The sequence below is a fragment of the Jaculus jaculus genome, chromosome 6, assembly GCF_020740685.1.
Source record: "Jaculus jaculus isolate mJacJac1 chromosome 6, mJacJac1.mat.Y.cur, whole genome shotgun sequence".
Classification (NCBI taxonomy): Eukaryota; Metazoa; Chordata; class Mammalia; order Rodentia; family Dipodidae; genus Jaculus; species Jaculus jaculus.
In genome coordinates, this window is record NC_059107.1 from 131,167,221 (window position 1) to 131,455,578 (window position 288,358).

Below are 288,358 nucleotides of genomic sequence, written 5' to 3' on the forward strand. Positions count from 1 at the left end.
AGCAGTAGCATTAGAGTTATAAAATCCTCTTATATCACTGGAGAAATTATCGTACAAAAGTATATAGTACATGGGCTAGGGAGCTGGCTTAACAGTTAAGGTGCTTGCCTGTGAAGCCTAAGGACCCAAGTTTGATTCCCCAGTACCTACATAAGCCAGATGCACAAGGTGGCACATGTTTCTGGAATTTATTTGCAGTGGCTAAAGGCCCTAGCATGCCCATTCTCTGTCTCTATATTTGCTTTTCTCTCTGTCTCAATTAAATAAATAACATAAATAAATAAAAACACAGTGCTGGTGAAATAGCTTAGCATTTAAGGTATATGCCTGTGAAACCTAAGGACCCTGGTTCAATTCCCCAGGACCCACATAAGCCAGATGCACAAGGGGGTGCCTGCTTCTGGAGTACGTTTGCAGTAGCTAAAGGCCCAGGCACACCCATTTTCTTTCTCTCTATCTGGCTCTCGGTCCCTCTCTCTCTAAAATAAATGAATAAATAAATAAATAATATTAATAAATAAAAGCATATAGTACAAGAGAACAGCATTGAGCAACATGAAAGGTATAATAATACCATTTTATATGTCCAAACCCAAACTGCCTGTCTAAAGAGAACCACATTATATTATATTATTAATGTGTACTCACAGCTTGACTTCATTCCAGACTCTTTTATATATTTGGAGTAGGGAAGCCAAATTCTCAAGATATTACTTCCTGATGAGAGGTGAGGAGTCATGGGGGAGGAGTCTGGAATGACTGGAGAAGGAATACTATTTTGATTTCGTCCTGGGTAGTGAATAAGGTAATGGCATTAAGGTGGTCTAGGAGAAATTTCTATAAAAAATTTAGAAGCCAGGGCAAAAATGTCAGCAGGGATATAATTAGGATGAAAGGTGTGAGTAAGGGAAATAACCAGGTTGAAAGAGATCCAAAATCTCATCCTGAGATACTAGTTTGTTGTTGAATCCTGTTTGCCTGGCCCCTGAATCCCAAACCAGCTGGGACTTGGTGTAGATGGAGAAGCATATTCTCCAGTTTGCTGCTGTCAGTAGATCCAGTACTCTGCAGCTTGGCAGCCAAGCAGTCAAGCTGATCTTAGATAGTTAATCTGGTCTGAGATTTCTTTTAAGGTTTCTCATAGCTTGTGCATGGACATGCCAAGTTAGGCTGCTCTTGTGGCCATGCCTATAAAGATACTTAGTGGTGTGAGCAGGGAAGAATAGTTACATCTCTTTTGGATACTATATTAGTGTTGCAGTCAGGTTCACATTGCTGTCAGAAATCACCCAACCAAGAAAAGCTTGTGGGGATAAAAGTGTATTTTGGCTTACAGACTCAAGGAGAGGCTCCATGATGGGGACACAATGGCATGGGAAGAGGGTGGACATAACTCACTGGCATCAGGTGGTCAACAGGAACAGGAGAGTGTGCCAAACACTGGCAAGAAGAAGCTGGCTATAATATCCATACGCCACGCCTGCCCCCAAAAGTACACTGACTCCAGGAGGCATTAATTCCCAAATCTCTATCAACTGGGAGCCTAGCATTCCAAACACCTAAGATTATGGAGGACACTTGAATCAAACCACCTCATTCTACCCCTGGCCTCCAAAAAGTGATAACCATCCATGATGTAAAATGCAATGCATTCAGTCCAACTTTCAAAGTCCCCATAGTTTTTATAAATTTTAATGATGTTCAAATATCCCCATAATCCAAGATCTTTGAACTGAGCTGTAATACCCAAAAATCTCCTGCCAAACCCATAATGGTACAGAATACACATTCATACTATAAATAATGGCACTGGGCATCACAAAAAAATATTCAACCAATACAAGATTTAAAACAGAGCAACATCAAACCCTCTAGTTCCAAGTTCAACAACTCTAGTCAATGACAAGTCTCCAAGTATGATAATTCTAACTAGCAACAAGTCTCTGGAGTTCCAATTCCATCCCTCTAGCTAGGCTACTCACAGTCCTGGAAAATTTCATCTGGGGCCAGCAGCTTTCCTTAGTAGCCATCTTATGGTCCCAGTATCTTCACTGGGGCTCCACTGCAACCTATGGTTCATCCTTATGGCTCCAGTGGGTCTCCTTGAAGGCAATTCCGCAAACCTGCTACACACTGCACATGGCCATTTCCAAAACACAAGATGGTGCTGAAAATTCAATGAACTTCTCTTTCCTGCATTTCTTATATATCATAATACCAGATGGGGTGCCAATTTGTTAACTCAGGGGCCAAATAAAGCAGACTTTGAAGAATAGGACACTCCTGCATTCAGGCCCCTTCAAAAGACTAGATTTTTTCTGTTGTCCCATTCAGTTCAGCTGACCCAGTCTCAGTGATTACAATCTCTCATATAATTGCAGCTGAAATGGGCAGAAGTTTCAGCCCAAAGATTTTTTCTTGTGCCATATCCATCTGCTCACACCAGTTCATTTCTATGCAATGCAACCCCTGCACAAATTCTCAGGACATGGGCATAACAGCAAGCCTCTCACACAAACTGCTTCTAGCCCAGTGCAAGCAAAGCCCTTTCTCACCCTCACAAGCCAAACCTCACAGTCCATAGTTCCTACCTCATTCAGGTGTTTCAACTCTGACCAGAATAGTCCATCAAACTGTATGTACTGCACTGTAGGGTGTTTCTTAGGCCAAGGCTGCAAATCCTCCTACATTCCTCTTGAAAATCAGTTCCAAAAGGCCAAATCCACACAGGCAGGTGTCTCACTCATTGGTACCAACTTTATAGTTGCAGTCAGGTTCACATTGCTGGCAGACCTGACCATGAGCAGCTTTTGGCAATAAAAATGGGGGGGGTATATTTTGACTTGCAAACTCAAGGGGAAGCTCCATGATGGCAGGAGAAAACGAAAGCATGAACAGAGGGTGGACATCACCCCCTGTCCAACATAACATGAACAACAGGAATAGGAGGGTGTGCCAAACACTGGCAAGGGGAAACTGGCTATAACAATTTGTTAAGTTTTTCAAGGTAGGGTCTTGCTCTAGCGCAGATTGACCTGGAATTCACTATGTATTCTCAGGCTGGCCTTGAACTCATGGTGATCCTACTTTTGCCTCCCAAGTGCTGGGATTAAAGGCATGCTTGGGATGGAGAAGTCATGAGGTATAAGAGATACAGAGGGAGAAAGAAAGGTGAGAGTGCATGTGCCTGTCTAGTTAGTGGGGAGACATGTATGTTTGTATATATATGTATGTATGTATGTATGTGTGTATATATATATATATATATATATATATATATATATATATATATATCTCCGTGTGTGTGTGTGTGTGTGTGTGTGTGTGTGTGTGTGTAGACAGAGAGAGAGAGAGAGAGAGAGGCAGAAGTCCCATATATCCAAAAGACAACTGTTTGTAAAAAAGATGGTGAATGGGATCAAAACGGGCTATTTTGTGGAACTCCCTGCTTCAGACCAGTTTTTTTTTTTTTTTATTTTGTTGAGTGTGCAATTAGGAAAAGGAGTGTCCTTGAAACATGGTAGTGAGGGATTATAAGAGAGTTAGGTTATTTATGATAGGTGTTTATTTTGTTTGGAGAAAAGTATTAATATCAAGAAAATTTGGGTAGGGTGTAGGAGTGTTTTTTTTGTTTCTTTTCCAATTTTTTTTTAATTAACAACATACTTTGAGAAGGCATGATGGTACATTCCTTTAATCCCAGCACTTGGGGGCTATTGTTGGAAGGATTGCTATTTTAGAGGCCATGCTGAGACTACAGAATGCATGCCAGAACAGCCTGGGCTAGAGTCAGGCCTTATCTCATAAAAACAAAAGCAAAACAAAATGAAACAAAAAGATCAAACTTCGTATGGACACATCATATGTTGGTAACATCATTTCCCTCCTCCCTGCCCCCATTCCATGGGGGGCCCTCTTCAGTGGGCTTACTGGTATTCCCCATGGGGTTGTAGGTTATGCCTTGTGGGAGCAGCAGTCAGTTATTGGGGGAAGGCAATACCTCTGGGTATGAAGTGTGACATGTAACTCTTACAGTCTTTCAGTCCCCTCTTCAGCAAAATTCCCCAAAGTGTGTAGGAATTTCTAAGAGCTGACAGGTGGCTGCAGAGTCCTCTAGAAAAGGAAAAGACTTGTTTAGATGCTAAAAGAATTCTTCAAAAACTAGGCATTCTGACCTTTCTTCCCATCCCCAGCAATATTTGGTACCAGGAAAGGCCTGTGAAAGATTAAAAGTAGGTACGTTGGTGAGGCAGATGGTGTCAAAAGGCCCATCTGCCACAAAGGGGTTTAGGTGGTCTTATGGGGCAAAGGTGGTAAGAGTGAGTTCACATTGGTGTGGTAGGAGAGAGCTCACTGGATGGGCTGCAGGTAAGGGAGGTCTAGAAATATGTAAAGGGGCTTTTCAAGCCAGGGTTAATTTTGTCTGGTAAAGGGAGGATTGAGTTTTATAAGATTGTGGGTAGATGTATTTATCTTGTCTCTTATTATTGTATCAAGACCAGTTCTAATCCATAGGTTTCTTTGTTTTAGAAAGTAATATCTGGGGGTGTCATTACAGGTGTAATGGAAACCTTAAGGTGAACTGAGCAAGGTGGAGAGTAGTGTTGGGAAGTCCTGGTCACTCGTATGGGAGAGATGAAAACAAACCCAACAGGTTGAGGATAAGGAGGAGTTATGTTGCTTTCACAACTGAATGGTAAGGCTTGGTATCTTGAGAAGAGTTGAGTTAAAGGGAAAGAATTGTTCAGCCTGTATTTTATTTAGAGAAGTAAACAATGTTTGGAGAGTACCTATACCCGCACTTCCTAGGCATGCTAGGGCTAGAGTGATTATTGGATATTGGTTCTAGTTGTGTGGATCCATTTTAGCCAGATCTATGGAGAACTTAGTTAATCCCCATGAGAGGATTAAAGTTATGGGGTAACATAAATATTGTGCTTTGATTGTAAGTTGGCTGGATAGAAGGGGGCATTTAAGGTGGTAAGAGCTGCAAAGTGGAGGAGAAGAGCAGAAGATGCAAGACTAGGGTGTAAAAATTATTTGATCTGGGGAAAAAGAGAGAAAGGTACCCTGTAAGGAGAGAAGGTCAGAACCTCATGCTTCCAGAGTGCCTACTGCTGAGCCATGAAGTGTCCCTCTACAACCTCCCACCAATAAAGCTTCTCCTGCTGTAGCAATTTCTACCTGCTTCTGACTTTTTCTAACAGGACATATCCATACATATATGTATATATACAACACACATGTCACCCATACTACACATGCAAAAAAATTGATCTTATAAAATTATGTCATTATAACACAAAAAATGTCCAGCACTGTCTTCAATGGCGTTCACTTCTTGTATATTTTGAGCACAGTAATTTCACTTCAGTAGCTTTAAATCAATTGTGATTGTCATTTTTATACTATAGAAATCAGCAATGCTATAAACAGGAGCTGTTTTACCTGCAAATAAGCTATTAAGGATCTACCAGTAAACCAGGAAATCTGGCAAAAAGCAAAATTTGAATTTTAAGTTCTTCTGAAAAGAAATAAACCTCAACAGATTAAATTGCAGCACATATTAATATAATATTTCATTATCATGCCATGCTCATATATTTTACAAAACAAGGTTTATGAATTATACAATGCAATGGTTTTTGAAGATCGTTTAAAATGTATACTTATAGAGTTAGTTTGTTCAATGATGAGTAAACATAATGCAGATCACTAACAGATATTTTTTAATTTAAACATATTTCCGGTACAAACAATTTTAGTTTGTTTTAGGAATTACTAACCATGACGGTCAGCCATTTCATATTCCTTAAACATATTAGGTCAGTAGCTATGGAGGGAAAAGAGAAATTTCTAGGTGTCAGGAGAAAGCAAATTTAAAATTATTTCTCCATGGAAAATCACTTGAAAACCATTTACTTCACTATATGCAGAGCTAAAATGCCATGGGCTATAATTCTCTGGGGCTGTCTGCCTAGAGAGTATAAATCATTAAATCCAAATTTTAAAAAGAAAATATATCTGAAATTCTGCAATGTGCTTTATTATTTAACTTTAGTAGTATAATTCAACAAATCACTTTTGTTCTTGTTATGCTTTAGAAATATTTTTATTGAAACATTAAATATCAATTTGATTTTGAATAAAGAATGCAAGAAAGGGAAATGCTCTTGCAATCACCAAGGGATCTCAGAGACAAGAGGCAAGTAAATGTGAGAATTAAACATGATGTTCTCTAAATATCTTCAGACTATATATTCTTAATTGATATCCCAAGCAGATATATTTAGATCTTATGTTTAGTTGCTATTTAATAACACAAAAACTAAATATCAGCCTAAGGAGCATAATCACATTATTTCTATCATATTGGTTAGTGAAGTTCCTTATTAGAAAATGATGATTATTAAAAATAAGGAAATAAATGTTAATAAAGATAAAATATTTACCTTCAAAGTCAAACATCTAACTATTGACAAAACCAGGAGCCTAAAATAGGCCTGTCTGGCAGCAAAGCCATGACACATTTACTGAATTTATTGGCAATTACCCAACTGCTCTGCTAGTTTCCCTTAATTTGTCCTAAGGCTATCTTTTCCCTGGAGAGAACATCAGCTTCAATCTACAAAGGACACAGTATCTGTACATAGCAAGGAGCTAAAACGACTAAAAGCAGATTGAACTGGGACCCAGCGTTCTGTTCATATTCCTGTAGATGGTCTGTTCTGATCAGCTCACAAATGGCCCAAATTGGCCTCTTGTCTTTATGCAAGCAGCAAACTTGAGGTTGTGTTTTTCTTTTGCCAGGTAGTAGAGATTTTAACTTGTGACAAAATAATTACAAGTCCAAAGAAGTGGTGGAGCTAGAACTTTCATTTCCATCCAGGTCAACTCACAGCTGGCAATAAAATTATTTTCCAAAAAATGGTTTTATATACAGTCAAGTCTTAAAAATAAAACAGAGATATCTAATGGCTAGATTTTTTAAAAGTTAGTAGGATTCCTTGGGTGAATGTAAGAAAAGAAAAGTTAGGTAAAAATGTATGTCTATTGTAATGAGAGATTGTTAAGTACTTCCAAGAATCCAGAATTAAATAAAACCAAAATTATGAAAACTGAGTTCCAAAGTGGTGCCAGAAATCCAGGGCCCAACCTCTTTCAAATGTACTTTTGCATATTTAGAAAGTTTATAAGTTTATTTCAGGAATTTCATGTGCCTTTAGAAGTAGAACATTATAGACTTCTCAACCTGCTTTTGCCCTTTCATCCAAATATAGGTAAATATTAACAATAAGCTGAAGTGTATGAAATTTTCATTTAGGGGTTTATTTCTAAATTGCCTCTGACTCAGGTAAATGTTCAACAAATAGCCTTTATAAATGTTAAAGTTGTGTTTGTAACATTTAAGTACTTGGCTTTTCTGAAAATTTATTTTTAAAATGTTTTAGTTTTGTATTTATTTGAGAGATAGAGTGACAGAGAGAGAGAAAAGCATATAGAGAAAATGGGTGTCTCCAGCCACTGCAAATCAACTCCAGGTGCATACACTACCTTGTGCATCTGCTGTATGTGGGTCTTAAGGAATCAAATCTGGGTCCTTAGGCTTCTCAGGCAAGTTTCTTAACTGCTAAGCCATCTTTCTAGCCCTAAAAACTATTTTTTGTGTGTGCATGTGTGTGTGTGTGTGTGTGTGTGTCTGTGTGTGTGTGTGACATTAGACGTCCATTGTCCTCTTTTCTCTCCAAATGAGTATCCAATTTCCTCAACTTATTTATTATTTAATTTTTTCTACCTTAAATAATATTTTATTACTATATATAGTATGAAACATTAGAATATTATACTCCAAGTTCTTTCTTCCTAACTTTTCTACTGCCATGAATTTGCCATTTTAAGCTATTTATTGACAACAATCATATACACAGACAGCATACCATGATCACAATCACTTTTCACTGCCTTCCCTTTTCCCCCCTCACATTGCCCCTCTGAAACCCTTCTTTCCAGTTAGTCTCTCTTCAATTTTTTATTGACACATTATGGATGTACAAAATGTATTTTGATCATAGTCATCTTGCCTCCCTCTGTCTTTTTCCTTCCCCTCACTCTTTCCTCTTTGCCCCCTTCTCCCTCTTAGCTCCTCTACTATTTTTAATTGATTACAAATTTTATTATAGAATATTTTCAGGTATTGGTCATAGTCCCATCATGTTAAACTCTTAAATACTCTCCACTGCCCCAATTCACTGAGGGCCCTCCTCAGTAAGGTTAACAGGGTTCCCTGGGGACAATGAACACATAAGTCAGTCTCTATAGATGAGGGACAATAATGCCAAAAGATATACGCTCCCACTCTGTGTTTCTTATAATCTTTCTGCTTTCTCTTTCACAATGTGCCCTGAACCTTGGCAGGTATTTTATAAGACAACTTTAGTGGTAATCTCTTTACACTCTCTAAATTTCTGCTTTGAGGTGTTTTGAGTTTCCTCAGTGTATATAACCATCTTTCTGGAGCAGGTTGTTGGGCTAGCAGTGAGAGCAGTACTCATGTTTAAATTGCTATTTCCTCTGTAACACCTCCAGAGCCCTGCTAAATGTGGTAAAAGTGGATCCTCTTGTGCTAAGCAGTCAGCTATCTTTTCTTGTCATGTTGCTAGATCTTGGTTGCCCTAAGTTTCATTGTTTTCTGTAAAACAAAGCATATTCTTCAACCTAGAGTAAGAGAAAAATAGATTAAAGGTGATAATGGGATAGTACTAGGCATCTGAAAGACTTTTTGACAGCATAGTCACTCATCTTGGCCAAAGGCCAGTGGGAGCTTCTTTCTGGTCTATGGCCTTCTTAACCACAGGGTTCTGACCTGGTTCTCAGTAACAGTTATATTCCTTTTCCACTGAGTGTGCCCCTTAATCAACCAAAGAGCTGTTGATTACTTGCGTAAGTTGTGTGTCACTATTTTACAGGTGTGGACATCTTGTCTGCCTGGTTGATTTTGTAGCTTGCAGGGTTCCCTGCTTATTCACACTGTTGGTATGCATTATCCCCAGCATCTCACACAGCACCTTACAGCCACTTGAGGACTAGCCTGCAGAAAATGTTTTGCTTCTAGGTTCCAGCATGTTCTCTCCATGTCCTTTGTCTGAAGTCTGTGGCACCTCTGGAGTGTGGGAAAAAAGGAACCCTCATCCACTGCTGTTGGGAGTGCAAAGTTGTATAGGCACTATGGAAGTCAGTATGGTGATGCCTCAAAAAGCTTAAAATACCATTATATCCAGCTATACTACTTTGGGGCATATAATCCAAAGACTCTACTCTTTGCCTCAGGTGCATGCATGTGTGTGCACACAGATGACATGTTGTAGGAGGTGCATACATGTATGTGCACACAAATGACATGGTATATGAGGTGTATGCACCTGTATATACACAGAGATGATGTTGTATATGCTCTACCATGTTTGTTACTGTTTCTTATTGCTAGGAACAGGAATCATCCCAGATAAGCCTCAAAAGATCAGTGGTTAATGAAGATATATATATACACAATGGAATGCTACTCAATGGTAGGAAAAATTAAATAACAAAATGTGTAGGAAAATAGATGTACTTGGGATAATCATAGTAAGCAAGAACACACGGACTCAGAAATGCAAATGTCACATGTTCTCTTTCATATGTAGTCCCTAACTTGGAATATCTTGAGTTGAGTGTAAGCAGTAGTAAGTGTCAGGAGTAGTAACATGGAACTAGAATGCAGATAGGAGAAAAGGGAAAGAGGGAAAGAGGAATGGAAGGGAAATTCACCAAGCAAGTCAAGGGAGAATATAGGGGATGAAAGTGTCTAAGAAGGGATGGAGGGAGGGAAGATGTAGGTGGAATACACAGAAGCAATGACAGCATGATCCAGTACCACAGAAAACTTCCTGTTACATAGCAAACCAATGGACATAAACTGTTAATAAGGACAGTGTGACAAGAGATCATCCAGGTATAAAGCCCCTATAGAGGGTAGAGTTTAACCTTAAAAGCATGGGCACTGGCTGTTAAATCCCAGTGCCAGAATTCTGATACATCCCACAGTGAGCTGTTGGTCAATGTGGTGGTTTGATTCAGGTGTTCCCCATAAACTTAAGTGTTCTGAATGCTAGGTTCCCAGCTGATGGAGATTTGGGAATTAATGCCTCCTGGAGGGAGTTTATTGTTGGGGGCAGGCTTATGGGTGTCAGAGCCAGTTTCCCCATGACACTGTTTGGCACACTCCCCTCCTGCTATGGTCTACCTTATGTTGACCAGGGGGTGATGTACACTCTCTACTCATGCCATTGTTTTCCCCTGCCATCATGGAGCTTCCCCTTGAGCCTGTAGGCCAAAATAAATCTTTTTTTTTTTTTTTCCCACAAGCTGCTCTTGGTTGGGTGATTTCTACCAGCAATGTGAACCAGACTGCAACAGTAAAGTGTTGCCGAGGAGTAGGATTGCTGCTAGACACCTGATTGTGTGGCTTTGACCTTTTGGAGCTGATTTTCAAGAGGAATGTGGGAGAATTTGAAACCTTGGCCTAAGAGATGCCTTGTAGTTGTAAGTACAGCTTGATGGACTATTCTGGTCAAAACTGAAAGACCTGAACTGTAGGAAGATCTATGGACTGTGAGGTTTGGTTTATGAGGATAAGAAAGAGCTTCGTTTGGACTGGGCTAGAGGCAAGTTGTGTGAAAAACTTGCTGTTATGCCAGTGTCCTGAGAAGTTGTGCAGGGTTGCATTGTGTAGAAATGAACTGGTGTGAGCAGAGGGATATGACACAGGAAAAAAAATGAAATCTTTGGGCCTAAACTGCTGCATGTTAACCTGAAAATTGTTTGAGATATTATAGCCTTTGAGGTTGACCAGCTGACCTATACTGGGGCAACAGGAAGAATATAGACTCTTTGGAAGGGGCCTGAATGCTCAAGGGTTGTCCTGTCCTTCAAAGTCTGCTTTATTACCCCCTGGATTAACAAATTGGCACCCTACCTGATATTGTGGAATATAAGAAATGCAGGAAAGATAGGGTCCTTGAGTTTGCAACACAGTCTTGTGGTTTGGAAATGGTCAAGGGCAGTGTGAAGCAGGTTTGCTGGATGCCTGCATGGAGACCCAATGGGGCCATGAGGATAAACTGTGGCTTGCAGTGGAGACCCAGTGGAGATGTTGGCACCACGAGATGGCTACTAAGGAAAGGTGCCAGCCCCTGTGAAGTTTTTCAAGACTGTGAGTAGCCTAGCTGGAGGGGTGTAATTAGAATGCCAAAGACTTGTTGGTTAGCATTATCAAACTTGGAGATTTGTCATTGACTAGAGTTATTGGACTTGGAGTTACAGAGTTTAATGTTTGCCCTGTGTAAATCTCGTATTGGCTGAATATTTATTTGCTATTCCCAGTGCCATCTTTTGCAATGTGAATGTTTATTCTGTGCCATTATGGATTTTTTGAGTTTTTTTGTTTTTTTTTTTTTTGTATTATGGCTCAGTTAAAAGATCTTGGACTATGGGGATGTATGAACATTATTGGAATTGATAAAAACTATGGGACGCCTAAAGTTAGATGAATGCATTGCATTTTACATCATGTATGGTTATCAGTTTATGGGGGCCAGGGGTAGAATGTGGTGGTTTGATTCAGGAGTCCCCCATAAACTTAGGTGTTCTGAATGCTAGGTTCCCAGCTGATGGAGATTTGGGAATTAATGCCTCCCGGAGGGAGTTTATTGTTGGGGGAGGGCTTATGTGTGTTAGAGCAAGTTTCCCCTTGCCAGTGTTTGGCACACTCCTCTGTTGCTATGGTTCACCTTATGTTGGCCAGGGGGTGATGTCCATCCTCTGCTCATGCCATCGTTTTCCCCTGCCAATGTGGAGCTTCCCCCCAAGCCTGTAAGCCAAAATAAATTTATTTTTCCCACAATCTGCTCTTGGTTGGGTGATTTATACCATCAATGTGAACCTGACTGCAACAATCAAGAAGTCCCATAAAGTCCCCAAAACAATGCAGGCCACTGCCAACGCACATGGTTAGTTCACAGAGCCAAATGGTAAGACCCTGTTGTTGAAGATGTCTCAACACATTTAATCATCACTCCTCTCTTAATCTATCTACAGTGCTTTCTCTGACATGTATAAATTTACAAAGACTTGTAAGATTATTCACTAGGCTTTCTATTCTCTATGCAGTAATAAATCCAAACATAGCTTTATATTCCATAGCTTGAAAATGAATCTTGCCTTTCAGAGTAACTCCTCATGTTACTCTGTTAATAGTGTCTTTGCTATTTTTTAATGTTATTTATATTTGCAAGCAGAGATATATAGAGAGAATAAAAATGGGCATAGCAGAGCCTCTTGTCATTGCAAATGAACTCCAGATACATGCATGCACCATTTTGTACATCTATTTATGTTGATACCAAGGAGTTGAACCCATGAAGTAATTTTGATCAAAATGGATTAAAAATTAATGGCGGTCACTTAGGTTCATAAAGTGCTTATCTCCCAAGGATGAGGGCACTGAGTTGATCCCAAGAACCCACTTTTAAAAATTCATGTAGGGTAGTATGCTCTTTTAATCCCAGTGCTGGGGACAGACAGGGGTATCCCTAGGGCTTAGCCCATCTAGCCTACTTAGTAAGTGTCAAAATAAAAACAAAACAAAGATGTCAGTGCCTAAGAAAACACATTCAACAAAAGATTCCATCCTTTATCTTTATTGTTTCTTTTTTAAAAAAAATTATACTTATTGATTTATTTGAGAGAGAGAGAAAGAATGGGCATGCCAGGATCTCTACCTACTGCAAACAAACTCCAGATATGTGTGCCACTTTGTGCTGCTGGCTTACATGGGTCTTGGGGAATCAAACCTGGGTCCTTTGGTTTCGTAGGCAAGTGCTTTAACCTAGACTAAGCTATCTCTCCAGCCCTCTTTATTGTTTATCTCTTGTTCTCTTTTATATCCCCTAGAAGATACAGGTGGCATATTTTTACTCAGTCCTACAACTGTCTTTACCAGTTTCTCTTCTTCCATCTTTATGCTGCACTGTGGATAATTTATTCAAAAATATATTCCAATATATATTCCCCTCAGTATTTTAATATATCCTCCTCAGCAGTTTCTATTATTTCTTTTATTTATTTATTTATTTATCAGAGAGAGAGAAAGAGAAAGAAAAGGCAGGGAGAGACAATACCGGCTCCAGGGCCTCCAGCCACTGCATATGAACTCCATATGCATTGATTATCTAGCCTATGTGGGTCCTGGGGAGTCAAACCTAGGTCCTTCAGCTTTATAGGTAAGCACCTCAACCACTAAGTCATCTCTCCAAACCACTATTCTTTCATGATATAAGTCATTATTATTCATCCAATTATGTATCTTTTACTTTTAAATGAACTATATGGTTTCATTTTCAGTATTTTTAGTCAATATTGATAGTTTCCTGTGCATTCCTTGCACATGGCTCTTCTGCATATCTTATTGTGTCACTTGTTTTTCCAAGTATAGTTGGACATGCATTTTGGCTCACGTGATCAATCCATGTTGCTTGTAACTTCATCTTTGTTTATTTCTTGAAGTGCAGCTTTAGAGAGCAGAGACCAATGATAGGTTTTTGTTTTTGTTTGTGTTTTACACGAGTACCTAGAATCACAGTCAATTCACAAATGCTTTACAGTAAATTTTTTGGAAATTCTGATGATGTAGTTTCAAACTCAATGAAATTCAGCTGAAAAATAGCTAATTCTTTAGAAAAGTTGGGGAAAGACGATGTATATCAACACTGTCTGATGAAAGGAAGGAGTTACTTTTTAGCTCCTTCTGTCTTGCTGGTTCCCTAAGGGTCCTGGATTTTGTAGAGTCTTCAGTACCCCCATATACTAGCCATGACTTAAACTTTCTTTCTAATTCCCTCACTTGTGGACCAGTGAAGCTCAAACTCTGGTAGGAATTTGCAGATATGTTGGAATAAAAGACATCTCTAAAGCATCCTTATTTATCTACCTTAGGTGTTTGTCACTCTGACCTGATAGGAACTCCGTTTCCTTTCTGCCTGTTCACACACATACACTGCAAAATATGGTTTGGTTTGACTTGATTTGTTTCTAAATATGGCATATTTGGGTATATTACTCTAAGACTAATTTTTATTAATGTGTATTTACCAAACTACTAGAAAATAAGACCTAAAATTTTTATTCTTTAAAACTTTTTGATAGAGCCTATAATTTATTGAGTAGTTACTATGTATCAGTGTATCAGGCACTAAATTCTATTTATCTATCAACTATCTATCTAACATCTACCAACTATTTCTATATGTCACATATATTCTATATGTCTATCACCCAAATGCAACAAATAGAATGAGATATTTGAAGCACATAGGATAGAAATGCTAGGGGAAGAGCATTACTATGTCTCAGTATGAACTATGAATGTACTCTACAAATTAAGATTCATTTTGTTCCATATTTTTTAGATTAGCAATTAGAAGACAAACCAAACATATTGGAATAACTTGCCCAAATTGCTTTTTGGTAGAAAGCAAAGGACAAAGATATATATGAGTTTTCATGGACTAGTGCACAGACATAATAGTTTTCCCCAAGACTTTATAGTATCACAAGAATTCTATATTACAATAATTCCCTAAATTGCCTCGGGAGTATTATGTCAAAGAATTGGAAATTACACTTTAGTCGGGTACATTTTCCATCTGAAATAGTTTTTAATATACATGATTAACATTGCTCCTCTAGGCTGGATATGAAGCTGAGTGTTAGAGCATTTGCCTCACGTGCTAAAGGCCCAGGGTTTGATCCCCAGTATAGGAACAAACAGGAAAGCCCCATCTGCCCTGCTCCCACCCTTTATTGTAATGGCAAATCCCTGGCAAAAAGCCAGACTTCCTTTTGGTCTATGCACAATTTACATAATAAAGCAAAACTAAAAGTATTTGTGTTAAGCTGGCGAATGTTATAGAACTGATAAGAAAAAATGAAAATTGGATAGACATTGTAGTTCTGTTGCCTATATATGCCAAGTGGCCCAAAACCATTGAAAATATTTTGCAGAACCCAGAACAAGAGTAATTTCAGGATATATAAACCTTACATTTACATGTTTAAAAACTAAAAGTCAAGCCAGCAAATATATCTACACAATGATGTCATTGTGTAGACCAGGTACAGTAGCCCTGGAAGGAGGAATATCATGACACCATCGCCCCATGGACACCTTGCCTAGTGCAAGTCCCTCAACACACAGGTTCATAGAAATGGTTATGCATTCCTGACCAAAGGGTTACAGTGGTCAAGTCAAAGAAAAGACAAGTCAGACATGAGCATTAGATCATTCAAATATTAAGTGCTTATAATTTGCCAGGTGCAAGGCATATAGAGATGGAAAAGCAATCTTTCTTTGGAAACACACATCATTTAATGAGAAGAAACAAAGCTAAGCATTATGCGTAATATAAATACATAATGAAATACAAGTAAAAAATCACTTTGCAATTAGATTTCTCAGAGACATGTTTCTGTTGACCCCACAAATACATTTTCAGAGCTTTGAAGCAGAGGACTCTCACCCAAAAGTGACAATGTATCCCTCATAACAAGAAGTACCACTGTTGGGACAGGACACTGCCTTGTGTGGTCCCATAAATTAGTATTCCTGCTCAGTGAGAAAAGGCTGACAGTAAGGAAAGGCATAGGAAATCTGTGACCAGTCAATGCTGAGGTTGACTATCAGGTGTGATGTCTCCTGTACTCTCATTCCAAGTTTCCACATTTCCGCGGTGGCACACAATGCTTGAAAAAGTGCTTTAGTGGCCTGCTTGCCTACTCACTGTATGAGAACATTATAAGATGTTACTGTTATCTTTTCTTTTCTAGGACAAACATTCAACCAGAAGCAACTTATATGAAGAAAGGATTTATTTCAGGCTTCATCATGGTGGAAGAAGCTGGCTTGCTTCATCATACATCCATAGCAGAGAAACAACAGCCCACACCAGCAAACATGAGCTGACTCTGACTATACATTCTTGCCTTAGACTCCACCTCCAGTTCTGCCCTTGGTGGCATACCTCCAGCAGGGCTCCACCTCCCAAGTGCTTCAAACTGAGGACTAAGTAGAAAAAAAAAAAAAAAAAACTGAATCACAAACACCTGAGTTTATGGGAACATTCTTATAATTAAATTTTTTTGTTGATTTTTATTTATTTATTTGAGAACGACAGAGAGAGAGAGAGAGAGAGAGAGAGAGAGAGAATGGGCACACCAGGGCTTCCAGCCACTGCAAACAAACTCCAGACATGTGCACTCCCTTACGCATCTGGCTAACATGGGTCCTGGAGAATCGAGCCTTGAACCAGGGTCCTTAGGCTTCACAGGCAAGTACTTAACAACTAAGCCATCTCTCCAGCCCCATTCTAATATTTAAACCATCAAAGAAGGAGAAACCTGATTTATTTTAATATCCATGGCAGAGAGGTTGGCCTCAAAGGGTTCTCTTCTAAGATTTTCTGTTAAATTTTATTTACATTTATATGAAGTTGGTTCACTTTGAATGAAGTACTATAAAAATATTTTGTTTAGGACATTAGTATAATGTTCTAATATAGCTATGTTTTCTTGATTTATCAAAAAATTTAAAATATTCACCATGAATATTTTCACTGGTTTAAAGGACAAAGAGTCATCATAACTATACCACTGTTGTAAGGGAATAATAAAGGTAAAAGGGAAAAATCTTGGGACTTCTACTGTCATGGCTTTGAGGTTAATATCTCTAGCCCAGACTGGTCCAGGTTGGCTTTGAGGTGGGGTCAAGGCAAGGAAGCATAATGAGATAAACATCCAGTCTGATGAAATTGGTAGAAGCCACTGCCAATTACATGACCACAGTAGTAAAATTATGAAAGGTTAGGTTTTTCATTAGTGGAGTAATTTATACTTCACAGCTTTTAATGTGTTTTTTTTTTTGAGGGTATGTAGTTAAATTTCTAGTCAGTTCTCTCTTGTGGCATAGTGTATGTAATGTACTCATATATACCATTGTGATTCTGAGTATAAACCCTAGGAGTGGTGGGTGAAAATCTTTCCCAATGATGTCTACATCCTCTTCTCTGAAACCTGTGAATATGTCAGCTCATAGGCAAAAATCAATTAAGGTTGCTAATCACTTGACTCTATGATGGTCAGAAATTCTGGGTCACTGACCTAGTACGAGTACTAAATTGACTGACCCATGATGCATTTGATTAAACATTATTCATTAAAAACATAGATGCTCCTGTGGTGTGCGTTTTGGAGAATTACATTAAAAAGTGAACTGTGAATAAGGCAGAGATCCTTCAGTATGTGTGTGGACCTATTCTGATCAACTAAAGGTCTGACTGGAATAAAAGGACCTATTTTCATAGCAAGAGTGAATTTCTAGCAGACTGCCTTCCTACTCCATAGCAATATCAGCATGGTCTTCCTTTCCAGTAGACTTCCTGCAGACTTGCAACTGCAGCTCTGCTGTGATTTTCTAGCCTGTTAGACTCCTACATGAGATCCTGGTCCCAAAAGCCTCACAACTACATGAGCCAATTTTTAAAAATAAGAACATACACACAATTGGTTCAATTTCCTATATAATCCTAACTACTATGATTTTGTATACTAAAGATAGTTCTAAAATGTCATATTAAAGAAACACTTTATAAAGTGATTCTAGAGTATCTACAATTGATCCTGTAATCTGATTAAAGACACGAATGCAGTAAGAGGAATAGTGATATGGCATAATAGGAAGGTGGCAAGTTAAGAAATAGGAAAGGAGAAAGGAAAGAACTTTAATCCAATCTTTTTGTGACCTATGTATAACTAAGAATTGCTTTGATCATGTTTCTATCTATAATGTCACTTCCTTCTCCTCTTATAAGTTGCACAATGTACCTAGTAAATATCCTCTTCATGGAAAGAATTCTTGGGATAAGAAAATAGAAATAAGCACACCAACTTGGACTTTCCTTACTATCTAAACGTAATTGCAGATTAAGTAGCTTTAAAGCTTCAAAGCACATGTATAGCTACTGATGAGGTCTGGGGCACCTTGTTTCCTAAAACCTACACTCAACTTTTCAGTGTGCCTGTCCTCTTGCTTAATCAATAAAATAACTTTGGTTCTTGCCAATTCATGCTTAAATTCTTCATTATGGTACCAACTCATGATCTCAGCTGAACCTGAGTAGAGAGATATGGGAGAGTGACTCCTCAAGTTGTGTACCCCTCTACCCAGGATAACATAGCAGTAGATACAGGCAAAACCTCACCAGTGGATTGTTGTCATCATGTACTTTTAAGGGGCCAGGGTTAGGCTGACAATTTGCATGAGACCATTGAATAATTTTAAAAAACTAACAAATGAGATCAATTGGTTGTTTGTAATGTCTTAAAAGACTCTTTAAAAAAATGTATTCATTTGAGAGACAGGAGAAAGAGGCAAAGAGAGAGAGAGAAGGAGAGAGAGAGAGTTTGGGTGTGTCATGGCTTCTTGCCACTGCAAATGACTCCAAATGTATGCTTTGCTTTGTGCATCAGACTTGATGGGGGTACTGGGGAATCAAACCTGGGCTGGCAGGCTTTGCAAGCAAGTGCCTTTAACCACTGAGCAATCTGTAACCCCCAACATGATCTTAGAAGACAAAAAAATTTGTTGAAGAAATTGCATTCCTAACTCAAATGCTACATAAATTACATGAAAGACCTGCCCTGAAAACAAACCTGTATCTCCTAAAATCACAAGACAGAAATTCCTATCATCAAGCCTAGAATCACAAGTGGAATTCCTAGGCTTACAAGCTATCTACTATTAAAGTGGGGTCAGGAATATGAACTGGAGAGTTGGAATAGGGATATACAGGAAGACTTCAAGGAAGCTGCTGGCATTGAGCTCCTAAATTCTGATGCATCAAGCCTGGCAAAATCAGCCACCTTAACCCCATCTAGGAATAACCCTAAAAGTTCTCTGAAAGTCCCTGATTTCCCTCTAAACCCATTCCCACTACCTCTTAAATCTACTATACACCTGTAGCTAGAGTCAGTCCATTAAAGTCAATATGTGCTCGGTGAGAAAATACATTTATCAGTGGAACCAAAACAAGCATACAAATAAAACCATCAACTGGCTAAGGAATTAGCTCAATGAGTAAAGTGCTTGATCAAACATAAGGTTCTGAGCTTGAGTCTCAGAACCCATGTGAAAAAAAAAAAAGAAAGAAAAAGAAAATGGACAGGGTGGCATGGAGAAGAAGAGATAGTTGGTTTTGCTGGGGTCACTGGCCAGCACATCTACCCTATTTGGTAAGGTCCAGGCCAATGAACGATTCTACCTCAAAAATGTTAGACAGTGCCTGAGGAATGACACCAGGAAAGTGTGGTGGTTTGAGTCAGGCGCCCACCATAAACTTAGATGTTCTGGATGCTAAGTTCCCCAGCTGATGGCAACTGGAAATTAAAGCCTCCTGGAGGTAGGGTATTGTTGGGGGCAGACTTACGGGTGTTATAGCCAGCTTCCCCTTGCTAGTGTTTGGCACAATCTCCTGTTGCTATTGTCCACCTGGTGTTGGCCAGGGGGTGATGTCCACCCTCTGCTCATACTACATACCTTGCCATCATGGAGCTTCCCCTCCAGCCTGTAAGCCAAAATAAACCTCTTTTTCTCATAAGCTGCTCTTGGTTGGATGATTTCTACCAGCAATGTGAACTTGACTGCAACAGGATGCTTACACACACACACACACACACACACACACACACACACACACACCCCTACTAACAATTTGTACTCTAAGAATAGTATTTTGGATGCCTACTTAGAACCCTTCTGTGGTGATTTGGATGAGGTTCTCCCCATAAATTCATAATTTTTAAATGCCTGCTTACCAGCAGATAGTAATTTAGGAAGTGGAGCCTTGCTGCAAGAGGTGTATTGTTGGGGAAGGGCTTATGGGTATGATAGCCAGCATTCCCTAATTGGAATAAGGTTCACGTTCCTGCTGCTGTTTCCACCTGCTGTGCCAGAGTTGATGTTTGACCTCTGCTTATGCCATCCTTTCCATACCATCACGGAGCTTCCCCTTGAGACTGTAAGCCAAAATAATGCTTTTCTCCCATCAGCTGCTTTTAGTGAGTGTTCCATCCCAGCAATGAGAAGTCAACTGCAACACCTTCCTTCTTCACTTCTGGATGAAGATTAGAAGGATATGGAACTGCAAGTTACATGTGATTACATGTCTCCCATTAGCTTCTGTCAGGGTAGTTTTTCAAATCAGCTGTCTTCTTACAATCCTCTCAGATCTTACCAAGATGTGTTCTGGCAGTTTCCATTTCTATGTGCTCTGTTTGTAAAAAAAAACCAAACTGACCCTGTCTCCACATCTGACTGTCCTTGAACATGACTTCATGGAGCTGCATTAGAGCAGAAACTAGAGCAGAAACTCACCAACAAACAAATGGAAGGATATGACATAAAATATGATTTTAAGTAAAACATTAGGAAGAATACTAATGGCCCACAATAAATGTTGAGCAAGAACTAGCTAGTTACTAAAATATGGATGCAAACATAAATATTAAGTTATCCCAAAGTCTTTGGGAATGTCTAACAGTTTAATAAAATCAAAAGTATAAATGAAACAAATTTTTAAAAACATCAATTACAAAACTGATATTGATTTCATACTTTTTACATTTGACTTTTTTTCAGGTATGGTCTCTCTCTAGCCTATCTGGAATTCACTATGTAATCTCAGGTGTTCTCTAACTCATGATGACCCTCCTACCTCTGCCTCCTGAGTGCTGGGATTAAAGGCTTGTACCACCATGCCTGGGTTATATTTTTTACATTTGAGAAATAAACATTAAAGTTTTTGCTTTAATCATACTGAAAATGGTCAATTTTGACTAAACTTCAGAAGTTAAACTAATAAATTGTTACTAAGAAAAAGTGCAAAGAAATGAAAATGAGACTTCAGATTCTGAGGACAGAGCTAAGTGGGTAGGGTGTTTCCTTGCAAACATGAGGACCTGACTTTGATTCCCTGTTACCCACAGAAAATGCTGCACACGGTGATGCACATAGGCCTGTAATCCCAGCATTGACAGGTGGAGACAGGAAGATCTCTGACTCATCAGCCACATACTATAGCCTAACTAATGAGTTCCAGGTCAATGAGAGACCCTGTCTCAAAAAGAGGTGGATGGCATTCCTGAAGTTAACACCCTAATTGTCTTCTGGCTTCGAAACACACATTCACATAAACATACTCATGTAAACACATGTGCATGCACACACACACAAAGTATACACAAACATACAAATGAGCTTTCAAATGAGGCCTTACTTGTAACTGTATTAGAACTTTGGAATTTACTAAAGCCTTAAAACTTTGGTAATACCTGTGGGAAGCATATCAAATTGCTGTTTTTTTAAAATGCCTTTTTCTCCATTATGATCATATTTTGTCTTTGTGGCTGGAAAATATTTATTTTTCAGTTTTGAATGTAGCACCTCTCAGCAGACAGATATGCAGTTGCTAATTAAAAGATTCCATTCAGTAACCTGCCAGCATGATGCATCAAAGGGGATTTCTATTAAAATATCTCCAAGGTACTCATCAGCAAACTGTACCCCTGGGACTTCATTGCATTTGTGTATACTTCATATGTTGCCATTGCTGAGGGCACAGTTTAAGATTGGAGAAGAAAAAGAAAATGTGACATGTCTGCCACCAAGAATATCATAAGCAACAGAGATCAAAGGCACAATTTCACTCCTCAGTGTGCACAGTCTAACTTGGATTATGAATAAAGAATGATGTTTATTGTCAAACTTTTAAATTTTATTAAATGTTTATGGTAATGCATTGAATGAATCCCAGGCCTACATAAGTAAACAAGCAGCTGTTTGTAATTTGCATTTTATCAGTTTTGAAAGAGCACAATGTACTTCTCACATCTTATTTTCAGAATTTGCATTTTATCATCTTTGACTATCCCGTATACAGTATGAAGTACTTGAATGTCTCAATCTTTGAATTTTCATTTTTCATTGTAAATCAGGTGATGGCTGGCACTTTTCTCTTTTCTCATTATTCTCTTCTCTCAACCTCCAAGTTTACTTGCTCCCATTTCTTCTTGGCTCTAATAATAAAATATACAAAATATGTCATTTGCTTTACAACCTTATTCAGGGTACCAATAGTTCACATTCCTTTTATTAAATACTTACACAAAACCTAAAGGCAGAACAAATTAATTATATTGTTTTTCATTCATGAAATTTCAAAATGCCATTTAAGCTTCCTCAATTTCCTTTCAATCCTTATTGAAGATTGAATTTCAATGGAAATAACATTGCATAGGAATCCACATTTATGGGACACCCAGAAGGAACATTCCATCACATGGAGACAAGCATTACTCTATTCATACTAGCTATATTACTATCAGAAAGGACAATTCTGATCAGAGTGGCATCAAAATTTCTAGTCACTGTCAGCTTCTAAAACTTCATGTAGAAATCCATACACTCAACACTTTCCTCTACTTTCTCATTACATAATATTACTTGCAGCAACATCTTCCCAAAGGACCCCTCTACCCCATTTACACTTCTGTTGTCTTGGATGCCAGAGCCTCAAGGGAGTAGACTAGTGGCAGCTTGTGTTTTCTGCCTCCTTTCCTCTAGACATCCATCTGTCCACTGGGAAATGTCCACCCTGCTGCTCTCTGTCCTGGCAAGAATATGTGAGGGAAGAAATACAAGCTAATCTTTCTCTTCATATTCTGAGGATGGCAACAATATTTATACAGTCTGAGTTCAGGAGTTAAGTATTGCTCAAGCAAATGCATATAAAAACAAATTTTACCAATTGTTAGAAAATAGCTTTATAAAATAGTTTGTGTCTCTTTAATTACTGAATCTAAGTCTTCATTCCTCCTGATGTAGATATGTAGGCAGGCCTTTTACACAAATTCAAACTAATTCAATTATTTCTGTCATTTCACTTTCATAGTTCAGTCACATTTAAGGGTTTCCTTAGAGTTTTGTTCCTGACTAACCTTGCTACTCTTGGTCCTAATTTCTGGGACTGGGGCAGACATGAGACAATGATTGCTGCTGTATGATATATGATGGAGAGAGAAAATTTCAACAGACTTGATATGGCTAACTCTTGAATGATGAGTCATATAAACCAAACCCAAAGTTTACCCCTTCAATACGCTGCCTAAACACCTCGGGGTGTTGTTCAAATGCAGATTCCAACACAGCAGGTATAACACAAAGATTCTACATATCTAATGATCTTCCATGTAATATCCTTGCAGCTAAGCCTCAGAATGTACTTTACTTAACAAGGATCTTGTCTCTGGGTGGTGGCTGGCTCTCCATTTGTCTCTCTGTCAAAAGTAATCTACTGAGAGGATAGACAAAAACCAACCCCACTCCTGCAGGGCTAAGAACACGAACAGCTTTCTGATGCCCAGTGCTTCAGTTTCAGCCAGCCAGAAGAATCTGAGCAGATTCACTGATCCTCTCTCCCAAGAACTTGCTCTTACTAGTGGCTCCTATCTAACCTTGACACTTGCAATTCTCAAGAAGCTGTATCCAGATGTCTCGTCTAATACATGGTTTGCTTTTTCCCTTACTCAGAAGTTTAATATATCCTTCCATGCATGCTCAGAGCCTGTGCCACACAATGGTTGGTATGTTTCAAATTCTGAAGCAGTGCCTCCTATCTTAGATCCTTTTACAGATGCTACTGAATTATTTGGGTTGGGAGGAGAGAAGGTTACTGGGATACAACAGTAATAAACTGGGAAAGGGGTAAGAAAAGAAAAACATCCCTAATAGTTCAAATAGCATCCCGCTCTTAAGGAAACCATAGAGAAAATGTTATAAAAGCAATCTCTAGTTTCTTCCAGGATTATCATTAGGTCTTTACTCTTTTCCTTTCTCCCTCCAAAATTTTGTATCAGATGTAAATTCATATCAATTTGTGAGACAGTGTAATAAAATAACACTGTACCAGTGTTCTTCTGCAGTAGAATATAATTTGGAAGATGAGGCAAAAAAATTACATAAACAATTGCCTCTGGTATATAAACATATGAACATCTCTGAGTCACTGTTCTATTCAAACAAGGTTTTAAGAAATACTGTGAAAGCTATTTGCTTTGGGAAAGGGAAAGTACTCATATCTAGATGCATTTTGTGGCTTGTATAATAATTTATAGTTTTCAGGGGCTGAGGAGATGGCCCACCAATTAAAGGCGCTTGCTTGGAAAGCTTGCTGGCCTGGGTTTGAATCTCAGTATCTACATAAAGTAAGATGAACAAAGTGGCACATGCATGTGGAGTTTGTTTGTAGTGACAAGAGGCCTTGGAGCACCTACATTTTTTTTCTCTCTATTTAAAAATTAAATAGCTATTTTTTAAAAAAAAATTATAATTTTCAGACTATTTTTAAGTTGTTCTATATTCATATAGATAATGATAATTACCAATCTGGATTTTTTTTTGGAAAGATTCAGGTATCTGAGAAGTAACTGAAATTGTTTTAATTTTTGCAATTTTCCAAACAGATTGGGAGAAGGCATCGCCTTGTTTACCAAAAGAACCACCTGAGAGCAGAATCCCTATAAACCTTTATAACCTGAGGAAGTTCCTTAGCATCCCATAACCTACCAGAACACAAAGTGCAACAATAGTGAAGACAGTCACCTGGTACCTCCTGGGTCATAAAATCCATCTTATGCTCTAAGAGCTTATATTTGTCTATCATGGATTCATTAGAAGTTTAACTTCTTTTCTGTGCCCAAATATGATTTTGTATATCTGCATTTTACTATAGCAAAGTGTATCTTTTAAAATATTTCATTTATTTATTTATTTGAGAGTACAAGAAAGAGCAGATATGGAGAGAATGAGTGTACCAGGGCATTTAGCCACTGCATATGAGCTCCAGACACATGTACCACCATGTATGTTTGGCCTACATGGGCACTGGGGAATCAAACCTGGGTCCTTAGGCTTTGCAAGCAAGCACCTTAACCACTAAGTGATCTATTCAGCCCCAGTGTGTCTTTAAATATTATATAATCATTACATGCCCATTGATGAGACAATAACTATGTAAAAATGTTTTCAGATGATATAAATAGTTAAAGAGAAACACAATAAAACACAATAAAATTAAATTACCATTATGCAAGATAACTACTCAACTGCTTTCAAGTGTAACTAAGTAATCAAATATCTTGACATTTTTATTTATTTAAAATTTCCTAAAATATATTTCTTGAACTTGAAAGCTTGTTATTTACTTTCAGGATTTCATGATATATTACTGTTACTAGAAAATCTTTACCTGGATATATCTTTTCAGTTTTTGAATAAGTTTTTGAAAACGGAATTCTTCTTCTCCAGGCTGAACCATTATACGACATTGACATATGTTTGTCTGAGGGAAAGAACAGCACTATTCTTAAATGTTTACCAACTTGGAAATAATAATCCAAGAGCATTTTGATTTACAAACATTTCATCAATGAAGATATTCTTAGAATGTTTCATTTTACCATTTCTAAGGTGGTACGGAAACAAGTGAGTTTAAGGCCACTTAAGTTATCAGTGAATATGCTGATGGATTTCAGTCAGCTATTCATTTCCTCAGCTAAGGTTCCCTCCTATGAGGCTAACCTAGAGGACAGGACAATATCTGGATACAACCAAAATATGTCACTGCCTTGCTTTACTATGATATTTTTAATATACTACTTGGCTAATATTTGATAAGGTTTACTTTTGAAACAGCACAACATGGTTCATACTAAGCCCTGTTTCCTTCCATGAAGTGCTTCCCAAAATCATAGCAATCACTGTGATGGCTATGCCAAGGCATTCCTATGCTAACTTGTGGAATAAACACATATGCTCTCACATCTGTACATGTCCAGTATTATATAATATTAATATATTTGTATTTATAAGAATTAATAGACAGATTTGGTTCTCAAACTGTGATTCATAATGATACTGAGAATTTTCTTTTTTCTATATTGACATCTGCACTAATAACATAAAATCACTTCATCTAAATCTAGAGTTTAGTAATAATGTTTTAGTACTCAGTGTATTTTTCATAAACACCATGCACAGTAAAATAGTAATAATGATAATAATATCATAATTCTATGATAACAACACTAAACCACAGTTTTGCCCAAGTATATCTGTATTTACACATCTCTGTATTTATATACCTCTATATCATTTTATTCTGAAACAAATGAGTAATTTAAGCAAAACATATATTTAAGTTATTAAAGCTTCTAAGAAATATATATAGTCATTGCTTATATTCCCAAAAGTTCATAACAATTGAAATTCCACTAACTACACTGTGAAAATGGAAAGCTACAAACATGAAATTATGGAGACTTAAATGACATTTTGTTAAGCTCAGAGCTGAAACCCAAACTTCAAAAAGAACAAAAATTGATCTAAGGAAGAAAAAGAGATTCTCCCCTGTGGACTTGTACCTCCTGACATACACCATGACTTTGCCTATTACATGATGAAATGATTTAGAAGCAATCTATGCATGGTGGGAGACATGAGCTGTTGCCAGAGTACTGCAGTTAACCCCAAACTAACCCTCTCAGAAAGTAATCATGATGGCCTTAAGGAAAGCCAAGGTACTAGTCTGACAGTGATAATTGAACAGTGAACTTAGTGGAACAAGAAAATGTCAACCATTTAAAAACAATCCTCCCCATGAAATAAAGCCATCCAGAGGGAACAAAGTGCAGTGCATTGAGCCAAAGCTCTAGGGAGGCACGATGTCAAGTCATCTGCACCCAACATGAGTTTTCTTCCATATCCTTTAAATCATGTACAAGACTGCTGACAGAAGAAATCCTCTGGCTCATTTCTAAGATGTTATGGTGATGATAGGCCAGGGAGAAGAAGAAGTGAGCGAGAGCAATAAAGATCAGGGGATCCACGAGGAAATTCCATGGAAATACAACTACAGTCAAGAGTAAATGACATCAGTAAAGAGCCTCACCTGCACAGAGGTTGAGCTTAGACTCCCTGCTGGCATCACCTTTATTGTAGGACCTGCTGGGGGGCCTGCTGCGAGGAGGGGTGTTCAATGTGATAGTCCTCACAGCGTCTCTCTGAACATGGACATAGGAAGCATTCTCAGCATTTCGATTTTTATTATGATGATGGTAACTCGTTTTATGTTTGGGATTTGAGGTGTATGCTCCTGAAATGTAAAGGCAGAGATGGAGAGGGTAAGGAATAAAATCAGCTTCTTTCACATCCATAACTAACATACTGCAGTAAGTATTTAGTAGAACAATAGAAGACAGTGGGAGGGGACTAAATTTAGAGCAGGGATGACTTATAAAGTAGCAATTATGTCACATGACAGTGATTTACTGTGTGGGGAAGACAGTGGGAGGGGAATTAAATTTAGAGGAGGGATGACTTATAAAGTAGCAATTTTGTCACATGACAGTGATTTACTGTGGGTGGTATAAAGTGTATGATATTTAATTTCTTTTCAAAATTAGAACACAGAAATTCCAACTCCATGGATATTTTACCTCTTCGCATTCCAGAGCCATGAAAGTTCTTTGGTTCATCATAAATCCATTTTCTTTTCTTCACACCTTTAAAATGAGGCTTCCTTACTGGCTGGACATCTTTCACTTAGAGAAGATACAAATTTTTACAGTTTTTATGGGATGCTTTCATCTAAAAATTGCTGAGGTGATAATTACATATCTGTGCACTCACATGTCAAGCAAAGGAAAAATATTCCACCCTTAGACTTTATTTCTTAGAACAAAGCATTACTCATTTTTAATTGTCAAAAATCTCTCTTGGAAATAATAAGAAAACCTTGAGTAAGTAGCTTTCCAAAACTGGGGGCTCTCTCAAGAAGCCTGTGTGGAACCTTTTAAAACAACACAAACTTGCATTCTAATAATCTCATTATGATGTTAAAGAAATTTTTTTTAATTTTTTATTTATTTGAGAGCGACAGACACCGAGAGAAAGACAGATAGAGGAAGAGAGAGAGAATGGGCGTGCCAGGGCTTCCAGTCTCTGCAAACAAACTCCAGACGCGTGTGCCCCCTTATGCATCTGGCTAACGTGGGACCTGGGGAACCCAGCCTGGAACCGGGGTCCTTAGGCTTCACAGGCAAGCGCTTAACCACTAAGCCATCTCTCCAGCCCTTAAAGTAATTTTTATAATTGTTATTTTCAAAATAAAGCTTTGTGTGCTTTTAAAGGCAACACCACTAGTTCCATCCTTTAATAGTTAAAAGTACAGATAGCTTGGTTGAGCACGACAGAATAAGCAGAATCCTTAAGTGCTTCAGACTATAAAATTTTCAGCATTTACTTGTATTATTTCCACTAAAACTTCCATATGCATTTTCAATTTTCCAGGAATATTAGAGGAACATTTTTTCTAAAAAATCTTAATCAAATTTTATAGAGAAGGATATTGTGCTCTTCACAAATGGCTACTGTACAAAGAAAATAAGTATCATTGTAAAGATCACAGTAGCCTTCTGTGATAGAATGGAGGATCTGTCTTTATCCTTGCTGTCAATCTCAGCTGAATCTTTATTTTATAATGTAATTTTTATTTATTATTTGAGAGAAGTGGGGGCAACTATACAGAGAGAGAATAGGCATACCAGGGACTCCAGCCAGTGCAAATGAACTCCAGATGCATGTGCCACCAAACATATCTGGCTTAGGTGGGTACTGGAATATCAAACGTGGGTCCTTTGGCTTCACAGGCAAGTGTCTTAACCACTAAGCCATCTCTCCAGACCCTCAGCTGAATCCTTAAATCTTCATTGAAGACTAAATCAAGGCTGCCTTCCATATTTCATGCCCCATCTCCACTCCCTCACCACTAAAGCAACCTTCTGGGGAAATCATCACAGATACCCTTCAATGTCTGAGAACTAAGACTAGGAATGAAACAAGGAACAGAAGGGGGGAAGGAAGGAACCAGGAAGATCCACAAGTCTTCAATGTACCAAGAGAGGTATCTCCAAACACTGGATACCAAGGAGAACCCAAATCAAGAAAAACCATCCAAAAGCACAATAAAAGTTGGCAATATGTTCCACTGTGATAAAATAGAGTATGTTATGAAGTGACTCTTCTGGTTAGGTAGTATATTACTATTCTAAAGCCTAAAATAAACTAGTGGATAGAATTTACTGGGACTTATAATTCACTGTCAAGAGTTAATAGAGCAATATTCAGGCTTCAATAATTTTAAAACCATTCTTTTAAAAAAATTCTGATGCAAATAAACAAAACAAATCCATGATAAAAGAAATGTATATAAACCCTAAACATGACAGAGCTAATGTCTTACTTGAAGATGGGTCCTCCTTGCACTGTGAACTGATATTCTCAGTAGCGTTTAGTACATGCGTTGTAGGTACTAGTTGGGTAGCAAGGGAACATTTTAGATGAAGGCTGTCCTTGTTATCTTCTAAAGGAAATTAAGAACATGAAATATCAATACCAGAAAGTGAAACACTTCAGTTGTCAATTCCCTGTTCTAATACCTTGATGGTCACACTGCTACTAATATGTGGTTCATATATAGGGATCTTATTTTTGAGAAAGCATCATAAAAATTTCCTAGATGTTATACTCTCACTCAAATACCAGGTAGTAAACAGTGCTTGAAGGTTGGTTTTCTGCATAAATTGGACCTTATTTAGAAGATGGGATTTATCCTTGTTAGATGAAAGATCAGATGGGTTTCACAAGGGTTCCTGCACAGTGTTCAGTCCATACACCCATTCTCTCACATGACTTGGTTTACTAACTTGGTTTACTTCACAACTATAACATACCTTACACTGTGACTTTTAATTGGCAACTAAAAGTGGAGATTTATATACTTCATATCACACTTTTTATTTTTCCCTCTCAGGTGCTAAAACTTGCACTTCATACCCACTCAGTACAACTAGAGCACAGCCAAACTCAGCTCTGAAATAGTGCCTGTGAAGACATGAGCCAGCAGTGGGCTTTGCAATTGTGAATCTTGAGCTCTGCTCAGGTGTAACCATTTGTTAACTATACTGAAGACATGTCCTCAAGAAAGTTTTTAAATTAAAAGAGCTGCTTCTGAGTTGAAAAAAAAAAAACTTTAAATTTTAGTACATATGTCATTTGACCGCAAAAATAATATCACTGGTGATATGTTAAAGTCTCCATGAAAAATAAATAAATAAATAAATGGCTTATTTTACATCAAGTGGGCTCATTTAAGTTTCTGAACATATCTTAAAGATAACAACTTTAACTTACTCTGTTCCTTGCAAGGGACTATCCAATACTCTTCCCACAGTGATGATGTTATAAATGTGTGCCTATGCAACAGAAAAGCTGTATTTTAAAGTTTACTAATTCTAGTTAAATTTAGGCAGTCATACATAGCTGTTAGCTACAAAATTAATATAGCTTAAGTGTGTTTTTGATGGATTAGGCTAAACTTTTCTATCTCTAAGTAAAAGAGAGAGAGAGATATTTATATATAAATTTATGTTTAATGACACAAATTTATGCTCCTATGCTTAAGGCTATTTAACATGGAGAGAATGGTAGACAAAGTTGGTTGACATTTGCTTTTAAAGATTTTATTTTAATTTATTTACTTAAGAGAGGGAAAGAGGGACAGAGAGAGAGAATGGGCACACCAAGGATTTTAGCCACTGCAAACGAACTCCACACACATGCACCACCTTGTGCATCTGGCTTATGTGGGTCCTGGAGAATCAAACCGAGGTCCTTCGGCTTTGCAGGCAAGCACCTCAACTGCTAAAACATCTCTCCAGCCCCTTGTTGACATTTTGTAGAGTGTGTGTTAAGTTATTTAATCAGAGGACATCTGGACTTTCAGTGTATGACAGAGGTGCCCAAGACAGAGATGCCAGCTGGAGACTTTAAGCAAAGTAGGGCAGCACAGAAGAGATCGTTTATGGTATCTTTTCACTTTTCAGGTTGCAGTTATCAATTATATAATGGGAAATCAATCACAAGAATAATTCTCTTCACAGTGTTCACAATGTTTTCTAATAAAATTCAGTCACTCTGATATAAGTTAGAGAAAGAAAACTGTAAAGGACTTGGGAGTGCCACTTAAGAGAGCCAACAACTTTAGAGTTAGCAAGACTCCTATAAATTATGAAGTCCAAAAGACTAATTCTTCAGACTAGAAGACAGGTTAAAAAGCTTAAAGAGGCATAGGTAAAACAATTAAAGCAGAGCCCTGACTGGAACTCCAGTGCTCTTGACTCCTATTCAGCATTTGCCTTAATTTATTACCTTCGTTTTTATATTAGTTTCCATAACAACTATGATTTATGTTTAATTTATCCACACAAGTTACAAATGGGTCAGTGTTATTATAGAATGATTCATTACCTTTGGTATTCAAACATTTCGGTATGGTGCTCTCTTTTTCTTCAGCTAAAGCTTCACTTTCATCTACTCCAAGAAATATGATCCTTTGTGGGACATAACAGTCACCTCCTAGAACACAACCTTATTGTCAGTGGTCACAATAGCAGAAAGGGGCACACAGTTGCTGGTCAGTACAGGAATGTCTTCTACAATATCCCTTTTGTCCCCTGTCTCAAAACTCTTATCAGTGATGCCATTTCCATAGCTCTACACATAACAGACATGCTTAAATTAATATGTGTGCTTTGGTGTATGTGTATTTGAATAACCAGCAACTAAACCTTACATAGATAACTGCAAGAAAACTTACATCAGCAAAAATAATTTACTCCTTTAACTCATAACAATCTTCAGAAATATCCAGAGTAAATATAATTTGTCTTCCATAGAAAATATTCAGATTTCTAAGTTTGAGCACATGTAAGTAGTTTGAATGTAAGGAAAATCTAACAGAGGAAGATACTACATAAGTCACCTGAAATAAGCACAAAATTAAGTTGCTATCTGATCCCATAAATGTACAAAGTGAGACTCCAAAAATTCAGCAAAAATGTCACTTGGGAGTCAAAAGAACTGGTCAGAGATCCTAGCAGCTGTATACTGCTTGTGAGACAGATACTGGAGTTAGGTCTCCCCAGGACAGAGAGATCCTGGCACCTAGCCCAGGCTCTCCATTGAAAGCACACACAAAAAGCAATAATTTAGTAATAACCACTGCAACTTGAGGGTGGGGGAACACAATAAACAGCACAGATTACATCCCTTTTAACAAGCCCTCTAAATGATCCTGGACAATCAAGGTAGGCTTCTGATAGTCCAGCTGTTGCCAAAAGAGAAAGTTCTCTTGGGAAACAACTTCAGTCATACACTATATATTTTAACCTTGTAATGCCCAGAATCTAATGACAACTAAGAAGGTGTGGCAGTTACAGTCTCCTAGATGGGATAAAACACCCAACCAGAAGCAGCTCCTGATGGAAGCTTCATCAAGGCAGGGAAAGCATAGCAAGCAGGAAGCCTGGGTCACATCTCCATCAGCAGGAGGAGACAGCCCAGTGAGCTGGCTCTGAACATCCAGTTGACTGGACTAATAACAAAATCTGTCCTCAGTGACACTCTTCCTCAAGCAAAACACGACCTGCCAAAGGCTCCACAACCTTCCTCAGTTGCCACCAGGAGAGGACCATGTACTCAAAGCACATGAGCTTACTACGGGAGACATTTCACTCAAATCACCACTGAAAGCACACTAAGAAACAGACCAGTTGATGGGAAAACTAAAGGGAACTGGAAGAAATCTAAGTGTTGCCTGAAACAAGGTAGAAAAAAATAACATGAATATTATCAAAGAGAGGACTTTGTGAAAAAGTTAGGCAAGACATAACTAATTTTAAAAATTATATAAAAAGAGTAAACTTATAAACCATAAAAAGGTGAAATAGAAGGCAAGAATTGAATACATGGAATAAAATCAGAGAAATATAATTAGTAAGCAGGGTACAAAATCAATAGACAAGATCCAGATGCATTCAGAGTAATTGATAAGACAAAGCTAATTTTAATGGGTTAAAGATTTATAATTACAGTAAAGCAATAAAAAGGAAATCAAGAGACCAAAGTTCACATTAAAAAAAAAAAAGGCATTCAATATGACAGGAAAATGCGAGTGACACTGAGGTAGCACAAGCACCAAGAAGGTTAAAATTAAGATAATCCTTTGCAAAGAAGGATACAGAATGACAGGGCAAGCTTTCCCAAAAGAAAATGGCTGTGTATGCCTTTAGAAGACATACACAAGGACATTCAAAGTACGGTCTACCAAAGCCCATCAGTATTCATAGTGTTGCATGTTTGGAGGAGTTATACATACATGCAAAATGACAAGAAATTTGAATTATTTTTGGTTGCACACAGTCCTCAGTGAGGTACAAGGGTCAGCATTTTCATTTCTGTTTATTTATGCAGAGATGATCACAGGGTGTAGAATTTAGGAGGCCACAACACAATGAAGGCAATGACTCTAATTTGAAGACAGCTGGGAGGAATTTGAAGCCCCGAACTGGCACTTGTTAGTACAAAATCCTGAGGAGGATCATCTTTGTTTTGCCCTTTAATAAAGAAAACACAATCCAACACAAGAAATAATTTCCATGATTAAATATTTTAATCTATGTAATGTATGTGTGTATATGGATGAATGTGTGTATATATATTTTGCTTGGGAGCAATGATTCCATATTTGCTAATTCAGGCTAACTTTACTGGGAATTATGAGGATCCTCTCTCTCATACACACTCTCTTTGTGTATGTATGCACAGAGAGAGAAGGGAAAAAGTGTGTATATATTTATCTATATTATATTTTATATTTATACATGTTTATATTTATGCATACATACATATATAGGCACAATTTCCATAGATATATATGTCTACAAATAGAAATGGCACAGCAATATAAAAGAGTTACTATATAATAAGACCATAAATAAGTCTCATATAACTTGTGTTAAGACTAAACAATCAAAAAAAGCCTTCAGACTAGACATTTCTACCTATGTGCAGATCACGTTCTGCTAATTTATCCTTTGAACACAGAGATCAAAGTAGTTACCAGTGAGAGGGTACTGCTGACTTGGGCAGGAATCAGCCTCTTCTATTACCATAAACATGGCTATACTGATGCATGTGGTTGTGAAACTTTGCTAAGCTGCGTACTTTAGAGTGGCAACCTTTTTCAGTTCAAAGCTGAAGAAAATCTTGAACTAATATGACTAAAAGCAATGATTCACATGCTTCCCTCCAAATCAAATATGGGCTCACTTTTATTTAATTTTCAAGCTAATCCTCTCAAACATATTTAATCAAGTTCTGAACTCTCAAAAAATCGCATCGCAAAGTTAGTGTGTACTATTCTCATGCACCGACATCCAGGAGACTCTTCAGTTTGAAGACAGTATGATAACACCTGGGGAATCAGCCTAACTATACCAGGAACCCAGCAGTCCAGATAACTAAGTTTAACACCTTTGGTATTGTTGTTCATCTACAATGTTATTAGAGTAACACAAGAACAATGACATTATTACATTTTTAAGACCAAACAAGTAGGAAATATAATGGTGACGTCACACATGAAGCAAGTTTACTTTGATATAAAGTATTAGCTCATCAGTTACTGAAATAGCCTTTTATTAACTAAAAAGTTCACAGATTTAGTAATATTTCACCTAGATCTATAATTTGAACACATCAAGGTAAATTCGCATTATTTAGAACTAAACCTTGTTGCTTCAAAACAACCAAACAATATTGGGTATGCAAACATAATAGAGGAGAGGGGAGAATCAAGTTTGTACCCAGAAGAAAAATGCTAGCAGAAGAAAATAGCTGAAAATAGAGGATACAGGAGCTGCAGAAAGCATCACCAATATACCTGAGACTCACAGATATTTTTGATAATTTTCTCAACATCCTTTCTGTTGTGTGTATGTGGATTGTTCCTGTCAGGCATATCCTATCCCCTTCTCAAAAAAGCCTCCATACCTCTTCTGTTAGAGAATGGATTTTCCCATTGTGTATGCTAATAGGCAGTCTCAAAATGTTAAAGCCATAATATACAATCAGAATATGTGTGTTCCTTGGTATTTAAGTGATACATATATTTAGGTATAGTTGCCTTAACATGAACTTAAAGTATTTATTAAATGCCTCCCTTGCTTATAGTGCTATGACAGAATATTACTGCATAAGTTTACTATGTGTATAAACTATGGCCTGAACTTGAGCCTACACACAAACACACACTCACAGCACACACACACTACATCAGCACAAGCACCACACCACACTACACCAGATTTCTCATCCAAATATGTTAAATGCAATGTCTTTTACACTCAGTACAAATTCTCTTAAGGGATTTGGTAGAGATACCAGCCTTTCAGAGCATCTTATTTTGTGATGCATCTTTAACCCCTGTAACACATAGGAAGTAAACAGGAATCAATGACACAAAACAAGCAATGCTATCATACATACAGAATCACCTAGCAACAAATTAGCTCACCTCCATTTTCAAAAGCAGCAATGTCAGACCTTAGCTTCCTATCCAGTGATGATTTTGCCTCTCCTTGCCTTTCAATTAGGCTAAATTTCGTTGGAACTGTGAGACCATCCCCTAAAAAGGAAGAGAAAACAAACAAAAACACACCTCAGTTGCCAGTAGTGCTGAAATAGAGGATAACATAATTCAGGATGAAAGATAATACAAGCACTGTTTGCATAGTGGTCTGATTGATAATCAATATGTAAGTGCCTGAACTTTAAGCAAACTTTGTAATTAACAAAGCAGCAAGAAAGTTTATTCTCCTCTTTGGATTACTAACTAAATGACAATTTAAACAATCTAACCTTGTTGTATATCAATAATGCATTTATTTTAGTTGATATGATAATTTGAAATATTTCTTTATTTCTCATTATCCATTCAGCAAAACCTATTAGAGTTACTATTGATTATACTAGGATAATCTAACTATTCTCTTAGTTTTCCTTATACATCTCAAAATAAACTATTTCCAAAATAAACTATCAAAGACAGAGAAATAAGACACAACAACCTAACACAATATGAGTTTCTGAATTGCATCTTACACTAGGAACAAAAAATTACTAGCAATAAAAGGTACTAATTTTCTAACAGGTGAAATTTATAGGAGGGACTTGTGAATAATAATAATGTATCACAGGGAATTATTTTGATATTTATCCTATAGTTATATGATATAAATATCATGCCTTTAACTTACTCTGACAGTTGAGAAAGTAAAAGCTATGTGTATTTTTAAGACAGTAAGTGACAATATTTGGTAAAATATTACTGTTTGGGACTGAACAGGGTATATAGGAAATAACTGAAATGAAAAGTAAAATCTTATAGGGTTTTATAATCATCCATTTTAATATTTATTGATAACTGCTCTTTTTCTTTTTCTTTTTGTTTGCTGTAATATTTTCCTCATTTTGAATCATCAGTGCAGGCCTACCATTTGACACATCCCAGTGTCTAACACACTGTTCTACCACCCCATGATCTCTTGCTGCCATCTACCGCCAGCTATCTAAATAGCAGGCTGCATACAAGACCGCCCCCGCCCCCTCCCACACACCCCGTTTAAACACTCTGGAAGGTACTGTATCTTGCTTTCAGCTTGAGAACTTTTCCAGGTCTCTTCTTCCCTCCCTTCTTTTCTTCTGAGAAGCAAGGTGCTCAATTATGTTTTACTATTACAAAATGTGCGTTGAAACTCACTTAATGGCAAGTGCTGTATAAACTCAAGACATTCAGGGATTTTACCCCCCTACAAGTATCTAGTTTTCTGTCCAGAATAGAAAGGTCTCCTCTTGCTTTCAATGAAAACATGTTCACCAAGAGCAATACCAGATCCACCAAAGGAAAAGTTTCATGGAGGAAAGACAGAGCTTGGAATGTGTCCACCAGCATCGCTCAGAACTGCCTGATTGACAAAGGACATCCATACAGTTCTGCCTTGACTGTCACTGCCTTTTGTCCTTCTTGAGCTAGTAGATTACATCTTCCATTCAAAATGAAAAGTCAAGGTCAATTTCACAGGAGGCTTTATTTCAGAGACAAAGAGGTAAAAGTAAATTATTTGCAGCATTACTGTGTGGGGTGGAGCCTCACCTGTGTTTATGAAATCTATTCATTCTGTGACTCCCCTAAGAAAACACTATTACAATAATAGCAGCTTTTCATAGGAAACTTGGGTCATCCAAGAAAAATGCTTCCTTCTTATGCTCTAATCTGATCTCTTATTTATCATTTAATCCTGTTCTAGTGCACAATGTAGTAAATAATTCACAGTCCATTCATCAAGAATCTCTCACACGTCACTTTCGATGCTGCCTTCTTATTTCTTACCTTCTTGCAATTCACTACCATCTTCCAAGGGCTTTTCCAACTCTTTTTCCACTGCATGAGCCGTGCTTTTAGATGAGGAAATCTCGGGAGCACTGTGGAATCTATAGTATTCACCTAGTCTCCCATGAGAAGAGAATAGTTAGTATATGTATCAAATCTGTTACTGCAAAAGCCACAAATGTTTGTTGACTTACCAGATTTATAGCACATCTCCTTTATTGATCGTTTTTCTTCAATTTCTTCAGGAGTCTTTGTCCATACACTGGAAGCATCTACAAGATGTTATTTTAAACATTAAATGGGCCCAATTAACCCGAAAATATGTAAATTAGAAAAAATCCAAAGATTGTTTTCATGGATGGATTATTCTTTTTCTGGTTATAGTCAGGACATTTACATATTGGTAAATGTTCAAGATGCTACCATCCTAAGGACTGTAATCAGTCAAGAAATAGTAAAACAGCCAGGTGTGGCAGCCCTTGCCTTTAATCCCAGCACTGAGAAAGGGAGGCTGAGGAAGGGTTATCATTGTGAGCTCAAGGCCAGCCTGAGGCAACATAGTGAATTCTAGTTCAGCTAGAGCTAGAGCAAGACTCTACCTCAAGAAAGGGGGTGGGGGTAGAAAGGAATAATAAAAGACAAATTATATGTTCTGTGTCTTGAAAAGCTGAGATGCTAAGACTCACATCCTGGGATGGTATTAGTGGCAGAAGGCTTAAGGGACATGACGTTGCAAAGGATAAAAGTATTAGTACATAGTTCTATGTGCTCCTAAGTACTGAAACTTGGTGGCTGATACCCCACAAAAGGACCTATTCAAGGGCAGAGACAGACAGCATCTTTTGTTTTGCATGTTTATCTGTAGTTTTGCAGACTGGCACTACCACGCTGTGATGATATGGGAGAAAAGACTAAGAGGCAGAAGACTAGGGTCCTCATCTTGTTCATACATCCTGTCGCAAAATTCCTGTCAGAAGTGATGCAGATGGCAGTGCCTTGAAGTCATAGGCAGTTCTATGGATACTTATAGCCCTGAGAATTAAATATTAAGCCAAATAGATAATAGATGTATCAACAGATAGACACACGTGCATCAAGGTGCTTTGCCTCCATTCTTTTATATAAGGTTATCAGTCTCTTTCCAAGCACCTGTGCAGATTTAAACTGAGGATTCTCTCCCAGTTGTCACACAACAAAGCCTCAATCGAAACAAATACAAGCACTTGTAGATATGGAATAAAGTAGAAGAAAATTACACTATTAATGACATTAACATACTTTACCCAAATCTCCTTATATGATATATCATTCACCTCTAATAGCCAAACAAGTATGTAAGGAATGGTGTATGGTATTTTTAACGTGCATTATAACCTGGGAAAAGGTGTGCTAACCATTCTGTTCTTCTTCCTCCTCTTCTTCCTTAAAGTTAGTTTTTAAAACTAAGGGATGGTGGATGGGTCGTGATATGTTCTCCAGGGTTTTCAGAGGCTCCTGACTCTGAGCTGTGGATAGATTTCCTTCCTGACTTTCTTTCTGTAGTGTGATATCTGCAGAGAAAATGTGACATTTCAGTTTCTTTATGCCCCTATTTGAATATATTCAATGATAACCATTATTTTCCTGATTATTAAAACATGTCCATTTTTAAAAGATAATTACAGCTGGGCATGGTGGTACACACCTTTAATCCCAGCACTTGGGAGGCAGAGGTAGGCAGATCACCATGAGTTCAAGGCCACCCTGAGACTACATAGTGAATTCCAAGTCAGCCTGGGATAGATTGAGACCCTACCTTGACAAAACAACAACAAAAGATAATTAAACTTACTTAAGTAGTAAACTATCACTTGCACTTCATGAAAATATGGTACTTCATAGATTTCATCGATATTTCATAGTCATGATAATGACTTGCTATAACACAACCTTTGTGTTTAGTATAAATTCTTTTGTTCTCTAAACTCATAATTACTCAATCTGGCTAATTATTGGAATCATATAATGAAATTATTCAAACTATCTTTGGGTTATCTGCTTTATGAGTTTCTGATTCTGCTTTATGAGTTTCTGATTGATCGGGTCCAGATTCAGGCCTGAAAATATAGTTCTATTTTTTTAATGTCTCAGGAAATTAGGAAATCAAACACGGTGGGAAACCACTGATCCACATCAATGTTTTTTTTTTTTTAAATTTTATTTATTTATTTATTTGAGAGCGACAGACACAGAGAGAAAGACAGATAGAGGGAGAGAGAGAGAATGGGCGCGCCAGGGCTTCCAGCCTCTGCAAACGAACTCCAGACGCGTGCGCCCCCTTGTGCATCTGGCTAGCGTGGGACCTGGGGAACCAAGCCTCGAACCGGGGTCCTTAGGCTTCACAGGCAAGCGCTTAACCACTAAACCATCTCTCCAGCCCCACATCAATGTTTTAACTCACTGAACCATTCACTGGGGACAGAGATAGTTCATAGGTTGCACCTCACCAGGTACATTGTTCTGATAGGTTGAAAGCAATCAATTCTATTCGACCTTCAATTCTTACATGCATTTTCCCCTAAAATGTGTTTGCCTGAGAGCCAGACTGTTCATATAATAGCCTTTACATTTCAAAATGAAGGCCTTCCCCTATAGATACCAAAAGTTGCTATAGAACGTTGTCCTAAGATTAATCATGATGTTCAAATTTCTTAAAATTTAAAGAATTTTTTCCCTTTTCTTCATTCATACACATCTTTAACAGGAAAAAGTCACAGTGTCATACACAGAACTAATCTTAACCACTGGTGTATGTGTGGGAAATGGAAATTAAGGTTGCACATGGAATTAAATTGGATAATTTTAAATTGGCAGAATCCATGCTACAATGAACTGAATTTTAGTTCATTGTTGAGTGTGGTGGTAATTAAGAATAATTTTGAATTTATTTCTGGACTTCCATTAGTAAATGTATCACTTGAGGATAAGGCTTATCAATGAAATGAGAAAGTATTTAATAAGTAAGGGAAAACATGAATTAACACATAAAGATTTTAGTTTTTTTTCCCCGTATATTCCAAAGTTTCATCATTAGCTAGAAAGAAAATCTGTATTGAGTTATCCAGATAGTGAATGTGAGAGTCAGATCTTGTAGCATAAGAAATAAATCACATCCCAAGTAATTCATCCTTTTTTATTCAAAATAGTTTATCAAATCATCCTAGTTGGATAATTGTTTATTTCATCTGTTAGTGATATTTCCATAGCATCTGGATGGATGGATAGATAGATATAGACATATATACACTATTATAATTTTATGTGCTTACTGGTCAGTTCCATACCTTCCTTAGGAACAACTAGACAAATCTTTTGACCATTGTGTAATGGGTTGTCATTATATTAGTTTTATAAGAATTCTTTACATATTCTAGATACAAGTCCTTTATTAAAAATCTTTATGGCATTCCATGGTTTGTCTTTTCACTTTCTTGAAGCAATAAATGAATTTTGGTTTTTTGAAATGTAATCAGTTTCTGATTTTGGAATCCAATTTTGTGTTTTCGAGGTTGTTCTTTTAGTTCCCTACCTTAAAAGGCTTTGCATATCCTGGGGATTCTTTCTAAAGTTTATCCATTTAGCTCTGATATTTTATTGTACACTTTTCATTAATAATTATACATGATATGAATAATAAATTCAACTTTTTTGTATGTGGCTGTTCTACTCAGAGTAGACTTTCTGCCACACTAGAGCTGAGAGGTAGCTAGAGGAGGGTAGCTCAAAAGCCAGACTTGCTATTCTTACTGTGCTTCAGTAAGCTTTTCAAACAGTGCTTAATTTGCTGTATGACCTTGGACAACTTCTAGAAAAAATAATGAATATATATATATATTTCCAACTGTGGTTATTTCACAACATCATCTGAAAGCTATCCTGTGGTCACTATATTTTTAATGTAAATGGAATTATTTATGGGTTTGCCAAGCTACTCATGAAATCAGAGCTAAAACAGGAATAAAAATTTTAGTGATTTTTTTTTAATAATTCACTACTGGGCTTTGTTCCATGGCATAATTAAATCAATTTTTTACTAACTAGTATTATGAAATAATTAATATGAGTCCTCCTTACTTATGAAGAACTGACTATCCACTCTCTTGGCAAATATCAGAGTAGTGCATTAGTTGTCAGCATTCAACTTATAGCAATTACCTTGGTTCATTGATTCTGCAATAAGAGCTACCTGAGACTAAGTAATTTTAAAGACAAGAAACTTATTTCTCAGAGTTATGAAGGATGGAATGATGTTGACAAGTTTTGGAATATGCTGAGAGCTGTGTATTTCCCAGGCCATGCCTGGAAAGGACAAACTTTGTTTCCCTTCATGGCCTACAGAATAAGAACATAAAACAATATCAGCTCTGTGTGACATTCTTCCATAAGGGCCTTAAACCTGTTTCTGAGGAAGTATCCTCTGACCTTATTGCCCAGTGGCTCCATGTTTTACTCTCTTTCACAGGAGATGAAGTTTCAACATAAATCTGAAAGGGGAACAAACAGTCAAACCATAACATAAACAGAGCTCTGTTGCCCAGGGCTTGGTACCTTGGTCTTGTGATGGGGGTATAGCATTAATAATCTTCAGGTGTGTTTTAAGTCATTGTTTCATTGTCTTGATGAGCAGACTCTGGCAACTAGAAGGATGGGCATGTCATTAAGGTGAGAGGGGAAGAGCAATGATATAGATGATTTGAGAGAAATGGAGTAAAATCATGATGTTGTAAGCACATTAAGTATGAAATGTCTGTTAGTCATACAAAAGTTCAAGTTGTAAGTTGAACTCAGGAATATAAGTTTTGAAAGGGGGGAGGAAGACAGAAAGAAACAGAGGGAGGGGGAGAAAGTTGGATATATAAATTTCAGTATTAATGATATATGAATTGTACTCAAGCCAATAAAGCTGGATGAAAGTACCAAGAGAATAGACAAAAGAAGAGCCAAGTCCTAACTCCCAGAACACTACACATGATGAATAACTAGCAATGGTGAATGACAGCAGGTTAGAAGAAAGAAAAAGAAGACAAAGATTTGAAGGATGAAAAGGTGACCAAATTGTCCAAATCTTCCTAATACTACAAGTTATACAAGGACTGCTGTCTTTTTGAAGAATTTTGTGTGTGCATACATATGCACATGCACTTGTGTGATCCCTAGTGCTTTTCTGGAGGTCAGAGGGGCAACCCCATGGTGTCAGTTGGTATCAAGTTCTACCTTCTTTTATAGAAGCCCACTTTCCTTTGCTTCTGGGAAAGCCAGTATAGCTGACCCCATGAAATCTTGGATTCTTCTGACATCACATCTCACTACCATAGACATGTTGAAATTATAGATAGATGTGGCACTTAGCTTTTGCATTATATGGATGCTGGGATCAAACTTGCATAGAAAGATACTTCAGACTTTTATAAAGAGACTTTAGAAAGAGTAATGTCCCCAGCTCCTGGTTGCTAGATTTAATACTCTGAATGTCACAGATTGAAATGACTGAAAAACCTGATTATCAAGGAAATAAGAAAGAATAGAAAGAAGAGAAATATTAAGTTATAAGGAAGAATAAATAATAACATTAGTGAAAATAATTGCAATGAGAAAGAAAACAAAATAGGCTGGCTGCTTGTGAGAATGGAATGAAAGTCGGGAGAATATTTTTAGTAATTAAAGAGATAAATGATTAAGCAGAAGTGATTATGTAGGAGACATAAGGAATACTTGTTGAATAAGTGTCGTTGGGTGGACAAGAAAGGATAACACCTGGCTCCCGAGTGGAAGAATCTACTAGGGCAAGGATAGCAGTTTGTCTCTGATAAGAGTGAGGAGGAAGCTAGTGCAGGTGTTAGTACATGGGTAGATATGGCTGTGGAAATCTATGAAAATTCTCTTCACATTACTTCAGCTTTTCAGTTACTCAGATAAAAGGTCACCATCTGATATAAGGAGAAACTGGAAGACAAAACAGAAGGGATGCAATGTAATAATAATATTCTGGGAGAAAACAGATGAACCTGAGGACTACCATGTAGCATGACTGGAAGTTAGCATTGCAGTTTACTTTGAAGTTTATGATCCAGAATTTAGCCCAGCTGGGCATGGTGGGGCACACCTTCAGTCCCAATACTTGTGAAGCAGAGGTAGGAGGACTGCTGTAAGTTCAAGGCCAGCATGGGACTACAAAGTGAATTCCAAGTCAGCCTATGCTAAAATAAGACCTTACCTTAAAACAAACAAGCAAACAAACAAACAAAAAACAGTAAGGTCATATTTTTCTGTATCCACGGGCAGTTTAATGGGTGCTGGAGGCACATATGAGGTGGAGAGTTATGATGGCAGAAAGTAAAGAGTGTTTGAGAGGTATCAATTACTGAGGAAAGGTAAGAGAAAATGTCAAGCAGCAAGGGACTGAGAAGTAAAAGACACAGAGAAGTTAGTGTGATGAGAGTTCACTTATTTTAATATTGAAATTATCAAGGAGCAATGCAACATTACTAATATGGTGATAATAAGCTAGGAATAACATGTTTTGTAAACAAGGAAAATGGACCAAGATAAACATAGGCTAAGGCAAAAAATCAAACAATGCTGGCTGGAGAGATTGCTTAGTGGTTAAGGTGCTTGCTTGCAAAGCCAAAGGATCTTGGTCCAATTCCCCAGGACCCACATAAGCCAGATGCACAAGGTAGTGCATGCTTCTGGAGTTCGTTTGTAGTGGCTGGAAGCCCTGGCGTGCCCGTTCTCTATCTCCCTCTCAGCCTCTTTGTCTTTCATAAATCAATCAATCAATCAATCAATCAATAAATAAATAAATAAATAAAATCCAACAATGCTAGGGAGCAACTAGTTAATATCAGGTTCATGCTGGTGGTGGTAAGGGAGACTTCTCAGAGAATAGTTTGATATTGGCATGAAGACTAAGACCATCTCTCATCTCATCTCATCTCCAATACTAGTAGTTCCTGAAGAGACCCTACCTCGAAAAACCAAAAAAAAAAAAAAAAAAAAAAAAAAAGCTTTTGAGATCCATTCCACTGGAGAAATTTGGTGATAATAGCGGGAGAGTGGAGTTGCTGCAGTATCATGAAATCCTTGAAAACATCAACTTCTCCAGCAAAGTTCTTGCTATTCACTGCTTTTGTGTGTGATGCCTTCTGTCACTATATTAAAGCTCCTCACAAAAAAGTCTCAGTACCACTTAGCTGGAGTGAACCATGCTGTGACTTGAGGAGAAAAACTATTGCATTTTCTCCCTACATGAAGGCTTGGGCGGAGCCCCAGCATACGGCTGCTCTGATAGAAGAGGAAGTATATAACCTAGGGAATGCATGTCTTTGGCCTCTCCACCAGGAGGCAGATTTTTACACTGCTCCCTTCATCATGCGTTAATGAGCTACGCCATTCTGCTGCTTTAGAAGCATATTATAATGCCATATATCCAGTCATTTAAAAAATATACTCATGCTGGAGCGATTGCTCAGTGATTAATGCATTTGCATGCAAAGCTTAGCAACCTGGGTTTGATTCCTCCAGTACCCACATAAAGCCAAATGCACAGAGTGGTTTGTGCATCTGGAGTTTACTCGCAGCGGGGAGAAGCCCTGGAGTTTTCTCTACCTGTCTCTTTCATCTCTTAACTCTCTGCTTGCAAACAAATAATGTATAAAAATATCAAAAACGTATACTCACTGCTACTTGGTGGCAAAAACAATCCATTGATATTTCGAGGTTTGCTGTGGTAAAAGATACAACTGATCTTCACACAACCAAGTGGTTGAGTTTCCCAGAAGCATGAAATGCTGCAGTTCTGCTAGATAATGAAGATGCAGGAAAATATGTTCAGATTCCATATTCATAATAAATACAGTGCCGCAATGCAATGTAGCAGAAATAACTGCAGTGAAGGACTTAGGGTCATCTGCCTTTGACCAGTTTGACCATTCCTAAGTCATTAAGACAGGGTAAGGAGATAGATCCAATCACATTTTTTCATATTTCTAAGAATTTAAATTGAACAAGGTGAAAGACACTTGAAATTCAGTAATGATAGAAAGAACCTATCTTCTGTGTTGTGTTATAAAGTCTAAGCATTATCAAAGTAAAATGCTTTTAACAAAATGGCAATATTGAGTAATTTTACCTGCATTTCCATGTGTCTAAATCTGCAAAGTGGATCTAAACATTTTTTCTCTCTCCATAATGAGCACACAGTATCACTACCAAGGGCCTTCGCGCAGTGTCGGAATCGGCACTGGGAACCCTAAAAAACAATACAGTAATGTTAGTGTTTAATGACTAGAGACTGCTTATCAAAGGGATTAAGACTATAAAAATTAGAACAAAACCACACACTACCAATACAAAAAAAACCTGTAAATTTTAGCAAATCAATCCACTGTTAGTAAGAAAATGGTAAGAGGGGGCTGAAGAGATGGCACAATGGTTCAGGCACTTGCCTGCAATGCCTAACCACCCAGGGATCAATTTCCTAGTACCCATGTAAAGTCAAATGCACACAGTGGCTCATGCATCTGGAGTTCATTTGCAGTGGCTAGAGGCTTTGGTACACTCATTTTCTCTCCCTTTCTCTCTTTTTCTCTTCAATTGCAAACAAATTAAATTATACAAATTATAAATAAAATAAAGAAAACATGATGAAGAAACAGTACACTATGCCATAATTTGCTCACAAAATGTTTTGTACTTCAGACTGGTCAACAGAATTCACTAACAACAGAGATTCAAGAGCAGTAATACTCTTGATTACAATCCAGTGACAGAGAACCCATTTTCCTCTTCCTAAGGAAAGTCAGACAAATATTGCATAAGCATTAGCCATATTCTAATTGTGAATAGAGTCTCTATCAACTAATATTTTGTTAGCTCATCTGTTTTCTTACTCCATATGGAGATGCTGTTAGTGTACTTACATGGAGAGAGTGAATGGAGCATAAACTTTGTGCTCTTGTGAGTTTGTAACTAATGACCACATTTTGCATAATACACATGCTTTATAGCCTTGTTTATAAATACAAACAGTTTACAAAATATATTCAGTGTTCTTTCACACAGGAAAAACTGCAGGCTACTGTCTCCCTCCCACACAGGTGAATAACAAACAATGAAAACATCCCATCAAACTCCCTCCCTCTATCTTTGACACATGTCCACACTTGTTCTTTATTCTTGGTCTCCTTCTACTTTTCCCTGCACTTTCTTCCCCTTCAAAAGTGGGACTGTGTACTCTCAAAATACAGGACACTGAACCTTGGCTTTTGTAGACAGGCAAACTGCTATTTTACTCTCTGCCTTTACTTCTTGTCCATAGTCACAAAATGATCCACTCCTTTAGTTTCTTCATTTGTTAAGAAGTGAATAAAGTTACAGTAAAACATTTGTGAAGTACTGTAAAATGTATTCAAGGTAAGGTATAATGATTGCTGCTACTTTTATTAATCAAATCATTAATTTCTTACAAACTTACTATCCATCAACCACTATGCTTGTCTTTAGAGATATAAAGAGAAATGAGCAAACAAACGAACAAAGCCCTCGATGCCAACTTGGAACATAAGCTTAATGCTGTTTGTCATCCAAGTGCTTAAAGGTAATAGATGATACAAATTGACCCAATTCTGGCTGATTTCATGCCGATTTTCTACAGAGATAGAAAATATTAAACCAGGTACATTCACTATTGCTTTCATTTGTGGTGTTTTGGCATAAGCAGGAAGCTCCAAATAGTGCCTGCATTTCTTTGGTTTTATTCAGATCCACTAATCCATGCTTATTTAACTTATCTGGCTTTTAGAAAATAAAGATTACTTTCCTCCTCTCCTTTATCATGACATTTAATTACTTGCCCTTACTTAGCCTTTTGAAAGAGAAAAATAGAGTAATTGTGTTCATGAATTTCAAATGGAGTAACAGATATAGTAAATTGTTTGATAGTCACCTAAATTCAAGTATTTGAATTTATATGAATAAAATAAAATCAGCAATATACAATACTAGGAACTTGTTATCTTACAAAACTATAACATATGCAAAAGTGCTAGATGAAAACTGACCTGTAACTCACATATATAAGAGCAGTTTCAAATATATTACAGTGTTAACTTAATCCAGATTTCCTCATAGAAATTTAATATATCACAACACATAGGTTTTTATTCATATTCTAAGTAAAATATTTTTGTTGCCATATCTTCCTCATTCTACTAAAAAGCTTAAGTATGTGTACTGTAAGTTGTACAATATTTACCTTTATGCATGTGGAATTATAAAAGAAATAGCAGTCATTCCCAACTTCTGCCATTTTCAATCTCTTGCTGCTAATCCAGTGATTGGTTTTATAAATATAAATGAGTTGCAGGAATAGAAATCTAAGAACTATCAGTATGTAATGGGGAAAAACAATCTCTTTCCCACAGTCTTTAGACTATCAGTGGTATTCCTTTAAAAGTGACCACCTCTTGACAGTATATTACACAATAGATAACTCTTAAGTAAATTTAAATTAGAAGATACCTTCTCTAGCTTTGCAGAAATGTTGAAAGTGGCTGCTAGGAAGCGCACAAACTCAGACTTCCAGAATTTTCCTCATTGTTACCTAATCCATTGTTTGGTCATCAGAACTGGTCTCATGTTTAACTGTAGGCTAGTTTCCTTTAATACTGTGCTTTCCTTACTCAATATATATGACTTTGGTATATTAAAACATTATTACAAATAATAAAGTACCTTTTACCTGTCAATGCTCTGATTTTATAAGGAACAAAAATTACTTTATGCTTTCCCAATTAAAATGTGGCATTTCACAAGTTAATAGCTGTGTTTCTTTTTTTTTTTTTTTTTTTTTGGTTTTTCAATGTAGAGTCCACTCTAGCTCAGGCTGACCTGGAATTCACTGTGTAGTCTCAGGGTGGTCTCAAATTCATGATGATCCTCTTACCTCTGCCTCCTGAGTGCTGGGATTAATGGTGTGTACCACCATGCCCAGCTACTAGTAGCTATTTCTTTTAAAGGGTTGAGAAACAAAACTGAAATTCATATATAGTAGGTAAATATGATCTCAATATTCCAAGAAAGTAGATACAGCTATTTAAACATGCACCTTCTGTTATATATAAACTTGGGGGAAACCTTCAGATTGTGAAACATTAATTGGTTTATAAAAATAAATTTGAGTACCTATTCATCATGTAGCTTTAGTCCACTTTTCATCCATCATAAAAGGAGAAATAGCTTCTTATAGCAAAAGGTTCCAGTATGATTGGAAATTTGGAGAATTTGTTGAAAATGTGAAGTCATTTGGTTCCCAAAAGTAGACATATCAAACACTAGTTATTAAAGTCTTCATAATGATGTCTTAAAAATTAGAATCCAGCAGAAATGAATAATAATATTCATTGAAGGTGACTTAGAAGTTGGAAGGGTGATGACAGCTTAAACCATATCACTAGGTGGTGCAAACATCTGGAGTTCAATTGTGGTGGCTGAGGCCCTGGCGCCCCAATTCGTTCTCTGTGTCTCTGTCCCTCTCTCTTGCTCTAAAGAAAGAAATAAACAAGAATTATATATATATATATATATATATATATATATATATATATATATATATAGAGAGAGAGAGAGAGAGAGAGAGAGAGAGAGAGAGAGAGAGAGAGATTTTTAACATCACAATATGCTTTTAATTGGGGATTTAAGTAATTGAGCAAATGTGAATTTCCACTTGAACTTTAACAGTAAAGTTTTATGAACTTTTTTGAATGCAATGCTATAGGTTATCAGCCCAGGGAAAAATAGAAAGATTTGGAAGAACTCTTGAAATTTATTGGCAAAAATATATAAACAAGTATGTCCTGACTTTTGTTTTGTCTCCATTTGAACTCTGGAAGAATGACATACCTGGTAAAGTTAACATTGGGATTTATTTTGTATTTGCATTGCATAGCACATTAATTAGATATGTTTTGGGGGTGTAGCGTACTTGAGGATTTCCCCTTTTTTTCCTGTCCTTATTTTCCCTTTTTTGTTTTCACTTCACTTTCCTGTTGTGCATATCATTTATGGAAAGTTATGACTATTCACATCAGGATGTTTACTTCTTATAAAGAAAAGGATGGGGAATGTGTCTTTATAGCTGGCTATATGGAAGTTCTGTACTTTGTACAAGTCCAAGTGAATATGCATTGAGTTTGTTCTTGGTGTATGTCAGAGAGATGACACATGGACCTTTCTTCCAGTTTATAATGCTGCAGTACCTACCACTTTAAGTGATATTTAATGCTTTTTGTAACCCTATTGGCTCTTCATGATTCTGAGGATCAGGAAAATCTGATGGCTGCCGCTGGTCAGAACAGGAGCTCAGTTTACAACTGTAAACTGATCCTGTGATGTATATGGGCTCCTTGATTTCTGTTAGAGGCTTTGCTCCTGACTGGGAAGAAACCAAAAGGCTGATTATTGTGCTTACTAGCCTTGCTGCTACTACTCAGACATTAAGGGGCATGTTTCGGAAGGTTATCTTTTCTCGGAAAAGACAGAATGTTGGATCTGGAATACTCTGGCAGTTTGGGAAATGACAGTTGAGAGTTACAGCAAAGTGATTTGTTGTCAGAAACTCATGGCAAACTGCTTGTTAGGAACAAAGAAGTCACTGACATGAGTTTAAAATACCCAGACATTTCTGGTTTCACTATCAGATAGCAACTTGTTTTTGTTTGTTTTTCTTTCTTTCCTTTGGTTATGGGAAAATTTGGATGAGTGACTGTTTTTCTGTAAGATTAAAGGCAGTTGAAAAGAAGCATGTTGACATGGCAAATTTCTTTTCTCCTCTCTCTTTGAATACAGAAATTATAAAATAATGAATTTGTTTGTAATGGGTATTTTATTCTTGGAGAGTCCCTAATTATACAGACACCTCCAGGTGAGATATAGTCATTTAATTTTTCAAAGGGATTAGTAAATAAAACGCTGGACAGTTGGTCACATACTGACAATTATAGAACTACAAGTTGGACCTTACTGAAGCACATAGATGGGAGAGTCAAAGTCCCCCTACAACTGTAAACTGAGGTCTACTAGCTGAGATAATATGGCTCTACTAGTGTTCTATATTTCATGATTAATTTTTTTAGATTTTTTTTTATCCTTTGCACCAAAATATTCCATTAGGCACAAAATGAGTCTGTAGTTGGGTGCTTGGCTACAGCTACTCAAGCCCTTCATTGGAACTCATCTGTAAGGGTCCTACCATCCACTTGAATGCAATCTGTACGTTGTACAGTTTTGTTCTTGTCTGAAGGCTAGCAGTCATTTTGGAAAGAACCCCAGAAGAGATTTCAACTATATTATGTATTATATGCTATGAGGTGATTCTGATTCGTAAAATAAATTTCTTCTTCCCCTAATTTCAAGTCTGTTAATTGCATCAATTTTCTAACGTTCTGCTTGGGAATCAGGAAATGTTATTTTAAAATTTCTCCAGTGTTTCTTCTGATCAATTTCTGAACAGCAACAGGCAAGTGTCATTAGTGATAAATTGTCATCTAAGTGTTAGATCACTTACAACTTGATACTAATTTCTGAAATTTTCATCGTTACAAAAGTCATGGCCTAGAACACGCTCCCGAGTAACGCATCTCAATGTTGACTTGGTCATCAGAAGCCAAGAGTGGGGGAAGGGTGGGGGACGCACGTGGACGCTCAGGCCTCGGAGTCTCACAACCGAACTACAACGCCCAGAAGGCACCTCGAGTAGGCGGTCGCTTCCGGGTTTCTTCCCCCGCCCACGCTGCTGTGGTGGGACGCGGCGGCGCGGTAGCCGTGCGCGGACTTGGAGTAAGAACTCCGGGAGACTCGCGCAGGCTGCTGCGCTGAGCTGCTAGTGACTGCGCCTTTCTTTCGCCGCGATTGCAAGGCCCACCATGAGACGCCTGGGCTCGGTGCAGCGGAAGATGCCGTGCGTGTTTGTGACGGAAGTTAAGGACGGGCCATCGGCCAAGCGGGAGCACCAGGTACCGAGCGAGCGGGCGGGAGGGCTGTCCCGGCGCTCTGCAGGCCTGGGAGGCTTGCAAGCGATGCTCACGTGTGCGCCAGCTCCGGCTCCTGGTACCTGCTGGGCGGTCAGGGCTCCTGGAGAGAGTTTACTGTCCCTTGACCACAGACTTTTAACTTGCCTTCGCTTATTTGAAAACCCACGTTGCAAATAATTTCTCTCTTCTCAGATGAGCACCTTTTAATGGAAAAACTACGAAGTGGTTACTGAAGTCCAAACTTGACATTTTCAAGAGCTGAGAGAGAGAGAGAATAGGAAGATAGGGTTGACCTGTTGTGTCCTAGGAACCAGTCAGTGGCAATGTTGACACCTCGCCTATCTAGGTTACCAAAAATCAGACCTGGAGTATTGTTTCCAGTAATCACCTCCTTAATTTGAACTTTCGTGTTCCCACCTTAAGATTTTCTAGTTTCCCTAGTGTCACACAAAGTGTCTGAAGAATAAGCTTGCTTTATCAGCAATGACCCTGGGCTGTCAGGGTAGGTGTTTCCAAGTTCTGCAAAATGAGCTTGTGCATTTGAAATCAACCCCCGCCCCCAGTCAGTGTTAACACCGCCCTTCTTGTCTTTTATGCTAAAAAAGCAGAGATGCTGCATTATCTTGTGCCTCCAGCTTGTAGGACTTGACACATGGTAGGCATTGGATAGCTATTTGTTGAATTAAATGGACACTGCAGTTTTCATGCCACCTTTCCATCAACCTTGATGATTTTTACATTCTACTTTTACGTCTTTCTGTATTACGCTTTACTGCTGTCGTTGCTTTTATACATAATACTTGTGACTACAGATTGTGCAACCTAGTGGGTCTTAAGTGCCACCCAGAAAGTGCATCACCATATTCTTTCCTTGTCAGAACTCCACAGTTGCTGCATTTCAAAAAGATCACAATTTGGGCTGGAGAGATGGCTCAGCGGTTAAGGCATTTGCCTGCAAAGTCTTACAACCTGGGTTCAGTTCCCTTGTACCCATATAAAACCAGAAGCACAAAGTAGCATATGCATCTGGAGTCTAGTTGCGGCAGCTGGAGGCCCTGGCATGCTCATATTCTCTCTTCACAAAATATTAAATCACTTAAAAAAAAATCAGATCATGATAAAGCTACACTATAAACTAAAGGGTGGAGTTTTACTGGTAAAGAATGTTCACGTTGAGGTCGTCTTTGATAATATTTCACTCTAATTGTGATTTCCAGCCGTGTATGTAGAGGGTGGGAGTAATTCTTAGTTATAACACAAAGTCCCCTATTAATTAGGTCAGCATGCTTATGACCCTAAGTAGTCCGGGATTTGACAAGTGTTTCATCTTGTGAACATATAAAACACAATCCTATTTTTGTCTGGCTGTTCATTCTTAGATTGTCCCTGGAGTGCTTGTTAGTAGATCTCTGTAAAGCTTTTGGTCAGCTTTGTCATACTAGTAATTACTCCTCTTCAGAAATTGTAAAGAACCACCCAGTTGATCTTCATCACCTAATTCATACACACATACATTGACTTTTTAGTAATAATCTACTGACAGATGGAGGAAGATTTTTCTTTGCCTCTCATTGTCTTGTGTCATCCTTTGGTGGTTTTGGGGTCCTGTGGTAGATAATTGATTTCTCTTGGTTGGAATATACTTCATAAGAACTTCTGGCACACAGTAATCTCCCTCAGACCTTTCATGAACTTGCACATGCACATGCATTTGTTTATAAGATACAGCATCTCACCCCTGTCTTACGTTTTATATCCCTGTCTCCATCGATTTTTGGCTTTAGTACTTACCATCCTCAACAAAGTTCTTTGTGTTTATTTCTGCTGTCTTTTCCTAAAATTATGAAAATAGGGCAAGGGAGATGGCTCAGCAGTTAACAACACTTGCTTGCCAAGCCTGACAGCCTGATTCCCCATTACTCACCTAAAGCTGGATGCATAAAGTGATGCATGTGTTTGGAGTTCATTTGCAACAAGCAGCAAGAGGCCCTGGTGTGCCCATGCTCTCTGCCTCTTTCTCTATTAAGTAAATAAATACAATTAATTAAATATTTTAAAGAAAAGAATTAATAAAATTTGGAACATTTCAGCTGAGCATTTGACTGAAGGTCAAGGCTATAACTGAAACCAGTTTTTCTTTCTTTTGAAGCCATTTAAAGTTTTGGCGACCGAAACAGTAAGTGACAAGGCCATAGATGCAGATGTCTACAGTGCAATTCCAACAGAAAAAGTGGATGGGACATGTTGTTACATTACTACATACAAAGGTAAAAATCAAACTAGAATAGTTCTGTAAGTACCACTCATTCATATTAACATTTCACAAACTCTGAACATATGCAATGGCCATTTGCTGTATATACACTTAACAAGTATAGCTGTGCAATAAAAAAATGTCAGTATTTTGCTTATTTTTCTCTTCGGGGAGGAAAGACAGGTAACTACCTTAATGGCCAATTTGGTAGATGCTCCTTATATGGTACTTCTAATTTGCACAATAAGCCTCTCTAGATAAAGAAACTGAATCTCAGCCAACTTCAGTAGTTGGTGAAAGACCATCTAGTTGATGGATGACTAACTGGTAATGGCACCTGGCTTTGTCTAACCCTAAATTTCTCATTGAGTGATTCTGGTGCTTTTTTTTTTTTTTTTTTTTTTTTTTTTTTTCCTGAGGCAAGATCTCACTCTTTCCCAAGCTGACTTGGAATTCATTCTATGTCCCCAGGCTGGCCTTGAACTCATGGTCATCCTCCTACCTTAGCCTCTATAGTTCTGGGATTAAAAGTGTGGTTCACAACCACAATTGGCTTATTTTTATTTTGTTTTGTTTGGAGTGGTGGTGTTTTAACTCTTGGGCAATCTGTTGGTAATGTTAGGGGATATATAGTTGGAAGGGAGTAATATTGTTTGTATTTACTGGTGGATGGTGAGGTTACCTCTCAGTTGCAGCAACAGAAACATTTAAGTAAGCTCTGGACATAATTGTTTTATCAGGAAATCTGTTCTGAAATGCATTTAAAAATTTTTTAAACAGTGTTAAGATATCCATACCAAAACCAACCATCTTGGCCATCTTCATGTAGGCTGTCATTCAGTGGTATTGAGGGCAGTGTCTCCACTCTCCATATCCAGAATACCTTATCTTCTAAATCTATGTCTACTGCAGTCCTCCCATCTACCTCCCCCTCCTGCTGTTTCCAGGAGAAGATGCATTTAAGCTGCATGATATTCCATTGTTTATATGGAAAATTTTGTTTATATATTCAACCACTGGTAGGCATTTGAGTTGCTACTAATTTTGGCTTTTGTAAATAGAGGTAAATGAAGTCTGCTTCCAGGTTTTTTTCTGGATGTGTATATCCTTGTCTCCATCGATTTTTGGCTTTAGTACTTACCATCCTCAACAAAGTTCTTTGTGTTTATTTCTGCTGTCTTTTCCTAAAATTATGAAAATAGGGCAAGGGAGATGGCTCAGCAGTTAACAACACTTGCTTGCAAAGCCTGACAGCCTAGCTTTGATTCCCCATTACTCACCTAAAGCTGGATGCATAAAGTGATGCATGTGTTTGGAGTTCATTTGCAACAAGCAGCAAGAGTATAAAGAGTATATGGAAGCAGTATATGGAATTACTAGATCATGGGATTATTCTAATTAAAATTTTTGAAGCACTGTCATAAATTTTCCGTAATAGTTCCACCATTTTGCATGCCCATGGAACAGTGCAGAGAGGTTTTTTTTTTTCATATTCATATGAACTTTATTAGGTGGTAGTAGCCATTCTCATGATTTTGAGTGAATTACATTATTTGTGTTTGCCAGTAAAAAGATCAAAAGGCTCATTCAACCAGCAACAACAATATATAATTTTAATCTGGTTCTTTATATTATGTAGGTGGATAGATAAGTAATATAGAATATCTGAATCAAAGTATAATTAACAATTTTTATGAAACCCTGACTTACATCTTTGAGGGGTTGTGAGGGGTCTTACGGGCTGTTATGCTAAGATACTTCAGGGTGTGTCATTATGTGTGGTTTGCATGAACAGTAGCACACAAGGGGGAGCTTAACTCCTAAGGAATGCTCACAAGACCCAAGGTGACAGTGCTTCAAATCTAGCTTATTCCTGACAATGAATACATAATAGAACACTGACATTAGAAGTAAGAATACATATCACAACTGCAAGGACTCAAGATGCCAGGTAAAATCTGTTTTTTTTTTTTTTTTTCCTGCTTCAAAGGCATGGCTGTGCATATTTTCTCAGATAAGAACTGTTGATGTGTGCAGTAACAATTTAGAATCAGGGAGTCCAAATGGAATCTAAGCTGGGGATTTTACTGTTTTTGCTGGTCTTCCAGCCATCTTCCCACCAAATATCCAACTATACCAGCAGGTCTCCAGGAGTCTCAGTAAGACCAGTGTGCAGCTCATAAGTCTCACTCTTACCAATAAAGAATGTTGGCACAGTGATCTCTGACCCATGAGGATAATATAACATCAGTCATCAGTGTGTTTAATAACTTAATTAGGGGCCAGGCTAGCCCAAGTTCCCAGTCTGCCAGAATTAACCAGAACAGTACCAGGAATGTTCAGGGATGTGTCACTACAACTGCCTGGTTTTGTTCCCATTTTGGGAACTTTAACATGTCCTTAGAAAAATGTATTTTTATCTCATTCTTTTTGCTCTTTAAAGAAGTATTGAGATGGGTAGGTGGTATCTTGACTACTCATTTCCTTTTGTCTTTTTGTCCTTTTTTTTTTTGGAAAGTTTGACTTTGAAATGTTTTCAAGAAAACTTTTCTTTCTTCCTGACTTTTCCTTTTATTATTATACTTTTAGGTCAGCCATACCTTTGGGCTCGACTAGATAGAAAACCCAACAAACATGCTGATAAAAGATTTAAAAATTTTCTACATTCAAAAGAAAACTCAAAAGGTTTGTAGGTCTCTTTTAAACTTTTCATAATTAAATAGCTGAAATTTGTGGTTTACTGCTATGGTATTTCTATATATTCTATCATATAAGCAAATGCTCTTGCAAAATATCTACTCTTTTCATAAATTCCTTATAGTATTTGTTAAAGCATCCAGTATTATAATGAGATACAATCTGATTTTTGTTTGCCTAAAACAAATGTAATTCATAAACCAGGCACAAATCTCAAAGGAAAATTAGTATTTTTAATTGCTACATTCAGATGTCTCTAAATACATATTCCACTTATGTTCATTACCTGTGTATAATATATAATTTGTATTCATAGTGCATTAAAAATTCATAAGCCGGGCATGGCGGTGCACGCCTTTAATCCCAGCACTTGGGAGGCAGAAGTAGGAGGATCGCCATGAGTTTGAGGCCACCCTGAGACTCCTTAGTGAATTTCAGGTCAGCCTGAGCTAGAGTGAGACCCTACCTCAAAACACCAAAAAAAAAAAAAAAAAAAGTTCATTATAAATCTACATATCATAGTATATTGGCTAATTTGGACTATGTAAAATGGTGGTATATTCGAAGTTGAACATTTAGAATGCTAGTGTCTGAACTAAACAGTCACATTATAGTGATAATGCAGGAGAACATAGATGTAATTGAGATTTTACTAGCCAATTCCACTTGATATCTCTTTCGTATTTTATCTTCCACAAATAAAATTATTTCTTTTTAGAATTTCTTTGGAATATTGAGGAAGATTTCAAACCTGTTCCAGAGTGCTGGATACCAGCGAAAGAAATAGAACACAGGGATGGGAAACCAGTGCCTGATGAAAATGGACACATTCCTGGTATGAGAATCTCCTCTCAAATGCTATTTTGTGTTGACTAGAGTAAGGAAAAAAAGGTCCAATAGGAAATTATTTTTAATCTGGCTCATTTTATTTTTATGGATAGTGCATATTTTTATAAATCATATTTTTTGATACTCAACAGTTTTATGTCAAAGCTGTTTCCTGTTGGAATATCCTCTCAGGTTTAGATGATTTTCTAAGATGGGCATAGTTTTTAGCTGTCACTTGTGGCCATGAAAAATTGAGGCTCCCAGGTGTGGAATGGGGCTATATCTTAAGAGCCCAAAACATTACAGTTTTGTTTTGTTTTTTTTCCCTGAGATAATGAAAATGAAGCAGAGGTCAAATAAAACTAAGTTTTGTTTTATTTTATTTTATTTTATTTTATTTTATTTATTTTACAAAGAGAACTATGACAAAAGAAAGATGGGCTTCACTGGAGCCTAACCAATCAGTAGAGAAGTTAACTGCATTTCTTGTTGGTAATAAAAAGCCAGAAAATATGGTCAAGTGGCATACATGCCCTAGCTTGTCGTCTTTTTGCAGTGAAGTCTCTACATTGATGGGACCTTGTTGGGGTCAGTATCTCTTTGCTGCAACAAACAGCCCACCAAGAGTAGCATGTGAGAAGAGAGGGTTTATTTTGGCTTACAGACTGGAGGGGAAGCTCCATGACAGGAGAAACTGTGGCATGAGCAGAGGGTGGATATCACCTGGCCAACATCAGGTGGACAACAGGAACAGTAGAGTGTGCTAACTACTAACAAGAGGAAGCTGGCTATAACACCCATAAGCCTGCCCCCAACAATATGTCGCCTCCAGGAGGATCCAATTCCCAAATACAGAACCAATACATTGTTCAGCGTATATTAGAATACATGTATAGACTGAAACATTTATTGCATTGTTCATTGTCTGTGACACTAGAAAGAAGCTAGAGTGAAAAACTGAACTTTATTAAAAGAAAATAGTTTTAATGCTGTCTTAGAATGGTGCTCAATTCCCATTGAACCAAGGTGATTCATGACTGATTGATTTAGTAAGTGAATGTTGAATTCAGGTTAATTCCTCAACAGATTATTGGAAGGCATCTATGCTTATCACAATACCACCAAACTACATAAAAAAATGAACTCTATTTATGAGAAAAGAAAAACCTAACTGATCTTAACACAAGGACTTATTATGATCAAGTCTCTAGAAAATATGGAATATTTACAACAGAAAATGGAATTACTTGTATTTTCAATCAAGATAGAAGCAATGTGAAAAATGTAATATTTTTTTTCTTTAAATAACAGGTTGGGTACCAGTAGAAAAAAACAGCAAGCAGTATTGCTGGCATTCATCTGTAGTCAATTATGAATTTCACATCGCGCTGGTGCTCAGGCTTCATCCTGATGAGTCTGGGCTCCTGGAAGTTACGGCAGTGCCGCTGTCAGAGCTCTTAGAGCAGACTCTGGAGCTGGTTGGCACAAATGTCAACGGGAACCCCTATGGTGAGCGAAGCCACTGCTTTTATCAGGTCTAGCAACTGTGACTTGTGAAGACAGCTTCCTGTATGGTCACCTTAAAAACCACATGACACTGGGAGAAGCATGATCCTGTAATAAAAGCCAGTTATGGCAGTGGTGGTGTGTGTCTGTAATCACAGTGCTGGGGAGCTAGAGACAGGAGAATCCCTGGAGCACACTGGGTAGGTAGTCAAATCAGTGAGCTCCAGATTCAGTGAGAGACTGTCTCAAAAAACAAGGTGGGGAGGGATTGAGGAGGACACCTGACAATAATCTTTGGCCTCCTCACGCACACACATGCAGCCACACAGGTAAGCACGCATACACACATACACAGGCACCCAAACGGCCACATATACTAAAGGAATGACTACCAATTTTGAGCTTATTTTCTCAGAGCCCACTCACTTCTGCTAATGTTATATTCCTGGGAAATTTTATGCATGACTGAAGATTTTGATTATTGCAAAAAGTTCACTTCATGCTATCATTCTTTCCTGTGATAACATCATATAATTATGCATTGAAGTTATTGCTAGGTCCATCTTATCACTGTGTGTCAAAATTTAGGTGATATAAGTAATATATATTTTTCACTGCTAGTTACTTTGGCATTAATGAAAACAAGCAAGAGTAAGAATCGGCAATGGGTGGATATTATAAAGCATCAGAATACTGTACTGTGATGCACTGAGTACCCTAGGGAATCCTAAAGTACTATGTTGAAAGGAAAGGGATGAAACAGACCTAAGGACACTAAAGCTCTAACAAAAACCTAGAGATCAAATGTAGATTGACCTATGGTACAGTTGATTGGCAAACACTGAGAGATACCTGAACGTGACTAATGGCACAGAACAGAGGTTGGCAGACTTTGAAAAATATGCCAGGTAGCAGATCTTTTGAGCTTTGTGAATCATCTTTTTGCAGTAGGCCACCAGGAGTACTTAGTGACCCAGTAAGGCTATATTCCATTGAAACTACTTACAGAAGCAGATGTCTGTGTAGACTTGGCCAGCAGGTCACTGTGTGCCCATTTTTGATGGAGGATCCAGGGAGTAAGAAGCCACATGAGATAGCAGGACTTCATATATTTTGATTATTCTCTTTTCAAGAAAATTCTAAAATTTGGTTTAGGTTTACTTATAATATACTAAGTATTTGTTTTTAAAATTTACTGTGAAACATTTTCTTATTCTTCCTATAGTTACTTTGAATGGATATAGCTGATTGGAAATTTTACTCTTTAGGGTTAGGAAGCAAGAAATATCCATTACATTATCTTATACCACATGGAGCATTTCAAGTGAGCAATCTGCCTACATTGAATTATGGTGACCTGTTGTCCTGGTTTGAAGGCTGCAGAGAGGGTAAAATTGAAGGAATCGTATGGCATTGCAGTGATGGCTGTCTAATTAAGGTAATGGGGGGGTAGATTATGTTGGATTATTTTCTTTAAATCAGGAGGTGGTATTAAAATTCTTTGTACAGGTTGTAACAACCCTGATTTACCATCACCCTTATTTCATAATAACTTCTTTATAAGCTAAAACAATCAAATTTCTGGAAGGTGTATGATTATTAGATGGTATGTTTGGTTGGACATTGGTTATACCAGATGTATTTCAGAGTTAAAACGATGTGCCTCTCCCACCTGGGAAGTCATGGTACATATTAGTGTTCTCAGACATTTTGTGCCTGGCTTACCTTAGCAACTTTAAAACTAACTTTATCATGGGTTTTGTTGAGTAAAAACAAAGAAAATGCCAATGTAATTATATAGAATGATTATCTTATGCTTCATACCCTTCTGCCACCCAGGCCTTATCTGTTTGAGTCCTCATATGTAAATAATATTCAGTGTTCAAAACTGAACCTGTAATTCCAGCACTTAGGATACACAGATAGGAGGATCACTGAGAGTTCAAGGCCAACCTGAGACTACATAGTGAATTTCAGGTCCACTTGAGCTGCAGTGAAACCCTATCTCAAAAGAAAAAAAAGAAAAAAGAAAGTGGATCTACTGTTTTTTGGGGTTTTTGTTGTTATTTTGTTTGTTTTTGTTTTCTGAAGTAGGGTTTCACTATAGTTCAGGCTGACCTGGAATTCACTATGCAGTCTCAGGGTGGCCTCGAACTCACAGCAATTCTATCTCTGCCTCCCAAGTGCTGGGATTAAAGGCATGCACCACCACACCTGGCGGATCTACTGTTTTTAAGCCGCTCTTTCCCTAACATAACCAGTTAGCAGTGTTTTTTTTTTGGGGGGGGGATTCGAGGTAGGGTCTTATTCTAGCCTAAGCTGACGTGGAATTCATTATGTAGCCTCAAACACATGGTGATCCTCCTCCCTCTGCCTCCCAAGAGCTGGGATGAAAGGGCGTGTGCACTACCATGGCTGGCTACAATTAGCAATTTTGAAAGTCTTATCTATTGAATATATCTTGTCCTTTACAACTTACTGGCTGTTAATTTTAATATAGGCCAAGGGTCTTTCTTGAATTTCTAGATTATCCTCTTAAAACATGTATCTTTCATTTCTACCTGTCCTGTCCATTCTTGCCAAATTAAGGGGAACATTACATCCCTAAATAACATTGAGTTACAGTAAGACTTCTCAAGATCAGGCCCCTGTATAACTTCCTGTAACTGTTTCCCATACTCACCTTGAACAGAAACTCACACTGTCTGTATTGTAACTGAATTGAAATCTGGTTTAACACCATTTTACCCCATGGTATTTCCTGATTCACATTTTTCTCTTCCTATGTTCAGCAACAAACTCTATTAATCATTACATTTTTGTGAACTCCCTGATTGTGCTCCTGACATATTTCTTTGGTAATACAATTGAACAAAACAGTTTCTCAGTTTTCATGATGCTCATATTCTAATAGGGAAGATAGGCAACATACAAGTCAGTATGTGATGTCAGAAGAACCGCCCAAAAAATTTAAAAAAAAAAAAAGGTAAGATTCAGTGGACGATTACACAGTGCCTGGCATTTAGTAGTACTGGCCTGCTAATTAAATGAAGCTGCTACCTTACTAAAGCCATACCCCTGTTCCTCTTTGTAGGTGCATCGCCATCATCTTGGTTTATGCTGGCCACTTCCAGATACTTACATGAATTCTAAACCTGTTATCATCAACATGAACCTGAACAATTATGACTACCCCTTTGATCATAAGTGTTTGTTTAATCAGTTTTCAAAAATAGACAAGCAGAGATTTGGTAGGCTCAAAGATATAATGCTTGATGTATAAAGTGGAAATGTAACTGAGATTGTTATTTTCTAGTCTTGATATTCTGTCATGTTTACAAAGGTAAAAATACCTCAAGGTTCCTACTATTTGTTGTACAGATATCAATGTATACTAACATTTGAAGAAATTAATTTTCCACTTGCAAACACCTATTCAAATTTTTATTTATAATCATCCTTCTTAACTTCTGGAAGTTAAAATATGATGAGGTAAGCTTCCCAGCTTATACAAAGGTTTGATTCTGTCCACTATAACTGGAACACCAGTTAACATTAAATCAGTAATTTTATATTACTTTCAAAATTAGATTAAGCTTAATTTAATTTTGCTAGATATTTAAAAACTCATAGCCTTTAAATGTGCACATATCCACATGTTTATATACTATAAATATAGAATATTTGTAGGATTTGAGTATTTAACACAAAATAAGTATGTATGTACTTGCAAAATTCTAGTTTAAACATTAAAATTGTTTAAATTTACTCTCATGTTTAAAAAAATCTTAAGATATTAGAAAACAAAGTAGCTTACCATAGCTTATTGTCTACTTTATAATTTATTCAAGTCTTCAAAAATATACTTTTATAATGAGTTAAAAATTCAATATAATTCTGTATAGCTCAGACTTGCTTGATTTCCAGATGAAATGTTAACTTACAAAACTGATCGTTAAAAACCTACAGTTATATGTGGCCCTTAATAAATAGGGAAGTCATTAGGACTTCCTTCATCTTCAGTTTGTTCAGAAGCAGCAATAGGGCTAGTTAATTCAAATCCAAATTGTTCAGAAAGATTTTTTAACTTCTCTTCTAGCAGAATATTTTTTTTTACTTCTTCCTTATAATTATATTTCAGATCTTCAATTTCTTCAAAAAATGAAGGATCAAAATTTTCCAATTCTTTTTTCAGCCTTTTTATTTCTTCCTAAAAGACACATAAATGAAATATATGTTTTTGGTTAGAATTTTCAGAGATGCACTTATAAACATGAAAATCAAATATAGTTATAAAGACAGAAGTATTTTCTTACAGTTTTAACAAGATTGTCTTGTACAGTATAAATAACTTATTTCCATAAGAAGTAATGTGATCTATAAGTTATGATATTCTTTTAATCCCTGACTAAAAGCTATTAATGCTGTAGATTGACTGTCTCTAAAACCACGCTAGATACTCTACTAGGCCATCCAAAGTGACTTTGTTATTCACCACTCTTAATTCTGGTTTAGATTTTTTTTAGGTATGGCCTCTTTGATTTTAACTTCATGCATCTGATTTTTAAGGAACAAATGCTGAACTTTTATAAATGCTACTTATGATCATAGAACTCCTAGAACTTCTGTTGGCTAAGTTCAGTATGTGATGAGGCTGTTTACAGTAGTCAGTAGTAAACAGCCATCAATTCCAGATGTTTTTGTTATGTTCTTGGAGTCTTAAAACTGAAGCATAGAACCTTTTTTATTTTCATAAGGGAACTATAATCTTAACATTCCTAAAATGAATTTCAAAAGATACTTAGAAGGCACTGTTCTGAATATGACAACAAACTTAAAAAATATATATATTAAAAAAAAAAAAAAAAAACAAAACCACAGGGCTAAAGAGACGACTTGGCATTTAAGGCACTTGTCTGCAAAGCCTAAGGGCTCAGGTTCAACTCTTCAAGTCCTATGTAAGCCAGACTCACAGTGAAGCAAGCACTCAAGGCTGCACATGCTCACAAGGGGGTGCAGTGGTTGAAGGCTCTGGCATGCCAATTTTCTCCCATTCAAAAAAGAAGGCTGGGCACGGTGGTGCATGCCTTAAGTCCCATGTTCGGGAGGTAGAGATAGGAATGTCACCATGAGTTGAAGGCCACCCTGAGACTACATAGTAAATTCCAGGTCAGCCTGGGCTAAAGCAAGACCCTACCTCAAAAAAAAAAAAAAAAAAAAAAACAAAGGGAAAAAAAAGCCACAAAGAGATACATATTTGTTACAATTTAAAAATAAATTTTCTCTTAATTCTTTCTATTTTCTGAATTTTTTGTTAGCCTTTGCTTAGAAGATATTTGTTACAGTAAGCATAAAGAACTTAGTAGTGTTAAGGTAAAATGTGGAAAGTTTTAACATATACAGCTCAAAGATGGTGGTATGAAAATCACTCTAGTCCTACAGTTAGATTACCTTCAATTGCTGCTTTTCCCCCTCGGACACTTGGAGCCGTGTCTCAAGGTCACTGACCTTCTCCTTGAGTTCATCAGCACCTGCCAAAAAAGTTAAAAAAATACTCTCTCAGGTTTCCCTTACTATGAGTAAGTTCAAAATTCAGGATTTATTCTAGAGAATAAGCAGAAAACACATGAAAATTGCAGGTGGAAAATATGGCATAGTGTGACTGGAACACTGTAGTCTCTACATACTACATGCTCCACTGGTTATCAAGCAAAAAAAGGAAACGGTACCTGCTAGGTATTAGAAGCATAGAATAATGTTAATTTTATTCATGAGGGATATTCTTAGTTTTGAAGGAAAAATCTTACAAGCAGTAAAAATGTTTGGTACTAAAAGTACAGCAGAAGAGGCAGAGACTGTTTGTCAGGGGAGAGGCTGAACGTGTACACCGGCACAGCGCCTTCCCAGCTTAGTCTCGGCTGTTCCACATATTCAGTACCCACTTGTGCAGTTACTATGTGCAAAACGCCAAAGTTAAGAGGTGTGACACTGAAGTAAGACTGCAGTCCTGACAATCTGGTAAGAAGTCAGAAGTCAACATACAACACAAAGGATTTACTGTCTTGGATCATTCCTTATGTTACACCTCTAACTTTACTGCAAAGGCTAACAGACTCATATCTTTGTTATATGTCTTCATCATAATAACACTACTAAAAATGTCTCATGTCACATGCAGCCACCAAAAAGTAAAATTATTTAATGTTAAATTTTGAGAAAATAATGCAAAAAAGTTTCTATGATTCAGACCAGTGTATAATTAAATGCCTATGGAATGGTCCTCTAAGTATAACCTGGAGACAAAAGGGACAGATGTAAAAAGGAAAAAAAAAGTTCCCTATGGGAACAAACAATTCTCATAGCAAAATCCTTCCTTTAGAAGCTCACTTCACTTTGTGTAAAGCGTTAAGGAAGTTTTATAACTCATCTTTTTGTTTAAAATGAGTGTATATTCATTGTACAAAATAATGGGTTTTGTTATCTTTTCATGTACCTTGATCTTATTTATCCCTCCCTGCCGGTCCTCTTTATTGCCCCTAATACCTCCCCTTATACTTCCATGTCGTGCATGGATATTTAATCTAGATTTCATGCCTGAAGGAAACCTACAACATTTGTCTTTCTGAGACTAGCTTGTTTCACGTAACATGATGATCTCCAGTTCATTTTCCTGCAAGTAGTGTAGTTCTTTATGGCTGAATAAAACTTCATTGTGTATATGTGCCAGTTTTCGTTATCTGTTGTCTCTTGATGGGCAGTTAGGCTGATTGCATAATTTGGGCTATGGTGACTAGTACCTCAACAAACATGTGTGTGCAGATATTTCAGTGATCTACTACACATGACACACACTAGTAGTGCAGAAAACAGTGCAGGAAGAAGATAATGTTTGGTATAACACCTTCCAAAGGTTATTTAGAAGACCTTATTATAAACTTAACTGATTTTTGAAACTTGGCAATCTCTATGTACTTACGGGCTCAGGGTTAGAAATAGCAGCAAACTAATCTAATGTCAAAAAAAATTAAGCAAAATTTGGTAGTGTATAGTGTCTACTCCACACTAGGCTGGCTGCTATTTTTGATATATCTGGAGAGATTATCCTTTCCTTAGTTACGAAAAGACAGGAGCATAGTGGTGAAGAGCTGGGAGTAGTAAGGAGCTCTGAAGTTTCATAGAATTTAGTGTTAATATTGCTTTAACAAAAAGTGTTGAGGGCTGGAGAGATGGCTTAGCGGTTAAGCGCTTGCCTGTGAAGCCTAAGGACCCCGGTTTGAGGCTCGGTTCCCCAGGTCCCACGTTAGCCAGATGCACAAGGGGGCGCACGCGTCTGGAGTTCGTTTGCAGAGGCTGGAAGCCCTGGTGCGCCCATTCTCTCTCTCTCCCTCTATCTGTCTTTCTCTCTGTGTCTGTCACACTCAAATAAATAAATTAAAAACAAACAAACAAACAAAAAAAAGTGTTGAGGCTACACAGTAGGATATGGAAAAAGTTCTGAGAAATAGATCATTCAGAACTAAACAAGTACAATGTTATGGGGCAGAACTTGGCACTTCTCAAACTATAAAGGAATGGCATGGTTAGGGTAGGAGGATCACTGAGCTATTCTGATCATACACTACAGAATTACTAAAACCTTAGGTATGTATCTCTAGTGATCCCTATGATAAAATGCTAACTAAATACAAAAGCTAAGCTGAAAATATGTGCGCTCATAAGAATATACACATACACAAAACCATATACACATCTTTCTCTGCAGTATTTATATTCTGTAAACTCAATACAAACAGCAACCATCAGCCACTCTTCTAGGGGAAAGATGCATATAAATGCATGCATAAACACATATTTCCACAAATTATAACCATAAGTCCTAGGAAGTATTAAGTGAGCCTCCTGAGGTGTTCCCACAAAAAGCTGTCAGAGCTAGAACTGAAATGTCTAGTGGGCTCCTCCACATTCAGAGCAGTCTATACTGTGATGCCCCCCAACCATCTCCATCCTAGATCACTTCTGTATGGAAACTGAAGCAAATGTGCAGCACTACCTTGTTAGACCTGAGGTTGGAATATATGGCATAATTCAAGTTTACAACTGTGCTTGAAAAGTTTCATGAATATTTATTTTGGGGATTACCAGTACATTTTTGCTGCTTGCTAAGTTCACAGATGTTACATACAAATAACGAGGATCAGTTTAACATGTGTACATATATATGTCGATACATAAGCATTTTGTATTTTTATATATTTTATTTGAGAGAGAGAATGGGCATGCCAGGGCCTCTAGCCACTGCAAATAAACTCTAGACGCATGTACTATCTTGTGCATCTGGCTTATTTACAATCGAACCTGGGTCCTTAGGCTTCATAGGCAAGTTCCTTAGCCACTAATCCACATCTCTAGCCCCCATAAACATGTTAAATGCAATTTTCCATGTGGTACAGGGAATGATTAATGATCACTTTTGAATAGGAATGGAGGGGAATAAACAAAAACTATTTTGTGATAGAAAATACAAACAGTTATGGTTTTCTAATAAGTAGAAAAACAGTAATTAGTAACATTGACAAGAATGTGTTCATAGGGATTGAAAGGGCCTATAGTGAAAATGAGAAGTGACAGGATATGATACTGTGATTAATTCTATGACACCTAGATGGGAACACAAAGAGGAAAAAGTTCTTGCTAAATAACTCAGCTAATTTTTATAGCATGAAGATGTGGTAGCTCTAAAACTTCACATCAAGAATTTGATTCCAGAGAAAGACAACAATCAAAATTCAATGTTAAAAATAAAACAATGCTTAAGTCAAAAGCACAGATAAGATCAGGTCTGGTGGCACACACCTTTAATCCCAGCACTCAGGAGACAGAGGTAGGAGAATCACAATGAGTTTAATTAAGGCCAGTTTGGAGTTACAGAATGAGATCCAGGTCAGCCTGGGCTAGAGTGAGACCTTACTTTAAAAAGCAATAGTAACAGGGCTGGAGGGATGCCTTAGCAATTAAGGTGTTTGCCTGCAAAGCCAAAGGACCCTGGTTTAATTTCCCAGAATCCACGTTAGCCAGATGCAGGAGGGGTACACACGTCTGGAGTTCATTTACAGTGGCTAGAGGCCTTGTTGTGCCCATTCTGTCTGTCTGTCTCTCTCTCCCTCTTTCTCTGTCAAATAAATAAATAAAAGCATTTTTTAAATCTTACAAAAAAAACAATAGCAACAACAAACAAAAAACACAAGATAGCTAAAAAGTCTTCAAGTACGTTACCAGGCATGGTGCTTTCAGCAACACTTTGGTCCTTGATGACTTCTAACTGATTGATTAATTCTGCCCTTTCTTTATCCAGCTGACTCTTAGCTAATCTAGAACACAAAGGCAGCACATTAAAACAAATCAACAATAGGCACTGCTCCATTAAATACAAGGGTGTTTCAGAAAACTTGTGGCTACAGTACTCAAAACCTTCTGCATGTGTTCTATGTTGCAATGCCTCCAAGTACACAATAACTTGGTTTTCTCTTTTGTTAGTATTTATTTCTAGGAAGCTCAGGCTTACTTTCTTCTACACTATTAGAAAGTTTAAATAACAAAGTGGAAGCATTAGGCTTGGGTGTTTTCCTTTTACAGCGTCTAGGCAGATTAGCATTAAAAGGCTGAATAAACCAACTTTGAGAAGTCCTAGTTTTTAGTTATGTACTTAATTTTTTATACAGAAGAGAAATAGTCAAACAGCATCTTAAATACCTGAGAACTTGAAGCTCCCGCAGAAGTCCTTGCTCTGTGTTGGCACCTTCAGGAACGTGTTTGAGAATCTCAATCTTGAGGTACAATAAAATGTCAGAAGATAAGTTTAGCATGGAAATATAAAGTTTTGGAGTGATACACTTTAATAAAATATAAAATTAAGATTTGAGGTTTCTACTTATCAATTACTGAGCAATTAACCACTGCATGCCAGGCATTGTCCCAGGTACAGAGGACGTAGGAGAGAGAGAAAAGCACAAGCCAGAACCCACAGGGTCCTTACGGTTTTGGTAGGGGAAGCTAAGTAGTGACACCATGGTATGTAAGATGTGTGGAAAGGGATATAGAAAACCAGATTATGACAGCATGATGGAGGTGGTACAGGGCTAGGGTAAGGAGGCTCTCTGTGAGGAGCCACCGTTTAGGCAAACGTGAAGTTTGGTAGTAAGCAATGAGAGTATTAATGCACAGGGTTCAGGGGAGTGTGCCAAACACTGGCATGGGGAAACTGGCTATAACACCCATAAGCCCACCCCCAACAATACACTGCCTCCTGGGGGCTTTAATTTCCAATTTCCATCAGCTGGGGAACCTAACAACCAGAACATCTAAGTTTATGGGGGACACTTGAATCAAATCATTACACAAGGGAAAAGATTTGAAGCTTGTATGAGTTTAAAGGTCTGAAAGGATTAATGTGGCTAAAAGACTGACTGATGGGAAAAGTGGCAAAAGATGAGTGAAAAACTAGGAGTCAATGTACTTACATGCCTTTCAGGCTGTGAAAAGAACTACAGCTCCATTCTAGGGTGAGGGAGAACCATTACTAGGCTCTGAGGATGTGACTGCTCTAGTGTACTATATGCTTACCAAGGATTATTTGACATCTATGTGGACAGTACAACAGTGGCAGGGAGAAGGTGAAATGATGAGAGTAGAAGTTGAGACCAGTGAGGAAATCAATGCAGTTATTCAGATTATCAGATAATGCCTTGCACAGAGTGACAAACATGACAATGCGGAGTAGTATGCCATATTTGGAATACATTTTGGCACTACAGTTGACAGTTGATGTTAAGAATCGTGGGAGTTTAGAGGATGAAATAAAAAATAGTCCAGCTTGGGCTAAAATGAGTGGGTGAATGGTAGTAGTCATTAGATAAGCCTCTAAGGGGTAGAATTCATTAAGAGTTCTTTTGTCCCCTTAAGTCAATGCAAGGAGTACCTTGAGATATAATACATTCCTCTATCACTCAAGAAAGAACTGTTACATGCCTGCTGTTCCAGATCTTCAGTGTATTTCTTAGCTTTTTGTTCTCTCTCAGTTGCTTCTTTTACAAGCTGCTTCAGGTCAGTAATGCTCTGGGACTTTTTGGCAATATCAGTTTCTAACTCTTTCACCTTGGTTTCATACATTCTAAAAGGTACAAAGAAAATATAGACATGGTATGCGATTTTTAACCACTGACTTAAAGTCAGTTTATTACAGTAGAATTGCAAGAAATGTATTAATTATACTATTTCTTCAAGTCAAACAATAAGCTATGTATTTAGCATTAAAAGATAGTGGTAAGAGAAAAGTACCCATAATTAAGAGGTGTGCCAACTAAAATAGAAAATATAAGTGCTTCTCAAGAGTATAATTAAAAACTTGAGACTGATGCTAATGACTGAACATTTTAATTTTCAGGGACAAGAAAATACAAAATCAAATCCATATTAGTAGACATTCTCAGACTTATAAAGATATAAAAACCTCTCTCTCTCTCTCTCTCTCTCTCTCTCTCTCACACACACACACGCACACACACATACACACCCTCCACCCTACTGCCACAGGAGTTATCCAAGTTAAAGTACCATGGGACACTAAGTTTAAAAAGAAAAAGGGTAAGATAAACAGTGTGCAGTGGAGAAAGGAAGAAGCTTGTAAAAATAGATTTGGTGAGGTGTGGTGATGGACACCTTTAATCCCAGCATTAATGAGCTGGAGACAGGAGGATTGCTGCGAGTTCGAAGCCAGCCTGGAACTATAGAGTGAATTGTGTTCAGCTTGTGCTAGAGTAAGATCCTGCCTCAAAAACAAACAAACAAAAAAGAAATGTGCTCAGTAATTTTTAAAAATATTTATTTGAGAAAGAGAGGAAGACACAGAGAGAAAGAGAATGGGCATGCCAGGGCCTCTAGCCACTACAAATGACCTCCAGATGCATGTACCCCCTTGTGCATCTGGCTTATGTGGGTCCAGGGAATCAAACTTGGGTCTTTATGTTTTGCAGGCCAGTGCCTTAACTGTTAGGCCATTTTCCCACCCTGAAATAATCAATAGTCTTAAAAAAAAAATCTAGACTTAAGAACTCTTCAAACATTTGAACCCAGTATTTTACAGGCACATCATACTATGGGAAGACAATACTAAGAAAAGTAGGAAGGACTACCATTCTATGTAAAGTAGGAAGGATAGTATTGACTCAGAGATAAAATCTGACAAGGACAGTAGAAGGAAAGAAAATTATGATTACCTAAACATATTCAAGCGTCTTTGTACAGACCTTAGGAACTTAGAAGAGAATATTCATAGGGCTTAACTAGCAAAGATAACAAATGTTGGTGGTGACAAATGAGAAGTTCATTTCTTCACTTTATTTCTCTATTCAGGAGCTATCCAAGAAGAAGGCTGAGACAGGAGCATCAGGAGTTTATAACTAGCATGGAATACATAGGGAGACTGTCTCAAAAACAGAATAAGTTACTATTTGGGATTGTGTCTTCAAAATGGTTGACTGAAGGTATTGTTTATGCCCATCTATCTGTATACTTCTCAGATTAAAAACTCAAAAGTGACCTAAAATGAAAAGACATCTTTAATTTTGGTTAGTGTTATCAATTCCTTCCTTTAAATCTAAATAACCTTTTCATGCCACACAGAATCATTTTAGGAAAAGGACAGGTATCACCATGGATAAAAATACAGCCCATAGAAGAGATAATCATTTAGTCAGTGTCATTTAGACAGTAAGTAGGGGTCTTTCTGTACAATGGAACCTGGCCCTTTAAGGAACTGCAGGAAGCATTTTAGAAACAACAACAGAAAGTCCACAGTGCCACAGGAGTGAGCCAAGTATAAACCTGTCCCTCAACACTGTCTCCCTGATTGGACATAACACATTACAATTAAGAATGTCCAATCACCTGACAGCTAAGAACCACTGGTGAAGTCCTGGAAGAGACAAGAGACCTAGCTCCCCTCTACACTATCACACTTATCATTTTCACCACGACACAAACCTTCTGACAGAAAGCTTGTTCCCAGTTTGTAGACAGGAAGGAGAGCTGGAGCACAGAGGGTGCACATATTCTGACTAGAATAATCTCAGCACAGGACTGAAGGACACTTTCTCAAGGACTGCACAGCCATGTAGATAGCTGTCTAATATGTTGCTTAGCCTCTCTCCTTTCTCCTTTGACATGGTTGCCAGGGACAAGTACAGTAAAACAGCCCCACTGTGGTGGTTTGGTTGAGGTGTCCCCCATAAACTTAGGTGTTATGATTGCTAGGTTCCCCAGCTGATGGCAGTTGGCAAATAAAGCCTCCTAGAGGCAGTGTATTGTTGGGAGCAGGCTTTATAGGTGTTCTAGTCAGTTTCCCCATGCCAGTGTTTGGCACACTCTCCTGTTCCTGTTGTCCACCCTCAGCCCATGCCATTGTTTTCCCTAAAATCAAGGAGCTTCCCCCTTGAGTCTGTAAGCCAAAATAAGCCTCTTTTTTTCCCCACAAGCTGCTCTTGGTTGGGTGATCTGGAGATGGAGTGAGTGAAGATGGGTCACCTCACTGCCTACCAATGTCATTCCAAAGAGCAAGTAGGGGAGATGTATCTCCCCAAGAAACAGCAGGGGAAACACTGGGTATATGTGGACATAAGGAACTCCATGAACATGGCAAGAAAAGTGAGTTTGCGTCTGGCAATGGAGCTGCAGATGAGCTCATGGCAAGCAATATACTTCATATTGGAAGACTGGGAAAGGCCGTTACTAGCTACCAGAGCCCTCAAAGTAAAAATGGGAATGACACCAAAGCCTTTACCAATTCAACACCCTTATGATGAACTGGCCACAGTGATAATATGAACATTTATTGGTAAACTATCATATTCAGAGATTAGTGGCTTTCATGGCCATAAAGACTGTTTCATAGGCAGAAGTCCTATATACTGATAAAGAGGCTGATGAGGTGGGAGAAAATGTACCAGAAAGCAGTAGGATACTAACATTGCTGCTGTGTTCATCCATTATGGCTACCTGTAAAGAAAGTTCATCAGGATATAACTGAAAGCATCGCAGGTGAGCCCAGATGCAGCATAACAGACTGTAGCAAAACAGCCCAACTGTTCCTGCACTGCGCCTCAGTGGAGAATGGACACAAGCTGCTCAGGCTACAGCTGGGGAAGTGCAGCACTCAGGAGAGGTGGGCAGCTTCAGCCCAGGCTCACCTAGTTCTCTGGCATTAGCTCCACCTTAGCTCAGCTCTATTCTGTGGCCTGTCAGTGAAATTACTTAAATATTTGAAAGAAGGAGAAAAAAAAAAAAAGTTTCTGGTAATGTTAGAACATAACAAAAATAACTTAAATATCAAACTGTTCATCAGGAAATAAGAAGTTCATTCGAACTAGATCATCATTAATGCCAATGATGCACTGAATTAAACTTTGTGTTTTTAAATATAATTTATTTATTTATTTGAGGGGGGAGGGAGAGGGAGGGGGAGAGAGAGAGAGAGGGAAGGAGAGGGGGAGAATGGGCACACCAGGACTTCCAGCCACTGCAAACGAACTCCAGATGCATGCACCACCCTGTGCATGTGGCTTACATGGGTCCTGGAGAATCAAACCAGATCTTTTGGCTTTGCAGACAAACGCCTTAACCACTAAGCCATCACTCCAGCCCAAACTCTGTGTTTTAAACTATGTTCCTACCTTGAAGTAACAATTGACTTCCAGCTCTTGCTGTCAGCGCCTTCAAGCTGTGGACCTCGGCTTTCTGCCAACTGTAGTTTCTTACCAGTATCCTCTAGCTGGGCTGCCATCTTCTCATTTAATATCTCTAAATTATTTTTGGTGATCCGCAGTTTCTCTGAAGTTTCAGTTTCCTGTGATTAAAAGCTAAATAGTATATTATGACAAAACCCAATTTTCACACATGAAATGTGTTTATAATCATCACTGGAAGCTAGAAAATAAGAATAACCTGCATTCATAAAGGCTGATTAAAAAATGCAAAAAGTGGGCTGGAGAGATGGCTTAGCGGTTAAGTGCTTGCCTGTGAAGCCTAAGGAACCCAGTTCGAGGCTCGGTTCCCCAGGTCCCACGTTAGCCAGATGCACAAGGGGGCGCATGCGTCTGGAGTTCATTTGCAGAGGCTGGAAGCCCTGGTGTGCCCATTCTCTCTCTCTCTCCCTCTATCTGTCTTTCTGTCTATGTCTGTCACTCTCAAATAAATAAATAAATAATACAAAAAATGCAAAAAGTACAGTGTTTACTTGACTATAAAATAGCAATCTGACCATACATAGTACAAAAGAGCATGAAAATGAAGTCAAACTATTTTACTCTGATTAAATTTGTCATTTTGTTTTTCAGAATATATGAGTTCATTCAGAATAATGAGATAGTTAATTCCTTTATACTTTAAAAGATTTTTTTTGACTCCCTAATACTCAAGAGACACAAGCATAAGTACAAAAATGTCTAGGTGACATATATTATATGCACTATGAAACATCTACTTTCAAGACACAGCATCACTTTGGCCTCACAACACATTTAATTACTATGCTCACTTGCTTATAAAATAGCACTTTCATTTTATTCAGTAGATGATCCATATAAATAAATAATGAATACCTATTTGGACAAAAGGAACACATTTTTCTATTTAAATAGAAAGTAATCTTACTGTTTAACACAATGGTTCTATTCCTTGCTTTACAAGCTGGGCCATGCTCTAAGTCATAGTCATAAATACCAATTCACTTGAATCTCACAAAAGTTCTATAGCAATCCTAAGTCTATTCTCTGAGTGCTGGCATGGGGGGCCTGGCCAACTATGAGATAGGCATACTTAGTACTGCCGATTTCATATATGAGGTAATTAAGGAGCAGAGCAAAGGTAAGCAGCATGCTGTAGTTACCATAACTAACAGCAAAGGTACAATTTGAATCCAGAGTAACTTCTACATTGTACTATATAAACTTAGTGTTTTTTTTTTTTTTTTTTTTTGAATTATGAGTTTCCCATAGGACATAAGAACACCCTGATGTCAGATGTAGAAACAATTCCTGAATCTTGTGAGAGGTTGTTTGGAGATTCCAGCAGGGGAATGCAGCTACTCAAATACCCTTAACTGAAGACCAGTTCTTCTCTTCATCCTCTTCGATCAAGTACACAGCTTCAGGAGGGATGCACATTGAGTAAGGGAGGAAGGGGACACTGCCTAGCCAGCCAGATCAGCCAAATCAACCTTGGTGGTTTATACGGTGATAGATGTCACAGCCAGATCACCCTCACATCCTCCTGAATCTCTTAATATCTATTTTTATCTACTTTCAGTTTTACCAATATGTACAATTAATGAGGGGGAAAAAAGTCATAAAATTCTTACCTTTTTAAGTTCTTTACGAAGCCTTTCATTTTCAGCAACAATTTTCTCTGTACCTTTGTTCTTGTATTCATAGTGCAGACTCAACCGACGCCCAAGGTGAGCTTTAAGTTTTTCTAATTCAGCCTGGTAATTAATAAAGCTACATGTTATTAAAGCAAGGACATCAAATAAAATATGATCATGCAAAGTCATACGAGTTAATTCAAAGTAGTTTCAGAAACTATTTGATATGATGAGAATTAAAGTTTTTCCATAAATACTAATTATCCACAATAGGAGTCCTCACTCAACCTTGGTTACAGTTTGAATGAGCTTAAGATTTAAGAAAAGAGCATCAAAACTCCTAAAATACCACTCTTATAACTCATATCTCTGGAGTGAGAAGCTGGGAATCTGCCCTTTTGAAATAGCCAAGATCTATGTTTACCAGAACTAGAAGTGGTCTTGAAATGTCAAGGATGATCAAACTGGAGCCATGCTGTTCCTACCTTCAGCTTTATTTTCATCTAAACTAGAACTATAAATACAGCCATTACATATGCTGTGACTCTAAAATTTCAAAACAGTAAAACATTTATATAAAAATGATTACATTAGAAGAATTACCTTCAACTTTTCATTTTCCATTTCAATATTAGCCATTTTTTCACTGGTCAATATTCCTGATGCTTTTTTCAACTGTTCATTTTCTCTTTGGACTTTCTCAACTACTTTCTTCATTAAGCCAATGGTTTTTTCTAGTTCTGGGATTGTCTTTCCACTTCTACCAGACTACAAGAGAATGCAAAGTTTTAAAGATCCTGGAGTATCAACACGATCACAGATGTATTATTGTACTCATCAATATACCAGTTTGTGTTACATGGAATAAAAATCAGAAAAGAGAAACCGTGTCTGTGTGTCTACAACTTGAGTCATCAACCTTTAATTACAACATCATAAAGGCAATTTTCTCTGAGAACAGTCCTTGCTTAGAAATGTAGTTTCTGTTTAATATAAATATTAGATACCTGAATAAAAGATCTGATATAGCTGGGCGTGGTGGTACACACCTTTAATCCCAGCACTGGAGAGGCAGAGGTAGGCAGATCGCCATGAATTTGAGGCCACCCTGAGAATACAGAGTGAATTCCAGGTCAGCCTGGGCTAAAAAAAAAACCAAAAAAAAAAGAAAAGAAAAAAAAAGTGATATAAAATATATTTTGCCAGTCATTAAGTTATTTTCTTGGTTTTTTAATTTTGTTTTTATTTTTATTTATTTATTTGAGAGCAAAAGACAGAGAGAGAAAGAGGCAGATACAGAGAGGGAGAATGGGTGTGCCAGGGCCTCCAGCCACTGCAACGAACTCCAGATGCATGTGCCCCCTTCTGCATCTGGCTAATGTGGACCCTGGGGAATCAAGCCTCGAACCAGGGTCCTTAGGCTTCACAGGCAAGCGCTTGACCACTAAACCATCTCTCCAGCCCTCATTAAGTTATTTTCAACAGTTGATAAAATATGCTTAATTTAATAAAAATGGTTAGCTAGCATTTGTACCATGTAATAAATAATTATGATATACCTATATAACATTATCACAACTTTCATTATTGAATTGAAAAGAGACCTTCTATGTATAGCACATATATGTATTTTAACTTGTGAAAAATGTGTTACTGCTAACTTTTGCTCTGAACATTTTTCTCTTAATATTCTTGACATTTAAAAATTTTTACAAATATTTTATTTATTTGAGAGGAGAGAGAGAACTCCATATGCATATGCCACTTTTTTCTACTAGCTTTATGGGATACCAGGGGAACTAAACCCAGGCCAACAGCCATTGCAAGCAAATGCCTTTAACCACTGAGCCATCTCCCTAGCCCTTTTTTTGATACCTTTACAGACTACACCATACAGGTAACAGTATTATTCCCTAAACGAAGCTTTGCATATGAGTGCTTCTATTTGTGGCACTAACATGAAACCAATGGGCTTCCATCTTTGGCTCTAGATTCCGAAGAAGACATACTCACCCCTCTAACCTGGCCAAGTTTCCGCTCAACTTCTGTTTTTCCTTTCTTAAGAAGTTCACACATTTCCTTCAGATCTCTTACTTGATTCTAAAATATAAGAGAAAATATATAACAATCTGACATAATCATACCACTGAAATGAAAGGCAAAACCATTCATCTGACCTAATAAGCTATACAACCAAATTAAACATTAGGTCTTTAAATGATTTTGAACTAAGACAGGTTAAATTAAATTAATTAAACAGTAGCTATGTATAATATTCAAAAAACTTTCTGCCAGGCATGGTGGTGCATGCTTTTAATCTCACACTAGGGAGGCAGAGGTAGGAAGGTCAGGATGAGTTCAGGGGTAGCCTGAGACTACACAGTGAATTCAAGATCAGTCTGGGCTAAAGCAAGACCCTACCTTGGAAAAACAAAAATTAAAAATAATAAAAATAATAATTTTCCATATTGCTAATTTATGCATCATATAAACTTGGGCTTAGAACTCATACATAACGTGGTTCAATTCTCCATGACCCATGTAAGTCAGATGCACAAAGGAGCACATGCATCTGGAGCTCGTTTGCCTTGGATGGAAGCCCTGGCATGCCCATTCTCTCAATCTCTCTCTTTCTACCTCTTTCTCTCTCTCAAATAAATAAATAAATAAGTAAAATATATTTAAAAACAAAGAAAATAGGATTGAAACAATTAGCTACCCAAGAGAAAAGACTCCCACAAATAAGTAATATACTTAAAAAGTCAAATATAAAACATTTATTAATATCAGACTAAAGTAATGCTTTTAAAGAAATAATTATCTTTTATATTTGCAATATTAAATATTCTTAATGAAATATAATAAATATTCTTCTACCTCAGGACTCCTGAGCTTACTATTTCTGTATTCTGAAATTGTTTCTTAGTATATCTATACTTCTTTACTTCTCTTCTAGCTCTTATAAGGAAGCCTTCTCTTATACTCTTTTAAATCACAAGCCCTCCCACCTGTCCTTAATACTACTCATGATTCATTTTTTTAAAGTATTTATTTATTTATTTATTTATTTATTTATTTATTTATTTATTTGAGAGCGACAGACACAGAGAGAAAGACAGATAGAGGGAGAGAGAGAGAATGGGCGCGCCAGGGCTTCCAGCCTCTGCAAACGAACTCCAGACGCGTGCGCCCCCTTGTGCATCTGGCTAACGTGGGACCTGAGGAACCGAGCCCCGAACCGGGGTCCTTAGGCTTCACAGGCAAGTGCTTAACCGCTAAGCCATCTCTCCAGCCCATGATTCATTTTTTTTTTTTCCCTTAGCTGCTCACACCAGCTGAGATATTACATATCAACTTGTTTGCTTATTGGTAGTCTTCTCCTGGAAGTACAGTTTTATGAGTGTTGAATTTTATTAATAACCTTTGTTATCTCGCAACATAGAATAATGTTTGATACAAGCAAACCCTCAGTAGACTATAGCAGCAACATGATATTTTGTAGGTATGTACTTGAGAAGTTAATATAAATCAATAAAAACAAGTGAGTGGCAAATGAGCTTCATGCATTTGATTTCCTAATGATAATAAAGGACATTAAACTTACCTTTAGTCTTGGTAAATCTTTATTGGCTTGTTCAAGCTGAAATTTCAGCTCAATATTTTCAGATGACAACTTCAAGTTTTCCTTCCGAAGCTCCTGTTCATTATGACAAGGATCATCTGACTCTATTCCTAATGTCTTTAGGAAAATGAAATTTCAGGTACATTTAGTTTAATAAAAGCCATAAAAGGCATAATTCATAAGAACATATTGTCAAAAGAAAACTTTCTTTTTTTTAAAGTTTTTTTCATTTTTATTTATTTATTTGAGAGTGACAGAGAGAGAAAGAGACAGATAGAGATAGAGAGAGAGAGAGAGAGAGAGAATGGGCGCACCAGGGCCTCCAGCCACTGCTAACGAACTCCAGACGAGTGCGCCCACTGTGCATCTGGCTAACATGGGTCCTGGAGAATTGAGCCTTGAACTGGGGTCCTTAGGCCTTACAGGCAAGTGCTTAACTGCTAAGCCATCTCTCCAGCCCAAAAGAAAACTTTCTTTTTTGAAGGAATAGAAAATACTTGGCAAGCTTTACAAAAACCAAATATGTTGGAGTATAAAACTTACAGGAAACATAATGTAATTTGTCTTAAAATAGAAAACAAAGTCAAGCATGACTGAGACATCTATACATATGGTGACTTCATAAGTACATAATGCTTTAATTATTGTGTATGGTTTTAATTTTTTTATTTTCATTAATTTATTTGAGAGTGACAGAGAGAGAAAAAGGCAGGGGGGGGGGAGGGAGGGAGGGAGGGAGAGAATGGGCACGCCAGAGCCTCCAGCCACTGCAAACGAACTCCAGACGTGTATACCCCCTTGTGCATCTGGCTAACGTGAGTCCTGGGAAACTGAACCTCGAACTGGGGTCCATAGGCTTCACAGGCAAATGCTTAACTGTTAAGCCATCTCTCCAGCCTTCATGTATGGTTTTAATAGTTCAGAGTAAAGGTTTCTAATTGTATATTGAATTGTCCCTTCACTTCCCAATTCATATTAAAGTCATAACTCTGAGATCTCAGAATGTGACCTTATTTGGGGACAGTCTTAACAGAAGTTAAAAAAAAAAGGTCACTAAGGTAGATATCAATCAAGGAAGACTGTTATCCTTATCAAACAAAGAAAACTGGGAATTTGTACAGAGACATGCATAGAAGGAATACAGGAATATTAGGAGACTTTATATTGAACTTCTGATATGCATATGTATGCATGCATGCATGTAAGCACATACATGTTTAAGTAAAGAAATCTTTCCCTCAAAGACTTCAGAAAGAACTAACTTTGCAATGCTTTGATTTTGGACCAATTAGGATCCAGAAGTGTGAGACCACAGAGTTCTGCAGCATAAAACACCAAATTTCTATGTAGAGCTCTGGCATTCATGAGATTACCTGCAGAATGCTTCTCCTAATCACAAACCCTGAAGATACTAAAAGTTGTGAGTGTCTGAGCTCCCTAAATAAAGTGTCATGTTATACATATATAACCTATATACATCTTCCATATGCTTTAAATCATTCTACATTACTTATAATATCTAATACAATCTAAATGTTATGTAAGTAGCTCTCAAACTGCATTGCTTACAAAACAAAGGCACAAAAGGAAAGTGTGCACATATGCCTTACAGGCCCCTTCTGGGGAGGCGAATAACTATTCAGGACTTTGGGTCCAGGGAGGGATTCAATTCCACTAAAATGCAGGAGATCACAGGCCTGTGAACCCCAACTTTTTTTTTTCCAAGGTAGGGTCTCACATTAGCCCAGGCTGACCTGGAACTCACGATGATCCTCCTCCCTCTGCCTCCCGAGTGCTGGGATTAAAGGCATGTAGCACCATACACGGTTATTTTCTTCTTGACTTCAGTTTGAGTATGGGTATATGTTTGTCATTTTCTTTGTATTTTTTTTTATTTTCACTATTTTGTTTTTAACTAAATTTCCTTGGGTGGAAAAGTATTTCTGTATTAATACTGATCTGAGGGCAATAACACTAATAACAGGGGTAGAAACCATAGTAGTATCACATAAAAGTTTCTACTTGAAACAGAAAATGGGAAAAGTGAGGGACCAAAATAATAGACATATATATGTACACATGACTTAAAAATAAGACACAGCAAAATTCTTCAATCAACAGTGACCATGAACTGGAAACACACCAAACACAACTGGATGGGAGGGTCCTCTAACATATTTTACATCACTAACTGTGCTCTTACTATAGCAGAATTCATGGTAACTACATTTAAAATTTGTAGAAATCATTTGCAATGAAGTTTAATAAAAAGCTTAAGGAGCTAAAGTTTATTATGATCATATCAGAGAGTATTAAGGAAGTTACCATCCATCATTATCTAGTAAAAGATTACTGTGTCAATATTAATGAGAAGTATTGAATGGTTTTGAGTAGATAAGGAAGTTTATCTCATTTTTATGCACTTAACAATAGAAAAAAAAAAAGAAACAGAAAGATGTAATCTTACCACCAAAGGCTGAGAATAAACATCTTTGGACAGCTGTTTCTCTAAAGTATGAAGTTTTTCTTGAAGATACCTATTTTGTAAATGTAAATCTTCTATAACAGAATCTCGTGGAAGAGCTTGGTGGGTTCTATAAATAACAACCAGGTTTTTACTATGCAAAACTTGACTTTTCTCTAATTTACAATATTAAGACACAGGAAAGAAAGAAAATACCATGTGTTTATTAACAATGCATTAATTTCTAATGTTTCCAAACTTCCAAACATTTTAAAGAAACAAATTAAAAAAACTACAAATTATAATATTTACCGAGGTTTCACCAAAGATTTCTTTAAAATAATCAGTTAAAAATATACTCTGATTTATACAGACAGTGTGGCACTGACAATAACACATATTTGTTTTTATCAAATTATGTACACATTTTTTTTTGTTAAAGTTCTCACATTTAAAACCAAATGTCATATAAGCTGGGTGTGGTGCATGCCTTTTATCCCAGCATTTGGGAGGCTGAGGTAGGAGGATCACCATGAGTTTGAGGCACCCTGAAACTACATAGTGAATTCCAGGTCAGCCTGTGCTAGAATGAAGCCCTACTTCAAAAAGCTAAAAACTAAACCATTAAAATAAAAAAGTCACATAAGTATAAAGTACCCATATTGCTTCAAAAGACAATAAGTGCCTCATTGACACAATGCTGTCACTTCTAGTGTAAAGTCACTTGCCTGGACTATAATCAATGCTAGGTATGAGAATATTCATGTAATAGAGTTTAACCTCTTTTGTCCATATCACATCCAAAGTAACACAAGGGTGAAACACTGTGCTCAAAAACACAGCAAACTTAAGCAACAACCAAAAATAGGAAAAATAAATAAATAAATAAAAGACTGTCAAACTATATATACAGCCTCTGCCCAGCAAAGGAAACAATCATGAGAATAATGAGGCACACTGCAAACCAGAAGTTTCCCAAGTGCACATCAGAAAGGGGATTAACTTGCAGCATAGTATATAACCTCACAAACTCAACACTCAAACAAAATAAGTACTCAAATAAATAGGCAATCAACCTAAATAGAACTTTCTTAAAAGACTTTCAGGTATGTAAGTCTTTTCAAAGCTCAGTATCACTAATTATGTGGGAACTACACATCAAAACCAGAGTGAGACACAGCTTCACTCCAGTTAACCGAGCAGTTCTCAAATAAGAAGAGTGGGTTATGGTGGAAAAGGAAACCCTGCATACTGTTGTTAATAGGAATGTAGGTTAACACACCCATTATGAAAAATACTATGAGGCTTCACAGTAAAAATTTGTTTAAATGCTCATATATATCTCCAGGAAGTAAGTATGTACAAAACATCTGCACTTGTGTTTATTGTAGCATTATTCACAACAGCCAAAAACCAAATCAGAATCAAGTTAAATACACCATCAACTGATGAATGGATAGAGAAAATGTAGTATCCACACACATGTACCCAATTCAGACACATAAAATGCAACAAATCCTGCCATTTGCAACATGGATGAAACTAGAGGACATTAAGTGAAATAAGCTACACACAGAAAGAAAACCATCACATAATCTTGCTCATAGAATATTAAAAAAATTAAACAAGCCAGGTGTGCTGTTAATCCCAGCAGTTGGGAGGCAGAGGCAGGAGGATTGCTGTGAGTTTGAGGCCACCCTGAGATGACAGTGAATTCCAGATCAACCTGAGCTAGCATGAGACCTACCCTGAAAAACTTTAGGAAAAAAAAAAGTTAAAACTACAGGAGTTTCCTTTTCTGGATAGCTCAAAAAAGCTACAATTCTAAACACACTGATTAAAAAGAAATGTTAAGTGCTTGAGAAATTTGATATGCTTACCATGACTTCAACATTATACATTGTATGCATGTATTTGAGATATCTGCAACATATTACTAGATATAATTTTGTGTAAAATTTAAGAAAGCATTACTGATAATTTTTCAAGATGATCAAAAACAAAGAAGAAATTATAAAACTAGATATGCTTCAATTTGCATATCTTATATATGAATGAAATCCCAGCAATGATTGCTAACATGACTATATTTTATAGCATGTGTAAGCATTAGCAGACAAAATAACAAATCATGTGTAATGATCCTCACTTTATCTTGAAAGAAATGTATGATTGTTTTTATTGGAACATGATTTTATCTTACATGATATGATTCTATCAGAAGATGAGAGTTCCAAAAGAGTAAAACAGCCAGGTGTGGTGGCACATGCCTTTTGTTCCCAGCACTTAGGAGGCAGAGATAGAAAGATTACCATGTGTTCAAGGCCAGGCTGGGACTACAGAGTGGGTGTCAGATCAGCCTGAGCTAGAATGATACCCTACCATGAAAAAGCCAAAACCAACCATATAAACACACACACACACACACACACACACAGAGAGAGAGAGAGAGAGAGAGAGAGAGAGAGAGAGAGAGAGAGAGAGAGAAGGGGGGGGTAGAGAGGGAAGGAAGGAAGGAATAAAAAAGATCTCAAAGGCCCTCCTAACAAATGATGTGACAGTGTTGGTAGCTGGTAGAGGAATTCCAAGTACAATGACCTTGTTTCCTCTCAAACATATGAGACATGGGACAATGACTTAAGGACTTTGAAAAGGAAACAAGACAAATTGGGATAGAAAACCAAAGGTTAAGTATTAGCCAACAAGCAATGGATTTTCTTTTTCTTCTTGATTGCTGGGCCTAAACACGTGATTTAAATATCTGAAAAGTAAATACCATCATATCTAAATATTACAATGACAAAAAGAATTCTGGGAAGTTGCTAGTTTTAGCTTATGTAAGGGGAAAGATGACTTCTAACTGTATGAGTCTTAGTTTTACAATGAAATTTAAACTCACTTGACAAAAATATTTATTCTTCTTTTCTAAGCTATCTCATGCCCCAACCCTCAAGCAATCCAAAGACAGTGATGGTTGAAGCTGCAAAGGCAACCCAAAACAGATTAAAAACTTTTTAAGGAGGAGCTAACACCATTGCTTTTTAAGCTTTTCCAGGAAATAGAAAAAGAAGGAATCCTACCAAAAACTTTTAGGAGGGAATTATTTTCTTTAGTTGGTGGAACTGGTGTATAATGAGTTTTCTCTTTTCTGCTCTTCTGTTGCTTTCTTAGCTACAGATGTGTGCAGCTGCTGGAGTCATAGCACAAGAGTTTATAACTAAAACTGTTGAAAGCCCCAGATTTTGGTCCATAGCTCCAGAATGGGAGGGAGGGCAAGCGTTACTGGTAGTAGCAGAGTAGAAGCATGAGAGAAGGACCCTACGGAGTTATTCATGAATGCCTAGGCTCACTGGTGAGCCAAGCATGTTCTCATTAGAATAATTGCTACAATTCCATGAAGCAGCTTACCTCATATCCAATATGTCATTTTCTAAGTCAAGATTTCTCTTTTTTAATTCTTCAAGTTCTTTTTCTGACTCCAGAGCTCGTACTCCTAAAACCTGATCAACAGTCATGCCAGTGGTTTTTAATTTTCTCTGCAAAGTAAGTTTCTCCTTATCAGCTCTGTGGATTTAATATAGAATGATAAAAACACATCATGTAAAGTTTGACCTCATTTTATTAAACTGTAACTTAGTGATTACCACACCAAAATATCACAACTTCACCATTCAATATTTGGTGTGAAATAACTTAGTAAAAACAATATACAACTTATTTAGAATTGTTAAGTTGTAGCACAACACATTTTAAGGAAATAAAATGTGAATCATAACTAGCTAGCAAACGTCTCATGTTGTCAACTATAATAAAACTATACAATTTCCAGATCAGTAGATTTTACATATCATGGTTTCCATTGGAATTTAAACTCACTTTGCAAAAAGATCCTTTAAAGTGTTGAGCTGCTTTGTTAGACTGTAGACTTCCCCTTCCCTCTCTTTTAACTTGTTTCGCATTCCCTCTATTTTGGTTTGCCATTTTTTACCTTCTTCCCACCTAATTAATTCTTCTCTAGTACTCTGCAAACAACAACATGTGTTAGAATACAACCAGTAGCATTTTAAATTTTACTTTAAGCTTTAACTATTCTAACTTATCTACAAAATATACAAAAATATTAAATCAATACTCCCATGAGAATATATACCAAAACCCTTAAGAAGTAATTAAATGAAGATTCAAATACAGGTGATTCTAACTCAAATAATATTCTAACAAAAAATTATATGAATGACCAACCTAATCTTGTAAATCCCAGGCCAATCTTCTAATACCACAACCCATTCATGTCTTCAATGCACATTTTTCACTCATAACTCATGCATTTATTTAATTCTGACTACATGCCAGATACTACTCTTGGCACCAAACACAGAAGCAACATATACAATCCAGATGGAAGTTTGCACTTCATGAATCTTACAATTTAGTTTACGTTGGTTAGCTGAATAGATTGAAGAGAGGAACAAAATATGAACAACAATAATAAAAAAAAAAATAAGGACTTTCCAGGGGTAGGTAAGTTAGCATGATAGTAACAATGGTGTGATGGCTTATTATGACAATAATAAAGGAGCCATAGAAAAACTACTTACGTAGGACAGAACAGCCCCACATGCTGAAAAATTTAAAAATTACTGTTCATAACGGTTTAAGCTCAAAATTACGCTTTCTTTTACATATTACATCATTTTTTATTTATTTTTTTTACTATTACTGGATTTTCTAAGAATACAATGGCCTTATAAAGATACAAGCAATATATATTATTTTGCTGAAAATTATACACATTGTCTATCATCTTGGAAATCAAATTACAAATGGCAATACCACTTGTGGCATATAACCTGCCAATAGGGCAGTTTTGGATTGGTCTGTATTTGGAGTTCAGAATTCCTATTCAAGGTATGTAAGATGCAGACATGTGACTACTTTACATTTTCTAGTGTAGCCATACCAGACCATATACATGTTCATATAGTAACAATATAGTAATATGATCATCATTGTTTTTTTGAAGTAGGGTTTTACTCTAGTCCAAGCTGACCTGGAATTCACTATATAGTCTCAAGGTGGCCTTGAACTCACGGTGATCCTCCTACCTCAGTGCAGGAAGTAAAGGTGTGCACCACCACGCCCAGCATGATCATTGTTTTATAAGATACTGTCTTTCATGTTTTTCCTATGTCTCCTTTAGAAAGTTATAATGAATTTATATTAACCTTAAATTTCATTTGGGTATGAGGGACATCATGAAATATAGTTATAAATGGGAATGCTTGGTCTAAAAGGGTAGAGAATTGTGGTTTAAAGTCAGAGTCCTTAGAATGATTAGCTGTCCTCCTAAAGCTATCTCCTCAAATACTAGACATCTGTCTCCTATAATACACAGGCTCCAGTACTGGTTAACTTCTAACAAGTGCTCTATTAAAAACTGCAAAAAATCTTTATGAAGTAGGTAACAGTTAAGTTCTTTCTTAAAATATATACAAGAAATTATCTGTACTTTTAGACATAGAAATACTAATTGTGAACTTGAAGTCAGTAAGTAATTCTACCTTCATTTGGCCTGGGACATCCTAATCCCACTGATGTTGCCCACTAAAGACTGAGGGAAGAAGTGAGAACAATAAAACAATTTAAGAATGAAAGAAATAACAAAAGTGAATATTATCTAGGGTTTGTGCTCCATGAGGAGTACGAGTACAGAAGAAAGGATTGGGAGAAAAGTTCTCGTTTCAAAATGTTTTCTGTACTAAGACTGATGTGTACAACACTTTTCATTCAGCAAACACTGATCATCACATAGGCATGCCAAGCCAGCAGCAAAAATGAATATTTACACCTTGCAGAAAACAAGGTGTTGAAATTACCGAACCCTAAATGTGAAAGCATTTTCTTTTTAAATATAATTTAGAGATCCCCAAGTACTACAGACTCTGAAAGCACAATCCCTCTAGGCTCCTGGTGGTAGATGTTAATGGTATTATGCTCACTGCTCTTTCTTTTTCTACTTAGTACTAATATCTTACAAGTTGCTATTTAGAGTTGATGAATGCCTTGCAAAAGACTCTGACATATGATTTTGCTTGATGATCAATCCTAAAGTGGCAAAACAATATTATTTCTATTTGAGGAAGAATAAATTCAAACAGACAGGTTAGGAGTTCAGACAAAGCTACAAGGCCACCAAGGTCTTGTGATGGAAATCAGATCAGAAATGGTATCCAAGGATGAGGTTTATCTCCAAAGAGAGTAAGTGTATGAACAAACTGGTTTTTATTTCTGCAAATACTGGATGTATTCCAAACCATTCCATTATGACCTGAACTAATGGCATAAAGCACTAGAAGATAATGGGTCAATGAAGAGTTCTTAATATATCCAGCATTGTGCAAAAGGTGAAAACCACAGAGCTGTATAGATTATTACCCTTGGAAGAAATATTAAAGAAACTGGGATATGTAAGGTATGAAGAGACAATGAAGGTCCTCCTACACCAGGAAGCTACATGTAGAAGGTACAGTAATTTCTAAGTAATCAATATCTTATAGGTGCATCTTCAAGTGTACATAAATCCTAAAGGAGAGATAGTACCACTTATAGTACATATTAGGCCCTCCAGTCAACACAGTCAATTATCTGTTCATCAGAAACTTATTTTAGATGATCACACTGCAAACATATTAATCAGCATGCTTTACATACCTTCTCTTTCATAGGTTTTAGATCTACCTCATCCATTTTTCTTTCCAGTTGGCTTTCTAGTTTTTTAACTTTCTTCTGAAGTTCTTCAATTAAACTTTGTTTATTGTCTATTAGATGTCTGTTCTGAAAACATTAAGATTTAGCTTTAGATCTATAAGTAACTGCCAAAAGACATAACCATAAAATTTTTCTGAGTCTATTATTAACAGTGCCTGTTAAATGATGCATAATTTAAATGTAGCACTGTAGCCACTACTGTGTTGTAGAATATATGCTGCTCTGGATGATAAACACAAAAGAAGGAACCAGTTAATCAAACTAGCATGAAACATACTTTTTGAAAACATTGTATACATATTTAAATTGCAAGAACATTATCCACTTATTTTAAGTAAAATGTACTGTCAAGGTTAAGTAAAAATTACCTGCAGCCCACTGGACAGTCTTTTAATTTGCCTTTTCAGCTCCTCATTCTCTTGATCAATCCCATCTTTCTCTCTAAGGATCTTATTATAAGCTTTTTGTTTTTTTTGCAGTTCATTGTTTAAATCATTCAAATTATCAGTTAGTGTATTTTCTTTGTTTTTACTTGTTTTAAGAGCTTCTTTCAATTTTAAAAGGTTTTCATTTAAATCTTCAATTTGTGACTAATAAGGAGATAAAAGTGTTACTTGTGAATCTTTTTCAAGTATTAATGATAGTAGCAATGAAAAACTGAAATTCCACTACTAGTACTTACTAGAAACAAAATTCCAACCTAAATTTTTAAGTATAGTACACAAGAAAAAACAATACAAGCTCCATACATCTTTACAGGTTCATGTCAAAACAAACAAGTGTATGTTAAGGACAAAAATAAAAAATAAAAAAATCTACATCAACAAATATCTGGAAAATAATTTTATGTTTATATGGCTGAACAAATTTCCATTGTGTATATGTACTATTTTCATTATCTATTCATCAATTATTGGGCATCTGGGCTGATTCCATTTCCTTGCCATTATAAACAAGCAGCAATAAACAAGGTGTGTAAGCATCTCTGGTAGGATATGGAATTTTCTGGGTATTGTGGCTAGAACAATTAAAGACACCAATACTTTTCAACAAGCATAGTGATGTTTTAGCATCGTGAAACATAAGATTAACATAAAATAAGCCTCTGATGTCAAATACTTTCTAGTCTACATCATAATGATCAGACAGAAAAGATAATTCAACATAGTAGATAGTGCAGCTAAGCTACTAGGCATCTTTAGCTGGCCCGTAGAGCAAAGATGAAAATATGGCACAGCCTGAAATTTGATGATATCTGATGATTGGATAATGAAGATGTGGTACATATATACAATGGAATTCTACTAAGCAGTAAGAAAAAATGGTATACTGAAATTTGTTGGAAAATTAACAGAGTAGGAACAGATCATACTAAAACACAAGCACAGAAAAACAAATGGCACATGTTCTCCCTTATAGGTGGTTCCTAACCTGGAACAGCTTGAGTTGCAGGTATAACTGTCAGGCAACTCAAGGGGCAGATAATAGGAATGGAAGTGTTTAGGGGAAAAGGAAGGGGAGGGTGGTGGAAGCAACACATAAAATAAATCCAAAAGTAATTGGCACTATAGAAAACTTTCTCCTGAGTAGAAGACTAAAAGATGTAATCCTCAATAAGGGGATCATCTGTTAAGAAGGGCCCTGGAGAGGGTAGGATGAAACCTAACCCGGAAACGTTTAGCTCCAGCTTATAACTCCCAGTTCCAGAAATCGGTTACAACCCACCTTGAGCTGTTGATCAAAGAGACCTATAAGCTCTCTAAAACAAGACAGCCTACTGTCAAAGCACTTAATCACTCGCCTAAGGTAAAAAACAAGATCCTATTGCTGAATACACCAGATGCAGCTGACAGAGAACATAGACAGATTTGGCTGGAATCTGGCAGGAAGCTGGAAGCCAGTTACCAGATGGTCTGCCTTTATACTGTTGTGAAGTGCGACATGAATTGCTGGGGAGAAATAGACAACAATGCTGTGTGCTATATGAAAGCTACCACCTTTACAAGATGTATACACCTGCACAATAGTGGTTTCCAACCTAGATGGGTAACCAATGGCTCGCTGATTTGATTGGCTAAAAGATCTGCTCAGTGAAAAGAACACATAGCTGGAACTGGGAACTAAGTCAGAATCCTATGGAGACCAAGATCATGGACTCCAGTGAGAAGCTTCCACTAGTCTTTGGCAAAATGAGATGCTACACCCATCAAAATTTCTCTTTAATTAACAATGCTTATCCCATTTTTCCTATGCTGACCTCAATATCTATTGAAGAATCTATTTTTCCTTTTTAAAAGGCCAAGAGAACACATCATCCAGGGCCCAAGTGCAACCATAGAGGAATAGGTGAGATGACCAAGAGTGCTACTTTCATGGTGCCTGACAACCTGCACCAGGGTGATGAAGACAGACACTAAGGATACTCCAAATATATCAAAGCAGAAATCCAGGAACTGCAGAGAGTTCAACACTGAAGTAATCCTAAACACACCCAGCATGGCTTAGGGAATTTTGCAGAAGTGGGGACAGAAAAATTATAAAAGGTACAGGTTTGGAGGGCATACCCAGAGATATTGTCCACTCCCAAAAATGACTTGACTGTTGCTCTCACAACTCATAACCCACAGCCACATGGTGAATACCAGCAATCCCACTGAAGAGGACCCTCAGTGGAATGGGAGCAGGGAGGAGGAGTATGATGGTACCAACGCATGATGTATTCATACAATGTTTCTATCTAATATTTATACTTATACACACACACACACACACACACACACAATTTGGCATGAAATGGTTTATCTTTTATTGTAGGTCAAGTAGTTCCTCAAATAATACTAATAAAAATCAGTATTATAACATGGTTGGAAGGACACAACAACATTGGAAAAAGTTTTGAGAACAAGGATTCCAAGAATGTGAACAATTCAAAGACAGTACTTCAGATAAAGAAAAAGATATTAACAAAGGGCAATTCTATTTTATGCATTTACTTAATAAATTTTTAACTTAAACTATGACCATAATCTTAAATAGAAAAAGATATTTTTAAAAAAATAAAATAAAATCCAGTTCCTGGGCTAGAAAGATGGCTTAGCGGTTAAGCGCTTGCCTGTGAAACCTATGGACTCCGGTTCGAGGCTCGATTCCCCAGGTCCCACGTTAGCCAGATGCACAAGGGGACGCATGCATCTGGAATTCGTCTGCAGTGGCTGGAGGCCCTGGCACGCCCATTTTCTCTCTCTCTGCCTCTTTCTCTGTCTGTCGCTCTCAAATAAGTAAATAAAAATAAACCAAATTTTTTTTTAAAAAAAATCAAATAAAATAAAATCTAGTTCCTAAACTTTCTTAGTGAAGGACAGACAAAAATAAACTAAGACAAAAAATAAAAAAAAGAAGCTGGGTGTGGTGGTGCATGCCTTTAATCCCAGCACTAAGGAGACAGAGGTAGGATGATTACCTTGAGTTCAAGGCTATCCTGAGACTACATAGTGAATTCCAGGTCAGCCTGGGCTAGAGCAAGACCCTACCTTGAAAAACAACAAATACATAAATAAGTAAACAAAAGAGATGTTTCATTTTACTAAAAATATACATGAAACTTTGTGTAAAATTTGGAAATCATTAGCAAATACAAGTTTAGGAAAAGAAGTTTAATTCACCCAGCAATGATCAGGTATGAGATAATAAAATGCATTGATAAAATTTAATTTGGAAAAAGGCTTCAAGGCCAGGCAATTACAGTACAATGTCTTAACGATTTACATAAATGCTTTCATGGCAAAAGTGTCAATTTACTCGTATTAAGAGGAACATTCTTGTGTGGAGGATGGAGAAGGATAAAAGTGACTAGACAAAAGAATGGAAGAAGAGGGGCTGGAGAGATAATTTAGAGGTTAAGGCACATGCCTGCAAAGCCTAAGGACCCTGGTTTGATTTTCCAGGTCCCACGTAAGCCAGATGCATATCGTGGCACACGCATCTGGAGTTCATTTGCAGTGGCTAGAGGCCCTGGTGTGCCCATTCTCACTCTCTCTCACTCTCTCTGTCTCTAATAAATAAATTAAAATCTTAAAAAAAAAAAAAAAAAGAACGGAGAAAGGATTAGTTAAAAGAGAAAGGTCCCTTGGATTGGAGAGATGGCTTAGCAGTTAAGTGTTTGCCTATGAAGCCTAAGGACCATGGTTCGAGGCTGGATTCTCCAGGACTCACGTAAGCCAGATGCACAAGGTGGAACATGCATTTGGAGTTCATCTGCAGTGGCTGGAGACCCTGACACGTCCATTCTCTCTCTCTCTCTTTCTCTCTCTCTCTCTCTGCCTCTTTCTCTCTCTGTTATTCTCAAATAAATAAATAAAAACTAAAAAAATAAAGCAGAGAGAAAGGTCCCAAATGGACTAAGGGTATAGAACAGGAAATAAAGAGGAAAAATGGATAGGGATATGATCAAATTACAGTATGTCCATGTATTAAATTCTGAATTAAAAAATCTTAAGATAAAAAATAAGTACATACCAAACTTGTATTTCTTTTACTTAATTTAAAAGCTTTAAACTTTAGACCATGCTATGAATTATATCCATTGAGAAATATAATTTAAAAAAAAAATCACAGCACCATAAAGCTAAAAGATGTAATTTTATTTCTACTTAGTAAGCACATAGCTGCTTTAAAAATTAAAAAATATATTAAAAGCTAGATTAAAAGTTCCAGGAAAAAAAAGAACTAAGATAAATCTACAGATCTATTTCAACTCAGTTTGGAAGTTAAAATAGGAGCTATATTCATAACTGCCAAAGCCTAGAACAGGCAAGATGTGAAAGCAACAGAATATTACTCAGTGCTGGAAAGAAATCCATCACTACATACTGCATGACTTCAATTCATTATAGAAAAGGCAAAACAGTGGACACTTAAATAAAACAAACAAACAAACATTAAAACATAATCAGAGGTTCACAGAGACATTGAAGGTAGGCTATGAATAGGGTAAGATTTTTAGGAAAGTGAAAATATTCTAGAATACTATAATTACTAATACACAACATTATGAATTTGTCTAAACACAGGATATACAACATCAAGTGAGACCTAATATAAGTTTGGACTTGTGATTATTACGTGTGTAAGTAAGTGCATGCGTGTGTGCTTGTGTGTGGGTCTACCTGCTTCAGCAAAGGCACAGGCCTAATGGGGATGGCCAGCATAGGAGCTATGCATGTTTCTAGGGTGGGAGTGTCTGAGAAAATTCCTATTAAATTTCCTATTGCCTACTGAAAAATAATCCAAAAACAAATTCCTTACAAAAGTAAAACTTTAGGCCAATGAGAGACCCTATCTTAAAAAGAAAGGGATGGCATACCTGAGGAACACCATCTAAGGGTATCCTTAGGCCTCCAAATTGTCACTATGCATGTATACAAGAGGACAAGCATGTACACTGCACACAACACACACACATTTCTTAACTTAAATTTTATTCTATTAGTAAGAGTAGCTCATAATGGCCCATTGTTTCCAAATCCCTAAGACAAGTCAATACATAATTACCATATAGATATTCTCAATTCATAGTATGAGCATTTGTGTATGTACAGTCTCCCATTGATTATCATAAACTCTCTATTGTCTGTCAAAATTATTATAAGTCAGCACAGACACAGGAGTCTATGAGACTATTAACACATGTGTCAGGGCTCACCTTCAGCTCTCTAGTATGTCGATCAACAATCTGTTGAACATTGAGATTTGCTTCTTTCTGAGAAGTTACAGAAATAATATGCTCCTCAGCTGCTGCTGTCATTTCTGCCCGGAGTTCTAATAGTGCTCGACTAAGTGCCTAAAAATTACAACATACAAAACTTTTAATGGAAAACATATATTATAGAAGCAGAATATAATGTAAAAAGCTTATTCCATTCTATTGTTTCCCTAAAAAAATGAACTTTTACAAATTATCTTCCTTTAGTAAATATTCTCAATTCTTCCCTAAATCAAGTGGCAGTTCAAAAATTTGACAATTATTTTCAGAACCAAATATTTATTTACAAGTATTCTTTGCTTTCAAATATCCAAGCAAACATTTTTTATCACAAATCACTTAGTATATTCTCCTCTGTGTCATTAGTTGAATTTAGATAGACAAAGTTATAGAAAAACGCTGAAAAAATTATTCAGTATTTTCATAGGTTAAGGTAGAAAAATATAGCACCTTCAAAACCAATTTCAGTATATAAAATTTTCAGATAAGTTTTTACAAAATCCTAATGAGTCATAAAAATCTACTAACCAACTCTTCCCACAAAACAATGTGATCCTTTCTTTAATCCGTCTTTCTTTTCACTATATCTTCTAATAAGTCCCCCAAATGTTCAATTATCCACACCATATCAACAACCTGGAATCTCAGTAGAAAATGATAAATAATATAGGTAAGATTTCTCTTCCTTTCCTACATATATACATATCATCTGACAAGAGAAACGGAACCACTTGGACATTTAAAAACAGCACGAATAAAGTATTCACAAGTTAAGAACTATCTCCATAGAACTGTTGGACAGCAAGAGATGAAACTTCAAGCTTTATTATAAACTGAGTTATGTATTAGTCTCTAACAAATCAACAAATCATCTCCCATTCTTTCCCACGGTCAGTAACTACCCGACACTTACTTTCTGTTGTTTATCTTTCAGGGATAACTGGCTCTTTAGCCGGTCTACTAGATTCCTCATGGTAGTTGTTGGAGCTCTTAAATTTGCTTCTTTCTGAGCCTGAAGTTCAGACTTCAAACTCTGTGACTCCCTTTGAGCCTGGGCCAGAAAACCCCTTAACTCCTCAACTTCTGCTTTGACTTTTTTCACTTCACCAGCATGGTTTTCTTGGAGCCTCATGTAAACAAGCATATATGTTTAATAGATTGGTTACTGCAACTAATGCCTGATTTTAAAAATACTCTATGAAGGTATAAAATGGCTACTATATGTATTTCTTATGAAAAACAACTGTATTTACAAGTCATTTCTCGGGACGATTTTTGTCTTTACTCAAGGACTGAATGCAAAACCTCAAATAATTTTAAGTGGGCATGCTAATTCACATTTGCCTAGCAACTCAGGAGGCTGAGGCAGAAGAAAAACTGTAAGTATGAGGACAGCCTAAGCTACACAGTAAGTTCCTGGCCAGCCAGGGATAACGGAGTGAAACCAAGACTCAAAAACAAAACCAAACAAATCAAAAAATAAATAAAAAGAAAAAAAGAAAGGGAAAAAAGTATAAGCTAAACCAGGTGTGGTTGTACATATCTTATATCCCAGCACTTGGAAGGGTGAGGTAGGAGGATCTCTGTGAGTTCAAGGACAACCTGGGACTACAGAGTGCCAGGTCAGCCTGGGCTAGGGTAAGACCCTACATTGGGAGGAGAAGAAAATACAAGCTTATTTTATAGCACAAAGCAAAACATAAGCATAATGAACCAAAAGTTAATTCTCCTAAGCATTTAAGAGAATGACAAAAGCAAGATAAAAACACGCTAGATGCTGTTATTAATTCCCTTTTAGAGAAAGAGTGGCAGCTACTTACATATTCACAAACATCTTTGTCAGAGAGTAAACAAGTAAAATTCCTACCAGCTTTAAAAGTGGAATGAAATTCTAAGTAAGCTAGTGTTCTCACAAACCTAGGAAGATAGTATTACAATGATTAGAAACTAGATAATCATAAATTAATTGGGGTTTAAATTTTATATTCTGAGGGCTAGAGAGATGGCTTAGCAGTTAAGGCCTTGTCTGCGAAGCCAAAGGACCATAGTTCAATTCCCCAGTACTCTGGTAAGTCAGATGTACATGCTTATGGAATGGTGCACACTTATGGAGTTCATTTGCAGGGACTGGACACCCTGGCATGACCATTCTCTCTCTTTCTCTATCCAATAAATAAATAAAAATAAAAAATACTTAAAATTTATGTTCTGAAAATATAAGCAGAATAATAGGTACAGTCTTTTATATAGAGATTGTTATGACACTGTAACTATAATTTCTTTAAAAATATTAATATTAATTAATAAAAATATAAATATTAAAATATTAGTATTTTTCTTTTCTTTTTTTTTCGAGGTGAGGTCTCACTCTAGTCCAGGCTGACCTGGAATTCACTATGAAGACTCAGGGTAGCCTCACAGTGATCCTCGTACCTCTGCCTTCCATGTGCTGGAATTAAAGGCATGTGCCACCATGCCCAGCTTAGTATTTTTCTTTATGAGAGAGAAAGAGAAAGAGAGAGAAACAGACAGAGAGGGGGCAGAGAGAGAGAGAGAGAATGGGCACAACATGGCCTCTTACCACTAAAAACAAACTGCAGATACATGTGCCACTTTGTACATCTGGCTTTATGTGAGTACTGGGGAATTGGACCCAGGCCATCATGCTTTGCAATCAAGTGTCTTTAACCACTGAGCAATCTCTTCAGCTCCTAATGAGCATATTTTCAACCACACACTCTTAGGGTATAAACAAAAGCTCTCTATATGTGATTTTATGATTTTCTAGTTACTTTCATACATAGTGCCAAAGGGATTTCATATAACCACTCTGAAGGAATCCAAGTAAATGCTACACACTTGCATTTTACAGGGGGGTTAAAATGAGAATCAAGAAAAGAAATGAATTGGAGTTTGAAAAAAATTATTATTTATTTGGAAACGGGGGGGGGGGGGTAAGAGGTGGACATGCCTGGACCTCTTTGAAACTGCAAACGATGTGCCACTTAGTGCTTCTGGCTTTATGTGGGTATGTGAGTACTGGAGACTTGAACCTGGGCTGTCAGGCTTTGCAAATAATCACTTTTAACTGCTATCTCTCCAGCCCCTGAATTGGATTTTGAATCAGACAGACTAGTTTCAAACTGTGATTTTCCCACTATGATTGGGCAAATCATGATACTGAGCCTTAATTCCTATTGGAAAACAATAATGTGACCTAAGTAGTCCTGATGATAAAATGAGATTTTTATATAAAAGTCTTAGGATAATGTCTGACACATCAAGCACATATCTCTTTATAATACCAAACTAACATTTACTTATTTTTAAAAATGCATTTCTGAGACTTACCGTAATTTCGTACTTTCAAATTCTTTGACTTTAATCTCAGTGATTTCTTTTTGTCTCTCTAAAGCTTGTGACACTTTCTTCAATTTGGTCAAAAGGGAGGAGAGGGTGTCATCTTGTTCGGCCACTGTCTGCTCCATCTCAGCCAGACGAATAAAATGCTTGTTGGTAGGAACTGGAGCAGGAGTCTGTTTTATTAAATCCTATAAAATATCAATCTATTAGGCATTCTTAAGTAAAAGCTGCCCCTTGAATGAAGAAGATGGAATCTAAAATTCAGTAATTTACTAGGAAATAAGGGATTAAATAAGATAGGATGCAGAGACCATACTCTTCATATTCATACTATTTACTAAGGGTCTACAGGGCAAGATCAAGATGTGTGGGTGAAGCAATGAGGTAGCTAAGACTTGAGGACCCTAATATTTGGAAAAGACAGTTCATACACACACACACACAAACACAGTGGTCAAAGAGGCAAACATGAGCTGATTGAAAAGATGAAAAAAAATATATAAATAAGCTTATAATGAGAAGAATTTGAAAAGAAAGACTGTGATCATATCACAAGATACAATGAATATAAAGTAATATAAACAGGATTTGTGGAGCAGTGTTAAATTACAAAAGGATTAGGGCTTATGAAGAGGAACAAATAATGAGAGCCATGTTTTAAGAATATCTTAGCAACAAAACAGTAGGGTGAATCAACTATGAAAAACAAAGAGGTGAGTTTTCTTTTTGTTGTTGTTTTTTTGTTTTTTCGAGGTAGGGTCTCACTCTGGGTCCAGGCTGACCTGGAATTAACTCTGTCATCTCAGGGTGGCCTTGAACTCATGGCAATCCTCCTACCTCTGCCTCCCAAGTGCTGGGATTAAAGGCGTGCACCACCACGCCCAGCTACGAAGTGAGTTTTAAATTATATGGCATCAAAAATCCATACAGGGGCCAGGCATGGTGGTTCACACCTTTAATCTCAGCACTAGGGAGGCAGAGGTAGAAAGACTGCCATGAGTTTGAGGCTACCCTGAGACTACATAGTGAATTCCAGGTTAGCCTAGGCTAGAATGAGACCCTGCCTTGAAAAAAAACAAAAAGAAAAAGAAATAAACAAAATAAAAATCCATACAGGGGCTGGAGAGATTTTTCAGTGGTTAAGATGCGTGCTGGCAAAGGCTAACGAACTGGGTTTGATACCTGGTTACCCATGAAAAGCCAGATGAACCAAGTAGTGTATGTATCTCAAGTTCATTTACACTGGGTGAAGGCCCTGGTCTGTCCATTCTCTCCCTCCCTCCATCTCTTCCCCCTCTTTGCTTGCAAATAAATAAAATACTTTTTAAATCCACATAGATCAAAACAGTTGTCCAAATCTTACCTGAGCTGTCTGCTTGAATTCACTGAGTGTACTCTCAGCCTGCAGCTCTAATTTACGATGAAGAATATGAAGGTCTTCCTCATGTTTCCTAACAATTGCTCTCTGCTCCTATTTTAAAGAAAAGTAAAACTATCTTAAATTGTGATTCAACTTAAATTCACATTTTAAAGATCTTAAGCATTTAATTATCTTTAATCTTCTAAAATCCAAATATGTGCACATATATATTTAGACCACGTTGTAGACCTCCTAGCCAATGTTCACAGTGTCAGTGCCAGTCTTACTTCACAATTTACTATGCATGTGAATAACATGTATCTATCATTTCAACTTTTAACTTCTAGAAACAGTTTAAAAATGAGATTCTTTTCCTGACAGTTCTAGCAGACTAATTGTTAGTACAACAGCTTTCATTTTAACTTACAGCCTCAATACTTATTCATAAATTTAAGTACAATTTTGTAAGTTATATAGTTTCACTGTGAAGCTATTCCTGGTTTAATTTAGTCCACAAGAGAAAGATGCTCCTATACAAACTGCCAGTTTTACTGACAGATCTGTAATCCAATCAAGTGAGAGCCACAATTCCTAAATAGAATCATTTGGAAGCAAGAAATAAACTACCACTTTAGAGCAGAGTCAGATTTGGCATTTGACTGAAGAACATAATGGTAAGTAAAAGAGCAGAGCGTGATATACGATAACATACCTCTCTGGATCTTTCTAGAAGATGCTGGTACTTCTTCAGTACTTCTTCCTTTTGGTTTAACCTTGCTTGCATGTTGGCAATGGTTTGTTGGGCAATTTTCATTGTGTGGGAAGATTTTGGTTCCATCTCTTTTTTGCCTAACTCGGCTATAAGTTTTTCACGTTCTGCAGTGGCTGGCAACCGAAGCCTCAGTTCATTGATTACTTTGTCTCTTGAGAGAATATTTTGCTCTGCTAACCGTAAAGCAGATTCTTTTTCTTTTAGCTTCTGCAGTAAAATGGTAACAAACCACTACAGTACTTTTTTTTTTTTGAAACGTTTCACCTGAACATTAGATAACTTACAAGTAAACAAAAACTTTCACTTTTTCCACATGTTTACAACAGCCACCTGATACTAAGATTCCATACACTACATTCTGACATGCAGCAGGTGTTTGCATGCCTACTTTAGTTTTCCTAGGAGATTATAATGTGTATTAAAACTTCACTGTTAGGCTCAAATGAAACTGCTAGAAGATTTTACTTAGATTACAAAGTTTAGAACTAAAAATGGGTAGTGGTATTAGATTTAAACAGAAAATGTAGGAAAACATGGCTTTTATTTTGGCCCACTATGAGAAGACTAAAAAACTAATTTATAGACATGATCTGAGAACAAACCTGGAACTTGACTTCCCATCAATGAACCACTACTTTAAAAATCTAATGTTTACTATAGCAAAGCAGAACAAAATGTTTACTCTCCAGTAGGATTAAGACAGGTATTTTAATAAAAGCCAGTAACTTAGGGGCAATTCACACAAACCACAAATCTTAATATTACTGAAGAACTGAAGTTTCCTCAATTGATTATAAATATACAATTTTACATGACAAATTGTTTTATGTATGTTTGCATTTAATATGTTTAGGTGGAAACTAAAATAAAAATAATATTCAGTTCATATTTATTTTCCAAATGATTTAGTAAAGAAAGCTCATTTGTCTATGTTACCCAAATTCAGTAGCTATATTACTTAACTTCTAGACTACTTCTCTGTTTGCCATTCATACAGAAAAAATGAACTAAAAACTGATTCAGAGGGTATACAGTATACATAGAAAAATAAAATATAAAAAGGAAAGTAATTTATTGTTTAAAAAGTATGAATGGCTGAAGAGGTCACAGACCCTGGAAGGAAGCACCTCCTACTACTTTGCTAAATGAGCATGTACCTGTCAATCTGGCTTCTATATCTGGATTATTTATACCCATAGACTAGTGCTGCTCTCAGTCTTAGTCACAGAAGCTTCTTCCTGCAGTGGGCATTGGTTATTACGGATTTATAACTGGTCAAAGTGTGGAAAAGAAGTGACTATGGGTGCTCAGCCCTAAAAAGGACATCTGTATCACCCTCTCTAAAGGCTTAGGGAACATGGTGGCAGAAGAGGTAGAAGGCATGGAAGAGCCAGAGCATGGGGAGCAGTGCTGTCTTCTGGGCATGATATGGTGCATTCATCATCTCATAGCAGATGTGGCACCTGAACAACATCTGCACAAGCCTGGGCCCATCAACATTCCTCCATGGATGGGTACCCTAAAGAGCTACTAGTAGTTACTGGCTCCTGTGGGAGATGGGGACATTTTCACCAGTGGTAAATTGCCTGTGTTCAGGTAAATAATCCACAACCATGCTCAATAAAGAAACACTAATAAAACTCAGTGGATCAGAAGAAAAAAAAAAAGACATCAATGTGGAAAGTGAATTAGCTGGGAAGGGTTCAGAGGGAATGGGACAATAAATAGCAAATACAGTAAGAATAAATACATAAAATAATTCATCCCCACAAAATAGATGCCCTGGCTCTGATGATCCTCACTTTTATGCCTCAGTATGCCAAAAAGTTAACAAGCAGTAATTAAATGAATAATGAATTCAAATTAGCTATATCAGCTGTTCATTATCAGTTATTAGAAACATTACCAAACAGAAAAAGAGTAGACTAGCAACAGATTCATCATTTTATGCTTTCTTGCCCTTAGCAAAATTATTTATAAAATTTCACAAACACAACCCATAATACACTATACAAATTGCAAATCATTCTATTTACCTCTTCCAGTGATTTACAGGTTGCTTGTGTTTTTAGAATTGTTTGAACATTTTCCTTAATTTTTCTTAGTGCCATCTCAAGTTGATTTGGAAGGGGTAAACTGGGATCTGGTATTGATCCTGTAGCCTCTTCAAACTATTAAGAAATAACAGGTTTTTAAAAATACTTTATTATTATTTATTTATTTATTTGATAGAGAAAGAGGGAGAGAGAGGTAGAGAGAGAGAGAATAGGTGCACCAAGGCCTCTAGCCACTGAAAATGAACGCCAGACGCATGTGTCCCCTTGTGCATCTGGCTAATGTGGGTCCTGGGGAATTGAACCTTGGTCCTTTGGCTTTGCAGGCCAATGCCTTAACCACCAAGCAACCCTTCCAGCCCCAAAATAAGTTTTTATAAATAGCAATGGCAACCATGAGCAAACAACATTGATTTTTATGGATACATGACAAATGTATCTTATTTAGAAAATATTTCTGTTACAGTTACTGGTTTAGGCCATGTGACAGAATAGCAAACAGGATTCGTCAATTTTACCTTTTGTGCTGCATTTAGTATTTCATTTTGCTGGCGGTCAAAAATGTCTAGCTGACGTTCCAGCTCAACTTCTCTTTGATCCCAGGCCATTTGTCTTTCTTCATGAAACTAAGAAAAGACAAGCTGTGTTAGGCACAGGCATAGAGACACCAAGTCCTCATAATAACCTTCTGAAGTCACTATTATTCTCATTTTAGCAAAAAAGGACACAAACTGAGGAGGTGAAGCAAGTTGTCTAAGACCACAGAAGGCAGGCGTAAAGTGAGCATTTCAACCTAGTCAGGTGTCCATGCAGGTATCCATCCCAAAAACATCTGATGACACAATATTTGTCAAGCACTACTCAGGACGACAAGCATAGTCATAAATAAATCCAAGTCCCTGTCACCAGGGAACTTATAGTCCAGGAAGCAGAAACAAACAATAATAAGTGACTACATAGCATGTCACAGGACAATAAGCACTGCTTAGAAAAATGAAACTAAGTAATCTCTATTTAAGAAATCTTTTTTAAAAAACATTTATTTGTTAATTTGGTTATTATTTACTTCTTTTCGAGCAGAAAGTGTGTGTGTGTGTGTGTGTGTGTCAAGGTTCTTGCAACTGCAGACAAACTCCAGATGTACATACTCCTTTGTACATCTGGTTTTGTGTGGGTACTGGGGAACTGAACCAAGGCTGGCAGGCTTTGCATCCCAGTGCCTCAAACTGCTGAGCAATTCCCCAGCCTCTCTGTTGAAGAAATCTCGATACATGATTTCTTCTACAATATCAAGGGGCTTGCGAATGTTATAGTCATATGAAAAGACATTTGAGCAAAACTCTTTAAGACAGAGTATAAACACAAGTGTCTAAGCTAAAACAATTCTAAGCAGAGAGACCCTCTCTGAGATGAGCCTGTAATGAATGAATTTCATCTGCCTCTAAAGCATCTACCTTCTTCAATATTAGGCTTCCTCTACACCATCAGTGACAGCAAGTAGAAACACAACTGCAGGAAGTCAAATAACTGAGATCAAAATAAAAAGTTAACTTAGCAAATAATTTGTTAACTACTGCTTCTTTCAAGCATAGGACTAGTGTTATAACTAATAAATGTGTATTTCCAGAGTTTAAAAAGAAACAGATTATTTTACAACCCATTCATAAAGGGAGCCACATCCAAACAGAATAGCACAGTCACATATACAGTGGTCCTTTAAAAATGTTAGCCTCAAAACACAGAAGTAAATTTACAATGAAACCTTGTTCTGTTGAACAATTTCCTCCTCCAGACTGTTGATGGTATGTTCATACTCAGATATGATATTATTCAAATATTTGATTTCTTCTTTATCCTTGACTAATTCTCTATTTAGTTTTAGCTCTTGAAGACGAAGTTCTTCTATTTTCATATGCCAATTGATTACCTAAGATTTGTACATTAGATATAAACATTAATGCAACATAACAGATCAAAATGATCTTAATGAAAATTAAAGAACCCTTGGCCAAACCACATGGCAGCTAATCAAATTTACAAACACTTTTCAAAGAATATGGCAAAACATAGCAATAAAAATTCTTCAAATTATGTTCAAATATATATTAGAAATATTCACTTTAAGTTTTTCATTCATTACAATTTGTATGTTGAGCATTGATTGTAAAAATATTAATGAAACACTGATAATACAAAAAAAGAAATTCAGCTCTAGAAATAAAGCTGAAAAGGAAAGATTACAAAAGATAGTTATTTTTTTCTTTATTTTCTCAAAGTGAAAGTAATAATCAAGTTTTATTAGAGGAAAAGTGAGATTCCTTAAGAAAACCATCAATGTATAATGACCATATGCCAATAATAAAGGTAAAACTATGTAAAAATGTACTTATAAATCATTTTAAGGAGGTAATATACTACCCGTAAATAATTTTAAAGTGCTCACACTTTATTTATTTATTGGAGAGAAGAAGAGAGAGAGAGAGACAATAAATATGAGTGCATGAATACATCAGGCCTCTTTTATAGAAAAAATCAAATTCCAGATGTATGTACCACTTTGTGCATTTGGCTTTCCATGGGTCCTGGAAAACAGAACCTGAGCAAACAGGCTTTGCAAGCAAGTACTATACCATCTCCACAGTCCAAAAAGTAGTATTGTTTGTTTGTTTGTTTTTGTGTTTCTTGAGGTAGTGTCTAACTCTAGGCCAGGCTGACCTGGAATTCACTATGTAGTCTCAGGGTGGCTTCCAACTCTCAGTGATCCTACTACCTCTGCCTCCGGAGTGCTGGGATTAAAGGCATGCACCACCACACCCAGCTCCAAAAAGTATTATTTATGGAGTAGAAATATACTGATAGCTATTAAATCATTACAGAATAATTATACTTTATGCTTAATTAATAAATACAAAGTTTTCTAGAGTGCTTAGAATTCTTTGCTGTTATACAATCTAAATGTTTTTTAAATAAAACCTTTTCTTAGAAAAGTATAATTTTATTCTTATAAACAATAAATATTCAAACAGTCAAAATTCCCAACTGTTAAAAATCTAAATTGGGGCTGCAGAGATGGCTTAGCAGTTAAGGCACTTGCCTGCAAAGCCTAAGAACCCAGGTTCGATTCTCCAGCTGCCATGTAACCAGATGCACAACATGGCACATGTGTCGGGAGTTCCTTTGCAAAGGCTAGAGGCCCTGGCGTGCCCATTTTCTCTCCCTCTCTGCCTCAAATAAACAAAGAAATGTTTAATTTTTTAAAAAATATAAATTATAATTAGTATTGTGGTTATACATTAGTCATGTTTATACCAAGGTACATATTAAGAACATAATATTATGTAACTCTTGGAAACACTGAATTTCAAATCTCTACCTTTTGGGCTCCTCTGGCATCCTTTAAGGTGCTTATTAATTCTTCTAAGCCTTTTAACTTTAACTCCATCTCTAGCGTTTTATTCTCCATATTGCTGCGTTCTTGCTGTGAACTTTTCATTTCCTGCATCATCTTGAGCTTGTCATTCTGCAGCTGAATCATTGTTTTGGAGAACTTCTCCTGCTGTGCCAGTGGCAAGGCTCCGCTGAACTGTCTTCGGAGGGACTGGATGGTCTGACGCAGGTGCTTTGCCCGGTTCCTCCCCTCTAAGCGTGCGTAGTAGAGAGCATGCTCCTTTTCATCCAGCTTCTGCTCTAAGCGCAAATTGTAGGCCTCTACCTTCTGTAGTTTAGATGTTACTGACTCTACCTTACCAAGAGCAGTAGCCTCACTAATTTGAAGAGAGACAATATGTTGGTGCAATTTGGCAATTAGTGCCTTTTCATCAGATTGGGTCTAATAGTTTAAAAAAAAAACAAAAAACAAAAAACAGTACTTATAGTAAGTTTCACATTTTACCAATAAAAGATCATGGATATAAAAATCATAGTTTACTAAATGCAACTTCAGCACACTGTTACATTTTCTAAAAAGAAATCCAATTTTGTTTTAACATTAGTAGTTACCAAATACATATATTTACACACACACACACACACACACACACACACACACACACACATGGCCTTAGGACCAAATACACTAAAAATTCTAACTAAATGACAGTTGGAATAGTCATTTTTTAAATTTACAGGTATTAATAATATAGGAACAATACTGATGTGTCTTCAATCCTCTAAAAACCTAATAATGTGAAGATGTGTGAAAAACTACACATAACTATAAAACATGTAATTTTAGATCAGCAGCTAACACCATGCAGCATGTGGGTATTTCAAGTTAGAGTTTTACTAAATCAGGTTCCAACTACAAGAATAGCCTTTTGTTACTGCATTATGTTTAACTACTATACCAGCACAGGAAAAAAGATTAACATACAAGACCCAATAGCACACATACCTGGTAATCAAGCAGCTGCATTCTGAGGGATTCGACTTCTTTTTCCCTGGACTGTTGCTGTGAATCCAAAAATTCAACTTGTCCTTTGGCAATATCAGAAATCTCTCTCAGTCTAAAAAGTGGCAGGATATTTTAGGAACAATTCAGTACATTTTCTATGTAAATACCCAAATCCAAACCTTCTAGACCTGTTTCTGGAAAACCCACATATTTCTAACATCATTTTATGTATAAAAGGCAGAGGGCTAAGGTATCCTCACTGGTTTATAAAATATTAATAGGTGATTGATTAAAAAATCCCCTTTGGCAATTCATAATCTGGGACCAGGGACATGACACAGTAGGTAAAAGTACTTGCTTCACAAGCATGAGGACCTGAGCTCAATCCTTAGCACATACATCAAAAGCTGGACATGGCCACACACACTGTAACTATAGTGTTGAGAGCACAGTGACAGGAGTATCGCTGGGGCTCACTAGTGAGCCAGTCTGGCAGAAAAATGACACAAGCTTCAGGTTCAGTGAGCGAGCCTGTCTCAAGGAAATAAGGTGGAAGAGCAAAAGAGGAGGATACCTAACATTCTCTCTGGCCTCAACATAATTGTGCACATCTGCACACATGTACATACAGCACATATACACACACCACACATACTACATACACACAAAAATGCTTTGTTAAATTCCTAATCTGTAACATATCTTATATACATTCTGAAAATGCCTCATGTAAGTCATTACCTCCAATTGCACCTGATGTATTTTTCAAGTGCAAATGGACACAGACTACTTGCTCCATACCTTTTTCATAAGATTTTACTTATCATTACTTAGGAAATGATAGAACAAAGTGGTAAACCAGTGAGTATATTATTGTTGGATTAAGAATACAGAAAGAGTAGAAAAGAACTTATTTTGCTATTTTTTCCAGGTTTGTAGGAAAATGAAATGTTTGGAGACATGGAGCACTGAGGTGACAAAATGACAAAGGCCATAATGCTGAGGATACAGAAGAAATAGCCTGGCTCCTCAGGCTCTTTCAGAGGGGCTAGCCTATGGATTGCTTTTTTAGGTATGTGGTCAAAAATAATTTATTGAGAAAATAAAATGTGAGTGAATTTCAGATCAGGTACAAAGCATCATGGAAAACAAACTTCTATTAATTAAGCAAAAAAAAAAAAAAAGAAAACTAGAAATTTAAAATTCTTGTAATCTTAACATCCAAATTATATGAAAGTTATATGTTTTATATCTGGATATTTACATGTGGAAGAAATAAGGTCTATATGGAAAATGCACTTTGATTTATTTTGTTTTGATTTGTAAGTTACCTGAAGCATGAAAATAAGCAAAGTATGCATTTATTACACTTAACAATAAAGGGGAGGAGTCTGCTGGTAAATAAATCCTACAAATCCTCTTATGATTTCTGTGACTACCTAACAGAAACAAAGTAAAAGGAAAGGTTTTGCATTTGGGTCTATAAGGGCTTAAGCTCAATGGGTCAGACAAGTCAAGTCTCCTTGTACTAAACAGAAGTTCTCACTGGCAGTTATACAAGTATGGATTAATACAATGTGATAAAATGATTGTTGTAAATTGAAGCCCATGAGGATACAGAAAGAGTAGTAAGAGTCCTACACGATGTAAAGAGCTGGTAATGACTGCTACCTCCAAGGACTACAAAAGCACTAGAGGAATGGCCATCATTCTATGAATATGCCACAAAAGATTATTTGACTATTTATACTTGGCAATTTCACTCAGTGCCCCTCACTCTTATCTTCTGAAGTACCACCTAACTATCAAAGTGAGTACAGAGCTTCTACCTAACACTGTGTTCAAAAGTGGCTGGGGGTGGGAGGAGCTGGAGAGATGACTTAGTGGTTAAAGCCTGCTTCCCAGGGTTTGATTCTCCAGTACCCATGTAGAGCCAGGTGCACAAAGTGAAGTATGTGTCTGGAATTCATTTGCAGCACCAAGATGCCCTAGAATGCCCATTCATATTCATTCTTTGTTTCTCCCCCCCCCCAGGACAATTTTTTTTAATGTTCCTGGGCCTGTTTTATACTGCTAAATGGGAAAAAACTTGTTACCCCAGCATGACTATGTATGATCACATGAATTACTTACTATGATTAATTCCTTGTATAGGTACCTGAAAAATCTAATTACACCAAAACTGGAAATGATTATGCCTTTATAGAAATGGTATAGAAAAAGAACAATTGCTTCCTTATTAAAGACAACATTAAGTAACCACTGCTCTCCTATCACTGCCTTTCACTGAGAAGGCAATATGGGGAAAAATGCAGACCTCACAGAGCTGATTCCAGTGCTGTCTGAAACTGTATTCCTATGCTCTGAAAAAAAAATGTGAATTTTGAGAGGCCATTACCTCTTCAATGCTACTCCCCCTATTAAATATCAACTTTATTAGTATTAACTCTTTTCAAATAAATAGAAACAAGTATCAATCATCACTCTATATATTAACCCATATTATTTACAATTATGTTTCTTAAGGACAAATTGGAGAAGATACTCATCACATGACTGAACTATATATATGCACTTACTTTGATACTTCAACTTTAAGTTCCATTTCATTCTTCTCTAACTCCAGAATCCTTTCCCTGTCAGCATCACTCACTGCCTTGCTCACGCTGTCAGCTAATTCATCTCTTAATGTCTGTTCCACCTTTTGTGCATCCAAGTTGATTTTGGTAAGCTATGAAAAAAAGGAAAGAAGTTCTTGGTGGTTTTGTTTAATTTCAATTATTATTATTTTATGATAGAAATTGAATCTAAGCTCTACTGCATGCTAAGTATACATTCTACCAATGAGCTACAGCTACAGCCTAGGTATATTAGTTTTTAGTACATAACACTTTCCAGATGTGAAGTGTTAAGAATATGCCGAAGAGAGAAATTAATCAGGAGCAAATTATGAAACATATGGTAATATTTCAATTCCATCAGAACTCATTATTTTATAATGTTTGAACTCCTTATATTATTAATATCTACTCATTACATTTCTAGTTCAATAATATTACCTATAAGTAAATTCAAGTGTATTAATAAAATCTTTTAAGTTTTAATTAACACTTAATGACTTAATTAAAATGAGAAGGATATTTATGCTTTGGGAAATATATCAATATAAGAAAACATAAGTATTGAATCATAAACTGTTGAATATTTATATGATAGTTTAATAACACTAATAATTGTTAAAATATTTTATAAACTATTCAAGTTCCCAACAGCTTAAATTATTGTCTCTTTTGCCTCTTGCTACAATCTTGGCACTCCAAACAGGGTTGCATTATAATAGGCATTGGAGGAATAGTACTATAGGACAATTTCAACTTTAAGTAAATAGTATCATGTTTTGGTACATTAAAATTAATATGTAACACTGTTGAAAAAGAACTTATCTACAGAAATGACTTTTACTATAAATAATTCATAGTTTAAAATAATCTATACATTACCTGACACACACTGCTATATGATTACACTACATCAGAGACAAAACCTCTTAATAATACAGTGTCGACTAAGGCTAATTCTTACTCTCTAACGGTATGATAAAAATTATAGCACACCTCAGCAAATTTGGTTTCCAATTCAAAATTTCGTTCTTCCATTTGCTTTAATGAAGTCCGTAAGTGCTCGTACATTTTCTGACAGTGTTCAGCTCGCTGCCTTTCATTTAATTCCTTCATTTCCAACATAGTGATTTTTTTTGAAATAGAAACAATTTCACTGTTGGTTATTGATTTCCTTGCCTTATCCATGTTTGATTCATTTCCTACATAAAATAACACTAGGTGAATCTTGTGTTTTATATCAAAATCATACAGCAGAAGTTGCACATGACAGGGTAATATCGTTGCCCAGGAAGCTAATGAACTTTCTGCTTTCTATACTTAGCTTGTTCTGTTGCATTGCTACCTGTCCCATGACTATGTGCTTACTTTCTGTGAATTCCTCATCATTTTATATTATCAGTCTTAAGACTTACCTAACTTAGATTCTTGTTCCCAGGCTTGTTCAATAGTATGAAGTTTTTCCTTGGTAATCTCCAATTCTTTATTTATAGACTCCATTTGCTCTTTTAAAGATGAATTTTCACACTGAAAAGATGAATATCACTCATGAACTGCACTGTGATTCTGGCCAGTACCACAACTTCACATATTATCTCCCAAAACTCACAACCAATATTTTTTCAAATTGGGATTTCCTCTAATTATATATATATATATATATATATATATATATATATATATATATATATATATGTATGTATGTATATACACACACACACACACATATATATATATATACACACACACACATACACACACACACATATATATACATACATACATACATATAGAAATATAACTTAAAAATAATCATCAAACTCCATGTATACTACATGTGGCTAAATAAGGTTTTGCCATTAAAACTTCCATGTTCATTTTGACCGATGTGAGTAATAGCAGTTAGTCTTGTGATTGTAATAAGCAAGCAGTAAGCACTGGAGGAAGATGACATTATGTCACTTCCAAAGTCATAGAAAATAGGACTTCTACCTTGTTTGGTAGAATGGTGCTGAGGTCCTGAGTACCAGCTCTCAGAGTGCCATAATGTGAGGAAGCTCAATTGAATGGAGAAGTCATTATAAACTCTCTGTAAAGAATCAGCCTTACGTGCAGTGTCAGATATGCAAAAAATAGTAAAATATACTTAGGAAACTAGATGAACTGAAGTTAAAAATCATTGAGTCAAGGCTAGGGACGGAGTTCTATGGCTTAATCTCTAGTAACACACACACACACACACAAAATCAAAATCTCATTGATAGGCTATCTGGAGCAGACTTCTCATCTACTATTTCCTAATGTTATAGATGACAGACTAGAGGATGTATAGAATGGAGAAAAAATGTTATGTCTAAGTATTCATTTATCTAAAAAATTAGCATACTCATCTCTGGCAAAGTAGTGAAAATTGAGCTGATCATTCACACTTTCAGATACTGTTACTATATAAGGACCCTGGTTATTTTGAAGAAATCAATGGAAAGTTTAAAGGGACACTTTAAGCAAATAAAAGCCATGAGCTAACAGAATTATATCCCAATCTACTCTTGTGAAAGGATCATAAAAGAGAATAAAGACCTACATCTCTATTCTAATGAGAAAGATAAAGGTGGAGCTTAAAATGTATAAAGGTTAGTGAGTATAATAGAAAACTAAAGGAGCTGGGTCAGAAAAATAATATGAATAAACCTCAGAACACACCACCCTAACCTTTTGGATCTCTAAAATCAGAAATGATGGAGATTTAGAGCTTTCATGCAGTGTCTAGGTAAAGTCATTGATACACATGCATAGTTAACAAAATCCAGCCCAAGGAACAAAATCCGGGGACTATGAAATAACAGCATGCTCTGGAAACAGAGTTAAGGGGATAAAGAGATGGGCATGGGAGTGCATGCCATGAATTCCAGCACTTGGGAGGCAGAGATAGAAGGATCACTATGAATTCGAGGCCACCCTGAAATTACAGAATGAATTCCACGTCAGCCTAGGCTACAGCAAGGCCCTACCTAAAAAAAAAAAAAAAAAAAAAAAAAGAGGAGAAAGAAATGGGTACTTAAAAATGTTGCCCTTTGGATTACAGTTGCCATCTGTTCCATGAACAAAGTTTGCCTCAGCTATTTTACAAGGCAGAGATAAGGATGAGGATGATCTAAATAGAGTTATCTGCAAGTCATTTGCAGTATTAACAATATGTTCTACATGTACATGGGTACTGATACTCATAATGAAATACAATTAGATTTTTCTATATTTATAAATTGCATCTCTAATAAGTTTACATACATAGAAGTCAACTTTAATCATTTACAATCAGCACGATCCCCCAAACACAAAGCTCTCACTAAAATAAAATGGCTAGTGTCACAAGGATTTGAGATCACAGACACTTACCTCTAAGTGTTCTAACTGACTTGTTCTTTGAACAAGCATATTATCTTTTTGTAAAATGTCTCTGTACTTAGTAGTGAGCTCATTGTATTGTTTATTGGCTAGTTCTAGCTCAGCCAAGGAAACACTATTTTCCGTAACTTTCTGAAGAGCTGCGATCTTGAAAATGGCCATTTCCTATCAAAAGAAGGATACATTGAGTTTTTTTTTTCTTATTAAATATTAGCCACTTTTGAGGAGGCTAATACAACTGAAAGCAAAACAAATATAATTTTTTTTTTAAGTTGTAAGATTTTCAGGCTAGGAGGTAGTTCAACCACTAAAGTACTGGAGTGGCAAAAATGAAGACCTGAGTTTGATCCCATTATCTTCATAAAAATGCCAGGCATGGTGGAATGCACATGTAATCCCAGCACCAGAGCAGTAGAAAGAGGCAGAACTCTGAAGCTTGCTGGCCAGCCAGTCTTGTCTAACTGACGATCCCTAAGTCAGTGAGAGACGCTGTGTCCTTACTCAGGACAACACCCAAGAATGTTCTCCAGTCTACACCTGTACTCAACACATATGCACCAGCACAAGAAGAAACATGCGCACACACAAACATAAGCATTGAAAACACATAGATTTCCCACATGAGAAGATATTTGTAACTTTTATATAAGAATATATAAGAATATTTATAAAATGTTAATTATTTAAAAATGAATCATAAGTCCTATCATAGTATGAAATTCAATTCATTTGAGAAAAGAACAACAAATCTGTTCCATTACTTTACACAAACATAGCTAGAGCTCAAAATAACTTTGTTAATGCTAATTTTGCTACTTAGCTATCAAAATTCAGGTTGTTTTTAATCTTTTGAAATTTGAAAAGTCATCCAAAGCCAACTTCTGAGTAATGCATTGTCCTGCTACTCTTTTTATCTTTTCTCAAATTCAATTTTTAAGGTAAAATAGTTACTATAGTTATGTTAAGAAAAGCTCTGTATTATGTAGGAGTAGACAAAAACACATAGAAGAAAAATGTCTACAATTTAAATATTCCTACAAAAAAAAAAAAAACCCAGGAGAAGTAATTGTAGGGAATGTCAATAAACATTAACTTGGTTCTAGTAAGGGGTGTTTATTATTTTATCTCATCTCCTCTATATTTAAAAATGTTCAGAGTCAAAAAAAAAAGAGAGAAATACCTTAAATCTTTGCAAAGTTCCAATTTTTTCACAAACTTCTGCTTCCATTGATATTAAATCATTCTTTAGCTTCCCATTTTCTTTTCTAAGCTGCCGTTCCATTTCTACTAAGGTTGTATACTGCCGTATGAGTGACTTTTCATTTACTTGTAAAACAGTGATTTTTCTGCTGTTTTCTGAAACTGCTTTTTTCATTTCATCCGAGCCCATCTGAAGAGCATTGAGCAAATTCTGCAAAGTCACAGTGATGTTACTTACTGAGTATGGTCACCCCACCTTGTATAATACTGTATGAAGACAATACTTTTAATACGTTAAAAGTAGTTTACTCACATTATATTCTTTTACTCTTACTGCATCATGTTGGACTTGATCCTCAAGTTTTCTTTTTTCCTCTTTGATTGTTTCAGATTCTCTTTTCCATGTCTCCTTTTCACTACAAAACACATAATAGTAACAAAAAATATGAGAAAGTAAATCTAATCAAATGTTTAAACAAAGGAAGAGATAAATTTAGATAATAGAAACTTGAAATTTTCTTACCAAAATAAACATCATCTGACACACAAGAAGTTAAAATTTCACTCAATATTTTTAACAAGTTAATTATTCTGTCAAATGATTTCCAGTTTCATCTGACTCATCACTTCTGTTGTGGTTTGACTCAGGTGTTCCCCATAAGCTTAGGTGTTCTGAATGCTAGGTTTCCAGTTGATGCAGATTAGGGATTTAATGCCTCCTGGAGGCAGTGTATTGTTTGGGGGTGGCGGGGAAGGGCTTATGGGTGTTACAGCCAGTTTCCACATGCCAGTGTTTGGCATACTCTCTTGCTCCTGTGGTCCACATTATGTTGCCCAGGGGGTAATGTGCACACTCTGCTCATGCCATCATTTTCCCTTGCCATCAAGGAGCTTCCCCCTCGAGCCTGTAAGCCAAAATAAACCTCTTTTTTCCTCCACAAACTGCTCTTGGTTGGGTGATTTCTACTAGCAATGTGAACCTGACTGCAACAACTTCTAACATATTACAATATAATGTCCCATACTACTTTCTGACATGAAGTTCATAGGGCAGTTTACAATATATTGGGCTAGAAAACAAACCCACCTTGAAACTTCAAAGACTTAGAAAGGTTCTTATCAATAGGGCATAAAAGCTAGCTTATAGGGCATTCACTGCACAAAGCCAATTAAAAAAATAATAATAATAAGGACTTCTGGTGAGTTATAACTCAAATAGGAGGTGAAATTTGTAAGTATCTTATAAAGAGAAAAGGGCCAGAAATATTTTAACATTCCAAAATAATTTTGGAAATCAAACCTCTAAATTCTGGTTTTACTCATATTTGAGCACTGAATACTACAAAATATTTAGAGTAGAAACATTAGAAATCAGGAGACTGAAAAGAAGGTATGTAAAGGAATCAGATAGGAAAAGTCCAAGAGATCTTTTGTACAATACGGTGATTAGAGTGAATAATATATTATATATCTCAACATCTCTAAAATAGATTTTAAGTGCTCTGATCATAAAATATTGAGTAATAAACATTAATTCCTTGATCTATCTACTCAACAATTCCTACATATATCAAAATGTCTTTTTGCATATCCTGAGCATATACAATTTCACTTGTCAATTAAGAATAATTTAACATAACTACATAACCATTTTATTTTTTTTAAATCATTTTCTTAAAAGATATGTAAGATACTGTTGCCAACATAAAAAGCATCCCACAGTTACTTTTGTTTGGCATAAATCATTAACTTTGTAGGGAATGAGTGACACATGAATATGTGACCTAATTTTGATAAACTAGATCTGAGTCAAAGTCAGCCAGACCCCTATAGAAAATAATTTCATATTTTACTCTTTCAAGAGAAAGAGCAAGCATGCACACACACATCTGGGCCCCAGCCTCTGCAAATTAACTCCAGATATATGAGCCACTTTGTACGTCTGGATTTATGTGGGTAGTGGGAAACTGACGCAGCTGTTAGATTCTGCAGGCAAGTGCCTTAAGTGCTGAACAGTCTCTCTAGTCCTAAAAAAGAAAATTAGAAAATATTTTTATTTCTGAGGAAAGATACAGAGAATGATTCTGGATATACCAAGGCTTCTTGTTGCAAATGAACTCCAGGTATGTGTGCCACTTTGTGCATCTGGCTATATGTAGGTACAGGGGAATCGAACCCAGGCCAGCAGGATTTATAAGCAAGTGCCTTAATCACAGAGGCAACTCTCCAGCCCTACAAAGAAATTTTATCTAAAACTGAAAAAAGAAAGTAGAAAAAATAGTTCCTCTTCTTCAATGTGCACAGTTCCATCTCCATGAGCCTTCAGAACTCTTCTGTAATCACAGTAGTAGATAACTACAATCCATAGACACCATCTCCCCTCTAGCTTGCTATGTGCTTCCTGTGAGATCAGAAGATAATCGCCCCTACAGTTTAAATCAGCTCTGATTAGGCAGTACAGTTCCTACTAAGGAAATCATTGCAATGATACAGTTGAGTAGCAAATGCAAAGAGAAATAATCCTATGACCATATGTGAACATTATTAATGACAGCCAATATTCACAAGTCTGAGAATTTTCATATAGTTCAGTTTCACAACAACTCTATAAAAACACTATTATCGTGGAATTTACAGGAAAAGAAAATGAAGCATGGGTCAAATGCCTTACATCTTGCAAATACTAACTCTGGATCCAAACTCAATAAATCTCAGGACATGGAAGAGCATGTGATCGTTAAACTAATTCAAACATGTCTGAGTTCAAACATGTTCTGACAGCAATTACCAGTATGAGAAAAAAAAAAAAAAAGAGGAGTAGCAAAAGGCAAAAACAACATACTTCTGCTTTGTTCATGCTATTTTCAGTATGAACAATGACAAATGACAGTTAAATTTATGAAATTTACTAATATATATATATGTATACATATATATATATATATATACCTTAGATATTCTTTATATAATAAACTTTGTTGATGACGAATTACTGCAAATTTTCTGTTGTAGTCTTCAAGAGAATCTTCTAAATTTTTTAATATCTTTTCTTTATTATCCAGTTCCTAAAAATTGATACATAAATAAGAATTTAAAGATCAGAAAACAGCCAGGCATAGTGGCGCATGCCTTTAATACCAGCACTTGGGATACAGAGGTAGGAGGATTGCCATGAGTTCAAGGCCACCCTGAGACTCCATAGTGAATTTCAGGTCAGCCTGGGCTAGAGTGAGACCCTACCTTGAAAAGCCAAAAAAAAAAAAAAAAAAAAAAAAATCAGTTAACATTTTGAATAGAAAAACACATAAAAAGGAAAGTCAAAGTCACCAAGTTAATAACAAATATAGATCATTTTAACAGTTTTTAGTTAAATTATTTTTAATGTTTAATTTTTTATTTATTTGAGAGAGAGAGAAAGAGGCAAATAGAGAGAGAGAGATAATGGGTGTGACAGGGTTTCTAGCCACAGCAAACTAACTCCAGACACATGCGACACCTTTGCATCTAGCTTACATGTGTCCTGGGGAGTCGAACCTGAGTTCTTTGCCTTTGCAAGCAAGTGCCTTAACCGCTAAGCCATCTCTCCAGCTTGTTTTTAATTTTTTTTTTTTTTTTTGGTTTTTCGAGGTAGGGTCTCACTCTGGCTCAGGCTGACCTGGAATTCACTATGTAGTCTCAGGATGGCCTCGAACTCTCGGTGATCCTCCTACCTCTGCCTCCCGAGTTCATTTTTAATTTTAACTGATACATAAAAATACTGAAATTTATACCTGAGCTACAATGTAAGACTTTAATATACTATATTTTAATATTTTAATAAAGAATAGGCAACATACCTAAGAAGTACCACAAAACAGGCAAAATTATTCTTGGCAAATATGGAAGATGCAGTAAGAATGTAACTATCAGATACAGTATTTACTTCTACAAACTTTACCAGATAAAATAATTACACATATCTCTAGTCACACAGCTACTGTTTTCTGTGTGAACACATTCTTTTGGGCTTCCACTAAAATTATCCTTTCTCATTATTTCTTTTTAAAAGATTATATAATTCAACACCAAAACCTTTTAGCACTACGCTCATCAACTGTTTATCAAATACATAATATCAGGCTTAGTGCCAGGAAGGTCCAACTTCTGAGGTCAAGTCTGACTCCATATGTCCATTCCTGTTACTCTATGCATCATTGGGATTGAGCATCCAAGTACCACTTTTGTCAGTGTAGGTGGGCTTTCAGCCTTCCAATCAGTGTTCTCTCTAATCTCAGACAATGTTTCCTGTGTTTTTGTTAACACAAATACCATCTCAAACAGGTCAATTATATGTTGTCATTACTTGTTGGTAGCGTCCATAAATGTAAGAGAATAAAAGAAATCATGAGGATTTCTATGAATTTAAAAGTAGAGATATAGCATAGATTATAACATAATGTTTAGTATGTCGTTAGGGTCCCTACCTAACTACAGAAACATATAAATTCCAATATTCAAGGAAGGCTTATATCCAAATGAAAACACAAACATTTGGTAATAATTTCAATATCTTTACCATAGTATAATGTAGCAAAGGCAAACAGTAATACTTCTAACTAAAAATATGTTTCTTAGATTTGAACAGATTTTTGTCATTATACATGTAGTGCAGGTGATGTTATGCATAGTCAAGATTCAATTCTAATAGTAAAAATATCTCTTACTAAGTTATTCATAATGCCAATTGCATAAAAAAGGAACAATTTTAATTTTGACTCTAAAATGCTTTAGCACTTTGTGTCCTTTATTAACCCACAATAATCATAAGTACTTCACATATTCTTCCTTTATGGTACCTGTTTAAGGTTCCACATATTAATGATATACTTCCTATGAGTAACACAAATGAACAGCCTATGTTAACATGCATGTAGGCATATGGAACAAATTGTCTTTTGTATACTATTCGCTTATATCAGAAGGCACTAATAAATACTTCATCATTCTGAGAATTCAAAGGAATTCATGAAGATTAAATTAAAAAGCATACTATTAAGAACTTTTTATATTTACAAGTAAAATTTGCATTACCTGCAAGAGCTGTATTAAATATTCATTCTGAGAATTAATGATATTGGCACTAGATGGTGCTATCCCATCAGGTATGTCAACACCTTTAAAAACCACACTTGATCCTTCACATTGTCGTAGAAGACTAGTTTCTTTCTCAAGCTGATCAATCTGGAAACAAAAAACCCAAGGGTGAGAATCACATAGCTGATATCTAAGGAAAAACTCCAGAGTAGCAAACTGTAATTTAAGCTTTCTTGGAATATATTTATTTTTAAAAACAGAGAATTGAAGATCTGACAGCAATTAATTAAATCACATGGTGATTTTCACTTACAAATGGTTAACAGAAGATAAAGGTTCCTTCTTTTCTATTTTATATTACAAGACTCTTATTTTTCCACTTACTTTTATAATTGCACAAAGTTGTCTTAATAGTGAAAGAATTCAAGGAACATGTTCTTATTAGGCATTCTTTAAAACATATATGCTTATTTAGCATCTTATTTTATTTAATAAGGTCCTCACCCTTGAATTTGCCTTTGCCAACTGTTGTGAATAACTTAACGCTTCTTTCCGAGACTCCTTGAGCTCCTGCCTTAATTCTTCATTCCTTCCAGTCAGTTGATCAGCTTGGGCTTTCAAATGCAGACTGACATCAAAGATCCCTTCAGCATTCTTTGACTCTATAGCCTGGTATATTTGCGTTACACATTTAAAAATACAGGGAAAACAGTAAATCATAGTAAACAAACAAAAATTACCTTTAAATAAAATTGACATATAATCATTTTTCTATCCACACTGCCATGTACAGTAACAAAAATTTCTACTTAAGCTTCTTACTTACAATTTAAATTTATAAAACTTCAGTCTAACATACATTACCAAGCACAGCAATTACTTCATTATAACAATGTTGTTATTTATCATCTTAATGGATTGGTAACCTATAAAAATGATCAAGCAGGAATAACTTGACCAAGTGTTCAACAGTTTGTTTGTTAATAGTTAAACAAGTGGCTGAGGTCTTCATTACCTTAGTTTCACTGTCTGTAAAGAAGTACAAAATGTTAGTAAATGGAGGGGGTTGCATAGTCAAAATGCCAAGGCTCAGAACCTTCAGCATCTGAACTAAAGGCATGAATGAAGAAGCTGAACAGCTTCTATTTCCATTAATTGGGTTTCACAGTGCTTCTTGCAGTCAGAGAAAATCCCAAGAATTGATAAGAGAGTACATATATTCCACAAGTAATTGAACAAGCTAAAATAATATATAAAATGGAAAATTTCAAAGTGGCTTCAGCAATTCTAACTTTCAGCAATGGCATACATAAAACACACATACACTGTATATACATACTTATATAATATAAACATATAAAAATACCTCTGGCTTTAGAAAACTTACATGGAACTAAGCAGTTCAATGTGAAATAAATTTATATAGTTGAAGTCATAAATCAAATAAGATAAAGTAAGTTAAACCAAATATAGTGTATATAAGAAGATGAGGTGGAGTTTAACTTAAGGCAATTGACTTATAAAAGGAAGCTTTACCTGTGCAGGAGCTCACAGCAGACCATGCAATGTAATAAATTCTATTTTTTCAAAGGGATAACAGGAAGTCAGACATCAGAAAGAGGCATTCTGACTGACAATAAGGTTAGTCTTATTGAAGAACAATAACATTGTATACATGGCTTTTTGGAAAATGAGATTCAATTAGATAGTGGTTTTCAGCACTGAAAAATATCCTATAGCAAGAGAAAGTGACTAAGTGCATAAACCAAAAAAAAAAAAAAATCTAAAGTGTGAAGGTTCTGAAGGTCCATACAGGTAAATTTTCTAGGTGATCTGTGAGTTGCAGAAAGCTTATTAAAAAAAAAAAACAAAAACTAACTGCAATCCAGAACAGAACATCTCAAAAGCAGTTAACTAGAAAAGGTCCTGAGAGTGCCAACTGAAACAGAAGTTAGGATTTCCCGGGGCTATTTATTCTGCTTTAATTTGGTAACTCAATAGAATTCCCTTGGAGTATATAGTTTGATCAGGGATATAGGATCAATATTAGGTAATGTTACTGTGGCTTTAGGATCATAGACAAAAGAAATTCACATAAAAAGCATGAAAACTAAAGACGTTATGTATTAGTTACATGGAAACCCAGTTCTTTATTAGCTAATTGAAAAAAAATAAAAAAGAAGGAAAGGGATGGGGTAAAAGTGCTTGCTTGAAAAGCCTACTGATTCAAGTTCAGTTCCCCAGCTTCAACATGAAGCCAAATGCACAAAGTGGCACGTGCATCTGGAGTTCATTTGCAGAGGCACACAGCCCTACCGTGTGCATATTCTCTCTCCCTGTCATACAAATAAATAAATAAATAAATAAATAAATAAATAAATAATATATAAATAGTCTGGGGAGAAGGTATCCTGTGGGGTGGGGTATATAATGCTGTGCCCTGAAATACCTCCTCGTGCATTGTTGGTTAGGAAGGTCCCCAAAATAAAGAGACCAATGTTCTTGGTTACCTACCAGAAGTAGATGGTTAAAACCATATTGCTGATAAGACATGCTTCACTGGAGGACACTAAGAACTCAAGCTAGAACTGAGCTGGAATTCCTCTCCCCTACTAACTAGCTTTCATAATGCTAGAAAGTGCTATGCGGCCTCCTGGGGGAGAAAAGTCATAAACAGTCTTAACTAGTAGTATACCATGCAAGCTAGTACAAGCTGGTCAGCAAGGCATGATGACCACTAGTGCAAATGTGCTATGTCTGTTAGGGGTAACCAACTGTTCTCAGCCTTGCTCTATAGGAGAAGATTCATGCCCAAAACTGGAAATATAGTCAAAAGCTTACAGCTTGGAAGGTCACAAGCCCTAAAGGGATAGCTATTTATGTTATTTGGGTAAACAGATACATTACGCCCATCAAATTGCCCTTTAAATACTACGTTTATGCTCCTGCATTAGTGTTGCGCTCTTCGGTCTGGAGAAGCCGCTTTTCTGTACAGAGAGTGGAGACTACTTGGGAAAACTGTCAAACTGTTGAGAAGTTACAGCAGAGTGTTCAGCACTAAATGAGATACTTCTGTCCCTCTTCAAAGCTCAAAGACCACTGAGGAAGAGGTAGAAGAAAGAATCAAACTTTTAGCTATAAAGAGTATGTTGTAGTCCTATTTCACCGTGGTTGTAGTTATCTGAGTAAGACCTAAATAATACTGAACCTACCAACAGGTCCTCTTAGATGAAGGAAGAAAGAAAAAATATATATATACAAGAGGAAATAGTAGGAAAAATGTGGGTTCAGTTAAGGCAGAGGGGGATAAAGAAGGGTGGTGAGAGGGGATTATGTAAATTTTTGAAAAATATTTTTTAATTTTAGAGAGAAAGAGAGAGAGGCATAGAGACAGAAAATGGGCATGGACTCTAGCCGTTGCAAAGTAACTCCAGATGAATGTACCACTATGTGCATCTGGCTTACATGGGTTCTGGGGAATTGAACCTGGATCCTTAGGCTTTGCAGGGAAGTGCCTTAACTGCTAAACCATCTCTCCAGCCTGGGTTATGTAAATTTTGTAATAGTTTTTATTTTAAAAAGTTAATTAAAATTAGAAAATAGAAAAATAGAAATTTAAAAACAAGACAGTCTAGGCAAATATAAAACCATACCAAAACACATGCATCATTAGTGTCCCAGAGACTGGAGAAAAAAGTGACTAAAAAAATAATGATGAGCCTGGAGAGATGGCTTAATGGTTAAGCACTTGCCTGTGAAGCCTAAGGACCCCAGTTTAAGACTTAATTCCCCACAACTCACATAAGCCAGATGCACAAGGTGGAGCATGCATCTAGAGTTCGTTTGCAGTGGCTGGAGACCCTGGTGAGCCCATTCTCTCTCGTTGCTCTCAAATAAATAAATAAAAAGTTTTTACAAAAAGAAATAATGATGGATAAGCTAAGTGAACAGATTCAAGATGATCATTAACCCCAAATAACACATGGGTTTGTGTGTACAAAGACCAATACACACACACAAACACACACCCCTACAAGGATACATTGTAGATAAACTGGTCAACAAATAAATACACACACACACAAAGAAAATATTACAATCAGCCTGCAATAAAACACATATTGGACCTAAGTAACAATAATTCAAATAATTGCAAATACGTTATTTAAAATCAAGGAAATCAGTGTGTAATGGGATTTCATCTGTAAGGAGGATGGGGGTTGAAGGTAGACTATAACAACTAACTTACATGAACTAGTCTTTCAAGACTAGGGATAATTAGAGATGTTTCTCCTCCTTTCAGATCTGGATCCTTCTGCATTTCCTTAATAGCTTGCAATATTTCTTTCATACCTTCTTCAAGTTGCTTATTTTCTTCAGCTAATTCTTTTACTGCAATTAGATTATTTTTCATTGAATGAACAGAGCTTTCCAATACCTTACATTATTCTATGCACATTATAAATATTTCACAGATAGAAAAAATAGCCATTTGACAAAATAAATATGGATCAAAAAAATTCAACCATAAATTCAACATGAACGGCTTCAATAAATGGCAAATCCATTTAAATTACCTGAATATCCACAAATATGCATGCCACATACAAATGATCACAAGCATACTTTTACATAACTCTTAACTGTCCTTTACATTAAAACTTCTTTAAATTCAGTTCTCTAACTTCACTCTCATTAGTGAATAAACATTGGCATACACTGTCACAAAAAGTAGTATACTCTGTGATGATAAAAACAGCAATGTAAACCAACTAAAAAAGTGACAGAAATGAAGTTATTTAAATTATAAAGGCTAACAAAGAATGTATTAAACTCCTTACTACAGGAAAAATAGGTATAGGAAAATAAGATTAATAGTAACTTACACTTTTGCTGAAATTTAGATATTACTGTCCTACTTCTTTCCAAATCTCTTTCCTTTTCAATTAGTTCTCTTGATAGAAATTCATTCTGAACAACAACAACAAAAAAAAAAGTTTTTTTTTTTTTTTTTTTTAATATAAAACAACATAATAGCAAGCAGGTTTTAAGTTAAAATTATCCTTGGTAAATTAAAGTATAAAACAAAAACAAGTCACAGAAGCATAGCAATTATAAAATACAATTCTACAAGACAAAAGAGACAGTTGTCTTCCCTCCACCTCATCCTCCTTCAGCCCTCATCACAAAAGGCAAGGAGATTCACAGAAGGTTTTGTCCTCAGCATCATAATCACTGTTCGCAATGACCGGTCTTTACACTACCTGTTCTGCCTGGCTTCTATGGTGGTCAAGCTCTAGCTCTGCATTTCTACTCTGTGCTTCTTTGATCAATAAATCCTGTGCTAGGGCTTCATTCTAAGGAAACAATTCATACATTAGGCAAGTCAATGAGTTCACATTAAATGTACCACATTGCACATTGTTTGAATCTAGTATTAAAAGGAATCTTATTATAATTGTTGCAGAACTTTGTAAGAAGTCATTTAAAAAAAAATAAAAATAAAAGTGAGACCAGGAATAAAATCTGGAGGAAAGCTCACCTGAGATCTGAGAAACGCTACTTCTCTCCGAAGCTGTTCTATAAGATTGTCAAGTGGGTCTATCTGAGAGAGCTTTGACTGTGCAATGACAGGCACAGGATCTGATAGCTTAAATTCAGTCTCCCTTTGTAAGGAAACTTCACATTGTCTTCTATCTTCTTTCACACTAAGGTCAGCACACTTTATTCGAGAAGGAACCTGTTCATCTTCTGATGTTCCTACTTGTAATTTATCCATATCAGCTCTTTGGTCATGAATTTGTTGACAAAATATGGCCGACTTTTGCCTAAGTGATAACTTCTGCATTAATTTTGAAGCTGTTGCTGAGACTTGAGAAGATGAACTATTTTTCTGTATAAATCTAGTCTTGTCTAGCCATTGATGGCTTCCTGACAGCTTCCTGATCAAGTCATCAGAAAGAGAGCATAAATAGTCATTTATTTCCTCACTGCTCTCCCTACTAAAGGTGCTGACTAATGATTCTAGATTTTTTAAAGACTGTAGACACGGTGCTTTGAAAATCTCCCTTATTGTGATAGTTTCCGGAGTTGAATTATCATCTTTTACTTGCATAGATGAGGAATGTCTCATTAAAGAGACAACTGGATCCACTCCACTTTCTACACTGTGATGAATTTCAGATAACTTTCTTGATAATGATGGCATAGTCATAGTCTCGTCTGTCTCATTCTGATCTGATTGCAGTATATTGAATGGTGGTCTCCTATGCGGCATCTCTATTTTATCTGAACTCTTAATCTGCATTCAGAGTAGATAATGGCTCATTAATAAATCTTTGTATCACTACGTTGTTTAAAGAAGCAAACATTCTTACTTATGCAACAACTATAAAAGGCAGATATACAGAATGACGTAGGAGAAATGTGAGAACTGTAGCACTTCCTTTACTCTTTCTGCTCTACAAACACTGCTTACCTTTGCTTGAGCCTCATTCACACTCCTGAGGGTCAGAAAATGCCCTCTTCGTTCTCCTACTGTAGCTTCCTGAGAAAAGGTTCTAGTTACATTCAGGTCCTCAATGGTTAACCCTGCAATGTGAAAGAACAAATCTGAAACATAAAAATAGTTCTCTTTTATTCCACTCAGTTCTCTCTCACTGAACCACAATGCTGTTATTACTTGTAGCAGAACCACCGTAACAGAATAAACTCATTTTAAATGTTCAGAAATTTTCAGATCTAAATAATTTATTCCCAAAGGATTCTTTTAAAGGCATGCAATAACTGTGTATACCTGGAGCTACACTTCTTCTTCCTCTCTCTTGAGCCATTTGGCGAATTTTTCTTTTCAAATCAAGTCTTTCTTCCTCTAGACTTTCAATCTGCAAAGCATGGATGATTAGTAAGTAGTTCTCCTTAGGTCAGCCTGAGGAATAATGGGGTCTGAACCATACTTGCCTCTTTCAACAGAATCTGGTTTTCAGCTCGAAACTGCTGCTGCTTTAAGTATTTACTGTTTCTAAATTCAGTTAGATCTATCATTGTCTTTGGCTCAAGGCCTGCAATAGAAGACAACAGAATTACAAGTTTAAAAAAATAGGCAAATGAACCACAAAAACTTCAAAAAGAATCAGGACCATCTATAACTCAGTTATTGACAGAATAGAATACTTTATGTGTAAGAATCTTTCCACAGTTATACTGTTTAAAAAAAAGAACTTTATTACAATTATGAAAATCATTACTAAACCTATTGGGTTCTGTCCTCTCCATGTGAGGATGTTGGCAAGTACAATTAATTAAGAACAGAAGTTTTTTGCATAAAGTAGACATGCTCAATTCTTACTTTCAACTTATAACTAGGGCATAGATATATTTATCTATTTAGTTTGGCTGGTCAAGTACATAATAAAATTATAGTAATTATAACATTTAGAACAGTGGTTGTCATACAGCAGTTATCATTAATATTAATAATGCTCTTAAACTAATGCTCACAGTTCACCAGACTCCTAATTTTCCTGAATTACCTGTCTAATTACTAAGCAATAAGGCTCTGATAAGCAGATATCAAAACTGTCTCAAGTAAATGTAAACCAGACTTTGGTAATTATAGACTAAATCTTGTACAGAAGATATAATGTCTGCCACAGCTCTCTGAATTGTTCTGACATAATATTTAGACACTTCCAGATTCCTGGCAACGGACTGACTGGTCAACTTAATCAGAAGTCTTAACTTGAAGTTCTATCCTACTTTTAGGTTCTAGTTGGAATCTTTTCAAAAATAATCTGTATAAGATTTTTCCTTCTTCCAGAGGAAAAAAAAATTATAGTGATTTGACTATAAGAAAGCATTAACTGCCGGGCATGGTGGCGCACGCCTTTAATCCCAGCACTCGGGAGGAAGAGATAGAAGGATTGCTGTTGAGTTTGAGGCTATCCTGAGACTCCATAATGAATTCCAGGTCAGCCTGGGCTAGAGTAAGACCCCACCTTGAAAAAAAAAAAAGGAAAAAAGCATTAACTGATAAGTAGTAAGTAAAATGAAATTACTATTGAAATATGAATTTTTATTTTAAAAAAGTAAATTGAATGTGGCAATGTAGTTCAAACTTAACATCCAAACTAGTGATAAGAGCTAATAAACTACTTAACTGAAATCAATATATAAAACCTCAAGGCATATTGGAAATTACTTATTAGATGCAACGGGACTCTTATAAGTAAAATAAAATATATAAAGTCAAGTATTTAAAAATCCTTACAAGGCTTAAAAAGGACTAGGCGTAATGAGACACACTTTTTAATCCCAGCACTGAGGAGGCCAAGGTAGGAGGATCACTGTAAGTTTCAGGCCAAACTGAGACTACATAGTGAACTTCAGGTCACTATGGGCTAGAGCAGCAAGACTTTACCTCAAAATAAATAAATAAAATTTTTAAGAAGATTTAAATGTACTTATAAATATTCCCACAAATTCATCTGAAACAAATGCATTTTTTAAACTTATAAACTACATAGATATTTCTTCTGTGGGTATAAAATAGTGGTGAACTCCTGATCTGAGATATGAACGCAATGTACTTCCACTTTAAAAGTAAGCAGCCACTCCTAAGGAGACAGCCAACTGAGCAAAGCAACATTCCAGGCCTGCCCAGGACCTAACTTTGTGAGATTCCCAAATTCACTTCAACAACAGAAGCTCCACTTTTGTTTAGGTGCTGTTATAGAAGTATTTATTTAGGCAAAAACTGCAGCCAACTAATCAGGAGTAATAATAAACAAACCAGTAGGAAATGTAGTGAAGCTCAGGGGAAGGGAAGAAGGGAGAACACTTGCCTGGCGTGTGAGGTCTTGGGTTTGAAGACTAGTACCTCACTGCCCCTTTCCACTAAAAAGCACAAACAAAAAGCAAGGACTTGAAATGAGGGCTGGGAAAATAAAAGATCTGAAATGGCTTACCCAAACGCTCCCTAAGTGCCTCATTTTCATCAAGAACATCATTGATCTTCATCTCAAGTTTATTGATTTCCTTGGTCAACATTTCAATCTCTCGATCTCTTATTTTAATGTGGTTTTTACAATTCTTTATTTCAACAACAGCATCTTCTAAACCATATATTCCCTGAAAAATACCCGATCTTATTTAAATATCATATGGTCTGAGCAGACAAACCAAATTCATAAGTTATTTTTTTAATTGGTGGAAAATTATGACTATATTTGTATTTAATGTGGCAAGTATATTCACAGGCCTTTTAAATTTAAGATAAGAACAAATATTGTACAATGTAATAGGCTTTTTGTTATGTTTATATAAACCTAATTGAGAACTAATGACAGAATGTGGAACAGATGAAACTTCCCTCTACAACATCCTGTGGCCAAGTGACTCAGGATATTACACATAAAAGACTTAAAAAAATATAGATTAAAAATAAAGAGTGCGGGGCTGGAGAGATGGCTTAGAGGTTAAGTGCTTGCCTGTGAAGCCTAAGGACCCTGGTTTGAGGTTCGATTCCCCAGGACCCACATAAGCCAGATGCACAGGTGGGGCATGCATCTGAAGTTCATTTGCAGTGGCTGGAGGCCCTGGTGCGCCCATCTTCTCTCTCTCTCAGCCTCTTTCTCTGTCACTCTCAAATAAATAAAAATAAAACAAAAATTTAAAAATATACTTAAAAAATAGTGAATCAGGAATACCTGCATCAAATGTCAGCAATTAACTACTTGACAAGTCATAATCAGAAAATAAAGTTCAAAGTAGCGTGTGTGGATAACAGTAGGCAGCAAAACCACCCTGCACAGATTTTATCGAGTTAGTCATGGTGCCATACCTACAAGTAGGTGACACAAAGAACACAGAGAAGAAATAATGTAATCCTGTTGCCTCACCAAAGCTTCTTATCTACCAGAACACTTAGATTAAAAGGTTTGCAAACAATTCTGACAAAAAAAATTCTCAAAAGTTTGAATAAGTTACTATAATTTAATTAAGATAATGTTTACCAAGAGATTTTGGAATTTTTTTTAAACAAAAAGCAGTAAGAGCCACAAAATACTTTCTGAATGTCACGAATAATTAATCTTGACAGATAAGATAAAAATACATACTGACTCATAATCTTTTAATCTCTTCAGAGCCTCAACCAAGTCTTTATCCTTTTCCTTTGCATCAGCCTCAGCCAGTTCAGCTGTTCTCTCAGCCTCCTTTAGCTTCTCTTCCAAACTTTGTACCTTTGAGTGAATTTTCATGTAGTGAGTTTGTTGATGAAAGGTTGAAGAACCTACAAATAAAACCAAAATCATGAAGGAACTGAATGTCACTATTCATTTCAATAAGTTAGCTCTTCCAAGATAGGGTCAGAAAAAATGCTATGGTGCTACAAAAGCTTCTTTAAATGTTGTAACTTTTATATTTGTAAAATCAAAGTGCTGTTTGGTTTTATTAGTAAAATCAACTAAAACTATAGTCAAGTTGAATGGGTTATAAAGGTTACTGAATACCACAAATATTATTGTGGCAGAGACCATCAACCCTTATTGGATGACCAAAACAGTAGTACAGAGTTTTTCACCTGGACACAGGGCCACCTGTTTCTACTTACATGCCAACAAGTTAGGTGTGGATGTCACTAAATGGATCTAAATACAAAGGACATGTGAATTTCAGAAAACTTTCTCCAAAGGGGAAGTAAGAATTTTTCTTGTCACTTTCTTCCATCCTGCTTCCTGAACTATGGAAATGAAAGTTGGGACTCGAACATCCTTCTTGGACCACGAGATAGAAGCCAGTGCTAAGCTGGCAAAGCTACAACTAAGGGTGCTTGGTACTTGTGTGCCCATCATACCAATCCTAAGCTGAACTGACACTTGTTCTTGTGTGCCCACCATACCAAGACTGAACTGAACTGCCTCAAGTTTTTCAGCAAAGACATGTTTTGCCTTGCTTAAATAACTGTTCTATGCTCCATATTCTACCACTTGCAGCTACACTTAAGTTAGGTAATAATAAATTTCCTGGATCTCTAGGCTACTAAATTGGTTATTACATCAAATTCTGAAATTCCTTGAAACAGATCATTCTCAGACTCATCTACAATAAACATTTACTAACATATTTACATTGGATTTACATTATGCATTAGACTAGCCTAGGCAATGAATGGAACCAACAGCTTAACAATGAAAGAGGCTGAGCTGCTTCCCCCCATATTTATCCTCCTGTTCTTCCACATAGCCCTCATGCAGTCAATACCTTATTTACCCATCTATTTTTCAGCATGTGCCTTTTCCCCTTAGCCCCGTCTCTTCCTCTCACTGTTGGGGATACAGACATTAAAGTAAAACTATTCTGTATGGAATGGACTACCTACATCTAATGGGCACACAATTGTCACATCTGTGGATCTCTTTACTAGCTAATCAAAACACTAAAGAACGGGCTAGAGAGATGGCTTAGCGGTTAAGCGCTTGCCTGTGAAGCCTGTGGACCCCGGTTCGAGGCTGGATTCCCCAGGACCCACGTTAGCCAGATGCATAAGGGGGCGCATGCGTCTGGAGTTCGTCTGCAGTGGCTGGAGGCCCTGGTGAGCCCATTCTCTCTCTCTCTGTCTATTTGCCTCTCTCTCTGTCACTCTCAAATAAATAAATAAAAATGAACAAAAAAAAATTTAAAACACTAAAAAACACCGTGAACTATCATAGTTTTCAAGTTAAATTTCACACACAGAATAAAGTATGGTATGTAAGCTTTGAGCTCTATGGGCTACCTGACTATAGACTGACTAAGGTGTACTTAGATAGCAAACCTTCCTTATTTGATAGCAGGGAACATATGCCATGTTTTCTCTTGGTGACTGGCATATGCAAAATCATTTCTATCAATCATCCTAATAAAATACTTTAAATTGGGCTGGAGAAATGGCTTAGTGATTAAGGCATTTGCCTGTGAAGCCCAAGAACCCAGGTTTGATTCCCCAGAATCCACATAAGCCAGATGCACAAGGGGCACAGGCATCTGGAATTCATTTGCAGTGGCTAGAGGCCCTGGCAAGGCCATTCTCTCTCTCTCTCTCTCTCTCTTTCCTTCTCTCTCTCTCCCTCCCTCCTTCCCCCCCTCTCTCTTTCTTCTATCTTTATCTCTCTCTGCTTGAAAATAAATTAATTAATTTAAAAAAAATAGTTTAAATTATTGTAAGGTAATCCAATATAAACAAAATAAAAACATAAAAATATATTTATTAATAGGTCCTTGACCCAACTCAACAGCCATGTATTTCATTTTTCCAATGGCCAGTTCTTATCTTCTCTTTCTTCAAACTTGAATACATCTTCTCCTACCATTTTCAGTTAAGAATCTTGCTTTCTTGTTCACTGAGAAAACAGAAACAATCAGCATAGAACATCTACAAGTTCCTATACCAGACTATCTAGTCACAGACATCTGTATCTAACCACACCACCTTTCCCCCTACAATTACGAATGAACTCTCTTCCTAGTTAAGGCCAATTTTTCTGTGATAATATCTCTGAGCCCACAGCTTTCTCAAAGATTTGCTCCAGCAGTTCTTGAGCTGTTTCTTCACTAATGGGGCCTTTCCATTAACCTAGAAGAAAAAACTATTTCTGTCATCGTACAACTAATTTCTTAACCTTTCTTTGTCCTCAGGATACGACCTTCTTTTCCCTTCTTCCTTTTACAGAAACCGTCCTGAAGAGTTCCTGCATTTATTCCCTTCATTGTCTGTTTTCTCTTGAATCCACATGACTACTGCTAAGCTTGATGATCACTACAGTGCCATAATGAACAATCAACAAAAATGAGCCCAGCTTTGAACAGTTGCTCTTCCTAGAAGGCATGTTCTTGTGGACTTCAAGATTCTCTGATCTCATGTTTCTCTTTTCATTTCTGTGGACACTCCTTTTCACACTGATTTGAAGGTTTCTTCTCATGTATTCAGTTTCTATGTTACATGTGTTCCAGGGATCCATCTTGAATTTGTTGTCTTCATAACTTATATTCATTCTCTTGACCCCACAAGCACAAAATGTGCTGTTAAGAGGGCTGTAAAATGTGTATCATTAGCCTCGATGATTCGAATGAGCTTCAGAATTCCATATACAAGTACCCACTTTAACCATCAACAGGATGCCTAAGGAACATCTCAAATTAATTTGTCCTAAACTGGGTACCTCACCATCTCTTTTACCCACAACCCACTCCAATGTTCAGATCAAAAATTCTAGTAACTTCTTCTCAAATCCTCATCTGTTGCTAGCAAATGCCACTTCTATCACCTAAAAACACAGGTAAAATTGACTCTAACTAATACTACTGTATCATGCTCCAAACTATTATAGCTTTCTCTAGACTATTTCAATAACCTTATATCAGATCTCTCTGCTTCAGATCTTACCACTTCCATATTCTAATGCACACATAGCCTAAGTGAATTAAGTCATTCTTATTTTCACAAACTTTGGTACCTATTTTTACCTAAAATAATTAAAGTTCTTACAGTGAACTATAAAATATGAGACCTCATAAACAAAAGCATTTAGTAATCTCTTTGATTTGACCTTCTCCTACTGCTCCTATGCTCACTCTACTCCGGCAACCAATACCCATTTCTTGACATTCTAGTCCCTTTGGATTTCTTTCCACTGCAGTGTTCATTCCCCTACATCTTTTAAGTTTATTCGATTGGCTCCTCAATGAGGTTTTTCAATATCTACATTATAATCCTGAAAACTATTTCCTATTCCAGCCTTTTTTTTTGCAATTTATCTTCAGCAATAATAACATATCCATGTATTCATTGTGAAGAGCTTATACTACTAAACCCTGATGTATTTATAGTATGCAGTGCTCTGGAAATACACCACCACCACCAGTGTGAGAACTTCTACTCAAAGGAATTGATGTGGTAGGCAAGAAAGTATAGTGTGAAAAAGAACATGATGAGAGATTAGTAATTATGAGAGTGTAATTCAAATGCTGGCTTGCCAGCTTGCTTCTGAAAATTATATACAAGGACAATACCTTGATCACAGGCTGGAGAGATGGCTTAGCAGCTCAGACACATGCCTACAAAGCCTAAGGACCCAGATTCAATTTTCCAAGTCTTATGTAAGCAATATGCACATGGTGGCACATGCATCTGGAGTTTGTTGGCAGTGGCTACAGGGGCCCTGGTGCACCCATTCTCACTCTCTCCCTTTCTTCCTCGGTCTAATAAATAAAAATAAACCAAAAAGATAATTGTATTCTCTCCATTCTTTGTTAATTATTAAATGGAGGAGAAATAAACATTATACTATCACTTTCACTTTTTATATGACCAATCATCAATACAGTTTAAATAGTTTTCATCAAGAAAAAATGATAGAAAATACACTGCCTTCCATTATCAAGCTCCCATTAACCTTATACTATAAAAGTGTCTAAACCCTTATAATTATCTCTGAATTAGTAATGGTTATCCCATTTTACTAGAACTAACTTCACTTTCTGTTGGAGAATCTGCTTCTCTTTTTCAGATGGGAATTGACTTGAGGAGAATTGGGGAAATGAGCAAGAGTGCTGCTCTCTTAGTTAAGCTGACATTGGCACAAGGGTGATGGAGAAAGATACTGAGGATACTCATCACATACCCAACCAGACATCTAGATGCTCCTAAATGCCCATCACTGAAGTACTTAAAATCCTCCCAGCATGGCTCAGGGAATTTTGCAGAGGGGAGAGGGCAAAAACATTGTTAGAGCCACAAATTGGGACATTTTGCACAGAGACATTGTCTCTCCTCCATAACTGACTGCTGACCCATAGTGTATGACCCATAATACCCATGGGGTTGACCTGCATCCCCAATGAGGAAGGCCTCTTCAGAAAAGGAGCAGGAGGGAGGGAAAGGATGTTACCAACCTGTGATGTTTACATACAAAATACGTCCATATCTAATAACTAAAAAAAAAAAAAATGCATACCATTTACAAATTTAAGCAGTGATAACATGTTGCCGCGGACTGACATGTAGTAACTAATATCCTATGTAATTATTTGTAAATATATAAAAATTTTTAAAAAACACTTTATACATACTGACACAAAACAATGTTTAATAAAAATAATCCTTCAAATGACACATTATAAAATACTGAATTACCTTTGTCTCTTTGTAGCTCAGTTTTCAAATCTTCAATAATGAAAGTATTTTTTTCCATTTCTCTTGTATACTGTTCTACTTGCTCAGTGAGCATCTTAATCTGATTGTCTCGTTCCTGTATGCCCTATAAAACATTTAAAAATATTATATACATTTTCACGATTATAAACATACATTTTAAAGGTAAGTGAGAAGTAGGTACATGTTATTTTTTCAACAAAACTATAAGATTTATTTTATTGCAGAACTATACTTCTTGTGTACACCTCAACTAGAGTGCACAATCTGCAGCACATGGTTTACTATTATCTAACATAACACTCTAATGAATATAATTCCAGAATTTCCTAGTATCTGTGGGTTGTTGTAACTTCTTACATGTTGTTTTCCCACAGCATCCATTCAATTTCATCCTTCTTTCTTTTTTTTTTTTTTTTTTTTTTGGTTTTTCAAAGTAGGGTCTCTTGACGATCCTCCTACCTCTGCCTCCCGAGTGCTGGAATTAAAGGCGTGTGCCACCACGCCCAGCTTCATCTTTATATCTTTACACCACTTTTATGTATGTTTTCCCTGGGCTTGCCTTTTTACCCAGTTTAGATTCTATACTGCTAGCACTTTATTCAGACACACTAACCCAGTAATGGTTTTTATACTCTTCACTATTTCTCAAATTTTATTCTTTCGTTTGGGCTATAACTAGGAAAACACAGATAATAGAAGAGCAGCTTCTTACTAAATGGGTATAACTTTCATAAAATTAAATATTTAGGTTATATAATCATACTATAAACACAGTTTATTTTACCTGTACAGGATTTGTCAGGAATAAAATATAATATAATAAATTTTAATAATAGCAGATACTTTAAAATTTAAAACATTAGCTTAACAATTCCTGACTTAATATATACATCAACATAAAATAAATAAAATAATCCTATTTATAAGTCTAATCTTTAAAATTTTTCCTTCAGACTTATAAGCAATTTCAAGATATCATCTTATACTCGGTAATGTAAGCCACTAAATTAAGCTCAAACTTTCAAATTTAATATGATATGACAAATCATAATTTGAGGTTTTACCTGTTTCAGAGCCATAATATTACTTTTATCAGCATCTAGCTGGGCATTTTTAAGTTTTTCCCTCAGACTGTGGATAATTTGCTGATATTCAATAATCTCATCATCTTTAGAAGATAAAATTAACTGTAAAAATCAAAATAATATCTGTTACAGGAAGAGAAAATAAATAGTACATACCTTTGTTACACTTCATACCAGCAATAAAATTTGTTGAATAAGAAAGTATCTGTAACTACACATACCTTTCTGTGTTTTGTTTTGTTATGTTGTAAGTACAGCTTGAAGCTCAAATCAAACACAATTCATTATACACAGTAATTTCTATTTTAGAGTTCAGAAAAAATGTTCAGCTCAAAACTCATTATTTAAAAGTTTTATGGCTAGAAAATATTATATGAAAGCAATGCTTACAAAGTGTATTAAAATGCCACACGAAAAATATTTTGAATGAATGGAAAGTTATTTTGTATTCTTTTTAAATTTTTTTGATATTTTATTTATTTATCAGAGAGAGAAAAAGAGGCAGATAGAGACAGACAGACTGGGCACATCCAGGTCTCTAGTCATTGCAAATGAACTCCAGACACATGCGCCACCTTGTACATCTGGCTGATATGGGACCTGGGGAATCAAACCTGGGTCCTTGGGTTTTGCAGGCAAGCACCTTAACTGCTAAGCCATCTCTCCAGCTCCTATTTTGAATTCCTAGCTACAGCAGCCCAAAAGCATAAAGATGTTTATCCTAAGCCAACCTACATTTTTAACATGTCAACTAACAATATTTTGAAATAACTGGGCAAGATAGTTTTAAAATTCATGTAAAATTATTCTAAAGAATATTAAAGACAAGAAAATTTAAGGCAAGTTTATATGGTTAGAAAATAGTTCAAATAAATAAATAAAGGGGAGTCCAAAAGCAAATTCAAAATAAACATTGGCTTTTTTAATATAGTAAAAAACTATATTTTAGTTTCAGAAAGATTATAATATTCAATAAATGGTGCTTGAATATGAGCAGTTCAACTACCATGTTATATTCCTTATACCAATATGAATATATATGCTTCAAAAATTTAACTATATAAGATGAAACAGATATTACTACAAAATAAGATAAAAAAATATGCTTTTGTTTTCTTTGTTCTCTTTTTTTTTTTTTCCAAATAATGTCAGGTTGGTTTTGATTTCAGGATTCTCAGCTTCTCAGGTGGTAGAATTATAATTGTATGCCACCATTCCTAGCAATAGGCAGAGTTTATACTTATAAAAGTTGAACACAATTAAGAAAAATAAATTTAGCTAGATATGGTGGCACAAGCCTTTAATACTAATACTCAAGAAGCTGAGGTAAGAGGGCAACTATTGAGTTCAAGGCCAGCCTGGGCTACAGAGTGTGTTCTAGGTCAGCCTAGGCTATGGTGATACCCTGCCTTAGAAACATAAATAAAAATTAAAAAATAATATTTAGCTGGAGGTGGGGACCACACTTCAATCCAAGCACTGAGGAGACAGAGGTAGAAAGATCACTGTGAGTTTGAGGACACCCTAGAACTACATAGTAAATTCCAGGTCAGTTTGAGTTAGACTGAGACCCTATCTCAAAAAAAAAAAAAAAAAAAAAAAAAACACGCACTAGCCAGGCATCATGGCACAAGCCTTTCATCCCAGCATTTGGGAGGCAGAGGTAGTAGAAGCGGCAAGAATCCGAGGCCATGCTGAAACTACATAGTGAATTCCAGGTCAGCCTGGGCTAGAGTGAGACCGTACCTTGAAAAAACAAAAATTAAATACATAAATAAAAATAAAATAAGTGATTCCTATCCAAAGTGTTATGTCTGTGAAAAACTGAAGGAATATATAATTATATTACAATTCTATTTTAGAAATACAGTTGTATATTCATAAGATAACATATCTACAAAGATACTCAAACATTAAGAGCAAAACTGGAAATGAATAACACATAATAGGTGATCATTTATTAAATAATATGCAAATCTTCCAAGAAAAATTATATTGTCTTTATAAATAAGAAACTAATACTACATGTATAAAAATTAAACAATTAAATGGGGTTAAAACAACATTTTTTTCCAAGAACTAGCCAATTATAGTATACATTTTAAGAAACTTGGCCTGCCACTTGTTTTGTAACGCTTTATTGGAAAATAGTCTCGCTAACTTGTTTTACTTTGTTTTTAATATTATTTATTTAATATAGAGAGAAAATAGACAGGGCTTCTTGCCCCTGCCAACAAACTCCAGATGAATATGCCAATATGTGTGTCTGGCTTTATGTTAGTAATAGGTAATTATCTAGGGCTGGCAGGTTGGCAAGCACTTTTAACAGCTCAGCCATCTCCTCATCCCTTTTATTCATTTCTATGTTGCCCACTGCTGCTTTCATGCTGAAACAGCAGCTGACTGGCACCATTACCAGATGGACTAAAATGCTCACTCTGTAGTCCTTCACAAATTTACTGACCCCTGGAGATACTTTCAGCCTCATTTCCACTGCTACTGCTCCTATTTAAAATACAGATTATCAGGCTGGAGAGATAGTTTAGCGGTTAAGAGCTTGCCTGTAAAGCCTAAGTAAGGACCCCAGTTCGAGGCTCTATTCTCCAGGACCCACGTTAGCCCGATGCACAAAGGGGCACACAAGCATCTGGAGTTCATTTGCAGTGGATGGAGGCTCTGGCATGCCCATTATCTCTTTCGCTCTGCCCCTTTCTCTGTTGCTCTCAAATAAATAAATAAAATATATATTATCTAAGCGTCCCAGGTGATAACCAACTCCAAATTGTTAAAAACATTTATGTAAGACCAGCTAGGTATAATGACACTAGAGGTAATAGCCTTAAAATAAGAATTATTCAGTTATCTCAGATGTTTATCTAACAGCAACCATCATAATCAAAAGTTTTAATGGGGAAAGGCTAGGGAACTTGTTGAGTTGGTATGGTAAGGAACAAAGAGGTATACTCTTGAAAGGCTTCCTAAGTGTTTTTATTTTTTAAAGTATTTTTATTTATTTATTTGCAAGCAGTGAGAAATGCATATGCCGCTTTGTGCAAATATCTATGTGGGTACTGGGGAACTGAACCCAGGCCATCATGCTTTTCAAACAAGTGCCTTTAACTGATGATCCATCTATTTAGCCACTCCCAAGTGACTATAATCGACCTTTCTCTGTATTCTCATTCCTCCCTGATCTTGAACTGTCAGAGCTCATACAATAAACAAATGAGCTATAGGAGTACAAAAGATAGTTTGAGAGGTGTTCTTGTCAAGACATGTAAAAGATTTTTTTTAAAAAAGTCATACTAAAGATATTATTAACTAGTGTAAGCCTCTAAAACAAAAATTAAGCTAAAATTTAGATCAGCCAGGTGGGGTGGTGCATACTTTTAATCCCAGCACTCAGGAAGCAAGGTAGGAGGATCGAGATGAGGCCAACTGAGACTACATAGTAAATTCCATTTCAGCCTGGGCTAGAGTGAGACCCTACCTTGAAAACAAAACAAAACAAAATTAAATCAAAATATCCAATGCAAACCAACTGTCTGCATTGAGAAAGGCACCTTCCATTCTTCTACTTTTGCATTGACAGCTATCATGACAGGATCATCTTCTTCATCCTTGGCTTTTAGAACATCTGTTAGTTCTTTTACCTAAGAGACACAGGGTACAAATTAGTGCAAAATAAGTATATGCCTCGGATATACATGTATGTATGTATGTATGTATGTATGTATGTATGTGTTATATATATACACACACACATATATATACACACACACACACATATAAAATGACAGTTGCATTACTTTACACAAACTATTACTGGAGTAGTCCTCTAGTTAAGGTTTCTGTATCTTTATTTTTTTAATTTTTTGTTTATTTATTTGAGAGAAACAGAGAGAGAGAGAGAGAGAGAGAGAGAGAGAGAGACAGAGAGAGAGAGAGAGAGAATGGGCGCACCAGGGCCTCCAGCCACTGCAAACGAACTCCAGATGCATGTGCCCCCTTGTGCATCTGGCTAACGTGGGTCCTGGAGAATCAAGCCTCGAACCAGGGTCCTTAGGCTTCAAGCGCTTAACTGCTAAGCCATCTCTCCAGCCCAAGGTTTCTGTATCTTTATAACAGGATGAGTGACAGTAATACTCAAATTTGAAATCTGAAATACTCTAAAATTGGAAATTTTTAGTGCTGACATGATGCCACAAGTGGAAAATTGCATATCACATCTCATGTGATGTCTTTCAGTCGAAAGGTAGATGCTTTGAGAACACTGTATTAGTTATACTTATAAGGTGTATGTGAAACATGAGTGAATTTGGTGTTTAGATTTAGATCTTATTCCAAGAAATCTCATGAATATGCAAATATCCCCAAAAATCTTTAAAAAAAAACCTTCAAAATCTGGAATGCTTTTGGGCCCCAAGCATTTCATACATGGTATGCACAATATATTCCTTGAACACTTTTCTTACTCTTGGGCATTATATTTCTTAAATATTATTTTACTTTTTAAAAATGTCACTCCTTTGTAAGTAATGAGCAATACTTTTTTAAGAGAGAGAGAATTGGAACACCAGGGCCTCTATACACTGCAGTCAAACTCCAGACATGTGTGGCACCTTGTGAACATGTGTGACCTTGCACACTTGCAACACCTTGTGTGTCTGGCTTATGTGGGATCTGGAGGGTAGAATATGGGTCCTTAGGCTTTGCAGGCAAGTGCCTTATCTACTAAACCATCTCTCCAGCCCAACAGTTTTTTTGAGTGTATTTAAGATATAAAATTAGACAGGCATGGCGGTGCATGCTTTTAATACCAGCACATGGAAGGCTGAGGCAGAAAGAGTGCTATGTGTTTAAGGCTAGCCTAGACTTATAGAGTGTGTTCCAGGTCACCCTGGAATAGAGTGAACCCCTGCCTCAAAGAAACAAAACAAACACACAAGCAAAATAAGTATACATTCACAGGTCTCTCAATAGCATTTTGCAGAAATCCCTATGATTACCAGCTTTGCAGGACTATTCTGACTCATACACCTATTTAAACGTGAGAATTGCAAGGTGTTTTGTGGAAGGAAAAAAACACACACAGACAAATATTATCAGGATGGAAATATATTACTGTATTTAGAAAGAAGACAAAAATCATATTTCCGAAAACTAACATATTTCTAGCTTTAGATAAATAGCAACAAAACATAAAGCCTTTTGAAACCAGTCATTCTAACAACAATTCTTACTTGAAGTCGATAATGCTCATTTTCTTTCTTCAGTTGGTCCATGATATTATCTGTATGATGCACAATGGCCTTCATCCTGTTATACTCATCAGTCATCTTCTCCATTTCCTGCACAGACTCCTCTAGGTTTTTTCTCATCTCTTGATTCTGATCTTCAATTTTTTCATTTGCTTCTGTTAAGGTCTAAGACAGTTAAACATACTATGAGATTATAAATCTTTTATATGGAACTATAATTTAAACTAAATTAAAATTAAATTAAATCTTAAGCATCCACTAAGAAAAAAACCATTCTTGATAGACCTGTAAGATAAACTGGCATTGGTCAAGGAAATAAAATGAAGTATCTAGAAAACTATGTATAGGATCTCAACTGGTTTTAGTGCTCAAGATAGACAACTATGAAAAGAATGAATAAAGAATTATAACTTCAAAACTACAACTTATTTCATGTTTCAAAAGTTCATATTGGTAGATATATAATGAATAATTTGTGAGGACTAAATATAAGCTTTATAGCATATTAAAATTTTACAAAAATCATTGCCCTGAATTGACTATATTAATCTTACCTGAATTTCATCCAGATATTGAACAAGTTCATAGTTTTTTTTAGACAACTGTGATCGGTAGTCACTATCCTCTCCTCTTCTTGATAAAAGTGACTCTTTTTGTGAATCTATTTGTTTCTGGTAGTCAACAATATCCTGACGAAGCTGTTCATTCTAGGGTAGACCAAGCACAACAGTCCACTGAAAAACTATCCAGAATTGCAAAACCACATAGTCTATATACTGCTAGAGTGTTATCGATTTAAATTCCCAACGTTCTACTACCCTTACAGCCTCACCTTTTTCTTCAGACGTTTGTTCTTCAGAAAAGGACAGGAAAGGAAAGTTAGAGATGAGAAAGGCAACACATAATTAAAAATAATCAGAAATTGAAGCAAAAATAAAAAGTATTAAGATAGTAATATACATTAAACCAAGGAAAGTAAAAATATTGATTATCAACAAAAAGAATATTTCACCACATTAAAAGGGATTTTTATAATATAAATGAACAAGCATTCTCTGGTTTGGAAGAATCAAATAATGAACAAAATTCATAAGCTTTATGAGAAACAAATATTTAAACAAATGGATAAGAGCGACAAGAACAGAAAATCTACTCTCGTACTCAATCAGCAAAAATGACTTAGATAACAGAAAACAGGATGTACCTTCACAGATCTGACAGTGTAATATATTATTTAACAGCCTCATGTTTTTCTGTATTTTCTAATATCCTATGACAAATCATACTTTACTACAATATTACCCAATTTAAAAATCATTTCTGGTTAAAATAAATATTTGGTTTATAAAATGTAATTTTTACATAAACTTAACATGTAAGGTTTTTTTTTTTATTAAAACAAGCATCTTTGTTGCTCCACTTTATTTTTCCACCAACCTCTCTCCTTAATTTGCTGTTTTCATTTTCTGCCTCCTCATTTCGAAGAGCCAACTAAAAAGAAAAAAAAAAAGATAAAACTTAGCAGCAATTCAATCAAAGGCCAGGTTTTCAGTTTGTTTATTTGAAATTTATATCCTTTCCATAAAGCATAGAATATTTAACTAATACAGATTCTATACCATCCTCCACCTTTCATGGTAAAATGACAGAGGGCAAAAAAGAAAAGACAAAAAACAGAGGAAGGACTACAATGAAAGAAGAGGGTCCTCAGTGGATGAGGGATGGAGAGGGGACATAACACGATCAAGCTACTTTACAGCCGTATGTTAGCTCCCAATTAAAATATATTAAAAAGAATCATTTTTGGAAACTATGAATTAGAAAGTATGAAAAAGACACAGCTTAAAAAATTAAACAAAACTATATACACCAATAGGAGGCCATAAGATACAGACAGAAACTAAACAAATAAATCAAGGTTAAGGAAATAGCTCATTTATTAAAGTGCTTGTCTTGCAATCCTGACAACCTGAGATTGATCTCCAGGACTCATATGAAAATGCTGAGCAGGATGGCATGTGTCTATCATCTCAGTGTTGGGGAAATAGAAACAGGCAGATCCCTGGGGATCACTGGCCAGTCAGACCAGTCAATTGAGTTCCAGGACAATGAGAAAACCTTGTCTCAAAGAAGGTGAAGCACATTTCTGAGGATGAAACCCAAGATTTGCCTTCTGTCCTCCACACACATGCACATATAATAGCATATACCTACACACACAGGAAAACCATACATACATGAAATGATACTTACAGATTCAAAAAATAAATCTCCTAATAAAAGGAATGTTTCTCTACCTAAGATAATTACATTTTGCTAGTCTCTATATCATAGAGAAAAACTCTTTGCTTTTAGTAGGCACTGAACTACCTAGAAAAATTTAAAAAGCAAGGCAGTATAACACAATGGTTAAATGAAGCAATTTGAAATCAGATTGGCCTAAGTTTTTAACCACTGTCAATCAATTCCTAGAGTATTGTGCAAAAATCACTTACTAGCTCTTAAATCCAGTTTTTTTTTATTTCATATGTTGACATAAGAGATATGATAAAGTCCTTAGCACAGCATTCAATGAACAGAATAGCAAAAGTAAAACATAAAATGTCCTCTCCACATATGAGTAATTTCATTTGTGACTGTTTTCTTCTGCTTCTCTCAATAGGAAAACATTATAACCATTATGATGGCTTTTATTGCTGATTCTACAAAAACCATCTCTCTGATGACCTTTCACTTTTCTGTTTCTCCCTTACTCAAGGAGAGGATCAAACCATAATAGTGTAGACTATACTAAAAGCTACAGTAAGTATAATCACTGATGGAGCCTCAGATATTAGATATAATCTATTAAGAATTATGAAGGATATTACTGGATCAATAAAGAAAATCTAATTATAGATTAGATAATAATACTGAATCAATATTAAATTTCTTAAACATACTCATTATATTGTGGTTTTAAAGAGAACACCCATTTAGGAAAGATATGATGACATATTTAGGAGTAAAGTATCAATATCTAAAATAAACTCTCAAATGGTTCAGAAAAAAAAAAACAAGTTGGTGAGAGACAGAAAGGTGCATCTACGTATATAAGGTGCTGACAGAAAACAGAAGGTAATATGGCACAGTATTAACTACTGAATATACACAAGAGGATAATAAGTATTGTTTTTCTTAGAATGATTATAAAAGTGTATTTTAAGAAGTTTAAAGAATGAACATAATAAAAGAACACTCATAAAATACAAAGTACAACACAAATTTTAGGAGTTTCATTTTGATGATTTCTACTATTGTATAAGGCTAACTCTCATTTTGTTTTGAACTGGGGAATCAGGAACTTAATATTTAAAAACACTGTTACTGTTGCTTTTTCTGGGTTGTCCATTGCTACATTCCTGATTGCTATTCCTTCAAAGCACCTGTTCTTACTTCATTGCTTTATTGGACATTTCTCAGAGCTATCTTACATTCGTTTTCTTGGCTTCAATAATATCTGTAACTGAGACCATATATCCTAATCACCTATCTAGTACCTTCTGTTATTTACAGATTCCCAGATACACTTTTTTAATTAGCCCATAATACTTCCAAACTCAATATGCCTCAAACTGATAAAATAAGCTCTAACCTCCAAGCTTCTCCATGTTCCCTCTGAGTAAATAACACTATGCATTAACCCATGGCCCAGCCCACAAATTCTTCTCTCTTCTCACACTCAACTCTCTACTTTTTTCAAACATGACTGCACCTACTAATCCTGCCAATCATTAATTAGGCCTCTTATATAACAAATTCCTCTGAATTGAAACATTACCTATTTAAAGGAGGAAGGAGTCAAAGGGTCAAGAAGTCTGGGAGAACTGGAACTTTCACAAGACTGTCACAAGGAGCAATAAGTATTTGTTGAGCACACTGTCCAATATTACATATTGATTTTTTCTAAATTAATACATTCACCTCTGCAGGGAAGAGGGAGGCTCAGGTAGTCATGTCAGGTACTGCTACATCTGAAAATCTCTCCCTACGGTTATAAAAAGGGTATGCCATGGCTTGAGGAGAGACTCTCCAACTAGTAGGGCAGCTGCTTGCAAGGTGTGCAATGCATTCCAGAGAGGCAGCTTCTATGAATTGTCATGTATGCTGGGTGGGCTTTCTGGCTATGAAGCTGCCTTTGAATCACCCAGGCTCCTTTAGGCAGCCTTCAACCTTTCTGTAAGTAAACCCAATGGAGCAGACAGCCTTAGGTCATGGCGCTGAGCTTCCCACTCGGGCACAGTTATGCAGGAAGGGATATTTATTGAAGCTTACAGATCCAGGGGAAGTTCTATAATGGCAGAAGAAGCTGGATGCTTTCATAGGTCCATGCAGGGAGAGGAAAACCATCACCAAAAAAGCAAGCAAACACACTTCAGAAACTCAGGCAAAGCTCAAGCACTTTGAATATCTTTAGACTGGAATTCTAAATCTACCACCACACCTTAGGGCTGGACCCTAGGATCTGCCCAGTGATACCTTCTACAGCCAAGTGGCTGCAGATCTAAATTACAAACTTTAATAAAATTCTGACTATATTGGGGGTCATCCATTCATCAACTACCACAGACAATAAACTCATTGGTTCACCAAAACCTATTTTGGTGCATTCGTCCTTTAGTCTGACATCTGTGCCCTGTCTGGGATGAGTATGTGGTAGAAGAAATTTAACAAAGAAAGTAAGCCCAGATGATACTCTAAAACAGTTTCTAGTGTACAAGCCTTTACCACAGAGACAGCATTATGCTGAGTCCCCTCCCTATCTATGCAGCTGTTCCCTGCTTGTATGTTATCTGATTCATGTAGCCATAGACATGAACACCCTTGGACCAACAGCTTTCTATTCTAAATTTGTACTTTCTTATTGCTGACTTATGGCTAAGGAGTTTTCTGTTTCCCCCAAAATCATGAAACCTTAGAAATTTATAACCCACCAATAGTACGAAGAACCCAAGATGATGTCAGACTGCCTGCCATACTGTCTACAAAAACTCTGAACCAGCCAGGCATGGGTGGTGCATGCCTTTAATCCCAGCACTCCAGAGGCAGAGGTAGGAGGATTGCTGAGAGTTTGAGGCTACACTGAGACTGCATAGTGAATTCCGGGTCAGCCTGAGCTGCAGTTAGACCCTGCCTCCAAAAACCAAAAATAAAAATAAAAATAAAAATAAAAACTTTGAACCATCAGAGATCAGTAGTCAGGCTTTGGAAATTATTCCCTTAAGTCCATGTCGAAATGAATAAATTTTCTGATTCTCCACTCTATCTCTAGTGCCATCTCTGTTGACTCAGTTCCCTATACAAATAGATGCATGTTTGTATCTCCCCAGGAAAAAAGTGTCACACAAGTCTATTTTAGCAGTTGCCAGAATTCTCTGATGGAGCCGCCTGCAAGTGGTGCTGTTTGCTCCACAGATGCAGCTTCCATGAGTCGTCACCTATGCTGAGGTGGCTTTCTGGTGATTCTGATCCCTTTGAGTTGAAGCAGCCATGCTAGGAGAGGTTGTCATCCAGGACAGGATGAGACTTCTCATGGTGAGGATGCATTTGAGTCATCTAGTACTCCTGTAAGCAATACCTCACCCTGCTCTGTAAGTAATCCCAATAAATTCACTGGTTTACCAAAACTGGTTTTATTGTAATCATCCCTTGGTCTGCCACTTGTGCCCTTTGTGGGGAGAAGACATGTGTTTGTATCACTCCAAGGGAAAAAGTTTCCTACGATAACAGCATATGCTTGAATGGGGCTGTTTGCATTTAAATCATGACTTTGTCACTTATTAGCTGTGTAACCAAGGACAATTACTATGTTTGCATCTCTTAATTTCTTCATTTGTAGCATTATTGAAATGGTATCTATCTTATATATAGCAAGTCTCAAGTAAGGAATGATGCATTAATGTACATAAAGTACCTGACTAATAAGGAAGACTATATTTTATCTATATACCAGGCCAAATAATCCATAGTTCCTAAACTATATCCCTTACCTCTAGTTCTAAGTATATGTTGTACTTTCTATCCAGAATGATCTTTTCTGAATGATCGTTTCAGAATGATTCATTTCTGTTGCCATACCAACTTGTACTTCAGGACTCAATTTACAGATAGCATCTTATACCTCAAGACTGGTTTAGGTATTCCCACACAGAGTATGTCAGAATACTATTACATACTGATGTATCACCAACATATACCATCTTTATTTTGTGCTTAATATGAATTGTAAATATCCCAGAGAAGCAGAAAATTGTTGCTATTATGTAATACCATTTTTATATAAGTTTCTGCTATGCTAGGAATAATAAAACTAACTAACTGGTTAAAGGAAAAGATGGAATTACCAACGTAAACCTTTCCCACATTCTATCTTCTACTAGCTAGAAAAGTATATGGCCAAATAGTTAAGCTTTCCAGTATTACCACATATAAATGTACTAATACATATAAAACATTTTATCTTAAATAAACTGTGACAGTAAAGGAAATCACCTGTTTATGAATGGGGATTAAATTATTCCTACCAATATCCAAGGACAGAGCATTAATTTTATGTATATAATCCTATATCCTCAGGAAAACATGGCTCAATATTAAAGAATTAGTCTCCAAGTTATATCACTGTAAGTAGGAAACCCATTATCTTTTAAAAATGTGATAAAATGAACAATGATATAAAAGATAGGTTTAGATTATTCCTCAAATATAATATATAATAAAACTGATATAACCAGGAATCATGAAAAGGTCAAATGTATAGCACCTTAACTTGAAGAGTTAAGATTTATTTTAGAAAGATGGCTTACTTGTTCATTAACTTTCTTCTCTTTATCCAACTCCTTTTCCATATCCTCTAATTCTCGATCTTTTTGCTCCAATTGCTTTTCAAGTTGGCGAATTTCATCACGTAAAAACCGAGTGTCCCGTCCACCTGCAGACTGCTGAGCCATCTTAAGGTAATAGGCCAAAGGTTAGTAACTCCAAATATAATCAATTCCATTATACCTGAAGGTTAAAATGAGTGAACAAACAAGTAATTACCTTGACTTGAAGTTTCATTATGCTTCCATATCAGAGGTTGAAAATCATATGAGCTTAAGGACCATTTTATGCTACTAGGGCCTTGATTTTTGTTTTTTTTTTTCTTAAGAAAACTGAACTCATTTAAGCTTTAGTCCATAAGCCATCAACTCTATAGGCTTTCTTGAACCCCAAACTATTAAAAAAAACTGACCCTTGGGCTGGAGAGATGGCTTAGCAGTTATGGCGTTTGTCTGCAAAGCCAAAGGACCAAGGTTCGATTCCCCAGGACCCATGTTAGCTAGATGCACAAGGGGGCACAGGCATCTGGAGTTCATCTGCAGTGGCTGGAGGCCCTGGCATGCCCATTCCCTCCCTCTTTCTCTATCAAGTAAATAAAAATAAAATATTTTTTTAAAAAACTGACTATTAGTCACTCAGCATCTGTTCTAGCCACTATGGTACAGGTATCAGACTAAACAGCAAAGGCACAAATTATATGCTATGAATTATCAAGCTGTTCCTAAGCCATAGAGACCCGCAACAAACTCCAACGCACCACAGCACCTTGGTGCTCTTGACCTGTTCTTTCCCTCATACATAGACTAGCTGGACCACTGCTGTTGAACAGTATTTTTCTAACATAACAGAAATGTCTCTGTGCTGTCCTCAACTGTCCAGCTTAGTAGCCAACCGAGCATTTAAAATGAGGCAAGTACAACTAAAAAATTTAATTTTTAATTTTAACAAATATAATATATATAAGAATAAATCATTTGTATTAACATAGTGGACAGCCAAGATTTAGAATACCTTCAAAATCTGGCAGCCAGATGAATTCATTTCTTTTACATTTGTGTTAATTTGGATCATGGCCCAAACATTGCAATGGTCACATAACCTTGGCTCACACTAATGTTTTCACCATACAGCTGTTATTTCTCTCTGAATTACTGTTCTTTTCATTCTTCTTCAAGAACCTTTCCACCATATTAAAATCCTATCCCAAAGTGTGTGTGTGTGTGTGTGTGTGTGTGTGTGTGTGTGTGTGTGTGTATTTACATCCTTAGCATTTTTAGGGAATACTATTTTATCTCCTTACCTGCAATGTGGTTTACTATACTAAGTCCCTTGGAACTCCTTCAACAAAAATTGTTCATTCTTTTAGAATCATGGAAAAGTGCTGGTATTCTCTAAGTAGACTGACTCTTTGCCGCAACTTTCAACTTGCTACTCTTCTACCATTCTGTAAAATCACTATCTATTGTGAATTTTACAAGATATACAACTCTTCCATTTCTACATAACTGTAACATCAGCAAGCTAGTTATAGTGTAAAATTCCCTGGGAAATTAGGTACGTGATAGCTCAGCCTTTCCAGTATTTATCTGTTTAATAGAGAGAAGAGGTGGGAGAGAGACAGGGGTCGAGAGAGAAAGAGAACATAGGCACACCAGGGTGCAAACAAATTCTAGACACATGGGACACCTTGTGCATCTGGCTTATCCACTGGGTACCGGGGAAATGAACCTGAGTCCTTAGGCTTCATAGACTACTGTCTTAACTGCTAAGGCATCATGACAGGCCTTTTTTTTTTTTTTCTTGTATTTCCTATAGGCTGCCACACACATGCCATAACCATCCTTATGTAAGCCAGAAAATTCTCTCAAGTATTTCAAGTCTATCTTTCTTTTGACCTCAAAGAACCATATACTGTGACTTTTCACTTCCTTATCTCTAACCTCCTCCTACCCTTAACCCCAATGTTGACTTCTTTACCTATTCAGGAAAGATTTCAGAGCCATTACTTCAACCACTTGGTTGTGAAGATCTTCAATTGCCATATCTTTCTATTCGGCAACAACTGCTTGGATAAACACTAACACAAGATCAACTCAACTTCACTTATCATCTATAACCAGTATATAGAAAGTGTTTGATACACTGAAAGAGCTAGACATACAGCAGGAATAGATAATTTACCCAGTTTCACAGATTTCAACAAGTTAAGGGAATGAGGATGGAACTCAAGTCTGACTCCAGGTTTCCAGTGCTTTCTTCACTATGGTTCAAGTTTTATCTGACATTTTAAATTTTAACCAGACCAACTTCCACTTTTATTTTTGACAGATACTCTCATTTCTAGTCTCTCAATTCCTAAACATTAAATTTATAAACATAAAACATTTTACATATACTTATCCCTCTCTTCTTTAAAAAGCCAGTCCAGAGCTGGAGAGATGGCTTAGCAGTTAAGCTTTTGCCTGTGAAGCCTAAGGACCCCGATTTGAGGCCCAACTCCCCAGGACCCATGTTTGCCAGATGCATAAGGGGCGCACACATCTGGAGTTCGTCTGCAGTAGCTGGAGGCCCTGGTGTGCCCATTCTGTCTCTCTCTCTCTACCTGCCTCTTTCTCTGTCTGTCACTCTTAAATAAATTTAAAAAATAAACAAAAAAAAAATTTTTAAAGCCAGTCCATTTGTATCACATTTCTTCCTATCTCCTCAAGAATCTCAATATATTAATTCATGCCTACTTCTGCCTCAATTATTAGTAATTCCTCTATATACTTATCTAGACTTTCAGCTCCATTCAATTATTTTAAAACATATTTTATTGTATTTATTTTATTATAAATATATATATTTGTTTATATTATTATAAATATACTTATTATATTTATTTTATTTTAAGAAAGAAAGACAGGGTATGAATGGGTATGCCAGGGCCTCTAGCCACTGCAAATAAACTCCAGATGCATTCACCACCTTGTGCATCTGGCTTATGGGGGTCTTGTAGAATCAAACCTAAGTCCTTTGGCTTTTCAGGCAAGTCCCTTAATCACTAAACCATCTCTCCAGCCCCATTCATTCAACTATTAACTTTTTTTGTTTTGTTCACAACTGGGAAGCTTACAAAGCACAGGAAGTATGCTTTCTGTATTGAATAAATAACAATGAGAATAATATTATCCTTGTGATTTTTCTAGGCAATAATAGGAAAATTTGAAAATAATTCAAGATAGTATGTGACAATTATAGCCAAGTAAATACAAAAGGACATACCTCCAGCTCATTTTCCAGTTTCATTACTTTCGACTTTAACTGATTTTCTATTTTAAAAAAGACAAGTGTTTTGATTTGTTAGATTTACCTGAAGATAAATTTTTAAATAACTTTCAAAAAATAACAAAATACAGTTAAAATATTCTACCCTGATTTTAAAAAATATATAAGTAATTACTATATATCAGATATATAAATAGTTCTAGAAAATTCTTTTAAAATAAATTTTATATGCAACAGAATGCTAAATTTAATTTCCTATTGTTTAATGAATAAGTATAATCTATTAGCAGCCCAGTAGTTGTTCCCAAGGCATTTACCAAACTTAGCTTGTTCTTCTCCAGCCTTTTCAACTTCTTCCAAAGCTAGCTCCACCTCTTGAGCTTTCATCTAAACATTAAAAGAAATTAAAAAAAAAAAAGTTGTTTCCACATTCTTTACACTGGAATATAAGAAGTGAAAATGCATGTACGGTTTTACTGCTTGCTCAGTTCCTCAGTAACTGTAATGTTTGGCACATGGAGACATTCTGTAAATCTGATGGATAATTACATGAATGATACATTCTAGGACTGGAGAGATGGCTTAGCACTTAAGGTGTTTGCTTGTGAAGCCTAAGGACCCCAGTTCAATTCTCCAGAACCCATGTAAGCCAGATACACAAGGGGACATGTATGTCTGGAGTTCATGTGCAGTGGCTAGAGGCCCTGGTGTGCCCATTCCCCCTCTCTCTATTTGTGTGTGTCTGTCTGTCTCTCTCTCTTCATCCCCCTTCTCACTCTCTCAAATAAATAATTTTTTTAAATTTAATTTAGTTTTTAAATGCCTATACATTCTAGACTTGGAAGAGTTTGAACCATCTTTGATTTTTCTTTTCCCCCTCAAGTTTTATATCCAATATGGCTTATCAGCTCTAATACACATCAATTTATCCTAAATAACACATCTGGTTTGCCTTCCTAAGGCATATTTTCATATCTGCTAATTATGTTGCAAAAAAATTTACCAGCTCCTTAATTTTCAGTAATTATATATCCCCTTAAGGAGCTTGAAAGATTATCCCAAACTATCTACCCAACATCCATCTACTGTTTGATGCAAATTTTATACATTTGTTTCTTCAAATATAAAGAATAAGTACATTTCTAATATTTAATTAAGATAAACAGCAGCTCTGGAATCCTCTTACCAACTCACCATTAGAGCAGTCAGTATCTGAAATTTTTATTAGGAACCCAACATATATTGCCTTATGTTATACTTAAACATTATTTCTGTTTCCCCCACCACATTCTTTTAGGAACTTTAGCAACTAGCTTTGCTTTGCATATTACAATGTACAAGCAACATTTAAAAATAACTCATTTTCGAGGGCTGACATTGGTATTTCCAGATGCTTTTACAAACATTACATAGGAACAGATGTTTCTTCTACTGCTGCTAAATACCAACTGCATACAAACCTTCATGAGTGACTGAGTAATTCTGAAAAGATGTATCATATTTTCTTGATCTTCATTTTTTATTTCATTTACTTCCACCTATATTAACAAAAAAGAGAGCATTTAATAAATTTAAGGCAAATATAAGCAGTCTTTCCATTGTAACATTCAATTATTTCAGAGCAACTTAAATTAATCACTTGTATTTATATGTGCATGCATTATTTATCAACTAAGTACCTTGGATAAAGAAACCAATAAACTATCTGCCAGTTCTTCTTGTCGAGGCAAATCATCTGGGTCAACTTTGATTAACTCTTTCCAGTTTATATTAGGTGACATCTTTAATTTTCCACCGTCTCCCACGTCCTGTAACAAAATAGGCAGGTATTAAATATTTTCAAGATAAACCACATTCCCATGTTTTTACAATAACATAATTTTTTGTTTGCATATAACTGTGGCTCCTGAGTCATAAAAAACATGCAATGAGCAAAATAGACTGGATTAAAAGTATAGCAATTGGCACAACCCTTTACATACTGTACCCACTAAATAGAATAAGATCACTTCTGTTCTAAAACCCAAGTCAGAACTAGGATTCTGCAGACTTCCCCTATTCCCAGCCAGGTTAACAGGGACGCGCGCGAACATGTGTTGATGACAAGCACGGGGCGGGGGGGGGGGGGGTCGCTGAAAACGCGTCCCCTTCTCGGTTTTATGAGAGCTATTTAAAAGGTGCGCAAATAAAAGGCTGCAAGGTATCAATCAAGTTGTGCGCGAGAATCCAGGGCGGGACTGCGCGCCAGCGGAGGGGTGAGGGCTCTGGGCTGGAAGGGGCGGGGTAGTGGCTGACCGTGCGTCAGGTAAATAAACAGAGCCGCTCCCGCTCCCTCCCAGGGACCCACCCACCTGGACCGGGGCTGGCAACCCGTGGCAAGTCCCTCATCAACTGCGACCACCACGCTGTGCCCGCCGCGGCCCCTGCCCGTTCCCGGGCTCGACTCCTCCAGGCGTAATCCGGATCCCGCCAAGAGTCCAGAGCCTACCACAGCGCGGCGGCTGCTGCTAGGCGACACCTCGCACTCCCCGCGACTAGGCCCCAGATATCAGAGGCAACCACATTTCACGACGGTGGGTGATGCTTTACGTTTACTTTTCCCGCCCTGGGGCCCTAGACTTCTCAAGGGAGAGCCGCGAGATGAGGACTCTAATTCCCAGGGTGCCGTTCCTGCCGCGCAGCGATGCATATTGGGAGTTGTAGTCTCTGAGAAGGGGCGGCAGGGACTTCCCGGCGTGCAGTGCGGGGGAAACTGCACCCGTGCGGGAGGAGTGGGGGAAGCGCCCAGGAGGGCGGGAGGCGCCGCGGCCCAGGCGCGATGGCCTGAGTGCGGTAGACATGACCCTACCTTCGTTGGCGTTCCTCGCTGGACCGCTCGGCCGGAGGTTTCCCTAAACCACCACCCCTTGCTGGGGCTGCCTTCAGGTGAGGTCGGATCGGTCGGCTATGTGCGAGGGATAGTCCAGCCCTGGGCGCTGGCTGGAGGCGCGGCGGGGACGCCCGCGCTGCTTCTCCGCTGTGTGCCGGCCGAGCTCACCTTACTGCCTGCCTGCCGGCCTGCCTTCTAGCGGAAGGAGTTAAAAAATAAATAAATAAATAAATAAATAAAAGTTCTCTCCTTCCTTGATAGCAGATCTGCCTGGATGCCAGGGAGCGGGGCCGCTGAGTGAGCCCGGTCCTGGGCATCCTCCGGCCCGCCCTTCTCGGAGCACCAGGTCTTCACGGGCTCCAGCGCTTCTTAAGTCGGGGATAGTAGCATGGAAGGCCCTAGAAAGGAGTGAGGTTGGGACTTGTCCAGTCACTGCTGACGGTAAAGAGAGGAGGGCCCGTAAGACCCATACCATTGCTGTCACTTGCTTGGTCACTAAAGGGGCTCTTAAAGTTGTAAGTTGTCCACCACTCTGACCCCGCAAGTCATGCGCAGCCTGTGGTCTTCGGCCCTGCTGGAGTATTATAGACACCATCCACTGGGTAACTAAGGAAGTCTAAATGACGTTTCCAACTATTTGAACAACTGCGTCTCATCTTTATCTTAGTCTTTTACAGAATACTTGAGAAAAAAACACTGGCACAATTTTTTTTTTCCTTTTGAAAATGCATTTCTTTTAGTAAGTCATGTGGTTGGTTGGGAAAATAAGAAAAATACATATGTGGTTGGTTGGGAAAATAAGAAAAATACATAGACAATTAAGACATTGGTATGGTAAGTTTTAACCACATTCACCAGATTTTATTTGTTGGAATGGTTGTGTTGACTCATTTTTGAAAGATTGTGTACCAAATATAGTTGGTGATAATTCAGTCTTCCTAACAGTTCACTGAAACGAGCACTGAACATTGTCCTCATTCTTCATCTAAGGTAAGAAACTGAAGAGGTTAAGCATGTGATCGCATTTAAGTAGTGACTGAACACATCTTTCTGGTTTGCTTATTAGGATTTTTCTTTCAGGTGTCCTGGAAACCAGTCTTTATAAAGTCTTCAATCTTGCTGTTTTAAGTTTTAATAATATTGAAGTAAAAATTGTATTAAGATTTACATATTCTAATTTTATATTTTATGCAAGAATTTGAATTAAGTATTATTCTTGAACACATGTAATATGTTTACTGCTACATATTTTATATTAGGAACTTGAGGTTTGCAACTACTGCAACTTCCTTTTCATTTATTACATCTGTTTGTCTGTCATTTTCTGTTTATTCATTTATTCTTGTTTGTATTGCTCTTTCTGTGTCTACATTTCCACCAACCAAAGTTCCTCATCTACTGGTAAATTTTATTCTCACTCTTTAGAAATAGGAACAGGTTCAAAGAAGTAATAACTTATGAAGCTAATGTTGTAACTCTCAGTGACAATATTAACTACAGTATACTCATTTAAGTTCTATTCTTTAATTGTCTTAACAATTTTTGGGAGCTTATACAGAGGAAATATATCAGAAAGCACATTGCCTCATGATTATTGTCCTAAAACTTAAATTGCAGTTCAGCAACTCACTCATATTGAGAAAAATGGCTATATCTCTGTGTTTTTCTGTTTTTCTTCAGATTTCTGCATCAATCTCTTCCAACATTATTATTTTTTTTTAATTTTTATTTATTTGAGAGCGACAGACACAGAGAGAAAGACAGATAGAGGGAGAGAGAGAGAATGGGCGCGCCAGGGCTTCCAGCCTCTGCAAACGAACTCCAGACGCATGCGCCCCCTTGTGCATCTGGCTAACATGGGACCTGGGGAACCGAGCCTCGAACCGGGGTCCTTAGGCTTCACAGGCAAGCGCTTAACCGCTAAGCCATCTCTCCAGCCCTCTTCCAACATTATTTTTAATGTGACCTTTTTTATTAAATAGTTGCAAGAACACTTGCTTAGACTTGTCTTTTTTCTCCTTTAGGCTTTTATGAAGTTTGATCTCACCAAAATCTTTTCACAAGAAAGGCTTGCCTTTTGTAATTGCTATCTCTGTTCTCTTTGACAATCAAACTTATATTCCCAAGATTTTATTTCCTTTTTTTCTGATTTATCAAGAAAATGAATAGTAGATTACTTTTCCAGTGTCTAAAATAATACATGACCATAAGAAATTTATTTCCTTATGTGTATAGTAATGTTTTTTGTTTGTTTGTTTCTGCCTCATTTTCTGGAAGAGAAATGATTGTAACAAGCAGGTACTTGTTTCTCTTCAACATGAGAATGGAAAGATTAGTAGGTACTAGTGTGAATACAGGCTTAATTTTACAGACTTCAAGATAGTAATAACTAGAGTAGGTTTAATATTTTATTTATTATTTAACTGCAAGCAGAAAGAGACAGAGAGAAGGAAAGAAAGTGAGCACAAGAGAGTGAGCATGGACACTCCAGGGCCTCTCTTCACTGCAGATGAACTCCACATGCATGTAACACTTTGTGCATCTGTCTTTATGTAGGTATTGGGAAATCAAACCAGGGTCATCATACTTTGTAAGTAAGTGCTTTTTAACTGCTGAGCCATCTCTCCAGCCCAGAGAAGTTATTTTTTATTGTGAACATTTTTATTCATCCTAAGAGAAATTTAGGGTGAGTTTCTTAAATTTCACAAAGAAGGGCATGACTTTGCAGGCTACATATTCCAAAAGTCATAGAGATTTTTTTCTAAATTATTTCTATAATTATAGTGTTAGATTATTAACAAAAGAAAAAGGAGTACTTAATACAATTTTTGTTGAAGAAGCTGGATTTGTTTTGAATTTTATTCATTTAGTTTTTATTTGAGACAGAGAGAAAGGGAGGGAGGGCAGGTGTAGAGAGAGACAATGGGCACACCAGGGCCTCTAGCCTCTGTAGATAAACTCCAGATATGTGCTACCTTGTGCATCTGGCTTAACATGAGACATGGAGAATGAAACCTGGGTCCTTAGGCTTTGCAGGCAAGTGCCTTAACCATTAAGCTATATTTCCAGCCCAGGAATTGATTTTTTAATCCCTATAATGTAGCTCATGAGTAACAATTACAGATCTCCTTGTAAGCAAGCATAAAATCTTTAATCCCATTTGCTTACATTTTGTGCATCTATCTGTGTGTATGCTAGTATGTCTACAAAAAGTAGTGTTTCCTACAATTAGGAAAAGCTATTACAATGTTTTGTTAATGTTCTCCACCCCCCAGTGACTCTCATCTCCCTTTACTTGTCTTTTTTCTTCTTCCCAGTCTTTGCCATGCAGGTGGCTACTGGACAGAGCTAAAAATGATTCCTCAACTGAGCTCATAGCATGTGCTAGAATTAGTTCTTTCCCCTGTCTCCTTTGGGGAGCCTTAGACATTTTGCTGTCCTAGTCCTTTCATAACCACTCCCACATTGATTTTGTATTTTTGCCCCCTTTGTTGATGACAGCTTCAAAACAAAGAAACAAAGCTAGGCATGATAGTACATGCCTGTAATTCTAGTAGGACTCAGGCAGTGTATTTTTCGCGGGGTTATCCTGGGCTACGTTATGAGACCCTGTCGTCCAAAAAAAAAAAGTAGCAGCTTGTAAAAGAAGTTTTACATTAAACTTGCCCTCCTATTATCCTGAGATTATCATTTTTTTAGACTTGCCCTTCTATTGTCCTGAGATCACATTTTTAAAAGTCCAGACTACAGTACTAGAGGATATGCCTAAAGTAGCACAGGCTGGCTTTCAAATTTGAGAAGACTAATCATCTAAACTCTCCAGGCCCAGTCAAGCCACAGGAAACCTATAAATACATGAGTGATCTCAGGCACAGCTAAGAGAACGATAAGTATGTGTCCAATACAGATATTTTTGTGGAGAGCCATGGGTTTGATCCCCAGAACTGCATAAACCAGGTGTAGTGGCCTGTGCTTGTTAAGTTCAGCACTCAGGAGATAGAAGATCAGAGAAGGTCATCCTTGACTACATAATGAGTTTGAGGCCAGCATGTGATACATGAGACACTGTCTTTAAAAAAAAGATCTAGAAATAGGGCTGGGGAAATAGAGAGTTCAGTGGTTAAAAGTGCTTGTTTGCAAAACCTGCCAGCCTAGGTTTGATTCTCCAGTACTCACATAAAGACAGATATACAAAATGGCACATATTTCTGGTATTGGTTTCCAGTGCCAAGGGTCCTTGTCATGCTTGTAGTGTGGGGTATGTTGCAAATAAAGTATTTTTTTAACCCAGAATTAATGATATCTTTGTTTAAGAATTGATTTAAATTATTGTGGGACCTGCAAGCCCTAATTAGGTTGCTACAAAACTGTGCGACAAGATCTGATACCACAATACTGAAGCAGAAGTCACTTCAGGAAAATTTCAGTTTTGCTGTTAAGATGATTAAAATAACTTAATGAGGTCTTTCCACATGATGAAGGATAGTTGCCTTTAAGTCAGTTGATTATAGCTATTAACTTGTCTTCATACTACTTGCATAAGAACACCTAGATGAATGAGGGAATATGTCGCCTAACCAGATCTACACAGAACTTTCATCTTATTCCCCATGAGTAGTAGATATCTTCAGGTGCTGTCTATCTGTGAACACTAGCACTTCATTGATATACCTACTTGATGCTTCCTAAATCCCTCACAGGAACAGAGTTTTTAAACAGACAGCATAAGAATTTTTAAAGATTTTTCAAAGAAATTTAAATGAGAGAAAGGGGGGAAAGTGCTAGTATGTTGCAGGCATGGTAACTCATTATTGAGGTTGTGCCCCAAAGAGCCATGTGTTAGTGGGGGAGTGATGATTACAAGCTTATCTAAGTAAGCAGAGGCTCTTGATACCTTAAGTTTCCAGAATCTTATTTCAAAAGAAGATGAAATACAGAAAAAGTGGTAATCCTCAGTGATAATATTTTTGTTGATATTTTTGGCAGGACTGGGAATGGAACCCCCCCGCCTTACATGATAGGCAAGCAGTCTACCACTGAACTGCATCCTGGGCTGTTTCGTGGGGTTTTTGTTCCTCATACAACACCTAAATACCAATCACAGTCTAAATATATTGGTCAAGTAAGCACTTTTGTACTCCTTTCTTCCTCCTTCATTCTGCTCTAAAACTAAAACTATAGTGTTAAAATTGCCCAGATGTGCCAGGCATGGTGGTGCACGCCTTTAATCCCAGCACTCGGGAGGCAGAGATAGGAGGATTGCCATGAGTTCGAGGCCACCCTGAGACTCCATAGTGAATTCCAGGTCAGCCTGGGCTACAAAAAACAAACAAACAAAACAAAGCCCAGATGCACTGCCTGTGCCCAATAACTGACTGCTGCTCCCACAATGCATACCTCACAACCCCATGGGGAATACCAGCAACCCCACTGAGGAGGGCCCCCTGCAGAATGGGGACAGGGAGGACGGAAGAAATGAAACCAAAACATGGTTTGTCCATACAAAGGATGTTCTTAATGATAAAAAAAAAAATTTAAATACATGTTTAACAAAAATAAAAGACACAGTCTCTAGATGTAGAGAGAACAAGTCATATCTCCGTTCCACGGCAAGTGGGTTCTTGTGCACAGTGAGCCCAAACCTGGGGCAAAGGATGACCTGAGCTTGCATGATTACATTAGAACTTGGCATTTCAATTGCGAAGTAAAACTTAGGTAAATTAAAATGCTGTGTTTTGTTGTTCTTGTTTTGTTTTGTTTTGTTTTACTTTATTGCCTCACTATGTGGAAGTTATTGATCTATCCAAGTTGTAGTCAGGTTCACATCGCTGGTAGAAATCACCCAACCAAGAGCAGCTTCTGGGAAAAAGAGATTTATTTTGGCTTACAGGCTCAAGGGGAAGCTCCACGATGGCAGGGGGAAACAATGGCATGAGCAGAGGGTGGACATCACCCCCTGGCCAACATAAGGTGGACCATAGCAACAGGAGAGTGTTCCAAACACTGGCAAGGGAGAACTGGCTATAACACCCATCAGTCCGTCCCCAACAGTCCACACTCTCCAGGAAGCATTAATTCCCACATCTTCATCAGTTGGGGATCTAGCATTCAGAGTACCTAAGTTTATGGGGGACACCTGAATCAAACCACCACGCTAAATTAACACTTTATAAATGTATTCATTAATCTTTAATCATAAAATACCTTAGTTTATAACACAGCATGTCATTTTAAAGATAACTCAAGATAAAAGGATTAAACTTCTTAATCAGCTGCACTTAGAACTCAAGTAGTCTTGATTTAAAACAACCTTTATAATTTGAATATTTATTTCTATGTAAGTATTTCAGATGCTTAACATAGGCCAAATTTTGTCAATACAATTATGTGCATGTAAAGATGGGGATACATTCTTGGAAGTGCATCATTAGGCCTGTGACATTCTGTGAGCATCATGGAGTATACCTGTACATTTAAAACAACCACATCATTTCAGGACCACTATTCTATAAGCAGTATGTAGATCAGAATGGCATGTGTTAGGCTGGAGAGATGGTCAGCATCTTGCCTGTAAAACCTAAGGACCAGATTTTTAATCCCCAGTACATATGTAAAGCCTGATGCACTCAGTGTACATGCACCTGGAGTTGGTTTGCAGTGGCTGAAGGTCCTGGTACCCCATACCTACTGTCCCTGTGTCTACCTTTTTGTGTCTCAAATAAATAAAATTTTAAAAAGAAATAAAAATAAGTCATATATTGCATGACTACATTAATAGCTCTTTTGCTTTGGTGTGGGAGGAGTGGTTGCTAGTATCTTTTGGGAGAGGTTCCATTTGCTGCTTCCCCCCCCCCCAAAATCATTAGCCATGATACTTCAGAAGGCTGTGAGCAGTTTTGCTAGGAGTATAAAACTGCAGTGTAACAGTAAGAACTGAAACAAATGCTAGTTCAGCCTCTCCATTATTTTAACTAGAATAAGTATTTTTGCATGTTATTATGACTTCTAACCTTTCAAGATGGTAGGTCACTTCTGGATTTAAGATGATCCTATACATAATTTTTCATTTATTTGCAAACTATACTTCTCAAAGAGTATGACGAATTTCCTTCCTATTTTGCTAGGTGAAATTTTATGCTTTCCTTAAGTAAAATAATACATTCTATAATTATACAGATTCTTGTATAATTTTACACATGTATAAATCCTGCATACATACATATGCTTATACAGATTACATCTGATTTAAGTTTTTACCCACACTTTGATTTTATTAATAACCTAGATGGAAATTTTTAAGTTTTATTTCACATTATTCACTTCTTAGATCTGAAATTTTCTGATTTTGTCAGTGCTGTGCTAGTTACTGCTACTGTAACAAAGCACTACAAATGAGTAGATTCAGTTATTTTTATTATCTTACAGCTTTGGAAATCGGAATCCAAACTGATTCTAGTTAGACTAAACTCAAGGCCTCAGTAGAGCTATACTTCTTTTGGACACTGCAGTCAACAGTGTTTTGTTTGTTTGTTTTTCCTTTCTCCAGTGTTGAGAAGCTACCCTTGTTTATTAGCTTATAGTCTTCAGCCATAAATCTTCTTTCTAACCTCTGGTTTTCTGGTTCTCCTGCTTTCTTCTTTTATTCCTAAGGGCTCTTATTGAATTAGCCACCCCAGGTAATTCCAGGAAAATGTCTTGATCTCCAAACCCCCTCCTCTGGCTTTCATACCTGTAAGGTCTCTTTTTTTTTTTTTTTTTTTTTTTTTTTAATGGAGGAAGTAATATTTATTGAAACTTACAGATCCAGGGGAACTTTCATAATGGCAGAAGAAGTTAGCCTGCTTTCATAGGACCAAGCAGAGAGATAGAAGCACCAGCCTAAAAGTCAAAAGCCACACAACACAGCACACTTCAGGAACTCTAGCTAGGCACACTTTGTATATCTTTAGATTGAAATCTGAAACACACCACCACACCTTAAGATCTGCCCAGTGACACTGCCTCCAGCCAGGTGGCTGCAGATGCAAACTACAAACTAATTAAAAAAAAACAATATGTTGGGGGCAATCTAGTCAAACCACCACTCTTTTGCTGTCCAAAACTTCACAGGTTCTGGAGATTTGGACATGATAGTTTTGAAGAGCTATTAATTCTGCCTTCCACAATAGTAACTAAATTATCTTGTAACTAAGTTGTATATAAGTAACTAGGTTATATTTGGTAATACTCAGAACCAAAGAGACCAGCCTGGTTTTTTTAAATAACTTTCAGCTTTATGGAATGGCTCATATTTTTTGTATCCTGCAGTGAATGTAGTTCTTCCTAGTCTACATGGTTACCTTCAGTAAATCCTTCCTAAAGAGTGGCTGGCATGATGCATTTTCACTTGCTCAGAGTCTGTCATCTATAACACTTATTTTCTAAGCTAAACGTCTTCATTGTAATGGGAAAACAAATCATGATTTACATGTGGATCATAAACTCATGTTCATAGGGTCACACCGATAACATGAGTCAAATAAATGAGTGAGTGAAAGGTAGTGAGGAATGTTAACTAGTTAACTGTCTAATGAATAGCTAGATTAAAAGATGTGAGAAAAATATATTCACAAGGCTTTTAGCCAAATTAAACAGCTATAGAACCTTTGATTTCGGTTGTTTTTTTAAATGTATGAAGTACTAAGTTACCTTGTAAGTCTATTCAACGTAAACCTGATTGTCACAATTGGTAAGAATTGTACTGTCTAACTAGACAAAAAACTGGGTCCAAAGATAAATTGGTATGATAAGACTGAAAAGAAGTATGAAAACATACATGATACAATTTGTCTTCAGTTAGAAATGTGGAGAGGTGGTCAGTTAATGCTTCAGAGAGGTAGATGGCATTTAAGCTGAATCTTTCTCTGAGCATTAGCATGCTATCTTTATGTATTCAGCTACTAATTTGGTAATTATTTGATTGAAAATATTTGTTTATTTTATTTTATCTTTATGCCTTCCCCCACAGTTTGGTCTACAAGTACTTGAACATCCTGAAAGATGGCAGATATTAGCCTCAAAGAAATAACATTAATAGTAGGTGTGGTAACTGCCTGCTATTGGAACAGTCTCCTTTGTGGTTTTGTTTTTGATGATGTTTCAGCAATACTGGATAATAAAGACCTTCATCCATCTACACCTTTAAAAACCTTATTTCAGAATGACTTTTGGGGAACTCCTATGTCTGAAGTAAGTAATTAATACATAAAATAGGATATTAAAGGTATAATTATCTTAAAAAGAATGACTGTAAATCAAGTCTCTTTTTTACTCACACTTTTATGAGTGAGTTAAGCAAAACAGGTAACAGGTAAACTTAACAATGCTCAATTATAATAAGTTGAGTATAAACAGATTGTACTATTTCTCTGCAGGGAGAAGAGTTGATTCCAAATTTAAAATCATGTTGAAGGCTAGTTTAGGATTAGACCCTTATCAATGTGGAACCATACAGATTGGATTCTAATGTTTGTTCTATGATATAGTGTCTATATAAAATGGAACTACAACTTTTAGGTGATAAATCATTTTCCCAAATAAAATGAAAACAGTATTTTGTGGATAAATAAGTGAGTGTCTAGTGTCTATCATGTAGTTTGATTTTTTGTTTTTTTATTTTTTTTATTCCAAGGTAGGTTCACACTCTAGCACAGGCTGACCTGGAATTCACTATGGAGTCTCAGGGTGGCCTAGAACTCACGGCAATCCTCCTACCTCTGCCTCCCAAGTGCTGGGATTAAAGGCATGTGCCACCACGCCCAGCTTGAATAAACTGTTTTTGAAACATAACATGTAATACTCCATAATAGTGTGTTTCTCAGTCATCACTGAGTGTGGATATTCTTTATAGAAAACTGCAAAAAAAAAAAATTTAAAAACTAGGATAATATTTTGAATATTCTTCAGCTGTATATTTTAGTTTATATCTAGCTTGATTTTACTTTTGGGTAAAACATATCTGGTTAAAATAAAACTTTTCAGTGCTGCACATAAAATTTGACTTGTTGATAGAAAATATCACTAAAAAGGGACTATTCTCCTAAAAAGTCTTTATTCTGCCAGGCAGAATAGTGCAGCCTTAATCTCAGCACTGGGGAGGCTGAAGGAGGAGAATTTCTATGAGTTTGAGGCCAGCCTGTCTACAGTGAGAAAAAGAAGGCATTATTCTTGTGTTATTGTCAATGCAGTATCTGGAGACAGTTAGTTGCATATATTTGTATTTGTACCTTTCTGAACCCCACTGTATTTGAAATAAACTGGGAAGCATTCTGTGCTTACATTTCCTCTTGTGGATATCACCTGCAGTTTCATAACCCTTTGTCATAGGTAATAAATAGGAAAGGAGGCTTTGTAGAGAATCCAGTACTCCAGTTAACCAATATCACCACTGTTAATATGATTCTTAAAAAGTCTATCAGTAGGGTTGGGGAGATGCCTTAGAGGTTAAGGCACATGCCTTTGAAGCTAAGGACCAGGTTCAATTCTCCAGGTCCCACGTAAGCCAGATATACATGGTGGCACATGCATTTGGAGTTTGTTTACAGTGGCTAGAGCCCTGGCATGTCCATTCCCTCCCTCTCTCTGTCTCTAATAAGTAAATTTTTTTTTTTTTTATTTGAGAGCGACAGACACAGAAAGAAAGACAGATAGAGGGAGAGAGAGAGAATGGGCGCGCCAGGGCTTCCAGCCTCTGCAAACGAACTCCAGACGCGTGCGCCCCCTTGTGCATCTGGCTAACGTGGGACCTGGGGAACCGAGCCTCGAACCAGGGTCCTTAGGCTTCACAGGCAAGCGCTTAACCGCTAAGCCATCTCTCCAGCCCTCTAATAAGTAAATCTTTTTTAAAAATGTCTGTAAGTATACAGATTTTAAATATAATAGGAATTACTATTCAAATATCCTGTCAACTCTGACCACCATATTTCAAGGAGGAAACTACCTTAATTTTGGACTAAGTAGACAAACACAGATGATAAAACTATGTACAGTGTGTGTTGCCTGTTGATCATTATCTTAACTATAAATGCAGTGATTAATTTCTGTATTCTGAAGGACCAAGATACTTTAATAATTAATGTTTTTGTTTGTTTGTTTTCTCCTCTTAGGAAAGAAGCCATAAGTCTTACAGGCCTTTAACAGTACTGACATTTCGCTTAAATTATCTACTTAGTGAGCTAAAACCAATGTCCTATCATCTCCTAAATATGGTTTTTCATGCTGTTGTTAGTGTGGTCTTTCTGAAAGTGTGCAGACTCTTTTTGGATAAGAAGAGCAGTGTGATTTCTGCTTTGCTCTTTGCAGTGCACCCAGTACATACAGAAGCAGTAAGTAAACTCTACATTGCTGTCTGTATTATCCTCCTCCTTTGGTTTTATAACTTCTACACCGTGATTATGATTAAAGAGAAAGTTAACCATTATTTTTCCTCTAAGTACTTGAAGATTTTTGTTTTTATTTTTGTTTTTTGAGGTAAGGTCTTGCTCTAGAGCAGGCTGATATGGAATTCACTATGTAGTCATCTCAGGATGGCCTTAAACTCATGGCGATCCTCCTACCTTTGCCTCCTGTGTGCTGGGACTAAAGGTGAGCACAACCATACTCAGCAAGACTGTTAAGTAAAATGGCTTAAAACCCCCTAATGCAAACATTTTAAATTTACAATAGGATTTGAAACATAACATTTATTCAAGAACATATGTATAATCTTACTGTTAGTAATATGACATCATAAGTGAATACAGGGTTTTTTCCCCCTATGAAAACACATCCAAAATATTTTTCTTGGTGACCTTGAAACTCAAAAATTACCTACCAGCAAAGAGCTACAAAATACTTTGTTTAGTTTCTTTCCTTGTAAACAAAACTGTGTGTTGGAGGGTAGTTGTTTTTCTTTCCCACTATTGTGAACCATGTGGTATCTAGCTAAATGATTTTTTTATAAAGTTACAAAAACTTACTGAGAAGTTGTCTTCAGTTGTACAATGAATTCAAATGCTTTAAAGAGTAATCTTTGAGAATTTTATAATTTCTTTTAAAGGAACTTTTACTAACTATAGGTTTGCAAATATACTATGCAGTGCTATTACTACATTTATACCTTCATATTTTAAAAACACTCATGTTAAGAAAATATGAAGACAGGGCAGGAGAGATGACTTAGTGGTTAAGGCACTTGCCTGCAAAGGCAAAGGACCCAGGTTCTATTCCCCAGGACCCACATAAGCCAAGTGCACAAGGGGTCACGTGCATCTGGAGTTCATTTACAGTGGTTGGAGGCTCTGATGCCCCCATTCTCTCTCTCTGTCTACCTGCCTATTTTGGTCAAATAAATAAAAATAACTTTTTTTTTTTTTAATATGAAGACATATATAGATATTTTTCAAGAATTTGCCTAGATATTATAATTATGTAATATGTTATTATTAGGCGAAACTTGATAAATAATACATGAAACCTCTGTACTATTTTTGCAAAGTTAATATAATAATTGTACTATTAAGATGAATCACTTATAAATTTCATATATGGAAATTACACAAGTCCACCACCTGAGGGCACTCAACTATTACAGAAACAAAAATAAGATCTTGGGAAGATTTTTAATTCCTAAAATTTTATGATTATACATAATAAGTTTAGCAGTACTTAATTACTGTGAACTCCCTCCCTGTCTCATTCCAGGTAACAGGTGTTGTAGGAAGAGCAGAACTTTTGTCATCTATCTTCTTTCTAGCTGCATTTTTGTCATATACCAAATCAAAGGGACCAGATAATTCCATAGGTAATTGTCTAATACATGATTTTTTATTGTTATGAGTAAGTTTTATTTATTTCAAGTTCTTTCTTATAAAACATTAAGGTCATATTAGCTGTTTATTTTTATTGATATGCTTATGCATGTATAAAAGTAGAGCACTTTTTCTTTTTTTTTGTTTTTGTTTTTCGAGGTAGGGTCTCACTCTAGCCCAAGCTGACCTGGAATTCACTATGAAGTCTGGGTGGTCTCAGATTCACTGCAATCACCCTACGTCTGTCTCCCAAGTGCTGGGATTAAAGGCATGCACCACCACACCTGGCTAGAGCACATTTTGAAACTTTGCTTTGAATATGTAAAGCACAGAATTTAAATGTATCTTAAAAGGAATTGTTCAGTTGGAAATAACACAAATTTAGAATCTCTCGTAACATGTTAAATGTATTTTTATGACATTATAAGATTGTTTTGTATGTTCTTATTTTCTCTTATATTTCAGTATGGACCCCAATTGCATTGACAGTGCTTTTAGTGGCTATTGCAACATTGTGTAAAGAACAAGGAATAACGGTTGTGGGAATTTGTTGTGTGTATGAAGTGTTTGTTGCCCAGGGGGTAAGGAAAAATATCTTTGTCTATCTTCTGTCATAGTTAAATTAGATTTTAATATCCTTATTTTCTAAATATATTATTATATGTAAATCATTTACTTACAAATAATATCAAAATGTACAGAAATATATATTTTGTCCTCTTACCCACTGGAAAATACTTAAGGTTTATGAAGCCCTCAATTTTTAAGGACTGAGATTTTTAGACCGTTTATGAATGTATGAAATGATATAACCTATTCATTATTACATATATATTCATACATTCATTAAGATGCTTGAGCTTAGTTTCATTATTACCAGTTTCACAAATTGGTCCACATTATTGTATAATAATCCTCAATTTGTGTGAGTTGGAAAGTACTTCAGTTTTGAAAACTTGTGTTGATACTTGTAACTTAAACTCATTTTTTTTCTCTTCAGTATACTTTGCCATTATTATGTAGTACTGCTGGACAATTTCTCCGTGGAAAAGGTGGTATTCCATTCTCTATGCTGCAAACATTAATAAAACTCATTGTCCTGATGTTCAGTACATTATTGCTTGTTGTGGTTAGAGTCCAGGTGATTCAGTCCCAACTTCCAGTATTTACAAGGTATGAAATTCTGTTTTTGTTGGTTTTGTTTGTTTGTTTTTTATTCTGTGTATTTGATTTGGGATTTTAAGGTATGATGAGTACTCCAAAGGATCATTGATTTATATTTTGCAATAGTTTTACTGATGTACAATTAACGTATTTATTAAATGCATACTAGTATTTAAAATATGCAAGTAAGTTAGTTTTGGCATGCACGTCTACATTCATACAAACAAACCACTATAAAGAAGATAATGATCCTCTTTCCATTAGGAGAGTGGAACAGTTAGTACCTTTCATATATCTTGGTTATTTTTCTCAACTTTATCAAGTAATACTTGGAAAGAAATGTGGAAGTGTATGTAGATAATTGTAGATTTGTCTATGTGTATTTACAGTTCTTATATTTTTTGGTTTCTGGTTTTATTATTTCTTTTTTGATTTTTCAGTGTAGGGTCTTGCTATAGCCCATGCTGACCTGTAGTTCACTAGGTATTATCAGGCTGGCCTCAGATTAACAGAGATCCTCTTACCTTGGCTTCTTGAGTGTTGGCATACACCACCATGTTCAGCTGGTTTCTTGCTTTTCTTAAAAATTCTGATAAGTACATAAACATTTACGATTGACATGTCATGTTAAGGAATTGATCCTTTTGTCACTATGAAGTGAGCTTTTTGTTTATCCTTAGTAGTTGTCTTTAGAAGTTCAGCACCTTATATATTAATGGAGTCTTCCCATCTAGCTTATGTAAGTGTTATATAGTGTATATATTTTCCATCCTTTCATTGCTTACCTGTCTTTAGAGTGGATTTCTATTTTTAAAATATTTTACTTATTTATTTGCAAGCAGAGAGAAACAGAATGGGTGTGCCAGGGCCTCCAGCCACTTCAGATGAACTCCAGATTCATGCACCACTTTGTACATCTGGCTTTATGTGGTTACTAGGAAATCAAACACAGGTCACTAGGCTTTGCATGCAAACACCTTAACTGCTTAACCATCTCTAGCTCTGAGAGGTTTCTTATAGGTTGCATACAACTGGATCTTTTTTGTTGTTTGCTTGGATTTTTTTGAACATACTTCATTTGTTCATTTGCAAGCAAATAGAGAAAATGGGTGTGCCAGGGCCTTACGCCGCTGCAAACGAACTCCACATGCATGTACCATTTTGTGCATCTGGCTTTACATAGGTACTTAACCAATGTCCATCTCTCTAGCCCCTTAGGTCTTTTAAATGGAGTGTTCTGTCCATTTATTTTTAATATAAATATTGATAATTTGGTGCAAATTTGCCATCTTATGGTTTTATCTTTGTATCATCTGTTCTTCTCTTTTATATCTGTCTTCCAAAGAAATTAGCCTTTGTGCTTATTTGTATGGTTTCCTTGGGTGTATATTTCTAACCTCACAATACAGTGTTATACTTTGCTTGAGATATTTACCTTTGGATGAATTTAAAATAATAAAAGTGTTTCTAATATTAACCCATGGGATTAGAATTTTCAGTGCTCTTTATTCCATTGTTAGTTCAAAATTTCACCTTGTGCCATTTTCCATTACACAGGAAAGACTATGTTACATTTCTTGGACTACTGATAATGAATTCTTTTAGCTTTTATATATAAAGTTATCTTTTATTTTTAAAGAGTGAAAAATACCATGATGGTTGTTTTCATTCAGTATTCTAAAAATATTGTTTTATCATCTTTTGAATTACTTTGTATTCAAGAAGAAATCATTTGTCATTCTGTATACCTTTGCTGGTAATTTTTTTCACTATACCTGCTTTTAATATTTTCTTCTGTTTATATTTTCATATTTTTAAAATTATTTATTTCTTTATTTATTTAAGAGAGATTGGAAATAAAGAGGCAGAGAGAGAAAGTGAGCATTCTAAGACCTCCAGCCATTTCAAATGAACTCCAGACACATGTACCACATTGTGCATCTGGCTTACTTAGGTTCTAGGGACTCGAACCTGGGTCCTTTGGCTTTTCAAGCAAGTGCCTTAAGTGCTAAGCCATATTTCCCGCCCTCATTGTCTGTCTGTTTATTTGTAAAGGGAGAGACAGAGAATGAGAATATGGTGTGTAAACTGCTTTTAACTTCAAGCCATTGCATTTTTTTCCCTTGCTCAGCTTGTTGGCTTACATCTGTCAATCATTTAGGAAACAGAGTCAAAGGATCAGCACAAATTTGAGGCCAACCTTGGTTATATAGGAAGTTCTAGGCTGACTGAGGCTACAAGATCAGACCCTGTCTAATAAATAAATAAAAATAAGTACATCTTTGGTGTTTAGAGAGATCTGTGCATACATATGCAGTTAAATCTTATGTCTCCCGTATATATTCTATTTGTCTTCTCTGATTGTTTATTGTATCTCCTATATCATTTTCATATTAAATAAATTTTCTCATTATGAATTGTAATTCTTCTTCATGGATGGTAATCTTTGAATGAGTGCCAAACATTAATAGTGTCATGATGAATTTCTATAATTTATGGTTCAGTTTTGTTCTGGGATGCTTTGTGTTTGAGTTTTATTCTGGGACGCTTTGAATGTATTTGGAAATGTTTTACCCTTTAATTTTACTTTTAAACTTTTCTTATTTGACCGTCGTGACCTTTGAATATGAGTATTTTTGTTCTACAAGACCTTTCTGACTTGTTGTACCAGTGGATTTATATTAAGATTTCTACTCTGTCTCCCTGGCCAGTCTGATATTAGCAGATTATAATCTCATGTGTTTTTCATGATGTTCTTTCCTGGCTGTTAGCTTCCCTACAATTTGTAACAGGTAACCACAGGCAAAATGGCCTAAAACAACAAATTGATTCTCTCAAAGTTCAGGAAGCTTTAATTCCAAAATCAACATGTTGGCACAGTTGCTTCCCTCCATTGGTTATTTGATGCCTGTCTTCTACTCTTTGGTGGTTGCCAGTCTTGAATAACAGTCTGTGTTATCTTGATTTCACCTTCTTCCCTGTGTGTTTGTTTATGAAAGGACACCACACATTGCACTTGGTGGCCAATCTAATCAGGTGTGACCTTAAGAAATTAAAATCTGCATGCCTGTTTTCCTGTTCTTCACATTCAACCAGTTTTCCATTTCCTCTTACCCAGTTAAAGTTAAAAGGGACACTTGTATTCATTTCCTGTTCAAGCTAACATGTTGACCATGTTTTGCATGATGGTGCATTGCAGTCACTAGTTAGAATGTATTTTAGTCAGATACTTTTTCTAAGCCCAAACGTTTGTAATATTTTTACATAATTTATTGTTCTTGGGGTTTTTTTTTAATTTAAGCAGTAATTTTTCAACTTGCTAAGGTTTTACCTGTGAGTTTAGCCATGCTAAGCTGAACTCATTAAGGTATTATAATATTGGAAATTGAACTGTAAATATAAACTTCTGCTTATTTCATCCCTCAGCTTCACTGTCTTTTTTTCTGCTCATCCATTCTTCTAAAAAATTTCAATCAATTATTTTCTCTTTCATGCCTTCAGTATGAAAACGTGCTTTGTAGTTGAGTATATTTTCATGTGTATGTTTGTGAGTGGGTGTGTGGTCCATATGCATGTAAATATGTTTGCAAAAACATTTCAAATTAGTGTGTATAAATTTAATTCTATTACATTCCCCTGTGAAATTGATTATAATATGATACAATTTGTGTTAAAAATTAACTTTTTAAATCAAGTATCCTAAAGCTGTTAATCACTTTTAAATAATAGTATTTCCTCTTAACAAGAAAAAATAATAACTATAAATTCAAATCCATTGGTTTCTGAAAATTTAAGTCTGACTGTTTTTCTTATATGTAAAGATTCAAAATGTGGCTAATTGAGCTTTTAAAAGGCTATACGTAAATAATTATTTGAACTTAGTATTTGAATTAAAAATATTTTTATGAACAGAAAATAGTTCATACTGCTAAAACACGGACAGTATGTCATGACTTGGAAGAAACTAAGTGTAAACATATCAGTATGTACTAGAATAAAAAATAACATACAGACAAAATGTTATATAAACTTAACATGGATAGTTCTTTATACTAAAAATTTGATTTTTACCTTCATGAGACTCCAAGCAAGGAAGAAAAGCTCCTAAGTGATATAGTGTTTGTAAAGAAAGGATGAAAACAGAATTTTATTCAAGAAACCATAATTTTTATTAGCATTTAGTTCTAAAAAAATGCCTTATATAGGAAAACTTAGGTAGGTGTTTTTAAAGCTTCCTTATTTTATATATATATATAATATATATATATACATATATATATACACATATATATGTATATGCACACACATACATACATATATATATATACGTATATATATGAATCTTGGAATTTTTTTCTAACTTTTAATTGGGTCATATTTAATGAAAGAACTTTTACAAAATATTATAATATCTGGGCTGGAGAGATGGCTTAGCGGTTAAGCGCTTGCCTGTGAAGCCTAAGGACCCCGGTTCGAGGCTCGGTTCCCCAGGTCCCACGTTAGCCAGATGCACAAGGGGGCGCACGCGTCTGGAGTTCGTTAGCAGAGGCTGGAAGCCCTGGCGCGCCCATTCTTTCTCTCTCCCTCTATTTGTCTTTCTCTCTGTGTCTGTCGCTCTCAAATAAATAAATAAAAAATAAATAAATAAATAATCAAAATATTGTAATATCACTGTTATATTTGTCTGAATTACTCTAATATTAACTAGAAATAAATGTTTGCTGTAGTGTTCCATAAATACCATTTTCCTCACATAGACATTTCAATTCGGTTGAATTCTGATAAGATTGGAACGTATAAAGTATATTTGTTCTTCTGTTTTGACATTATTCAAAAAATGCTTTTTAAAGTTCACTATTATTTACCGTGTATATCTATCATATAAAATTATTTTTAAACATTTTATTTATTTGAGAGAGAGATATGCAGATAGAGAGAACGGGCACACTAGGGCCTCTGTGCACTGCATGTGCCACCTTGTACACCAGGCTTACATGGATACTGGGGGGTTGAACCTGGGTCATTAGGCTTTGAAAGTGCCTTAACTGCTAAGCCATCTCTGCATCCCCTAAAATTATTATCTTTAAAAGTGTTTTTTTGTTTGTTTGTTTTGTGCTTTGGTGGTGGTAATATATGCATATAACCAGCACTTGAGAGGCCAAGATAGGAGGATCTTGAATTCAAGGCCAGCCTGAACTACATAGTAATAGCCTGTTTCAAGAAATCAAGGGGTGAAAATAATGCTCAGTGTCAATGTGTTTGCCTATCATACACAGTGCCATGGTTAAATCACAAATTTCTAAAATTCTTATTTTTTCAATATATATACAGGTTTGATAATCCAGCTGCTGTAAGCCCAAGCCCTACAAGACAATTAACTTTTAACTACCTCCTTCCTGTGAATGCTTGGCTTCTATTAAATCCATCAGAGCTTTGCTGTGACTGGACCATGGGAACAATACCACTGATTGAATCCTTTCTAGATATACGAAATCTTGCCACATTTACTTTCTTTATTTTTCTGGGGGCTTTGGGAATATTCAGTGTCCGGTACCCTGGTGATTCTTCCAAGACTGTATTAATGGTAAGAAACATTAACTTTTCAGTGTTGCATTCAGTTGGCTAAGTATAAGACATCCAAAACATGTTTCCAGAAGTAGCTTATTTCTTTATTCATCATCCCAATTATGAATTTATTTTAGATTAATCTAAAATTAGAATATACTTTGCAGGAATATTTATCTTTGCTAAATATCAACTATGTAAAGTAGAAAAGGATGATAATTTTTCTAATTTGATAGGAACTCAAAATCACAAAGCTTCCCTTTGGTGTTCATTGTCATATAGTCAGCTCGATCCAACTAGATCATGCACATTTGACAAAAACAGATACTATAGCATACTTCTTGTGTCTCTGGCATTAAGAAGATGTCATATGAAATATGCAGCTAGAAAAAGAACACATCTAAGCTTTCATTTGGAAGGTTTAAATCTCTGAGATAGCACTATGTCCAGATCCTTTAGTACTTACAAATTCTTCTTGTGTTGCTTTTTTTTTGTAATTTCTTTTTTATTTATAATTTTCTTAATCTGTCCTGACTTTGTATAATTGTTAGATTTCTTCATTCTAATTACTAACAATAGTGATGTTATATGATTTTTTTCAGTGTTTATCCTATGTTAGAATGGGTTATTTAATTTTCCATAAATATAAAATCTCTGGGCTAGAGCGATGGCTTCGAGGTTAAATGCTTGCCTATGAAGCCTAAGGACCCCTGGTTCGAGGCTCAATTCCCCAGGACCCACGTTAGCCAGATGCACAAGGGGTCGCATGCATCTGGAATTTGTTTGCAGTGGCTGGAAGCCCTGGTGCACCCATTCTCCCTCTCTCTTTTTCTCTCTCTCTCCTCTCTCTCTCCTCTCACTGTCACTCTCAAATAAATAAAAATGAACAATTTTTTTTTTTTTAAATCTCTGGGTTATAGACTCTAGATTAACATAGTCATTCAATCGAAATTTCTGATTGTAGCCTACGTACATAGCATTTGGGGCACTAATATAAGAGTAATGATAAGGTCCTTACTTACAGAGAGCTTACGTGCTAGAAAAATTTGAAACCAATGACTAAAATATAGAAAAGATTGATAGTAGTATAATTTGGGGAAAAATCTTTCTTGTTCTCACCTTAGACATGCTAAATTTGTGGTTTCTTTAAAACATCCTATAGGAGATTTTAAACAATACTTGATAATTGAAGTTCAAAAGAAATTCCTAGGTGGCACATAATTTTTCCCCCTACTATGGAGGTAGTAATTGAAATCAAAATGTAGGTAAGATGACATATAGAGGAGATACATGACATCCTTTATCAAGCAGATTTTACCAGTTCTCCAAGATGGTTGCCAACTAACATTCTAGTTGCTTAAAAATTAATTGTCACTCAAGGATGAGATTTTGGCTAGAGTTTTTGGGTTAAATTCTCTTCTAGAAAATAAAGCAGCTTGAAAAGAGAAGCTTACAAGTAGAATCTTAAGGAATTCCCTTTTTTAAAATATTTTATTTATTTATTAGAGAAAAAGAGGCAGTTACAAAAAGACAATGTGCATGCCAAGGCCTCCAGCCACTGCTAGTAAACTCCACATGCATGTGCCACCTTGTGCATCTATCTGTCTTATCTGGGTATTAGGGAATCAAACCAAGGTCTTTAGGCTTCACAGGCAAGTGCCTTAACAACTAAGCCATTTCCCTCCCTCCTTTCTCCTTCCCCCCCTCCCCCATACACACACACACACACACACATGTATATATATATATATACACACACACATATATACGTGTGTGTGTGTATGTATGTATGTATGTATAATATTTTTGAGAGAAAGAGGCAAAGAGAATGGGCACGCCAGGGCATCCAGTCACTGCCAGCAAATCCCAGATGCATGTGCCATCTTGTGCACCTGGCTTATGCAGGTACGGGTCCTGGGCAATTGAATCTGGATCCTTTGACTTTGCAGGCAGGTGCCTTAACAGTGGCATCTCTCCAGCCCCATAGGTAGATTTGTTTAAAATGTTTTTTGAAGTAGCTGGTTTGGGACATAAGAAAATAAAAAGAGCTAATTCATGTTAGAGAATCAGTTGAATGTGCTGTTTTCAAGAAATATTGTTTTAATTTATCTGGATGAACCTGTGAGGTCAATTTTTGCTTAATGTAAATATTTAACTTAATGGTTTATTTTTATCTGCAACACTCTTCATAAAAAAGAATGAGATATAGTTAATTATGTTTCTCAAATTTAATATACTATAAAAAGTCTTACTTGAATTTTGAGAAACATTACTAAAAACATACAGTAATCTTATTTTTAAAGTAATTACATAGATAGCCTCACATTTTTTGGACTTCAAGAAGATTTCTGTCGTATCTGGCTTAGATATATCTTGACAGTTACTATCACTATGAGTTACCTTCTTTATGTTTACCGGTCTTATGCTAATTATCTGAAATATCATACAAACTCATTTATCCAGAGTAGATAATAACATTTTGGATTTCACTGTTAATTTTTTATGTAGTTTTGAACTTAGTGAAGTATCTTCTTTTTTCCTTCCAGGCACTTTGTTTGATGGCATTACCATTTATTCCTGCATCAAACCTTTTTTTTCCTGTTGGATTTGTTGTTGCTGAGCGAGTACTGTATGTTCCTAGCATGGGGTTCTGTATTTTGGTAGCTCATGGATGGCAAAAAATTTCAAACAAAAGGTGAATATTCATGTAATGCATACTGGTGATCAAATTAAATTAAATTAAACACATTAAGTATGTTAAATCTGTTTCCACTTCAGTTGTAAGTCAAACTTTCATGGCTTACATAATTTTTTTTTTTCTTTTCTCTTTTTTCATTTGTTTTGTTTATCTTGGTAGCTTCCTTGTAATTCAAGTTAGGAAAATGCCACAGTACCTACTAATTATGTTTTTTCATTCTGAGACAGAACAGACTTTTGAGTCAAATTGAAATAAAAAGAAGGATACATTGAAACTAAAGTCACAAATGATCATTCCCACTTTCACATGTAGTGAACTAAGAGCTAGCCAGCCTTATTCATGTGAATCATATTGAATTTTCACTATTTACCAAATGTATAATAAGAAACATTTGTAATTTTTTGTAGTAACCATCTTCATCATGATATAGCTGACTTTCTTGTTTTAACAGCTAAGGAACACTTTACTTACAAACTCATAATCATAGATATTATGTCAGATGCATATATGCTTTGCCAGTCTAAGCAAATTGCTAATGAGCAGATAATGCTGTAATACTAAATTTACATTAGATTTATAACTGACTTCTCACTGCAACTTTTCTTGTAGCATCTACCCAGATATCCAGTTGTAATCACTACCAGTGCCATGAATCGTGGTAGACCCTTGAGAAATATTTTTCCATTTAATCTTGATATGCCTTAATTCCTGCAGATGTGAAACTTGAAGCTCATACAAGTTACCTGATGTGCTCAAGATCACACAGCAGGAAGCAGCAGAGTGTTGATAACTGCTTCCAGTGATCAGGGTCTCTCCTGTTCAAGTTGAATGGGTCTGTCACAGGAACAAAATAGATGTGAAGAACATTAAATGAGATAAGGGGCTGTTAAATTGCAGTTATGTTTTCATAAATGAAGCATTGAATCTCAACTAGCCTGAGGATTTGTAATTCACTGTCATTTTATGAAGAGTTAATTTACTTTGTATGTTGAGACAATTTTAACTTTAAAGTATAAAACTATTCAATGAATATTATAATAGTCTGTTATATACTTTGTATCCAGAAACATTTTTAAACACTGAAGAGATATGATTGGCCCTTTGTAAATTCAATTAAAAATACTCAAGTTGTAGGTACTATCACAAATAATACTAGATATAAAAATTCACTACTAAAAATTACTAAAAAACAAAATATCAACTTTTTGTCATTTTACTCCAAATATACCTTTTAAAATAAAGGTGGATATGTTAATATACAGTCAACTTTTACCATGGGTTCATGGATACAAATTTGCAAACTCAGTCAACTGATTAAATATATTGGGAAAATGCTTCTATAATGAACATACGGAGATTTTTATGTACCAGTTTGTTCCCTAAACAATGAAGTAGTAACAACTATTTGTATAATAGTTTGTATTATGTAGTACAAATAATCTAGAGAACATTTAATATACACATGTAGTTAGAGAATGTGTATGCTTTATACAAATATAGTACTGGCACATATAAGGGACTTGAGCATCCTCAAACTTTACTGATCTGTGGAAGTACTGGAATGCATCACCTACAAATCCCAAAGAATGACTACATTAGTGAAGATATTAGTGAAGACTCAGTTCGAAGACCATATTCATAAAGTACAATTTTTGAGGTCATGTTTTCTCTAAAGTTAAATGGTAATTAGAATAAATTCTTTACAGTCGATATTTGGAATTATTTAACACGTTTATTTTATTACCTCTCTTCTAAAGGTTTTTTTTTTTTTTTTTTTTGATCTTTTGAACAGTGTATTGAAAAAGCTATCCTGGGTTTGTCTGTCCATGGTGATACTAACCCATGCCTTAAAAACATTACATAGAAATTGGGATTGGGAGTCTGAATATACATTGTTTATGTCAGCCTTGAAGGTAATGTATCACTGAGAATGACAGGAAGTATGTTATTGTTGACGTCCTAAGACCATTTCTAATCTGTTTTTACCTTCATATTAATTAGATATTTACCTGTACGATGTTAAGTACTTTGCCAAAAGATTAATGAAAATGAATTGTTATGTGATATATACCATAACAAATTCTATAAAATGCTACTTATCGGGCTGGAGAGATGGCTTAGCGGTTAAGCGCTTGCCTGTGAAGCCTAAGGACCCCAGTTCGAGGCTCGGTTCCCCAGGTCCCACGTTAGCCAGATGCACAAGGGGGCACACGCGTCTGGAGTTCGTTTGCAGAGGCTGGAAGCCCTGGCGCGCCCATTCTCTCTCTCTCCCTCTATCTGTCTTTCTCTCTGTGTCTGTCGCTCTCAAATAAATAAAAAAAAATTAAAAAAAATGCTACTTATCAATATGTCCAGAGCATATACAAATAAATAATTTTCTAAATGTTACACAGCTAGCTAGACACTCACACGGTAAAATATTTAAATAGAAAACATTTTTGGAAAACACATTTTGAAACCTTACAATATCTAAAATCAGATTCCTTGTTTTCTTTTAGAGAGAGAATTGGTGTGTGAGGGCCCCAGCCACTGAACTCAAACTCCAGAATCTTGTACAACCTGTTGGGCATGTGCAACCTTGCTCTTGCCTCACCTTTGTGCGTCTGACTTACATGGGATCTGGAAAGTCAAACATGGGTCCTTTGGCTTTGCAGGCAAATGCCATGCCTTAACCGCTAAGCCATTTCTCCAGTCCTGTTTTTAAAAAGAAAAATTTCATTTTGTTTTATTTGATTGAGAGAAGGAGACAAAGGAAGATAAGAGACAGAGAATGGGTGTGCCAGGGTCTCCAGCCACTGCAAACAACCTCCAGATATATGTGCCAGCTTGTGCATCTGGCTTATGTGGGTCTTAGGGAATCAAACCTGGGTCTTTTCATTTAGTAGGCAAGCACCTTAAACCCTCCAGCCCTAAAATCAGATTTTTGTAGGAAAGAACTCTCACAGAGAATTGCTTTTTTTCTTACTAGTACATAAAGTGGTATGTTCTATAGTATGCTTCTTAAAATTAGTGAAATAAAGAAATTATAAAATTAGTGAAATAAACAAAGTACTACCCAATAATTAATACCATGGGAAACATCATAAGTGTAAGACAAAAAATATATCTGTTTAAATGCTCAATTTTGGTTTGTTGGTTGGGATTTAGTTGTTTTTGTATTCTGCTTTTTAATTGAAACTTTTCTTTGAAAAAGTTCAAAGTGAATTTTTTCAGACTTTCCATTTTATAATTTTAATGAATTAACTGATTCATTCCACAGTCTCTGTGTTTTAGTTTATTTACTAATTTGTGGAAAAAAGAGAAGGGGTGCAGTAGAGCCTCTAGCTACTGCCAGTGAACGCCAGACACCTGTGTCACCTTATGCATCTGGCTTACATGGGTACTGGGGAATTGAATCTGGGTCCTTAGGCTTCATAGGCAAGTACCTTAAACTGCTAAGCAGTCTCTCCAGCCCAATCTTTCTGATTTTGAGATCAGATTAATATCTGTGACTATTTAAGATCACATGACTCTTTTATTGCCACTTATTCTCTGCACTTTCTCCCAGCCTTATGCAAAGCTTCATTACCATGTGGCACCCACCTGTTACTTTTAGGAATTTTGCTTGTCTTCACTAGCAAAACAGCATTAAAACCTACAGTCCCAAACAGTACAGATAATACTTTAGCTAACTGTTAGTTTCTACCTGCAGGAACACTGCCCATCTGTGAAAGCTGAAAGCATGTATTGATTAAGATCTTTAATCTCAGCCTTCTCATGGCCATCATTACTACTTAAGTAGCTTTGAATATGCATGGCCTAAAAATAAATCTGTAATATAGCTTTTAAACATTCCTATATTTAAATACTTTTGCTCCTAAAGTACAAATAGTATAGCAAGGTTTCAAACAGCATTAATGCTTTGATCAAATACAAATCTGGTTACAGTTTTATTACATAAAATGGATGAAATCACACTACCATGGTTTTAGGATGTTATGGAGAAGGGGATTAAGTAGGACTCCTGCATGTCCAGAACATCTCCACAAAGCATTCCATTCCCAGTAATATTCCAAATAAGTCTCTGAATAAAATAAGTGTCTGAAATAAAATTCATTTCTATTTTTACTTAATATTTAAGGTAAATAAAAACAATGCCAAGTTATGGAATAATGTAGGTCATGCTCTGGAAAATGAGAAGAACTTTGAGAGAGCTTTGAAATTCTTTTTGCAGGCTACTCATGTTCAGCCAGGTAAGCACTATTAATAATTGCAAATAGTTTCTTTACTTTTTATAATAAAAAAGATTATATTTTTTGAGTATATTTGGGCAGTAAGCCATTTCCATATGACATTAAAGACTTAAATCACAGGTTTTGGGTGGAACTAATGTGTACTTTCTGTGGAGTCATGGGAACAAAGATTGATAAAATTATGTTTAAGAGAGTAGGGAAAGACCTTGTCGACATATTTTTTTAAAGATGTCGACAGGAATTGGTGGTGGTGCTAGGCATGGGACAAGAGAATATGATAGGATGGTATAACTTGTTTTGTTTTGAGGAAGAGCATGTTTGGGGCAAATCAAGTAAAGATGGGAAATGTAATAATGTGGCTGGGAGAATTGAGTTATTAGTATGATGCTTTGAAGTGATGCGAAGTACAAAGGATCTGATGCAAAGGTTGGTATGTAGGCTACCTTCAAATGTAGGATCAAGAGTTAAGTGGGATAACCAGACAGGGCACAGTGTATGCACAGGAGTAGCAATAGATAAATGATATAGAGACAACTTTTCAGGCTCCCTTCTATTAGTAAAAAGAAAAAGAAAAAAAAAATGAAGATATAAAATCACTAGTAGAGAGTAAAGGATGTAAGATCAGGGAAAAAGGAAATGGTCATCCAGGACAGTGCTTCCCAAACTTTCTTGTGCACATCACTTACTTAGAGGTCTTGTTATTGTGTATGTTCTAGAGTAGGTTTAGATATAACCTGAATTTACATTTCTAATAAGCAACCAGATAATGCTTAGTCCACATGTTACTCATGAAGAAGCAAAGATCCAAGAGAGTGCATAGAGGCGGAAACCCTAATTGCTATACAGCACTAACAACCATCTTGAGATTAGTAATAACTGGAAACTTAATTAGCATGGCTACATGTTTTTCTCATGTTACTTTACAGCTTAGCGTTTGTGATCTTGTAGGCATAAATTATTCAGGCAGTCATAATTAGAGTTTTATCAGGTGTGGCCAGTTGTGGTGGCACACGCCGGTAGGATATTGCTGAAGAGTCAGAGGCAGGAGGATCAGAATTTTATCAGGTGTATATTACTAAGGAAGAATGGTCTTAGGAAGTGATTATATGTTATACTCCTATGTTTTCATACAATAATTGTAAGCATTATGGTACAATTTTAATAAAGATAGCAAGTAAATTTTATCTGATTTTAAGTATATATTAATTCATTTAACAATACTGCTTATGATCTTTGATGACAAACTTCATTTTGGTACACAGCTCATTTCTCCTTTGGGCATCAAAATGAGGAAATATACCTGACATATCAATAATTCACCATGGCGGGAATTTGTTAGCTTTACCACCTGTGCTAATTCTAAACATCATCAAAAGTGAATTCCAAAGCTGTGAGATTAGGGAAATGAAAACAAGTTGTAGTGAGTGTGGCATAGCAAAATACAGTTAAGTGACAGAACAATACCTTTGTCTCTTCCCCATGACCTACATCTTCAAAGATCAATCCAGTAGGTATTTTCATGTTGTGTGTATATGGTGTCTGAACAATGCTTTTAAATATTTAGAGTGCACTGTGGGTTGTAAGTTCTAATAAGTTGTTGAAGAAGAACATCCCCAAAAAGCAGGACCTGTTTCCTGCATTTGCATTTTGGGGGAGGCGGGGGTGGGTTTGGGGAGGGCTAGCTTGTTTGTTTCTGAAAGCATGTCTTTTCTTAGTTTGAACTGAGTACTGTTTAGTATATTTCTCAACAAATTATTGCCTAGATGATATCGGTGCCCACATGAATGTAGGAAGAACATACAAGAACTTAAATAGAACTAGAGAAGCTGAAGAATCCTACATGTTGGCTAAGTCACTAATGCCTCAGGTAAATAAGTGGTCGTGATTTATTGTCGTATGTCTTCTGTGTGTCCTTGTGAGTCACTATGTAGAAGGAAATTTTTCATTAATTTGTTGATGTAAATTAAAGTATTTAATGAATTGTCTACTTCTGCAAATTTTATAAATGCTTACACATATTTTCTGGCTCTAATTTTAAAATTTTGCCATCTTAGTTCATTGTATTACATGAGTATGAATATTGCATAGTCTTGATTGTAAACAATAAATTACTTTCAATGAAGAGTATCTTATTTATAAACTTTAGTCATTAAATTATTAATGGTTTAAATTAAATTTAAATTGTTAAGTAGTTTAAATTAATACTATTCAAAGAAACTAATACATGTGTGAAAATAGTGGCTATATCTCTGTTGCTGAATTGCATTCATTGTTTGTGTAATGACATAAGTGTGAGATTCATGGAACCTGAATTGATGTACATGGAAGCTTTGATCCTGCTTGACAAACTGCTTCATCAGAAAAGAAACTGGAAACCAAACTACATATTTCTGAAGCATAATATTGACAATAGTAGTATTAATTATGATTGGATATTTTAAAACAATGGTACAGTTAAATTGCTATACCATTTATAAAATACATTGTACACTTAAATCCATATATACTTTACATAATAATGTAGCCTGAAGTACAGCATTTTATTTTCTAGTTTAACCGAGCGAGTTTTTAGTATTATTGAAATAAATCAGCTTGCCTTACTGTCACAACCAGGAAACCCTTTTCTGACATAGAGTTAAAAGTGTACAAATGACCTGAGAGATGATTCTGTTCATGTTCTGTTGCAGACTGATTAAGGGACCTTAGCCTCTGAAAGTTCTGATTTATCTGACTTCATTAAAAAGTAGCTGTAGGGCTGGAGAGATGGCTTAGTGTTTAAGGCTGTTGCCTGTGAAGCCAAAGGACCCAGGTTCAACTCCTCAGGACCCACGTAAGCCAGATGCATAATGTGGCACACGCATCTGGAGTTGGTTTACAGCGGCTGAACACCCTTGTATGCCCATTCTCTCCCTCTCTCTCTCTCTCTGCCTCTCTCATATAAGTAAAAAATAAAAATAAATTAAAAACAAAAGATAGTTATAAATAAAAGGCTAAAAATGGCTCATTGGCTAACATGGCTGTCACATTTTATTTAATTTATTTATTTTCATCTGTAAAAGTAGTGACAAAATCTTAGGTTTTGTGTTATTTTGAATAAACTACTAGTGAAACTTTTTAATTGAAATATCAAATATACCTAATTTCTTCTTCTAAACAGATTATTCCTGGTAAAAAGTATGCAGCCAGAATTGCCCCAAACCACCTGAATGTTTACATCAATTTGGCCAACCTGATCCGAGCAAATGAATCCCGCCTGGAAGAAGCAGACCAGCTGTACCGGCAAGCTATCAGCATGAGGCCGGACTTCAAGCAGGCTTACATCAGCAGGTGCCAGAGTTCATGACTCAGCTATATTTGCATGTGTGTTTTGATTAAATTGGCATGGCATTCTAACTGGCAGCCAGTTGCATAGGATTCCTTTTATTAAACTGACAGATTTAAATTGAAACTGATAAGAGAATTCTTAATTTATAATAGATTGGGTTATTTTATATGAAAGGAAGTTCTAGAAGCAGCTCATTCTTAGTTTCATTTTATTCTCAAAAATAAAATCTCTGGGCTGGAGAGATGGCGTAGCGGTTAAGCACTTGCCTGTGATGCCTAAGGACCCTGGTGCGAGGCTCGGTTCCCCAGGTCCCACGTTAGCCAGATGCACAAGGGGGCGCACGCGTCTGGAGTTCGTTTGCAGTGGCTGGAAGCCCTGGCGCGCCCATTCTCTCTCCCTCTCTATCTGTCTTTCTCTCTGTCTCTGTCGCTCTCAAATAAATAAATTAATTAAATCTCTTTTCTTCCTCCTATTAAATACACCTGGAGGACGGTGGCCATAGATGGGTGGATAAAGTGCTTGCCTTGCAAACCTGAAAATCTGAATTTAATCTCTAGTAACCAAATAGAAGTGCTAGGCATGACATGGTGTTGAGCATCTATCATCCCAGCACTGGCAAATGGATACTGCCATATACCTGAAACTTGTTGGCTACCCATTGTAGCTTAATTGGTCAGTTCCATACCAGTGAGAGAACCTGTCTCAAAAAGAATTGCACAGCAGTTCTGAGGGTAGCACTGGAGATTGTCCTCTGGCCTACATGTTCAGTCACATACATGTGTGCCCACATCACAAACACTCACACATGGGGAGAAAATAACTGGTACTTACATTTTACGTTATCCAGATCAGAACATACATTGTGTTCTTGTGTACGTACATTATGTGTTGGTACCATCATTTCCCTCCTTCCTGCCCCCATTTCGCTGGGTCCCTCCTCAGTGGGGTTGCTGGTATTCTCCATAGGGTTGTGGGTTTTGTATTGTGAGAGCAACAGCCAGGTATTATGGTGAGGAAATATCTCTGGGCATGACGTTCCAACCTGTGACTCTTAAAATCTTTCCACCCACTCTTCCACAAAATTTCCTGAGCCTTGGGTGTATTTTAAGTCTACTTCAGTGATGAGCTCTTAGGAGTCTCTGGGTTTCTGCTTTGTATGTGTTGAGTATCCTCAGCACCTGTCTCTTTTACCCTGGTGCTGATTGTCAGGCTCACCATGGAAGCAGCACTCTTAGCTGGTCTCCCAACTTCCTCTGTGGTTTCGCCTTCACTGAGATGGGAGAGCTAGTCTGTCTCCTCTGGTCTCACTACCTTCTAAAAATGAAAAACAGATTCTCCAAGAGAGAGTGGAGTCAGCATAGGCTAAATAGGAGAATTATTAATTTAGGGAGAGTTTGATGAATGTAGCCTCTCTTTTAGCCAAAGACTTGTGGGAGCTTGACATTGGAGAGTATAGTCTTTATTTCCATAGGATTCTGACCCGGATCCCTGTTCCAGATACGGGTTCCTTAAATTTTGAAAATCAACTGGCTGTTAATGTCTTGCCACAGTAAACATCTTGTTTATAATTTTTTTAAATGATACCACATTAAAATTTGCTCTATTTCCCATGTAAATATGTTCCCATTTGCATACTTGAGGATAAATTCATGTTAATTTTTTTTTATCCTGGCCAGTAAACTTCGTCATAATTTATAACACTTCCTATGGAGGAAATGATGCAGAATTTCACCATTTTATGGTAAAATTTATATCAAAATTGGGGATGGTCTTTTTTAGACTTACCTGGAACTCATCGTGTTTATTTCATAAACAATTGCTCGTAAAGGCTGGAGAGATGGCTTAGCAGTCAAGGCGCTGACCTGAAAAGCCTAGTGACCTGAGTTCAATTCCCCAATACCCATGTAAAGGCAGATGCACAAAGTGAGACATGCATCTGGAGTTTGCAGTGGCTAGAGGTTCTCAGGTGGTATGCCCATTCTCTCTCAACTCTCAACTTTTCTCTATGTCTCTCTGGCTTTCTGCTTGAAAGTAAGTTTAAAAATCAGATTAAAGAATTGCTCATTAAAAATTTCATTAAAGGCTCAGGCATGGCAGTGCATGCCATTGATCCTGGCACTTGGGAGGCTGAGGTAAGAGGATTTCTGTGAGTATAAGGCCAACCTGAGACTACATAGTGAATTATAGGTGGGCCTAGGCTAGAACAAGACCCTACCTCAGAAAAAAATGCATTTAAAATACCTTAGACTCATTCCTAGAAGTTTCTGTATTTATAATAATTTAAAAAAATTTCACTAATTCTAAGTAAAATGCTTTTCTTATGTTCTGTAACAGAAATTGGAACTGTGTTCATAGAGGGGTTACATGGTTTTAGCTGTGTTCCTATAGCAATCTGCAGGTGGCACTGGTGCTCATGTTGAAAAGCACAAATGAATCATACCTCTTATAAAAATACTTTAGACAGAAACTAAATGTAAAAGGAAGTTACAAATATAAATTTCTCCGCTTATTTGTGCAGTGAAACTTATATAAGTGATTTGAGGCCTAGAATTCCCCAATAATTACTGTAGATATTTTTCAATAGATATTTTTCATCATCTGATATTAACTGATCTACCACTGTGATTAGCAATCATAGTTTCATGCAATCTAGTCGGTCTCATTTTTAGATATATTCAAAAGTAGATTTTCTTCATTTCCCTATCTACTGTCAAAAGTCAAGTATGTTTTTGCAAAAATAATACTTAAATATATATCAAAGCAGATCTGCTGCACTAAAGGGTTAAGATTTGAAACTGTATTCATGACATAAATTGGGTTTTTGTTTTGTTTTGTTGTTTTTTAAATAGAACATTTAGGAGTCTAAGGTATAAGAAGAAAATCTGTATGTGGAAAGGCATGAGATACTGAAAATGGTGCTTATAAACTGACAGAAATATAAGTAAACTTTGCTTCTTTCACAGGGGAGAATTGCTTTTAAAAATGAATAAACCTCTCAAAGCTAAGGAAGCATATCTCAAAGCACTGGAGCTGGACAGAAGTAATGCAGACCTTTGGTACAACTTGGCAATCGTTTATATTGAGCTGAAAGAACCAGCTGAAGCCCTAAAAAACTTTAATCATGCTTTAGAACTAAATCCAAAGCATAAGCTCGCACTGTTCAATTCTGCTATCTTAATGCAGGAATCAGGTATGTTTCCTCAATATTTCTAAATGGAATCAAATTGCAGTTTAGTATGTGTAACAACTTCTAGGAAAACTATTTAAAATGTTTGAAATAAATATTTTCCAAGTAACAGGTACAAATATATATGATAGTATTACTTATGCATTCTTCTGGTATGTGTTGAAACCAATTTTTCAGGTGCTGTATTAAATAATATCTAATTAGTCTTTCATACTATTTTATGCATATAAACATAAAAGTTGCAAATTAAATATGTCAGGTAATATGGACTTACAGAAGTTTTTCCATAATACCTTTAAGGACCCAAGATCTTTGTATGCTTTCAAAACTTTAGCATTCTATTCTAACTTTGACCCTTAAGATAAAATATTTCATACCTTTTTAATCTTATTTACTGTTTTCTTGGGTATTGTTGTAATTTCTTATGCTTCCTACAACATAGCAACCTAAATTATCAGTTATAATAGTTTTCTATCCTTGATCCATGTTTTATGTAAGAATTATTTGTTCTCCATTAAAAGATAGCATATGTGATCTGTATATTTTTAACTGAAAAAATCTTAAATTATGTATTCTAGTTATTACTTTAATAAATTTCTTTTTTTAATTTTTTATTATTGACAACTTCTATAATTATAGACAATATACCATGGTAATTCCTTCACCCCCCCCCCCCAATTTGCCTTTCATAGTTCCACTCTCCATCATATCCCCTCCCCTTATGAATCAGTCTCTTATTTTGATGTCATTATCTTTTCCTCCTGTTGTACTGGTCTTGTGTAGGTGGTGCCAGGAGCTGTGAGGACATGGATATCCAGGCCATTTTGTGTCTGAAAGAGTGCACTGTGTGTTCTGTCTTTCCTTTGGCTCTTACATTCTTCCTGCCACCTCTTCCACAATGAACCCCTGGGCCTTGGAAGGGGATAAATTTCTTAAGCATGTACACTGGCTAAATAACAGAACAAAAAGATATCCATCATAAATATTAATGCCAGCTTATGACACAATCCAGAGAGACATTAAGGAAATGTCTACAAATTTAGTTTTTGAAATATTTTTCTGGGCTTTTGTTGTTATTTTTGTTCTGCATCTGGCTTTACAAGGGTACTGGGGAATTGAACTACAGGCTAGCAAGCTTTTCAAGCAAGATCCTATAATCACAGAGCTATCTTCCCACTGCAACAAATTCTAAAATGTTAAGTTCTTTGACTATAATGAAACACCACTGGAAATCAATATCCAGAGGGTTCCTATTGTTGTGGTCGGTCACTGTAGACCAACATGCTCACTGCTACAACTGAAAGAGAACAACAGAAAACTTACTATTTATTTTTTGAGAGAGAATGGGCATGGCAGGGCCTCTAACCATGGCAAACAAACTCCAGATGCATGTGTCACATTGTGCATCTGGTTTATGTGGATAGTAGGGAACCGAACCTGGGTCCTTCAGGCTTCACAGGCAAGCATCTTAACCCGCTAAGCCATCTTCCCAGCCAAGAACAGAAATTTTTTAAAAATTACATTGACTGTGAAAGTAATGAGAACCAGAAAAATTATAACCCAGATGAGGAAAAAGGCATTCCTTAAAAGAACTGTTTTCAGTCACTTTCTAGATGTGGCACTTTATCATCACATCATTTTTCTATGCAAAAAAAGTGTTTGCTTCCTTTCTACTTTTTTATTTAGATATAGAAATGCATTGATTCTCTGTTATGTAATCTAAAATTTGGAAATGATTATGAATTCATTTGCTAAAACTTTTTTCCTTTAACTTATTTTTAGGTGAGGTTAAACTAAGGCCTGAAGCTAGAAAACGACTTCTAAATTATGTAAATGAAGAGCCACAAGATGCAAATGGCTATTTCAACTTGGGAATGCTTGCCATGGATGACAAGAAGGACTCAGAAGCGGAGATGTGGATGAAGAAAGCCATAAAGTTACAAGCTGACTTCAGAAGTGCTTTATTTAATCTGGCTCTCTTATATTCTCAGACTGCAAAGGAATTAAAGGCTTTGCCAGTTTTAGAAGAGCTGCTGAGATACTACCCTGATCATATCAAGGGTCTTATTTTGAAAGGAGACATTCTGATGAATCAAAAAAAAGATATACTTGGGGCAAAAAAGTGTTTTGAAAAGATTCTGGAAATGGATCCAAGCAATGTACAAGGAAAGCACAATCTTTGTGTTGTGTATTTTGAAGAGAAGGATTTACTAAAAGCTGAAAGGTGTCTGGTAGAAACACTGGCATTAGCACCCCATGAGGAGTACATTCAGCGCCATTTGAGTATAGTCAGGGATAAAATTTCCTCATTGGGTATTGTAGAGCAGCCAGTACTACCAGCTGCTGAGACTTCAGGTGAAGGAGAAACAAACACGATCCCAGCGGAGAATGAGAGAGAAAGCAGAAGTGAATCCAGATCAGCAGAAATGATAAAAACTGGTGATCATAAAAGTCATTCTAAATCCAGCAAGCAATTAGCAAAAAACTCGGACAAAGAGGCTCCCCCGAAAACAACAAAAGACATCAAAGAAATTGAAAAGAAAAGAGTTGCTGCTTTAAAACGACTAGAAGAGATTGAACGCATTTTAAATGGAGAATAGCATTATCCTTTATCATGTAACAATAATATCAAAGAACTTCTGTTACCATGTCATTGGTTATACTGAAAATTTGAAAAATATCAAGAATATGTAATAGCTTAACAGAAGTTGCCTGTACCAAGTAGCAAAACAAGATTTTTTTTTGAAGACCTGACTTACTCCAAAATACACATATTGTTAAAAGATACTACAGAAGCTTTTACTTTGGGTGAATAGGGGGAAAATTGAAAATTCCAGGTGGCAGAGTTGAAACAGAATAGTCTTTGTTATTCTAAATTAACATACTCTGAGGCCTGGAGAACGCACCCTTCAGGACAAAACCAGTGTGTACTGATTTATTCTGTGAATTCCTATTTATTAACCTACTTCATTTTACTTTACCTCTTAGCAGTAGATGATACTTATTTGATACATTGTTTTTGCTTAAACTATAATTCCTTGCTAAGGGAATTTTTGCACTACACAGAATACTGATTTCTTTATGTTGTATTCTTGGGTTGAAAATTTAAAGGAGTGGTGAGTGGAACATTTAAATCATGATATGATAGCTTAATTAAGAATTCATTTCATGCCGGGCGTGGTGGCGCACGCCTTTAATCCCAGCACTCGGGAGGCAGAGGTAGGAGGATTGCCATGAGTTCAAGGTCACCCTGAGATGACAGAGTTAATTCCAGGTCAGCCTGGACCAGAGTGAGACCCTACCTCGAAAAACCAAAAAAAAAAAAAAAAAAAAAATTCATTTCATAATGGCAAACTTTAACTTCACTAAAAATTACAATTTTTAAACCGTTTTACACACTCTTTAATGGTGCTCACAAATACTGTATTTTGTTTTTCTCATTGAGTGTCACAGCATAATCAAGTTGTCTCTTGGCTTTTGCTCCCCAAGGTATTCTATTTCTTGGGCTTATAGTCATACTGAGAAATCTCAGTAACTATATAAACTTTGGAGTAATGATGTAGGAAAATTCTCCCCAGTTTGTTTGCTCTTACTTGAATTGTAATTTTATTTTTAAAATCCCACCCTTTTCTTTCCTAGATACCTAAGCCACTATATTCAGTTCTGTTTAACTGAAAGCAAAACAATGTGATTGTTCTGAACACTAACTTCTTGACATCTTGTTGTAGTATATATTTTTATTGAATATTTATTTTTTGACTACTGAACTTTCATAAAGGGTTAAAGCAGTTTTCATTCTATGAAACATAAAAAGCAGAGTACATTTGCCTGTGTGCATATGTCATAATTTAACCAAAACTGCTTCATTTTTGGACAGTTGTCCAATTATAACTAGCTGTATATGGCATCAATAAATTTGCCTTTTGACCTGAAAAAATATGTTAGATTAGAGGTAAATGCAAGTCAATCAATTTAAGTCCATTATTTCTTGATATATCTTCAGTAAGCTTTATAATACCTAATAAAGTTTTCATTTGTCATGTTAAAGCTTAAATTATTATTCTGGGATAGTCTTCCTAATTATGTAGTATTTCAAAAACTATATTTTTTAGTTCCTTTGAGATAACTAATTTCTAATTATATGTGTCTCAGAAACCATATCCCTATAATGTTTTTTTTAAGTAATGTTTTATAAATAGGTCACAAGAAACATGATCTGTATTAAAGACCCACTCTTACTAGATTCCCAGAGGATCTGGCATAGATCTTTTTAAGGCAATTTAAAGCAAGCACTAATGCCAGTGGGTATTAATTCTTGACCCAGGAGATTTTGTTAAATATCCATTGCAATATCTAATTTCAGTTCTTAGATTATGGCTTTGTGACTTTAGATACAAGGTTGTGAATACCTCATATTTGATGACTTGAAAACAAAATAGTTATGTTCTCTCCATGTATCTCTAGGAAAAGTTTCTGAATGTTATCTCCATAATTGAAATTTCAAATGGAGGACAGTTCAGTAAAGTAAAAGGCAGTCTTTCATGACAGCAAACCTTAATAAAATTTGAGTAATATTTTATCAAACCTATATAGCTAATCAAGTGATAAAAGGATATAAATGTTACCCAGTGGTTTTTTTTTTTTTAAAGAGGGAATGAATTATTTTCCTTACTAGCCTTTACATTTAAATTTTAAATAATGAATTTAAATCAAATCCGTCCTGAATGATAATTGCTACCAATTGATGGCACTCACCTTCATTTCATATTGGAATCATCTGGGGCCTTTAGTAAGGGCTCATCACTGTAACAATTGAAAATTAATTTCTGGGAGATAGAGCTATGCTTCAGTGTTTGCAAAACTACTGAGCAATTCTGATTTGTAGTTGAAGGACTACTGCTCCATTTCTCCTGTGTTAAGTTTTCAATCTAGTTATAACCTAATTAAGTTTTGATGGTTTAAGTTCCACCATGGAATATGTTGTGATATGTTGGGTACTGATCCCATGAAATTTAAGATCTTAAATTTTATTACAATAACTTATCCATCAGATTAGTGTTTTACACCTATAACCTCAAAATAAAAATTTTATTCAAACTGTTTAGATGAGGAAAGGTATTGGATCTCAAGTCCCAGAGTCACACGTTTTGAAGAGTTGGGAGTGGGAACATTTGAGCCCAGCTACTGTTCTGTGATTCAGGACTTCAGACATCTACCATTTGGAGAAGACGACTTATCACAGGCTTGTGTGCTGATAAAAGGGTGGAGTTGCAATTCTCAATATTTTATGGAATCTGCTTCCCAGGACATCTGGTAAAGCTTTGACAATCCCTACAGAGCAATGTCACATTACACTTCACTACTTCTCAGGAGGTAAAATGAGGATCTTGACTTGCTCCTAGGTGTATTTTTCATTAGCACTTAGAATTTGGGATTTCAAATTGTTCCAGTGGATAGGTTTTCGTGTTTTGTTTTGTTTTTGTTCCTTCTTTCCCTTTAGGGCTGGGTCTTTCTAGGTTCCCTAGGCTCATGTGATCCTCCTGTTTCAGCCTCCTGAGAAACTGGACTATAGTCATGTACCTACATGTCCAGTTCTCAGCTACTTTCTGAAGTTGATGACTTAAAAGAATAAAATAACTAAATATGTTATTTTAACAAGCTTGTGTTTACTGTTATGTAAATATTTAGTATGTGAATTACACAATTCTAAATAAATCCTCATGCCTTTATATCTGAGTTTTCAACTTCATGTTGTAAAAATGCTTCTTTAAAGATGGTTTAATGATAAATATTAAGAGCATATAGATTTGTATGTCAATTTATACTTCAGAAATCCATATATTTGTCATATTTATTTTTTTAAGACCTTCAAATTGCATGGGTAAATGGTATTTAAGAAAAAACCCTAAAATATTTGCTAGTTTTGTCAAAAATTTCATGTGTTGAAAGCTGTCAGCCATCCATGTTAAGGGTTCATAAGAAAGTAGTTAATTGTATGCATTTTATATCACTATGGTGTTTGTGTGTACATTTCTAAATATTCAGTATTAAATTGTTACTATTGAAAACATAAACCTGATTTGCCTTTTAGTAAGTATTTTCTATAAATCACTTGGACTCCATAAAGAACAGTGCTGACATATAATTTATTAACAATGATCTTTGAAAGGTATACATTATAATTTCTGATAATATGTTTTGAATTACTAGTAACAGAATCCAAGTTAACAGAATGAAAAAGTTAAGCTTAAGCATAAAATGTTACACAAATTTAATTTTTGCATAAGGCAAGGTTCAAATCCAAGAAATCATCCATAATATAACTGGGAAGCACTTGTTTATTAACGTGCCTTCAGTTTCCTCATCTGCTCTTTTTAAAGGTTTGGAAGAATATGATACAATAACCTGCTTTATGTGTTAATAGATTTCAGTTTCTTAGAAAAGCTGGCACTTAATAAATATTGTTTATTAATATTTATTAATTATTTAATATATTATTTATGAAGGCTTAAACTCTGTTTTTGAAAGTCCATGTGCTTTGCTATATTCAATCTTGCCTAAAGTTTGTTTCTTTTTTTTTTTTTTTACTAGTTTTACATATAGTGTGTATACAGCGATGGTGGTGCCGTCATTAGCCTTCTTCCTGTCACCCTCCCCTGCAGGTTGTGGGTGTTTCATTGTGGGGGGGCTGAAGGCTTAAACACTTGTGTTTGACGCAAAGTTGTGATGTATACATGTGCTAGCAGACATATGAATGGTACTAGACAAGTGGCTAGAGTTGTAATTTTTTAAATATTTTATTTTTATTTATATATTTATTTGACAGAGAAAGAGGAGAGAGAGAGAGAATGGGCGCACCAGGGCTTGCAGCCACTGCAAACGAACTCCAGATGCTTGCGCCCCCTTGTGCATCTGACTAACGTGGGTCTTGGGGAATCAAACCTGAGTCCTTTGGCTTTGCAGGCAAACGCCTTAACCGCTAAGCTACCCCTACAGACCGAGAGGTGTAATTATTAATGACCATGCATAAATAAATGCATAAATCTGTATTTGGGATTAAAGTGAACAAATAGGAATTTAGCCACAGTTGTCACTGCCTTGCTCTTTTACTGACATCAGGAAATACCATAAGAAAAGCTGTTTGATGTTTCAAGACTAGATTTCTAATAAACCTACAGTTTTTAAAGGAACTTTCATCAAACAATGCACTACCCGTGCATTTCATTAATATGACAATGGATTATTAGTTATTTCCCATAAAGTAGAATTTATATTCTACAAGAACCTGATGATGAGTTTGTGTTTCTGTTAGGAATAAAATAGAGTATAAAAATCATTCTAGTTTACCCTTTCTAGTAGACAGTCACCTATATTCTTTCCTCCTGATAAATCCATACTAAACTATGGATGGTAAGTAGATTTCATTAGTAATCTGATACTTTAATTCAGATTTACTAAGGATTTCTCACACAATAGAGGAGGAACTATTTCAATGATCACCAACCTATGATAAGGTAACACCCATGTTCAGGACTTAGGGTACGCCTTCTCCCTTCAGGTAGTCTTCTCTGGAGACACCCATACTGACACACCCAGAAGTGTGCTTTACTAATCTAGGCAGTTTTTACTACAAGTTGATAGGATTAACATGAATCACAAGAGGTTAGAGGGAAAACCAAAAGGATATGGAAACTTGCCTAATGGTTTTTCTATTCATAACCTTGACAAAATTTAACATATCAGTGGGATAAATAAATATGAGGTATCAATAAATGCTAATATTACAAAAGAGTATATAGCTGCTAAGGCATCAGAAGAAAACTTTTGGACTACAGTAGTGGAGAGAAAGAAAGGCAATAGGTGGAATATTGCACAAATTGATAAACCTCACAATGACTAAGCAAATTTCCAGGCAAGTGAGTATACTAACAACTACTGGAGTTTTAATTAGTTTTTGTTTTTTAATATTTAATTTTTATATAAATCTGATCAAAAATGCAAAGGTCCAATCTGTCTATATAGCTCATTTGAAGAAATATGGAGAAGGTTAAAAATATTGAAAAAAGTATGCCAGGAAAATATGAGATGAGCTTCAGTAACAATCTTAATACATAATAAGATAGAATTTAAAGCCAAAAGGAAAGAAAGGGCAGGAAGGAAAAGTGAACCATATATACTGGTTAAAGAACAGAAGATATATGTCACAAATGTATATATTATGATAAAATAAATCAAGAAAACTTCAATAAATTCCAAAGTGTTGGTTTTTGTCATAGTACATCAGTACTGAAAAATCAGGTTTCCAAAGGTCACAGTAAGCCAGTATGCTACTGAAATGGGGCTGTAAAAAATGAAAGGCTATTTGAAAAGAAGTACATTGAACTGAAAAAGTAATGAAAACCACAAAACATTATAACCAAGTAAGGCAAAGGTGTTCTGGGAGAGCTTCTTACAGTCACTTTCTTCCTTTGGAAAATGATTAGTGAATTCTGTGTGGGGGATGCAAATTTGGCTTATTCTACACAGAGGAGCCCTCCAACAAAAAGGCACTGACTGAATGTTGGATAATCACATGACGAAGGAAGAAACCAAGTACAGGCTGATGCTTCCCATTAGATTCAGACTGAGTTCTGCACCAACCGAGTGTTGGGCTTGGATGAAAACAAAATAAAGTATGCAACATTTTTTCTGGTTTTGGTGACAAACTCCTGTTGAAAAAGGTACCTACCATCCAATCTAAAATTACTCTCATCCCTTTTCTACACACACACTTGCCTGAATTTGATCTAGTTTCCAAAGATGCAGAAAAATGTGACTAACCAAAAGAAACAAAACAGAATCAGACACACTAATCTCAGTTTGCAGACGAGTCTATAGTAACTATTTTGAGAGGAAAAAAGAGACAAAGTGGATGTACATATAAGTTATATGGAGACATGGAATTAATGAGAATGAATGAAGTGTATGTTCAGTTTAATTGTAGTCTGGACAAATCGGAGGATGAACAGGCACACAAACTACCCCGACAAAGCACACCAGCTGGCATGTGGACATGAGAAAATGAAAAGGGAATAGAGTATAAAGACACAAGTGACAATGATCTAGCATTCTTTTAGTTTGAATTCCAGAGGAAGAGAGCATATACAACATTCGAAGAAATGCAGTGTTTTATCCATGTTCTGATATTCCAAATTATCCCTGATGCCTAGTATTTGTGGCTTGCTATATTCACTCCATACAATCCCCACACTTGAACCAAGAGAATTCAGTGATACCAATCCATGACTAGATTAAACTGCCTTCTTTCTTGCCTCCAGGCTCTCTTCACTGGGGCCTTTGCTAAGAAAAGCTAGTGTTGAAGGTGAACTAGAGAAGGGGCAGTCAAGCCACAGTTGGTAAATGAAATGACCCTGAGTCACTCATAGAACCTACTGTTGTTTCCCATCTCAGAAAAGCTGGTATTTGGGAAGATGATGCTGTTGCCAGCGCTAAGAATGGGACAAAAAACATCACTAGGAACAGCAAGAGGATAAAGGGCTACTTCATGTTTCCTTAACATTTTCCAGCAAAATCCCATCATTGAGGTGTGTCAATGACTGTTTATCCATATGTGCACTTCCATATGGCCTCAAGTAATTGAAAACCTATTAAACTATTTGTAATGGTCACAAATCTTCCTATTTCAGAACCTTAAGTGTAGGGTGAAGCTTAATGAATTCTGCTCTCCAGGTCTATGATAGCTCCATATTTATTATTGATAAACTTGCTTGCTAGTTGCATTTTAATTAAGAAAATAAAAATTTAGATAACAATTACTGTTTCTTAATGGCCATTCTAGGTATTCTAAGCATATTTTCTCACTTGAGCCCCACATCTAAAGGATGAATTATTTCCATATTATCAATATAGTAAGATTGAAGTTTGCAGAGTTCACATAAAATAGCCCAGGACATAGCTTATGGCCAACTCAAAATTTAAATGCATGTGTCCAACCATAAGGGCTGTTCATTCCCCTGTTCTGTTCTCTCATTACATGTTGTCAGTTTGATTTACTTGCATATAATAATAAGTACTATATTGAGTACCAACTTCGTACTACCTGTTATGTTTGACTAGGTTTCTCATCATATCTTTACTTCATAGTGTAGAAACAAGCATGGAAATGATTCACACCTGAAAAAGTACATTCATTTAAAGAGTTGACCCCAGCGGCTAATGTCAAAGGAGAAAAGGGAACAGAAGAAACCATCTCAGTCATTCTTTCTCATGTCCATTGGGGGAATGATGAATGGAACTGCACAGATTTACATATTTGTCTTTAAATCCATAATCAAGTAATACCAATGTGCAAATATGCAAGAGAAAATGTTGCACTCAAAAGAAACTAGAAACTTCAGTGTTGCAGTGATCTCATATAATAGAATGAAGAGAGCTCTTTAAGTGTTAGCTCACTTTAGTTTTCAGTATGTCCTATTTGTCCCTACCTACATGAGGATCCATTCCATTTTAGCAGGTCAAGGACATAAGGTTTAGAGAGTTTAGCACCAAAATGTGTATCCATATAATTATAAAATTTTTGTGCAACATGTAATTAAAGCTATGAACAATTTATATCTTTTCAGGTTATACCGTCTTCTAGTACAGTGATTTAGGTGTACTGAATAATATTTAATTAAAAATGTCCACAGCTGGATTCCTGAATCTATGAATATATTACCTGAATTATTAATAATGACATTTGAAGCTGTGATTAAACTCAGCATCTTTAGATGAGAAGATTTTCTTAGGTTATCTGGGTGCTTGGTATAATCACAAGGGTCTTTGTTGCATGACCCAGCAGCTGCGAATGGCTGTGTGACATTCCTGTATCTATGCTGTCTGGACATTGACCTGTCACCCACTGCTGGTATTATTTGTTGCTATCAGCCCAGCTTTCCAAACACTGGAGATGTTGAAGGAGACAGATTAAGTCTTAAGTGAATGTAAGTTTCCTGGATTGCTCTTATGAAACTGGAAAGTGAAATCCAATGAACATGAGGAAAGTGTGCCCAGCCCTGGAAAGCTCTGCTTCTAACTACATCTCCATTTGCTGTGGTTCTGGACAGTAAAGGGCACAAGGTCCAAACAGCTTCATCTAGGGCAGTGACACCACAGATATGATGGAGCTGGAGAAGGGAACCACTCAGAATCATTCTGGATAATGTCTGTGATGAGAACATACTGGGCTTTACTATAGAACATTTGCAAGGTAGACTTGCTTAGCAAGATGTGTAAGGTTGAAGACAGAAAGGTACTTGTTTTCCTGCTGACAATGTGGAGAGAACAGTGGCTCCTTGGGCAGCAAGAAGGATGTGATCCTTCCCAAGTCTGCTGTTTCAGACTTCAGGGAAAAGAAGAATTCTGAGAGGTCCTAAATTTAGATACAAGGGCAGAGGATGGAGGAGAGGGAAAAGATAATGCGGAATTTGTTTTAACTAGCAGCTTCAAAGTATAGCAAGAAGGAAAGAATGAAAAAGATCTGAATATTCATTCCTTTGATGTTGAAAACTATCTGTTGCAGTCAGGTTCCCATTGCTGGCAGAAATCACCCAACCAAGAGCAGCTTTGGGGAAAAGGCGGTTTATTTTGGCTTACAGACTCGAGGGGAAGCTCCATCATGGCAAGGGAAAACAATGGCATGAGCAGAGGGTGGACATCACCCACTGGCCAACATAAGGTAGACAATAGCAACAGGAGAATGTGCCACTGCTGGCAAGGGGACACTGGCTATAATACCCAGAAGCCCACCCCCAACAATACATTGCCTCCAGGAGGCATTAATTCCAAAATATCCATCAGCTGGGAAGCTAGCATTCAGAACACCTAAGTTTATGGGGTGGGAGGCACATGAATCAAACCACCACACTAGCCATGGGGCTCTTAATCACATTCTGCTTGCAAAACAAACCAAGAACCAGCAGGGAAATCTTGTAGATTATTTTATTACCATTGCCAATTGAGGGTCAATGTAAACTCTGTGCTTTTTTTCATAGCAGAATCCTCTAGTTTCTAAGATGCAATGAATATTATTTCTACTGCTTATCAGGCCACATTGCTAAAGTAGCTTAGGAAACTGGTGAAAGGACCAAGTTTTTTTTGTGTGTTTGTTTTGTTTTAAGCTACCATCTGTAACAGGATAAAACCATCATTTCAGAACTCTCCTGATTTCTAAATTAGTTTTAACATATATCAGAAAAGGACATCAGGAGTCAGAAATTTGAGATACAGCAGTTTGGAGATTGGCATTTTTTTCCCCAACAGTGGAGTTTGGAAGGCTCTTGGAAAAAAAAAATATATATATAGATAATTAGCAAAATAGGCTCATGAAGGACTGTGAGGTGTTAGGAGATTCTAGAGGTTGGCTATAGGATTGTGGTGGCTTATAGTGTGACCTAGATATTGAAATTCCTAAAGAGAAGAGTCTCCTTTTCCCAAGTGTTGATTGACAGTGTGGCCAAGCTAGGAAATGTCTACCACACAGATGATGAGAATCTCTGACCATTGGGCTGAGCGCAGTGACATACTACAGTTTGGGAAGGAGCCACCTGAATTTGGCTGGCTAGACAAACAGCCAAAAACATCACTGCTATGTCAAGCTGATGACATGAAGCACTTGGTTGCCTGGAAGGCAGAGGCTTCCATCTTACCACTTGTAATTGAAGAACTCTGCTACCCGGTGTACATTACCAAAAAATAGAAATAAAAAAATAGAAGCTGCAACCACAGGTGCCATGGAGACTCACTTAAAATGCATCATTGAGGTCATAATCATCTTTACCAAATCAAGCAGGTTTGCCCACCAAGTAGTCAGCTCTCTCCCATATGCTCACATGATTTCTGTGATAATGGAATAACCTGTAAGCTTTCAGGTCTACATGTACTGTGGCAACTTCTCTACAGTATTAAAGACCCCCCTAGTGGGCCAGAAACGCCAATGTGGATCTCTACATGAATTTAGCCTTGAATGTTGGCAAGGCTAGGGGCTTATTGAAAAAGGAGGTTCTATTTTGTGGACATCAAAGCCTTTCCTGTGGCCCCTTTCACATTTCTTCATCATGATCCATCCATTAGGCCAGCAGTGCTTGTGGGGGCTCTCTGGGTTATAATATGGTACTAGTAGGTGGGAGTGGGGGATTGAACTGCTTTAGCACCTGGCTATTTTTAGGCCCTCAAAATGTTTTAGTCAATTTTCTGTAGCTAGCAACAATTTCACAGACTGAGTACATTGTAATGAAGAGAGACTTATCTTGGTTTGTGGTTCTCATCCAAGATCAGTGGGCTATATCTGATTTTGGCCACCTTTTGTCAGCAGAGTACATGGAAAGAGGCATAGGAAGAGCAACTGACCCACTAGAGATAACCATTAAACCATTATTTTATGAATCACGTGGATGAATGGGTCTATTCTTGAAGGAATAACCATAATCACATATTAAAGGTCCTACCTCATCCCACCTCTTAATGTCTCATAATGGAAATTAAAGCTCAATAAAATTTCAGAGAGAACAACCCATAGAACCCACAGCAGGCGGGATAGCCCAGAGCACATCATGTACCCACACAGTTAAGGAATGCAGGAACGGAATCCCCCAGTACTTATGTGTACTGTTTGGTTCCTACAGAAAGTATATATATATATATTCAGAGAACGACAAACCCTGCCTGTGATCAGGAGACAGCCAGTAACAACAGAGCTCTTATGCCTGGGGAAGGTGTTTTTAATGATTCCAGTTCAGGCAACTCTAGCCCTGGCCCTTGCTTACATCCTTAACCCTCATCCTCTCCAACCACCAAGTGTTATGTGGTCATCTCCTATTCCTGGACTCCATTCAGCTCTACCTGAAGACAAACACTCCACCCTCAGCCTTCCATTTTCTCCACTCGTACACCTGACTCTAGGTCTATTGCTATAGAATCATCATGTGTGTTGGTTAAAGAAACAATTGAAACGTGAAACAGCAGTAAAGTCAACAAAAGCTATAGTATGGGTGCAAACAGACAAATTAGTTAGTATGACCTTTAACATGTATTAGTTAATTTAATTTAATTTATTTTTTTTAATTAATTATTTATTTATTTATTTGAGAGCGACAGACACAGAGAGAAAGACAGATAGAGGGAGAGAGAGAGAATGGGCGCGCCAGGGCTTCCAGCCTCTGCAAACGAACTCCAGACGCGTGCGCCCCCTTGTGCATCTGGCTAACGTGGGACCTGGGGAACCGAGCCTCGAACCGGGGTCCTTAGGCTTCACAGGCAAGCGCTTAACCGCTAAGCCATCTCTCTAGCCCTGTATTAGTTAATTTTAAAAAGCCCAGAATCATCATGGAAACAGTGCTGTCATACATAGCTCAGTGTGAGCCAACCACTGTGCTACATGCTTTTACTGCATTATCTTACTAAAATCCAACATGCTATTTTCATCTCTTGTAAAAAAGTTGATCAAAGTAATGAAAATGGGTTTTTGTGACACAAAATCCAATTCAGTAATCCTGCTATAACTTAATTGAAAATTAATTAATCTAAAATTAATTTAAAATTTGAAGAAAGTCATATTTAAGTGGTGTTACTTTTCACAAGGAAAAATGTTCTTAAATAAATGGTCAGATGTTGAAATGATTACTTAGAGGTGGGCTCAGCAGCTAGAGAGATACTTCCAAAGCCTGTTAGCCCAACTTTAATTCCCAAGCCACCCACATAAGCTTGATGCAAAAATTGAAATGACTACTTAAAACTTTTTGTCACACTATTCAACAAATTTAATTTTAGTCAAATATTACTAAGTTAAAAGAGTGTGGTAGGTTATAGCATCTAAACATTAAACTTTTTCACTTTTGGAACATAAATATGGAAGAATAGTTTTAATATATATGCCTCTGAAAGTTTACTCTTAATATTTAAATCACTCTTGCAAATAAAAAGGAAGGACTAACTTCAAATAGTAATAAAGTCCCTAAACATGGCCAATAAGTGTATAAAATATTCAGCTTTGGGAGTGATTAAATACAAAAATATTATGATAAGTTATTAAAATAGTATTTACAGTAATGGCACCAGATATTACATACATGAAATGAACTTACATGCCAGTAAAAGCTAATAAGGTAAATGGATATGGCCTTTTAAGAATAAATAATGATTAAATGAGATTATAAACTTAGAGATATCCAGTTAAGATGATGAACGAGGAGCATTGCCAAAGAAATCAAGGGAATAAAGAGGCAAGATCTTGTGCAATATATCCTTCTCCCCCAAAAATTCAAGGTCTGAAAATAATTTGTAACCCAGGAGAAAAACAAGCAGAGGATCAGCAGGAAGTGAAGGAAAAAAACCCAGCAAGGGGTCCCCCACGCTCTGCCCGGATATGACGACACCCCAAATCACTCACGAGAAGCGGTCTTGATGCAAACTGCAAGAGGATTTTATTCCAAGCACGCTGGGGCCCACAGTCGTACACCTCACAGGGGTAGAGGACTGCAGAGCCCCGAATGCAGGAACAGGACAGTTTTTTATAGGGTTTCTAACAAAGCCTGTGCATTAGACCAATCATTTTTTTAATATCAGGAGCCCGCAGGGTGTTAGCCAGTCAGTTTGTGCCACCCCATAATTTCTAAGCCAATTAGTTTAATTTGTTCAAGCCCCTCGTGGACCAATCATTCTCTTATGACCTTGGTGGTCAGCATTTGCGCAGGTCCTTGGGTGGGAGTAGCAGAGTGTGGTACCAGTCTCCTATGACCTTGGAGGTCAGCCTTTGCGCAATTCCTTAGGAGGGGGTAGCAGAGTATGGTATCAGCCTCCTGTGACCTTGGTGGTCTGAGGCAGGCTGCTACAGCTTATGGTGCGAGCTACTAAGGCTTACAGTGTGGGCTATTAAGGCTTATAGTGTAAGGCTTAGAGTGCAAGCTATTTACAGAAATCAAATAAGTGGTTCACTTCATTACTCATTTCCCATCCTTGAGGGCTATCTCATGCCCTTTTACCTAGTTTTATATTAGGAGCGGGCTCTGATATAATGAGGAGAGGGATTCTTCACTTGCTTCCAAGATAGAGTAAAGCCTGGAGTTTGAGGTATGCAGGGAGCCCGCTTAAGCTCCCCTTGGAGCATGATAGTATTTCTGAGCTTCTGAATTCTTGGGCCTTTCAGAAGCAGAGTTCCCAGAAAACAAAATGGTTTGGGCTCCATCCCCCTGACCTGCAGCAACAGCAGTGGCTAGGAAGCACAGCTGGGTAGTGCTTAAGGTAGCTGTGTGTGGCGGGCAGGTAATCGTCAGTCAGAGGCAGGAAAACGAGCCCACGGAAGCAGCACAGCAGGGTAAGCTGCAAGGGAGTGGGTAATCACCAGCCAGCACCCAGTGGGTAGAAAACCGAGTGAGGAAGCAGCGCTGCAGGGCCCAGGCGACCTTCCAGCCTGGGAGCCACTACATTAGCTCAGCTTCCTTCCTGTCAGGCCTGTAGCACGAGCCGTGCTCCCAAAGGTCCCGGTGCTAATCACACCCCAAAGTCCTAGGCAATGAATAATGTGGAGAACAGAGCTCTTATTGGACAGTGAGCAGGCCAAGCAGACTAGAGGCACACCCAGACTGCCCGGAGGCTGCATAGGCAAGGAGGACCCTACTCCCAAACTAGCGCACTCATCCCAATCAAGTGGGTAAATAACCTCCCAGCTCTCCCTGTTAAAACTAACCAGGCTACACAACACAGGGGCCATGAGAAATACAAGGGCTGCACTCTGCAAAGCAAGAGGTCCATCTCAAGATGGGTAAACCCCAGTGCAAAACAATGCAAGACAGCAAGCCAAGAGGCCCCACCAAAATTGCCTAATCCCATCCTGGAAGCCTCCAATGAAAACAGAGGATAATCCAGACATAGAACACCAAAATGAAAACATGGTAAGCATATTAAATAATGAGGGAGGTCATGAGCAAACAGATGGATGAATGCAGAAAAGCAACAATAGTCCAATAAGCATGTGTATGAAATAGTAAGAGAACCAGTAAGAACAACAAAATGTTCTCAATCATCATTGACAAAATTGAGAATAAAAAAGACCTTACTAAGGCGTGGTGACACACCCCTTGGAGGCAGAGGTAAGAGGATCATTGTGAGTTCAAGGCCACCCTGGGACTACATAGTGAATTCCAAGTCAGCTTGGACTATAGTGAGACCCTACCTTGAAAAAACAAAACAAAACAAAAGCTGTTACTAGGAATTATGTGGAAAATAGCCAGCAGGCATGCTAGGGCAGGGCAATGCCTGGGAATCTAGAAGAGGGAGAATGTGAGAACAGTCTGCAATGGAGGGAGCCCGTGACTGCCCCAGAAGTCTGGAGAGAGAGACTGGGGCTGCAGCACAGGTCAGAACGAGCAAGTGATTGCTGACTGGTGCTGAGAGACAGGAAGGAGGGAATGGAGAGGTAGTGCAGGTGTCTGCAAAAGAGGGAGCAAGAGATCACCAGCTGGCATCAGGAGCTGTGAGAGAGGGGTAGAGAGGTGGCCCAGAGGTCTGCAAGGGAGCAAGTGGTTGCCAGTGGGAAAGCAGCACAGGTGGCAGTCTGTGAAGGAGTGTGTGATGACATCACACCACATGGGCAGAGCATTCAAGCCAGAGGAGTTTTCTCCACTGCATATACCAAGTCCCACAACTCCTACTAGAGTGAAGAAACCATCCCACCAGGCCTGTGGCTGCAGACAAGTGCCCATAGGTTCTGGGGCCGAGTGCACAGTAGGGGCCAGCTGCTGAGCAAGCCTTGGAGCTCAACCCCAGCAGACCATGCTCCCCTGTGAGTCCAGCACTTTAGCACAGAACACCCTTCCTGTCAGGCCTGCGGCATCAGCCTTGCACCCCACAGAGTATCATTGCAGATCACAATCCAAAGTCCTCAGGCAGTAAATAACACTAGAAGGACAGAGCCCTAATTGGACAGCAAGCATGCCAAGCAGGCTAGGGCCACAGTCAGACCCACCTGGAGTCTGCACATGCAAGGAGGACCCTACTCAGACTCTAGTGCACCCAAACAAATCAAGCAGACAGACAACCTCCCTCCCACCCCAGTCAAAGCTGACCAGGCTCCTCAACACAGGTGCCACAAGAGATGCAATACTGCACTATAAACACAAGATGTCAATCTAGAGATGGTAAAAATGCAAAACAATGCAAGACATCAAGCCAAGAGACCCCACCAAGAGTACCTAGTCTCATAATTAAAGCGTACAATGGAAGCATACTCCAGACATAGAATCCCAAACTGAATGCATAGTAAGCAAACTTAATAAGGGCATGACCAAATGGATGGATGAAATGGACGAGAACCAACAAAAATTCAACAAACTCATAAATGACAAATTAGGTTCTCTGTACTTGCCTTGAAAAATTGAAGATTATCAAAAAGATCTTAACAGATCAATGATTTGAAGAGAAGTGAGCAAATAAAGGAGCTTAGCACTCAGTGGACTAAGCTTAAGGACAGCATGGCCAAATGCAGGAGCAAAGTCCAACAAGAAGAAAAGTCAAACTAGGATCTGAAATAGGAGCTCAATAAAGGAATGAAAATGCTGAAGAAAATGCAGTTGAGAATAAAAATAAAATATCCTGCTTTCTTTTTTTTTTTTTTTTTCCCCCTAGGTAGGGTCTCACTCTAGCCCAAGCTGATCTGAAATTCACTATGTAGTCTCAGGCTGGCCTGGAATTCACAGCGATCCTCCTACCTTTGCCTCCTGAGTGCTGGGATTAAAGGTGTGCACCACCTGCCTAAAATAGCCCTTTTTAAAGGCTCCCTAGAAAGCCTCATCAACATAATAGATCATGTGGAGGGCAGAATTTCTGATCTCAAAGATAACACAAAGGAAATTTACCAGAAGTCCAAAAATAGTAAGTTCAAAAATGTGCAAATAGAATATGAGGGAATTATGGAGCACCTTAAAAATACAAAACATAAGCCTGGGCGTGGTGGCACATGTCTTTAATCCCAGCACTCAGGAGGCAGAGGTAGGAGGATCACCCTGAATTCGAGGCCACCCTGAGACTACATAGTTAATTCCAGGTCTGCCTGGACCAAAATGAGACCCTACCTTCAAAAAACAAACAAAAAGGAAAAAAGAAAAAAGAAAAAAAATACAAAACATCCAGATCGTCAGCTTACAAAAAAGGGAAGAGATACAGGCCAAAGGAATGGAGAGCATTTTCAATACAATTATTATTTTTATTTATTTATTTATTTTTAAATTTTTATTAGCATTTTCCATGATTATAAAAAAATCCCATGTTAATCCCTCCCTCCCCACCACACTTTCTCCTTTGAAATTCCATTCTCCATCATATTACCTCCCCATTACAATCATTGTACTTACATATATACAATATCAACCTATTAAGTTCCCTCCTCCCTTCCTTTCTCTTCCCTTTATGTCTCCTTTTTAACTTACTGGCCTCTGCTACTAAGTATTTTCATTCTCACGCAGAAGCCCAGTCATCTATAGCTAGGATCCGCATATGAGAGAGAACATGTGGAGCTTGGCTTTCTGGGCCTGGGTTCCTCACTTAGAAGAATCCTTTCCAGGTCCATCCATTTTTCTGCAAATTTCATAACTTCATTTTTCTTTACCACTGAGTAGAACTCCATTGTATAAATGTGCCATATCTTCATTATCCACTCATCAGTTGAGGGACATCTAGGCTGGTTCCATTTCCCAGCTATTATAAATTGAGCAGCAATAAACATGGTTGAGCATGTACTTCTAAGGAAATGAGATGAGTCCTTCGGATATATGCCTAGGAGTGCTATAGCTGGGTCATACGGTAGATGAATCTTTAGCTGTTTTAGGAACCTCCACACTGATTTCCACAATGGCTGGACCAGATTGCATTCCCACCAGCAGTGTAGAAGGGTTCCTCTTTTTCCACATCCCTGCCAACACTTATGGTCTTTTGTTTTCATGATGGTGGCCAATCTGACAGGAGTGAGATGGAATCTCAATGTAGTTTTAATCTGCATTTCCCTGATGACTAGTGACTTAGAACATTTTTTTAGATGCTTATATGCCATTCGTATTTCTTCCTTTGAGAATGCTTTATTTAGCTCCATAGCCCATTTTTTGATTGGCTTGTTTGATTCCTTATTATTTAACTTTTTGAGTTCTTTGTATATTCTAGATATTAATCCTCTATCAGATATATAGCTGGGGAAGATTTTTTCCCATTCTGTAGGTTGCCTCTTTGCTTTTTTCACTGTGTCCTTTGCAGTGCAAAATCTTTGTAATTTCATGAGGTCCCAGTGATTAATTTGTGGTTTTATTGTCTGAGAAACTGGGGTTGTATTCAGAAAGTCTTTGCCAAGACCAATATGTTGGAGGGTTTCCCCTACTTTTTCCTCTAGCAGTTTCAGAGTTTCAGGTCTGATGTTAAGGTCTTTATTTCTCTTTCATGAGAGTAGGAAAATGTTCTTCAATACAATTATTGAAGAACATTTTCCTACTCTCATGAAAGAGAAATCTACCCAGAGATAGGAAGAGCACAAAACACCAACAGGACCAAAGAAACTCTTCATGGCACATTATATTTAAAACTCTAAACAATGAAAATGGAGAGAACTCAAAAGAGTAAGAGAAACACAGTTGATTACAAAGACAAGCCCATCAGAATTACCTCTGATTTTTCTATGGGTACCCTTAAGAGCCAGAAGGTTTGGAAAGGAGAACTCCAAAGCTTAAAGGATTGTGGATGCTAACCAGAAGTACTATACCCAGCAAAATGAGTCCTCCTAATAGATGGTGAAAGAAAATCTTTCCATGATAAAAGCCAGCTCTACGAATACATGAGCACAAAGCCAAGCTCATAGAGAATACTGCAAGTAATACTCCACTCAACAAAGGATAACCAAAACGAGAACAGGCATGAAAATATACAAGACTCTAGAAAGCCCAAAAGCCTTCAAAATGCAAAGGATTAACACCACCCTCACAGTTAAAATTCTAAGCATAAACAGACTCTACTTCCCCATCAAAATGCACAGGTTAGCAGGTTAGATCAGAAAAATGTATCCATCCATCTTTTGTCTATGAGAAATTCACCTTACCTTTAAGGACAGGCAGCTCCTCCGAGTGAAAATGTGGAACATGATTTTTCAGGCAAATGTAAAAAAAAAAAGAAAAAGAAAAAAACAGGTACAGCTATACTAGCATCTGACAAAATAGGGAACAATTCAACAAGAAGCTATTACAATTATAAACATATCTACCAAACACAGTATGCACCAAATCTTACAAGACAAAATATGCTAGATAATAGACCAGAAATAAATCCAAATACAATCATATTTGGGACTTTAATACCCCATTATTATCAATATTCAGATCAAGCAGAAAATAAAGATTAAAGAAGAAATTAATAAATTGGAAATTATGAAAATAATTTTAAAAATTGACACAATCAAGCTGGAAAGATGGCTTAGAGGTTAACGCACTTGCCTGCAAAGCCTAAGGACCCATGTTCAACTCTCCAGGTCCCACATATGCCAGATGCACAAGGTGATGCAAGTTTGCACAAGGTGGCTCACTCTTCTAGAGTTTGACTGCAGCAGCTGGAGATCATGCCAATTCTCTTTCTTTCTCTCCCTATCTCTCTCTCTTGCTCTCTTAGAAAAAAGGTGGGGGGGGGGGAGCTGGAGAAATGGCTCAGCACTTAAGGCACTTGCCTACAAAGCCGAAGGACCCAGCTTTGATTCCCCAGTATCCACATAAAGCCAGATGTATATGGTGGCACATGTGTCTAGAGCTCATTTGCAGAGGCAAAAGGTCCTGGTACACCCATTCTCTTTATCTATCTATCTATCTATCTATCTATCTATCTATCTATCTATCTATCTATCTTATCTATCATCTGCCTCATTATCTCTCTCTTTAAATAAATAAATAAATTTTTTCTAAAAAGGTAGTCTGTTGGGGTTGCCTTAAAAAATGGCAAAACAACCCACCAAAGGCCAGTGATAAGACCCTATTGCTGAAGACTCCATACACAGCTGACACGTAAAATGGAATGACATGGCTGGAAGCCAGGAGAGAGTCAGTCCCCAGACAGTCAGCGTGTCTAGTGCCAGAAGGCGCTACATAGGCGACTGGGGGAAATGACCAAGATCTGTCCAAGCAACACACTGTTTAACCTAATTAGCAACAAATAACCGGATGTGATGCCCACACAAGTGCAATAGTGGTACACAGCCATGGTGAGGAATCAATTGCTCTTGATTTGGCTAACTGATCCACTCAGTGGTACTAGACCCTTAGCTGGAGCTGGGAAACAAGTCAGAACCATACCCAAACACAAGCCCACTCTACAATATCAAGCTACCATCAATCACGGGGTATAAGAGGGCCTACACCTATCAAACTGTCTATCAAAAAAGTAAGTGTTATCTCAATTTTCTGGGTGCTAACTTACTCTCCGTTGGAGAATCTGCTTCTCTTTTCCAGATAGATGCAGATCCTAAGAAGAGAGCTGCCCCAACATACCTCAAAAGGGGCCCAACTGAAACTAAGGACAACTGGCGAAATTAGCAAGGGTGATGTTTTCCTGTGAACCGGATACCAGCACAAAGGGGAAGGAGATCAACGCAGAGAAAAATCAACTCCTACCAAATCAGAGAGCCAAAGCCTCAGAGGCCCCCAACACCTCAGCACTGAAGCAGACCAAAAATGAACCCAACATGGCTCAGGGAAATCTTGCGGAAGAGGGGGCGGAAAGAATGTCAGAGTTACATGTTGGGTCATGATTTGCAGAGACATTTATCATACTAATAACTGGGGGCTAACTCCACAATGCACGACCCATTTTCATTAACAAGGAGGGTCTAATGGGAGGGGGTAGATCACAGATGAGCCTAAATAATGGTACCAAACTGCCTGTATTCACTGAAATGAAAACTAATAAATTAAATTAAAAAAATGGCAAAACAAGTAGCTAGTTCTTTAAAAATAAAATAAAATAAAATTACAAGTTTGATAAACCTCTGGCATAATTGACCAAAAGAAAATAAAAAGCCATGTGTGGTAGCACATGCCTTTAATCCCAGCACTCAGGAGGCAGAGGTAGAGGATCTCTATGAGCATGAGTTGAAGGCCACCCTGAGACTACATAATGAATTCCAAATCATCCTGGGATAGAGTGAGACTGTACCTTGAAAAATGACAATAAAAACTCATATTAATAAGATTAGAAATGTAAATGGAGGCAGTATAACTAACACCTATGAAACTGGAAGAATAATCAGGACATATTTCACACTTGTATTCCACCAAACTTGAAAATCTGGAAGAAGTGGATAAATTTCTATACATATACCACTTAGCCAAATTAAACCCAGAAGAGATAAATTACCTAATAAAACCTATTATATCCAAGATGATTGAAAAAAGTAATTAAAAACCTCTCTCTCAAAAAGAAAAGTCCAGACCCACATGGATTCCCTAAAGAATTCTATTAAACCTTCATTGGAGAACTAAAACCACTTTATCTGAAGTTATTTCACACAGTTTAAAAAAAAAAAAGAAGAAGAAATTGGGGCTGGAGAGATGGCTCTGCAGTGAAAGTTGCTGTCTTGCAAAGCCTGATGGCCTGGGTTCAATTCTCCAGTCCCCAAATAGAGCCAGATGCACAAAGTGGCATATGCATCTGGAATTTGTTTACAGTGGCACAAGGCCCTGTCATGCCCATTCATATTCTCATTCTCGCTTGCTCGCTCTCTTTGAAAATGAATAATTTTTTTTAATTAGTTTTGTACTCAGTGAATACACTCAAGTTGGTACCATTGTTAGCCTCCTCCTTATCCTCTTTCCTCCACAGGGACTCTCTTTGTTGGGGCATATGGGTCATACATTGTGGGGTTAGCCAGCAGTTATAATTAGGAGGAAATGTGTCTGTGTATCATGATCCAATGTGTGGTTCTGACATTCTTTCCACACCCTCTTCTGTAAATTTCTCTGAGCCATGTTGGGTTCATTTAATTCTGCTCAGTAAAAAAAAAGAAAGAAAGAAAGAAAGAAAGAAAGAAAGAAAGAAAGAAAGAAAGAAAGAAAGAAAGAAGAAAAAGAAAAAGAATAAATGCTCCAGAACTCTTTCTATGGAGTCAGCATTACTTTAATAACAAAAGCAGACAGACACACAACAAGAAAAGAAAATTATAGACTGATATCCCTGATGAATTTAGATCAAAAAAAAAAATCTCAACAAAATCCTCACAAACTGAGTCCAAGGACACAACAAAAGCATTATCCACTTCAGCCAAGTAGGTTTCATCCCAAAGATGCAGGGATGGATCAACATATGTAAATTTTTTTAAAGTATTTTTATTTATTTATTTATTTATTTATTTGGGAGCGACAGACACAGAGAGAAAGACAGATAGAGGGAGAGAGAGAGAATGGGAGCGCCAGGGCTTCCAGCCTCCGCAAACGAACTCCAGACGCGTGCGCCCCCTTGTGCATCTGGCTAATGTGGGACCTGGGGAACCGAGCCTCGAACCGGGGTCCTTAGGCTTCACAGGCAAGCGCTTAACCGCTAAGCCATCTCTCCAGCCCAACATATGTAAATTGAAACAAAATACAATACAATACATAAATAAACACAAGAACCATATGGTCATCCAATAGATGCAGAAAAGACCTTTGATCAAATACAACATCCCTTCATGATCAAAACGCTGGAAAGATTAGGGAGAGAGGGACCATATCTCAACATAATAAGGGCTGTATAATAAAGCCATTACGTCCCAGCTCATATTAAATGGAGAAAAACTTGAAGCATTCCCATTAAGATCTGGAACAAGACCGGGAAACCCACTCTCACCACCTTTTAAGATAGCACTAGAAGTCCTTGCTTAAGCAATACGACTAGAAAAAGAAATAAAAGGGATAGATACACACAAGAAAGGAAGGAGTGAAGCTATCCCTATTTACAGAAGACATGATTCGTTGTATAAGTGACCTGAAAGACCCAACAGAGACACTTTAAAGCTGAGCATTCCTTCAGCGAACTGGCAGGACACAAAGTCAATACACAAAACCCTGTACACAGGAGACAAACATTTGGAGAAAGAGAGCAAAGAGGCTACCCCATTTTCAATAGCCACAAAACTTAAAAATCCTGGAATATCATTAACCAAGGAAGTGAAAGCTCTACAAAATGAAAACAGAAAAACGCTGAAGAAAGAGACTATGAAGGACATGAGAACTATCCAAAGCAACATACAGATTCAATGCAAGTCCAATAAATTTCCAATAATACTCTTCACAGAGTTAGAAAAGATAAACTCAAGATTCATATGGAACTCAGAAGGCCTCAGATTATTTCCAAAATTATCATCAGCAATAGAAATGCTTCTGGAGGCATTACTATATCTTATTGCAAGTTGTACTACAAAGCCATAGTTTAAAAAGTGCATGAGGGGCTGTTCCGGAAGAGCTGAGCTGGAGGACGCCGGCTGTTGACGCTCCTGCCCAAGTATTGCCTGAAGATGACCGACCTTTGGCAGGAGTGCACGGATTATGCAGTGACCCTGGCAAGACAAGCAGGAGAGGTGATTCGTAAAGCTCTAAAGAAAGAAATGAATGTGATGATTAAAAGTTCTCCGGCTGGCTTGGTCACAGCTACTGACCAAAAAGTTGAAAAAAATTCTTCTGTCTTCCATAAAGGAAAAGTATCCATCTCATAGTTTCATTGGTGAAGAATCTGTGGCAGCTGGGGAAAAAACTGTCTTCACTGACAACCCCAAGTGGATTATTGACCCTATTGATGGAACAACAAACTTTGTACATAGATTTCCTTTTGTAGCTGTTTCAATCGGCTTTGTTGTGAACAAAAAGATGGAGTTTGGAGTTGTGTACAGTTGTGTGGAAGATAAGATGTATACAGGCAGGAAAGGAAAAGGTGCCTTCTGCAATGGCCAAAAGCTGCAGGTTTCACGACAAGAAGATATTACCAAATCACTACTAGTGACTGAGTTAGGCTCTTCCAGGACACCAGAGACTGTACGGATTATTCTTTCCAATATGGAAAAGTTATTTTCCATTCCCATTCATGGAATCCAGAGTGTTGGAACAGCTGCTGTTAATATGTGCCTCGTGGCAACTGGAGGAGCAGATGCGTACTATGAAATGGGGATCCACTGCTGGGACATGGCAGGCGCCGGCATCATTGTTACCGAAGCTGGGGGAGTGCTAATGGATGTCACAGGTGGACCGTTTGATTTGCTGTCCCGGAGAATAATTGCTGCAAACAGTAAAGCACTGGCTGAAAGGATAGCCAAAGAAATTCAGATAATACCGCTTCAGAGAGATGATGAGAATTAAGTGCACAATAAGGCATCGTGCTCAGACACTGTTGCCTTTCCCCATGCTTGCTAACACATCTGTGGATATCTGTTTCACATGTGTGATGTGACTGATGTAAATTATCTTTGAGGTCCTGGTTTTAAAATGGGAACATTTTTTTACCGACTTTTTACAGACTAAATGTACAAAGACGAGGTGGAATGTGTGTTGAAAAAAATTGTGGGGAAAATGTATGGAAGTATAGCTCAGGAATTATACATTGAAATAGTCAATTAGTAACTTTATGTTTTTAAGAATACATGATGATCCTCTTAATTTTTAAGATTATATATATATATATATATATATATATATATATATAATTTAGAAAGTTATGTCATGGAAAAGTTTTTTTCTTTGTTCCAAAGCCATATTTACGTAAGTTTGTAAAGATAGGATAAATTGGTTCTCCCTTAGCAGAATACCTTGTTTTATTCACCATTGTCCATATAGCACCTGGCACAGTCTTGTAAATAGAAGGTTACCCAAAACAACATCTGGGGCCAAAGATCTAAGCAGCAATTCCCAGTTAGAATGAACACATAGTGAGCTATCTAACATTTTGGCTTCTAGCTTTGAAGTTACCGCACTGTCCTTTTTATATTTCATTTTACCAGACATTTCACATGACTGTACTGTTGCCAGAGTGCTCTTACTGTGGGCATTCCTGCAGTGACTATACTTTCCTTAGCACTGGGGAGAGAGTATGTGTAGATTTTGTCCCTGCACTGCAGAGCAAGAGTTTGCACAGGGTGCTGTAATTAGACATGTGTATAGTTAGTTATAGTGTAACATTACTAAGTTCCATACTTACGTGAAGATATTTATACTGATCTGGTTGTGCTAACAAATATATTATGTTGTTAATATGGAAATATTTGAATTTTTCCCACTATTTAAAAGTTCACTGCTGTTCCTTTTATATATTTCTTAATAGTCTTAGACTATCTAATTCAAGAAGAAAATTGTAAGTTTGTATGTATTTTTAAAGGATTCACTTAGTAGACTGGATTGCTTAGTGGTTAAAGGCACTTGCGTGCAAAGCCAGACAGCTCAAGTCTAATTCCTCAGTATCCATGTAAATCCAGATGCACAAAATGGTCCATGCATCTTGAATTTATTTGCAGTTGCAAGAGGCCCTGGTACACTCATGCTCACTCACTCACTCTCTCTGTGCTTTTAATTTTTTTTAAAGGATTAACTTACTTGTTTAGCCTTATCCCTTGGCATGTGAACAAATTTAAGTTTTGTTTCAAGCATGTATGAACCTTGTATTTGATAATGAAGTGCTGGGGCTGGAGAGATGCCTTAGCGTCTAGGGTGTTTGCCTGTGAAGCCAAAAGACCCAAGTTCAATTCCCCAGAACCCATGTAAGCCAGATGCACAAGGGTCACATGCATCTGGAGTTCATTTACAGTGGCTAGAGGCCCTGGTGGCCCATTCTCTCTCTGTCTGTCTCTCTTCTGTCTCTCTCTCTCTTTGCAAATAAACAAATAAAACTTAAAAGATAATGAAGTGTTGGTACGAGTTTCAAGGTAAAGGTTCTTTTTATGTTGGGTACATTTGATATATAAACTTAATGTATTTTCTATATTTGTATTGTTGTTTGTCACATGCTCCTAAAACATCTCATACTGTACAATTCTAAGATAAGTTGTTTTGAAATTTTATTTTAGTTAAGATTATCATGAATAAAATTTTATTTAATTTAAAAAAAAAAGTGCATGATACTGGCACAAAAAACAGACATATAAATCAGTGGAATAGAATAGAAGATCCTGGTTTAAACGCAAACAACTACAGGTGCCCAATCTTTGACAAAGGGGCCAAAAAAGCAATCTAGCAGAAAGCAGTTTCAACAAATGATGCAGGATACAATGGATATCCACATACAGAAGAATGAATTTAGATCCATTTCTCTTGCCCTGCACAAAAATCAGCTCCAAATGGATTAAAGACCACTCCATAAAACCTGAAACTCTACAATAACTGGAAGGGAAAACACTCCAAGATATAGGCAAGGAAAAAAAAAAAAAAAACAACTAAAAACCTTCTGAGTAAGACCCCAGTAGCCCAGGAAACCAAACACTCAACTAATGAGATCTCATAACACTAAAAGGTCACTGCACAGACAAGCAAGCCATCAACAGAGCCAATAAAGAACCTACAGAATGGGAGAAAATCTTCACATCTATACCTCTGACAGAGGTCTAATATCTAGAATCTACAAAGAACTCAAAAAACTAAGCAATAAATACCTAACAGTCCAACCAAAAATTGGAACAGATCTAGAGATTTTGCAAAGGAAAAAATACAAATAGCTACTATTCAAAGAGATGTTCAACATTTTGAGACATTAGGGAAGTGAAAAGTAAAACAACTTTGAGATTCCATTCCCCTTCCAGTCAAGATGGTAATCATCAAAAAGTCAAATGACAACAAATGTTGGCAAGGCTATGGGGAAAGAGGAACACTTTTTCACTGCTGGTGGGAGTCCACACTTGTACAACTACTGTGGAAATCAGTTTGGAGACTCCAGGAAAAGAAGAAAATCTACCATCTGATCCAGCTATTGCTTTTCTGGGCATATACTCTGCTACAGAGATACATTTCTTAATCATGTTGTCGGTGCTGTATTCACAATAGCTAGGAACTAGAATCAACCCAGATATCCAACAAGTGCTGAATGAATAATGAAGATGAGGTATATATCCACAAGGACTTCTACTCAGCGGTAATTAAAAATGAAATAATGAACCAGGCATGGTGGCACACACCTTTAATCCCAGCACTTGGGAGGCAAAGGTGGGAGGATTGCCATGAGTTTGAGTTTGAGGTCAACTTGAGACTCATAGTGAATTCCAGGTCAGCCTGGGCTAGAGTGAGACTGTACCTTGAAAAACCGGAAAAAGAAAAAGAAAAAAAAAAAAAAAGAAATAATGAAACCTGCATGAAAATAGATAGGCTTGGAAAAATCATTCTAAGCAAGGTCACATAGGTTAAAAGAGACAAACACCACATGCTCTTTCTCATATGTGGTTGGATCAGCTGGAGTTGAGTATACTTGGGAGTAAGTATTAGTAGTATGGGCATAGAACGAGAATGAGACTATGAGAAAGTGGAAGGAAGAGAGGAGAGGAAACCTGACCAACTTGTAGAGGGAAAGAAAATCTGGGACAGGAGGGTCATGGAAGAGGAGGGGGAAGGGAATTACACAAAACTAAAGACAAAGTAAATCAGTGCAGTAGAAACCTTCCTCCTGCATACCATTATACAGGATATAACTGCCAATAAAGGGCAGTGGTTGGTCTACCCAACCGAAGATGGAATAAGTTGAACCCTAGAATGATTGGCTCTGTCTGGTGAATCTTGGGACCAGAATTTGGTTAGTCCCCATAGTGAGCTATTTGTCAAAGAGATCCATGAGGTTCCCCCCAAAATGCGAGTCATAGCCAAAGAACTTGATTACCCATCAGAGCTGAAAGGTAAGGCCCTGTTGCTGAAGACACCACAAGCTTCTGTCATGGGACATTCAGAGACCATGCTGGAACTGAGAAGAAAGCCAGTTCTCTCCTGGCAAGAACGTATGGTGCTGAAAAGTGCTATGGGAGCAGCCGAGGAATGCTAGTCACCCACAGCATGAACAAGCAAGAGACCATGCAAACTACACAACCAATAAGCCATCCAAGCAATACATACCTGTGCAATAGTGGCACACGGCCTTTGTGGGTACCCAACTGCCCTCTGATTGGATGTGGGGCCTGCTCAGTGGGAGAGAATGCATATCTTGGTAATGGAAACCAAGTCAGAATCCCATGGCCAGGAAACTCATAGACCCCAGTGAAAAGTGCCCCCCCACCCCATTTCTCTCTGGATAAGTAAAGTGAGCACACACACCAAGAAGTCTCTCAAGGCGTGGCGCATAGGGTGGAGGCTATGATGGTTATAATGGCTGTAATGATAGCTATGGGTTTGGGTCAGATAGATTTGGAAGAGACCTAAATTATTGTTTTTCAGGGATGTCTGATCACAGATATTGAGGGCATAGGTCTGCTTTCCAAAGCACAATAGCAGACTGCACACGTGCGGGATTTACCTTACAGAGCCATGGAGAATGACATTTATAATTTTTTTAACCACGCAACCCTGTGAGAGTACATATTGAGATTGGTCCTAATGGCTGAGTAGCTGGTAAAGCAGATGTTGAGTTTTCAACTCATGAAGATACTATGACATCTATGGCAAAGACAACGCAAATATGCACCTCAGATATATAGAACTCTTCTTGAATTCTATAGCAGGAGAAAGCATTGATGTTTACACAAACCAGTCCAGGTATGATGGCCCAGTCAGCCAGCAGCTGAGTAGTGATTAAGGAGGTAGCTATGGCAGCCAGAGTAGCAAGAATGAATATGACCAAGTTTGGCAGACAAACTACAGTGATTTTCAATCAAACATTGCATTAGTAGCCAAGGAACACTGAACACCAAATACTACAGTAGTGGAAGACTTGCACCTGTGGGCATGAATGGAACGAAAGGGATGTCTAGCATATGCAGTATGAGTCATGAATGGGCAATGTAATCTTCCTGGTCAACCTTTTTTTTTTTCTAAAGAAAAAGCAAACCTTCAGCATTGTGATTTATGTTTACTCTATAAGTGGATTTGGAGTCATTTTAAGGACTTAAGTTCAATATCTTTGAACACAGAAGTCATTTAGGGTGTAACAGCAAGGCTGAGGAAACTGTGTGATAACTTCCTGCTTATCTCAAGTAAGTTCGAGGATATACTTAAGCAGTAAGTAAGTGTGTTTACGTTAAAGCAGTTGAATTATGTTTAATATTGCTCTTACACATATTACATTGAATGATGTTTAGATGCATGTTGAAAGACATGCTTTTTTGTAAAACTCAGTACAGGAGCTCTGTCTACAACTAAAAGTGAAACATTTGGCATGTTTGTTATCTCTAGTTTCATTTGATAACCTGTATGGCATGTGAGTTTAAGCTTTTGTTTTTAAGTTAATGAGGGAATTTTGAGACACAATACCAATACTTTAGGATTTTGGTCTTGGTGTTTGTATGAAATTCTGAAGTCTTATTTAAACTCTTTCATTGCATTGTGATTTCCTTTTAGATGTATTATGATAAGTGCACCTTATCAAATCTTTCTTTTAAAAGAAAAGAAAAAGGAAGTCTCTCAAATAACTATGCTTATTCCTCTTAATGAAAGCTTTTCTCACTCTTGATTGTAGAATCTGTTTTATTTTACAGGTAGCAGACAATACTCTTGGAGAGATCCAAGGAAAGATTTCCAAATGCCTCTAGGAGACATGCCATCTCTACCACATCTACCAAGTCCCAGGAGAAACTGCAAAGGAAGCAGTAACATGAGTACTGCTCTCACTGCTAGCATGACAACCAGCTCCAGGAAATGGTGACAGACAAAACACACTGGGGCTGTGGGGATGGCTGAGCAGTTAAGGTGCTTGCCTATAAAGCCTAAAGACTCGTGTTTACCTCTTAGGTCCCAGGAAAGCTAGGGAACAAGGTGGCACAGATATGAAAGGTCACACATGTGAATAGGTGGCATTCACGTCTGGAGTTCAGTTACAGTGGGTGAAGGCCACAACACAACAGTCACCTCCCCCCAAGCATGTGCATATATGTCCTCTTGCATTAAAAAAAAAAAAGCCAACCATCTGTTGTTGTTTTAAAAAAAAAAAATCAAAGCAGAAACCCATAGGCTACAGAGACCTTGGCATTAAACCAGACTGCCAACAGACACCAAGGTTCAGGACCAACAAGGAAGAGACAGCAGGCAGATTGTAAGAGGACAGAGTGGGTAGAAATATCCTGAGATATAGCCCAACCCCAAGAGACTGTGCACACCAATAACCCCACTGAGAGGGCCCTCAGTGAAAGTGAAATCAGGGAAAAGGGAATGTAAGACTATATGACCTTTGTAATTTTTATATATTTTACATTGGGCATGGTGGTGTATGCCATTAATCCCAGCACTTGGGAGGCAGAGATAGGAGGATCGCCATGAGTTCAAGGCCACTCTAAGACTCGATAGTGAATTAATTCCAGGTCAGCCTGGACTAGAGTAAGACCCTACCTCAATACACACACACACACACACACACACACACACACACACACACACACACACATATATATATATAATACGATAAGGAAGCATAGCTCCTGTGATTCAAGACAGCAACTAGGAGGAGACAGCTACACAACAAATATCATCTTGGCAGTATTTATTATACTGAAAATTGAAAATGATGTGTTTTACCAAGAAGATAATTACAGTATATTGTTAGGATAATAAGTGAGACTTTTAAATTTTTTTTTGTTCATTTTTTATTTATTTATTTGAGAGCAACAGACATAGAGAGAAAGACAGATAGAGGGACAGAGAGAATGGGCGCGCCAGGGCTTTCAGCCTCTGCAAACGAACTCCAGACGCGTGCGCCCCCTTGTGCATCTGGCTAACGTGGGACCTGGGGAACCGAGCCTCGAACCGGGGTCCTTAGGCTTCACAGGCAGGCGCTTAACCGCTAAGCCATCTCTCCAGCCCTAAGTGAGACTTTTAAAGAAGATGTGTAAAACATACTTTTAAATGCTGTTCATTCATTATGTGTGTCTTTACATTTCTCCCACTTAAAGGAAAAAGTATTTTGGCTGCCAATGTTTAACAGTGCTTATCTCAGCAAATTTGGTTACAAGTGACTTTTATTTTTCATAGCACCTATGTATATTGTATCATTTCAACTGTAAGTAATCAAAAGAAATAGAAGAGGGCTGGAGAGGTTTCTTAGCAGTTAAAGGCAGTTGTTTGCATAGTCAATGGCCTGGGTTCAATTTCCCAGTACCTATATAATGCCAGATGCACAAAGTGGCATATGCATCTGGAGTGTGCCATGGCAGGAGGCCCCAGAGCATCTATTCTCTCTCTCTCTCTCCTTACAAATAAAAAAAATAATAAAAACAAAGAAATAGAAGGGGCTGGAGAAATGGCTCAATGGTTAAGGTGCTTGCCTGCAAAGCTTAAGGACCCAAGTTTGATTCCCTAGTACCACATAAAGCCAGATGCACAAAGTGTTGCATGCACCTGGAGTTCATTTGCAGTGACTAGAGGCCCTGGAGTATTCATTCTCCTCCCGCCCCCTCCCCTGGTTCTCGCTCCTCCTTCTCTCCCTCTTTCCTCTCTCATTAAATAAATAAATGATTTTAAAATATGAATTGAGGGGCTGGAGAGATGGCTTAGTGGTTAAGCGCTTGCCTGTGAAGCCTAAGGACCCCGGTTCGAGGCTCGGTTCCCCAGGTCCCATGTTAGCCAGATGCACAAGGGGGAGCACGCGTCTGGAGTTTGTTTGCAGAGGCTGGAAGCCCTGGCGCGCCCATTCTCTCTCTCTCCCTCTATCTGATTTTCTCTCTGTGTCTGTTGCTCTCAAATAAATAAATTTAAAAAAAAATTAAAAAAAAAACCTAAAAAAAAAACATGAATTGAAGAAAGACTAAAATTCTTTTTAAAAAATGGGATTATACTCACCCAGACTCCAAATATGATCTCAATTCCCAAACTTTATCTTGGCTCCCAAAGCCATTTCACATCTGTTCTTACATACTTCATTGTCTATCTCTACATACCATGGACCTTATGGATTCTTTGGGAAAATGCCAACCTTCTCTTCCTCCTCTACTGAAGATCCTCTAGTATTTCTCTGGGAGAACATCATCTCCTCCATGAAGGAATTCCATCCCCACTCCCCAAGAAAGCTGTTGCTCTTTATTCATATTTTTAAGTTGCACACTGTTGCCTTTGTATTTCCTGTTGCTGACAGCCACACAAGGAACCTCCATGTCAGCAGTGCTTTTGATCCCAGAGAAGCTGGTCCTAGGAGGTGATGTTGTATAAAGAATCACAGGAGAGCCAAGATATGAGCATCGCAAATATAGTTAGGAATTCTTTGCATGTAGAGTTTACAAATTATAGTTACTAGTTTGAATGAGATCAAAAGTGAAAACTTAATGACTTTTTTAAACAAATTAAATATCATAGGATTTGTGATATAAAGAAATACAACAAAAATTTCCATTTGAAAGCACATCAAAACTGTTTGCTTCCAACTTTTTATGGACAAATTTGAATGCATTGGGGATAAAAATTCATTTTTGAAATAGTATGTTCACTCAGACCGATTGGCAGTAGCTACCAATAAGCTTATTCTTATGCCACAGAGAAGAAGTCTATGTTCAGTTAGCAATGAGCGAGCTAAGAGTGGCCACATGTCCCATCCCTGGGCATATTGACCTCAGTAACATTTTGATAATGGCAATTTAGGAGCTTCAAGAGTACATAAACTTTCTTCCTTTACTCTTTTATCCATTGATTCCTATTTTTCCACACAGGGTCTGTGTTCTTGAATATCTTAAAGTGACAAGATATTTCATAATCAAGTCCTGTCTATAACTCAGGTTGATAGCTACTTCAACATCAATGAAAAGGTTGGACCACTGTGGATCATTTTCATCAGAACGTAGGCAAAAGCAGTTAAGACAACTTGATCCCAGTGACTGGATTAGCACCCTTCCTTGTCTGCTGCTTTGATCTGACTACACACTTATGCTCATGAACAATTCTAAGAATAACAGATTTGGGGAATTATTTAGCTGGGTGTAAGCAAAAACATGATGTCATACATGGGCTTGTTAAACTCAAACATTAGCTGTGTCTTGGCAGCTCACTTTCTTCTTTTATAAACAGACAAAAAGCAGCTCTGGTTTATTTAATTCACAGAAAAGAAAAATTGGAACCATTTAGTCTGCTTAATATCAAAACCTACCTGAACCACGAGAGAATTGAGAAGGATGATGCAACACATGTTATGTGAGTTACCTCATCCCGTACACAAACTCTTGAACTTTTATACCATTCATTTCTCTCTCATTTTTGCTTTAAATCCTCTTTCTCTGACTTCTTTTTCCATGCTACTGCTTAAAAGTCTGCATAAATCACATTGGTGTTCTTTCATTAATATTTGTCTTTTCAACTGGGAGTGGTGGTACATAATATTAATCTCAGCACTTAGGAGGCCAAGGTAGGAGGATCAACGTGAGTTCAAGGGCATCCTGAGAATATATAGTGAATTCCAGGTTAGCCTGGGCTAGAGCAAGACCATACCTCATAAAAATACTTTTTTCTTTTCAGAAGCTCCTCTATTCTTATACTATGAATTCATAAACTTTGCATGGATGGATCACTAAATATCTGTCTTAAATTCCAAACTCTAAGTTCAGTTATGTTCATAGTAGATACTGAACTTTTCGCTTTCATAACTAAAGTTAAACTTTTTATCTTTCTTCCCAGAAATATGTGTCAAAAATATTTTCTGAAGCCGGGTGTGGTGGCGCACGCCTTCAGTCTCAGTACTCAGGAGGCAGAGGTAGGAGGATCACCATGAGTTCGAGGCCATCTTGAGACTACATAGGGAATTTCAGGTCAGCCTGGGCTAGAGCGAGACCCTACCTCAAAAAACAAACAAAAAAATACTTTCTGTAATTTTCTATCATATCATATTCTCATTCATACCTTTAGAATTATGAACATGGTCAATCTCCAACAATTTCCTGAACTTCTCCCCACCTATCTCCCAATATTCTTTCATTCCATTTGAGCTATTTTTTTATTTTTTAAGATTTCTGATGAATTTGGTTACTAGGTAGTTAACTTGTAAACTTATGTTGGTGAATGGTCAACAGAAAAGATAAGAACTATATCCTTAGAAGGGTCCTCGGACAATAGGGCCCTAAAGATATAATTGTGAAACATGCAAAACTTTTAAATTATTTACTGAATTTAAGAACAAGAGAGGAGATGAAGGTATACATTATAATTATAGGTTGGCTTTAGATAATGGTTTCCTCTTTGGCTTTTCCAGAGATCAGTCATATTCCAAATGGCTAAAGATGACAGAAAGGACATACTCATTATGTCACTCCTGCATTCCTTGGTGAGTGATACTCAAAAATATTTTCTAGTTAAATGAACATCTATTAGGTTGGAGTAATAGTGAAAATTTAAGTTATCTTTGAGATCTGGTAAGGAGTATGTCTATTTTCTGAAGTTGTTTTCTTACCATATCTCCATTTATGTCATGTAGCTGGTCACCCAATTTATTTCTAGGTACAACTGCCAACCTTGTATCTCCCCTTTCTTCTCCATTATTTTAAGATACCAATGTGTCTTAAACTCCATTATTTAATTCACTTGCACTCATCTTCCCACAAAGCCTACAAACTCAATTTCAAAGGCTAGATTTCTTGAATTGTCTCACATTATGACTCTGCATAATAGATATATAGACATGGTTTTCCATCAGATACCTGCATTCTAAATTAAATTTTAATAATTATCATGTTGTCTTAGAACATATTTGATTATGTTTTGTAGAAGTTTTCTACTCAGTACATTGGGTTGTTTTATTATGTTTTCATATTTAGATCAGATGTATAGCTATATAGGACATTGGTTTTTTTCTAGACAGCAAACATTCCTAGAGGATTAATCTTTTCTTCTTTGTTTCTAGTTTCTATCTCCATGAGGGTAACTTCCAGGTGTTGGTGCATTTTCTTGAACATTTGTTAATGAATCTTAATATTTGATTTTATTTATGAACTAAACTCTTGGAATCACAATACATTTTTATATATCACAAAAGACTTTAATTCAATCAAATCTTAAAACCTTGGTGAAAGCCAGGCATGGTGGCACACACTTTTAATATCAGTACTTGGGAGGTAGATGCAGGAGGATTGCCATGAGTTTGAGGCTACCTTGAGAGCACATAGTGAATTCCAGGTCAGCCTGAGCTAGAGTGAGTAGAGTGAGACCCTACCTCAGAAAACAAAACAAAACGAAAAACCACCTTGGTGAGAATATTATATCATTTGGGACTTCACTTTGACTCTGAGATGTAGAAAAACTAAATTTGATGGTTCTTTTGTGACATGAAATATAGGTCGCACAATTGTTTAGAAACCACATAATATCATTGTTTTATGTAGATGATTTATTCTTTGGTGTTATGAAGGAAACTTCTGTTGAATTTTGAAAGTTTTTATAAAGATAATTGTTTACGTTCTCTGACTGAGGATCTCTGTATACAAAATTACAAATTATTATACAAAATATTAATAAAATTTAGTTATCTTTTCTATTGCAGAAAATATTTTCATCCATATGGCCTCTAATAAAATAGATTGCTTGCTTTTAGTTTTTTACTTCTGCTATAATAAATTACCAGAGTGGCATAAAATAAACAAATATATTATTATCTTACAATTTTGTAGGTAATAAGTTCAAAAGATGTTTCAATAAAATAAAAATTAAGATATGTGCAATCATGCATACCTGTCTGGAGGCAATAAAGGCAAATTCACTTCCTTATTTTGTCTTACTTTTGGAGGTCACCTAAATTCTTTGACTTGACCCCTCTCCCTCCAATTCCAAAGTTCACAAAAGTCAAGTTCTTTAACATGTTGCATCTCACCATGCCTTTCACATTCATTCCATCTGTCTTTGTCCACAACTAGGAAAGGCTTTTCACCTTGAATGGCATATTTGGTTAGATTGGGCCCTCAAATCTACATTTCATCATCCATACAGACTTTGTCCTTAAAAGACTTAATTTAAACATATAAATATTGAAAGTCATTGGCTAGAGAGATGGCTTACCAGTTAAGGTGCTTGCCTGCGAAGATTAAGGACCCAGGTTCAGTTTCCTAGTGCCTATATAAGCTGGATGCAAAAGGTGGCACATGCATCTAAAGTTCATTTGCAGTGGCTTGAGGTTTTGGTGTGTCCATTGTCTATCTACCTCTTTCACTCAAATGAATAAAATATTTATTAAAAAATATTGAAAATTATGATTTAGTATGCTACAGAGCCTCAGCCTTAAACCTACTTCAGATATCAGGGAAGTATTGTGTTTTGCTTTCAACCTGATCCTTTTCCTTGAAGAGTCCCTTTTTTATGGTAGCCTTTATCATTTTATCCTTAAAAAAATAGATGTAGGGCTGGAGAGATGGCTTAGTGGTTAAGCGCTTGCCTGTGAAGCCTATGGACCCCGGTTGGAGGCTCGGTTCCCCAGGTCCCACGTTAGCCAGATGCCCAAGGGGGCACATGCGTCTGGAGTTCGTTTGCAGTGGCTGGAAGCCCTGGCGTGCCCATTCTCTCTCTCTCTCCCTCTATCTGTCTTTCTCTCTGTGTCTGTCGCTCTCAAATAAATAAATAAAATAAAATGAACCAAAAAAATAAAAAAAAAATAGATGTAACCATATATTATGAAATATGATGGGTAAAAATCAGTTTTCTAGTTTTTGAGTTGATGAAAGAATGTTTCTCTATGGCCCCTCAAAATGTTTAGGCTCTGAATGGGAATTTTAATTGATAGTGTATAAAGAATAAATAAGGGTTTAGTAGATTACTGAAAGTTACTAAAAACTAACTCTTAAGTATATGCTTGTCTTTGCAACATTATGTATAATTAGATAGAATTTCCACTTATGCTGAGCTTTTATTTTTCTTCAACTGCTGCACTTTTCAATAGTACTTATTTGAAAAATAATTCTAACATCTTGATCCTATAATCACACACAACTTAGAAATGAAAAAAAAAATACTTTGAGTAGGACAATTACTTTGGTTATTCCATGACAAAGTAGCTACCTATATATAATCTATCAACCTGTCTATCCATTGATCTATCTATCAATTCTTATAATTTACCATTTAACTATTTTCCTACCTATTTATCAGTCTGTACATATATAAGTACACACAGATACACATATAAAAGTGGTGTTAAGAGTTTGGCAAGACTAGAAGATAATTAAAAATGTGCTTCATCTTTCCTTCATACTTTTCACTTAATTATATTTATTTAAATGAAGGACCAGTGCATTCATTTTGCCAAGACTTTTTTTTCAGGATTTGAGATCCCTAGGATTTCAAGCAAACACCAAAACAAAATACTTCACATTTTATAATTAGTCAAGGACTTTTTGGTGGAAACTTGCCTGACATTCTGGAGATAGCCATACTTCTTAGTCTTTTGGCTAAGATCAAGAGAAACTTGAACACACCCACACCCACCCACCCACCCACCCACACACACACACACACACACACGGTAGAGTGAATCAGATCAGTATTAAACAGACAGCGAGAGTCCATTCTTAATAACCTCATTCTTCTGACATTTAAAGGCTTACTTTTGATACCAGCTATGGAAGCTCACCTCTGTAAATTTAGCACATAAGAGGCTAAGGCACAAGGATTGCTGAGAGTTTGATGCTGGCAGTGACTATATAGTGAGTTCTAGGACATAGTAGGCCACAGAGTGAGACTCTGTCTCATAACAAAAAACAATAAAGGTTATTGTGTTACTACAGATCCTACTTTTTAAAAATATCTCCTTGCATACATAAAATCCTTTGGACATACATATGAGAACCCAGTGACTAGCTCTGAGTGTTAGCTTAGCAGGAGTGTCTTTACAGCATGGAAAGATGAAGTATGTTAGAAGCAGATGACACCTGAGAATGGATCCTTAGGATTGAATCCTTCCTTCTTGTTTTCTGTATCTGCTTTTACCCTAGTTCCTCTTCAAACTGCTAATTTATAGCATATACTACATATAACATATTCATGACATAGAGTACATATATGCATGTATATGCATACATGTATTATGCATATGTGTGTGCTATAGGTATTATATATACCCTGTATAAAAGACACATGAATAATGAATTGTATTTCAAAACATAGAAGCTGAAAATATTATGATGGGTAAGCCCATTTATTATGGTAAATATCATAAATGCCATTTTGCATGAAATATTAGATTATTCCCTTGAAAAAGTATGATAAAAATTTGCACATCTGGAGTTAAGATTTATAATTTTTTTGTTTTTCATTTTTTTAATTTTTATTTACTTATTTATTTGAAAGTGACAGACACAGAGAGAAACAGGCAGATAGCTAGATAGTTAGATAGCTAGATAGCTAGATAGCTAGATAGATATTGAATGGGCACTCCAGGACCTCCAGCCACTGCAAATGAACTCCAGACGCATGCACCCCCTTGTGCATCTGGCTAACGTGGGTCCTGGGGAATCGAGCCTTGAACCAGGGTCCTTAGGCTTCACAGGCAAGCGCTTAACCGCTAAGCCATCTCTCCAGCCCCAAGATTTATAATTTTTAAATATAGTCATCAGTAAATGTATATATATATGTATATGGAATATTGTGTGAAATTTTAATACATGTATACAATACAATGTCAAATCAAAGTAATTAACATTGTTATCACCTCTGAAATATATCATATCTTTGTTGGGAACATTCAAAACCCTTTCTACTTTTTAAAAATATTCCAGTAATTATTGCAAGCAAAATAATCCCTTGCCAAAGGATAAAATCAGAAAACAATTTCTAAGCCTAAACATGAACTAAAAACTCTCTCTTATGATTAATCTACATCTTTATATCAGACATGTTTTAGTGGAACTGCAGCTACAAAACTTATGTTTTTAAAATATTTATTTATTTTGCAAGGAGAGAATGAAAGAGAAAGAGAGAGAGAGAGGAAGGAAGGAGAGAGGGAGGGAGGGAAAATGAGTGCACCAGGGCCTCTAGCTACTGCAAGCAGACTACAGATGCCTGCACCACTTTGTGCATGTGGCTTTATGTAGGTACTGGGGAACTGAACCCAGATTGTTAGGCTTTGCAGGCAAGTGCCTTAACAGCTTTGCCATCTCTCTAGTGCTAAAACTAATATATTAGGTTCTATTTTAAAAATTTTATTTATTCATTTATTTGTGAGAGAGAAAAAGTGGTAGATAGAGAGAAAATAGGCATACCAAGGTCTCCAGACACTGCAAACGAACTCCAGACACATGTACTACCTTGTATGTCGTATGTTGGTCCTGGGAAATTGAACCTGGGTCCTTAGGCTTCCCAGGAAAGCACCTTAATCACTAAATCATCTCTCCAGCACAGATTTGATTTTTAAGGCATTTTTATAGCCTATGTTCACTGTCTCAACCCACTTTTTCTTTATTTCACATGTCCCTGTGAGCATGTTTTCAGAATTCCAACTTCAACCGTGCATAAATGGTAACTCCTTACACTACCAATCTAAAAGTGACCTTACTGTAGAATCATTGGCAGTCCTTGTCTTTGGGCAGTTCTAACTTAATGTTCAGATAAGTGAAGGATGATGATCTTAATTGATCTCATCTCTTCTCATTTGGTAGTGACAAGTAGAAAATCAAATATATTCATATACTTTACCATCTTTATTTCTCAAATATCCTGTATTTCTACACCCTCTAAATATTTCACTCATGACTTTTAATTCTCTCTCTTTCTCATTCTCTCTCTCTCTCTCTCTTTTGGTTTTTGGAATAAAATTTATAACCTCAGAATTTCATTAGACATGAAAGCATTCCTTTCTCTTCACTTTCATTCACTCCCCAAAGTCTTCAGAGTACTTTCTTTTTTTAATTAAGAACATATATTGTATGGATACATCATGTGTTGGTACCATCTTTTCTCTCTTCCCTGCTCCCATTCTGCTGGGGGCCCTCCTCAGTGGGGTTGCAGGTATTCCCCAAGAGGTTGTGGGTTATGCATTGTGGGAGCAGCAGTCAGTTATTGGGGTGGGGGGAAGAAAATCCTCAGGATATGACATTTCAACCTGCGGCTTTTATAATCTTTCTTCCCAAATTCCCTGAGCAGTGGTGGGTGTATTTTAAGTCTACTTCAGTGATGAGCTCTTAGGAGCCTCTGGATTTCTGTTTTGGTAGCTGTTGAGTGTCCTCAGCATCTGTCTCCTTCACCCTGGTACCGATTGTCAGGCTCACTGTAGAAGCAGCACTTTCTCTACTCTCCCCACTTTCTCTGTGGTTTTGCCTGGGCCTTGACTAAAATGGAAGGGATGGTTTATCTCCTTGGGTTTCACTACATTCTGAAAAAGAAAAACAGATTCTACAATGGAGAGTGAAGTCAGCATAGGATACACTGCATAAACATTATTAATTTAGGGAGAGTTTAATGGATGTAGCCCTTCTTTTAGCCAAAGACATTGACAGTGGAAAGCATGATCTTTGTCTTCATCGAATTCTGACCTGGTTCCCAGTTCCAGATATGTGTTCCTTTGCACTGACTGGTTCTCTTAGCCAGTCAGAAAGCCATTGGTTATTTTTAAAAATTTTGGATTTAGCATAATGATATTCAAGGTAGATTCAGCCAAAATACCTCATTAGTATCCTTGCCAACTTCATCTAAGTCAATGTTTCCTGAACCTTGATTCTCACTATAATTACATGGGAAGCATGTTAAAAAGTCATGAATGAATCAAATCATAATTGTTTGGGTGTTTCCTGCACTTTGTTGCTTTATTACTCATTCTCATAAACATTCAGAACAGAGCACATTTAATCTAAATGAAGAGTTTTGGTATCAGTAACCACCCTCAAATGTTGAAGTCTCCCTCCATGTCAGATATTAAGTTAAGTGTTTTGTATAATCCATACATCCTAATCTCCATAGTAAAAACAGTATTTCTGAAGTAAGAAAAAGAAAGTTCACCCCTCAGTATGGGTAGTAGTAGTAGCACCAAGATTGAAACCCAAACCCTTTCCCTTTGGAATACATCCACTTCAGCTAAATCCTAACACATTTCTACAATTGGAATACAGAAAGGATTACAGAGACAGCATTGTTTGATGCAGTCAGCAGTCAGATGAAGAAAAAGCACTGCTTTTCTATCTCTGTAATTCTTGGCAAGAATGACAAGGGAAAAATAGGTTTGAACACTTTTAAAATCTTTTCTAGGCAGCCTTCAGTTTTAAGTGTGGTAATCAAAATAATGATCCCCAAATATAGCTTGTGCATGTGTTACGTTACAAGGAAAGAGGGACTTCACAAGTGACGAACTTAAGAATCTTGACATGGCTGGGAGATAGCTTAGTAAGTAAAGTATTTGCCTTGCACGTATGGGGTACTGATTTGACCCCTTGAACCCACGAAAAATAAAAGCCAGGTATGATCATTTGTGCCTGTAATTGCAATGCTAGGGAGGAGGATCCCTGGAGTTTAGTGTAGCCTAATTGATGAGTTCTAAGCCAATAAGTGATCCCCGTCTCAAAAAGAAGTAAGTGGCCTTCCTGAGGAGAACACCTGCAAGTTGTCTTCTGGCCTCCACATGTACATTCATACATATTCCATACTCACATGCATACACACATATATAAGCACTCGTACAAATACAAGCATGAATACATGCATGCTCACACACTACATACACACATGCAAAGAGTTTCCCCTCAATAATAAAACTCTAACAAATGACATTTCATTTTTACTGATATAAATTTATTACTTAAAATAATTTGAAAATGGAGAGATTATCTTACATAATTTCTTACAAGAGGGAGTCAGAAAAGATGAGACAATAAACAGTGGAGGTTGTAGGGCCAGAGAGATATATCATCAGTTTAGGAACTTGCCTGCAACTCTGACAATCCAAGTGTGATTCCCCAGCACCCATGTAAAGCCAGATGCCAAATTGGTACATGCATCTGGAATTCATTTACAGTGTCTAGAGGCCCCGTCACACCCATTCACTCACTCACTCTCTCTCCTTTTCTCTCTCCTCAGCTGGATGTGGTAGCACATACCTTTAATTAATTTAATTAGCAGTAGGGAGTCTGAGGTAGGAGGATCCCTGTGAGTTTCAGGCCAGCCTGAGACTACATAGTGAATTCCAAGTATATTTAGAGAGGTTGGAAGGATGAGGGGTATGACTCAAGCCATGAGATGAGAGTGACCTTCAAATGTTAGGAGTAAGAAAATAGAATATTCTGTGGAACCTCAGGCAAGAACATATCCTAAAAACTTGCTGCAATTACCTTCTCATTGCTAGGACAAAACACCCATCCAAAAGCAGATGATGGGTGAAAAGAACTTATTTTGGCTAGTAGTCTTAAGAGAAACTCTATGATGGCAGAAGAAAGCATGGCATGAGTAGAAATTAGACATCACCTCTGCCACAGTAGGTGAAAAACAGTAGCAAGAGAGTAAACCAAACTAATCAGTATTAGCTAAGGCTAATAAACTGCAAAAGTCCACCACCAGAAACACACCCTCTCCAGCAAGGCTTTACCTCTCAAGCTGTCATAAGGTAGGGAACAGACAGTCAAATGACATGAGTTTGTAGGGTGGTAAGTGTGGAGATCAGAATCAAACCACCACACAGGCCATTCTGAGCTTCTGATCTCCAGAATTGTAAACTGATCAATTTACACTAATGTTAGCAGGATGCAAAACAAATACAGAAGTTATTTTATTTACCACTCAGTAATGTGAAATTTATGGAGAACTCTACTCATTGAAAGATCAAATCATTTTAAAGGAGACCTTACTGATAGCATTATTTTTCAGGATTGTTGTAAAACTGAAAGTACAGGTTATTGATTATAGTGTTTAATTAGGTTTTTGCAGAGTAGGGTAATAACCACTCCCTCCCAAAATTCAAAAGTCTGCCACCTCATTGATGTTTCTTAAGTCTAGTGGTTTGGAGCCTATGAGCAAATCTCCTCAAAGAGGAGATAAACATTGCTGTACTTTGTATCATGTACCAAAAAGTAGTCTTGGTGCTCAGTAGTCTTTAAGGATTTCCATTTTCTATTGATATTTTTGGCCCACTACATCTGGAGGTTGCATGTGTACAGAAACACTCTATCATAGACCAGAAATATTATGTGTAGGATTAGACTTCCTTTGTCATTAAGTTATGTTAAACTGTTTTATGCACACCTCTTGTCTTTTTTTTTCTTCCTGAGGTAGGGTCTCACTCTATTTCAGGCTGACCTGCAATTCACTATGTAGTCTTGGGGTGGCCGTGAACTCACTCATGGCAATCCTACTTCTGCCTCCTAAGTGCTGGGATTAAAGGCATGCATCACCACATGAACCTCACACCTCTTATCTTATGTAAAGTTCCTCATGACCAGATGACCGAGGAAGAAAACAGAGTGAGGCATCTCTGTAGTTTACTAGCACCAACTACAAATGTGCTGTGTTCAGTTAATATAGTCTCCTCAGGGCAGCCCCAGAGGCAAAGGTGGTTGGAGATCATCTTAGTAGTACAATAGTCTATTTTATTTTCCACCATATCTGGCCAAAGCAATGATGAGTGGAAAAATTTCTACACTGGTGTGTGGGTAATGCCGTTCGTTATACATTAAATATTTCAGTTTGATAGTAAGTCTTGAAATCAAGTAGTACAAGCCTTCCAACTTTAATGATTTTCTTTCTCATGACTATGTTGGGTATTTTGAGTTCCTCCCATTTCCCTACATAGTTTAAAATTAACTTGCCAATTTCTAAAAAAAAAAAAAAAAAGGAAACAGAAAAACCTTCTGGGATTATGTTTGGAACCAATCATATCCTTGCTATGTGCCTAGTAGAAGTAGTGTGCCCTAGTTTTCCTAATAGGAATAACTAATTACTAAGCATTATAAAAACTTGTTGAATTAAACTTCACTGAGAATATAGTACACTACCCTTACTGTCATTCTTTGTATTAGCTGAGGCTGTCAATGGCAGTGTTGTCTTCTGTGTGTGACCCAGGCTGAAAAGATCCCAAAGAAATCCTTTGTCTTCTGCATCTAAACAAAACTTCATCACTTTCATCTAAACAAACATCAGCAAAAACTCAGGAGAGAACTACTCCATCGTACTTCAAAAGGGCCCCAGCTGAAACTAAGAATAGTTGGCGAAACAAGCAAGGGTGCTGCTTTCTTGGTGAACCTGGTACCAGCACAAGGGTGAAGGAGATTGACACAGAGAACAATCAGCTCCTACCAAATCAGATATCCAGAGACCCAGAGGCTCCCAACACCTCATTACTGAAGCAGACCAAAAATGAACTCAACATGGCTCAGGGAAATTTTGCGGAAGAGGGGCCAGAAAGAATCTCACAACTACACATTGGGTCATGTACACAGAGACATTTCCTCCTACCCATAACTGTGGGCTAACTCCACAGTGCATGAACCATATACCTCAACAAGGAGGGGCTGGGGGAAAGGGTAGGACATGGAGGAGGCTAACAATGCTACCAACTTGACTGTATTCACTGAGTACAAAACTAATTAATAATAAGAAGAAATCTACACAGAAGAAACTATAGGTCACTCTGAAAACTCAGGGCTGTGGATGCTTTCCCATCAGGCAGCTGGGTTTGTGGAAAGAATTTCAACAAGGGACTTCAGAGTGAAGTCACATCAGAAGACTCCAGGACTCCCTGTTTGCACCAGTTATTTCTGCTTTTTGATACTTTCAAGGTCTGTAAAGAAAAATGCCTTTAATAATTTGGTCAGAGCCCTCTTGAACTCTTCTTATAGGCTCACAGAACACTCTGGAGGAGCTCGGAGCTCCTCCTTTCAGTAGCTGACCCCAAAGTCATTGCTTTCTAAATAGTAGAATCCATTTTCTTATTAATAGTGTCCTTAAACAAGTATAGGCTAAAACTTTGTTTCTCACAGGCATATAATCTGTCTCAACACATTTCATAATTTATCACTAAATATGTGAAAACCATCAGATACTGCAACTTGCTCCAAGAGCCCTTACAGAAGGAAGTCTGTTTAACTTAAACCAGTGGATGTTTTTATCTGAACATAATCCACAGAGGATTTTGAAAATGAGATGCATATGGAGCATGATCTCAGAGAATTGTGATAAATAAACAAGGTAGATTTTTTTACAGCTAAAAATGCTGTCTGTGGCAGCTGCTGATATTTCCCATAGTCACTTTATAGTGTAACTGACTGCATAACTAGTATTTTACAACAAACCCATATTTAATGTGACTACTCAGTTTTACACATGGTACCAAACCCTAGGGATGAACATACTGGTAATATGTTGCTGGTATTTTAGATAACTTTTAAGCCGAGTGGGAAGGACTATGTAGCGGTGACCAGCTCTGATGATGAAATGTAGACACAAAATATTCTGGAGACCATGTTAAGGACATTTAATATGTAGAGCTGTTTATTTGCAGAGGAACAAATCTTCACCAAAGAAGTAGTAGTTGATATTGGTCTCAAAAATGTTAGAGTGGCTTATAAGTCTGAAACAAGAGAAAAACATACGTACCATAAGTTTAGGATGTGTAATTCTCAGTTCAGTCACCACCAACTTAGCCAAATTTTGCTTTAAATATCATTTTTAAAAATTTAGATTCATGCCAGGCATGGTGGCACACGTCTTTAATCCCAGCACTTGGGAGGCAGAGGTAGGAGGATCATGGTGAATTCAAGGCCACCCTGAGACTACATAATGAATTCCAGGTCAGCCTGGGCTAGAATGAAATCCTACCTTGAAAAACCAAAAGCAAACAAAAAAAAAAAAAATTGGTTCATATATGTTAAGTCATGACAATTTTTGAGGTCACTTATTCCTTTTATTTTAGTTTTGGTTGGGAAATCAGACATAATCTGTATAGACCAGTACACAAACATTTTAGAACACTGGCAATCCAAACTGTATAAGATTTCCTTCCCATCACCATTACTAAGCGATAACGAGGTCTATGAAAAGTCACTGTTCTGGAATAGTTTGTCTCCCTCTCCAGGATTGTTACACTAAACACTATTCTCAGAGGATTCTCTTCTGACCAATTTAGACATGTGAGTGTTGTTAGCAATTCTTAACTACTGGATTACATAATTGTCATTAAGATGAGCGTGAGAGTCATTTTACTTGAGACTTTATAAAAATAATGCTCTTTTGCAAAAATAAAATAGTATCTTAGTATATTTAAATATACAGCAGGACTTAAAAATATATGCCCATCGTACAGTTACCTTAAGAATAACTATTCTGCTGCTCTGACACATGTAGAATTATGAACCCCTATTCTGGTTTCTCTGATGAAAACTTTAGACTGATGTGAACAAGAAATATCTACTATACCCTCAACTATTTGTATTTTTTTTTCTTTTGTTTACTTATTTATCTAAATATAGGAAGTACACAGTTAATGGACACAAAAAGAGGCTGCTGTATTGGTGTAGAGTTTTCAGAAAGACAAAAGCAAACTCACCATTTCCTTCTTCCTCATGTGCTATCTCTCCTGATGGAATGTTATTATTGGATTGCCAATGCCTTTCTTGGGAGGAGTCTCTGTGGATTCCCCAATAGGATAGTAAAGCAGTCTGTGAGGTCCACAGCTCTGAATGGCAGTTTGGAGACAAATAGAATCAAAGGGAAAGGGTCCAAGGGAAGGTAGAGAAGTTGTGGGTTAGAATTTAAGAACTAGATATGAACTGCAGAGGAAAGTTTGGTGTTTAGAACATTTACTTCACTAATAAAAGCAAATATTTTGACCACCGAAATGGGATTTAACATAGAATCTCTAAAAAAATGATTGCCAGTTCCTTGACAGGTTTCTTTTTGCCCTCAAGCCTTGTCCCTCACTTATTTTGGGGGGAAGAAGGGGGAGTGAATATATTTCCTGTAGTCACTGACAAATACTTTAAATGTAGAGAATATCCTCTTGGAAAAAACTCAATGCCTTCCAGCTTTGTTGATTCTCAATAGTGTGCTTTTTGGGTTTGGTAAATTCACCAGAACATTTTGAAGTTGTATTTGTTATAGGAAGAGATAAGCTATGTTGAAATCGTGCTTTTCTGAAGACATACTCCTCTATGAACATGTTTTAAGATTCATGAACTCACTGATGATATGTTCCTCTGGTCTATTTCCATATATTTATATTTAATGCAATATCTTTTAATAAGTAAAAGAGTAAATAGAATTTACTGATTTGGATTAATCAGTATGAGTAAAACTCTCCCACAATGTTTTAAAAATATCTTTTAATATTTAAGTTAATTTATTTATTAGAAAGATTAATTTATTTATTTGAGAGAGAGAGAATACGGGTGTGCCAGGGACTCTAGCCACTGTAAACAAACTTCATTTGCTTATGTCACAAATATGGCTTATGTGGGTTCTGGGGAAATCAAACCTGGGTCCTTAGGCTTCACAGGTAAGTGCCTTAATCACTAAGCCTTCTCTCCATACCTAATACTGCTTTTAAAAAAAGAAATAATATTTTAGAGTTCCCAGTTATTTTACTAAACAATGTTGTCTGGACTTCAGAAGTTCCTGCCAGGTTGCTTCTGATTCAGAAATGAAGAACTTTCTTTTTATTGTTCTTGTTGCTTAGCCTCTTGCCTGAGCATTTGGAGTTTCTTACCAAAATCAAAAGAGTACGGTTCCTAATGGAGAATCATAATTTATAAATTATAAACATAACTAATAAAGAATTCTGTGATTCACATGACTATTTCCTTTTTCGAGGTAGGGTCTTACTCTGGCCCAGGCTGACCTGGAACTAACTATGTAGTCTCAGGGTGGCCTTGAACTCACGGTAAACCTCCTACCTCTGCCTCCCAAGTGCTGAGATTAAAGGCGTGTGCCACCATGCCTGGCTCTCACATGACTATTTTAACAAATTCAAAGTATGATCTTCATTCAGTTGCTGACTGAATTACTGAATTTGCCACTTTTGTAACACACATGTTCAGTTTAATAACAATTAACAAGGATTCTATATCAGTCACTTTTCTATTGCATAACAAATATCAGAGAATTAATTTATAAAGAAGAAAGTTCTATTTTGGTTCACACCTTTAGAGATTTCAGCCCATAATATAATGGGGCTGGAGAGGTGGCTTAGCAGTTAAGTGCTTGCCTGCGAAGCCTAAGGACCCAGGCTTGATTCCCCAGGACCCATATAAGCCAGATGCACAAGGTGGTACATGTGACTAGAATTTGTGGTTAGTGGCTGGAGGCCCTGGCATGCCCATTCTCTCTCTCCTCTCTCTTTCTCCCTCCCTCTTTCTCTCTGCCTCTTCCCCTCTCTCAAATAAAAAAAAAAAAAAAATAGATTGATTCTCTTACTCTGTGGCAAGCCAGTATGTCACAGTGGAAACTCATGATATAGTAGAAATCCATTTGCTTCATGGCTGGGTTCAAAAGAGGCAAGAAGAAAAAGGGGCAGCTGGACTTGCGCAATCTCCTTCAATGGCAAACCATCAGAAACCTAAACTCTCTCAGGCGCCTTACCTTTAAGTGTCCATTCCCTCCTCATAGCACCATACTGAGGAATAATCCTGCAACATACTGGCTTCTGGAACCCAATCCAGGTTCATACTATAGCTGACTTTGAGTCAAATTGTCCAGGAGGATGTATGGGACAAAAACTTCCCAGTAAGGCACACAACATGTCATTTTTCTTACTTCATGAGCTAAAATGATTTCACAGTTAGAAAAAATACAATTATTTATTTACAGATGGGGAAACTAAAAGATAAAATGACCCAAGAAGTTCTGTTTTGTCTAACATAAGGGAAAAGAGAACCAACCTTTGCAATTAATGATCAGTATATTGGGGTAAAAATCAAGCTGCTCATATGTTAAGACTTAGGATTAATCCATCAAAGTGAAATGAGTAAGGAATATATTTGATTCTTTTAGCTAATTCTGCTGCTTACCCTTTGGTTTTGAGAAAAAATGGTTAAAATCTTGAATTTCATGCTTGTTACTCAGAAAAAAATGTTCAAAAAGTAAAAGAAATAAGGCATTTTGCTATAATTTTGGTAAACTTGCTTATTTTTATATGGCCATCTGTTACTACATGGCATTATTAAGGATATTCTTAACTGTGTTCTTTTTCAATATAAGAACAGAACAGGTATCATTCAGTATCTTTGACTTGCCAGGTAGGCATTTGGAGTTTAATTTTTACAAACTTAAAAGGTGTACCATTTAAAAAAAAAAATTTTTCCTGTCAAATCTTCTAAACTACATACAGAGGGTTTTTGATTTTCTTCTTTCTCTTTTAAGGCAGGGTCTCCCTTTATCTCAGGCTGACCTGCAACTCACTCTGTAGCACCAGGCTGGCCTCAAACTCACAGGGACTGATCCTGCTACCTCTGCCTCCCAAGCACTAGGATTAAAAGCATGCACCATCACACCCAGCCTATTTCCTTCTCTTAATACGGCACTATTTAAATTATAATATATGCAATGCTACTTTGATTTCTTTTCCTAGTAGTAGTTATCTAGTCATAATATTGTACAAAGGCAGTGCAGTACTTAGAGATGACAGATATAAACAAATGACAAACCATCTACAGAATTTTCTCTGATAATTTCCTATGGATCTTTTATTGCATTACCAGTCCTGGGATTCTGTTTCTATTCACCCTAGATACAGGACAGGGCCAGACCAAGCAAATCATTCAATCTTAGTCTAGCTTGGTGAACAGATGGGTTTATTCAGGTTACTTATAGGAGCGAGGGTGACTCAGGAAGCTGCATTATGTAAAAGCTACCACCACAGCATGGGTGGTGGCTCAAGAGAGCTGAACCCTGGACCCCTTGCACAACTTGTAGGCAGCTACAGAATCACTACAGTATCCTTCCCCTGAAATTTTCCATTGCTAATATAACTTAGATGTGTGTTGAGTCTTATAGATCTAATGAACTTCCAGAGACTTGTAAATTTCTTGTGGGTTTGATGAATCACTGCTCCCTCTGCCCCCAGAAGAGAATGTTTCAGTCTGGAAGAATCAACCATGCAACATCCTCTTGTTAAGAGTGATACACTGAAAACCTAATCAAAAGCCTATGGCAGGGGAGGTCATGAACCTTAGGGGTATAAAGCCTGTTCTTGTCTGGATAAATGCTTATATTATGCTCGCCAAACTGCCCTGAAAGCACTATACTTAATGTTCATATTCATATATTAATGCTATACTTACTTCTGGTTAGAGAAGCTTATCTTTTCAGATGGTGGTGACAACTGGGATGACCCAAAAGGTAACATAATACTGAGAAGAAGTGACAGAGGAGTGTCCATCACTGAAAGATCTCTATCACTCCCTTCAAGGCTCAGGGTCCATTGCGGAAGAGATGGCAGAAAGAATGTAAGAGCCAAAGGAAAAGGGTACTACTCCTTACAATGCAACTGCCCAGACAGAAATTGGCTTTTATATCCATAACCTCACATGTAGATGAAACTTTAAAAATATTTGAAGAGCAAAATGATGAGAAACACACCAAATCAGGAAAAAGAAAACTACACATGCAAAAGCTCCAAACAGGCTGTCATCACTCTAGCCCAAGTGTAAATCCAAAAAATAGTTGCATAGGTAAGTCTATGCATTAATTATAGTAGTGTTTTTCTCTTGTTAAATGCTTTCCCAGAGATTATTTATAACTTCAAGTTGTGGTAGACATAGAATTAAAATTTGTACAGTTATTCTGATAAAGATGACCCCTCATTGTTCATCTAGTTAGACTCTTCCTAGAAAAAAAACAATTTTACATAAAGGAATTAATCAGGTCCACACTATAAAGTGGATGGTGGAAGGAAGTAACATGAAAGATTAAATTTCATATGCCAAGGTAGATGAGGGGCACTATGCAGAAATCTTGAGGTCCTGTCATGGTGGTGGGGTGATGGGAGAGAGAACAGGTTCTAATCATCTCTCTCAGAAGGAAGTATTCTTTCAAGGCCAAGTCAAACATGAGGAAACATCAGTGTGCTTGGATGTCATCACTTAGAAAAACACTTAACTAACTTTAGATAAAAGTTTGGACACTGAATCACTTTATAAACATATCCAAATTAGAGGCATAATTTTTTAGAGGGTTATATTCCTAAATATTTTCCACATGTCTCATATTGTCTGCTTGAATACTCCAAAGATTTTTTTCTAGCATCAAAATAAGATTTATGGGCTGGAGAGATGGCTTAGTGGTTAAGCGCTCACCTGTGAAGCCTATGGACCCTGGTTCGAGGCTCGGTTCCCCAGGTCCCACGTTAGCCAGATGCACAAGGGGGCGCACGCGTCTGGAGTTCGTTTGCAGTGGCTGGAAGCCCTGGCGCGCCCATTCTCTCTCTCTCCCTCTATCTGTCTTTCTCTCTGTGTCTGTCACTCTCAAATAAATAAATAAAAAAATATTAAAAAAATAGAAACAAAATAAGATTTATTAGTTTGGTGTTATAAGCCCATCATTGAGGCAAAATATTTTGTAGAAAACTAATAATTTTCTGCTCATGAACAACTTCTATTAAGCAAGATAAATAGTAATTCATTCACTTAGTCAAAACCATTTTTTTTAAATGAAGGCTTTGTGTTCCAGATACCTTAGTAAGTTCTAGGGATATACCAGTACATAAAACAAAGCCTTTTCTCACATAAAATTTATTTTCTAAAGAAAAAAAAAAAGATGAATACATAAGCAAAGTGTTAAATGTTGATAAATGAGCAGATCTCATAACCTTTCAGAAAGCCATTGGTTACCCACCAAGGCTGTGTGCCTCCATTGCATATGTATGAACACCTTGTGAGGCTGGTTGCTTCTGTGGTAACTTAGAACCCTGCTTGTTCAAACCATTGTTGGCTCCACTTTCCCCTAGTAGCTCATTGTAGTGCTTTCCAGCACTAGAAGGGCTAACTGTTTGGGGTTTGGCTGTCTTTGGGATTCCAGCCAGGTCTCTTTGTGTTCTGTGTCAGCAGCATATGGTGTCTTCAGCAATAAGGTCTTACCTTTTACCACAGGTGGGCAATCAAGTGCTTTGACAGAAGCCTGTCTTGTTTTGGGGAGTTTGTAGTTCTCTCCAATCAACAGCTCAATGTGGATAGTACCTATTTCTGGTTCTTACTAAGAGGCCAGAGCCAAAATTTTTACGATTAGGCTTCATCTCACCCTCTCTAGGGATATTCTTTTTGGGCACTCCATTGTACTCCTGTTGAGGGTTATACTTTTAGTTTACCTTCAAGGAGAAAGGTTTTTATAATAACAGTTCACTGGGTTTAGCTTTGTTCACGTTCTCCATCTTCCCTTCCCTTTCCCCCAACTCCTTCCATCCCTATTGTCTGGGCCTCAGATTGCCTATCCAGTTTTGCCAGAAACTAAAGCTGATCCAGGTTAGGAACCACAGATGAATAAGAACATGTAACATTTGTCTTTCTGTGATTGTGTTCTCTGAGTATAATCTGTTTCAAGTCCATCCCTTTTCCTACAAATTTCATTGCATCATTTTTTCTTACCATTGAATAGAATTCCATTGATATATTTACCACAATTTCATTATCCATTCATCCAATGATGGGCACCTGGGTTGATTCCAGTTCTTAGCTAGTATGAATTGAGCGTCTATAAGCATAGTTGAGCAAATATCTCTGTGGTGAAGCAAGGAGGATTTAGGGTAAATACCCAGTGAGGGAATACATGAGTCTGTTGTTCTATATTGATATTTTTCAGCAATCTCCATATTGATTTCCATAGTGGTTGTACAAGTTTCCATTCCCACCAACAGTGAATGAGGGTTCCCCTTTCCCTCCATCCTCACCAACATTTGTTGTCATTTGATGTTTTTAATGATTACCATCCTTGCTGGAGTAAGGCGGAATCTCATAGTTGTTTTAATTGGCATTTCCTTGATGGTTAGGGATGTTGAAAATTTTCATAAGTGTGTGTATGCCATTTGTATTTCTTCATTTGAGAACTCTCTGTTGAGTTCTCTACCCCATTTTTTTTTTTTTTACAGTGGATTGTTTGATTTTTTATTGTTTAGCTTTTTTGAGCTATTTGTAGATTCTAGATATTAGGTCTCTATCTGTGGTATAGCTGGCAAACATTTTCTACCATTCAGTGGGTAACCTGTTGGCTCTGATTATGGTATGTTTCTCTGTGCAAAAGCTTTTTAGCTTCCTGAGATCCCATTGGTTGAGAGATTGTTTAATTTGCTGGGCTATTGGGGTATTGTTCAGGAAGTCCTTCTCCACTCCTATCTCATGGAGAGTTCCTCCTACTTTTTCCTCCAGTACTTGAAGAGTTTCAGGTCTTATATTGAGGTCTTTAATTCATTTGGAGTTGATCATTGTGTATGGCGAGAAGAGTGGGTCTTGTTCCATTTTTCCACATGTGGTTATCAAATTTATCCAGTACCATTTGTTGAAGCTATTGTCTTTTCTACAGTGTATAATATTGGCATTTTTGTTAAAGATCAAGTAGCTATAGCTACTTGACATAATATCTGGGTCTTCAGTTCAGTTCCATTGATCTATATTTCTGTTTTTATGCCAGTACCATGCTGTTTTTGCTACTGTGGCTTTATAGTATAGCTTTAGATTAGGTATGGTGATACATCCAGAGGTGTTGCTTTTGCTGAGGCTATGTTTGGATATTCAAGGCCTCCTACCATTCCATATGAATTTTGAGATTATTTTTTTCTACCTCTATGAAGAATGATGCTGGAATTTTTATTGATATAGCACTAAATCTGTATATTGCTTTTGGTATAATTGTCATTTTAACAATATTAATCTTACCTATCCAGGAGCATGGGAGGTCTTTCCATCTTCTCAAGCCCTCCTCAATTTCTTTCTTTAGTGTTTTTATGTTTTCATTATATATATCTTTCATATCCTTGGCTAGTGTTTTTCCAAGGTTTTTTTTTTTTTTTTTTAACTATTGAAAATGAAACAGTCTTGCTGATTTCTTTCTCTGTATATTTGTTCTTTGCATGTAGAAAGGCTATTGAATCTTCTGGCACTTTACTGGAAGAATTAATGACCTTTAGAAGTTTTGAGATGGAGACTTTCTGGTCGTATATGCATAGGATCATGTCATCTGCAAATAGGGCTAACTTGATTTCTTCCTTTCCAGTTAGAATTTCTTTCATTTAATTATTTATCCTGTCTTATTGCTTGGGCGAGGACTGCTAGTACTTTATGAAGAGCAGAGGTGACTGTGGGCACCCCTGTGTTCTTCCCCTTTTCAATGAGGACTCCTTAAGTTTTCCCCCATTAAGTATTATTTGGGCTTTAAGTGCTTTATGTATACCTTTTATTGTGTTGACGTATAAACCACCACACTCTCCAGTATTTTGATTGTAAAGTGATGTTGTATTTTGTCAAAGGCCTTCTATAAATCTATTGAAATGATAATGTGGTTTTTGTGATTAAGTTTATTTTTGTGGTGTATTATATTCACAGATTTCCACATGTTGAACCATCCCTGCATCTCTGGGATGAATCCTGATTGATCAAGTTGGTGATGCTTTTGATGTGTTGTTGAATTCAGTTGGTGAGGGTTTTCTTCAGGATCTTTGCATCTAAGCTCCTCAGGGATATAGGCATATAGTTTTCCATCCTTGTTGGGTCTCTGTCTAGTTTTGGTATTAGAGTGATGCTAGCTTTATAAAAGGAGTTGGGGAAAATGCCTTGTTCTTTGATTATGTGAAATAGTTTGAGAAAAAATGGTGTCAGTTATTCAATCAAGGTTTGATAGAATTCAGCTAAGAAGCCATGTAGTCCTGGACTTTTCTTTTGAAGATTTTTGATTACCTTTTCATACTTGAATGTGATTGGTTTGTTTAGGAGATTAATCTGCTCTGAGTTTAGCTTTGGTAGATGTTATTTGTCTGGGAATTCATCCACTTTTTCCAGAGTATCCAATTTTGATAAATAGGGGTTTTGGAAGTATGTCTAAAGATTCTTTCAATTTCATTGATGTCTCTTATGATTTTATCTTCTTTCTTTCTTTTCTTGTTTAAAAGTATGTTGTTAAGTCTCTAAGAGGGGGTGAAATTTCGAATGTGTCTCTTGTTTTTAATTGCTAGTTTTAAAGCATTGTAATCTTATGTGAGGAAGGAAGTTATGTCAATTTTCCTGAATTTATGGAGGCATGCTTTATGACCTAATATATAATCTATTTTAGAGAAGGCTCCATGGACTGCTGAGAAGAATGCCTGTTGTAGAGTTGGGCTGCAAAGTTCTGTAAATGTCTGTTAGGTCTAGTTGATTCATGGTGTTGTTAAGCTCTATTATTTCCCTGGTAATTTTCTGTTTGGATGATCTGTCTCTTGATGACAGTGGAGTATTGAAGTCCCCAACTATTAAGGTGTTGGTGTTTATTTCTGTTTTGTTGTCAAATAGGGTTTCCTTAATAAACCAGTGCACCTTTGTTTGGTGCATATACATTTATGGTTGTGATGTGCTCATGTTGAATCATTCCCTTGATGAGTAAAAAGTGGCCTTCTTTGTCTTTTGTGATTACTTTTGATTTGAACTCTATTTTATCAGATATTAATATAGCAACACATGCTTATTTCTTATTTCCATTTTCTTGGAAAAATTATTTCACACCTCCCACGGACACTGATGAGGTGTCTGACTTTAGTGGTGAGGTAGGTTTCTTGAAGGTAGCAGATAGAAGGGTCTATTTTTTTGTTCTACCCTGTTAACTTTTGTCTTTGGATGGATGAGCTAAGACCATTAATATTTAAGGTTTAATATTTAATTTATTTAATAATCAATATTTAATATATATAACTGTGAAGTTCAATTTAATCCCTGCCACGATGGGGTACTTAATGGTGTTTGTTGCATTCCTGGACTTTGTACTTTTTTGAGCCTTCTCTAGTTTTAGTTATTGTGATCTTCTTGGATGCTCTTGAGATTGATTGTTTGACTATTCTGTGTGGATTATTCCCTAACTATTCTATGTACATTTGGATTTGTGTCCATATAATCATAGAACTGATATTTTTTCATGGAAAGTTTTCCTTTCACCATCTATTATGAGGGGTACTTTCATTAGGTACAGTAGTTTGGGTTGGAAGCAATGCATCTTTAGACTTCAAAGTGTTCCATTCCAGGTCCTTCTGGTATTCAGGGTTTCCACTGAGAAATCTGAGGTAATTCTGATAGAATTTTCTCTGTATGTGGTGAGTTGTTTCTCTCCTACTGCTTTTAGCACTCTCTTTGTTTTCATTGTTAAGAGTTTTAACTATGATGTGCTTTGGAAAGTTTCTTCTTGGGTCTTGTCTGTTTGGTGTTCTGTGAACTTCTTGTATCTGAATGGGCCTCTCTTTCACAAGACTGGGAAGTTTTTCTTCAATAATGTTGTTGAATATTTTCTCTTTGCCTCTGGTCTGGATTTCTTCTCCTTCTGATATACCCATGATCTGGATGTTTGGTCATTTTAGGGTATCCAACAGTTGCTCATATTATGTTCTCTTTATGTTTTTGAACATAGCAAAGTTTTTGGACTTCTGATCAATTTCTTCTATCTTGTCTTCCAGCTCAGAGGTTCTGTCTTCCACATGAAGGATTCTGTTAATGGGGGGTTCTAGGTTTTTAAAATGTTTTATTTGATTTTTGTTTTCTGTTATGTTATTTTGCATCATGTCCATCTCTTTTTTGAGGGATGATTTCAGTTTGTGGTCTCATTTTTCCTGATGCTTCCCAGAACTAATTCTTGTCTTTGATCATTTCTTCATTAACTTTTAATCAGCTGGTTATTGAGATCCTTTATTTGTTGACTCACCTTAAATTCATTTATATCTCTTTTGAGGCTTCTCTGCTTTTTTTTTCAATTAAGTTAAACCTATTGACAAAAGATAAGTGCTCTAAGAGATGATTCTTCTCAATTTCATTTATGCAGTTGTTGTTTTTCTGATCCTTTGCTTCCAGTTCAGCAATTCTTTTGATCAGAATCATATAGCTTGTTGTGTTTTCATTCTGGGATTCAATTTTTTTTTTTTTTTTGTTTTGTGTGTGACTTCATTGGTAGCTTTCATTGTGGGACTAGGCATCCTTGGTAGAACTCTCCATTTTCTTACTTTCATTCGTTTTGTTGTTGTTGTTGTTGTTGTTGTTCATTATGGTTTGCCTATTTCAGGGGGAAAAGTCTTATTTTATTGAGGAAGAAGTACATATTTGTCCTGTAGGATCTTCAGTAAGTGTTCTATTTTAAATGTGAATCAGACTGGGATAGGATGGGGTTATAACCACAAATGAGAAGATTGTGGAGATTTCAGGTATATCAAAGGTACCTGGGGAACTGGGAATTGGGGAACTGGGAGCTCTGGCCTACTTATTCCACTTGCGTATACTCTTCTGCACAAGGGAACAAAGGGTTGGGGAACCAGAAGCCAGGAAGCTGGGGATCCAGGTACAAGAGGCCAGCTCCCACAGTGGCCTGTGCACCCTCTGGCACAGGTGAACTGGGATTTGGGAACCTAGAGGCCAGTCAGTCAAAAAGCTAGAGCAAAAGACCTGCGTTTTCAGCCCCCACACAGGGACTAAACCACCCCAAGCCAACAGCAGTGGTACTGGGACCAGGGAACTGGGAGGTGGAGAAGGAATCTGGAGCTCTGGCCCATTTGCTGAGCATGTGCATCCTCCAGAGCAAGCTATTGATGACTTCTTGCAGCACCTTGCATAACACTTTCTGGCATGAAGAAAGCTAACTGATAGGCAGGAAGTTTCCACTCTGTGCCAACTTGTTTGTTTGTTTGTTTTTTATGTCTTATAACTAAATTGTGTGGTATCTCCAGCAATAGGGATTTACAATCTAATTTTGGCAGACAACAAAGAACAATGGCAACAGCCAATATTGTTTTAGGAGACTTTGTGACCTCACTGAACAACTCATTTTGAGATATCTCATCCTTGGTGGTGGGATTTCAATACCCTATGGTTTCTGGGAGCAGTTTTATTTACCCATGTAGAGGACTTTCATTCAAACACTTATAAAAAATACTTAAGTTGGCCTACTAAGTAGTTTTCCATAAGGCTTTTTCACATGGCTTTAATTTTGGTTCATGTTCCTCCCACCCACACCCCTTTCTCATCCCCTTAATCCCTATCCCTGTTTATACCTTTCCCTCGTACTGTCTACTTTAATGTCCCATTTGTTCAGCAATTATGGTGCATAACCTTTCTCCACACTGTAGCCATTTTCTAGCATGCTAACCTGTACACACACTCATTCCAACTTATACCCATTAATTTAGAAATTTGAAGCTAGGATCCATATATTAGAAGAAAGCATGAAGCATTTGTGTTTCTGTATCTGGGTTACCTAACTCAGTTTCCAATTTCATTTTTTTTTATTAAATAGTTTTGCACTCAGTGAATACAGTCAAGTTAGTACCATTATTAGGCTCATCCATGTACTACACCCTCCCCGTATCCCCTTCTTGTTGAGGTATATGGGTTACGCAGTGTGGAGTTAGCCCACAGTTATGGGTAGGAGAAATGTCTCTGCATATCATGAACCAACATGTGGCTTTGACATTCTTTCCGCCCCCTCTTCCCCAAGATTTCCCTGAGCCATGTTGGGTTTATTTTTGGTCTGCTTCAGTGATGAGGTGTTAGGGGCCTCTGGTCCTCTGTATATCTCAAGACTGCTTTGGATATCCAGGGTCTTTGGTGCTTCCATATGAATTTTAGGGTATTTTTCTATTTCTGTGAATAATAGTGCTAGAATTATAATTGAGATTGCATTGAATATGTAGATTGCTTTTGGTAGGATGACTATTTTCACAATAAAAATCCTTGAAATCCATAAGTGTGGGAGGTCTTTACAGTATGTAATGTCTTCTTCAAATTCTCATGATTTATAATATTTTTATTTATTTGTTTATTTATTTTTTAAATTTAATTTATTAGTTTTCTTTTCAGTAAATACAGGCAGTTTGGTACCATTATTTAGGCTCATCTGTGATCTACTCCCTCCCATTAGACCCTCCTTGTTAATGAAAATGGGTCGTGCATTGTGGAGTTAGCCCCCAGTTATTGGTATGATAAATGTCTCTGCAAATCATGACCCAACATGTGACTCTGACATTCTTTCCGCCCCCTCTTCCGCAAAATTTCCCTGAGCCATGTTGGGTTCATTTTTGGTCTGCTTCAGTGCTGAGGTGTTGGGGGCCTCTGAGGCTCTGGCTCTCTGATTTGGTAGGAGTTGATTTTTCTCTGCGTTGGTCTCCTTCCCCTTTGTGCTGATATCCGGTTCACAGGAAAACATCACCCTTGCTTATTTTGCCAGTTGTCCTTAGTTTCAGTTGGGCCCCTTTTGAGGTATGTTGGGGCAGCTCTCTTCTTAGGATCTGCATCTATCTGGAAAAGAGAAGCAGATTCTCCAACGGAGAGTAAGTTAGCACCCGGAAAATTGAGATAACACTTACTTTTTTGATAGACAGTATGGTAGGTTTAGGCCCTCTTATACCCCGTGATCGATGGTACCTTGATATTGTAGAGTGGGCTTATGTTTGGGTATGGTTCAGACTTGTTTCCCAGCTCCAGCTATGGGTCTAGTACCACTGAGTGGATCAGTTAGCCAAATCAAGAGCAATTGGTTCCTCACCATGGCTGTGTACCACTATTAAACTTGTGTGGGCATCACAATCGGTTATTTGTTGCTAATTAGGTTAAACAATGTGTTGCTTGGACAGATCTTGGTCATTTCCCCCAGACGCCTATGTAGCACCTTCTGGCACTAGACACGCTAACTGTCTGGGGACTGTCTCTTTCCTACCCAGCAAGCACCTCATGGACTAGACAATAAGATGGATGGGAGGGCGGGGAGGGAATCAAAGGGTGGAAAAAAGTAATCTGGACCCAAACGGCAATGGTACCATAAAATTCTACTTCCTAAAAGACAGACCAAATGGCTAAACCTTCACTAGACCCTTACAGGAAACACCTGAACCACAAGAGACTGGAGAGGGTAGGATCAAGACTGACCTAAATCTCCAACATTTTCCCTCCCTCCCTCTCCCCCTCTCCCCTCTATCTCTCTCCTCTCTAACTCTTGTATATTAGTTATGTTTTTCCTCAATTTCTTAGTGGACACTGACCTGTAACCCCCACTTCCAGCTTGGGCCTACCATCCACAATGAAGTTTTGATCAGAGAAACCTACAAGGTTTCCCAAAACAATGACAGACTTCTGTCAGAGTACTTGATGACCCACCAAAGGCCAGTGGTAAGACCCTATTGCTGAAGACTCCATATGCAGCTGACATGTAAAATGGAATGATTTATAATATTTAAACTTATTTAACAAATTAAACTTGGTTTCATGTGTATTTTTTACTTCTCCCTGTTTCATCTCTTTTAGTTACTTCAAACTCACTACTAACACTGCTTAACTGAGAACTATCAGAGTTCATAAAGCCCTTTAAAGCCAACAGAAAACTTTTGAAAACAAGATAATTTATAAAAAACATACGATAGATATACGCACATTTGAATTCCTTTGGGGCTTCTGAGATCCATTTGTGGAAACTGAAGTTAAGCAGAAATATTTATACTTTTAAGTTTTAATCTGTTGCAGTAAACTTGTTGCTGAGACAAACATCCAACCAGAATAAACATATGGAAGGAAATGATTTGTTTCAGGCTTATAGATAGGGGGAAGTTCTAACATGACAGAAGAAGCTGGCCCACTCCAACATGCATCAGAGCAGAGATGCTTCAGAATAGGGAGAGACAGAAAAAGCCAACACCAGTAAACACCAACAAGCACAATCAGCCAGAGTTCCAGAACTGCTCTGAACACAGCTATTGGGTTGGACTCAGATCTGTCCCTGGTAACATACCTCTTAACTAGTAGGGCTCCACCCACTGGAGACTCAAGATTCAAACCTGGGTCTATGGGGCCACACATTTAAACCAGTGCATAATCATAACTGTAACACTAGTTTCACTATGTGAACAAAATCAGATTCCAAAGTCTACACTCTATTTCACTGCTTTATATGACAGTAGGACTAGACAACAGCTCATTGGGCGCTAGGCATTAGAGAAGAGAGGAGTTAATTACAAAGTCACACAATGGAATTCTTAGGACAAAAAGACTGTTGGGTATAGTGCTGTGGCTGTGGATACCAGTTGTCTTCTTATCATAAGGAGAATTTATAAATAAGAAAAGGAATAATTCAAATGAAATGTGATGCTAGGTTAGAGTAGCTATAAGTATGTGTGTTGTATATATTAACATGTTTTCCATAGTTTGGTTTCCTGAAAAGACCTGAATGCAATGACGTACTAGTAACAATGAGTACATTTAATGGGAATTTTATTTTTAAATACCACTGTCCAACAAAAGGGTACTGAGACCTATTGAAGGATGGTATACTATGCCTGGGCAATAAACAAATACAAGATTAACCTAGAGTACTACATAGTGCCAGAAAGTAAGGAAATACCAAAAGAATAGGAAAAGGGCCAGGGTGTAGAGACTGGAACATAGCAAAACACAGATGCTCAGAAGGCTTCAGGATATGAGAGTCAAGTGAAATCTGAGAAGCTGTCATTCATGATGAGGTATACAAGGCTGGTGCAAGGACTAGAATATGGGAATTAGTAGAAAATTATGTAAAATCTAAACAAAATCTGTGGTGCTGATAATGATATTATGCCAAAGTGAGTGTCTTAGTTTTGATAAATATCCCATGGTTCTGCAAAGCATAAATTTTGAAGGTGAGGGGAATTGGCTAAAGGGTATTAGAAAACTCTCCTGTCTTTGTAGTTTAGAAGTATTTCAAAACAAACAGTTTAAAACACTGGCTCAATTCATTGCTCATCTATATTACTGTCTATCTATCTTCATTTATCATCTTCCTCCTCACAATCCAGTCTCCACCTCATGACTAGATCTCCTAAAGCACAGATCTGCTCATTTGCTTAAAGCTATTTAATTCTTCCTCAAAGCTTTCAAAACCAAGGTCAGTTTCATTAGTTTATCTTTCTGTGAAGGCTAACGCTCTTTACATGTCACTATCATTGTTCATACTTTCATCAGTCTTAAGGAATGAGCTGGGGTTTTCCAGACATTTCAGGCTGCTTCATAGCTCCGTATTTCCTCACATTAATGAGAACGACCTCTGCTTTTTTTCTTTCATCACTTGTTATTCAAGTTCTTATTTTTCAAAATATTGCATATGCTTGGCTACTTCTGAAAAGGTTGCCCTTGTGTCAGTTCTAAAAGCTCCGTTCTCTCTACTCCCTTTGCACACTTGCCAAACTTTTACCATAAATGGTTTGCACTGTACTGTAACAGCTTATTTCTTTCTCTGGGTCAGGAACCATGATTTCTTATTTTTAGTTAGATTTATTGTGATATAATTTATATGCATTAAAGTTTACCCTATTTCATATATAGTTCTGTAGTTTGGACAATTGCATACAGCAATGTAATGAGAACTAAGAAAAACATATAGAACAGTTCTTTCTTTACTCTAGCTTTACTCCTGCTACTTCTAAAGCTGTCTCCACTCCACATGATTAACAATTTTTTTAAAATAACTTTGTTATTTATTTGTGCATGTACACACACACACATGCACACACATGCATGAACCCATGCACATGCCCCCCAAGGTTTCTTTCAACTGCCTCCCCCCAAAAAACACCACCAGATACTTGTACCACTCTTTGTGTCTGGCTTATGTGGGTGGCTTGGGAATTGAACTTTGGCTGGCAGATTTTAGCAAGCAAGTGTATTTAACTACTAATTTTTCCAGACCCATAATTATCAATTTTTTAAAGGACGTATTTACTTAGGTTTTACTTTTAGAGAGAGTGAGCGAGTGAGAGAGAGAGAGATAGAGAGAGAGAGAGAGAGAGAGAGAAAGAGAAAGAGAGAACTGGCACACCAGTTCTCAGCTGCTACAATAGAACTCCAGATGTTTGTGCCATCTAGTTGGCATGTGTGACCTTGTGCTTGCCTTAGCTTTGTATGTCTGGCTAATGTGGGATCTGGAGAGTAGAACATAGGTTCTTAGGGTTTGAAGGCAAATGCCTTAACTGCTAAGCCATTGCCTCAGCTCAATTATCAATTTTTATTTGGTCCTTCTAGTAGTAACTGAATTCTTGAATTTTGTTCTTTTGCCAAAGTGTTTTGGCTCTTCTATTTTCTTTGAAGTATCATGTAAACATTAAAACAAATTTGTTAGTTTCTATAAAACAGCCCTAAAGCAATTTTAATTGCTAGCACACTGAATCAACAAATGTATTTGGGAAGAGTTATATATTAACATTATCAAATCAGCCATTCTATGACCACATTTTATTTCTACACTTACTTGAATCATCTTTAGTATCTTTCACCAGGGGTTTAGAGTTTGTGGCACACCAATGTCATACATAATCATTAGATATATAATTATGTTATAATGTTTATACATGTACAAATGTTATTTATTTTTGATTTAATTTAGTGTTCATTGGTGTTACATAGTATAAAATTACCTTTATATATTTAACTTTCACACTGTAACTTCATTAATTTCTTTGCTCTAGTGTTTAAAAATCCTATTTTTACCTATTTATTTGAGAGATAGAGAGAGAAAGAGGCAGAAAGAGGGAGAGAGAGAATGGGCACACCAGGGCCTCTAGCCACTGCAAAAGAACTCCAGACACATGTGCCCTGTGTGTATCTGACTTACATGGGTCCTGGGGAACTGAACCAAAGTCCTTTTGCTTTGCAGGCAAATGCCTTAACTGCTAAACCATCTCACCAGCCCCACTCCAGTGATTTTTTAATAGATAATTTGGCATGTTGTACATTTATTTTCTATCCCACCTGATTACAATGACATAGCTTTCAATGTGATGTTCAGTAAAAAGGGGTGATGGCTAATGACCATATCACCTATTTCCATATTGAGAGAAACCATTCAATCTTTCATCACTAAATATGATCTTAGCTATAGATTTTTGTAGATAATATTTATGAAATTCAGTATATTTCTTCCTACTCTTAATTTGCCAAATATTATGATGAGGTTAATAACTTCTTCAAATGCTTTTTCTGTGCCATCTGAAATTATCATATAATCCTTATTATTTAGGCTATTTGTAAGGTAAATTACATTGATTTATTTTTTCAATTACTGAGTTAACCTGTCTTCTGTAGAGAAAATAACATTTTTCATACTATGTCATACATTTGACTTACATATTTTTCATTGAAAATTGCTGCCTTTTTATTAACACAGGATATTATTGCACATATTTTTTCTTGGGCTAGCCTCATGAAAAGTTGGGAATTATTTTCTGTCATCTATTTTCCAGAAGACTTTGTATCTAAAAGATACTTTGGAGGGGCTAAAGACATTGAGGACAATATTAACAGTCAACTTAAACTCAGCACAAATGATATCAGTGTGTTTTCCTTGGCTCTTGATTTGTTACTGATGCTGTCTAGTTGGAATAGTTTAGTTAGTCAAGCAATCAGCATGGCGCTTAAAGTGACCAAATGATTCTAGGAATCATTGCAGGAAATTCTAGGTGGACATATTTTAAAGAAGTTGAGAAGATTAAACATTAACATAACTTGATAAGGGTATGGTGGAAAGTATGTATTAAAGATTAAAGGTGGAGAGGAAGGAAGGGGAATAGAAAAAAGTACTGATAGTATATTTTATGTTCTCACTCCCAATATGACCAGTATGCAAGATAACACAGGCTAAGTAGCTCGAATTAGTCATTTTCAAATATATATATCATTGTATACTAGTTTATATACATTGTTTTATTTGACAATTAATATTTAACAAAAACTATAAATATATATTTTTAAAGAGTATAAAGAATATAATGCTTTCTAAAGAGAGAACATTTTACTTAAGGTTTCAGGTTAATTATTTCCTACCATCAAACATAATGTTATCTGTCTATGCTTATCTATAATGAGCTATTACATATATTTCATCCTTGAAATGTCTTTTTCCACATAGTATTACTGCCAAATATTGATATAAGTTTATGAATATATCACCCTAAGTCATATATTCATCACTCTAAAGGCATGCCTTTTTAAATATGCTTTATTTATTTGCAAGCAGAGAGATACTGACTGACAGAGAGAGAAAGAGTAAGAGAGAAAGAGAGAGAGCATGAGTGCATCAGGGCCTCCAGCTACTGCCAACAAACTCCAGATGCATACATCACTTTGTGCATCTGGCTTACGTGGGTCCTGGAGAATTAAACCCAAGTCCTTAGGCTTTACAAGCAAATAAGTGGCTTAACTACTGAGCCATCTCTCCAGCCCAAAGGCATGCTTTTTAAGCATGATGATACAGGGCAGATTAAAATTTTCCAGATGGAAGTTATGTGTAAACTTAGACAGGTAAGTAAATTTTGAAATATGAAAACCAATTTAAATTTAGATCAGATCAACATTGCTAGAAATGGAGCTTAAGTTCAAAAATACCTGTTGCATTTTTTGAGAATGTGGGTTGATTTATTTAACTTTTGACAGTATGAAAAATTAACAGCTTGATAGTGATTATGACTCAAACAACACTAGTCATGAAAATGAACCACTCTAGTATGCTTTATTTTCCTTGTAATTTTAGATTAACTTCATTGAGAAATATTAGCAAACCCACAAGAAAAGCTAATCTCAGCTAGAGAGATTGATTAGCGGTTAAAACATTTGCCTGAGGACTTACGGTTAAGATGGCCGCGTAGGTACCACGCCAAAACAGCCTGGGGGGGGGGGGGAGACCAAAAAAAACTCAGCAAAATACACACTTTTACTAAAAAGTGAGGTGTATAGGAAGTTGAGGCGGCAGCGGAGAAGTGGAAGAGTTATAGAGCATCCAGAGCCTGCACAGGCGGGAACAGCGGCTCCGGGGCGGCTCGGCCATCCACCGCAGCCGCGGCGCGGCAGAAAACCGCCGGACTCTCGGCTCGAGCCGCAGGACAAGCCAGGTGCGGGATTTTCCCCTCACACCGCGCTCTCCGCAACTCGGGAAACGTGAGGGGAGAGCGGCAGCGAGCAACGGAAGGGAGGAGCAGAGCGCGAGGTAAAAGCACACGTGGAACAGCGATACAACCAGAGCAGCCGCGGCTCCCTCCCCTCCCCCGCCGCCTGAACCCAACTCCAGCGAACACAGCAGCGGCCCGGGACCGGCCACGCCAACTTGGGCTGACGGCGGGACCCAAGCAGGAGCAGAATTCGGCAGCAACTTCAGCGGCTCCAGCACCGGTACCAGTGGCCCCAGCAGCAGCGGACCCAGGAGCGGCAGCGGTGACAGATCCCGCAGCAGCGGCTTCGGGGTGAGCAGCAGCGGTGGACACGGCAACGGCAGCTTCAGCAGCGGTGGGGGCTCCAGGGGTGGCACCTACAACAGCTGCAGAGGCGGCAGCAGCGGCTCAGTTTGCCCCGTAGGAAAAGCAAGTGCCCAGCTCCAGAAATCAGAACAGCAGCCCGACGACCCAGGCAGCAACTTGACTGAGACCACAATCACCCAAGGTAACTGGGATTGCACCAGGGAAGGGTCTCACTTGGTCACAAGCTGACTTGGATACCTCAACAGACCAGAAATCTAAACCTCTTTGTTGATAGAGGATCTGGTCATTATAATAACTACTCTTGCATACATACTCGGGGCTGTTTTTGATGGAATGGGTACAGTGTTTAGCTAAATTTTAGAATCTACCAGTATATTATTCCACTCAGCCTGCTTGAATACTCCTATAGCAGGGAAACTCAACCCCTAAGAACATCTTTGTAGATACTCTGAGAGTCTTAAGAGCCACACCTAATACCTTAAGGTCCTACCCTGAAAATATATTACATCAAATCAATTGATACAGCTAAGAATACACAGCTAGCTAGAAAATCCAAGCATTAACTTAATCCAAGATGCAAAAATATATACATTATAACACAAGAAACACTAAAAAGCAAGACGATATAAATCCACCTAAAAGTATTAATGCATCAGAAATGTCCTCCAGTGAGAAAGAGTTAGAGGAAATGCCTGAGAAAGAGTTCAAAAGAATAATTATAAATATGTTCAAAGAGGTCAAAGAACACATGAAAACAATCAAAGAAGAAATCAAAGAGGAAATCAAAGAGGAAATCAAAGGAATCAAAGAAGAGGCAGGACACCAATTTAATGAAATAAAGAAGGCAATACAAGACATAAATAGAGAAATAGAAATAATAAAGAAAAACCAGTCAGAATTACTAGCAATGAAGAACACAGTTAATGAAATAAAAAACTCTGTAGAAAATCTCACCAGTAGGATGGATGAGGGAGAGGACAGAATATCTAAGCTAGAAGATCAGGTGGCAGACCTAATGCAGTCCAACAAAGAGAAAGACAAACTTATAGAAACATTTGCCTGAAAAGCCAACGGATTCTGGTTCAATTCTCCAGAACACACATAAGCCAGATCTGTAGAAACCCCAGGAGGGGGACCCCACGCTCTGCCTGGATAAGGCGACACCACAAATCACTCACGAGAAGCGGTCTTGATGCAATCTGCAAGAGGATTTTATTCCAAGCGCGCTGGGGCCCACAGTCGTACACCGCACAGGGGTAGAGGACTGCAGCGCCCCGAATGCAGGAATGGGACAGTTTTTATAGGGTTTCTAACAAAGCCTGTGCATTAGACCAATCATTTTTTAATATCAGGAGCCCGCAGGGTGTGAGCCGGTCAGTTTGTGCCACCCCATAGTTTCTAAGCCAATTAGTTTAATTTGTTCAAGCCCCTCGTGGACCAATCATTCTCTTATGACCTTGGTGGTCAGCATTTGCGCAGGTCCTTGGGTGGGAGTAGCAGAGTGTGGTACCAGTCTCCTGTGACCTTGGAGGTCAGCATTTGCCCAGTTCCTTAGGTGGGGGTAGCAGAGTATGGTATCAGCCTCCTATGACCTTGGTGGTCTCAGGCAGGCTGCTACAGCTTATGGCGCGAGCTACTAAGGCTTACAGTGTGGGGTATTAAGGCTTATGGTGCAGGCTATTTACAGAAACCAAATAAGTGGTTCACTTCATTACTCATTTCCCATCCTTGAGGGCTATCTCATGCCCTTTTTACCTAGTTTTATATTAGGAGTGGGCTCTGATATAATGAGAAGAGGGATTCTTTACTTGCTTCCAACAGAGAGTAAAGCCTGGAGTTTGAGGTATGCAGGGGCCCGCTTAAGCTCCCTTTGGAGCGTGATAGTATTTCTGGGCTTCTGAATTCTTGGCCCTTTCAGATCCACAAGGGGGAGCATGCATCCGGAGTTTGTTTTCAGTGCCTGGAGGCCCTGGTGAGCTCATTCTCTCTCTTTCAAATAAATAAATAAATAAATAATAAAATATAAACAAATAAGTTCAGTGAGCAAAGTTTACATCATGTGGGTCCATGGTGATCTGATCTGATGATATGATATAACTGACCAAAACTGGCATTTGAATTGAGTCCCTGTTGTGTGAAACATTTCTCCTCAGTGATGCAAACATGTAGTCTGTTCAACCCAGATAGGGAACAGATGACAGACCAAAGCACAGTTGCACAAAATTTTGATGATCCAGTGAGTTCATTGGGATTGCATTCAGAGCATAGATGTGAGGGGTTATTATCAGCAGCATGGGTGACTCAAAGGCAGCAACTGCATAACCCAACAGCCCATTCCAACCTAGATGACAACTCAACTCACAGCAGCTGCATCTCTGGAGCACACAGCATAACTGGCAGACAGTTCTGCTGGTCAAGGAATCGCTCCAGCAGTTGTTTACTGCTCCTATAACTATGGGTGATCTTATGAGTCTCCAGGAAGGAATGTGTCAATTCAGAGGAAATGGCTACCCAGCAGTCCTAAAGGCAGAAGCCAAAGAGAGCCATGCTATCAGAGTGCAGAGAGGGAGTATCACAAGGGCATGGTGGTGCACACCTTTAATCCCAGCACTCAGGAGGCAGAGGTAGGAGGATCACCATGAGTTTGTGGCCACCCTGAGACTACCTAGTAAATTCTAGGTCAGCTTGGGCTAGAGCAAGACCCTACCTTGGAAAAAAAAAAAAAGGTGGGGGGAGAATTTATAATCAAACTCAAATTGCCAAATGTAAACACACAAATTTAAAAGTCAAAATAGGGGGCTGGAGAGATGCCTTAGCAGTTAAGGTGCATGCCTGTGAAGCCTAAGGACACAGGTTTGATTGTACAGGTCCCACATAAGTCAAATGCACAAGAGGGCGCATGCATCTGGAGTTTGTTTGCTGTGGCTAGAAGCCCTGGCATGCCCATTCTTTCTCTCTCTCTCTTTCTGTCTCAAATAAATAAATAAATCTTTTTAAAAAAATTAAAAGTCAAAATAGGAAGCTTCAAATAAGAGACAGCCAAGAGCCAGAGGCAGGTAACAAAGATGAAAATGACAGCAAGTTCAGAACCCAGAGGAACCTTCATTGCCATGAACTACTGTCACGGGCTTTTTGTGTTTGGCTTACTTGTTCTTGGGATTCGGACATACCAAGGGAGCAAGGAAGGAAAAAGAACCTCTTCAATATATTCAATTTCACTTTGCCAAGTCTTACATACCTTGAGAGACATCCATATTTCTGAGCCTTTCATTTCTGCACATCCTCAGCCATCAGGGTTCTGAATGGCTTAGCTCAGTTGACCACCCTTCTGAAACCTTAACAAATCCTCCAATTACATCTGCTTCTCACTCATTCCTTCAGAGTCTTGCAGAGTTTTATTTATAGTATTTGTAAAGAACACAAGTTTTTCAGCACAGTGAAATATCCAACTGACCTTTCAGGATTGAAAACTTATAGAACCTTGGCTTGACATATATATTATGGTGTCTTATGTGGCACTTGGCAGACAACTTTTCATGAACTAGCAACATGACAAAGTGCTAGAGATATGCATGTATTCACTATGAGACACAAGATCCAGAAGATTGTCACCCTCTGCAGATATACTCCTCTTGGAAGCTATATTTTATCTAGTAGCTAGTCTTTTCACATAGCTGTTGGATCCTTTCTTAGCAGCTTGTGGGACATAAATTACTCCTTAAAAACTGGCATGCATCCCACTGTCAGAGTTTACACATTAAATTATAATCTAGAACATTTCCTCTACCAAGCCTGGAAAGATTTGACGCAGCCTTCAAATTCACTGACCTTTCCCAGTTAATCATTTGGTAGTAATACTGTTGAGATAGGGCAAGGAATAAAGAACTTACTGTCAAACTTCCATCTTAAAGATACAGGGCTGGCAATTTATTGTCACTTTGGCTTTTATCACATTATAGGCTGCCACATTAATAAAAATCACTTCAACATTTCTAATTTCTGATTTTTTCCTTCTGAAATTTGGCCTGATGATGAGAATAGTGTTATTTCTGTTATTTAATATTACTTCTACTAATCTAAATTTCAATTTTTTACTAATTTATCATCAACTGTATTCTGAAATGCACTTTTAGCACAACACATAATATAAGTTATCTTTCTTCTTATACTCTTTTGCTTGGTTTCTCCTTAGGAAATCCCACAGAAACATTAAACTGTAATAAAAGCATCATTTTCTACCCCTCCATTCTGCTATTTCTGTAAAGATTTCTTTTTTTCTAGAATTGGAGGTCCCCTTTTAATTTTCTTTCCCTCATCTTCAATTTCCAATTAACTACCATTATCTTCTCAAGTTCTGCCAAAAATGCTAATAGACTATAAATATATAGATTTCAGTCAGTTGTTGCATAAAAGCTTTATTTTTCCCTTGCTCAGTGAAAATCCAAATGAGATGCCAAGACAAGGTATTGATGGAATTGCTTCAAAGCTTTTAAAATAGTGTGAATGTTGAATGTCCCAGTAGCCTAAGTAACATCCAGAAGACAGCATTCCACACAGCCCCTCTTTCCTGTCTTCCTGATCATTTCTGCTCCTTCTTCCACATGTTTCCCCGAGCCTTAGAAGGGGTGGTTGAGATGTTCTATTTAGGACTATGCATACAGTAACAGTTTCCTGCACAAGATTGAGCCTGTCAGTATTTCACTAAAATGGGGAAGGGACTTATGAGAGCCCACTCCTCCCAGTGACAGCAAATGATTGCTGGGAGAGGTGGAGTCCTCGCCTCCAGGGGTATAGCCACTGGTGGGTTGCTCATTCTCCATAAAGTAACCTCTCCTCCGTGATCATGCAACTGACCCTAAAGTAACTGAATGGCTAAAAAAAGAAAAATATGGTGAGAATGTGGGATTGGGATTAAATGAGAAAGAAAAAGAAGGGTTTAGTTAGAAGAAGGAAGAAAGAGGGCAATTGGGGAGGAGTAGGATCAAAATACTTTGTATATCTATATGAAAGTGTCAAAACTATGCATATATAAACATAATATATATGCTACTAATAACCCACATCCTTTATGACATAGCCCATCAATATCATGTGGAAAATTTTATGTAGGTAAATTTGATATTAAATCATTAATTTATTCTGTCTGTCTCTGATTGCCATGAATAGGAATATTGGGGTTCGTTGTCAATACACCAATATGCCAATGAACCAAAAACTTTAGGATACCTTGTATTCTTATCTTATGAATTTAGAGAATTAAATATCCATAGACCAAAGGGTAAGGTTTAGAGAGACTTTTTAAGATTACGAGAAGGGAAGAGGAGGAAGTACAGATAGCTCCCACCATGAGGCAGTGAGATGGAGTAGAATCCAAGTGGACTAGTTGGCAGGGTCGTCTCCGGCATCCTAGCCTGGGTATGCTGAGAGCAGGGGAAGCTTACCAGCACCTGTGAGTTCAGGAGAGGGCCAGCAAAGAGAGTCCTCCCACCTGGTGAGCGGCCGCTTATCACCTTATTGTGGTGGACCTTTCCTTCAGATTCAGGTGAGCCAGAGTGAGGAGCTGATTGGCCTCGGCAAGGGGCTGGCTCAAGAAGAGGCCAGCTATGGCACCATATTTTGGGGCTGAGCTTAACCAACCATTTTGCCAGGATCAGATTTAAATTCTAGGAAAGGGGAAGCTCGCACCCAGAGATCTCCTTCCTAGGAGTGGGCTCAGGGTGTTCAAGGAAAAACAGGCCTAGGAAACTCCTTTAGGCAAGAGATAACAAGTCAGATCATTCTTTGAAGAATTCTTATCTCTTGCCTAAAGGAGTTTCTTGTAGTGGAGACTACAAGAGAAGGTTCAAAGACATTCTTGTCTTCACTTTTGGGGTATAGCCACCCTAAATGTTTCAATCCCTTCTCTGAAGAAGTCAACCTAAGAGCCAGTAGGGAATTAGGGCAGAGACGCTCTTCAAGCTGACTGGGGTTGTTGGGTGTGGCAGTTGGGAAACTTCTTCAGTGGGACTATCTAAGGTCTGGTGAAAAAAAAAAAATCTAGTTTGATCTGGGGAAATGGCTCAGTGTGTAAAAATGCTTTCTCTCAAAAGTTTAATTACCTCTTCCGATCCCAAGAACCCACATAGAGGCTTATAGTAAGAGGGATGGCAAAGACAGGAGAATCTCCAAAAGTTCATGGGCCAGCTAGCTTGGTGTTTAAAGGGGTGAAAACCAGAGATTCTGCTTCAAACAAGGTGGAAGGTGAGAGCTGGCACCTGAGGTTGCTGTCAGCGGTAGTTTGAATATATGCCCCCTATAGACTCACGTGTTTTATTAAAGCTTGTAACTTGGGTCTCCAGCCACCTAGCTAGAGGTGGTATCACTGGGGACAGATCCAGATTCTAGCCCCTAGATGTGGAAAGCAGAGGAGCTGAGTGGGGGGTCCTGCTTGCTGTGGGTTCATGTTTGCTGCTTTTGGTGTTTGCCGGCTGCTGGTGGTTTCTTTTTCTTTCTCTCTTTCTGTATTTATGAATGAGAACCAGCTTCTTCTACCATTGATGGAACTTTCAGGGATCTGTTAGCTTAATAATAAATTCCTCCCTCCCCTAAATTGTGCCTGGCTTGCATGTTCATCTCAACAATGTGAAACTCTATTAAATCCTCTGACACACATGCTTGCCCTTAGACATGGGCACACACACACAAAGATTAAAAAAAATTAAAATCCTTTGTGGTTGTGGATGATTGACATGAATTATGAGACAAGGAATTTCACCTTGAGTAAAACCTGGCATCTTCTTGTGTGAGAGTGAGTAGGGGTCTGGAAAAAGATCCTTAGTTCATAGTCACAAAGTCGATTCTGTAAGAATAAATAAGAGAAAAAATACTGTGCCATTCCTCTAACAAGAGACAACAGTAAGACAGAGAGAATGTTGTATGGAAATTACGTGGGAAGAGTGTTTCAAGAAGAAAATACTAAAGCAGAATGCCTTTGCCATCTTTGCACTTGCGACTCCTACAGAATAACTTGAAATCATGATTATTTAACAAGCCTGTATTTCTTGTAGAAGGCTCTGTGAGACCTACTTTGATTTAAGAAGGAAAAGGCAGTTACTCATCATCTATGCTCACCATGGCAAGTGTAATGGTTTTTACAACTTATCATAATTTCTTGTAAGCATTTATATCTCTTCTGTGAGGGTAGGAAATCTTTTAAAGCAGAGATTGTATGTTGCATTATGAATGATCAATATACTTCTTGCCTTAAGAAATTTACTATCAAGTGCATAGTAAAAATAAACAAAACAAATATTTAGATTGTTTGATAGTGTTGTAACCACAGATGGAACACTGAATAATTTCCACAGGTTATGTTTTGTTTGCTTGTTTGTTTTGAGGTAGGGTTTCACTCTAGCCCCAGCTGACCTGGAACTCACTCAGTCGTTCTAGACTAGCCACAAACTGATAGTGATTCTTCTACGTCTGCCTCCCCAGTGCTAGGAAAATAGGTGTGCACTGGCACACCTGACTCAAGTCATTATTTTATTTTTAAATTTTTTTTTGTTCATTTTTTATTTATTTATTTGAGAGCGACAGACACAGGGAGAAAGACAGATAGAGGGAGAGAGATAGAATGGGCGCGCCAGGGCTTCCAGCTTCTGCAAACGAACTCCAGACGCGTGCGCCCCCTTGTGCATCTGGCTAATGTGGGACCTGGGGAACCGACCCTCGAACCGGGGTCCTTAGGCTTCACAGGCAAGCACTTAACCGCTAAGCCATCTCTCCAGCCCTCAAGTCATTATTTTAGAAGAATTTATTATGTTGAATAATCCTGATAATATGAGAAAACAATATTGTAAAATAGTTTGTCAGACTATGTACCAATATTCTAAATTTATCCTTCACGATAACTGATACATCTATTACTGCTCAAGATACACATGTCATACATGTCATGTTGATTTTTTGTTGCTGTTGTTTTGAGGTAGGGTCTCTCTCTAGCACCGGCTGACCTGGAATTCACTCAGCAGTTCCAGTCTGGCCTCAAACTCACAGTGGTCATCCTGCTTCTGCCTCCTAAGTGCTGGGATTAAAGGCATGTGCTACCTTACCTGGCTTCTTGTTGGTTTTTACACATTCAAGTTGAATATTTAAAGTACCTTTCAACATCTGCTATTTAATTTTCAATGGTTATTTCTGAGCCACTCCATAAATCACAGACAGCTTTCATTCTGAGCATCCATATCAGAGTAGTTCAGTAGAAGATTAATATACCTAGATACATTACAGTTTTGTTTTTCTAGAATACGGTTATCTTATTGTTATATGAAGAAACGCCTCCTCTTAAGTGTGAGTTGAACCTAGTGATTTAATTCTAACAAGTAGAATGAGGCACAGCTGATGGGATGTAACTAATCTAAATGGGTTTCAGAGAGTGCAGGTTTTGTCTTAGCAGTACCTTTTATCCTAGTAGTGCCTCTGGCCTTCTCTCTTTACTGACTCTACGGGAAGCCAATTGTAAAGGAATGCCTAGGGACTGAGGAGGCCTCTATTCATCAGCCTCCAGTGAGAAACTCCCTAACCCCACCTAAGGTCCATGAGGAAAGGACTCCTGCCAACTTCAGGAAGGAATTTGGAAGTATTGCAACGTTCATTATGAACAAACAGTGAGCTGAAATACTTTGAAATGTGTATTTCTGATATTTTCATATATGGAAAGACTTACAGGTATAATTTTTACTACTATTTAATCTTAAAAATGGGGAAGACTTGAGAATTAGAAGATGTTGGAGTACATCTAAGCTTAGAATTACCTTGTTGAGTAAAAGAGATAGATATAATTGTGCAACTTTCAGCCACGCTCACTGACAATTGTCTAATCTCTAAGGCAAGCAATGAGCCAACAAGCTGTAAACCTCCCACACTTAATGCGCTAAATACAGAAGAGCAGGTGAGAAATAAGCTTTCATTCTTCATGAAACAATCTTGGGAAAGATGCAGCAAAGAAAACGTGGCTACTGTTTCTATGAACACATGATGGAGGATAGAGAAAACAGAACTCTAAAGCAAAACTTTGGCCTAAGTCCAAGGCTGCAGTATTAGTCATAGCACCATCTTTCTTATTCAAATTAGTATGACTTTGATTCTACTTCTGAAGTCTGTCCTAAGTCCAACAGTGACTAAAACACATTTGGACGAGAAATCAACACCATTCATCTCTCTACCTTCAGGGAACATGCTCTGACCATGTAAGTAGCCAGCTCGAGGTTTCTTTCCTATAGCTGGGTGTCCACTAGCATTGCTTGTGGACCCAAAAAACTTGCTACAGTGGTTACTTGATGAGTATGATATCTGATATGCAGCGGGCAAATCCAGTTCTTCTTTGAGATATGAAAGTAGAAGACAGCTATATAGGAAACAAAGGCCATTAGAATCCCCACTGTAAAGCTGATGTTAAAGATAAGCTCTCAACATCCTTTGTTCCCAGCATTTGCCAAGGAACGATGGTAAATCAAGGCCTTTTACTTTTGTGTGCTGCATTAGTAACCCCATAAAACTCCTTAAGTTACAGCTGTTTTTGGTTAATTGGCCATGCATTATTCCTACCTTACTTACATATTCACAGCATCTTAATGACTTAGTATTCTTCCCACACAGATAAAAACAAATAAACTTTTTTTTTTTTTGCCCGGGGAGGGGGGAGGGGTTGAGAGAGGGTCTCTAGCCTGGACTGACTTAAAACTCACTCGGTAGCCAGGAACTCATGGCAGTCCTATGTTGGGCTTCCTAGTGATAAGATTAAAGGTGTGAGCCACTGCAAATAGCCCAAATGAATTGTTTTTATTGTTAAATCAGTTCTAATGTTTTATGCTTTTAGGTATGAGAACAAATACAGAATTTAAATTGTGAATAAATATCCTGAGACATCCAAGCTGGAAAATCTAAGATCCAGCACAACTCTGGAACCTCCTAGGGCATGGGGTGATTAGGACCATATTTTCATGTTTATGCTGACTTCCTGACTGACTCAAGTAGCTGTTGTGCAGCCTCTTAGGAATTGATTTGTATGTCAGAACTTCGATTAACCCTTGCCTTCTGAGTCAGAGAACTTCTCATATTACTTTACTTTATAACTACCTAGAAAAGCAAGGGGCAGTTTTAGTCTAACGTTGCCTCATAACAAGCATGTGATTACCATGCAGTCATAGAAAACATTACAAACTCTTTAGAAAGTGAAACCGTGCAATGCACCATGAAAAGCATGAGATTTCAGGGCTGAGGATGTAGCTCTGTGGTAACGTACTTCCCTCACATACATGAGTCCTGAAATTTATCTTCAGCACCACAAAAGTATATACGACGAAAGCATAGCATTTTGAATTATTTCTATCCCAGGCTTTGTCATTCCCCCATATTTAGGCAGACCAGCTCAGTTCATTATAGCAGGTTTCTGCTTCAGCACTATGCTGTAAGGCTCACAGACTTTCTGCTTACTGCATGAATATGTAGTTAGGACTCTGTGGTAGAGCAGCTGTTTCCTCCTGGTTATGACAGTAGTCAGGTCAGATTACAAGGACATGGCCATTGTGTTTCTCACTTCACTTCTGCCATTACATGAGGAGGAAAACAATTTTAGCCATTTATTCAAGAAATGTTTATCTATTATTAACTGTCTTCCAGAAATAGAAGATAAAGTTATTAACAAAAACATTTGGTTCCTGAATTCTCAAAGCCTGTGGTCTAACTCCTGAAGCCCACCCAACTCACAAAAGGTGCTATCTGCAGAGGAAGGACTTTTGGGGAATTTCCTTTCTTTTTTTCTTTTTTTTTAAGTTTTTATTAATTTGAGAGCGACAGACACAGAGAGAAAGACAGATAGAGAGAGAGAGAGAATGGGCGCGCCAGGGCTTCCAGCCTCTGCAAACGAACTCCAGACGCATGCGCCCCCTTCTGCATCTGGCTAACGTGGGACCTGGGGAACCGAGCCTCGAACCGGGGTCCTTAGGCTTCACAGGCAAGTGCTTAACCACTAAGCCATCTCTCCAGCCCGGGAATTTCCTTTCTAAATAGCATCCCACTCCTCATTGTGGGAGATAAGCAATGAGTATCTTCTCTGTTGATAAAATACTTTTGTAACTGGTAAATATATTTTAGATCTATAGCAGAACATTTGATTTTGGTAATTTACTGACTTTCTCACATCATTTTGTGTTGTATTTTCTTTTTTTTTTTTCACTTTGGTTAACGTGGTTACAAGCATACAATAATTCCTAGAAGTCTACAAGTTAGTTAATACAAGTTATCAAATGTAATAAATGACTAGTAATTGTATCCCCCAAAGCTTTACCATTTATCTTGGCCACTGTTTCAACTGTCACAGGATTAGTTCATATGAGTGAAGTAGATTTTTAATTCTATGAGTAAATGTAATTTTGTTTAATAAAGCATATCTTTTTAAAAATTTCTATTTATTTACTTATTATTTACAGGCAGAAAGACAGAGAGGGAATGGGCTGCCAGGGGGCTTCTGGCCACTGCAAAGGAGCCCCAAATACATACACCAATTTGTGCATGTGCCTTTACATGAATAGTAGGGAATCAAACACCAGCCTTCAAGCTTTGCAAGCAATTACCTTTAACGACTGAGCCATCTCCCCTGCCTAGTAAAACATATCATTTTGTTTGTCTTTTCAAGGTAGCTTCTCACTGTAGCTGAAGCTGACCTGTAACTCACTCTGCAGTCTCAGGCTGGCCTCCTACTCACAGCTATCCTCCTACCTCAGCCTCTTGAGCACTACGACTAAAGGCATGTACCACCACACCTGCTCTAATAAAACATATATTTAAAGGGAAATTTTCTTGTCTTTTCCTCCCCTGAATGCACAATAAACATATAATTCGGGATATGGGGAGATTACTCAGTGACTAAATGTGCTTGCTTGTAAAATCTATCATCCTGTTTTCAGTTTCCTGGTAACAACATAAAATCAGATACTCAAAGTGGTGCATACTTCTAGAGTAGGTTTGCAGTGGCAAGAGACCCCTGTACTCCCATTCTCTCCAGCATTCATTCTCATTCGTATTCTCTCTCTCTTGCTCCTTGCAAATAAATGAGTAAAGTATTTTTTTAAAATGAAAGAATAAACACATATTTATAAAACATTATAACGTGATAACAACCAAGTTTTCAAGTCCATACCAATCCTAACACAGAAATTATTAGCATTAATATTTTGATATATATTTTTCTAAAATTTTTAGCAAATATACAAAAGAGACATACACATTCTTCATCCTTTTTAATTTAAATAATTAAAATTATTCAATACCATAACACTACTTTATTATGTGAGTTTATTACAGAACTTTGTGTCCTGGACATACTTAGATCTACAAAAGTACAGATCTCCAGCATCATTTTTTTTTTTTGAAGTGATGTCCCATTGTAGCCCAGGATGATCTGAAATTCACTATTAAGTCTCAGGCTGGCCTTGAACTCACAGCAATACTCTTACCTCTGCTTCCTAAGTGCTGAGATTAAAGGTATGTGCTACCATGCCTGGCTTCTAGTATCATTTTAATAGATGCATTATAATTACTTTATTCCATATTCATTTCCCCTTATGTTTGGTTTTCCTCCTGATTTTGATTATCAAGACTGTCATTCAGGATTCCTAGTCCCTTGTAGAACTTTACCTAGTTTATTTATTTTTTATTTACATATGTTCTTTAAATTCTTAGTAGGAGCTCATGTAGCTCATAAATATGTAAGCATCATAAAATTAAAAATGTTCACACATTAGCATTATATCATTAAGTAGCATTGTCTTCATGCCTAACTGTGGCAATGTTCAAGAATTTTAGATACTGACTCTTGGATTTGTCTAACTAAGAGAGAACCCACTGTTTCTGCTGCTGCTGCTTGTTTTCCTGTGGCTAGCAGGCACTCATTAGCATTTTTATTTATCAGAAAAACAGTAAAATAGTAATACATGAGCAATTTGAGTGAGGAATTAGCATTATGGGAGTGAGGAACAAGGAACTTTGACACTAAAATTTAAACATTTACTCAAAGGAAGGGATCTAGAGGCAGGATTGGTTAGTTTTGCTGCCCCCCAATGCGCGCGCGCGCGCGCGCGCGCGCGCACACACACACACACACACACACACACACACACACACACACTTTTCATTCTAAGCCCACCTCTTGCTTTGAACACTTCTGTGGGTACTTCATTACTTTAACTGCTGCTTTCACAGTAGCCTACATATCTTATATGTACACATTGTTCTGGGTCAAAAGTACAACCAGGTCACTGAGAAGGGCAAAGAGCATGGCTTAAGTTCACATCAGCGTCTTTTGTCTTGTCAGTATTGATTGCCTATGCTGCTCAGGGCAAAGGCAATCTCAGGCATGGTAAATCTGGTTACATTGTTATAAGCATGCTGACTATGTGGTTGTAAGTTTAACTACTGGGCAAGGTACATGACAAGAATTTAACAAAAATGCATCCCACATTCTAAGAAAGGTTATTTGTAAGGTCCATAATAAATATTCTCAGTTATTTCCCATAGTTCATTTCAACAACTTCATACATTTATTTTTCTTGCCCCTATATAGCAACATTTATAATTTTCTACTTTTCTGTAGTAACTTTCTAATAGTTTAAAATTGTTTCTACTTATTTTAAATTTAGCAATGTTATTCCAGAATGGATGTATTTCATTCATTTTCACATGAATAGCCAAACTCTACAGTCAGAAAAATAAATAAATAAAGGGAAAAGCAAGCATATTAAGAGCAAGGCTGTTACCAAATTAATTCCATCAACTATTTCTTTTATATACAATGGGAAATTTGGATTTTTATCTAGTCCTGTCCTGGCTGTAGCCAAGATAAGAAAAGAAGAGAGATTCTTCTTAGCTCTCCCCACCCTGCATATGCAATACATGTAAAAATAAAAGTATTGACTATTTAGCCTGAGCCACACTAAGTATTAGGCTCAACTTCTTGGTACTTTCTTTATGGCCTTAGGTTAGGCTAAAGATAGCTGAGGAAAATAACAGATGTCCTTGATATAACAGATGTCCTTGATATAAACTCTTGATAATATAAGCAATGTTAATAGCATTTGTTTATTTTTATATAGTGCCAGAAGTTGATCAATATGGTTTATACATGGTAGGTAACTTAATAATAAAATCCATACTTTGAGGAAGTTACCATCGTTGCTTGAAATTCAGAAATGAAGAGGAATTAAGCAGCTAGCCAAAGGAGGGACAGGATTCAAACCCAAGAAATCTAATTCAAGAACCTGACCTTTGACACATCTTGCAATGTCTTTGTCTACTTTTATAAAAGCATTTAGATGAAATGAAGGCAAGGCATTCCAGACATCGAAATTCATTGTCAAACTTATCTATTTACCTTAGACTGTGAAGAATCACTAAAATCAGATAACAAAATGGAAATTACTTTTGTACCCCCATAGGCACTAATAATCTAGCTCTGTGACCTCAAATTAAGTTGTTATTGCTACCAATGGAACACCAGTGATGCAATCAGTTGGTGCCTGGTATTTATATGCTACAACACACTGCCAGACCTAGGGCATGTTCTTGATAATCCTTGTCTTTCAATGTTCTGAGATGGTGGTCAGTCTTAATTCTATTATACACTCCTGTATATCCTCTATAGTGCCTGCATCCCACTGAAGTAAATGTCACCAAACCCACTATACTTCACCACATATAGAAGGCACCAGGCAAAATGTACTTCTACCCCTCCTAGGTACAGCTTTCATTAGATGGGGGTTCGATTGCAGCTGCTTATGTAGTTTCCCCTTGAACACTCTTGACACTTTCTGTGCCCTAGAAAGGGTCACATCTTGAGCCAATAGAATCTCCATCTTTAATTCTTTTATCTAATTTCCTTGAATGAACCTTATTCCTTCTTCCAAGTTTCATCACTAGCCTTTTATCTATTGCTTTAAGATTTGCTTTTGCTTATAGGATCTTATAATTATGGTCATATAACATTGTCAAATTTTTAGGAGACCATATTACACACACACACACACACACGCACGCACACGTATATGTATATGTATATGTATGTTGAAATATATGTATATAATCCAAGGATAGGTGAACCTTGCCTCAGTTCATCTGGGTTTAAGTTTCACATTTTAATTTGCTTCCATGAATACTCCCTGACCTGTTTTTTGGACTATGGGACATTTTGAACATTCCCTTCTTACAGTTATGGCATAAATGTGAGTGTGTGAGCATGTGGCAATTAATATTATGTGTCAATCTGACAAAGGAATTTCTAGAAAACTTGTAAGGTATTATTTCTAGGTGTGTCTATAAGGTATTTCTGAGAGAGATTAGTGTTTGATTAGTATACCAAGTAAAGATCTGTCTTCATCAATGTGAGCAGGAGCCATTCATTCTTCTGAGAACCTTACTATAATAAAAAGAAGGTATTTATGTATGTATTCTGTTTCTTTGCAGACTTCTGGCTAATTTAAAGCCAAATCATATCAACACATGAAATAATTGAAGACACTTTAACCCTCTTATTCCATTGATTAATATGTTCCAGCCCAAAGCATATTGCCCAAGGTTCAATATCAACAAGGCATGAATATACATTCTGCTTGTTCTACTAAGAGCACTCCTACATGCATGAAATATAAAGGGTCCCACTTATTAAAGAAGAGCCCCTTAATGAGTAAAACTAAAGGTTAAGGGTATATATTTCCATCATAGAAAAGTAGTAAATAATTTGGGAAAGTAGCCCAATTTACCATTAAATGAAACAGAATTAAAATGTTCAAAAGTTCTAGAATTACTGGAAGCTAATAATATTTTGACACATATTGGAATTTCTTGACTAACCATAAAAGGATAGAGAAAGCATGTATGTAACACTAAAGATCAAAACATGGCCTCTGAAAAGTTACTGATTGTGGAAAAACATTATTATATTCATGTGTGTATATACATGTATATTATTTGTATGTGTACATGTATATTACATATATCCATGTATATACACACACAATTATAATAAGCCTGAGATTCTATATAAACAGGAAATAGAAGCACTGTAAACTTCAGAGATAGATTCAGTCAAGTAAAAAGCACTGGTTAATCTGTATTATGTAGCTCCACTTAAAGCCCACAGGTTTGAGCATGACTGCTTAAAATCTTATTGACAGAACATTCTTTTTTCCTTTAAAGAAGCTAATTCTCTTTGAAGAGAAAAGTAAGTATAATTGTTCATGAATAATGGTGTCCATGTCCATAGACGAACTGGAGCATTGGATATTTTGTTAACATCTCAAGCCATTCCTTCTGTGTTACTCAGCAAAGGCCCATGTAACGGACAATGAGACAAGCCTGCACATCAAACAGAATCTCTGTGCTCTGGCATTGGACTTTTCTCAGCTTAAAGATTCAAGGGGCAAAAGAGCTGCTGGTGTGTTCCACCCACTATTCACTGCAGGTTCTCCATCTGCATTTAATATGCACTGGAGCCAGGTTGACAGAGAGGTCAAAGATCAGTCAGTGTGTATCACACTGCTGACACCCAGGATACTGTGCAAGGACCAAGAGCAACAAATCAATTTTAGCTACCTTCAATCAAAAGTCAAGACATGTGTGTTTTTATTTAGAGAATAATTGAAAACAAAATACCCTTTATGGATATTCAGTTGCAAATACAAGAGTTGTTTCAATATAAACATTAAAGTGGCCTGTTAGCTACTTGTACCTTTAAGTTATAAAGATTTTTTACTTTTCTGTGCTCGATAGAATAACATAAACTAATCTAATATTCTAGTTTGCTACCTGCTAGTACTGCTACTTTAAGGACTCCTGATGTTTACTCAGTCTGTCTCTTCCTTCCACCTGAGAAGGAGCCTAAGCTATCTTTCATTCGAATCTGAAATTTAACCAATTCCAATATATTTGTGAGTCCCACACATGTTAGTGTATGTGAGATGTGTATGTATGTATGTATGTGTGTGTTCTTTAGTTTATGCCAAATGTTTACAAACATTTTTATTATAGCTGTGGTTTTCAATTTAGGAACTGAATCCCTGTGCTTAGAATAGTATCACCGTTTGCTTTCTCTTGTTTTAGAGAACAGAGAATTGTGGAATTACATGCTTAGGGTATTTAATCTCATCCTGACTTTGGCTCCATGGCCAACCCTGCCATTATATTTGATAAATTTTCCTGCTCATCCCACTTGCATTCAGTTGGTCTCTCTATCCTGTTCCACTTTTCTTCTTTCAGCCTGCCTCACCCTGAACTCAACAGGTAACAGTGCCTCTTCTTATCAAAGTATGAAATTCACTTGAGATAAACTTCAACTTCCTTACTTTCTCTAGACTCGCCATGTTAATTATTACGGTAAAAAGAACCCTCTCTATGCACTGCAAGGAACACCACTGGAAACATCCTTTGCTTTCTGTATCATCTCCAAAGCTCTATCTCCTGAATTATCTGTCAATGATGTTGCCCAGGCTTCAAACTGAAAATTTTTCTCAAATATATCTCTATTTGTTGCCCCCTTCTTATTCTCTGTACAAACTAACTCATCTAGTAAAAATTATGAATTCTGAGATTTTATTTTAATTTTGTCTTCAGCTCTTTGTTTCTCCTGACGTTGCTTTTTTTTCCCCTCATTTGCTTATTACTGCTCCCTTGAATTCCAGCAACCAGCTAGCTCCTAACCAGAAGTTCTTCAAGTATCTCTTTTCATTCCAGGTCACTTCTGCATCTTTACTTCATAGAAAGGAAGGAATATGGGTAGGTTGAGAAGACAAAGAGAACAAGAGATACTTTCCTTAGGAAAAAGTTAATATTTATAGCTACACCAAGTATCTTTTCAGATTCTGTAGCTGGTTGTCCTTTCTATCTGATTATGACACTTCTTGGTGTATTCATGGCCTCTCTTCTCAAACACCATTCTTAGCATGCCCTGTCCACATGAGGCTTGTTGGAAAAATCTATGGTTTCTGAAGTTCCTTCTGCCAGCCCCACATGGCCGTATTTTTTTTTTTGTTGTTGTTGTTTTAAAACCTGGAAAATGCTATTAAGGTTCTATACTTTGGAATGAGGAAGTCTTCTGTAATGTCTTCAAGGCAGTATTTTTAAAGCTTTTTATACATCCAAATTGCATGCTTCCAGTGAACTTAATTTTCAATTAAAAATTACCTATGACAATAATCAATAATTTTTCATAGTGTCACACTTATTCCTTTCCTTTAATGTCTGTTAAACCACACTGTATTCAGTCTTTTATATTTAATGGAATCAATCAGGACTTACACATCCTAAGGAAGTACTCTACCACTGGGCTATCTCTCTGGATATACATTTTTTGAGATGAAGTCTCACTAGGTTGTCCAAACTAGCACTGAATTCTATTTGTAGTTCAGGCAAGCCTTAAATTCACCGTCCTATTGCTGAACTATGATGATTACAGGCCTATGCCACCATATCCAGTGACTATGAGCTTCCTTTAGCAAGGTTGTTATGTGTTTTGACTACCAGAAACTATTATATGACTACACCATGGTAAATGTTCATGTATGTTTGTAGAATAAATGAATTTTCCCAACCCTTTCTGTTCTTCACTAGAGATTAGTCGTATCTTCTTTACTTTTGTTTCACATCTACTGTCTCGAAACAGGCAGTCATTTATTTTGTTCAATTAATTAATTCACAGTGGATAAATTTTTAAATCCATTTCTTTGAGCTGGATTTCAGAGAAAGAATAATTAGTTTAGAAACTAAGGATATGAAAAGATTTCATGTTAATGAGACTTGATCCACTCTGTATTACTCACACATCTGAATTTTTCTAAGTCTGTTACCAAGGACAACCTCCTGACCTTGCAGTCTTTGGGCTATCAATAGTTAACTCGGTCAGATCTTCATTAACTTAGAATTATATGTCTGCCTTCCATTTTTTGAGTTATTTTCAGTACGACAGATTGTATGAGTACTTAATTTTCAAATAAATGCATAGCAAAATGATTATTTTTCCTGGAAGAGGTTAAACCATTAGTGAAAAATAAGAGCAGGATACTCTGACTCATGAATATTATTCTGTTGATCAATTGCTCCAACTTCTGGAGGTTTTCTCCCAGTTATTGACCTATGGTTGCCTGAGCAAAAGCAGCATACCAGTGGGCTGATGCACATGCCATGTGACAAGGACTGTCTCCTGGGACAGTTGTGGCTATCTGCTCTCACATACTTTGGGCACCTTTGTGATAAATACTGACTTTTCTTTTTCACCGTTTTGGAAGTATTTCTTGTGTAATTTTATTTCTCTAAAAGAAAACAAAAACCCTTCAATACATCATGTATGTTTATTTGGAAGCTACTTATTTCTAATTACCAACATCAATTTATTGGATGCTTAGAATATGCCCCTTGACAATGTAAAACTAAGATTCTGACTTCTTCCAGGAGCTAATGGTTTTGTTACAGACACAGTGTCTTGTCTTATAATATTTCTCCCCTATTTCTTTTGTATAATCTTCCTCCCACTCTCCCTCTTTCCCCCTTCAACCCTAATTCCTTCTACCTCTTCTTACTTCTGCGTTTTTCTTTTTTTAAGTTAGAAGATTCTTTTTGTGTGTTAGTATACTTTCTCTTTCCGCCATTTGAGCTTCTCTAACTCCATCATCATATAATGTTTTATTTATTTATTTTTTTTTGTTTTACTGAGTTCCACAGAAAGAGATGACTCATCACCTTGAGAAACAGATTTACTTCCCACAACCCTAGAAGCAAACAGAATAATCAGTCCTAATGCAAAACTGCCCATTTCTCTATTTAGGGTCACTGAGACTCTAAAATTAGGAGATGAAGGCAGGCAAATAAATTTACAGAAACAAAAGCATATGTTAATTTTGCAGGGAATATCTCAATTTATAACTAAATCTTTAGAAATTAAAATAAATGCTTTATTCTTAATGGTTGGGCTTTTAAGAGAGTGTCAATAATTTTTAGGAGAAATTAACCTGATAAGCAGTGTTTCCTCTAACTCACCAGTCATACCTGTGCTGTTTTTGCACACTGATATGGTAATTTGTTAAACAAGAAGCCACAAGTTCATTGCTGCTGCTGCCTGTGCTGAGGACACACTGCAGATGCTGCAGAGGAAGATTTCCTCCTTAGAGCAAGAGCCCTTTCCACCCTCTGCATTCAGCAAGAGCTTCTGCAGAGGAGACAGAAGAATTGCAGCTCTCATGCTCAGAGTGTAAACTTCAACCATTAGATGTATTGCAGCTGACAATGTTGTAGATCATAAGTGCAAGAACTTTGAAAAGGAAGTATGAAAGTAATTGGAGCCTGGGGTAGCGCTGGAATGAGGCAACCTTGGAAGAGAACAAAGAGAGTGCATTAGGATCACTGCCCACACAAAGAACAAAGGCAAAGAGAGGCATGCTCAAAGATGGAATAGCAAAACTTAAGAAATTAACAATTTTAATTAAAACAGGACTCTCCATTTGTTTTAAAGATGGCTTTTGACCACTCCTTCCATTTCCGTAATGCATCTTGAGCTGTTAATGCTTTCTATTTTTATTTGGATCAATTTTGACCATTTATATATTTCTAAAACCTTTTCTCTAGATTTTAGTATGCAAGTGTCATGACAGGGAGGGCAAGAGTGTAGTGGATAAGAGGACACTGGTATTTTCTGGCAAGAGAGCTGCAGAGTACATTTGTAGGGTTTTGGAGCAAGGCAACACCCTCAGTAGTATACAAAGCAGAGCCTATTCAGTACTCAAAATGTAACTCTTGCCGGGTGTCGTGGCACATGCCTTCAATCCCAGCACTCAGGAGGCCCAGTACTTGGGAGTCAGAGGTAGGAGGATCACTGTGACTTTAAGGCCATCCTGGGATTACAGAGTATATTCCAGGTCAGCCTGGGCTAGAGCAAGAACTTACCTTGAAAAAGAAAAACAGAAAAACAACAAAAAAAAGTAACTCCTCTTGGCATGCAAGTCTCCAGTGGATATTCCACTGGGCTGTAGGCTGTAGGATATCAAATCATGATACACCTCCTAAGGATTATCAAGTTCTACCTTGTTAAAGGTGATGAAAGCAGAAGTAGCAACTTACTTCATGGTTTAAGGGGTCCTTTGGCATTGGGCTTTACACTCTGGTGGCAAGGCTTCATGGGAGCTACATCTCAGCAATGTTTGCCCTCAAATGGTCACTCTTGTAGATTTGCCAATAATAGCCAGGTGAATAATGAAAGAAGGAGGAAATATTGTGGACCTTTAGCTATTCCTGAATTTCATGAAAATATTTTTAGAATTTTAGTGTTCTCATGGTTCTTTACTTTTATACATAATTAAATATAAACCCAATGATATATCCTTCTAAAATTATCATATGATAGAAAATCAAGAACAATAATGGTTGACAGCATCAAGTGCCTTTTTGACCTGTATGAAGATGATTAAAGTTTTTTTTTTTTCTTTTGAGTCATTATTAAGGAAATGATGCTAATAGAATCTTAAAATTAAATCTTTCATTCCTGAAATTAATTATCCTTCATAATACAGTGCTATTCTTGTAATAGACAGGTGAGTTGCATTTGCCAATCTGTTACAGCTTTTGGAGTGATACTGTATTTGAACTGTAGTTTTACTTTTCTGGCTTCATTGTCATGCAGACAAAAACTTTTTTTTTGTCTATCATTTGGACTATTTTAAACAATAACCAAACTTCTGGGCTCCTTGATACGTTAACAGTATTTTCTTATGTTGGGTTAAAATGTGTACATTTTTACTATTTATAAGTTTTTTGAATACATAAAGCATGTCCCTTAAATTTAACAAATACTTTTATTAGGAAAACAACTTATTTCTGTAGGACTTTAAATAGAGAGATAGATAAAGATCTTAACTTCCAGAAAGAAGGCATGATAAAGGGATAATTTCTAAGAACAAATAAAATATGTCTTTCTAATTTGAAAAAGAATCTAAACATCTGAACTCCAACACTACTAGTGATTCTGAAACTCTATATTTACTTGCTCCATAATTATGGTTGTATCAGCATGACAGCTACTCTGACTTCCACTATGAAGAAATTGACATCACTAACATTTTCCAAAGATGTGGATGCAGTAATACTGGCTTAATGCAATATTTTATTCTTGACTGTTACGGAAATGTCATAGATAAAGTAGCTTTGATCAGGTAAGACTGTCTGCAGGTCTCTCTGATAATCTGTGTTTGGGAATTAGCTCTGAGATGTGGAAAGCATGGCAACTGCGACGGCATTAGACATTCAGCATAGAAATACAATGTGTTTGCTTCTCTTGTTCTTGAGCATGTCACTCATGAACTTCTTTATGAAAATAGGAAGATACTTGTTAAAAAATATTTAGTTATTTGTGTATTTATTCAAGAGAGAGAGAGAATGAGAGAGAGCCTGCCAGGGCCTCTTGTTGCTGCAAATGAACTCCAGACACATGTGCTGCTTCATGTATCTGGCTTTACATGGGTCCTGGGGAATTGACCCCAGGCTACAAGGTTTTTCAAATGGGGACCTTAAACTGTTGAGCCATCTCTCCACTTTGGAAAGTACTTGTTAAACCTTCTTCATACTTTCTGTAGGATAGTGTAAAGCAGAAATGAAAAACAATAATCATGATACTTTCTCGCTTAGTCTAGTGACTTAAATAAAGAGTATTTGGAAAATATAAATGATGTTTAAAATAATTAAAATAACAAATATAACAATAAAGCATTCATAATAATCTAGACCAATTTAGCCACCTATGACCAGAAAAAAAAAAAAAGCAAAGCAAAACAGTAACAAAACAAAAGCTCAAAAGGCAATGGGCTGTCTCTCATCCAGAGATGAAGGAGGCTAAAATGTGTAGAGAGGAAATTGTATATATTATGTATCTTTATTTGTATACCCGTATTCTTCAGTGAAATAGATGCTTAATAATTGGTTATTGATTAATTCTGTTTTTAAGTTTGCCAAGAAATTATATGTTATCTGCATGACTAAGTGATAAGGAAGAATAATTTAGAAGCAAAGAAATGTCTTTAGAAATAACAGCAATATGCAACTGAGATGTAAGTAATAGTTTCCAACTATATAAATTCTGTTCCATTAAATACCTGCATACTAAAATTACTTTGATAATAATATTGCCACCTCTGTTTTTTTTTTTAACCTAATCAAATGTCTTCACTTGTTCATTCTTGTAACATTTTGAGATTGTTCCTATTAAATCTAGTCAAAAAATCTATCTGGATTCTCTTTTAAAACTCAATACAAGAACTGTTTCTGTTCAGCTCTGGGTTATATGGCAAAGTCCAATGACCATGCCACACATGACTGGTGCTAAAACTAGTATAGGATGGCACCAAAAAATCTAGATCACATGGGCTTTGTGATACACACCTTGAATCCCAGTATTTAGAGGCTGAGACATGAGGATTCCTGTGAATTTGAAGCCAGCCTGGGGGGCTGCAGAGTGAGTTTCAGGCCAACCTTGGCTAGAGTGAGACCCTGCCTTGAAAACAAAGAAACAAACAAAAAAACAACTTCAAAAAGAAAGAAGAAGAAGAAAAGAAATCCAGATCACGAAGATACTGTCTAAGGAAGCACAAGAAAGGCGGAAGAAGACTCAGCCCAGCAGTTCCCTGGCCATGATACACAGACAAGTCCATCAAGAGCCCTGCAAACGCAGAGGTGCAGCCTCTTGGAAGGTCCATCCACAGTTTGAGTGACTTGTCTACATCATCCATCCAGTGCTTGGGAAACATACCGTTACTGCATTGCCAAGGATATTGGGCTCCAGTAGCCAAAGACTAATGTCAAGTTTCACATTAAGGCCAAGGCCCAAGCTGTAGCTCCAGCTTCTGAGATCAAGCTCCCAGTGGAGCTGAGACCTTGAGGCCTCTTAGTGGAAGTCTCTGACTGCCCAGGTGAAGACCAAAGGATATGTGTGAGACTGATGTTATCCTGTACTATTGGTACAAATAAATCTGAGTCAGAAAAAAAAATCAATACAGGAAACTTTGTACAGTAACATCACAATTTAACTCATTTTTACTATTTGGGTACCTTTGCATCACCTTTTCCTAATGATTCATTTCTTTTTTTTTAAATTTTTTTAATTTATTTATTTGAGAGCGACAGACACAGAGAGAAAGACAGATAGAGGGAGAGAGAGAGAATGGCACGCCAGGGCTTCCAGCCTCTGCAAACGAACTCCAGACGCGTGTGCCCCCTTGTGCATCTGGCTAACATGGGACCTGGGGAACCGAGCCTCGAACTGGGGTCCTTAGGCTTCACAGGCAAGCGCTTAACCACTAAGCTATCTCTCCAGCCCATGATTCATTTCTTAATGATTAGTGTGTGTACCTTCTTTTCTGCTTTCACTATACAACTTGAAACATCCTATGTTCAGTAATTTTGAAATTGCCAGTGTTTTAGAAGATATTATGTACTTAATATTTGTAGCAAATAGAATTTCTCAAAAGACACTCAATTATAACTATCTAGTTTATCTAGATCAGTCAGGGGACACTTTAAACATGTTGCTGTGCTTTCATACATACACAAAGAAATCCCCAAACAGCTCTCCGTTGTCAGCAATAACTATATATTTCTGCCATGCTCCTTTTGGTTTTTGTTCCCCTGCTTTGACTACTTTCAAACAAGTTGCAACACTCATGAGGTCTCCTAAGCTGTTCAGTGCACATCCTCAGGAGACATTTTCTTACATAACTGCAATCCTGTGAACAACAGCTCAATTGGCAATGTTTTAGCATCATTAAACCTCAAGACAGTTGTCAGATTTTCCTTAATGATCTGAATTAAAACAATTCCAGCTGATGTGGTGTGTTTCTTAAATCTAGTCGTTAAACCTGGAGCATCCAGTGCCTCTACTCACAGGCCTTATACCACTGCCTTCCGAACGAAACTCCATTAGTCTCATAGGACCCTATCAGAAGTCTCATATTTTGATTTGTCTGATGGGTTTTAAATTTCCTATGTTTTAAGAAAATTTACATTTGAGGTTGACTTTTTTTTTGTTTGTTTTGCTTTTGAAGCAGTGTCTCATTCAAGCTCAGGCTGACCTCAAACTCATGGTGATCCTCTTACCCCACCCTCCCAAGTGCTGGGATTTAAGATGTATGTCACCACGTCCAGCTGATTTCTTTCTTTTCGTTTTTTTGTTTGTTTGTTTGTTTTGTTTTGTATTTTGTTTGTTTGTTTGTTTCAATTATTATTGTCTGACAGAGAAAGAGGGACAGAGAGAGAGAGAATGGGCATGCCAGGACCTCCAACAACTGCAAACAAACTCCAGATGCATGTGCCCCCTTGTACATATGGCTAACGTCCTGGGGAATCGAACCTGGCTCCTTTGGCTTTGCAGGCAAACACCTTAGCCACTAACCCATCCCTCCAACCCTGTTTTTTTTTTTTTTTTTTTTTTTTTGAGGTAGGGTCTCACTCTAGTCAAGGCTGACCTGGAATTCACTCTGTAGTCTCAGGATGGCCTTGAACTCACAGTGATCCTCCTACCTCTGCATCCCAAGTGCTGGGATTAAGGTTGTGGGCCACCACACCTGGCTGATTTCTTCTTTTGTTTGTTTGTTTATTTTTATTTATTTATTTGGGACCAACAGACAGAGAGAGGAAGAGGCAGAGAGAGAAGAGAGAGAATGGGCATGCCAGGGCCTCAGCCACTGCAAATGAACTCCAGACGCGTGCACCCCCTTGTGCATCTGGCTAATGTGGGTCCTGGGGAATCAAGCCTTGAACTAGGGTCCTTAGGCTTCACAGGCAAGCGCTTAACTGCTAAGCCATCTCTCCAGCCCTGATTTCATTTTTAAAGAAGGATCATTCTGGGTCATATTGTCTCACCTCATATCTAGAAGTATTTCACTCAGTTCAAACAGTGAATGTTCGATTCCTTCACTTGAAGTTTCTCTATCAACTTTTTATTTAGATTGCTAATTTGGCATCCTTATGCCTTCCACACACAGGAAAATACACTCACATGTGTTTTTTTCCCCTGTAAATAAAGCATTCTCAAGCCTACCTACCACTGTTATTTTTTCCCATTTCTTGTGTTTCTTTAGAATTATTTTTATTTTAAAAATTATTTTTATTTTTGGATGAGCTGTACGTAATAAATATGAGCTGTTTAAAGATTAATAATAATGTGGATATCCATGTGAAAAGTGTGAATGTTAAGAAATGGGTATCATTGATATTATGGAAGTACTAGTGTGTCCTTCCTAACAATGTCTTTCCCTGACCCTTGACAGAGCTCTCTAAGAGGCTAAATTTATTACTGTCTTGTGTTTTTAAGAATATTTTATTTATTTATTTGAGAGCGAAAGAGACAGAGAAAGAGAGAGAGAAAAAAGAAGCAGAGAGAGAGAATGAGGTAGAGAGAGGGAGAGAGACAGAGAGAGAGACAGAGAGGGAGACTGAGAGAATGGGTGCTCCAGGGCCTCTACCCACTGCAAATGAATTTCAGTCACATATATCACCTTGTGAATCTAGCTTACATGGGGATTGGAGAATCAAACCTGGGTCCTTAGGCCTTGTAGGCAAGTGCTTTGTTCACTAAGCCATCTCTCCAGCCCTGCTTTGTGTTTTTAATAGATATCTTATAGTATGTATAACCTCAATACATTATTTGAATTCTCCTATTTTAAAGTTCATATTGAAATTCTAGTATATTTTTACCTTAATAACTCTACAAACTCTAGAAGTCATGCATATGGCAACAAAAAATCACCAAATTAAGAAAATGAGCATTGACTTGAGTTAGTTATTTCTCCAAAGATTTTCAAACAGTCAATAAACATATAAAAAGATACTCACAAGCATTTACCATTAGAGAAATGCAAGTCACAGCCACAATGAAATGTTATATCAATTTAGATTCTTATTATTACTAAAAACACAGACAATACCAAAATTGGCAATGATGTGGAGAAATCAGAATTTATACACTGTTGATGCAAGTACAAATTAATCAAGTCACTACAGAAAATACTATAGCAATTCCCCAGAAATTGAACTAACTTACCATATAATCCAATAATTCTACTTTTGGATATATACTCAAAAGCATTTACAGCAAAATCTTGAAGATGTACTTGCTCATGCTCATAGAAGCATTATTTACAAAAGTCAAAAAGTAGAAACAGGGCTATAGAGATGGCTTAGCAGTTAAGGCATTTGCCTGTGAAGCCTAAGGACCTAGGTTCGATTCCCCAGTACCCACATGAACCAGATGCACAAGGTGAGGCATGCCTCTGGAGTTCATTTGCAGTGGCTAGAGGCCTTGGGACACCATCCTCTGTCTCCGTCTCTATCTACCTGCCTCTTTCTCTCTCTCTCTCAAATAAAATAAAATATTCTTAAAAAAAATAGAAACAACCCAAGTACCCATGAGTGGATAAATGGATAAATGAAATGTGATATAAAAACAGAGATAAATAGGTAGATAAAGATATACATACACACAGTGGAATATATTCAACCTCACAAGGAAAGACAATTCTAACACATACAACAGAAAACAGACACTAAAAATCATCATGTTACATGATTTCACATGCATGAGTTATGTACCTAAAGCAGTCAAATTCCTATAGACAGAAAACAGAAAGGTGTTTTCCAGGAGCATTTGGGAACTTATTATTTAATGGACATAGAATTTCAGTTCTGCAAGATGTAGGATATTCTAAAGACATGCTTAACAACAATATGAGTACTAACACTGCTGAGCTGCCCACTTAATAACAGTCATGATGGTAAATTTTATGTTATAGTCTTTTCAGCTTTAACATATGAAAATATATATAATACTTTTACCACACCTCTAAAAATGTAATTATTTATCTTTTAGACTATAATGGTTATTTCCAGATCTTGCTATTCCATGTCATTTCACTTCTTTATGGAATTTTGTTGTTTTTCTGGAATTAATTATTAATTTTAATGAAGCCATATTTATTAATATTTTCTTTTATAGGTTGTATTTTAAAAAAATCTCATTTAACAAATCTGTCCTTGTAAATAAGGCATGAATATTTTCTATATTGTGTATTTTAAACTTTTCAATCCTATTTCAGTCTTTGATTTTGTGTACAGTATGAAAATTTCTCCAACATGAACAAGTCAATGTCTCTGCAGCCTTTCCTCATGCCCATAGACTCTCCCTGCTTAGGCACTTAGAGCTCCAACTCTGTCATAATAGATCACATGTCCAAGTTTCTATGGGTCTGTTTTTAAAGCTTTCATTTAATTTTGTTGGTCAAATTTCTATCTACTCTGCAATATTCTTACAATTTTAATGTCAGAATTACACTTTGAAATGTGTTTTGCTGTTGTGCAAATATGGAGTTGGGTTTTCATAGTGATTTTGTATATGACAGTATGACAAAACTACCTTTAATTTGTTGATTTTCTACAGACTCTTTGGAGGCTTATATTTGGATTATCATATCACTTCATAATATGACATTTTCCTTTCTAAGTCTTATGTTATTTTCATATTTTCCTGTCTCATAGTGTACACTGGAATTCTACTGTAATAATGTATTGAATAGGAGATAGTATACTAGTCACTTTTCTCATAATGGTGATCAAATACCTGATATGTGGCAATTAGAAATATTTAGTTTGATTCATGGTTTGAGAGAGTACAGTGTAAACCCACCATGGCTGGGAAGGAAGGCTTGATGAGAAATAGCCATGGGGCTGTGAGAAATATGCAGCTAGGGCTCCCCACATCTTAATGGATTAAGCAGGTTGGGCAGAAAACAGAGCTATTTTGACTGACATCAGTATAGACTTCTTTAAATTAATATTCACTGTGCATTGTTCATGCTTTCATGTACATTCTTTCAAAACTCTTCAAGCGTAAGTTCCCTTTGGCATACTATTTTTTATTTTTTTACTTGCATGTTTCTTAGGGTGCTAAGATTGAATTTGCACATTCTATGCAAGCAGTATACCACCGTGTCTGTATATTCACAAACTTTCTTTTGTTTGTCTGAATTTAAAGCACTAGAATTTATGTATTTTATCAGTCTTATCTCTTTTGTGGGACTTTCAGTAGAATAAATGTTTGCCTATATTTTTGGATCTTTGGTTTACCCAGGTATGAGAAAGGATTATATGTGTCCATACCCTGGAAGTTAAGCAAGGCCATGTAGCCTTCCTTGGCCAATGAAATGTGAGGGTGTAAGACTTGTCTTGCCCACAGATGTGTGGATTTCCAAGGTCTACATCCCTTCTGTGGAAAATGCCTAACCTTCTGTTGACATCAGAGAGCTAGGAGGGCCTCCATTAGACAGCAACCCCAAGTAGCCTCAATAAGCAGAGCCTCTATTTTGCCCATTGATAATATGAAAGACAAATTGGAAATAAAATTTGGTTCCTTTTAGCCATTGATATGGTAGTGTTTGCTTCATAGCACAGTTAGCATACTCTGAATCAATACAAGAAATTATTTGTTATAACTCATGATGGTACATTATGACTTTTCTATCAAGTCAAACTATTTCATACACTTTTAAATTAAATTCAATTAAAAATAATATTTGAAATTATTGAAAATGTTTTTCATATACCAAACATACAAAATAAAAATCACCAAATATTTTATTTAAAAATACCATGAGTATAGTCTATTAAAACACCCCTTTTTTCTTGAATTTAACAGCTTTATGTCTTCTAATACAAAAAGATAGGTAATTAATGACCATGTCTGGTTTATGGGCTCAAGATCACTATAGATAGAGTTAGTTTGCTATGGTTCTCAAGGTAGAACACTTGGTTAATGATCAGGGATCAATGCTTTGAAAATGTGTTTTCTACTATAATAATCTAACCATTCCTTATTTCATTTTCATCTCTGTATGCCGGGGATTCTGATAGAAAGTCTCTACTGCCAAGGAGTTTCTATATATTAAACTATGGACCACTGGCCACATTTGGAATGCTTTCAAGCACTTCAATGACCCTGGACCAGGTTTTATACTTCCCTCTTTAAGAACTTTCATGCCAAGTACATGCTATAAATGTGGATTCGCAAAAGTTTCTCATAAAACATTTTACTCATCCCTAGAGTCCAATAATTATTTGAAACAACAGGAAACTCTTTTTGCTGCCTAAAATACTGGGTAGGCTTTTAAAAGTTACTTCTTTGAGTTTATTTCACTGTAAGGCATGAAATCATAAGTCCTTAGACAATTCCTATTATCTATAAAGTTATCCATGAAATCTGTAACAAAAATGCCAAAAGCCTAATGTAAAAATGAACATAAGCTGGGTGTGGTGGCTTACACCTTTAATCACAGCACTAGGGAAGCAGAAGTAGGAAGATCACCATAAGTTCAAGGCCACCCTGAGACTACATAGTGAATTCCAAGTCAGCCTGGGCTAGAGTGAGACCCTACCTCAAAAAACAAAGACAAAAACACAAACAAAAATTTCTACAAACCTATGTCATCTCTCCCCTGTCTCAAAAACGCAATGTAAAATGCCTAAGGGGCACCACTCAAGATTACTCTCTGGCCTCCACATGCACACACTCACACACGTAAAAGCACACATACAAAATCACTTTCCTCTTCAGTAAATTTTACCTCTAAAACACTTTAATCTGATTTAAAAAAATGTTTTATTTGGTTGTTTGAGAGAGACAGTCAGACAGGGAGGATGGCGAGGAGAGCTGTAATTTGGAGCCTGTGTAAACTTGAGATGGAAGTCAGACATGCTGTTTGTTTGGGTCCTCAGCTGTTAGCACATGAAGGCAAGAGGATCCGAGGTAGAGTTCAAGGTCACCTGGGCTACACAGTGAAGCCATGTCTGAAAAAAAAGAGGAGGAAAGCGAAGGAGGAGAAAAAGAAGAGAGGGGAGGCAAGCAGAGGAGAGGGAAGGGTAGGGGAAGAGGGAGGAGGAGAGCAGAAGGAGAGGAGAGGAGATCACTGTGAAACAGTACTGTTTGTCCAGCTGCTGCACAAGCCCTTGGGATTCATCTAATTCAACACACAACTTAATTTAAAATGGAACCTATGAACATAAGTTGCTGTGGATTCGTGTCCTACAGAAAAGGATGTGTGGAAGTCCCAGTCTCTACTGACTGTGAATGTGACCTTATTTGGATACAGGGTTTGCAGAAGCAATCAAGTTAACATACGGTCATGTTGGAATAGCACAGTCCCTAGTTCAATCCAACCATTGGTCTTGTAAAGGGAAAAGAGAGGCTTGGATAAACATAGGTATCAGAGTCCAGACAGAAGCAGAGGCAGTGAACTGCAGCAACATAGCCGACAACCAGAGACACTGAGGACTGTGAGTAATCAGCAGTGGTTGAGAAGAGGCCAGGATGCTCTCTTACTTACCGCCTCCAGCAGCCGCACGGCCTTACCAGCACCGGAATTTTAATGTCTGGGCTTTAGTACCCAGAACCTCAGATGGATAAAATCCTGTTTGATGCCATCTTGTAGTGATTTGAATGGCAGCCCTAGGAGACTAAGAGCAAGTTTAGATTAGTAACTGCCATTTACATGGTCTCCATGTATACAATTTACACATTCAGTCACAACCATACCTTGGTGGACTTTGAGAGGCCCCTGCATGGAATTGGCATGGGAGGAGTAGTGGTAGTGGGAGCTACAGTTTCCTTCTGGGATCACATGTCCATGAAGGAGCTTTCTTCTACTCATTTTAGGAGCTTGGTGCTAAGCTTGGTTTTTTGTTTTTTTTTTTAATCATCAAACTCTTTGTTAAGTGGTATCAAAAGTAGACTAACCGTTAATGAAAATAAATATATAATTAGCAGTGTCAAATATTGCAGGGGTTTATACAAAGGAAAGAGTCTTCTTCTCTCTCCACCACTCTCCAGAAATGAGCATTTTAAAAGTGTTCTTTGTATCCTTCAAAAATGAGGTATGTATGTAAGGGTGCTATAAGGCTTGATTTATGGACATTTAAATTGTTTTCAACTTACCAATTATACTGCAATAAGTATTTCTGTATGTGTACCTTCATGTATTTTTTATTTTCTTAAAGACAAATTCATGGGATGAGAAATATTAAGGATTACATAATTCAAATTTAATAGTTCTTAGTAAGTAAATATTTTTGGTTTTATTTTTATTTATTTGTTAGAGATCGAGAAGGAGAGGTGGAGAGAATGGACATGGAAGGGTCTCTAATCACTGCCAATGAACTCCAGACACATGTGCCACCATGTGTATCTGGCTTATGTGGGATCTGGGAATAAAACCTGGGTCTTTAAGCTTCACAGGCAAGTGCCTTAACCACTAAGCTATCTCTCCAGCCACTTGTCAAGTAAATCTTAGAGGCAAATGCTAAAATATTTGCATGCATTATGCCCTAAATATGAATTTTTATGTTTAACTTACAGACACAGAAGTATCTGCAGTTTGTATCTCACCTCTAGTAAAAGTCCAGAATGAATTTTCTTTTCTTTATTTGGTGGGGAGGGTTTCAAGGTAAGATCTCATTCTAGCCCAGGCTGGCCTGCAATTCATTATGTAATCTTGAGCTGGCATAAAACGCACAGAAATCCTCCCATCTATGCCTCCTGAGTGCTGGGATTAAAGGTGTATGCCACCATGCTGAGAGACAGAACTAGAGAGAGAAAGAGAGACAGAGAGAATGGGCATACCAGGCCCCTAGCCAGTGCAAATGAACTCCATATGCAAGGGCCACTTTGTGCATCTGGCTTTTTATATGGGTACTAGAGAGTTGAACTTGGGTCTTTAGGCTTTGCAAACAAGCACCTTAACTGCTTATCTCTCCAGCCCCAGAATGAATTTTCTTTCTGACTATGTGAGAAGTAAAGAGGATTTGTACTTGGCTAAGGCTTCATCAGTGGTCCTTATTGTGGTTTGCAGAGTAGTAGAGGCTGGTAGGTTACATCAGAATCACACACTATTACCTAGCTCTGAGGTATTAGTACTTTGAAATGTATTCATGCTCGTTTTATGTGTCTATTAACTACAATATCTTTTATATAGTAATTATGATCACCTAACATATATGATATAAACAATTTTATGTGGTTATATTTATCAGTGCTTTATATTCTAAAGTTAATTCCTTGTTGCCCATGTACATGTGTGATGTGTATACACATGTGTACACATCTGTAGTGTATGTGCATGGACAGGTGTTTATGCACTGTGTATATGACACACATACAGAAGCCAGAGGTTGATGTTGGGTGTCTTCCTCAATCACTCTACACCAGATTTTTTGAAACAGGGTATCTTGCTGAATCTGGAGCTCACTGATTAGGCTAAACTAGTTAGCCAGCAAGTCCCAGAGATCCTCTGTCTCTGCCTCCCCAGTGCTCAGGTCACAGGCATGCTCCACTATGCCTGGATTTAATACAAATGCTGGGGATCCAAACTCAGGTGGCCATGATTACTTGCACTCTATGTGCTGAACCATTTCCCCCACCCCATCAATTTAATTCTGTTAGTTACAAGTTGTATTTTTCACTCATAAAAATTCTACATTTTTTTTTCTTTTGGTTTTTTGAGGTAGGGTCTCACTCTGGTCCAGGCTGACCTGGAATTAACTCTGTCATCTCAGGGTGGCCTTGAACTCATGGCAATCCTCCTACCTCTGCCTCCCGTGTGCTGGGATTAAAGGCATGCGCCACCACGCCCGGCTAACTTCTACATCTTGATTAAACTTTTATATGTAAAGATCCCCTTTCCAGTATTTTTCAGAGGGAAATACTTATACAGTAGATCCAGTGAGTACCAAGTATCCATTCATGTGGAAGCTACTTTAAGAAACTTGACTTCCTTATAAAACTATACCTGAACCAGGAAGGCCTGGGCAAGACTATCAGGCTACCTGTTCTATCTTACGTATCTCCAAAAATGAGAAATGGACAAGCACAGTCCTGGAAAATGTGCTAGCCTGTAGTATAGTGTGTGCAATAGCAACAGCGGGGCTGCGAGAAGGGGGATAACACACCTTCCCTTATTTGAGGCTTTTTATTACCCAGAACTACTTTGCTTTCCCAACTCTGAGCACTTGTGGTGGGAAGACATGAGTCTGTCTGGTTCAGCCAGCTGGCTTGAATCTATTTGCACTCATGATTATTTTCTCAGAACTGGGCCCTATCC

At 37.0% G+C, this 288,358-nt stretch overlaps 5 protein-coding genes and 1 pseudogene across 11 annotated transcripts; 4 read left to right on the forward strand and 2 right to left on the reverse strand.

Annotated features, from left to right (window-relative positions):
- Nucleotides 1-22,034: 22,034 nt before the first annotated feature.
- On the reverse strand, nt 22,035-45,735 carry C6H12orf50 (chromosome 6 C12orf50 homolog). 2 transcript variants are annotated; one of them, XM_045151418.1, is made up of 12 exons: nt 45,724-45,735; nt 45,273-45,393; nt 38,948-39,103; nt 37,748-37,825; nt 37,554-37,667; nt 35,679-35,789; nt 31,571-31,678; nt 29,505-29,621; nt 27,700-27,804; nt 27,153-27,356; nt 25,452-25,544; nt 22,035-22,221 (listed from the first exon to the last, which is right to left on the reverse strand). In XM_045151418.1, exons 1-12 carry the CDS (start codon nt 45,733-45,735, stop codon nt 22,196-22,198), a joined length of 1,245 nt encoding a protein of 414 aa, XP_045007353.1. In that variant the 3' UTR covers nt 22,035-22,195. The 2 variants fall into 2 exon arrangements, with proteins under 2 accessions (XP_045007353.1, XP_045007354.1); XM_045151419.1 differs by lacking the exon at nt 29,505-29,621.
- Nucleotides 45,736-51,399: 5,664 nt separating this feature from the next.
- C6H12orf29 (chromosome 6 C12orf29 homolog) lies at nt 51,400-107,001 on the forward strand. 5 transcript variants are annotated; one of them, XM_045153573.1, is made up of 7 exons: nt 51,400-51,604; nt 53,772-53,889; nt 56,466-56,561; nt 57,292-57,408; nt 58,713-58,910; nt 60,176-60,345; nt 106,807-107,001. In XM_045153573.1, exons 1-7 carry the CDS (start codon nt 51,515-51,517, stop codon nt 106,858-106,860), a joined length of 843 nt encoding a protein of 280 aa, XP_045009508.1. In that variant the 5' UTR covers nt 51,400-51,514; the 3' UTR covers nt 106,861-107,001. The 5 variants fall into 5 exon arrangements, with proteins under 5 accessions (XP_045009508.1, XP_045009506.1, XP_045009509.1 ...); XM_045153571.1 differs by lacking the exon at nt 106,807-107,001 and adding an exon at nt 74,944-76,197; XM_045153574.1 differs by lacking the exon at nt 106,807-107,001 and adding an exon at nt 71,316-71,501.
- On the reverse strand, nt 62,731-152,357 carry Cep290 (centrosomal protein 290). Of its 2 annotated transcripts, none has more exons than XM_045153569.1 (53): nt 152,190-152,357; nt 151,518-151,646; nt 151,299-151,376; nt 150,156-150,225; nt 149,836-149,882; nt 146,556-146,699; nt 141,148-141,201; nt 140,265-140,417; nt 139,693-139,875; nt 138,013-138,102; nt 134,429-134,551; nt 133,344-133,467; nt 128,290-128,462; nt 127,138-127,300; nt 125,132-125,232; nt 124,968-125,055; nt 124,650-124,762; nt 123,058-123,142; nt 122,421-122,563; nt 118,676-118,840; nt 118,169-118,318; nt 116,048-116,163; nt 113,412-113,514; nt 113,079-113,309; nt 111,890-112,063; nt 109,909-110,020; nt 109,490-109,695; nt 108,455-108,606; nt 105,876-105,987; nt 104,856-105,311; nt 103,245-103,409; nt 102,001-102,108; nt 101,465-101,599; nt 99,369-99,635; nt 98,660-98,767; nt 97,285-97,484; nt 94,847-95,060; nt 93,874-94,011; nt 88,541-88,762; nt 88,116-88,238; nt 85,281-85,426; nt 84,813-84,968; nt 81,408-81,534; nt 78,923-79,057; nt 77,332-77,418; nt 75,922-76,086; nt 75,316-75,438; nt 73,631-73,803; nt 69,933-70,074; nt 68,658-68,731; nt 68,181-68,275; nt 64,359-64,438; nt 62,731-63,117 (listed from the first exon to the last, which is right to left on the reverse strand). In XM_045153569.1, exons 2-53 carry the CDS (start codon nt 151,617-151,619, stop codon nt 62,890-62,892), a joined length of 7,422 nt encoding a protein of 2,473 aa, XP_045009504.1. In that variant the 5' UTR covers nt 151,620-151,646; nt 152,190-152,357; the 3' UTR covers nt 62,731-62,889. The 2 variants fall into 2 exon arrangements, with proteins under 2 accessions (XP_045009504.1, XP_045009505.1); XM_045153570.1 differs by lacking the exon at nt 152,190-152,357 and adding an exon at nt 151,826-151,845.
- Nucleotides 152,358-152,604: 247 nt separating this feature from the next.
- Nucleotides 152,605-188,979, forward strand: Tmtc3 (transmembrane O-mannosyltransferase targeting cadherins 3). The gene is made up of 14 exons (XM_004650160.2): nt 152,605-152,763; nt 161,715-161,935; nt 163,852-164,070; nt 165,428-165,527; nt 166,000-166,115; nt 166,535-166,707; nt 172,030-172,282; nt 174,810-174,958; nt 176,754-176,874; nt 179,082-179,193; nt 180,957-181,060; nt 182,351-182,520; nt 185,482-185,708; nt 187,488-188,979. The coding sequence occupies exons 2-14, from the start codon at nt 161,747-161,749 to the stop codon at nt 188,303-188,305; spliced, it is 2,751 nt and encodes a 916-aa protein (XP_004650217.2). The 5' UTR covers nt 152,605-152,763; nt 161,715-161,746; the 3' UTR covers nt 188,306-188,979.
- A 22,246-nt stretch (nt 188,980-211,225) lies between these two features.
- On the forward strand, nt 211,226-212,102 carry LOC123461647 (inositol monophosphatase 1-like). The gene is given in 2 exon segments (XM_045153147.1): nt 211,226-211,395; nt 211,397-212,102. Coding segments are annotated over 2 exon segments (834 nt in total). The 5' UTR covers nt 211,226-211,242; the 3' UTR covers nt 212,078-212,102.
- A 3,435-nt stretch (nt 212,103-215,537) lies between these two features.
- Nucleotides 215,538-216,682, forward strand: LOC123461550 (annotated as a pseudogene).
- Nucleotides 216,683-288,358: the final 71,676 nt, after the last annotated feature.

What these genes read in the sequence shown, in the direction of transcription:
- C6H12orf50 (XM_045151418.1), bottom strand. An exon ending in GGAGGAAGAAGAACAGAATG is followed by an intron (nt 37,826 to 38,947) that starts GTTAGCACACCT and finishes AACATCTTGTAG; the next exon opens with ATGCTTCCAGTGTATGGACA. An exon ending in TGGCTCTGGAATGCGAAGAG is followed by an intron (nt 27,357 to 27,699) that starts GTAAAATATCCA and finishes TTTACATTTCAG; the next exon opens with GAGCATACACCTCAAATCCC.
- C6H12orf29 (XM_004650158.3), top strand. Translation starts at nt 51,515, where the DNA reads ATGAGACGCCTGGGCTCGGTGCAGCGGAAGATGCCGTGCGTGTTTGTG. An exon ending in TTACATTACTACATACAAAG is followed by an intron (nt 53,890 to 56,465) that starts GTAAAAATCAAA and finishes TTATACTTTTAG; the next exon opens with GTCAGCCATACCTTTGGGCT. An exon ending in TGAAAATGGACACATTCCTG is followed by an intron (nt 57,409 to 58,712) that starts GTATGAGAATCT and finishes TTTAAATAACAG; the next exon opens with GTTGGGTACCAGTAGAAAAA.
- Cep290 (XM_045153569.1), bottom strand. Translation starts at nt 151,619, where the DNA reads ATGTCACCTAATATAAACTGGAAAGAGTTAATCAAAGTTGACCCAGAT. An exon ending in TTATATAAAGAATATCTAAG is followed by an intron (nt 113,515 to 116,047) that starts GTATATATATAT and finishes TGTGTTTTGTAG; the next exon opens with TGAAAAGGAGACATGGAAAA. An exon ending in GGAACAAGAATCTAAGTTAG is followed by an intron (nt 109,696 to 109,908) that starts GTAAGTCTTAAG and finishes TATTTTATGTAG; the next exon opens with GAAATGAATCAAACATGGAT.
- Tmtc3 (XM_004650160.2), top strand. Translation starts at nt 161,747, where the DNA reads ATGGCAGATATTAGCCTCAAAGAAATAACATTAATAGTAGGTGTGGTA. An exon ending in GGGGAACTCCTATGTCTGAA is followed by an intron (nt 161,936 to 163,851) that starts GTAAGTAATTAA and finishes TTCTCCTCTTAG; the next exon opens with GAAAGAAGCCATAAGTCTTA. An exon ending in ACCCAGTACATACAGAAGCA is followed by an intron (nt 164,071 to 165,427) that starts GTAAGTAAACTC and finishes GTCTCATTCCAG; the next exon opens with GTAACAGGTGTTGTAGGAAG.